Here is a 288,358-nt window from a genome sequence, read left to right as displayed (position 1 = left end):
GGGCCGACTGGTTAGGCTAGTTCCGCCCTATCTCTCTCTACAATGTGATTTGTAAGATCATCTCTAAACTGATAGCAGATATATTGAAGAAGTGCCTGGGGAATGTTATTTCAGAGGAGCAGAGTGGGTTTGTGGAAGGCTGCCAAATTATAGATGGGGTGGTCATTGCTACAGAGACCATTCACTCTATGGCAACCTCCAAGCAAAAGGCTATGTTTATTAAGTGGCTAAGGCATACGATAGAGTTCAGTGGTCCTTCCTTCAGAAGATCCTCAGGGCTTTTGGTTTTGCTGACGAGTGGATCCAGTGGGTTATGAGTTGTGTTACGTCCACCTCTTTCTTAATGCTTATCAATGGGGACCATACTGAGCTATTTTGTGCTTCTAGGGGTCTCTGCCAGGGGGATCCCCTCTCCCCTTATTTATTCAATCTTCTTGCTGAGGGTTTGGGGAGGCTGATCAAGCATAATGTGGGTCTGGGTAATATTCAAGGTTAGAGTTGGGGTAATGACTTGCAGCCACAGTCTCACTTGCAGTTTGTGGATGATACAGCCCTTATGGGGCTAGCTCGGATCAATGAAGCTTCTAATATGCATAAGGTCCTAGATGTTTATCTTGCGACATCTGGCCAGTTGATTAATGAGGATAAGTCTTCTATCCTCTTTTTCAACACTCTTGAAGCTATTCAAAGGAGGACTGCTTTTATACTAAGATTCCAAACTGGCTCCCTGCCCTTGACCTATTTAGGAATTCCTATCTCTCTTGGCAACCCTCCTAGGGAGTCATGGTAGGGAATCTTGGATAAATTCCGATCAAAGGTTGATCACTGGACTCATAGATGGTTATCCTTTGTGGGGAGGGTTCAACTAATCCAGTCGGTGGTTCAGGCTCTGCTGACCTATCGATGTATGCTTCAGGTGGCTCCTAAGTGGTTCTTGAACAGTTTGGACTCTCTGGCTAGGAAATTCTTATGGGCAGGAAATCTCTCCTCTTCCAAGTGGAGTCTGGTCAATTGGGACCTGGTGTGTATCCCAAAGAAGTCGGGGGGGCTTGGGTTAAGGCAGTCTATTCTTTTTGGGGAGGCACTTGTAGCTAAATTGTACTCGAGGTGGTGTGTTGAGCAAGATCGACGTTGGGCCAGGATTCTGGCCAACAAATATATGCAGAGGATTTTGTTAGAGGAAATCCCTAGATATCTGCTTGAAGGAAAGAGCTCTTCGATCTGGTACACGCTCAAGAGGGGGGCTTCTCTCATTAAGGCAGGGCTTTTTTGGATTTGCAGAAGGGGGGAAGAGGTCCTTTTCTGGAATGACTCTTAGGATGGATACCCTCTCATCCTTGATCAGTTTCCTAACCTTGGAAACCTAGGCCAAAGGTTTTTAGATGTGGGATGGTCAAGGGTGAGTGATTTTAAGGTTGTCTATAGGTGCAGTCAGCTGGATTTGGAGTGGTGGAAGAATCCTAATGAGTGGTTGGTGGTTGGGATGGAGGAAGAATGTGCTGAGTTGCAGGGCATTTTGGCGAATAGACATTGTAGCTCTCTTAAGGGTAGGGATGGGCTTGCTTGGTCTCCAAATCCTAAGAGCATCTTTTCTGTGGCTAGTGGTTACTAGGAATTGATGAGCCGAAGGCTTGAGGGAAGAGAAGTGAACTGGTGGAAATAGGTGTGGAATAATGCTTCTTGGCTGAAGTGTAACTGCTTTTCTTGGACTTTAGCTTGGAATAAGTGTCTTACTTGGGACAATATCCACAAGCAGGGATTCTTGGGGCCTTCTATCTGTGTTTTGTGTGGTAATGAGAGGAATATTCCTCTCATGTGTTCTTCAGATACCCCTTCTCTATGCTTATCTGGCACTATTGGTGGGGGGTGTGGAAGCATCCTTGTGTCCATGCAGATTCTCTGGTGGAATTTTGGAGCAGTTTGGGCAGACCTCCTATTTTGTCCTCCTTCCTCCAAACTGTCTAGTATATTGGGCCCATCTTCATTATGTGGCAGATCTGGCTTGAAAGGAACAGGAGGATTTTTTCGTGAGGCCAAATTGTTTGTTCAACAAGTTTGGAATAGGATCACTGTTATGATTCAGGAGACAGTGGAAGCTAAGTGTGAGGTGAATTTCCTGCTAGGTAGAGATGAGGCACATATTGTGAGTAGGCTTGGATTGCAGGAGTTATCTCCGACCTCTGCTTGTGTCAGGAGAGGTAGACGGGCTATTAAGAAGGTGCAAAGGGTGGGAAGGTGGATACCCCCTCAAGATGAGTTTATCAAGATTAACACTGATGGCTCATCTAGCGGTAACCCAGGCCCTGCTGGCGTAGGGGGTGTTGGTAGGAATAGCAGGGGGGAGGTTGTTTTCTTCTTTTCGGTGCATAAAGGATGGCAGTCTAATAATTTTATGGAGGGTTTTGTGATTCTTTATGCACTGGAGCGGGCTTTGGCGTTGGGTTGTAGGAAGGTGATTTGTGAATCGGATTCACAAATTGTTGTTAACTTGTTGTCTGAGCAGAAGGTGAGTGGGATTCAGTGGCAGTTGGTAGGGATTGCTCAACAAATTCTCCAAATTAGCTCTTTAATGGAGCAGGTGTCCTTCATCCATATTCCTCAAGAATGGAATGGAGTGGCGGACTGCTTGGCCAAGTGGGCCTCGGATCATGATAGTGATTGGAAACTGGAAGGTTGGGAGCATCTCTCTAGGGACCACTGTCAGGAATTGCAGAAGATTTTCACTGAGGATGTGGATGGTTTTGAAGCTGGTTGATTGTGGTTGGGTTGGTTGTTTTCTCTAGGACCTCGGGGCTCTGGTTCTCTATGTAATGCTTTTTTTTTATTTTCAATAAAGTTTTTACCCTTTTTATTCAAAAAACAAAATTTGTGTATTATTAAATTATTATTAGTATATATTTTATTAATAGAGATTAATATATATATTAATTAATATTTGATATTGAAATTGTGTATTATTAAATTATTAATTGTTTATATTTTATTGTCCAGGGATTAATAAATATATAACAATTAATATTTAATTTGGGTATCTGTCTTAATGAGGAAGTATGCTTTGGAAATAGATAGAACATTATTTTAATTGAAGATTTTGAAATAAAATATATTTATTTATTGGTGATTTTTAAATAATATATTATTCAGGAATATATTATTTTTCGATTTGAATGATATAGGTCATCTGGGAATTTTAGAAATGGAATACTAAAGTATATGAGTAATTGAAAAATGAAATATTTATCATTGGATATTTTGAAAATTTAAATGATATGCTATTAGAATTATTGGAAATTTAATAATTTATCGATTGGAAAATTGGTAAGTTAATGATATCTTCATTTAGTAAAATAAATGGTTTAGTTATATTCTTCCTCTGTATCGTGAAATAGACAAATGGCATTATTGCAAATTTGGTATTGTATTCACCTTGTAATGGTGATTTTTCTGTTAATGTATTTTTGGAAAACTTAGATCATTTAGGAAACTTGATCGACTTTTATTGTTTAAACCAATAGGAAAGAATATTTTCCTTTCCTGGTTATTGCCTGTGCAAGTTTAATTTATGTATTCGCTTTTGTTTAAAGTAATGGCAAGGCCTTGATATATTTGTTTGGACCCTATCGTTTGGTTGATTTGGGGTACCTGTTTATGTCTTCGGTCTCTAGTTTGGTTGTTACCTTGTGACGGTGTTATATCCGGTCTTGTCCTTTATGCGGGTGTCAATTGTTGATTTGTGGATGACCATAGCTGGTCAGGTCTCTAGTTAGAGTACCGTCAGGCAATGGACCTTTGTATTTGCTTTTATTAAGTTCAGTGGATCCTTTCCTATTCAAGGATCTTTTATGTATTTATTGACCGATGTGGTCGGTTGTTTATTGGTTATGTTCGCCTTGATGGCAAGATTGTAAATGATGTGAAACTTATGTATTCTTCACTTATTTAAATGATCAGAGGGGTCTTGCAGTTGAGCAGACCCGAAGATGTAGCCCTTTAGGTGTGAACTCCAATATCAATTCGATGTTATGTGATGCTTTTGTTCTTATGTTTCATGTTTAGTGTTAGCATGTATGGATGGCATTTTGATAGGATGTATAAGTGGATTGGATGAGATTTATCGTAAATGCATGTATGTATTCGTCTCTTAGATGCAGTATATTGGATCATGAAAGAATGTATTCTATTATGGTTAATGAAAATAAGTATGCATGAAAAGATCTCATTAGTTATGATGAAATTATAGTGCGTTTTGGAACAAGATGCATGGCATGTGTTTAATGTAAAATTGAACGTAATGAATGGTTAAAAATTATTGGATGAACTCGTCATGTTACCTAAATTGTAATTCTAATGGATGAACTTCATTTTGTTATCTACATTGTAACCTTAATAAATGAACTTCATCATATTAGCTATGTTTTAACTATAATGGATGAACTCATTTGGTTATCTACATTTTAACCTTAATAAATGAACTTCATCATATTTAACTAAAATGGATGAACTCGTCAAGTTAACTATATTTTAACCTTAATGGGTGAATTCATATGTTATCTATGTCTTAACTTTAATGGGTAAATTTCCTCATGTTAGACTCATCTTCAACCATAATGGATGAACACGTCCTATTATTTATAATGTTAATTTACTAAACAAATTACATCCTTGTTTAAAGTAATAACATGAAATTAAGCTAACCTGATTTACTGGGTCAGATGTCGTGAGTTGAGTTAGATGTTAAGTTGCGTAATCATGTTGGGAAACTCCTTAGGTATTGTTTAGTCTTCCGCTGTGTTATCTGAACCTTTGATAACTCATTGTATCTTAATGTTGTGTTTAACTTAAAGAAAAAAATATTTGCACTCCATTTGTGTGTTTTAGCTTTATCCCTTTGGGGTTTCCTGGCGGGGCATTACAACAATGACATTCCCACTCCTCCTTACATGAGATATACAGAAATATTGAAAGGTATTTAATTTTGAGAAGATTAAGGTGATATACTTATTTAATCTCTAATTCGGAGTTACCCCTTTCATGATTGCGTTAACCACAACTTGAGAATCTCCTTCCAAATGGACTTTTGAAACCTTCATATTAACTGCCAATTTGGTTGCTAATAGAGCATCATGCACCTTTTGCGTCATTATTAGTTCCATCTTGTAGCCTCTTTGCACCTTTATAAATAACCTTCCCTCCTTCACCGTGAGCCACACAGCCCGCCCCAGAAATACCCAGGGCCCCGTCAAAGTTAATCTTAACCCATCCCTGCTCTGACTTTGACCAAATTTCCTCCTTTTGTCCATGATCCTTACAAAAAAGGATTAACGCTTGGAAACCCATGAATTGGTCACAAAATAGTATTACTAAATAATAACCCTCAATAATTAGATACACAATTATATTAAATATCAAGGCCATCAATTAATTTAATTTATATTAATAAACTATGTAAATTGATTAATTAATAATTTAATTGATAACCACAACTCCTCAAGGCAACCTAACATAGGGTAACATAAAATACCACATGACACTAAACATTGCAACTCTAACCAAGACACAAAAACTGATAGGATGCTAGCTAAACCTAGAGTGTAAAATAAGATCTCTTGTCACCTCCAATCAAGTTGCCATTGGGATAAAGACACACTCAGACCTATGGAACCAAGTAGAGTCGATCTATACTACCTACAATCTTGCAAACACCAATATCCACAGAACAACATATACAATTACATATATTACAAAATAATAAGACAAGTGTAAGAGAATCATGACATCATATCATGCTCGTGACGAGTGGTATGGCATCGTCCCTTCCACAAATATAGTAATAAAACAATCACATAAATCACATCATCATCTCATCCTGTATAACCATGAGATGGGGTTAGCACTAGAAAAATGTCATCATAAGCAAATATAAACCTCGCATATATAATAAGTACATATCAATCATCGATCATAGATCATAATAGTCTTGAATCTATCATCATCCATATGAAATGTATAGCATCAAATGTAAGCATCCAAATCATAAATAGACCCATAAAAATCTATCAAAAGCATCATAAAGGAGTCTAAGAAAGATGAATCAAGGAGGGGCACTACAAATTACTTGTTCTAAAAAGCACTAATGAGAAAAACAATAAAGGATTTAATGATAAAATCACAATATTCTCATCAAAATAATTCATGTAACAATGTTGAAACAAGATTTCTATGAAAAGAATCTGTTGTTCTTTATTCATAAACTGATAAAAAATCTATTACAATCCATGAATGCTTGAAAATAAATGAGCTACAAAGATTTCTAACTTGCTGAAGATGCAAGAAGAAAGAAAGAACTAATTAAGAAAAAGAGAGAAGAATGAGACTTATAGAAAAAGTCTTGAAAGGACTAAAGATGAGCCATTAGTGCCTCCTTGAACTGAATACTTTCTTCTTGTTTTTATCTTCAAGTTTGCATGATATTTTGCTTGGGTTGAATTTGACGAGAAATCATGCAAAGAAGAGCCTATAATTGTTGAAATTTGGTTTTTAAGTGTTCCAAAAGTGGTCTTAAGTGATGTGTGAACCATTAAGACACCTCAACTGATGTGAAACTATTGTAGGAGTCTCAAAACTCCATATTTCTAGCTTTAGTTGTTGATTGCATTGAAACTCCATTTTGGACTAATAATGAATTATTTATGTATGGTTGCAATTGATTGTTTGTCTCCCTAAAATGATTGCATGATATGAGGACTAAACATCTACTGAAGTTACTGAAGTTTTTCTTCTTTATGCCTATACTGCCTCATATCTTAATTTTATAGTCCATTATTACAACATTAACTTTTGTTTTGATAATTATCTCTATCAAACTCTTGCTTGATGCTAATGGAAACCTAGGATCTTTTCTTCATGCACGAATGAACGACTAAAATACTCCTAGAAGACCCCCAAAAAGCACTCAAAAGGAGATTAGAACATAGTCATCGATATCGCCCTTTAGTGAAATTAGACGGCATCATTGCATGTATAAATCCACTGGCCCCACCACCCAGGCTGAAAACATTGCACACAAACTAGACTAGACACGTGTCAGGATCTCGTAGGATTGCAGGCAAGCCAAAAATGGTTACAAGGAAGTCATGAAGATGCAACTTGGCATTCTAGTAACCTTCAACATTCCATCGCAGTATCACAGGGGAAACTCGTAGTTTACCTTAATCATCACGAACTTGCAGTGACATTGACATCTAACGGTAGCCACAAACCCATTGCAACATCACAAGATGAAATAGCACAGTTCCCTGACTATTGTGATGATGCAAATTACAACCAATGATAACCATAACAGGTCCATCGCAACATCGCAAGGCCAAGGGGAAGTGACCGCCAAGAGCTGCGAACTGGCGATCAAGTGGTCATGGTAACAATTAACTTCCCACTCACCAGTAGCGGGTAAAACAAGGTCGATTCCAAGACACACAAGGAACACTCCATCTGGTTGATTTAAGTGAAATGACTACCTATACCAGTCAATGGAGGAAAAGAACAATGCCAAAAAAAAGACTAAGAAGCCTTAAGGGTTTAGGGTTTAGGGCTTAGGGAAATGTGCAGGGTTAGCGATTGATGATTTCTTTGATCAGTTATCTGTGTGGCTCGGGTTGACATAAAAAATATCAACAAAACATTAGGATAGGGGGAAAAATAATTAAATAATTATTTGTTGTAGGACAAATTAATACCAAGAGGACAAAATGATTAAATAATTGACAAATTTAATATAATTGGATAGATGAAAAGAGTGATTGAGGACAACTTGATAGAAAATGATCAAATTGGAAAACATAATTAATAATTAATTAAATAATCAACATTATTTAATTAAAGAGAGAAAGACACAATGTCGATGAATGATAAAGGCCAAACGATCGACAAGAAGACATGCTAATAAAAAGCATATCCATAGGCGACAACCAATTTTTAGTGTCTACATCTTTCCCCTCTTTGAGACAATGCGATTCAAAGTGTTGTTTCAAAGAAAATTAAAGAAAAAACACATTAGAAGTTGCTCCAGCCATAATGGGTTACAAGGGTGCTCCCTCAAAAAATTGGACAAAAAATTGGAACAAGAGGCCAATTTGTCAAAAATAACACCAAGATTCCAAAAACGAATCGAAGGTCAAAAAAGCAAGATACGAGTCCCAGATTTACAGTTTGTGTACAAGAGCACAAGACCAAGAGAACCATAAGGATTTCCTGAAGAAGTGTTAGTAAGAGGTAGAAATTATATGGATAATAATTAATAATGATGAAACCTTGTTTGCACTTTATCTTTAGAGATCTTTATTTAATATAGCAAATGAATATGTCGCACCATGACATATAAAGCCAGAGTGATAATGCAATCCCTTTATAGAAAATAAACACATTGCAAACAAGGAATGCTTCAATCCATCCTAAAATAGTTGTATGTTAAAGGTTGAGGTATGTGCAACAGTCACAAAGTGAATGTGCCAACACAAACACCCAAACATTTGTGCCCTATAATGTCATGAAAACATCCCACAAGCAAAAAAAAGAAAAAAGGATCATGAACCATCCTGGCTTCTCTCAGCACTTGTGGATATCCTTGAGTAGCATAGGAACATGATCAAAGATAAATCAATGAAAGATAAGACTCACTAGACCAAGTGAGTCAACAACCATTTTGATCTTGTTGTCAAAGTTGATAGGCTGTGTTGGATAGGATGTTGGATAGGACTATCATGATGTCTAGTTTCAGGAATGAAGTACTTTGTTTAAGATGGACACAATCTTATTTTTAGTATACTTCACCCTATATAAGATAGATGATAGCTGATAGAGGACTGATAAGATTGATTGACATGACAAGTTTGATCTGTTTGATTTCTGGCATGATTGGATAGTGTGTGTTGATGTGTGATTTGTTAAGTGTTGTATTTTACGTTTTTTCTATTTATGTCTACTCTAATATTTGTCTTTGCAAGAGACAATTTATTGATGAAATGATGACTGATTGTCTTTGGATTTTGCTAGCGTGATTGGATAGTGTGTGTTGATGTGTGATTTGTTAAGTGTAGTATTTTACATGTTTTCCATTTATGTCTACTCTAATATTTGTCTTTGCAAGAGACAATTTATTGATGAAATGATGACATTGTTTTTGGATTTTGAATGTTTTCTAATTTTAGGGTTTTTTGGCATTAGTTGATTTTTTTGTGATTTCTTCAAGACCTTTTATGGATGTTTTTGGATTTTTTCAAGATATTATGCGAATGTGTTTGGTCTTTTTTAAGAACATTTTTTTTATTTTTAAGATTTTTTTAGGACTATTTGATTTTTAGAGATTTTTTGGATTACAAGACAGATTTATTTTCTTGCCCTTAGTGTCTAGCAAGGCAAGGAATATTAATGAATGGATGAATGAACTGTTGAGATGGAGATGGATTGGAGAAAGATGGAGGTAGCTTATTATGCAATCAGAGATGAGTTGGTTTCCAATGACTATCTTGCAATGGGATAACATGTTTATCCAAGCTAAGGGATTTGACAATGTAAGGAAATGGCATGGTGCATTGAATGGCATGTGGTCCACAAGAAGGGACATGTCAAGAGGTTTTGGAAACCATGTTTTTGCATTTTTGTTTTTTCCTTAGTTTTGATCAAATCAAGGATGGAAAAGGGATTATGGATGGATATAAGATACAGACAAGATATAGATAAGATGCAGATAAGATAAGCAAGACCAAAGGTGATAATGGATGGTGGGAGCAAGAAATGGACAAGATAAGAGAGATGGATTAAAATGTGTGGATAAGTTAAAGCTGATAGGATGCATGCTTCTTATGAAGATCCTTACCCTTGTCAAGATCAAATATGGAAAAAGGGAAGATGAATGATGATAGGATGGTGGATAGTGGAGGATGAAATAGGTGGGATAGCATGGATAAAGCTCGCCCCCAAGTGTAGAGTTGAAGAGGATGATAGAGTACACATGATGTCTGTTTGCCAAGTTTTCATCATGGTACTTTCCCAAGGCACCTATTTTCTAGGTTTTCACCAGTGGACAAATTATTTCTCTTCTTTTTTTGGTCATGCAAGATGCCTATTTGCCAGAATTTTATCAAGATGACATATTTTTTTGTTTTTCTGTATTTTTGACCTTTTTGGAAGACAATGGATGCATGATAGGAGATGGAGGAAGGACTCAAGCATCTTGTTGTTTTGACAATGCAATAATGGATGATGACTATGAAGGTATGCTCAAAGATGTTGATAGGATAATGAAATGGATGATTGCATGAAATCGGGTAAGGATTTATGCAAAGTATTGGATAAGAAGGATGAAAGGGTGGAAAATAGTTGTTGGATAATAGAGGGAGTGTAGGAAGACTTGTTTCTAAGTGGATGGGAATGTGGGTAAGAGAAACATTGGCATACACCTTGAGGGGTGGTGGACTAATGGAGGTGAAGCAAATTTTGGATTTTGGAATTGAAATGGAGAAGCGAATGTGGATTTTGGGACAGAAGGACCCAAAATGGATTTTAAAGGCAGAAGCTATGGAAGCATAGCAAATTTTTATGCCAAATTTGGTTTTTCTTTAGTATGTTGTACTTTGAGGAGCTGCTTAGGAATCCACATGATTTTTTAATTTTACTTTTGTTGTAGTTCCTTGGAATGCATTACTTTACAAGTGACTTAGAAACCCATATGGATTTTGACATTTTTTCTTTTACTCGATGGGCTTTTGTGGCCTTTTGGATTTTTCTTTTTCTTTTTGGACTACACGTTGTTTAGATGGGACATGTTGATCTTAAATATATGTGGATTTTTGGACTTGTGGATTTTTTTCTTGGCATCCAAATTTCTTGGAAGAGGAATGTGAATCATAGGTGGATAGGAATGATATGGAGGTATTTTGGATACATAGAAGATTCTTAAAGATGTGTGCCTTTTCTAATCCTGATTTATGAAAGTATGTGGATTGCGAGCTAGTTGATGGAGGGATATACAAATCTAAGATAGATGGAAGGGATGAAGAAGAAGGCATTTATTTGGGTTTAGATTTTGTAGGGATACCAACATCTTGAGAGTGAGGTATGTAATAAAAGCCATGGCAATCATGATTTGCTTTCATATGGAGGGATTCTAATGTACCTTGTTCATGGAGTCCCAACCATTTATTTTGATAAATATTTTGACTAATGGGATACGCGTTGCTTTGGGAAGAAGACACAAGTCCATTTTTAGGTGGACATGGTATGGAAACAACGATAGGATCACGAAGTGGATCGGACTTGATGGAAGTGGAGGAACTCATTTGACATGTAAGAGGTTCATGAACAACTTGGGCAAAGATGTTGGGATCATGAGGGGGACTAGGAGGATTTATGGGATCTTTAGGTAGAATAGGAGGAATGATAGGTTCATCTAGGGAGATGGAATCTTGTGGGGGACATGGAGGATTAAGTCATGGAGATGAAGGGATGGAGGTATCTTGATGGGGATCTAGAGGAATGTTTGGATATTGTGATAGATATGAAGGTGAAGGGATTCTTTGATATTGACTTGGAAGAGGATCACTAGACTCCATTTTAAGGGTTTTTTTATCTTGATTTTGGATGGAATCATTAGGAAGGATGGAAGGGATGCCATGATCTTTCTTAGGAAGGAGAGTGTCAACATGACTTGGAAGGACACTTTGTTCTTGAGATAGAAAGGGATCACCTTGGATACAATGGATAGGGACAGTGTAATCATCATGAAATTTTGGGAAGATGGAATCTTGGTCAACAATTAGAGGGAATGATAAAGTTTTGGGATCTTGATATTGTTTTTTTTAGGACTCTTTTCTTCATTCTCTAGATCATCCTCTTGACATGAGGTATGATTTTGTATATGTATGGAAACTTCTAAAAATGATTCAATGTTTTGACTTGAGGGGGATGGAATTTACATGAGACTCTTAGGAATGGGAGAATATGGTGGCATTGGGTCTTTCATTGTTGAATCATGGAAGGGACTTGGATCATGAATTGGATTATCTTGGAAACCTACCGTGGATATCCCTTGGGAGGTTTCATCATTTAATGTATCATTTGATGGAGATGATGTGGATTTCTCTTGTGAAACTTTAGAGGGTGAGGAAATGGTAGGAGATAATAGAGAATATTTGAGGAGCAATTTCTTGATTGAAGGTGGGTGTGTCATTGGTGTGATTACTTTGAAATAAGCTATTGCTATACATGGGTAAATGATCATTTATGGAAATAGTCTCCTATGTATGACCTACTTTTTGAAGCAATTTTTTGAGAAAAAAATCGTTGTTTGGGCAATCTTGTTTGTGATATCACTTCAATGTTTGCATGTTGCAAGGTATTTGTTGATTGATCTCATTGCATTATGGGTGACACGTTGACTATGTTTAGTTGATGTCCAAAGGGTGGTGTGTTTGTAACTACACTTGCATTTGTTTGGAACACCCTTGATGATGGATTTGAGGACATAAGAGGATGTTCACTAACATGTGATGCAACTGGAGGCAAAGTCAGCTATGTAATTATATGTGACCTTGGTAGGGGTTGACTTGTTTGCACAATTTATTGTAGTAGTGGGGGTTGTGTGGTTTCTTGAGGAACACTTGGTTGCATTGGAAGAAAAATTGGTTTCATAATTTGGTGGTGGCCCTAGTTGAATTATACCAAACTCTAGTTGCATGATATTACCCTCTGGTTGTGTCAAGTTGAACTTTAGTTGTGTTGGGTTAAATAAGTTTTGATTTGGGACTTGGTTGAATGAGGTTTGATTTGAGCCTTGATCGAATGAGGTTTAATTTGAGATTTGGTCGAATGAGGTTTGACTTGAGACTTAGCTGAAGTTTGTGGTCGTTCTTTGAAATTGGTTTTTCACATCTATTTGTGAGATGAGAGCTGAGAATTTTGATTGTGAGATGAGAGATTGTATGTCAACTTTATTGAAGTTTTGATTTGGACCTTTAAATTTGTGTAGTTTGGACATCCGTGATCTACTATTTTCACCATTTTTCACTTTTTGTTCTAAGATCTCTATTTGTCGAGCTAGTTTTTTCTTTATTGATGAAGAAATAGGGATGACATTTTTTTGGACATGATAAGTTTTTATCCAAATTTTGGGACATGCATAAGCTGGATTGACATGATTGATTGTTTGATTGTGATGACATAGTCCCATGAGAGTTGGAAGGTTGATATGGCGATGATGCTCTTTCAATTTGAGGGTCACCTTCTCTATGATACTAGTAATGCCAAGTCATCATGTTTGTTTTAGACTAAGATCAAGGATGCTTGGTGATGAGATTGGCCCAATGTTTTTATTTCTATACATACATACATACATATACATAGGCACACACACACACACATATGTATACATATACATACATACATATGTATGTATGTATATACATATATGTATGTATATATATGTATATATGTGTGTATATATGTGTATATATGTATGTATATATATGTGTGTGTATGTATATATATATATATATGTATATGTATGTATATATATATATATATGTATGTATATGTATATGTATATATGTATATGTATATGTATATGTATATGTATATATATATATATATATATATATATATATATATATATATATATATATATATATATATATATATATATATATATATATATATATATATATATATATATATATATATATATGTTGGCATATGTGCAGAGATTGATGACATGATGGGATTGTATGTTGTCATTGATGTCAATATGCTGAAGTATGAACCGGTATATTGAAGTAAGCAAACTGGCAAGTGAACCGGTATGATGGTATGAACCAGTATATGCAAAAAGTGAACCGGTATATGCAAAGTTTGTATCGGGGTTTCATTTGATATGACTACCAGTGGTAGTCTCAGCTTCAGGGTTTCTGGTTGATGCATTCCAAGTCTGTGTGATTTGACTGACGACATTTTGTGATAACTTAGCATTGAAATGAAGTTTAGATCATGTTGCCACGTCACCCTTGTGTGCGTGAAGGATCTCCTTGAGGATCTTGCATGAAGAAGATTGATTCTATCTACCTCAGAAATGTGCAAAATCTTAGTACATGGTGGAGAGTGCATTATGGGTTATCAGCTTCCAAAAGCGGTGAAGAACGGACGATGGAGAAGGTCTTGATATTTGTTCAAGATTGTTTTACCCTATGTAATGTGTTTAAATGGACAGGATTGGACCGACTGTATTGTTAGCCTAGATGCTTAGGGTTGGTTTTGGCCACCGACCTAATTGTTGTCTATAAGGTCGATGATGATTTTCATTTGAAGTTGTTGGCAAATGGATGTATGTGAGGTGATTCTTGCTAGACCTAAGGAGTAAGCAGAGATCTGCAGAGTGTGATTGCAGATGTAAAGAAACCGAAGCAGATCTGCCTTGGCATTAAGTGTTGTTATCAAATTAGTGTATTACTTGTTGACTTCTAACCATTTCAGTAGATGGAAAATCCCTTTATCGGGTAGCTTTAATAGGATTTTTGTAAATCCTTTAATAGGGTGACTCAAAATCATTGAGTTCTTCAAATCCTCTTACAAGGTAACCTTTAATAGGGTTTTAACCTCTAACTGGGTATTTAGCCATCCCTTAACCGAGTGATCCCTAGCAAGATCGGTTCCTAGTAGAACCAGTTGTAAAGTCTGTAACCAGACTAGGCTCCTAACAGAGCGAACTTAAGAAGAGTTCAAGAACAACTTGTGGGTACTAATCCCCACCGTGGTTTTTCCCAGTTGGGTTTCCACGTAAAAATTAGTGTGTTATGTGTGATGCTTTTTCATGTGATGTTTTAGTGTTTTTTGTTAAGCGGTAATGCAAGCTGATCCAATGGCCATTGTATTTATGATGTATTACTTGCTTAAGCATATGGATGAAGTTGAGATGAGATATTAGGTTTTGAGAAGATCTAGATGTTACCGGTTTATGTCTTTTACAGTCATACTATGTTTTACCGGTAGTGCCTTGATTTAGATTGGTGATATTGTTTACCAGTTAGGGCAGTCTTTGCAGTTTAAGTTATTGAAGAAGTTTTTGTCCATACTGATTCACCCCCCCCCCCTCTCAATATATGTTGCGTATTTACTGTTCATCATTATTCATCAATTGGTATCAGAGCATCCTCCAGGTCCTCTGTGTTATTAGCTTAACCGCTTGAGGAAAAGATCCTATTCTAATGATGAAGAGGGAAGGTCCTAAGTTCAACGGAGATAACTTTAAGATATGGAAGGACAAAATGAAGATCTCCATTAAAAGCATGGGTTCTCAACATTGGAACTATGTTGAGAATACTTATGTTGTCCCTATTGGTACTCTCACCGATGATCAAAGAAGAGAAATTCAGGAGAATGGGCAAGTCATGGAAGCTCTTATCAGCAGTCTATCTGATATTGAGTTTATAGATGTTCAAGACAAAGACAATCCCAAAGATGCATGGGATCCCCTAGAAACTATCTATGGTGGTGATGAGCATGTGAAGCAAGCTAAGGAAGAGAACCTTAGGGGAAAATTTGAAGACATGCGGATGGTTGAAGGAGAGACCATTCAACAATATGGGATAAGAATTAAAATTGTTGTAGGAGACATCAAGAGTGCAGGAGGCAAAATAGAGGATCCCACCGTTGTTAGCAAAGTTTCGAGATCCTTATTACCGATCTATGCAATAAGGGTTTCCACTATTCAGGAGTTGAGATCTATTGATAAGACAAAGGTATCCCTTGACTCCATCATTGCTAAGTTGATCGTATATGAGCTAAACAGTTATGATAGTAATGTTCAGAAGACTAAATGAACCTTTAGAGAATCTGTTGCACTATCTAGAAAGGGAAAAGAGGTTGGTACCAGTTGTGAATCTAGACAAAGCAAGGATATGGATGATGAGGAGATCTTGATGGAGTTTGAAGCTCTTCTTACCAAGAGACTTCCTAAGGGAACTGGAAAATATAGAGGCAAGCTCCCTTTGAAATGTTTTTATTGCAATAGGATAGGACACATTGTTGTCAACTATCCCAACAGTGATAATAAGGACAAACCGGAGAAGTTTAAAAAGTTCATAGGAGGAAATAAGAGAAATTGTCTTGTTGCAGTCGATGAAGGTGTCATTGATGATGAATCGAAAGATGAAGAAAGTGAAGACATAGTGTTTGTAGCCGTTAAGGAAGATGTGTCAGACAAGAAGGCTCTTGTCTCCTGCTTTGATAGTTCTAATGAGTGGATTATTGATAGTGGATGTTCTCACCACATGACTAGTGACCAGAGGAAGTTTCCATCTCTAGAAGAGTATGATGGAGGTGTAGTCCAATTTGGTAATGATGGACCATGTATGGTAAAAGGCAAAGGGTCCATCTCTCTAAATGGAAAAAGCAGTGCTGATAATGTGTATTGGGTAGAAGGTCTCAAGCATAACCTTTTGAGTGTTACCCAACTGAATGATAAAGGACTCACCCTGGAATTCAAAGATGGAGTGTGCAAAATAAAAGGAAAGAGTGGTGAACTAATGACCACTGGTATGCAGACCAAAGGTAACTTATTTCAGTTAAACAAATATCAGTTAATGTCTAATGGCTAAGTTTGATGATAGTTGGATATGGCATAGGAGACTCTGCCATGTAAATTTTGATAATATTGTGAAGGCCGGTAAGATCAAGGCAGTTAGAGGATTGCCTGTGCTGAACAAACCAGAAAATCCTTTGTGCAAAGAATGTCAACTGGGGAAAATGTCTTCCTAAACCTTCAAAGGTAAATCTTTCACAACAGATAATTTACTTGATCTTGTGCACACTGATTGGTGTGGTCCTATGCAAACTAGGAGTATTTAGGGAGATAGGTACTTTATGATTCTTACTGATGATTGCTCAAGAATGATGTGGGTCACATTCTTGAAAGACAAGTCTGAAGCTTTTGGAAATTTTAAAGCCTTCGGAGAACTAATTAAAAAGGAAAGCGGTAAGAGGATTAAATGCCTTAGAACCGACCAAGGAAGTGAGTTCACTTCTGGTGAATTCAATAAGTACTGTAAAGAGAATTACATCAAGAGGCAAATGTCTGCCCCCCAGACTCCACAGTAGAATGGCCTAGCAGAAAGGAACAAATGGACTATAGTTGAAGCTTCGAGAACAATGCTAATTCAAGGTAAGATTGCTCACACTTTTTGGAGAGAAGTGGTGACACTGTAGTCTACACTATGAACCAAGTACTCATCAAGAAAGGTAAGGATAAAACTCCTTATGAGTATTGGACTGGTAAGACTCCAGTAGTAAGCTACTTTAGAGTGTTTGGTAGCAAGTGTTATATCAAGAGAAGTGAATACTAGAGCAAGTTTGATGCAAAATGTGATGAGGGAATATTCCTAGGGTATTCCACCAAGAGCAAAGCTCTCAAGTGTTTTAACAATAGGACTCAGAGAATTGTTGAAAGTATCAATGTTAGAGTTGTTGAAACCTCTGAGAAACCTAAGGAAACCAACAGTGAGTGAGCAGTAGATGAACTGGATCTAACCTTTTGGGAACCGGTTGCAAAACAACCAAGTACAAGTAATAGTGCTCCTACACTAGTAGATGTTGATGAAGATGAGGATGAAGAGGAAAAGCAAGAGGAATAAGTTAAGATCATTCCTAGGTAAGTAAAGTTGCATCATGATCCAAAGCAGATCATAGGGGATAAGGATGCAAGAATACTTACAATAAGAAAAGTTAGAGAGAATTCTTGCATGATTTTTGAATTTGAGCCCAAAACATTTAAAGAGGCACACAAAGATGAAGACTGGATTAAGGCTATGGAAGAGGAACTTGACCAGATAGAAAACAATGGTACATGGTCTTTGGTACCTAGACCTGAGCACAAAAATGTTATTGGCACCAAATGGGTTTTTAGAAACAAGCTAAATGAAGATGGCACAGTAGTAAGAAACAAAGCAAGATTGATATGTAAGGGATATGCTCAAGAAGAAGGAGAATACTATGGAGAAACCTTTGCTCCAGTAGCTAGATTGGAAGGAGTTCGAATGCTACTTGCATATGCAACCTTCAAGGGATTCAAAGTGTATCAGATGGATGTGAAATCTGCATTCCTGAATGGAATACTTGAAGAGGAAGTGTATATAGAGTAACCAGATGGGTTTGCCCTATCAGAAGATAGTGATATGGTGTGTAGGCTACATAAAGCCTTGTATGGATTGAAGCAAGCACCTAGAGGATGGTATGAATGTTTACACTCCCATCTTGTGAAGATTGGATTTGAAAGAACAAGTGAAGATAGCAATATCTATCTAAAGACAGAAGGAGATCAGATTCTAATCTGTGAAGTGTTTGTTGATGACATAATTTTTGGTGGAGATAACAAGATGAGCCATGCATTTGCAGATGAAATGAAGAAGGAATTTGAGATGTCATTTATCGAAGATATTAAGTTCTTCATTGGACTACAGATTCAACAAATGAAAGATGGTATCTTTATCACTCAGTCCAAGTATGTCAAAGAGGTGTTGAAGACCTTTGGCATGGAAGACAGCAAACCAGTTGGTACACCGATGATGACCGGTTGTAAATTGTCAAAAGAAGATGACTCGGCGTTGGTGAATGAGAAGGAATACTGATCAATGATTGGTAATTTGTACTATGTTGTACAAAATAGACCAGACATTGCACATGCAATGGGCATTGTTGCACGTTTCCAAAAAAGTCCAAGAGAATCCCACTTGGTAGCAGTTAAGTGAATTCTTAGATATCTGAAGGGAACTATAGATTATGGATTGTGGTATCCACACAATAATAATTTCAATATCAAAGTGTTTACTGATGCCGATTGGGCTGGTAATGTGGATGACCGGGAGAGCACAACCGGTGGTGCATTCTTTCTTGGTGGTAGACTAGTCTCATGGATGAGAAAGAAGCAGAGTTGTATCTCTCAATCCACAGCAGAAGCAGAATATGTAGCAGCATTTATGAACTGCACTCAGACAATTTGGATGAAGCATGTATTAAGTGGTTTCAAAGTCCCTGTATCTGAACCGGTGAGTATATTTTGTGATAACATAAGTGCAATTAATATTTCCAAGAATTTGGTATTGCATGCTAGAACCGAGCACTTCGAGCTCAAGTATCATTTCTTGAGGGAGAAAGTTTAGAACAAAGAGGTTGTATTGGAATATGTTTCCAGTAAAAAGCAGTTAGCAGATATATTCACCAAGCCTCTATCAAAGGCTACATTTACCTATTTAAGACGTGAATTAGGCGTGCTGCCCCTTAAAGAGGTGAACTAAAGGTATGTGCTCCACATCAGTCAGGTATTGCATTGTGAAATCTTTTCAGGATTGATGTGTTGAAGGATGCTACTCCTCAAGGGGAGCAACATAGTAGATCATGGATGTTTGTGCCTCCACTTTGGCATTGTTGTCAAAGGGGGAGAAGATGTGAAGCAGAGAAGATATCTATAGTATTGAAGACATATTATATGGAAGAATATGTAGAGATATCTTTGTGTATTGCCATCAATACCAAAGGGGGAGATTGTTGGCATATGTGCAGAGTTTGATGACATGATGGGATTGTATGTTGTCATTGATGTCAATATGCTAAAGTATGAACTGGTATATTGAAGTAAGCAAATTGGCAAGTGAACTGGTATGATGGTATGGATTGATATATGCAAAAAGTGAACTGGTATGTTGGAGTGTGAACCGGTATATGAAAAGTTTTAATCGAGGTTTCATTTGATATGACTACCGGTTGGTAGTCTCAACTTCAGGGTTTCCGGTTGATGCATTCCAAGTCTGTGTGATTTGACTGACGATACCCTGTGATGACTTAGCATTGAAATGAAGTTTAGATTGTGTTGCCACATCACCCTTGTGTGCGTGAAGGATCTCCTTGAGGATCTTGCTTGAAGAAGATTGATTCTATCTACCTCAGGAATGTGCAAAATCTCAGTAAATGGTGGAGAGCGTGTGATGGGTTATCAGCTTCCAGAAGCAGTGAAGAATGGATGATGGAGAACATCTTGAGATTTGTTCAAGATTGTTTTACCCTATGTAATGTGTTTAAATGGCCAGGATTGGACCGACTCTATTGTTAGCCTAGATGCTTAGGGTTTTAGGTTTTGGCCACCAACCTAATTGTTGTCTATAAGGTCGATGACGATTTTCATTTGAAGTTGTTGGCAAATGAATGTATGTGAGGTGATTATTGCTAGACCTAAGGAGTAAGCAGAGATCTGTAGAGTGTGATTACAGATGTAAAGAAACTACAACGGATCTGCCTTGGCATTAAGTGTTGTTATCAGATCAGTGTATTACCTATTGACTTCTAACCATTTCAGCAGATACTAGGTAGCTTTAACAGGCTTTTTGTAAATCCTTTAACAGGGTGACTCAAAATCATTGAGTTCTTCAAATCCTCTTACAAGGTAACCTTTAACATGGTTTTAACCTCTAACCGAGTATTTAGCCATCCCTTAACCGAGTGATCCCTAGCAGGATTGGTTCCTAGCAGAACCAGTTGTAAAGTCTTTAACCGGACTAGGCTCCTAACAGAGCGAACTTCAGAAGAGTTCAAGAACAACTTGTGGGTATTCATCCCCGCCGTGGTTTTTCCCAGTTGGGTTTCCACGTGAAAAATCAGTGTGTTATGTGTGATGCTTTTTCATGTGATGTTTTAGTGTTTTCTATTAAGCGATAATGCAAGCTGATCCAATGGCCATTGTATTTCTGATGCATTACTTGCTTAAGCATATGGATGAAGTTGAGATGAGATATTAGGTTTTGAGAAGATCTAGATGATAGCGGTTTGTGTCTTTTACAGTCATATTGTGTTTTATCGGTAGTGCCTTGATTTAGATTGGTGATATTGTTTACCAGTTAGGGCAGTCTTTGCAGTTTAAGTTATTGAAGAATTTTTTGTCCATACTAATTCACCCCCCCCCCTCTCAGTATCTGTTGGGTATTTACTATTCATCATTATTCATCAGTATATATATGTATATATATACATATATGTACATATGTATATATATGTACATATGTACATATGTACATATGTACATATATACATATATATATGTACATATATACATATGTACATATATATGTATATATATATATATGTACATATGTACATATATATATATATGTGTATATACATATGTACATATATATATACATATATATATATATACATATATATATATATGTACATATGTACATATGTATATATACATATGCATATGTACATATGTACATATATATATATAAATGTATATATACATATACATATACATATACACATATATATACATATACATATACACATATATATACATATATATACATATATATGTGTATGTATATATATATGTATATATGTATACATACATACATACATACATATATATATATATATATGTATATGTATACATATATATACATACATATAGATACATGCATTTATATATACATATATATATATATATATATGTATGTATATATTTATGTATATATGTATGTATATATATGTATATATACATATATATGTACATATAGGTATATATGTGTATGTATATATATATATATATATATATATGTATATGTATATATGTATATGTATATGTATGTGTATGTATGTATGTATGTGTGTATGTATGTTTATGTGTATATATATAGATACATGTATACATACATATGCATATATGTGTGTGTATATATGTATGTATGTATGTATTTTTTAAAATATAATAATAATTAAATTTAAAAAATTATTGAAACAAAAGAAAAAAAATTTAAAAATCCTAAAGGGTCTGTGACCCCATTTGGGCCACAACACCCTCTTTGGGGGTTGTGACCCCATTGAGATTGTAGCACCCATGGGTGTTGTGACCCATGGGGGCACCGCCACTTCTAGCAACTATAGGGGTTTTCCCCTCCCCCAAAAACATGAGAAAAAATTTAATAAACAAAACAAACAAATAAATTTATATATATCACATCTTCAACAAGGATTAAATACCTTGCAAACCCTCTTTGAGTGCTTTCTCTCATCCCAAATAAGCCTGCAACCAACATAAGAAAATCCTTCTCTCCATAAGAAAAAAGAAAAAAAAAAAAAGATGAAATAAATTCAAATAGGGAATAAGGAAAACAAAAAAAGAAAATATGGATATGAATCTTCAAGAGCATTTGAAATAGAAAAAAAAAAAAAAAACTACTTCCAACCATTAACAATCTACTTGACCTGCAGCAATGACTCTCTAAAATTAGGATAATAACAATGCAAAATGGAAAATAGGGTTAGAATGTTTCTCCTTATCCATCTTGAATGACTTTAGGATTTCTTGGTATCCCTAAGATGCAAGGGCTATGCTTTATTTTATCCACTGGATGAGATTGGTTGCACATTCACTTAGACTTGGACTTAAAAAACTTAAGATGGTTTAGCCTAATAAAATAAATTAGCCCATGGTGGGGAACTATGGGGAACTATGTTACTAGGTACCCTTTACTTGGTGTTTACAAAACAACTTAAAGGAGGGAATTTAATAATAATTTTAAGAGGATATGATTTAAGTGACATTATTTTCTTTTAAAAAAAAATAGAAGAAAAGGGGAAAGGGTAAATGAATGAATAAAAGTGGGATAGTGAGTTGGAGGACTATTGAGTAAAAATTTAAAACAAAATAATTGTAGAGGGGTCTTAAATTAAATTTTAATGAAGGGTTCAATTGAGTTAAGTTGGATTTTAATAAATAGTAATTACTTGGTTCGATGGATTCTAGAAATAATTTTAATAACTGAATGTATAGAATAAATAAATGTGAAAGATAAATATCACCTCATCATGTTGGACACACAAATAATTAATCTATGGGTGAAATTTTTTTTGGAGTGTTTCATTATGTATTTTTTTTTCAAGAATTTTTTTTGGGTGATTTCATGTTGTGTCATGTTTTCACCTCATTAAAGGAGGGGCATGAACATTAGTCTATTCAGGATTTGAAGGATATCAAGAAGATTGCTCAAGATGTCTCCCAACTTGAGGTTAAGGCAGTTGAGGCTCTAAAGAATCTTAAGTATCTCTATGTTTTGGTGTCTTGTTCTGGTCTATTCTTGTTGTCGGTTTACAGATGGTTTATTGATGGTAACATTTTGTAAATAGGGTTTTTCCCTTCAAAACCTGTTAGACTCTTTAATAAAAGAAATCAAATATTATATAATTTTTTAGATTATGTAGTTTGGTTTTTTATAGGGGACTCTACCCTAAAAATTTAAAAAGTTGAAAGATATAGCTAGGAAGCCTAAACTTTAAAGGAAATAAAATAAAATGGAGAAAAAATAGGCAAATACTTCCACTACCTTGAAAAACACATCACCACCCTTAGAGATAAAACCAAGAACTAATGACCTTGTTACCACAATGAAATTGATAGTGACGTAATAAAAAAAATAGTGAACACATATAATCAATGCACCCCCTACTAGTTGACCCTAAAAGCCTTTGCTTCTTCACACTATCATTTCCTCTATCACATCATCTCTAGGCTTGGGAATAAGATCTTATGCTTTGAGGTAGACCCCATGCAAGATTTTTTATGTGTTCTTAGTCCTATGAACATCTTTGCCATTGTAACAAAATAGTTGGATGATATGATCATTATTAACTAACAAGCTACCATTATCATGTTGGATATTAGAGTTGTTGGAATATGTTGTTGTCGTTGATGTCATCATATTCATGTGTTCTTGTGCTTTGGTGCTACAGAGAGTTGGTTTGGTTGGTATATTGTAGATATGGTGATGCAGATTTAAGGATTCGGAAATTAGTATCTTTATTTGATTCAACATGAGTTTCAGTGTTTTGGAAGGTGATTTGATCAAGTTATGAGGTCCGGTGTGATGATTGGTTTTTTTGTTGGTTTTGTATTGCAGAGTTGTGATTTTTGGTTTGTATTGCTCTAGAATTGATTCATTATGTTGAGAGGATTTTGGAGAGTGTTTGGGACGTTCATGTGTGTCCTCAGATCGAGTGGTTCATGATTTGAAACTTCACAAGCGTGTCTTTCAGATTGTCAGTAAGTTATGTTGGTGTTCTTGAGCTCTGGAAGAGAGATGATGATGATTCTTGTAATCCAAGTCGTTGTGGTTGCTGCAGTGGAATTCATGTTTCTTGTTGGTATTTCTAGATCGTGTGTTATGCATGTTGTTGGTCTGTATTGATCCTTGTGTGTGTTATTGAAGATTTTATTGGTCTGGTGGTATTCTTCATGTTATACGACCTTTTGACCGACCCGGTGGTTCTTGTGTGTTGTGGATGATCTTGGCGAGATATTCGATGGTGTTGCATGTTCGAGGTTTTGATCTAGGTCCATGCTATGTCCTTGTCGACATTTTATTGGTTCGCATATTGATTTATGTATCATGTGATGTAATTTTGTAATTAGGTCTTATGAGTTGAGCCAACCTTAAAATTAAGCTTGATGATCTATATAAATAAGAGTGATAATCATGTAAGATGTGTGTTTGCATTATGTATGTGTTGTGTCTGTATTCTTTGATCTAGTGTTGTATGTGAGAACAAGTGAATTGATCTTTTAGAAGAGTGTTGAAGATCGAAAGAGTGTTGCAAAGAAGACAATTTGCTTAATCATAAATGTGATCAAGCATTTGGAGATGTTATTCTTTCAGTTCATGTAATCGGATTGGTGTTCAATCTTTGTAAGGCAGTGAACCTTCCCAACGTTGTATCCCTTTATTGTTTTTGAGAAATGAGCTCTAGGCAATGTGCCTAAATGCATGCACATTCCCCATTGTAATATTTACACAAATGATTGCAGAGTATTATCATATTGTGGGTAGGTTCCCACTGTGGTTTTTCCCTTAACCAGGTTTTCCACATCATAAATTTGTGTTATGTGTGTTGTTGATGTGGTGTTTATCTTTGTTATTGTTGTTTTTTATCAGATCTTAAGTTGAGGTTAATTTGTTTAAGTTTGGTGAAAACTAATTCACCCCCCCCACCCCCCCTCTCAGTTTTCATGCATTTTTGTTGCTAACATATCATGTGTCACCATTAACCCCAAAATGACACTATTCATATCAAGCACTATGCCTAAAGAATATATACCTCATTATAACAAATGCATTCTCTATGAATTTGTTGTTGACTCTTGTTTTCCTTAATCAACCTTCACCTCCTCATGCTTAACACAAATTCTAACAAGAGCTGACACAAAGGAGCACAAATAAAACATCATAGTGATAATGAAAGTACCAAATAATATATCCAAACCATAAAGGATGCAACAAGAATAAATTTCTCTAGTGTAGAAATAAATTCCCACCTCACCATAGCTTTAGACCTAGGAGGTCCCTGCACTCCCAAACATGACTCTCAATATTGCCTTAAAAAATCGTAGCATTATTACTAACTAGAAACAAAAGATTGATGTTAGATGACTATCTAAGGAAACACCTTTACGATAAGGGTCCTTGTCGATTTTTACATTACAAAATGCCTAAAAATGGATGCTCTACTATTGCCAATCAACTAGCCTGTTAAAGACCACCACATCAATTTCCTCTCACACCACTTTAAATAAACAACACCAAACATGTGAAATTACTATCATTTTTCCTTGACACACTAAATGTTTTGTTAATACTTAAGAATGTTAATAGAGAAAAATTTTAGAAAAATAGAAAAAAATATTGAGAAGTTCAAAGAGAGGATTGAAGGAGATAGACCAAAGTTTAATTGAGAGAGATTTCTCCCCACATCCATAACTTGAAGTCAAACACCAAATCCCTTTCCTTAAAAGAGGCAAAATTTGCTATGAAGTCATCATTGGAAAAAGGAAAAAAACTTGAGCTTACCATCGATGACAAGCTTCCAAGAAATCAAAACCAATTGTGCAAATCTAAAAAAGAATGTCACACATTCTTGAATCTACAGACCAAACCCCATCAAAGGATAAAATTACTTGTTTACAATCAATCACTTCCTATCCACAAACCACTACAGAGGAAGATTGTGTACAGGGAAGCAATTGTGTTTTCTTATGAACCCAAAGCATAGGACTACTAGTGAATCAAACCCAAAGCATTAATTATCCTTCACACAACTAGTAACACGATGAAAAAAAGAGACCCCAATCACCGAATACTCTGAAACCCTCCCTGGATATCGAATCACCCCTATCAGGAGCATGGAGGCCAAACGATCGGTGACATCACAGTTGGGGTCCAACGGAAAAACAATTTCAGGAGGCAACGATGTGAGAACCAAGACCAAGGCAGACAGATCCCAAACCCACACTAACAAGGGGCATCTAAAGATGAAAGGAGTGACGAGAAGAAATTTTTTTAACTAGGCGTAAGGGTATCAAAATTGCTCCTATATGTTGATGATCTTATCTTAATGGCAAAATCAGCACTAGATTTGGAGAAACACTTGAAGGGCTTAGAACTTTTTTTCCATGAGGCAAGGATGAAGTAAACACTAGAAAAAATAAGATTATGATCTTTACCTTGAAGAGAAAGAAGGTTCATAGGGAATTTGTTTTTGAGGGAAGCCCATTACAAATGGTCAATGAATTTAAATACCTTGGCCTTGATTTCCACAATAAACTTAGTCGGGAAACATGCAAAGCAAAAAGAATCCAAGGAGGATGGAAAGCCTTATACTCATTGCAAAATATATGTAGAAGAGTTGAGCTATGGGATTGGAAAACTAAAAAGACTCTCTTTGGCCTTCTTGTGGTTCCAATGGCCTTATATGGTTGTGAGGTATGGGGCATCAACACTTCAGAAAGTAAATGGAGGCAGATAGAGAGATTACAAAAACACTTAATCACAAATAGCCTCAAGATTAAATCATTTGTTCCATAAGAGATTGTTCTAGAAGAAGCAGGGGCTTTCCCTATTGAGACAGTAGCTATGGCTTGGTTACTAAGTTATTTAAAAAGAGTAAAAAACATGGAGACACATCGTTGGCCAACAATAGTAGCGGAAGAGAATCTAAAAAGAAGAAAGAAAACATGGATGAAACAAAACATTAAGTGGTTGAATAAATGGAGTATTAGCATAAGTGATTGCCCAAATAACAAAAAGGAAATAAAAAAGTATGTGCAAGGAAAGTTTAGAGAAAACATGTGGACAGGACAACTTGGGAGAAAAAAGGAATATTATATCAGACATTTCAATCCTACACGTGACCATACACAAAAGAATTGCATTGGAATGGATATAAAATGGAAAGTAAAAATGTTAATTTCTCAAATCAGAACTAGTTCACATCAACTTAGGTGTGAAACCAGGAGATGGATGATACCTAAAGAGGAGTGGGCAAATAGAAAATTTAGATATTGCACCCAAGGGGTTGTGGAGATAGAATGGCACTATATCATGGAATGTCCAACTTACAATGGTATCCAGATTCACTACATTGACATGCTAAATGTGAACACCTTGAGTAGTTTATTTGAAGAAGATAAGATAACAAGAGTCGTAGATTTATTGATCAAGTTACATAGTTTAAGATCCAAGATGCAGAAGGAAATGGAAAATGAGGTTTAGCAGATTGTTCTTTGGTCTTTGCATACTCTTCTTTTGCTAGCTACCCTTGGGTCCCATAGATTGTTTGGCATCATGGATGTTATCAAAAGAATTCATTCATTCATTCAAAAGGATCACAAGTGCAATTCTTGTTTGGGGCTAATGTAACCATTAGTTTTGTTATGAGAAGGCATTTAATTCTTTTAAGAAAAATTATGCTGAAAAAATAATGTAAACACTAAAGACTTATATCAAAAAAAAAATCATACCTAATGGTTGAAGAAATTCTATTGATCTTGGTTAGGATACTAAATTAGGGTGTCATCTTTCTAAATAGTCAATAATTCCTAATTTTATGGTTAAGTTGTTTGAAAGAAATAATAGACTGTGGTAGTTGTAGTAACATTTATTCATGCTTATCTAAGAATCTATAGATCTTATCTTAGTCTACCCATTACTATTAATCAACAAGCTATAAGGACTTTATAGCCTAAATATTATCATAGCGTATCCATGAAGAAACCTAGATCTAAATTCTAAATGTTACTTCATATCTTTCCATTCAAATCTACAAGTTGATCAACGCCCCACTTATCATTAGCTCAAACAAATCAATATTTACAAATCAAGTTCTAATAGTTTTCTATAGAGAAAATATTTGTGAGGTTACCATATCAAAATAATACAAATAATTACAAGGAGATTACAATTGATTAGTAAAGAGATAAACCCAAATGCTATAATCAATAACAATCCCATGGTCACACATATGTATGTCACAAAACTATCTATTTTTGCATTACAAATTTGACATTTATGGGTCTAATGCTCACTAATTGTGGATATTTCTAAACATTGATTGAAAATCTTCTTAGCTTCTATCACGACCTGTTTTTTGACAAATAAATTTTAGACTAAGTTGTTGATGCTTGATGATATTAGTTATATTTGACATTTGATGTTTTGATGATTGTTGGCATTTTTGTGGCAAACCTTACAGGGATCAATTTCGAGAATTCGGTGTGACTAACATTTCATGTTAGTCAATACCGATAACACATCGTGTTATCGATCTCAGCAAAGTTAGCTGCTTCTTCATAGTTTTGAAAAGTCATATAACGTGAGAGTTATATGATGTGTCAATAATAGGTCATGTTATTGACCACCAGTTGGAGGGGCTCCCGTTCGTAAGCGAGCCCTAGTTATTTTTCGAGTTGACTGGATCAGTTGGCCAACTCACTTAGGTTCAACTGGCTAGAGGGGCTCCCAGTCATCAGCGGGCCGATTTCCCTTTTCCTCTTACCAATCACAGGATTTTCAAATGCAGCAAGCAGAGGCAATGGGATAAGAATTTTCAAAGGCAAGGAGTAGCTCCGCTCTTATCCCATGAAGTGGAACAAATGCATCAAAGAGGTCGTGGGATAAAAGAAGTCAAAGGCGAGTAGACTTTTGACTTATCCCGCAAGGTGAAACAAAGAGAAAACATTATCCTGTGGGATAAGGAAACAAAGAAGACAAAGTAAAGCAAAACATTTTCTCTTATCCCGCAGAGCAAAGATGGACACAAAGCGATGGCGCGGGGGAGCAAACAGAAACTACAAAGCATTTTGCTTATCCCACGGGCTAAATTTGAGGACACAAATGGCTCGTGAGATAAGAACAAAGAAAGAAAAGACCTTAAGGCTTATCCCACGAGGTTGAGAAAAGGCATCAAAGGTCCCACGGGATAAGGAAACAAGAGTAAATCAAGTAAACTCTCATCCCATAGGAGGAAACAAAGACACAATTGGTCCTGCAGGATTAATGAATACTAAGAGGGGGGGCGAATTAGTATGCCAAAAATCTTTGCACTAAAACACTTACACAGTCTAGAGGTAAACCGGTAAAGCAGTCTGACAATCAAACCGGTTATCACACATACAAGCCAAAATGCGAATAAACCATTCACCCACAAAAGCAATACAACCATAACACAAGATATTTGACGTGGAAACCCAACTAGGAAAACCCACGGTGAGATGGAACTCACAAGTCACTATCTGTAGAATAGAAACCAGACCGGTTAAGGTCTTACAATGTTCTTCACCAGAATAGATCCTGTTAAGAATCTCAATCTCTGTTAAGAGATAAGTTCGATTAAAGACTACCTTGTTAGAGGATTTTAGATTCACATGTGTGAAACACCTTATTAGAGGATTTTACAAAGGCTTTGAGGCCTACCCGATTAAGGGCTACAAACTTTTCAAAGATGTGAGTAATCAACAAGTGTTTGATCTATCTACTAGCACAAACTGCTTGGTTAGATCCAGTATGCTCACAGCTAATGCATTCCAGCATTGCTTCAGTCTTCTCTATCTCATTCTGAGTTACAACTCAATCTCCTCTCATAAGATCGCTCTACTCTTTCACCTTAAACCCTAGCTCAACATAAACCCTATTCGCAGCTCTTTCAACAACTTTTAAAACCCTAGACATGATGTCCTTTTAAAGGAATCTGATTTCATGTCAATCCAATAGGATTACATTACAATTTCCTAGGTTTAGTGAATGTAGACATACTCAGTAACACGACACAAGAATCACCATCAATGTGTCAACACCGTCAAACAATCGGTGGATTGGTAACTCATCACAAAATGCCGGTTGGTAACTCATCACAGAGTGTTACCAGTTCATACAAAATGCCGGTTGCCAGTTTGACAAAAATGTCGGTTGCCGGTTTGACAAAAATGAAGACTGGTAAGAATGTGTTGTGCTGCTTTGCTTCCTTGTACCGCTTGTGATCTACGAACCGCTTGGGGTCGACATGCCGCTTCAGACCGGGAAACCACATTCTGCAAAATCACTACTAGTCTAAAGACTAGAGTACAATATACCAGTTGGAACAAATACCGGTTGAGCATGAGCTCATACATATAAAGGGGATCTCAATACAAGTGTGTGTCCATCAATGACAATCACAACATAAACATCAAAAATGCCAATAGGGATAACAAAAGCAAAGCAGAATCAAAACAAAATTCTTATCCTGCAAAGTTAAAAGGGACTCGTAGAGATGTTATGGGGTAAGAATACAGTGCAGACAGCAGTCAACATAGCCAGGAGGCATGGACCCGAGGTGCCACGTCAGCCACCCATGGTTGTTGGATCTTCATAAAGCCTGATCCAATGACGATGTTTTAATCTTTGATTGGGCTTTTGAGCACACTTACATGGTGAGATCTTGTGCGTCCATCTACACGTGAGATCTCAGATCAACGACCAATTTTCAAACTTGCAACTGTAGTTGGAATTTAAACTCTTTTGTAGGCGATGATTGTTGATCCGATGGTTGAGGTCATTTTTTTTTCTCAGTCGATGCTCAATTTTGGACCTGATCTCACTGCAACCACCAGATTTTGATGCCATAACACTAGACATGATGCCTCTCGATGATTCTAAATGAAACACGTGCCTCTTCAACGCGGTTTGAAGACTTTTTTGTGCCTACAGATGCCATCTAGTACATAGAGACACATCCAGATGTAGGGTTTTCCTTGATTTGCAGAGATATTTTCTCTTCCAAAGCCAGAGGATGCTTCCAGAGCTAGCTGTAGCACGCCATCAGAACTCGGATCTGATCTTTCTGTCTTCTCTGATATTTTTGTAACCTAACCCAAGTGGGGTTAGGGTTTTCTCAATTGTAACCATCTCAGTTATGCCTGATCTATAAAGGAAATTTTATAACATTTGGTTAGGATCTTCTCCCTTCTTTTCTCATGCAGAATTCTTATGTCTCTCTGCATCGGTAAATTTGCCTTGCCCTTTCATCAATTTAATTATCTTTCTTCCCTCTATTCGATTCTTGCAATCTATGTAAGTGTTTACCTCTTTGTTTGAATACTTTCTCCTTTGGTTTTCTGTAGTGTAAGTGACCATGTTGATTCCCAGCCTTCACTCACACTTAGATGGCTAGGTAGAATAGAATTATGTGCATCCTTGGATGGTTTTCATTATTGTTTTGTGCAGCTATAGGAAGGGATGGATCATTATTTCAGTCTAGGTGCAAACCCATTTCCCTTCTTTCCTGCAACCCTTCTCTTTCTCCCTTTTCCCTATCAAACCATATATTAGTTTTATCAGTGTTGGGTTGGTCCAACACTCTGCATTCAAATGGAAGAAGAAGTCATCCTTCTCTAGAGATTCAACCTCACAACAGCGTAAGGTCCCACACTTGAGAGGTTGATTCAATGTTTCACGAGGTTGGTGGTCAAGCCTGATCACCAGGGGTGCAAACTTTTGTGTTAACAATTTTTGGCACACCCGGTGGGACAAATATTTTTAATCATTCTAGAAGAAATCTAGTTCCATTCCAAGCCACATACCATACCACATTTTTTGGCACCCCCGATGGGACTCCTTTTCAACATTTTGCTAAGATTTCAGTGCTTTCCTTAGCAATCCAGTCTTTAGAGGCAATCAATCAAAGAATTTGGCGACTCTACAAAGAAGATATCTATTGGTGAAGTAGTCCAACACCCAAAATAACTGAAGACTTGGTGTGCCCTTCAATTTCATGCCTTTGGAGGTAGTCATTATTCAATCACCTGACTTCAAAACCATTTTGGTGACCTTGGTATGTCACCCTTTCTCTCTGGTAAGGCAAATCTTTTGCCTTTTTAGCATTTTGTGTTAACAAAGGTTATATTTTTAAATAATTTTAGTATGAGCTCCTATCGTGGGTGCAATTTCTATGCACCCCCATTTTGTGAAAATACCAATCAGCCCTCCCCACCCTACCAATATGAACAAATTAGAATTGCTCCTAGTTTTAACCCAAATACTTTTGCTCCAGCAGCAGGTGGGTATTTTCCTAATGCTTACCACCCTCCTGTGTGTGTGAAAAAATGAACCTATAGCTGCAAGCACAACACTTCAATTAAGTCATTATATGCATGGTTAGTAATCAATAATCAATAAGAAATAAACCATAGCAAAACGACCCATTACCTTCTAAATGATGCGAGTATAAGATTGCTCTTAGTTTGTTATAAGCAATACCAGTGACTAGACTACACCAAGACGAAGGATTTAATCTATATGATATTAAACTATATGGATGCAAGAAATGGATGAATAATTCAAGCAATAATAACCAATTCAAGCAACAATGGATGCAAGCAATAATGAATGTAAAATGGATGCAAGTAATCTAAAAAAAAGCAATAATAATCAATCAATGACTTCAGAGCGAAATTAGCATGATAATAATCTCCAAGTGTGTTCTCAAAATCTCTTGGGTGAATTGGAATGAGAGCTAAAGACTGAATTTATAGAGAATTATAGAGAGATGATGAAAAAGCTCAATTTAGGATTAATTGAAAATAATTGAGAAATCAGGTTGAGTTAACCTTGAGATGAATTCCAATTATAGTTTAATTGAAATGCATTCAAATTAGAAGTCCAAGTTGCATTGGAAAATAATAATAAATTAATTCCATGCATATCTGATAAAAATAGATAATTCTTCAATTTAATCAAGAAAAGAGTCTTTTCAATGCAACTGAACTTCTTTTTCTGAAAAGCTTTGAGTTCCAATTTTAGAGAATAATTCCATAATTCAATTAAATTGCTTTTCTGATTTCAAGTTCTAAATTTAGAAAAAGAAATAATATCTCAAGTTTGATTTTTCTCTTAATTCAATTCTTTTTATTTAATTTTCAATTCAACTCTTTGTAATAACTTAATTCATCTTTTGTAATAAATTAATCCTTTCGCATGATTGAATGGCAAATTTATTAATTAATTAAATATGCAAAGATATTTAATAAACTAAAATAGGATAATTGATCAAAAAATGATATTCTTGGAATGATTCGATTAATTAAATAAATATTTAATTAATATTGGGTAATTGATTTTGCCATGTGATTTTTGATAATTAAAATAATTTGCTCAAGATTGATTTAATTGCCTTTTGGTTAGGACCTTGGTGATGTTGTCAAGATTAGGGGTCCATGGTTTAGATGACCATTTTTAGGGTATTACATTTGCCCCTCTTTGAATTAATGTGCGAGCAGTGCGTTGGTTCAAAGAATGTGTGGTGTCTAGGAGATGTCAGTTCTGAACTTGATTGATCACGAACTAGATAAAAAAGCAAAGTGTTTAGCTTGATTCAAAGCAACAAAGCTAAATGAGGTCTGATTAAAGTGATACCGATCCTGAACTTGATTGAACTAAGGAACGATAGAAAACAAAGATACCGAACTTGAACTTGATTGATCAAGAAGCGGATCTTACTGATCTAGAACTTGATTGATCTTAGATACAGTGAATGATGATAAAAAAAATCAATCTTGAACTTGATTGATCAGGACACGATGAGCGAAGAATAAACTGTTCAGCTTGATCAAGAAATGAATACTAAACACCTGCTTAGATTTAGAGTGATCAAAGAAACTCTTTAAGCTTTTTGACTGAGTTTAAACGAATAATCAGTTTGATTTGAAGCGATGAAACTGATTAATGTTAAGAGATTAATTCAGATGAAAGACAAATATCAGCTTGATTTGAAGCGATGAAACTGATATGCCCCTAGTGATTGATTCGATTCAGATGATCGAGAGATCTCAACTTGATGTGAAGCGATGAAGCTAAGATGCCTCTTAGCGATAAGGATTGATTTTCTTTAATTGAAAAGATTTTGCTTGACTTTTGATGAAGATTTGAAAAATTTCTCGACATTTTGAAGAATGTGAAGTCATAAGGTCACAAGTATGCCCCCTCAGGAGAGAAATCGAAAAATAGTGAGGGTAGTTGATTTTAGGCAATTGTGCGATGAATAGTCATTTGAGCGCAAATTGATTCTGAGGATTTTTCTAAAAATTTCGGCGTTGATTGATGAGAAATTGAGCATAGAGTTGATTGTAATGTTGAGCATGGAATGAAATTGAAGTAAGATTCAGTGTTTGAAATTGAGCGCAATTTGAAGAAAGGATGAGCATTTGATGAAAAGAGCACTAAGTTGTCAAAATTTTGAAATTGACTAGCAAGACGATCTCGAATTTTGATTTCGATCCTGAAAATGGAATCAGAGCAGGCACATTAGCCAAGGGTACAATTTTCGTGTCCATCGAAGCAAGTTGAAAAATTAGGTTTTAGGCTATATATAGGACGAAAGTGTCATTTTCAATTCATTTTAACCCTCCAAGTTTGAAAATTCAAAAAAAAAAGCCTTCTGTGAAGAAAAATGGTGGTCCCTACTCGTCAGCATCGATTTGAGCACTAGAGAAGACATAATCGACCCCGAAACTACGAGCCAGCAGTAAGTGATCGATCATTAGCCTCTTTATGTTTCCAATTTTGAATTTTTTTGTTGATTTTTCACGTTTTTGACAGGTTTTGGGTCGGGGTTCTCAGTTTACCGTGCGAGACAGGATCCTGTCTCATACGAGAAACTAGCAAATTTTTTTTATCGTTTAAACCCACTAGTTTTTTCGTACGAGAGTAACCCTTGTGTCGTACGACGGGTCAGTTAAAAGACCATTTTGTCGCGCGTTATATAAAACTTTGTCGTTTGAGGTTGTTTTCTCATACGAGAGCCATTCCTGACTCGTACGAAATGCTGTCTAACTGTGTTTTGTCGTTCGGAAAACAGTGACCATTTTTGAAAGTGTAAACATGAAATTTTGGTTTTGCATTTGACTTATTTGGATTTGCGTGATGTTTAACTTCTCTCGTAGGATTATTTGGAATATTTTCTGATGTTTCATTGTTGGATTGTTGCAGGTTTGCTTACCTCCTGTGCTCTTCAGATGTGTATATCCTCCCACTATGGCTTTAGTTCGAGATTTGTTTGAGGTTGAGCAGGCCCATATTGATATGTGTGGCTTTACTCACCTGATGCGGTTACCTAATATCCGTGTGAACCACGGGATTCTCACAGCGTTGGTAGAGCGATTTCATTCAGAGCATGACACCTTTCATTTGCCAGTTGGGGAGTTGACCATCACTCCCAAGGATGTGTATAGGATCCTTCGTATCCCTTTTACTGGGGATAAGGTGGACTATGATACCGCATTATTACCTGGACTGCAGGCACTGAGGAACATATTCAGGGATCCAGATATCTTGACTCGTTCTATGAGTTGGGATATATTGATGGGCAGGTACAGTGACGAGTATTCACTGGCATGTGTCCTAGCAGGTTTTATTGGGTGCTTTTTGATGCCAGACTGAGGGCAGTAGGGTTTTTAGAGTGGATGGGGCCGGATGCTCGAGCGATTGATAGAATCCCCTCAGAGACTTGGCTGGGGTTCTTGTTTACTTACCCACATGTATCGAGAGATGCATGAGATTGTTTACAGAGAGGGATGGAGCATGGCTGGTGGGGTATATATTTTGCAGGTGTGGGCTTGGGAGCACCTTCCCGTGTGTCGGCCGATAGTGACAGACAGCAGGGAGCCAGGACAGCCGATCATTTATAGATATGTTGGATATATCATGCAGCCCCATCTGGGCAAGACAGACTTCTAGAGATGGTAGCTCGATGACTTGATAGCTATCATATGGTGACCATATAGAGGGTTAGAGCCGTGGGATGACTGGCGGGCAATGCGGAGAGATCTGTTTGTCACACGCCCACTGATTGGGAGATCGCAGTCTGTTGTGGAGCGATTCGTCATTTCATGAGTGATGAGGCATTATGGCCGGCCTCAGGGGATCTCACAGGAGTTTACAGCATATGCTAGGTATGCTGATGAGGAGAGGTAGGGTTGGGCACCTAGGCTATCTTATGCCTTGGCTATGCAAGAGCTGACAGGTTTACACTGCCTGAGGTGGGATTACCTGGATGATATAGCAGATGAGGGGGTATTACCCCAGTACAAAGATTATTTTCAATAGCATCCATTCCCTCGGTTTACAGATCCTGGAGAGCATGCTCCTCATATTGAGGATGTGGAGGATGATGCCCCCGCACTGGCACAGGGACAGGCATAGAGACAAGGTCATAGGCAGGGACAGGGCCAAAGACCAGATGTTCCACGACAAACTGCTGGTGATCCTGGTGCCAGCAGTAGCAGAGTGCGAGCCGACATTGGACAACAGAGGGGTGAGGGTGGATCCCTTGGGAGAGTAGGCGTGAGAGTGGGTGGGGGAGAGGAGGAGCGAGCAGCTCTGAGGCAGGTCCGTCAGCGGCGAGAGGAGCAGGGTGGAGCCACAGGTGGAGATGGTGGTGGAGATGGTGGTGGAGATGGTGGCGGAGAGCCTGCGAGAGAGCAAGGGGCTGACACGGGTCGGTAGATGAGAGCATGCCTTGCAGAGCTGAAATCACAATTGATAGTGGCACAGACTCAGCTGGCAGAGCGAGACCGACAGCTGGCTGAGGTGAGGATTGAGCGTGATCGCCAGATTGCAGCTTTGAGAGCAGAGATAGAGTCTCTACGACAAGAGGTCCTTCTCCAGAGTAGTAGGGCATCTTATTACGTAGCAGCGTATAGTGTTGTAGTTCCTGTTGCACAGCAGGTGCAACCTTATTCGCAGTATATGGCCAGATCGGAGGGAGCACGAGCACCGCGCCAGGATCCCAGGCATCAGGCTCCTCCTCCTCCACCAAGCGATGAGGGAGAGGGTGCCAGCTAGATGATTCTTTTTGTAGCTAGAATATTTTTTGTAGACACACCGATATTTTTATAGCCTATACGATTCTTGCTCCGATGGGAGTTTGTACATGTCATTAGACATCATTTTGTACTATTAGACTTAAGATGATATATATATTCGAGATCCAATTTGACTTCATCGTACTTGTGTCAATTCAATTATGAGATGTTTCTATATGCTTTATTCTACATGTATGCATTTCTTTTAGCATGAATGTATGTATTGCAAATGATAATGAATGTCTATGTTTTTGTTTCTTTTCATATGCAAATAAATGAATGAAAATGAGCAGTGCAAATTTTTTTGTTTTCTATGCAATAAGATGAATGCAAATGATTAATAATAAAATGAATGAATCTATATGAAATGTTATATATGCAGCTAATCATCTCAAAACACAAGTACTCGATCGGAGAAATAATGATAAATAGACCACCTAGTGTAAGAAATAATGACGCTCTCAGTTCTCATTCTGAAGATAAAGAGATTATTATTATCACACCAAAATCACCCTAGATTCACTAAAATGCAAAATGATGTGCAAAATGCAACCTAAACCTAGTCACTGGATTTAAAATACTTGAGATTCATCACTGAGCATAACGAACACAACAGGCAGGTTAGAGTTCTTTTCTTTTTCAATGTGCAATATTAATTATCTTGTCCGCAATGACCCTTTTTTTGTTCATATCCTTGGACAAATTTTGTAGGGACCCAAATTGCATCATAAAGAAATTCCCTCAAAACAAACAAAGAAATGATATGGACCTCCCTATAGCATACAAATAAGCGGAGTCGAGGTATGTGAGGCGATTTCACCTTAATGGGAAGGCTCTTATCACAGACACCCAGCTAATTTATATGTTTCCAGATCATCGGGATCATTCCTACAAGCAGAAAACAAAGAAAATATTATGCCCCCAATCCTTGCTCCTCTTAGTCACAATAGACTTCCTTGAGTTACTCAGAGGGACAATAATCAAATATTAATATAAAAGACAGCATACAAAGAAAAATTTTCTTTCATAGCTCAAATTGTTTAGTAATTATTTTTCGTTATGTTGTTTTGAATGTGAACTCAGTGATAAAAACTCTGTAGTAGTCAGGAGACAGGTGATTGACTTGGAGTGGATGACCAGGTTTCACTAATGGAATAATGACTTGGTTGACATTGCTTAGGATATGTAATGTGCTCTGTCGAATAACCTAAGACTAGGACATTGATCTGTTTCAAGTCATGAGGGTTCCAACGAACTAGGGTGTCACGAAAGTGACTACAAAATATGTACAAGCGAAAGCAAAGATGCATGAAAGCGGGAAATGCCAACGTTGCGTTGATAGATGGAGTGCTTGAGTACAAGAGGTGTCTGTTTACCAAGTTTTCACCTGCTTGGCAGAGAATCAAAAATATTTTTTTTACCAAAGTGCCTGTTTACCAGGTTTTTACCAGGGCATTTTCTCTTTTACATTTTTTTATTTTTTTGTATTTTATGATTTTTCCATTTTTTTAATTTTTTTTCAAGACTTTTCCAATTTTTAGGATTTTTTCAGGACTTTTTCAGCTGTACAGTTTGTTGGAGCAGAGAATGCTAAGTAAAGAATCTTTTCAGGTGGATGGTGTTAATCGGTTCTCGAAGCTATTCTCCTTCCGATGTTGAGAGCTGATAGGCACCAGAGCCGAAGACTGCAGTAATGATATAGGGACCCAGCTAGTTGGGTTCAAACTTCCCTTTGTTGTCTCGAAACTGTTGATTTTTTGGATTTTCTCTTAGTACTAGGTCTCCAACCTGAAATTCTCTTTGTCTAACCTTCTTGTTATATCCTCTAGACATTCGTTTTTGGTACACTCTAAGATGATCAAATGCCACTTGCTGACGTTCATCCAACAATTTGATTTCTTGCAATCTAGATATTCTGTGATCTTCATCAGTAACAAGACCTTGCAACGAAACTCTTAGAGATGGTATTTCTACTTCAATAGGTAATACTGCTTCGGACCCATACACCAAAGAGAAAGGTGTAGCCCCAGTAGGTGTTCTAATACTTGTTCTGTAAGCCCATAGTGCAGGATTGAGCTGCAGATGCCAATTCTTCCCAGACTTGTTCATTGTTCTATGCAAGATAGTCAGTAGGTTTTTGTTAGATGCCTCAGCTTGTCCATTACCTTGAGGGTAATATACTGATGACCAGTGTTTCTTTATTTTGAATTTCTCACAAAGTTCATCCAGGTCTTTATTCTTGAACTGTCCTCCATTATCAGTCACAATAGACGAAGGTATCCCATACCTGCAAATTATATAGTTTAGGATGAATAAGGCGACTTGTTTACCAATTGCTTTGATGAGTGGAACTGCCTCTACCCACTTGGTCAAATACTCAGTGGCCATTATGATGAATTTATGTCTGTTGGATGATGCAGGATATATCTGACCAATGAGATCAAAGGCCCATTGCTGAAAAGGCCAGTGTGTAATGAATGGTATGAGATCCCTCACCGAGGCGTGTATGAGATTTCCATGAAGCTGACATTTCTCACAAGTCTTAGCAAATTTTATGGCATCTTTTTCCATATCTGGCCAGTAGTAGTCAGCCTGTAATAGTTTCCGAGCTAAAGTAAAACCATTCGAATGAGATCCACAAATACCTTCATGGACTTCCGATAATGCACGTTTAGACTCTTCAGTTTCTAGACATCTAAGCAATGTACCGTCCAAACCTCGTCTAAATAAATCGTTAGCTATGATAACATACCGCGAAGCATTTCAAGTTAGGTTTCTTTTCTCATTTTGGGTAAGATTTTCAGGAATAACTTGGTCACGTAGATAGGAGTAGATGTGGCTATATCTGGATGAGTCGTGTCCAATAATAGAATAGACTATTTGGGTCTCAGGAGAATCATAAGCAGGGTAATATAACACTTCCACCAGGAAATCAAAGCGAAAATTGGACTCCTGTAGCTTAGATATAGATGCCAAGGTAGCCATAGCATCTGCTGCTCTATTTGCTGATCTAGGAATTTGTTGGAATGATACAAAAGCAAAATACTTCTTGAAATCATCTACCATCCTCTTGTAAGGCATCAATTTCTCATCTCGAGTCTGATATGTATCGTTGATTTGATTGATGACCAACTGAGAATCTCCATAAATATGTAATTCAACAACCTTCCATTCAATGGCTAGTTTTATTCCATTCACCAAAGCTTCATATTCTGCGATATTGTTTGTGAAGGGGAATAGAATCTTATAAGACTTTGGAATTGAGTACTTCTGAGGAGTAATGAATAATATGCCAGCACCTGAACCATTTTCAGTAAAGGACCCATCAAAGAACATCTTCCAGGGTTGTTGAGTAAGATGCATTATTGATTCATCTGGGAACTCAATATGTAGTGGTTGAGTATCCTCAAGTGGAGCTTCAGCAAGTTGATCAGCAATTACCTGTCCTTTTATGGCTTTGTGTTCCACATATTCAATGTCAAACTCTGTAAGGATAATTACCCACTTTGCCAATCGTCTGGTGAGTTTTGCTTTATTAAGAAGATACTTGAGTGGATCAATTTTGGCCACCAACTTGACTGAACGTGCTAGCATATAGTGTCTCAGTTTCTGTGATGCAAAGACTAATGCCAAGCATGCTTTTTCTATTATACTGTAGCTCATTTCATAAGACACCAATGTCCTGCTGATGTAATAAATAGCTCTTTCCTTTTTGTTGTCATCCTGTTGTGCCAGAAGTGCCCCCAGTGATGAATCAGTTGCTAATATATATAAGATTAGTGGTTTACCCTGAATAGGTGGCATTAAGATCGGTGGATTTGATAGGTACTCTTTTATCTACTGAAGATGTTGTTCACATTGCTGATCCTAGTTGTATATTATTCCTTTTCTCAATACTTTTGTAAAAGGTTGAGCCTTGTCTGCCAGTTGAGAAATGAATCTTCTAATAGACTAGAGACGTCCTTGTAGACTTCTCATTTGACTGATATTCTTTGGAGGCAGCATTTCCATTATGGCTTGGACTTTCTCAGGATCAACTTCGATTCCTTTTTTTGAAATGATGTAGCCAAGTAGTTTACCAGATGTCACTCTGAATGCACACTTCTTTGGATTTAATCGGAGCTTAAACTTTTCCATTCTGTCAAGTAGAGGACCTAACTCTTGAATATGCGTTGATCTTTTCATAGTCTTCACTAAGGTATCATCAACATAATCTTCCATATTCTTATGCATCATGTCATGAAAGATAGTTGTAACTTCTCTTTGATAGGTCGCTCCTGCATTCTTTAACCCAAATGGCATAACATTCCAGCAAAAGGTTCCCCATGCACAGGTGAAAGTTGTCTTTTCTTGATCTCCAGGAGCGATTTTAATCTGATTGTAGCCGAAAAATTCATCCATTAGTGAGTACATCTCATACCCAATTGTCATGTCGACTATCATATCAATATTTTTCATTATTGAGATCTCTAAAATCTGTACAAACTCTGATAGATTTATCTGCCTTCGACATAGGTACTATGTTGGAAATCCATTCAGCATAATCTATTGCTCTGATAAATCCAGCTTTAAGTAGTTTCTCTAGTTCAACTTTGACCAATAGTGCGACATGTGGGTACATCTTATGGAGTTTTTGTTTAACTGGTTTTACTCCTGGTGTGATTGAGAGATGGTGCATAATGAGATCAGGATCCAAGCCTAGCATATCAGAGTATGTCCATGCAAAATTTATTTTCTTCTCTAAGAATAGCTGAGTGAAATCCTTCAATTCCTCTACTGATAGTGATTGAGCTACATGAATAATTTGTGGTGTCTCTTGATTCCCAATATTCACTGGCTGAGTTGGCTCGATCAATATGGAAGACCGCTCTTGAAAATGACTGAGCAGTATATCAAGTATCTCACCTTTAGGTGCCTCAGAGAGGTTTTCACCTTTAGGTACGTCCTTTATTTTCTCTTTTTTAGATTCTAAAACTGCCACTATATGGTTTTCGCCATCAGATCTTTTATTTTTATTTTTCTTTTTTTTGCGACTAAGATACTTGATATCCTCTTCAGTCATATTTTCACTCCATTCAGTGGTGGAAGAGTTAATAGGTTCGACTGCATTGAGATAATAGGATAATGTATAGTCATTGGCAAAAGTAGGTATATCCATGGGTTGATTCTGTAAAGTACAGTCAATCAATTCGAGATGTATTAAGGACAAATTTTGGATAGGTTCAAGAGCATCCACGGTATTGTTATCCCGACTGCGGATCGAAAAGTCGAGTTCTAGAATGATACCTTGCGTAAGTCTCTCGAGACCAGGAAGAGTCAGATCATGATTATTAAAGTTCACGTTAATATTTAATCGATCTAATCCAATAGACATACTTGTAACGTCGTTTACTATGCCGGACTGGACGTCATGTTGTGGTTTAACAGCAATAAGACTAGTAGACAACTTTTCATTGTTTGTATCAGATGATTCAGAATTTAAGGATGAGTGGGTATCATCATGAACAGGACTATTATCAGAGTCCTCAGAATCATCAGAGTTATCGGATGAAGTTTCCAAGTCTTTATCAGGTGATTTAGTAAGCATATGTATGGTATCAATACTAACATCTTTAATGCTACAAATTCCTTCATATTGTAGTTCATTTGTCATTTGTATCTGACACACCTGTTGACATGGTCTCATTGTTTCTGTGACTTTTTGTCGTCTACTCCATTCAGCTTCTTTTGGACTGATAACTGGTTCTTGTTCTGCAGCTTCTAACTTTTCTTGTGTAGTGCTATAACTAATTTGTTCTGTTTTAGGATAAAGATACATAGATGGGAAGCTTTCTGGTATTGTTCCTTCTTTCAATGCTTGTTCATAATTTGCTTGCCTCTTTTGTCTAATTTCTTGTATTTCCCTCTCTAGTTTTATGTGCATCAGCTCTTGAGTATCATCAATGACACCACTAGATTCTTCTAGAGTTTCTGTAGCGGATGTGTCTGAAAGATAGTCAGGACCCCATTCATACTCATTTGAATCAGTCTCTGAATCATCTACTTGTTGCCTGCCAGTATATGTGACTGGAACTTTTAATGGTGCAAACAATTCTCTGGTTCTCACAAATTCATCTCTCATATGCTCGGGAACCTCAACTTCTTGTATTATCATAGCCGATAGCGTCGAAGCTTGAGCACTGACTATTTCTTCTTTCTTGACTATTGATTCCTCTTTCTCTTTTCTACACTCTTCTTTTGTTTGTTTAGTGTTTGCTTCATGTAATGTTAAAGGCAATATCTTTTTCAAGCCTTTAGACTTAGAGACATGTTTTTGTTCTGATGTCTTTTTAGGATTGTATCCCAGTCCAGCCTTATCATGTGTGGATTTGGTTTGTAGTTGAATTGGTTCAGTAATACCTTCTTTTTGTTTGCCCAAAGGACCAGTACCTAAGTACCCCATGCACTGAATCATTTTGTAACCACGACCATATTGGTTTGAGGAAATCTCACAATGTCGTACCTCCTCATTTGGACTATCTTCCTTAAAAAGCCAGTTAAGCACAGCATCCTCTTCTATTTCATCTGCCAAGGAGGTAGAAGACTGTATGAAGAGACCATCATATATAGTATTCGGAGCTGAAGTTTGTGTTCTCATAGCCTCTGATGGCTTGCCCAACTATTTTGGCGATGGAGGGAGAGAAACTAATGATAGTATCGGTTCTATCTTGTAGCCATCCATGCCGGTATCTGTAATCTTCAATCTCTTTTCTAAGTCTTTCATCAATGTTTCTGGATCTTCATTTGGAGAGGCTGCCCTATTATGAGGCACAAAAGTATCTGCACCTTTTGTCAATGCATTACAGATGACATTTGTATCAGCAGGAATATTGACTTCAGCTCCATTATAAGGAAACTTTAAGCATTGGTGATATGTTGACGGTACTGCCTTCATTTCATGAATCCATGGCCTGCCCAGCAATATATTGTATGACAATGGAATATCGAGAACCTGGAAAAGGACATCTCTCTCTACCAGTCCCACTCTGATTGGTAACGATACCAAACCTTTGGAGGTCCTCTCTTCTTCATCATAGGCTTTAATTGTTATTTTCTTGCCTAGATCAATAACATTTTCAAAGAATCCTAGTTGTGTAAGCAGATGATAAGTACAGATATTCAACCCTGCGCCTCCATCTATCAAAACATGTTTAACTTTGTGTTTGTGGATCATGGCTTCAATATGCAATGGCTTGTTATCTGGATGATTTAATGAATTGTCATCTTCTTCAGAGAAGGTCAAATAGTGAGGTGAAGTTAGATGACCCACCATAGACTGAAACCGATCAATGTCTAAATCTTTTGGAACGTTAGTAGTGAGCGATGCTTTGTCTAGGATTTCCTTGTGAGCAGACGAGAGCTGTAGCAATTCAAAAATTGAAATTTGAGCATTTGTCCTTTTCAACTGTTCAACCACGCTGTATCTAGAAGATGATGATGAGGTTAATCTTTTAAATTTGTCCAAGGTTGATTCCTTTTGTTTATTTGGCACGGTTGTTGGATTTGATGTTTCCTGAGCCGGTTTGGAAGAACTAGCTCCTTGGAGGGTAACTTTCTTTTGAGATCTGGTCAGAGCTTTTGCATATCATGATTCATTTGGTTTATCTTGAACTATAATCACATTGCAATATTCTGAGTGTGAAGGTTCAATCATGTTAATAATGTTGTCCTGGCTGGCATAAGCATAATTTACCTTGGCACCTCCTTTGGTCTTTGAGGAATTACCTTGTTCATAAGCAGGCAAAGGGTCTTTAAATGCTTTATGATCAGCATTGGTTGGATGATTCCCAACAACAACTTTACCAGCATCTATGAGATCCTGAATCTCATGTTTTAGCTTCATGCAATTGTTTATGTTATGACCCTTATTCCGATGGAAGTCACAATATTCATTTTCTCTCCACTATCTTGGTTTGACATCTCGATCATATGGTCTGGAGTTATCTGGTAGTGTTATCAAGTTGTTTGCCAATAGAGTTTTGAAAGCTGACTCATATGATTCTTCAAGAGGAGTAAAATCACGCTTAGGTTTGGAAAGCCAAGGCTTTTCTTTGAACCATTCCTTTGTTTTCTTTGGCGGATTTTTTGCTGCAATCTCAGTGGCTTTAAGTTCTTGTGTACCACTAACCAGGTTGAATATTGTTGATTTTGAGTTGGTTTTGACAGTGTCTACTACTCCATCATTAAAAACATTCTTGTTGTTGTCTTTGGCAAATTTCCAATACTTGTTCTTCTCTTTAGAGCTAGATCTTGTTTGTGTTTCTTTCCAAGGTGTGATATCTCCCTTTTTTATGAGCACATCTTCCATTCGAATGGCATTATCTACCATTTTGTTAAATGATGGGTGTACTTGCATTTGTATGCTATATTTCAGTTTGGGGACCAAGTTATTGACAAATATATCCATTTTCTCAGAGTCTAGAATAGGTCATGGGTACCTAGAGAACATCCTTCTCCGGCGTTGGAGAAAAGTAAGAAGAGGTTCCCCTATTTTCTGTTGAGTATTACAAAGATCGATCATAGTCACAGGATGTCGAATGTTGTATGAGTATTGTTGTAAAAATAGTTGGATTAGTTCTTCAAATGTTTTTATTCCTTTGGGTAGACTTGAGAACCATTCCATTGCTTGACCCCCTAAACTCCTTGGGAAGAGATGCATGAGGTACGTTTGATCGTGTATGAATTTCATACAAGCAGCACTAAATTCCCTAACATGATCTTGAGGATCTGAGGTACCATCATATTTGTCAAATTTTGGGATTTCCACTCGTGAAGGTAATGGAGGCATGTGTATATTCTTGTCAAATGGGAAGGGACATATTGCTTCCAGAGAATATTGTTTCGGGGACTTGTCCTTATTTTTCAACTCTATTCGCAAAGCTAGTAACTATTTGTGTACCATGATTATAGGTGAGTCTTCCCTTTTAGTAACAAGTGTCTGAACATCATATCCAATAGGAAGTTTGGCACCTTGATTTGCTAGTTCTAAGAAATAGTCTTCCTTATCTCGGGTCATGATAGTTTTCATCATTTTTCTAAAGTCTTTGTCTTTCTGACAGTCAAGGATTGCTTTTTCTGGAGGTTCAGTAGCTTTGTCAATCTCACTTGATGATGATGAATCATTATGATTTTCAGGAATATTACGGTCATTTTTGTTTCCATCATTGTATTTTGTCTCATGTATAGTGGGAGATTTTGGTTCATCAAAAATTGGTCCGCCTGATGACGATGGCATGTCAGTGAGAGGATCCTTCACATAGAATGGATTATCTTGATAAGTGAAGGTTTGTCCTTTGCCTTTGGCTTGTTTCTTACGAGAACTCCTGGTTTGAATAGGCATTTTTATGGATTAGTGTGACCTAGATTTGTTTTTGATGCAGAGGTCAAGATCAATTTCAGTGCTAGTTTGTTCGGTTTAAATATTGTTTGAAGAAACAACTAAGATTTAGTCTGGTTTTAGGAAAGATCTATCCTGTATAAGACGTTTACCTGGGTTGATTCTAAAATAGTAACTAAGATTCAATCTAATTCAAGAACGATATATCCTATGTAAGACGTTATTTACGTGACTTGAGTTTGATAGGTAGTTTGATTGAACTAGCTGAAGGGTGATCGACCAAATCGTGCAACAAAAAAATGGCAGAGGTACACTATCTTGATCTGTTTTATGCTCAGAAAAATTTGATAACCAGTATTATGTTCGCGGTAGACTGTGTTTTTGGCGAGTTTGACTGTTCTGTCTGACAAAACCAAAGACTCGTAGGACTGGGTTTTCTGAACCAGATGACAATTTAGCAGTTACAGGATGACATAAGTTATGTTTCGTACGAGTTGTTGCCTTGTACCGTACGACTGATGGGCATGTGCAGGACGACAAAAGACTGAGGTCGATTCTGCCTCATACGAGACAGGATACAGTGTAGGATGATGAATGATTTAGACTCGTACGACACAGAATCCGCTATAGGACGACAATTGAGTAGATTCGTACGACACAGAACTGGTGCAGCACGATAATTTAGTAGACTCGTACAACTGTTTACAAGGCAGAGACTAAAATTCTGAGTTTTTTGACTGTTGAGTATGACAACTGAGTATGACAAATTCTGAGATGGACTGATTTTTGACCAGGATATACTAGTTTCTGACACGGACAGAGTTTCGACTTAAGATGGACTAGTTTCTGACACGGACAGGGTTTCGACTTAGGATGGACTAGTTTCTGACACGGACAGAGTTTTGACTTAAGATGGACTAGTTTTTGACATGGACAGAGTTTCGACTCACTGAGTTGTTTCTGGTCTTCATTGATTTTCGGTATTTCAGTTTTTTTTTGTTTCAGGGATGAAAAACATAGAAAACAAGTAGTATTTATAGTGACTCCAATCACAGCATGCAAACCCTAAGGAATTTGGTGAGGAAAGAAAACCTTTGCTTGTAGACTCAGGTACACACCCAATAGCTAATCAGAATACGGCCGCTGAGTCTCATGCAATGGATTCTCAACGCCGTATTATCCGACTCCAAACGCTAATGGGGGCACGAAATGACAAGTATCTTGGGAGAGTTACTATCTCTCTTGCACAAAGATTATCTCCCTTTCGGAGATGAACCGGGTAGCTTCTAATTTTAAATTGGATTTAGTCTTGAAAACCAAGGTTTAATATACCTGAAGGTACGGAGGAGAGCTATTCCCGAGCACTGTCATTGACTTGATTTTCATCAAATCCTGTTTATTTTATAGTGGGTTGGAGTACTTGGCATCTAGCCGTTCCCACTTAGGTCATTCCCCTCACACCGGCCGTAACGGCTTTAAGAGTTTTTCAACCCCTCAGGAGGGCAGGCCTGCTAAAGATGTACAAATCTCAAACAAAGAAAAAGCTTCAAGGGTCTGGATTTCTGATTGTCTAGAAAAGACAAGAGCATACTCTCCTACCTTTCAGAATCTTCTAAAAGCACAAAAGACAGATTTGTTCTTTAACTAGATAGCAAGTTAGGTTCCTAAAAATGAATTTAAAGAATACACGATGTTTAGTCGATTCTCCTTTAGGCAACTTGCAAAGACAACGAATCAGTAGTCATATTGTCTTTGTGCGACAAGCAATATTCTTCGACAAGCGTTCTACAAAAACTAGTTAGGCTGTGAAAAACTTTGAGACAGACAGATAAACAGTCAGGGTCAGTCATCAAAATAATCAATCAGAAATGAAAAATATGAAATTTGCCTCCTTTACTAGAAAATACATAATCATACGACAAATACTTGACTCGTACGAGACAGGATCCAGTATAGTACGAGACCAGATTGCTGATGATGTTGACTCGTACGACAGATGATTATTGATCGTACGACAAAGGATTTGCTCGTACGACAGAGGATCTGCTCGTACGACAGTGTGTTTGTAATTCGTGCAATTGAAAAACCTGAAAAATAACAAACAAACAAAAAAAATCAATCTTGGAGGCCGAAAAAGAAGTAGTCTTCGGCCCCACGGTGGGCACCAGAAATGTGTGTGTGAAAAAGTGAACCTGTAGCTGCAAGCACAACACTTCAATTAAGTCATTATATGCATGGTTAGTAATCAATAATCAATAAGAAATAAACCATAGCAAAGCGACCCATTGCCTTCTTAATGATGCGAGTATAAGATTGCTCTTAGTTTGTTATAAGCAATACCAGTGACTAGACTACACCAAGATGAAGGATTTAATCTATATGATATTAAACTATATGGATGCAAGAAATGGATAAATAATTCAAGCAATAATAACCAATTCAAGCAACAATGGATGCAAGTAATCTAAAAAAAAGCAAAATAATCAATCAATGACTCCAAAGCGAAATTAGCGTGATAATAATCTTCAAGTGTGTTCTCAAAATCTCTAGGGTGAATTGGAATGAGACCTGAAGACTGAATTTATAGAGAATTATAAAGAGATGATGAAAAAGCTCGATTTAGGATTAATTGAAAATAATTGAGAAATCAGGTTGAGTTAACCTTGAGATAGATTCCAATTATAGTTTAATTGAAATGCATTCAAATTAGAAGTCCAAGTTGCATTGGAAAATAATAATAAATTAATTCCATGCATATCTGATAAAAATAGATAATTCTTCAATTTAATCAAGAAAAGAGTCTTTTCAATGCAAATGAACTTCTTTTTCTAAAAAGCTTTGAGTTCCAATTTTAGAGAATAATTCCATAATTCTATTAAATTGCTTTTCTGATTTCAAGTTCTAAATTTAGAAAAAGAAATAATATCTCAAGTTTGATTTTTCTCTTAATTCAATTCTTTTTATTTAATTTTCAATTCAACTCTTTGTAATAACTTAATTCATCTTTTGTAATAAATTAATCCTTTCGCATGATTGAATGGCAAATTTATTAATTAATTAAATATGCAAAGATATTTAATAAATTAAAATAGGATAATTGATCAAAAAATGATATTCTTGGAATGATTCGATTAATTAAATAAATATTTAATTAATATTGGGTAATTGATTTTGCCATGTGATTTTTGATAATTAAAGAATTAATAATGTGCTCAAGATTGATTTAATTGCCTTTTGGTTAGGACCTTGGTGATGTTGTCAAGATTAGGGGCCCATGGTTTAGATGACCATTTTTAGGGTATTACACCTCCCACCCCTTCTCTACCTCCTGATCAATATAAATTGCGTGAGGTGACCCTTTTTGTAAAATCTACTATGGCCAAAATGGTAGATAGGATGCAGGACACCACGATGGATTACGGAAGATAGCTTGATGAGATCAAGCAATAGCTCTGGGAACAGCAGTAGGAGGAGGCCTTTTACCAACAACAACAACAAGAGGAGCTTGCTTATCAAGCTCAACTACAGCTTGCTTCTGCAAGAGAGGAAGAAATCAAGAAGTTGGCGGCCCTTGAGGTCAAAATCATATAGGCAAAGGTTTCTACTCCCCCCCTAAAAGAAGATTTCCAAGTTTCAAATAGGGGAGCCCTCCTAGATCTTTTGAGGATTTTTTCCTTGAGAAGATCCACTCTTACACTAAGCCTATCCAAGAGAGCTCTAACTTCAATGTCCCAAGTTTCTTTGGGATGCCAGCTTTGGATGTGGAGGAGCCTATCTTTCAATCCCCTCAGTACTCTGGTCCTATTGAGATCTGTATTTGCAAGGATGGGCCTGCTGTCTGGAGGGCAGATCGAACTCAACCTCCCCACATATTTGAGAAGTGGTCTATTTCTAATGAAGATGACATGGTCGAGCTTGAGGTGCTGGAGGAACAAAAAGAAGACAACTTGCAACAGTTGGGCACCAAGAAATAAGAATGCAACAAGGAGGAGGCTTTGATTAGTTTTGATCATCTTCCCTCCTTTATTGAAGATGAAGAAACTCTTCCTTTATCTGAGCCAGTGGTGTATTCTCTGCAGGAGGGGCCTACACTTGAAGAAGTTAGTCCTGATGACTATGGGGTATTGGGAGAAATCAGTTCTATTCCCACTCCCATTTTTTTGGTCCCTCAAGAGAGCTGCAACAACGCCCAAGTCAATCCCCTATGTTTTAAGAGCGAGGAGGAGTTGAACGAGGACTCCTTTTAGGACGACTTGGAAGGCTTTTGTTCAGATTTGGACACTTTGATACCTTGTCCTATGCAGGTCCAGGAAAAATTAAATGAGGACTTTCAGCTTTTGGAAAGTTAAGAGGATGACTTGCATGAGGTAGCTGTCCAAGGTGAACAAGAACAGAAATCGGAGTTGATTGAGAGAGAAAAATTTATTTTCTCTTATTTTGATGATGAGGTTGAGGTAGAACATGTGGCAGATGTCAAGGTTGATCTTGACCTTGGTCTCCACATGTTCTCAAATATAATTGACACTTCTTGCGCCAACCTCAATGAAGTGGAGACCATCCCCTTAGGAGGAGAGCAATCTAGTCAGCATGATCAGATTTTGATGGTGGAGGTGTTGAGCAAGAGCAGGCCAGCAGAGAGAGCTCAACATTTGGCATATCAAGGGGTTGCCCAATCCGATATCTCTCCATGATTGGGGCCAAGCAAGAAGTTGCAGAGCCACATACCCAAGTCACAAATGTATCTCAGGTCAGTAAGATGTGTGATCAACAAATTAGGGTATGTATTTTTATTTCTAAGTTGCGGAGTTTGTTGCAACTATTCATGGTTTTGCCTTCACTTTTCTAGCTCTGTATTTTGTTTCAAAGCCATGTAAATAACCCCTCCTTGTTTAGGGAGGGAAGCTACTTCAACCAATCTATGAATGGTTTTGTTTAGCAGCCTCAAGTTGATTGGCTAGGGTAGAGTAGTGTAGGATTTCTTTTCCTCCAAGTGCTTTGGCACATTGTATTTCATTTTTAGTTTTTTCTTCCAAGAAGTGCGTGTGCACACTCTGCTTTTTCAATATAGCAAAAAATTTATAATCCAAGTTGCAAGGGCGGAGATTATCTTTTTGCTTCAGGTTTTGACTCTACGCCCAATGGACATCTAAGGATGTTGATCAATGTGCCAAGCAGGTTTGTCACCCCCTCCGAGTCACCAGAAATGTTGGCATTTTTTGTGTCAAACCTTACAGGGATCAATTCCAGGAATTCAGTGTGACTAACATTCGTGTTAGTCAATACTGATAACACGTCGTGTTATCGGTCTCAGCAGAGTTAGCTGCTTCTTCATAGTTTTGTAAAGTCATATAACACGAGGGTTATATGATGTGTCAATAACAGGTTGTGTTATTGACTGGGTCATGTTATTGACCACTAAGACCGGGTCATGTTATTGACCACCGGCTGGAGGGGCTCCTAGTTGTAAGCGGGCCCCAATTCTTTTTCGAGTTGACTGGGTCAGTCGGCCAACTCACTTACGTTCAACTGGCTAGAAGAGCTCCTAGTCATCAATGGGACGATTTCCCCTTTCCTCTTATTGGTCGCAGGATTTTCGAATGCAACAAGCAGAGGCCGTGGGATAAGAATTTTCAAAGGCAAGGAATATCTCCTATCTTATCCCGCGAAGTGGAACAAATGCATCAAAGAGGTCGTGGGATAAGAGAAGTCAAAGGTGGGTAGATTTTTGGCTTATCCCACAAGGTGAAACAAAGAGAAAACCTTATACCACTGGATAAGGTCTCATGGGATAAGGAAACAAAGAAGACAAAGTAAAGCGAAAGTTTTTATTCTATCCCGTGGGGCAAAGATGGGCACAAAGCGATGGCGCGAGATAAGGAGCAAACATAAACTACAAAGCATTTGCTTATCCTGTGGGGTAAATTCGAGGACACAAATGGCCCGCAGGATAAGAACAAAGAAAGCAAAGACCTTAAGGCTTATCCCACGCAGTTGAGAAAAGGTTGTTGGCATTCTACACTCAATGAGAATGGTTGATGTTGTCATTAATGGCAACCAACTGGTAACAGGTTGAACAGGTTCACCGACAACATAGACATCATCTATCGGCACCGGCAAGCACAACAAAGGTCTTTCACCGGCATCCAGATTACACCGGCAATGAAGTATACCGACACTCAAGCCAACATGAGACAAAGTTTTGTTTATATGAATTATATTGTAAATGTAATTAATTTGTAAGCCAGCATGATGTATTGTAAAGACTCATATATGTATGAGACTTGATAGATCATTTTTGTATAAGGATAGGTGATTATTATTATTGGTATATGTAAGACAGCGAAAGGTTTTTGGTTAAGGTTTATGACAGAGCCTAAACCGGTACTAAATCAAGCATTGCAGATGCTATTTTGAGCAGTACATTGTATTGGATTTAATTATCCATTTTGTAGTCAATGAGACTCTTCTATTGAGCAGTGAGCTCTAGGTTGTTGGCCTTCCTGCATGTGCAGGCCCATGTTGTAAGTAATATTTATTCATATTGGCCAGTGAGTAAATATTGTGGGTCACAAATCCCACCGAGGTTTTTCCCACACCGGCTTTCCTCGCCAAAATATCTTGTGTTATGGTGTACACTTATGTTGTCTGTGTTATTTCTTTTTACTGCACTATTGCTTGTTTACCGCTACATTAATTTAAGTTGCAAAGTTATAAATAAGTTCAAATATTCCATTAACCGGTTAGACACTGATTCACCCCCCCCTCTCAGTGTCTTTGGGACTGTCATTGCATCTAACAATTGGTATTAGAATCTAGTCCTCTATTTGCAAAAGCCTAACAGCTTGAGGAAGATTATGAAACCGGTACCGATGGAGAGTTTGAGAAAACAGTTGGAAGGAGCTCTTGAAGATTTTGATGCAGAAAAATTGAAGAATATCAAACTTGAAGATGATTTGAGAACTGCTAAGGAATTCATTAAAGGACTTCAAGAGAACCTGGTTATAGCACAAAACAAGAGGAAGGAACTTCACGAGCAAATGCAGAAACATGATGATGAAAAGGAAACTCTTAGTGATATTGGAGATAAGTTGAGGCAAGAGAACACTAACATGAAGAATGAAATGCAAGATTTAACCATGAGGCTATGTAAGGATATTGAAGATAGAAAGAAGAATGAAGAAGACTTGACTAGGAGACTTAATGATGGAGCAAATGAAAATCTGAGACTTTGTCATGAGAATGATATGCTAAAGATAGATCTGATTCACATGCAACATGATAAAGAGGAGCTTAGGAGACAAATTGGCATTCTAGAAATGAGTTGATCACTGCAAATGAACACAAAGACAAATTCAATAAAAGTTTCAAAAGACTTGATGACATGCTGAAAAGACAAAAACCTGATGGAGATACAATTGGACTTGGATTTGAACATGGAGAAAGTTTTGGGACTGCAAATAATCAAGATCATAGCAAACCGGTAAGACAACCTAATGCTTATAAATTTAGTGGGAAATGTTTCAATTGCAACAAATTTGGTCATAGAGCAAATCAGTGCAGATTTAGAAATAATCAAAATACAAACTTACCCACCGGTCAATGTTCCAAATGCAATAAAGTTGGTCACAATTCAGAAAATTACAAAATGAATGTGAAATGCTATGTTTGTGGTAGGTTTGGACATTTATCTAATCAATGCAGAACACAAACCGGTCAAGGATATGGAAAAGCTATTCAGAGGAATAATGTAACTTGTTATGCATGTAACAAGATTGGGCATATTGCAAAATTTTGTAGAAGCAAGACTATACCAGCGAACAATAAAGGATCTAATGAGAAGGGAAAAGAAAAGATAAATGAATAAAGCAAGAATTTTCAAAACAATGGATTAAGAAGAGAGATAAGAGAGTTGATGAATCTGTCTCTACACCGGTTGAACAGAGTAACCCTCAACTGGTAGGAGATTCTTCATCTAACTAAGGACTAATCCTTAGGGGGTATGGCAGCAAGTTGAAAATCATGCATTCTATCCTCGATTGATGGTAAGAAGACACATTTCTTCTTTACCGGCAGATGTGTTAAGATTTCATTTAACCGGCAAGCATTTAATGCAATTTTTGAAGAACTTTTTGGTTATAAAGCATCGAAAAACCCTCATTTCAATCCACCAAGCATCCAAGCATTCAGAGAGCACGAAATTGAGCAAAGGCATCCTAAGGTGAACCAACAAAGTGTTTTTCAAGCATTCAAGATTCCAAGCAAGAGGTATTTATCTTTTGAAATGGCATCTTCATCTTCTGCACCTGAGTTTATTGCAAACCCTACTGTGGTAGAAAACATTAAGCGCCCTAGACCCATGTTTAAGATCATCCCTAAAATTGCCAAGCAAGATGATTCTATCGGAGCTTTTTTGAAAATTCCGAAGGGAGTCGCTTTTGCCAAAGACCCTAGAATCTACATTCACTACAACATAGAAAATTTAGGGACTGATGATTTAAAGAAAATGTACAATGATGTTATTACTGATGAACAAGGTTTGGTTAAACCGGAGCACAAGATTGTAGGAGACCTATGATTTGTTGAAATTCTGAACATACATGAATTTCCGAAGGAGGTAGTTCGTCTTGTACTCAGCAGAGTTCATGGAGAGTTTATGTGGCTAGACTCTATTTTTAAAATCTCAAAGGAAGCAGTCAAGGAAGTTACTTGTTTACCCTCAACCAGTAGTAGGCCCAACAAAACAAAGAAGATACCTAACAAGGGTGTTATGGACCTAACCGGAGCCACATCTGACAATATATCTCTTAGGGTTAATGACATTACTGATGCAAATGTGAGATATGTGAGCATGGTACTTGGCTATAGAGTAACTCATGCAAATAGATTAAATTCAGTTTTCAGCTTATGTATTCATAGTGCATATGAGATGGTTAAGAACAATGCTAGGATTGATATCTGTGAATGGCTTAAGGATGAACTGATTGATAACCTGAAAAAGATTAAGGGTGACAAGAAGGGGACATTCCATTTTGGCAACCTACTTGTGTGTTTGATGCTTTACTTCACCAAAGAGATACCCGACATTGGTCATAAGGACTTTGGATATGACATCCCGATAGGCAAACAAATCATGGAAGCTATCACCAGTATGGGCTCTAATAGTGATAACATTATAGAAAACTACTTCAAAAACTTCCCAACTAAGATGAAGGCTAGAGAAAGGATACCACAGAGCATTATAGACAAGTATGATAAGCAAATTTGTTTTGTAATCAAACGAGATGAAACATGGATGGAAGTTGTTACTCCTAGAACTATTTGGATAACAAAAATGGGTTATGAAGTTGACCTAAATATTCTTGAAGCATATGCTAAGACACTTCTTGATGCACCTAAGGAACCATCTGAAGAAATTTTTGGTAATGTTAAGACCATTGAGAGTGTTGTTTCGATGCAGAAGCAGAGAAAAAGAAGAGAGAAATTTATCAGAGATGCATCCAAGATGGCTAAAGAGGTTAAGGAAAATGTAATAAACTTGAGTGGTATATCTACTAGTGAACTGGAAGGATTAGAACCGGTAGCTCATGTTTCACCGGTTGCCACTTCTTCAGATACAGACAGTGGAAAAGCAACCGAGTTCAAGAGAGTTGAGAGGAAGAAGAGGAAACCCTCACCGGTACCTTCTCCTTCTCCTAAAAAGGCAAGGACTTTAAGGAAGAAGCAATATGCTGTAAGAGAGCCTAAGAAGAAACTAACCCCAAAGAAGAAACAACAAACTAAGACATTGGATATCCTTACACCGGAGGAACTGGTAAATGAGATAACTCAAGAAGGTAATCTCAATAATGTAAACAAATTGTATCATTCATTCAAAGATTCTGACAAGGACACAATAGAGGCTAGTATTATTTTGCATTTAGACAGCTATAAGAAGGTTTTGATTGAAGTTGTAAATGATCTGCCGAATGACCTGTATCTAAGATTAGAAGCTAAGAGAATGTCAGTAATGGAATTAGATAAAAAGTTAAAAGTTGAAGCATTATTGGCAGTGCACCCCGTAAATTCTAAAGAGGAAATTGATGAACTAATTTCTGAAGCAAACCGGTCAATTTTTGTGAGTGGACACCGGTAGGTTAGCCTAATGGCTGGGAGAGTAAAAGAGATTGCTGATGAAACTGCAGGCAAATGAGACATATTTTTTGTTGAAAAAGAAAAAAAAGAGAAAAGAGAGAGACAGAAAATGGATAAATCTTTTGCTAAGGTATACCAGAAGGACAAAGATAAAAGTAAAATTGATAGTATACCTGTCATAAATCTATTTGAGCTTTCTCCACTTCCACTTCCACTTCCACTTCCAATCAATTTTGAATTATCCAATCCAGATCCACAATATGTGGATCGATTCTCTCAGCAAAAAGGGTTTAAAGAACCAAAGAAATGGAATTGGGGGTCACTTCTCTCCCTACATCCTTATCGACTGAGTTGGTATCACCCTTCTTTCTATTTCATTCCTCTGTTATCTTGGGCTCTGCAGGCAAGTTCGGTTGGTCTAATGCGCTGAAGGAGGATCAACAGTCAGCAATATCACAACCCCACTCACCACGTTGTGCAGGTCGATTCACCCCCTTGTGGCTATAGATCGCTCTCCTCATCATCTCAATTGTCAGGCTGAGTCAAAAATCGATTCTAATTTGGTTTGGATGCCATATCGATACCCATCAAATAGTGTCGCCTCCCTTATTCATTGTCAAATCTGCAAGGTAATGTTCTTTAATCACCCCATTCATTCTTTTCTTTATGCAGAATTAAATAAAGGTTGTTTTGACAAAGTGTTTTTGGGCGACCCGTACATATAACCTTGGCATTTCTATGGTTGGGAGGTGCAGATTTCATTCCTTTATTCCAGCTTGACACGCCTCCTCCCTTCTCATTCTGCAGATTACCATGGATAGATTTATTTGTTTTTCTTTTTGTTTGATGGCTTATGTGTAGCTTGCAGAGAAGTCGATTTGACAGAGACAAATTCAATGCAGATAGAGGGGACTCTATTGCCCCTAATAAAATCTAACGCCCCCTCCCCTCACACTTTTTCTTTGGTATGTGTTTAAAGTTATGGATCGATCTGCTAAAAATGTGATTTCGTTACAATCGGATCGAGGTAAATTCTGCTATCAGACAATTCATCCACTCAAATATCGTAAAAATCAAATCATGGGAGTGCACAGTATTTTTATTTTTTTTATAGTCTATACTTTTCACAGCTGTTTTATGAATGATATCTATATGCCCACTGATTTATGTTTTGATTTAATCAACATTATATATATTTATACTTATTGTTTCTTTTTTAAAAAAATATTTATGTCCTGAAATTGGGTAATAATGGTTTATCTTGGGTTTAATTTTAGACAGGAATTTAAATGAGGGTGAATTTATAAAATTTGAGTTTGATTGAAATCAAAAGAAAAAGAATATAGAATCACATAAAATAATAATAATAATATTTATCTGGGAGGGATAATTTTATTGTCAATGAGGGATGTAAAGGAAAGGTGCTTGATTATGGGTTGAATCAGGGAACTTGGGTGTTTACACCTACCCCAATAGGGTTAATTGGCCAATAATTTAATTCTCTCTGAGTTCAACAGTTTGGTTGTTAGATACTACATGCATGCACAAGTTCCATTCCCGAAAGTTGATGCTGGTTTGCTAGGATATTCCATCGTGAGGGACGGGAGCTTATCAAGAGCACTGGGAAGCGTAGGCTTCAATTGGTTAGGCAAATAAAATGCTTGGGTCATATGTATGTCTTCTAGATTGCAGATGGAGGTGAGTCTGATGTTGAGGAAGACACTACATCCGGAGATAGAGAATCATGTATATCATTGTAAAATCTTATGTATTAAAAGTATGTCGTATTATCTAATCATTGTAATAAGACCAAATGTGGTCTCATGATTAAGCTATGTAAGTTATGTAAAGGACTAATGAAGTCTACTATCAAAAATGCGACAAGAAGTCGCCAAAAGAATGTAACTAACAGAAAGTAAGGAAAACTACTAACCTACTAATATGTGTCCTACTTATGCATGATGTGTGGAATGTGTGCTTTCATGCTTAATTTTCCTTCATTTCATGAATTTTTGGGTTAAGTTGATGCCACTTTAAGTTTTCTAAGTTTACTTTAATCATATGCATGAATCATTACGTATGCGTTCTCTTTTGATGACTTTTCTTGATTCCCTTTATGAACGTTCAACGCTTGGGTTGGATGTTTATTACTCTTAGTTTGTAAAAGTCTTGAAATTGACAAAGTATTTCATGATTTTCATGCGCATTAACTTATGGTTATATTTAATTATACTCATTGGTTAGAACATTTATCCATTTTGTCATTCTTTTTTCTTAACTTATGGATCTTACTTTATATTGAATGTAGTATTTTGTACTCATATCAATGGCGATTTGTTATTCATTTGTTTAAGTGCATAATAGTTAAGACTTGCATTTTTGTTGACATTAAAATCGAATTCATTATTAAATGTATGTTAGATTTAATTGGGAATCAATTATGTTAGTTTTCCTAAGGTTAGGACTAGCAGGTCCTTACAACTTCCCAAAAGGTTATAGAGCTCATTTCAAAAAAGACATTTTTGATATCATCACTTTATTTCATAGGGTGGTAGGAGATGAAGGCACAAGTACTTTTGAATATTGGATATGTCAATTTATCTTTACCATGGGATATGCTTCTCAATTTTTAGATTGGGTTCAAATGATAAATGATCATTTGCATGATCAATTGGTGAATTTTTAGAAGAATCAACTCTTTTATGTCTTCATGTTTGATTTATGTTATCACCAATATGAATGTGTGGTTGGGTTTACAAACTATGTGAGTATTTGATAGTTCTACACAAATATATGATTTCTAACCACAACTACAAAGGGAAGTGGGAATAGAGATTATAGAAGAGTAAATGATGCCTATTGCATGTTAAATGTAAGAATACTGGAAAGAGACCTCGAGTTAAGGATTTCCTTATAAGCGACCCAATTAATTATTATCCAATACAATAGTTTCACATATGTAAGATTGGGGGACTTTGAAGGTCATCCCTATAAGTTACCTCAAAGTGTTAGCAATTACTTCATACTTCTCAAAGTCTACAAATAGATGGGAGAAGTAAGAAAAGAGTGCAATGATAAAAAGAAAGTGTGATATCCTTTCCCTATGCATTTGACCTACTACATTGTGAATCTTCTACTAATGCTCAAAATGTGGATAGAATCCTATCTAATATTAATTTACATATCTCCACAGCAAGGTTGTCTTATGATAAAAAAAAATCATGTAGAAAACTATCTATATATTTGAGCACCTTATGATCATGATCCTAATCTAAAATATTATTGGGAAGATTATGCAAATGGATTTGAAGTCAAGAGAAGGAATGGATAAGATCAATAGTTGATCAAATGAGTACCTCCAAGTTTGGGTGGGATCTTCTTGACACGGTAGATAATAGTATAGAATTAGTTGATGAAGCCTATCTCTCCATTTAGTCATAGCCACTCCTTCAATTTAATTGCTCAAAGAAAGAAGTCACGAATATAATAGAAAGATCGATGTTCATGCTAAGGAAGAGAAAGTTGAATGCAAAAATTGCAGAATGTGCTAATTCTATACCTATGCCAAAAGATCAAGCATTGAAGAGACAAAAAAAAACTGTAATATGCCCCTCATTGTCACCTCCCATCATCACATATGCTACTAGATGTAGACCCACTCCTAAAAAACAATAATGATATAGATCCAAATAAAAGTGCAAAATTGAAAACCCAATGTTAAGTAAAAGATAGAGTTAAGGAAGAAATTGGATATAAGAAGAACCCCTCAAATAGAAGGAGGCAATGAAGATACTCAGGACTTTGTAAGGGAGCAAAAAAAGGTTAACCCAACTTCACCTCCTCTTCTTCCTCCACGTGCATCACCAAATATGTCTTCTCATCTTCTTTCTTCTTCTCCACAACAAGCAATTGAAAATCCTTTTATTGATTCCAATCCAAAAGCCACCCTTCCTCCTTTAGCACCCTGTGTTCAAATAGGATTATTTTATCTTCCATAGCTAAAAGAAACAATACAAAAGAAGAGAAAACATTCTCAATTGGTAGATCTTGATTTTGTTCTAGCAAAACTATTACAAGCTGCTCATCAATGAAATAAAATTCAAAAAAATGTTTAGAATGATTATGGATTCTTTCATAGGTCAACAATATATTGAATTTACGAAACCAAATGTAGAAAAGAATGAAGAGGGGACATCTAAGAAAAAAAAATAACATTAGTAGAGTACACCTTTTATCATCTACTTACAAAGGCGATATTTATAATGCTAAGATGTGTGTAGATATGTTGATTAAAAGAGTGGGGAAGAAGAGAGAAAAATGAGGGTATAGTTAGAAGAACAATTGAACACTCTAACAACATACATCAAATTCATTATTGATACTACTACTCAACCCCTTGATGTGTCAAACCCCCATCAAGACCTTTCCAGAAGAAATAAATTTAGAGGTTATAAACAAAATTGGCAAATATCAAGCCTATGGAAGAGCAATAGAAATGTGGGCAGAAAAGTTAGATTCGGGTGGGTTACTTTATATTGAGAAAACTATGAAACTGTATGAAAAAGTCATGATAAAGAAAAAGGAAGTCTTGATTTTAACATTTATGTTACCAAGAAGGAAGACGTATAAGAGACATATAAGAAATTACTAAAGTTGATGTGTGTATCATGATTGTTGAGAAAATTATCAACAAACCTAAGGAGAATGAAACAATCAAGTGATTGAAAGGAATTGAATGAAAAAATCAGGTAATCAAACAAGCATTAATTAAGCACTGAATACTAATTGAAACTTGTGATTCAATCTTGATGGATATCCAAGCGAATTTTCTTTTCATAGATACTAATAATCTGGATGAAAATGAAATTAGTTTAATTGGTGAAGAAAGGTTTCAAAAGAACTATTCAAGAAAGATATTATGGATGGAAATACAACCAAAAAAAGTTATACAATGTGTCCTCTTCTCTAACTTCCTCATGAAAAGAAACCCTTGATTTTCTCAAGAAAATAGAAGTTGGTGAAATATTACCTACTTGTAAGATACATCTTAAAACTATAATGATTCCAAATGGGAAAGTTATAGCACCAATGGTGATTAGATTCAAAAATTAGAAAGCTAAAATGGCTCCCTCTCAAATGAAATCTCCAACTCATCATATAGCCAATGAACAAGAAATTGTTTCATTTGTAATGCAACACAAGGTAGAAGGTAGTTCAAGTTCTATTGTTAGTTATATTCTTTTATCTTTTTACGAATGTGAAATATTGGCACATATATTTTGTAAAAAGAATCAAGAAGAGACTTTGTGCTCACAAGTTTTGAATGCCAAAATTTCCAAAAAACTTTGCATCATTCATTATGTGGTTGTAATTTTTTTTTATGTTAAGTTTGCAGCAATATTACAATGCATTCTTTTTATGAATAGTGTGTTGAATATGAATTGTCTTTGTATATCTTAAATTCAATTTTTCATGCAGACGTTTCTTATTTTGAAGTTTTCACAACATCTTATGAACATTTTTCAGATTTTCAGTTTCCTCTTCCTAAAATTGTATATATTGTGAAATTTTGTGCTAATACCATGTATTTTCTCCAAAAAGGATTTAGTTTCAGTATACCTTTTCTAAAAGACCTAAAAAATGTATCATGAGAGGAAATTGCCTCTCTCAATAACTAATCCAATTGTTGCTACATTTGTCATTGCCCTTTTGGCAAGTCAAGGTTAATTTTGAAGTCATTGGGGTGACAAATATGTATACCAACACCTATTCATTAGAAACTTATATATTACACAAATAAACTAAATGAACATTTTAGAATTTCATTAAATTGAACATTTTAGAATTTCATTAAATTGGAGGCATTAATACTGCACCGCCGAATCAGCTGATTGAATATTTAGACATTGATAATATGGAGCTTGACCTATAGCCAAAGGTTGGTCTGATATTACTAGGAAACGTTGCTTGAGCAAAATAGGTGGTTTTATTAATTCAAAGGATCTAGAAATTAGGTGTTATAAACTGTTGCATGGCCACCAACATTAGTATGCAAATATTATTTCATCTTTGTACTCCCGACATGTTTTGCATATAGACTTAAGTAAACCTTAAAGAGAGAAATGTCATGTCACTACAAGAAAAGGGCCAATATTGTCATTGATAAGTGGTCATGCAATAGTTCATAACTATAATCATAAAATTACACTTATGTCGCAATGGACCATTGATGCTAGTGGTGATGGTGCTTGCAGGGATGACACTTCATGCTTCTATTGGGAACGCTTATAGTCCATAGTTGTTGATGGTGCCATTTCTTGTAGAGGTGGAAGCAATGGTACATTGGTGGTAGTGCCTATATGGGTGGAGGCAATGATACATTGGTGGCAGTGATGATAAAAGTGTTGGCTCGTTGATGCTAGCAATGGTAGCAAAAGTGTTGATCTGTGATGTTGGTGATGGTAATTAAGGCACTGATCCCCGAGATGTTGGTGGTGATTAGGAGACGGGACAAACATGTAATAATTCTCCAAAAATATGTAATGTCCCCTATTTAATCATAATTTTATCTTCTTTCAATATGACAAATTAGTTAAAATAAGAAATTGGCTCAACAAAAATAATCGAATGTGTGTCATTCCATATTCCATTGATTTGATTATTTGATAAGTAAATTGTTCGTTAATTAATTTAAGATGATTAACTTCAACAATTATGACCTTTAACCCTTGCATTACTCCAGTCTAAAAAGAAGAGAATGACTGTTGCCAAGCGCTTTGATACCAATTTCAATAGACTTCCCTCAAAGTTTACAGATCCAAGCCCTTACCCCATTTTGAACCCTGTCAAGGTTCTCGGGTCGCTGATCCCCACCCTCTCTTGGGAAACAATCTATTGACTGGATTTAGACTGTCCCTCTTGGAAACAAGTTCATCACCTCTCCTTAATTACTAGTAGTAATGACAGGAATATTTTTAAGTAATTCCATTATTATACCGGTTTTACAATCTAATATTGTTGTTTGTCTGATCAAACATTATATATATATATATCAAATAATATTACCTATTATATAAATTATTAACACTATCATTGCCTAGACACTAATTATCAGTCTATCTAATGATTGTAAAGGCAGACAGATCTGGTCTGCCACTATATATAATATTAAATATGACTGTCATTCGTATTGCAGTCTATAAATATTACTATTAATATTTATATTAATATTAATATATTAGTATTACTATTAAATTCTGCCTAAAACATTATTAGGCTTCACATATTAAGCCTATATAATAAGCACATCCCCATGCATACCACCCAAACAAGAATGTTACTGTCTGTAACTTAATATCAGATCAAGAATGCTACTGTCTGTAACTTAATATCAGTTCTGATCTGATTTTATTGGTATTAATTGTATTATTATTACTGTGTTGACTTAATAGTATAACATCCTACGTATTCATTGACTGTCCCTATATTCATACCATGATGTTTTAATAGTCAATATGACTGCTGTGTTTGCCTGTTGTATTCTCTCTATTCCCTGTATGAGTGTGTTCTCCTATCTCATTCTCTATTCCCCTTCCTATTATCTTTCTTACTACTCCCATATCCTCTTTTCCTTACTTTCACTTTATTTCTTATTTCTTCTTATTCCCCACTCCATCCTTCTCTGTCGTATTCTGTTTTTTTATTAGTCTTCCTTCTGTGTGTGTCTTGCAAGGGAGGGTCCCATCCCTTTTAATCCCCACCAAGCAAGACGTTTCTTAATAAGAGACATATTCATCCTTTTCCAACGTGTCCCTTGACTCTTCAATGGTAGTAACAATTTGTTATGAATCGGGTTATTAAATCAATTTAGGAATTGGTGCAGTTCAGTCATACTTTATTATTCATTTTGTTAAGCACTTATATACAAATTATGTTTATAATATAATATTAATTTATTTTTATTTTAATATTTCAAGAATATCATTATTTTTATTTAAATAGATAATAATAAATAAATAAATTCTTAATAATTTTAATTAATCATTCATTGATAAATACATTAATTAATAATAATAATTGTTTCATTTAAGATATAAATAATGATCAAGGAGGACGAAATATGACAAAATATGTTAACAAGCACTTTAATTAAAAGTTAGATCTTGGTTGCAGGTGGTTGGCCGTGATGATATTGCATTTGATGCATTGGTCACCATGAGATTGTTGGTAAAGAAACTGCATCGGACTTGGATTTAAGATAGTTCGTGGATATTTGGTTGTGGTCACAACACAAAGAAATTGAATACAACAGCCATAATCCTGAGGTGCATAAATATAACATAGAGTAGATATTAATAAATTAATAACAGTCAATAGAAAACATTGTTGACCATGTAATGAACTAATTATAATATAAAATATTAACTGTATGCTCTGCTAGAAATTTAAATTTTAAGTAGAGTTTAAACAGCCAGTATACTTCAATTCACATACCAAAACGAGTCTTACAATATTTCCACAATTGATATGCTATTACAATTTGATTGACTACACAGCACTATTATATCAGGCTTTTTAAATATAGAAACAAATATCACTCAAGATATTGATTTTCTATACCCATAGAGAAAAGCAATATAGCATTAACCACAGAATTTTGCCCACAAAGCTTGCTATTCATTATAACAGTAAATAACTATTCTTCCATCAATGACGCCTATGAATAGAATATCAAAGTGAAACATGATATTTAGATTTACATCTCTTCATCAATAGATTTATTGCCTTGGTCATTTCAATGAATTTTGATTATTCCATGAAAATAGTTTCTCGAACATTACTTACCGTTTCAACCAAAGAAGCAATGGTCGCCAAAAAATCGCGTCTGATCGCAATTAATCGCGGATCGGCAGCTTAGGCGATTTTCTTCCCCAAAAAATCGCTAAAAATCGATCAACGACTTTTTGTGGGTTTTCAACAATTTTTAACGCGATTAATCGCGAAATAAATGCTCAGTGAGTCGAGAAAAAAATGACAAGAAGCCCTAAAATGTAGTGAAAACGCGCGAAATAAATATGCTCAGTGAATCAAGAAAAAAAGGACACCAAAAAAAATGACGGCAAGCCCTAAAATGTAGTGAAAACGCGACTATTGGACGGGTCTTCACAGCTTTAATCTTCACGGATTATCTATTGTTAACCGTAGATTGTTAGCCCTGCAGATTTCACGGCATGGACCTGAATTACCAAGTATTAGACTTAATAGCTTTTAGGTTTCTTTGGAGTTTGGACAATTATTGCACAACATTTACAAATTTGTGTGAAATTAGTATAACTTTTGCATTTCTTTATTGGATAGATTATAAATAATAATGTTTGTAAATTTATATAAAACTTTTGTATATATTTATGATTATTTTATATGTTCTAGAATAGATTATATTTATATTATAATAACTAATTATTGATATTATATTGTTAATTCAAATTAATATATATTAATAATATATAATATTTTAATTTATATTTATTATTTTTATTATATACATAATTTATTAAATTATATTATAATTACACTTTTTTAATTCTTGTTTTAGGTTGTAAAAAATGTATTTATTTATTATTTTTATATGTTTTTTTTAAATTTTTTTACATTTTTTGTAGATCAGATTTTTTCCCCATTTTTTGTCGATATTTTCCTACTTTTGATTTGCCCATTAATTTCCAAAACAATTAATGATTCCCTAGAACTTTCAACATATAACAGAGAAAACATAAAATGCATATGGATTTCATAAGTTAAGTTACAACACAGCGAAAAATTGTGCAGTATAAATGCAAGCATCAGATGCGTCCTTTGTATGCATTTTTCTTTCCAGAACAACAAAATACAAATAAAATGCAAAAACACTAATTAAGATTGCACATCCTTAACTATTTTTACATCCTTAACTATTTTTCCATCTGATACAATATTTTGTCAAAATAATCCACACGATGATAATTGCCTTCTTTATATTAAAAAAAATTGACATGAGTTTCAGTAAATCAATAGAACAGTTCTCTTCTTGTAGAAATAGAAAAACTTCCAGGGTTCACAACCTCCACCAAATAAGAAAATAATAAAAGGTTTAGCAAAAAGTCGATTTGGCAGCAAAAATGTTACCAGAGGCAAAAGTGAGATGAGAAAATTTAAAAGATTTCACTTTCAATGCTTTCCCAGTGATTCCATAAATGTTCTCTTTATGGGATTTTTACTACTCAGGTTGCAACTTGAGTAGTAAAAATGCAATGTGCATTTGAGCAGCTTTACAGTAAAGAGAGCAGGTATCATGTGACTATCTCTCAACAAGCTATCAAGATGGATGCACCGTATCTAGAGTGATCCAAACTCATTCTGTCCTGTTTGCAAAAGTCTGGCACAGGGATCTGAGCTGTGTATTCCATCTGTCTATTGCCACGTACTGCTTTAACCCCTTGGATCTGCTAAAATTAAAACAAAGAAAATAGAAATAATGAGATTCCACACATTTATTAGTTCTGTGATCATCGTCCCTCCAATCCCCAACTCCTGGCTCCCTGTCAATGCTGAAAGCTAATTTAGAAAGCTCAATAATGACTGCAGAACATTACCTATTACCAAGCTCCAAAAGTTGATTGACCTGATCAATGTGCCCATTAACTCGATTATCTAAAATTAAAGATACAAGAAGCTGCTCGACATCTTTCTCGGGAACATTTAGCTCCTGCTCAACATACGATTAACTGATATTATTAGTTATATGTGAGAAGGGAAACAATTAATCAATTCAACCCAAACGAATAATTGAAAACCCCTGTTTAAAGGTAATTGTCAGAATCCGACGTTTCTAAGTTCAGTTTTCCAGATTTTGATTTAATATTCTAATTCATTGCATAATCTTTCCAAAAGTTAAGGCCGCTATGCAAATACCTTAGATATAAAGGGTATCCGAATGCGTGTATAAGGTTTGATAAGTTTCAGCAGTACTTGTGTTCTAATGTTCTCCAGCAGATCTTCAATGCAATTGCGGATGAATGGATCATCCATGATCGTCTGCCTATTGCTCTGAGGGAAAAAAACGTGCCATTAATTTGAAAAAAGTATCATTTTGAACGGTTGCCAGAAATCTCATATTGTTTTTCACCGCAATAACAGAAATTTATAAACCTTAAGAATATTTTCGAACTGCAATATCTCATTCCGTTGATATGCTGCAACAAGATTGGTCATTGCTAGAATCTCTGGATCGCTTTTGTACCTGCATCACAACCAGGGATCTTCGGGATCCTTTAAGATGAACCCGGTAAATAAGGAAAGAGTCTTGTCATTAAGATACAATGTAGTTTTCTAAAACAACGCTTACGGCTTTGCCTCCTGACCATCAAAGGGATTCACCTCAGATTTCATCAGCATATTAGCCAGCACTAGATATCTATACAAGGAAACTACAAAATCAGCACATTGCTTGCAGTATAAAAGCAAAACGAACTGGTTCAACAGAAATTTAAATCGTAATGTGTTTCTTTGGCACGATACTTCAAACACTGAATGCGTCGATGATTCCCAGCTTCATCATAGTTTTTGAAGGCATCAAAGAAGTCTGTTACTGCCTCCGCCCATTGTCTTTCAGTCATGTGCATTTTCCCACCACACTCATGAATAATACCCATTATCCGCGGATGAGGTATTGCAGATTTAATAGAAAGCGCTTTTTGGTACAATTGCTGTAGCAAGGAACATATGTAATCAACTCAGAATACAGTGAGAATATGAATGAGATAAAAAACACTACAAACATTTGTCCAAACCTAAAGCAACAAAGCTAAGGGAAAAATGGATGACTTCCAGTGTAAAATTGAATAAACTAAAAGTATGCAATTGTCATTCTCAATGCGTGCATATTATTAATCATCTATTGTCAAGTGCATATTGACTACGCAAACACACTTCATGGATGAATTGATACCAGCAATGTTGCTTCAATTCCTTCACCATCAATGTGTGACACGAAAACCGATCACAAGGAGATTGCTCCTGATAGTTTGATGTAGTTTCTTAAGTTTTGCTATAGATGAATGTTGATTACGAGTTAAAGAATTGCACATGGATGGTAATTTGTTAAACTTTGGATACATTTTGCCTCCACAAACCTAGGTTATTTTTTTTATCTGTTTAATTATTTAGCCACAGTTTTGGGGGCATATGTTGAGATTAGTAAATTTTCTACCTTAATTAAAAAAAAATGAAGTACTAATGGCAGCAAGTTCAATACATATCATATTTAAAGCAGCAAAATGAATTAAGAGTTCTAAATTCTAATAGTTGATGGGGAAGCCACCCCTATGTATATAATATAATTATATAACCAATTCCTTCCCATGGTTGTAGTACTTAGTGCTTGATTGCCTGGCTTCTGTGATAAGCAAAGGCATTAAACAGCTGGAAATTAGTGTAAACTTAAAATGAATTACTATTAGAGTTGATAAACCTTAATGGGATGTCCCCAAACAAGACTCCGTCAAGTATTGTTGATATTGAGAAAGCTCTTTGTATTATCTTTAAAAACGATAATAGTATTCAAAGCCAATACAGCGATCCATGAGAAGAAGAAGAATGACATGATCGATCAGCAATTATAGATGAGCCTGATGATTTATGTATCTTAATTGCCAACAAAATAAGCATCAAAGGTCTCTTTATGCACAGAGTTTCACATGATACAGTGACTTCATTAGAAGTTTCACTAGATAAATTGGAGCAGTGATAAAACACAAATGACAGATTATGCACAGCGATTCACTATTGGAACAATAATGAAAATAATATGCTAGCCAACTATGTCAACTAAATAGAGGACAACGATTTGCAAGGTTTATGTTTGAAAAACCGATTTATAATTAAAGACTTCAATATTAATCAAGTCAGCGATTGGAGTTAGACTATTAGACAATGAATCGGTGTATTATTTAGAACAAATAGCAATCATAAACAAAACACTTGACAAGGGCAGCAAGTACGATGATCACGAAAACAACCGGTTAAACTATGAAGAAAGGCAGTGCTTTGATTAAAATAATGAGCAACAAAACTTGATTGATAAAAGTTGGAACAGCGATTATACTTATTTAGAGCAGCCCCATGCGAATATCAAAATAGTGAAAGAACAAGTCTTAATGTCCAGGAATGATTAGTTATTCATTAAGCAGCACCCGAACAAATCATTGAATGATTGACATGCAAGTAAGGAATGATAGTTCAATATAGTGATTCCTCTACAAGGCAAAGATTAATATATGTAGCGATAAATTAAGCCTAAAGAGCAGTGATTATATTGATAAAAGACTATTAAAAGACATTTGCAAAAGGAGACTATTGACGTGTCTAAAATCGCATTGCTACGACTCTATCTAACCAACGCAGAATAGAATTTACTCGCCGAGTATACTATCCTCTCTTGTATAAGGAAGCCCTAATGCTGTTTTTAATCGATCAAAGGGACCAACCTCAACGTTCCAAATGTCAGTTCTTGACTTTAGGATAACTCAACGGTTGATGTGTTTCACTAGGAGCACAAGGGGATTTACGTTTTGCAACAAGCTGATCTGCATCTGATTCTTGAACTAGGAAATAAAAGGGTTTAGGAGAACTAAAAAATTAATAAGACTGGTATGCTGGTAGACAGATTCCACATAACCAATCCTTGCTTGGCCAGAATGGCTCACAACCTCACAGGAACGGTGCAATCTTCAAGGGGACTTGGAAGATTTTCAGACTGCAAATTCATGGCTAAGCACCCAATTCTGGCGTAGCTCAAACAGACACCTACAATTGAACTAATCAGGCTAACCATAAACAAGGATACACAATCAGCATATCCTCAATGGTATGAGCCTGAATCCATCAGATACCTGCACACCAAGAAGATCTATCTAAACTGCTGAAGAAAACCATGCAAACAGAAGAAAACCAAGATAACAAACACGATTCTTCAATGTTTATATATTGATTTTGACTGCCCTTACAACAATTTTTTGCAGCATTTCTATACTACTCCTAAAATCTAACTTTCTACAAAACTCTAACCTATTCTAACTGTCTAAAAATCTAACAATAATCTAACCCTTTACAAAAGAAAGGCCTTTGCCTTTTATAGATTTTACAATTTGAACCGGTGGCTAGGATGGACTACATCCAGGGGCCCTAGTTTGCCTTCTAGAAACTAGCAGCTTTAACCCATGCCAACTCAATTCTCAGTTATCCACCCAACCATAATTCCAACTACCTACAACTGTTTAGCTTTAATTCGGTCAATTTGGCAGCTAGACATAACTGTCCACAACTGACCTGTGTTCCATTGTTTCAAAACATCTTGAATGGGACTGACCCACAGGCAGGTTTTTTACAATAAACAATTTCAGTTATTTAAACTAAATTTCTGGAATTAAATCCAGTTGTGCATTTCTAAGAATGCACGCACTTGTTGCATTCTAAATGCTCTTTGTCTTCAATCTCGTTTTTCGGTGGTCTGGTGATGGCATGCTTCCCCATGCTTTGTCTTGCGTTCTATGGTGCACTCTTCATTTGCAGTGCCTGAGATCGTCATTTTGATCTTGGGCTTTGCATTTTCGCTTCCCGGCGTGAATCATGATCATGTCTCCAATTTGCGTTTCAGGTTGTCGTGAATCTGCAAACAATCAATTTCATCCTAAGTTAATCACTTTGAAAAAATAAATAAATTTAAAAAAATATTAAATTTTCAAGGCGAGGTCGGGCTTTGATTTGTTCACTCTTTAAAACAATAAAAATCTTCTTTCGCAAAATTAAGGATTTAAGGTTAAAACGTGCGAGTTTACTAGTGTTGATTTGTGCGATTTTGTTTTGTTTTAAATGCTTCCTCTTTTGACATCAAACTCAGGACTCTGATACAAAATGAGCGAACTTTCTTTTTACAAAAATCGGCCACTTAACTTTAAAAAAAAGACATGACTTTGATTATAATCACCCCAAGCCCTATGAAATTCGACCATTTTCATTAAAATGTGTGATTTAGTTCTTTGGCTTTCTTTTAAATTTCCTCACGAAATGGGAGAAATTCGGCCATTTTAGCCGAAATGTGAGATTTTTGGTTTGTTTTATTTCCCTTGAAAACACCCGAACTTCACTGTTTTCGCCCCCCTAAGAAAATTCGAGCTTTTGAGGCGAAATGTGAGACTTTAAACAACTTGGCGATTTGAGGTGAAAGTGTCAAAAGACACTTAGAATTTTGGAAAGCCTCCATGCTTCTAACTTAATTCGGTCTCCCTTGGTTCATTTTGGAAAGACAACGATTTTAAGCATCCCTTTGTCAAACTTGCAAATCGGCTTAGAATGCCGAATTTTAGCTTGCTCGCCCCTTTAACTTGCTTTTGGGAAAACTTTGGCGTTTTAAACTAAAATGTGTGAACCCTCCATTTTCGCAAAATCACCATAACGACCGATCTTTGTTTGCTCTTTCTCTGCTAAGTGAATTCGACAGTTTGGGTTGAAATGTGCGATTCCTACCCCTTTACAAAGTTAAGAAAATGCCGAACTTTTGAACGCCTATCACTTAGTATAAACTCGAGATTTTTTATTAGAATGAGTGAACATTCCACTTATGAATTTCAAACTTTAAAATGCTCATGTAAGCCTAAGTTGAAATTTACACATCTTAGGGCAAATCGCGCGACTTTCATTTCTCTTATTCGCTCAACTTGACCTTTGCTTCACCCTCTTTCAAGTGACTTCGGGCCTGCAAATGAAAATGCGTGACTTAGGGTCTTCTAATGAACTCAGGCGATTTGGAGGAAATGCACGATTTTCTATTCGATTTTGGCCTTTAACAGTGCGAATTTCGCCCTAGACGGAATTCGCGATTTTCAGAAAAAAAATTGTGCGAACTTAGAGTTTTGTTGTTTGCAAACTCGGGGCTTTCTTACTGAATGGGCGATTTTAGGAGTCGGGGGGCAATTTGGGCAGGTTTGGAGACAGTAAAAAAAAACGAACTTCATTATGCAGACCTCTCTCTCTATCTTCACGAGAAAACATCAAACACGGGGGCCCCTTGCGAAGCAAGGGGTGTGTGTGCATTACGCACAACAAATGGTGACTTGGCTTGGAAATGTTCCTGAACATTTCAAGGATGACTATTCGGATCGAAACCCAAAATCTCTGGTTTATACCCCACAAAATAATCCAAATGACAAAGACAAATTCATGGCAAAAATGAGGTCGTAAACTGAGTTGAGTCACCAACCTTGAAAATCAAGTGTGTAGTGAAGTCCATTCCAGCTTAAAGAAAGTTGAGATATCATCATTCAATCAAGACAAGTTATGTGGGGCAAGTCTAACTTCAAAAGCAACCTGGATATTGCCTCGCTGCCATTGAGCATCTATAGCCCCGACGAGGTTATCGCCTGTAAGCTCACAGAGATTGCTTTGTTTCCGATAGATATATTTTTTTTTGTTTTCTGATACCGGCAGAGATGTTTGTATTCCCAATAGCTGGAAGCATTGGATATTTCTTTTCTTTTCAATTTCCTTTCTTTTGATTTTTCCTTATTTTCACTTTTTCACATTGTCTTGTAAGCAGTGAAGCCTACATGGGATTGAGCGTTACAGTGGTCGCTGAAGCAGAGCTTCAAATTTTTCACTTGCAATGATTTCCCTTTGATAAAACAACATACTTAAGCGACATTAAGCATTTAAAAGTGCAATGATCACAATGTTGACGACAAAACGTAGTAAGCGACTAAATTTTTAGGATGACTAAGTCTTAAACCAAATGGACTGACTACGGGGGCAACCGTCAATTAGGTGCTCTAACAAAGTCGACATCCAAGAAGTGAGCCGAAAAACATCCTGACTTCGTACACCGATGCTGGGAAAAGCAAACATACCCCTATATAAACGACAGGGAGACAACCCCTTCCGAAAGGACACCTACACTACAGCAAAGCAAACTAAACTAATACAGAAAACGAGGAAACTAAACTAAAATAGAAAACGAGGAAACTAAACTAAAAACAGAAAAGAAAACTACTCTAAAACAGGAAATAAAAGCCTAAACTAATTATATACAAGAAGAGACCGACTGTACAAAATGTGGACTATATGCATGCGTTCCCGACCCAGGGTGATTTCTTAGTATGTGCAACAGTAACAGGGCAGCGGGAACAGTTCTAAGTTTGGCTGACTTGTCCTTGTATTCTGAAAAGAAAATTTCCAATTGGCCACTCTCAGGTTTAATCGGGACGCCGGGTAGTATCACCAATTGGGGAAGTTCGTTAGGCCCGTGGTTAACCCATTTACAAGTTGTTTTCCCAAAATATTCAAAATCAAATTGAAAATTTTCAGAATTAACAGTAGGAGGGAAAGAAACAACCTGGCAAGTTTCTGAGTCGTGCTGGGGGTCAAGTGGGAGAAGATCTTCAGCAGCTGTATCAGGAGGTCGCCACTGGTGGTGTAGCATCTCGGTCGTGTCCGGCTTGTCCAAATCAACATCAAATTCTTCATCGGGTTGCACAGGCTAAAAATCGATCTCGAACTCGAACTCAGGAAAGAGGGGTGCATCATCTGTCGGTGCATCTTCAAATAGCAAGGACTCTTCGATTGATTGGTCTTTAAAAATGTCTTCAACTAGCTCTTGGACTGTATCCTCCATCGGTGGGGCTGCTGCAAATTGCTCTTTAGCGTTGGGCTTCTCTACGGAGCTCACTTGATCATCCTCAAAAACATCCTCTTCAACCCTGTCTTCATCAAGTGCAGGGACAACATAGTCATCTTCTGTCACATCTTCCTTTGGCACAAGGACAACAAAATCATTCGCTGCCATAGTCTAATTGACTGGTTCATTTTGGTCAGCACTTGGCAACTCCATCCTTTCATCATCGAGGATTGTGGTGTTGCGTTGATCTTGAGATCTTCTGTACTCGCCTGCAGCAAGGTAGGCACTCCACACTTTGCTGGTGATGGACTCCTCTGGTTCTTCCGGCAGTCCATATTGGGCTTTAACTTGACTAACTGCCTCCATGCATAGCGAGCAGGTGAATTATGAGTGTGGGATGCAATGAATTCTGCACCACCAAGGTGATAGCACTCTCCAAGCATAACTCCTCATCGAGACCAAACTGGCTCTCAATCTAGTCCTTAAATCATGTAAACTCATCAATGCTTGACAGAGGACTAGGGATACCCGGCTGCACTAGCTCATTTGACTTAAGGATATCCCTGAAAAATATTTGTCCCTGTAGTGCGAGCTCAACTCTTGACAGAAATGTCAAGCAACTCAACTCATCGTGCTCTGCTATGCCATAAATCCTGCAATGACCTGCAAATGCGAACTCGTTAACTGCCTTGAATATAGCTGCAAACTGATCCTTTGCTGGAATTGGGAAATGTCGGACTGCAGGCAATCTTCATGAAGCGGCTGACCATAAATATTGACACAGAAATTTTTGGTATTTTCAGATTTTATGATTTTTTTTTGGTTTTTCTAGTTTAATAGAGATCTAGCATATCCCAAATATGACATTTAAATGGCGTAATAGACCAACTTTATGCAAGGAACCTGATAGGGGGGCCCTCCTTCTAGCACCAATTTTGTTGAGCGCAGAGGAGGGTAAAAAGAAGGCTATAAGGTTACTCCTCGCAAATATAAACTGATATGATCTAGGTTTAGCTGTTTAGACGTTCATCATACCAACCCTCCTTGTAGCGCCAATTCTGTTGAGCGCGGAGGAGGGTAAAAAGAAGGCTATGAGGTAACTTGCAAATATAAATTGATATGATCTGGGTTTAGTTGTTTAGACATTCATCATACCAGCCCTCCTTCTAGCACCAATTATGTTGACGTGTCAAAAATCGCATTGCTCCGATTCTAGCCGGCCAACGCAAAATAGAATTTACTCGCCAAGTATCCTATCCTCTCTTGTATAAGGAAGCCCTAATGTTGTTTTTAATCGATCAAAGGAGACAACCTCAAGGTTCCAAATGTCAGTTCTTGATTGCAGGATAACTCAACGGTTGATGTGTTTTGTTGGGACCACAAGGGGACTTACGTTTTTGCAACAAGTTGGTCTGCATCTGATTCTCGAACTGGGAAATAAAAGCAAAGGAGAAGGGTTTAGGAGACCTAAAAAATTAATAAGGCTGGTATGTGGGTGGACAGATTCAGCATAACCAATCCTTGCTTGGCCAACATGGCTCACAACCTCGCAGGAACGGTGCAATCTTCAAGGGGACTTCGAAGATTTTCACACTGCAAATGCATGGTTAAGCACCCAATTCTGGCGTAGCTCAGACAGACACCTGCAATTGAACTAAAAACGATTTAAAGGCTCAGGCTAACCATAAACAAGGATACACAATCAGCATATCCTCAATGGTATGAGCCTGAATCCATCAGATACCTGCACACCAAGAAGATCTATCTAAACTGCTGAAGAAAACCATGCAAACAGAAGAAAACCAAGATAACAAACACGATTCTTCAATGTTTATATATTGATTTTGACTGCCCTTACAACAATTTTTTGCAGCATTTCTATACTACTCCTAAAATCTAACTTTCTACAAAACTCTAACCTATTCTAACTGTCTAAAAATCTAACAATAATCTAACCCTTTACAAAAGAAAGGCCTTTGCCTTTTATAGATTTTACAATTTGAACCGGTGGCTAGGATGGACTACATCCAGGGGCCCTAGTTTGCCTTCTAGAAACTAGCAGCTTTAACCCATGCCAACTCAATTCTCAGTTATCCACCCAACCATAATTCCAACTACCTACAACTGTTTAGCTTTAATTCGGTCAATTTGGCAGCTAGACATAATTGTCCACAACTGACCTGTGTTCCATTGTTTCAAAATATCTTGAACAAGACCCACAAGCAGTTTTTTTACAATAAACAATTTCAGTTCTTTAAACAAAAGTTTTGGAATTAAATCCAATTGTGCATTTCTGAGAATGCACGCACTCATTGCATTCTGAATGCTCTTTGTCTTCAATCTCGTTTTTCGGTGGTCTGGTGATGGCGTGCTTCCCCGTGCTCCGTCTTGCGTTCTATGGTGCGCTCTTCATTTGCAATGCTTGAGATCGTCGTTTTGATCTTGCGCTTTGCATTTTCGCTTCTCGGCGTGAATCGTGATCATGTCTCCAATTTGCGTTTCAAGTTGTCGTGAATCTGTAAACAATCAATTTCATCCTGAATTAATCACTTTGAAAAAATAAAGAAATTAAAAAAATATTAAATTTTCAAGGCGAGGTCTGGCTTTGGTTTGTTCACTCTTTAAAACAATAAAAATCTTTTTTCGCAAAATTAAGGATTTAAGGTTAAAACGAGCGAGTTTACTGGTGTTAATTTGTGCGATTTTGCTTTGTTTTAAATGCTTCCTCTTTTGACATCAAACTCAGGACTCTAATACAAAATGAGTGAACTTTCTTTTTACAAAAATTGGCCACTTAACTTTAAAAAAAGACATGACTTTGATTATAATTGCCTCAAGCCCTAACTTTAAAAAAAGACATGACTTTGATTATAATTGCCTCAAGCCCTATGAAATTCAGCCATTTTCATTAAAATGTGTGATTTAGTTCTTTCGCTTTCTTTTAAATTTCCTCACGAAATGGGATTAATTCGGCCATTTTAGCCGAAATGTACGATTTTTGGTTTGTTTTATTTCCCTTGAAAACACCCGAACTTCACTGTTTTTGCCCCCCTAAGAAAATTCGAGCTTTTGAGGCGAAATGTGAGACTTTAAACAACTCGGCGATTTGAGGTGAAAGTGTCAAAAGACACTTAAAATTTTGGAAAGCCTCCCCATGCTTCTAACTTAATTCGGTCTCCCTTGGTTCATTTTCGACCAATAAGGGGGAAATGTGAGAAACGATTTTAAGCATCCCCTTGTCAAACTTGCAAATCGGCTTAGAATGCCGAATTTTAGCTTGCTTGCCCCTTTAACTTGCTTTTGGGAAAACTTCAGCGTTTTAAACAAAAATGTGCGAACCCTCCATTTTCGCAAAATCACCATAAGGGCCAATCTTCATTTTCTCTTTCTCTGCTAAGTGAATTTGACAGTTTGGGTTGAAAAGTGCGATTCCTACCCCTTTACAAAGTTAAGAAAATGCCGAACTTTTGAACGCCTATCACTTAGTATAAACTCGGGATTTTCGATTAGAATGAGCGAACATTTCGCTTACGAATTTCAAACTTTAAAATGCTCATGTAAGCCTAAGTTGAAATTTACACATCTTAGGGCAAATCGTGCGACTTTCATTTCTCTTATTCGCCTGACTTGACCTTTGCTTCGCCCTCTTTCAAGTGACTTCGGGCCTGCAAATGAAAATGCATGACTTAGGGTCTTCGAATGAACTCAAGCGATTTGGAGAAAATACACGATTTTCTGTTCGATTTCGGCCTTTAACGGTGCGAATTTTGCCCTAGACAAAATTTGTGATTTTCAGAAAAAATTGTGTGAACTTAGAGTTTTGTTGTTTGCAAACTCGGGGCTTTCTTACTGAATGGGTGATTTTAGGAGTCGGGGGGCAATTTGGGCAGGTTTGGAGACAGCCAAAAAAAAGAACTTCATTATGCAGATGTCTCTCTCTATCTTCGCGAGAAAACATCAAACATGGGGGTCCCCTGCGAAGCATGGGGTGTGTGTGCATTATGCACAACAGAGACAACTCAGGAAAAAAATGAAAATCAGAAAAAGACAAAAAGAAGAGAAGGACAAAACAAGAAAAAGACAATAAGAAAAAGACGAAAAAGGTATAAGACAAACATTATAAAGCAACACAAGGACTGGGGTTTGTCTTGTCTTTTAATAATGGAAGCAGCGATTAGCATTTGCAAGGCATCGATTAAGAATATGAAGACAAAAGACAAATTCTGGCCAGTGATTAATATATTTGAAATGATTCATTATAGTGAAAGACATAATTAATAAAGAATGTGTGATTAAGAAATGTATTTTTTTTAAAGTAAAATTACTCCAAGAGTTGTGAATTAGTTTGTCTCAAAGAGGTATAAAAGACATGTCTCAATTAAGAGGTGTCTAATTTCATAAGGGGTATGTCCCTTCAAATAAACATGAATATATAAATGACAGTGGAGAATGAAGTGAGAGTGGGGCTATAGCAGATCTACACATTTAGATCTGTACATGAAAGTAATAGAAGATGATCGAAGCAGACATAAAGAGGAATTGAAGCAGATTTCTGAGTATGAGAATAGATTGAAGCAGATTTGTAAATAGGGTTCATGCAAGGCTAAAGAAGAATATACAAAGGCATGGTAAGAATATGAACATATAGATTTCAAAGAGCACATATAGATTTGAAGAAGAAAGGGATACGAAGGAAGATTGTGCATGAAGGGTGTTGTGTGAGGTGTGAATCAAAGAAGAACAAATAGATACATATACCAGTTTGAAGAAAGGAACTGTATGAAAATCATTTTCAGACTCGAGGAGAAGAAGATAAACGGTTGATTGCAGAAGTGATTAAATCTTATCGTGAAGGACTCATAATCAGATAATAATAAGTAGCAGATTTATAGTGTTGTAGTCTTGTGATCAGTACTAGAATTGATTCAAGGAGTTCATATAGAAGAGATTGTAATCTCTTTATAGCAGATTGGTGATCAGGCTTATAGCAGACTTGTGTGAGAATTATTTCAGATTTATCGAGAAGAATGTGAGAAGTTCATAGCCGATTTCGGAAGAAGAACTATGGCAGATTTATGATGAGAGTAACAGATTTAAGAAGAAAGTATTGGTGCAGACCTATACCAGATTTGTAGAGCAGCTCAAAGTGGAAAGTTGATAGCATTGAAGATAAGTCCTATCTTCCAAACTCGCCTTAGAATTTTAAGTTAAATATTGTAATAAAAGTATCTTAAGTTTTGATAAAATTATATTTATTAATAGATTACAATTTACAGTGAGAATTGGAATTATTGTCTCAGGACTGAAGTATGGTAAATCACAAATGGGGACATTACAGTGGTATCAGAGTCATGATCCTGCCATCCTGTAGGGTAAAGAGGAATCAATGAAACATTGCAATCCATAAGAAGGAATATAAAAATATGAGTACTTGAGTGTGTGCTTCATGTCTACGTAGATGCATATGTATACTTCATGTTTTCAAGTGTATGCTTTGTGTCTTCATGCATCCAAGTGTATACTTCGTGTATGATCCGTCTTTGATCTAGAGTATAAGAATAGAAAGAGATGTGAATTTTCCCCATCTTGTGGGAGAGGGTATGAGGTGTAATGGAGGAGGTGCCAAGGGGCCCATAAGAGGTCATAAGGACCCTGAGTCAAAACCTAGTTACATCCTCACAAGATGTTGTTTGTATGGGAAATAGACTTGAGGGGCCAGCAAGCATGAGCCGCCAAGTGGAGCAAGGGGGGTTAGAAGCAACCTATCTTGGGCTTGGTGTAGAATTGGCTCCGCGCAAACCCTTTATGTCTTTTCTCCAACTCCTATGTGTTGCAATGTTATAGTAGTAACTAACCCACCTTGTGTAGTGGGCTTGAGATGTAATGAAGATGTCGCGAGGGGCTCATAAATGTTCTAAAAGCGGGTCCTTACAATAGAGGAGTCAAGTCACCTTTATTAATTTGGGCACCTTTATTTAATAATTAAATTAATTAATTAAATAAGTCCTTATGAAATTATTTAAAATTTAGGACCACTTAATTAATTAACTTAATTAAGTCACTTTATTAAAATTGGGGACATTACACAAACTCTAGCATGCTTGTATTATTGAGTATGAAGTAATTCCTTAACCCTAACAATCGAACCCCATCATGAATAGAAGGGGGAGATGTAGGTAAGCGGGTTAAGGTCGCCCTCTAAGTAGGACACCTTGGGTGGATGCCAAAGTTCTTCCACCAAGGCCAAGAGGGTCGAAGTCCCGCACTTGGGCTTAGATTGGACAAACTGAGGACCCCACTATGATCTCCATGCCATTCCTACCATGATGAGCTACTAACTATAAGGGATGAGGCATGGATAGTGAAGCAAGACAAGTACACACTAAGTAGTATACCTTGGGTGGATGTCAAATTCCTACCACCAAGGCCAAGAGGGCCAAGGTTTTGCTCTTGGGCTTAAGTATGGGTTGGCTCGATCAAACCTATCCTGTCCCCATCTCTATGCTCAAAATATGTTTAATAGTAAAAGTAATATAAGAGATATATTATATACTTTAGCTAACTCTAGCAATGTCATTAGTATTACATGTATTAATTTGTGTTTTCTATGTGATGGTTGCAAGAATTAAGTTCAGGGGCATAATGAAGAAATAACTCCTTGATTTACATACAAAAGTTCATTTCGTTTAGCAAGTTGTGATTGGATCTTGACTCTTTGGTTGAACCAAACCTTATCCTTTATCAAGAGACATCCATTTCAGGTGGAAGGTAGACAATGAACACTCCCAGAAAGGTTCAAAGAGGCCACTCCAAGTCAAGCCATGAGATTCAGGTTACTAAAATCATAATAGCACAGCAGCAGCATGGTAATTTGTTCAAGATAGCCTATGAAAGAAGATTCTAACCTTGGAGACAAATCAACAAAACTGGTTATGCAAGAAGGGCACTACCAAATTTGGGATCCAGGAATCAGTCATTTTAAAGAATGCTTGAGGGCAAGCATTTCCAAGGAGGAGAGACTGTGATGTCCCCAAACAAGACTCCGTCAAGTATTGTTGATATTGAGAAAGTTCCTTGTATTATCTTTAAAAATGATAATAGTATTCAAATCCAATACAGCGATCCATGAGAAGAAGAATAATAACATGATTGATCAACAATTAAAGATGAGCTTGATGATTTATGTATCTTAATTGCAAACATAACAAGCATCAAAGTTTCTTTATGCACGGTGATTCACAAGATACAGTGACTTCATTAGAAGTTTCACTAGATACATTGGAGCAGTGATAAAACAAAAATGACAGATTCTGCACAGCGAATCACGGTGATTCACTATTGGAACAATGATGAAAATAATATGCTAGCCGACTATGTCAGCCTAATAGAGGACAACAATTTGCAAGGTTTATGTTTGAACTTTGAAGAACCGATTTATAATTAAAGACTTCAGTATTAATCAAGTCAGCAATTGGAGTTAGACTATTAGACAATGAATCGGTGTATTATTTAGAACAAATAGCAATCATAAACAAAACACTTAGCAAAGGCAGCAAGTACAATGATCACCAAAACAAGCAGTTAAACTATGAAGAAAGGCAGTGCTTTGATTAAAATAATTAACAGAAAAACTTGATTGATAAAAGTTAAAACAGCAATTATACTTATTTAGAGAAGCCCCATGCGTATATCAAAATAGTGAAAGAACAAGTCTTAATGTCCAGGAATGATTAGTGATTCATTAAGCAGCACCCGAACAAATCATTGAATGATTGAAATGCAAGTAAGGAGTGATAGTTTAATACAGTGATTCCTTTACAAGGCAAAGATTAATAAAGGTAGAGATAAATCAAACCTAAAGAGGAGTGATTATATTGATAAAAGACAATATTAAAAGACATTCGTAGAAGGAGATAACGCAGGAAAAAAACAAAAATCAGAAAGACAAAAAGAAGAAAGGACAAGACAAGAAAAAGACAAAAAGGTACAAGGCAAACATTATAAAGCAACACAAGGATTGGGATTTGTCTTGTCTTTTAATAATGGAAGCAGCGATTAGCATTTGCAAGGCATTGATTATGAATATGAAGACAAAAGACAAATGCTGGCCAGTGATTAATATATTTGAAAGGAGCGATTCATTATAGTGGAAGACATAATTAATAAAGGATGTGTGATTAAGAAATGTATTTTTGTTAAGTAAAATTACTCCAAGAGGTGCGATTTAGTTTGTCTCAAAGAGGTATAAAAGACATGTCTCAATTAAGAGGTGTCTAATTTCATAAGGGGTATGTCCCTTCAAATAAACATGAATATATAAATGAGAGTGGAGGAGAGAGTGGGGAAAAAATAAAATAAAATATATAGCAGATCTACACATTCAGGTCTGTACATGAAAGTAATAGAAGATGATCAAAGCAGATATAAAGAGGAACTGAAGGCAGATTTCTAAGTATGAGAGTAGATTGAAGCAGATTTGTGAATAGGGTTCATGCAAGGTTAAAGAAGAATATATGAAGACATGATAAGAATATGAACATAGAGATTTCAAATAGCGCATATAGATTTGAAGAAGAAAGGTGTATGAAGGAAGATTGTGCATGAAGGGTGCTGTGTGATGTGTGAATCAAAGAAGAACAAATAGATACATACACCAGTTTGGAGAAAGGAATTGTATGAAAATCATTTTCAGACTCGAGGAGAAGAAGATAAAGGATTGATTGCAGAAGTGATTAGATCTTATTGTGAAGGAGTCATAATCAGACAATAAGAAGTAGCAGATTTACAGTGTTGCAGACTTGTGATCAGTACTAGAATTGATTCAAGGAGTTCATATAGAAGAGATTGTAATCTTTTTATAGCTGATTGGTGATCAGGCTTAAAGCAGACTTGTGTGAGAATTATTTCAGATTTATCGAGAAGAATGTGAGAAGTTCATAGCAGATTTTGGAAGAAGAACTATGGCAGATTTATAACGAGAGTATAACAAATTCAAGAAGAAAGTATTGTTGCAGACCTATACCAGATTTGTATAGCAGCTCAAAGAGGAAAGTTGATAGCATTGAAGATAAGTCCTATCTTCCAAACTAGCCGTAGAATTTTAAGTTAAATATTGTAATAAAAGTATCTTCAGTTTTGATAAAATTATATTTATTAATAGATTACAATTCTCACTGTAAGTTGGAATTGTTGTCTCAGGACTAAAGTATGGTAAATCACAAACAGGGACATTACACTTAACCATGAACATAGACTTCATAAGAACAAAATTCACAGTTGAAAATTAAACGATTGTGTTGTTCACTGATTGCATGACTCATCAGATTACTCTTTATGTATTGGAACCACCACATATTGCATTTTCCGCACAAAAAGCTTACAAGTAATGCAATGATAGGAGTGGACTATACTTTTAATAATGCCCTTTGAATTTGAACAAAACTGCCACCTCATAATGCCTCTTATATCATCTTATTTCAATCATGATTGACAAACAAAGAAGATACAAGTAATTTTATGTGGTGGAGGTCTCAAATTTAGAATTTGGGGATTTGTTGGCAGGTGTCAATCCCAAACCAAGGGTCACACCAATGGACAACTGGCACTCAGAAAATCTGCACATATTAGAAGTATGTGCTAAAGAATATAATTGTGCCAACCAAAAAAATTGCACATAAAAGGAACCACAGTGAAATGTGCATCCAAGAACAGTAGGCTGCAGCAAGAACAGCAGGCTATAGCAAAACTGCTGCTACAGATTTGCACCTGAAACAATCAGATATCCATCAAGAGATCAAGAGAGATAGGCCAATTAATACAGCACCCCTCTTAACCAACCACACTTGTTCGACAACAAACACACAAATCATGTGCCAAGGATACCTCTGAATAAGTCTGAGACTGAAAATTCCAGTGCCAAAATTGATGTCAAATGACAGAACTAGCTGCACCCAAAACTCTTTATGATCAAACTCCCAACAGCTACATGGTCTATGAACTCATGATCATTGACATCCAACCAGTGCTAATTCTGTACAATGACACAATTTGTGCAAGCCCATGAAGACAACATTCAGGCAAGAGACTCACAGGAAAGATGGCAACACCAAACCCTCAGATGAATACACACAGGCCATGACCAACTTGGAAGAAACGAAGACACCAGCAATTCATGGAAATACATCTGTTTGTAAAGCAAGGAATTAAACTTTGCTTCCTTTCTTTTTGCAAGGAGATCAAATTACGGAAATATAAGCACTAAGGAAGGAGGTTAAAATTACCAATGTATTGAAAGGCTGGAACTCATTCCAAACTCACAGAGACCTGTCACTTTTGCCACAAAACCAACCATGAAGCCAATCAATTTCATTGTCTCAGAGCCCCACCCAGCTACATAATTGTGCCTATGGGTCTGATGAGTGCCAAATGAAAGAGTACTCTGTTGTACTAATCTGATTGTTACAATGTGGTAAGCTGAACTGCACTGCACACTAGCAGTTTTCCCAATGCCTGGTTACACTCTTACTGCTCAAAGGAGGCAAGGAAGAAAAGCGAACAAGTACACAAAGCAGTCAATGTAGCCCAAGAGAGGAAATGTATTAGTCCCCAACAAAACAAGGCTTTGTGCCAAAAGCATACACAACAAATGGATCCATTGTAAGGAGGAAAGAGAAAATATAACTGGCCATGGAGCTACACAACCTCATGCCTGCACTTTTTCTGGCAGAATGATCCAACCAAAGGAATTATGTTGACCTTAAATATAAAAGAAAAGTGCTAAGGATAAAATATAAGAGGATGAGGAATGACCACTTTACTTACCTTGATCCTGTGCAAAAGCATATGCAGACAGCAGATAAACCCTTTTACCTTGTCTGACCAGGGATTATCTAGTAGATGCAGAATCTGGTGTGTACATATAATCAGCACTTTATATTACGGTTTACCTGAACTAACTCTAGCTTATAATATTTCATAAATATTTCCTACCCTCATAAACACTCAAAAGTAAAACAGAGATAGTTTCACACAGCAGTAAGCTTAAAACCCCAAAAATAGAGGTGCAGTAGCATGTACTACGTCACTCCATACTTATTGAATCATCTTCTGATGCTACTGTTGTGGTACTTCACAATGTTATAATCATGTTGAAATTTAGAGATAGAGCCCATCCTACTCCACGTGTTGCATATATACCTATTAGTGCTCCTGCTGCAGGTCAAGCTCTTATTCCATTATAGGCCCACTAAAACCCTTCAAGATAAAGATTATGATGTTGATGTTGTAGGCTTGTAGCTGAACCAAGGAGAACTTAGGGACAGAAGTTTTCAGTTTTGCACTCATAGCACAAGAAAGGATGACTGTTATCCTCAAACCTATAAGGATGCTTGTGTTAAGCAAGAATTGGAGAATTGTATGCATGATGAATATAACTCCTTATGAAGAATGGTACTTAGGAATCGGCTGCTCTTCCTCCATGGAAGAATCTTGTGGATTGTAAATGGATCTAGAAGATAAGCACAAAGCTCATCTTATTTCTAAAGGCTTCTCTCAGCAGGAAGGTATTGATACAAATGGAACCTTTGAACCAGTTGCTAAAGTTGACAGTGTTGGGGTTGTAATTCCTGTTGCTGCTATATTTAGATGGTAATTGCATTAGAAATATGTTAGTAATGTTCCTCTTTAAGGTAATCTAAGTGAAGAAATATAAATGCAGCAACTTCTTCGTTTTTCCAAGCCTGGACAGGAGCATCTTGTCTATATATTGAGAAGTCACTATTCAAGCTCAAGCAACCTCCTAGAGCTTGATATGAGAAATCAACCATTTTTTCCAGAAGCAGGCTCCTGTTCATATCCAATCTTTGTATCCAACATACTGATGGTCAAGTCTTAATTGTGATATTTCATGTGGATGAATTGGCCACACTGGTTTGCTCACACTACCAAATGGAGCTTGAAGAGGCATTTTGACATAATAGACTGGGGTCTTGCGTTACTTTCTTGGAATGCAGGTATGGGACTCAGAATGATAGGATTTTCAAGTCTGTCTCCAACTAAGAAATCTTTTGACCTGTTAAACAGTTCCGTGTGGAAGACTGTGAGTCATATTCTACTCCTTGTACAACCTACACCTGTCATGACTAAAAATCAAGTTGATGCAACTTTGTATGCACAGTATACTGGAAGTCTACTCTACTTAACTCAAAGTCACCATGATATTGTGTAATGTCCCTCTCCAGGTCCATTCCAACATGTTTGGAAACTCCACACTTCTTGGAGAAACCCATCATCTTGGATGAGTGCCAAGTTTAAAATAATCAATTGTTATAGGAATTTTTGCCATTGGTGGTGAGGTCAAAAATTATAATCCTCATATTTTAATATTTTCCATAAATTGGTGGTTGTGAGGAAAATAATTAATTAGTAAATGGTTAATATTTAAGTTGTCCAAAAAGTGCAAAATTAAAATAAATTTTATATTTAATTATTAAAAAAAAAAAAAAATTATTAAGTTTGGAGGGAAAAGGTGAACTTTTAATTCTTTTAGAGTTGGATGGAAAAGAATAAAATTAAAAAGAAGAATTATTGGGAAAAGCCATTCATTCTATGATTGCAAATTTTAGAGAAACCCTTGTGGAGAACTTTGGTCCAGCATTCTTTCGGAAGGACGAAAACCCTTATGTTTAGAATCAAAGACAAAACCCTTATGTTTCTCATGGTCGACTTCACCCAGAAGTCAAATTTGTGCTTCAATGAAATCTATAGGTTTAGAAGTATTATTATTTTGTAAGTTGCTAGTATGGGTACACCAGCACAGCAATATTTTTTCTTGGGTACGGTGTGTGTGTGTATACATATCTATGTATACATACACACATATATATGTATATACAAAAAATAAAATAAAAATACAGAACTGTAAATCTAAATAAATTTGATAGTATGATACTTCATCATTGATCAATGCCAAATGCCAAAATGGTAGTCATAATGATAAATATTGAATGCCAATGATGCTTTTAGGTCATTTTGTTGTCGGGTAATTAAGCATTAAGGTAAATTGTGTTAGCGTCGGCAGTTAACCCATTGGTTGTCGGCAGTTGGCACCGGGTAACTGACCAGACTCCTTTATATTGTATCTATTTCCAGTCTTTGGAAATACTATTGTAGTCGAACATATTGCTATCATTGTACGTACTGGCTTATTATGAATCAATAGAACACTTGTGAGTTCCATATATTCTATGTACTTTTGTCATTTATGCAATGTCCTAACCTGACACCCCAGGGGGAAACACATTTTAGGGTTTTTGCATGCAAAAATGTTTTAAATTTTCACTTTTTGGCATTAAGCGTCTTTGGGTTCCTGTGTGTACACCTAGGATGCCTCCAAAACACCCTGAGTTCCTTGTTCCCTATGGGTATGCGTCCACGTACCCACAGGGAACCCGGGGTGTCCTGGGTGCACCCTAGGCATACCCGCAGGCAAATTTGCACAGGGTTGCACCTGATATGGGTACTGTAACTAAAAATGTAAAAGTTTGAAAAGAGGAGAATGTAGACTGTTACAAGTGTGATTGCCATTTGTTGCCGGGAATAATCATTATGTTATGTTGTCATATTATGTTTATGTTGTCGTCGGCAATAATGAGTTACGGCGGTCAGTTAGTTAGTCATCCCGAAGGGCACACCAAAGGTGGAACCACCCACAGAAGGTGGAGCCACCATAGGTGGACCACCGTAGGTGGACCCACCGAAGGTGGAGCCACCGAAGTTGGAACCACCGTGCGGTGGTCACACCGACGGTGGCGCCACCGGCGGTGGATGCCACCGTGCGGGGGTCACATCGACGGTGGGGCCACCGAAGGTGGAACCACCATGTGGTGGTCACACCGACGGGATAAGAACCGCCAAGGGCAAACAAAGAAACAAAAAGAAAGGAGCAGCCCGCACACGCCGCCAACACAGCGGGATTACCGTGCGGTGGCCTTATAACCACACAGTCAGCATAGTAAACCTGAAGGAGCACGGCGGCTACGGTTTAAACGAGGGGGAAAGAGAAAATACCACGGCACGACAGGGATGGCACGTAACAAATTAGACCCCGCGGGGGCGCTACCCCTCGACCCTGCTGGGGGCATTGCCCCCAGACCCCCAATTTATTTTTGAGCTACAGAATACCACAGGAAGTGTTGTGGTTGTCCGTACTGTGAGAAAGAAGCCTGCAGCTAAGCATTGGCGGGGAAGCCATAAGCCGTAGAGGGAGACGGATTTGGAGGTTGGGAACAAACAGAGTTTGAGGGAAGGCATTGCAGGTCCGCGCAGTTGTATGACACTAGGGAGTTATTCAGTTCAGTTTTTAGCATTTGGGGAGTGTGATGGAGGATTTGAGGTGTCTCCTAGCCTTTGTGCCAGTGGGTTGTGGCCACCTCCAGGCAGGAATGGTACGCTTTGAGGAACTTGGAGTAGGTCTCGGCTGGACGTGAGGTTGCCTTGGTGGATGCATAGAGGGCTCGGGAGGAGCTGACCACCAGGTTGGAGGCAGTACTAGTGTGAGACTTAGCTCAGCATACCCAGGAGTTGGATGCCGAGAGGGCAACGTCGGTGAGGACAAATTGGCTAGGGAGACAGTGTCATTTGAGTAGCAGTTGGTGGAGGCTGAGACTGAAAAGCGTGTTTTGCAGACAAGTTTGGGTTAGGCACAGGAGGACTTTGATGTCAAAAGAAGCAATAGTGGTGAAATCCGCACTTGAGCATTAGATGGTAGCAGAAAAGGGTTTTCAAGCGAGGACGCAACAAGTGTATAAGCTCTGGGCTCGACTGGCGTCAATAGTTCCTGCCATTCATCTCTATTTTGTATTAAGTCGTCCGGAGTCGACTTCTTTTCTTGGGGGGGATGATGTTGCCGGGAATAATCATTATGTTATGTTGTCATATTATGTTTATGTTGTCGTCGGCAATAATGAGTTACGGCCGTCAGTTAGTTAGTCGTCCCGAAGGGCAATTGGACGCGACGGTTGGTCGCACCCCTTCGGGTATTATATATTGCGTACCTTTCCTTCGAAGTGGATCATGATAGTCGTGTAAAATGTAATGTTATAAGCACTTGATGTACATGGACTGTTGAATTAATACAGAGACTGGTTATTTAATGTATTTCCATTATGTTCTGTGCATTTACTTTCTGCATTTAACCGTTTACCCGAGAAGGCAAACACCATTGCACCAAAAGATCGACTTGTTAATGCCCGATACAACCACTAGACTTATAGAATCCACAGGAGGCGGTTAAGCCATGTCACAAACCCGAGCGCTGCGCTGCACAACACAAGGAGACCAAGGGCGCACACCTTGCAACATAGACATCATCGATATTGTAAGTAGTTTTATAGGAGAGCAACTATCAACATAGATCCTCTGATTGTCAAACTTTTTGGAAGTGTGGCCAGTCAATGATGAGTTCACTAGAAGTGAAAGCAAGATAAGTTCTCATATGTAGGTGACTATGTGCAACAAGATCCAAATAGCATTATGCAGTCCTAAAAGTATGCATAGGCATACGATTCTGTTTTCATTTCATGTGATGTACTTTCTTCCCATGTTCACACTAAGGGAGGGTGTTCACATAGGTTAGAATAATAATTCTCGTTATGTTAAAATAGAAGTGAGCTGTACTAACAACTCACATAGCTATTCTAGGTGTGAGAAGAATTGGTTAAGATTTTATTTAGAATAAATTAATATTATATTATGGTGTGTGAGCATAAAAATCGAAGTGAGTTGTTGACACAACTCACATAGAGATTTAGGAGTTAAAATAGGAGAGAGAGAGAGAGAGAGAGAGAGAGAGAGAGAGAGAGAATAATGGTGTTTAAACAATCCACCTAGATTTAGTGTGAGAGTTTGGTGGAGTTGTTATAGGAGTTAGAATTTTGTAATATCCCTGCTGTTATTAACTAAGATATCCAAGGGATATTGTCAAACAATGTACTGATTACCTTGCTGTTCGAACTTCCTAACGTATAACCGTTATGCAGTTTTCTAGACCACTTATGTGTTATTCTGTTCTGATTGATGCAATACTTCAGATTAATTTTGACACTAAAAATTTTGGTTTTTTCAATATGGATGACTTGCAAACAAATAGGACAATAATCAAGGATGATAATGCAACTTGTCTTATTTTGTTTTGATATAATAGCATGAATAGATATGCAGAAACATGTAACTACAGCAGACTGTAATTTTGTCAAATAGTTGGCATGCAGCCCAAGGAATCATAACATATGAATCAATCTTATTTCTTCTCATTTGATAACCATGTGCTCATTACATAGGCCAACTTATATCAAATTCATGGACTAACAACAGTGACCACTTTCAGATTTTCTGAAAACAGATGACAGCTATGGACTCAACACACAGACTGAATTTACAATGGATTTTTCAATGTCAAATGCACCTGGAATATAGCACCTTGAAGAAGCAAGCAATATCTTTGTTCTTGAAGCCTCCAAAGACCAAAATCGACCCTCTTGCCAAATCGCCCCTGCTGCTGCTAAGGAGGTCTGAGAACAAATAAATTTGAAATGCTGAACCCCTCTCCACAATGCCAAAGGAATTGCTATTCCTTTCCAAGAAGATTGCCCAAGTCAAATATCCAAATCGATGCCACAATGGGAGCCAATGAACAAAGTTGTGAAATAGTTTCAGACTGGTACGATTTGTTCAGGAAATTAATGGACATCGAACTTCCCCTTTTACTCTTCTAAAATACATCAAAATGAATCGCCCTTCCTCTTAGATATCGCTGTCCTCAAAACCTTCAAATGATGCATCAACAATGGAATATGAGCAAATTGTGGTAGATAAGGGTCTGATGCAATTTTGTCTCAGATCTGATATATCACCTGCAATCACCACAAAAACTCCTCCAAATGCCTCTACCCAAATCGTCTCACTCCTCCTAGAATGCTGGTACAAAATATCATCATAATCCTATGAAACTGAAAGTGCCTTCAGATTATTCACCATAGATAGTGCTGTAACTCGATGAGCTCCAATGTGAAAGACTGAGATATCCTTCACTCTCAAGCAACCCTTCGGAGGATCTCTCACCCCCTCAGTTATGCAATCAAAGGAAGGTATTGTTCCCAATGATTAATAATCTGCAGAAACCCTAGGCTCCACAACCACAATGCAAGAGAAGATGTCAAATCACCAATGATGCACAATGAACCAGCCCCCTCTATTATCCTTATCTCTCCACATGATTGGTTCCTTCGAGAAGATTCTTCTCTAACTAACTCATGTTCTCTTTTTACACATTTAACTATTAATTTGCACTTTAATTATTAAATAAAAATAATATTATGTTATAAAGTGCAATTATAACATCATACGTGTAATCGCATCAAAACCATGTAGAAATAAAAATGTGAAGCCTCCATATTCTCCAAATCGACCCTCTAATCAACACCTTGGCCTACGAGGGTCAAATAATAGGCCAATCTCATGAATGTCCACGTGCTAAGGAGAAGGGGACATTACAAATTTCATATATATGTAATTTGTATCATTGACTAAATGGTATGGAATAGAAGCATAATATTATTCTGTGTAAAAAAAAATATTTAGCTTCAATAATTTCTACGCATTTTTCTTACATTTCTACACTGTCATCCTTGGCTTAACTATCAAAGCTAAAGCAATGAGCCAAGAATTTTTGTACAAGAATCCTATGCTCTTAGTTTTCAATAATAAGTTCACAGTGTTCAGCTTATCAGTTTACAATCACCTTTGTAGTATGGTGTTGTTTGTATTCCATATCCTAACCATATGGTAAATTCTAGAGGCACCAATGGAATGCGTTTTCATTCAGCTGACACCCATTTAAGTTTTCTAAGCACAAAACCAACTATCCAAAAAAATTCCCGAAGTTAGCAAAAATCATCTTGAAAGATTAAAAAGAAAGATTTTGAAACATTCCCACTGCAACAACTAATACTTCAAGAACATAATGCAATTAGGATAAATCTAATCTAAAAACAGCTTACTTGTATGCCTCTAATGCAATTACAATAAATATAATCCACAAACATCCGACTTGTATGCCCCCTTATCGCCAACCCAAATATAGGCCATCTATTGAACACACCCCAAAACTGAGAAGGGGGATAAATCAATCTTGGACAAATCTTAAAACTTTAAAGGACAAATCAATTGCAACTTAAAACCTTAAACCAATCAGCAGCAAAGAAACATAAAGTAATGAACACCCATGCACAAGAGAATAGCAAATTTACGTGGAAAACCCAAGAAGGGAAAAATCACGATGAGAGTCAACTCACACTATATGAACAAGTATTAAACTATTTGTTTTAGGGCTCGCCCAAGGAAGCTCACTAATCCCAGAAAGACTTGCAGGTTGAGGATCACTTCCTCAAGGCAAGATACATGAAATATTGAATTACTACACTTGAATGTAACTACACTTGACATACTGCCTCAAGCAACTATTAACAATTCTACTCCAATACTCCCACCACATACATCTATTACCTTAGATTCGCATCTTCCACCATCCACACTATCCACACTGATTTGATCTTCTATATACATCATCTAGGTCATTACAAAACATCAATTAGGTCAGCCAAAACAAGGACAAGGAGTGATCCCAACAAATCGGCCACCAAAACATAATTGTGGTGAAATCAATCCAATCCAAGAGATAGAGAGAACCTAAAACATAATAATACAATATCCAAAGTGGTCCCAAGCATCACACAAATTGGTGCACATCCTCCAAAGTCCGAAACAAGGTAGTGTGTAGATGAAATGTGTAGCACATAGCTAGTTGGCCCAAAAATGCACCTTCAACATGAAACTACTTAACGTGGATCCCCACAAGACCTAAATATAACTTAAACTCCAATGCGGGTGCAAAACATCGAGAACATGGTCCAAGCAAGAGAATAAACCCTATCAGCCAAATAACCACAAACAACCCTAAAAACCAACCCCAAACACAATGTGGCACCAAAGTAATTAAAATTGACATGTGGACCACATAGGGATGTTCCTTAAACATCCAACATCATTTCCGAAAACTTATTTTTTATTGTCAAGCCAAGACAAGTTGGCAAGACCAAACGGGTACATAGCACATCATAACTAGACGGTGAGGAAACACAGTCATGAAACAAAACGCCATCAACAAACACACTTTCAAAGCACATCATCACTTGAAATCTGAATTGAGACACTACACAAACATTATAATCCTATCCTCCAAGTCGCAGCAAAAGAAAACTTAATGCGGAGCAATCTTCGGACCAATCCTAATAGGCAACCAAACTACCAACGAACTGCAATTACCATAAGCATCATCTACAACACCAGGGACGTGAAAAGATGAGAGTGCAACGTCCACAAAGCATATACACTATACCCAAAACCACAAGAGCACATTTGCAAATGCGGAGGAATACATAGCATTCTTTTGACCTATCTTCATCATACTTTCTTGCATATTCAATTCCACCACTCTACAAACAACCAAATTATCTTTTTAGCAATATTTGCTCACTCAGGAGAAGCACATCTTCTAGCAAGTGCAAGGTCATCAGCACCATCAACAGCACATCCATTTTATCATCATGCTTCTAATCCTCATCTTAATATCATCATGATACCATCACTATTGTCAATCATTAGCATCAGCATCATCACTGATACGAGTATCAACATATAATAGCAATCTTTATTATAACATCATCATCTTCATTATTCATGGTAAGCCGAGTTACCGGGTTCTCCTCTGGACCCCCCTGGTTCGGGTTCGGGTTCGAACTGGTTCGTGGTTCTGGGCCTGGTTCGTGGTTCTGGGTTCAACCAGGGTTCTTAAAACCCAGAGGTGGTTCGTCCTGGGTCGAACCCGGGCGAACCCAGGTCGAACCAAAGAGAACCACAGAGAACCCAAAGCGAACCCGGGCGTCTAGGCGGCCCAAAAAGTGATTTCTTATGCCAATTTTTTTTTTTTTTTCAATTCCGCCTAGGTGGTTCGTCCTCTTTTTGCTGTTTGTACAAAAAATTTCATCAGTCATGTGTATCTACGCATGGCACACATGCGATAATTCCTCAACTTTCACCAATGGTAGCACCTATTCCACAAACTTAAACCTAGTTATGAACGATCTGTATCTTAATGCACCTAAAAATTCAGGGTTTAACACTTCTTCCCATGGCCAATCTCCCAGTAAGGTCTATGGTCTGCTCCAATGCACTAGAACTATATCAGCAGATAGATGCTCAAAATGTGCAGTGGAAGCAAATAAAACCCTTCACGACCTTTGCTCCAACGACATAGGTGGGAAAATATGGTTGGATGACTGTTTCATGCACTATCACAATTCTAATTTCATTTCAAGAGTAGATACTAAAAGAATTCTCTTGGTGAACACGATGGATATTACTAAAAGTAGAGATGCTTTCGAGAACACAACCAATGGCCTTTTGTCAAATCTGTCTGAGAAAGCTTACATCCCTGCAAATAAGCGTTTCGTTGCTGGAACAACCAAATATAATGCTAGTGGAACATTATATGGTTTAGTTCAGTGTTGAAGAGATATATCAGTACAAGATTGCAGAACATGTTTGGCTAGAGCAAGAGCAAATCTGAGCAATTGTTGCTCTACAAAACAAGGAGCCCAGTATCTGAGCGCGAGCTGCAGGGCAAGATATGAGATATACCCAATTGAAACCTACTATTGAGATAGGGATACTTGAATATTTTGTCACTTTGATATTAAACTTGATGTATATGATGCTATTATGGTATGATCATGATGCTATGATTACAAGTTTATGTTTGTTTTGTTGTTTATATGATGCTATGTGACATGCCAATCTTAATTCATGCTTATAGGCTGCACAAATATTAAAATATATGTATATATATATATATAAATTACATGTTCTTGTACTAACGAACCCAAACCCCTTTTCAAATTTTGCCATACCGACGTGTACCGGTTCTTCGAACCCGAACCAGTGCCCGAACCCGAACTGGCAAGCTAGATGGTAAGTTATCAACACCAAATTGAGGCGGACATCTAACCAAGAACAACATATCTAGTCAGTATTATCAGGTAATCCAACTAATGAATTCATCAACAACACCTCTATACAACTGCATCATAATGAGCTTCATCAACTATATCATTGTCATACATCTGATAGAACAATTATCATCATCATCATCATTAACCACCAGCAACAATTGACATGTTGAGTATAGACTTCAACACCACAGGAAGTGGGCATCCATGGTAGGAGAATCAAGCATCATCATAGTCATAGAATCATTGGCATTACAGCATATTGAGTGTAGATATCAACACCAAGATGGTGGATATCCACAACAAGAACATCTACTGAAGCACATCATTATTATATATGAGTCCTCTGCATTCTATCATATCTTCAACAAATCACCTCATTCATTACAACATACTGGGTATGGATTTCAACACCAAGAGTGGTAGACACCCAGCCAACAACCCTTAAGCACTTACCTGCACCACCTACAACATATACTTCCATAACTTCAAGGCATCAACACAACATAACATCAATGACAACACACAAACTAAGGGTTGACATCAATGACAACACCTAGACATCAATGACAACACCTAGACATCAATGACAACAAACTACCAACAATTTCCCCCTTTGTCAATGATGGCAACACTTATTGTCAATACAATCATCTACATCCATCTATACTTTTCTCTCCCCCTTTGACATCAAGGACAAAGGGCAAGGGTCATCACTTGATTGTGACTTTTTCTCATTAGCAAACTGTCAGTAACAATCAGCAACTGCCAGCTCCCCTTGAGAGTAGCAACCAATCACCCCCTAAGGAGTAGGCCACATCAATTCAGGAGACAAGATTTTCCTTGAATTTCTCTCCGTGGATAGGCACACATTCTAACATCTGCAACATTAATTCTTTCTTTCTGTTTCAATCAAGAACCCGTCTTAGTCAACTATACAGTCGCCTTTATCATTCTCTGCAGAAGGAGTCATCTGATGAAATCTTGAGTACAACACCTTCCAATCATCCCAAACTTAATTTTGAGCCGCAAGCATATATCTTGCAATGCTAAGGATCTTGGACCAAGACACTATGTCTCTGTCATAAAATTTACTTATTCCTTGAATAACTTTTTAGAACATACCACTGATTCTTGTCTTCATCATCATCTTAATACAGATCTGCATTTCTTACAATCTAAACTATTAACTTCCCAAGAAGAAGCCTCAAAACTTAAAGGGGTGAAATATATGCAATGAACAACTCTACCTCACTCTATGCTTTCTTCTTTTGTTTTCGAAAGACTCTTTTGCACTGGGAAGAAGCTCAAATCCTTTAACTACTTCATCTAACTTTTTCCACATATCCTGCATCTTCTTCCTCCCCTCATCCAGATCAATCTTCTTTTATGGAGCAGAAGAACTCACATTCTTCCCTCTGCAGAACATAGCAATGTGTCTTGGTTTATTGTAATTGTTACAAATAATATCACTTCTCCTTACATTAGACCTGCACTCAATAGCCCTATGACCAAACATGTTGCATGAGTAGCAGTACCCATTGAAGGAATAGCTCATAGCATTGTTATTACTCATGTAAATATTCCTCATCCTACTTTTGCAGTTATTAGCTTTGTGACCAAACTTATTTCAAGCACGAACAGCATTATTCCATAGAATAGATCCTAAAGGAATCTCATGAGATTCAAGTAATCCCTACAAAGAATCAATATGGTGGAGATACTTACTTTTCCAAATGGCATTCCAATCTCCTTTCGTATTGAAAATTCTCCAAAACTGTTTAGCTAGAAGAGCATTATTAAAATCTTGAAGATTCCTTAGACCAAGACCACCCCATTTTTTGTGTTTACAAACAGATTCTCAAGCTACAAGGGGCAATCTCTTTTTTTCTTCCACTCCAAACCAGAGAAACTTCTTCTGGATTCTTCCAATGACCTCAACAAATTTAGCCGAGATTTTGAACAACTTTAGAGCATGAACCAGAAGATTTTGGAGGGTAGATTTTAAAACTTGAATTTTGTCAGCCTGGCTCAAAAGAGCTCCCTTCCACCTAGCCATTTTTTAATGAAAATTATCAATCAAAGACATCCAAAAGGAATCAGGCACTTTGGAGCAAAGCGGTAACCCCAAGTAAACAACAGGTAAATTGTCAATGGTGCATCCCAATATATTAGAAATCTTATGTTGCCTTGCTTCAAGAGTATTAATAAAGTACAACGAACTTTTAGTATAATTAATACATTGGCCAGAAGCACTTACATAATCCACCAAAATCCATTTTAGAGATTAAGCTTCACCAACTGAAGAACCCCCCATCACAATAGTGTCGTCCACAAATTGTTGATGAGAACATATGAGCACATCAAAAGAAGGTCTTAGACCTTTCAACCCTCCAAGATTCACCATCTCGAGCATGTATCTCCAAACATATTCTGCCAGAAGGGTGAAGAGAATAGTAGATAGAGGATCTCTTGACGAAGGCCTCTAGAAACCTCAAAAAAATTTGACAGGGATCCATTAATAATCACAGCCGATCTAGAACTGGAGATAAGTTGCCAAACCAAGTCAAGAAATTTCATATTGAATTCAAAGGCAGCCAATACCCGAATTAGAAAGTTCCAATCCACCCAATCATAAGCTTTAGATAAATCAAGTTTAAACAAAAATCCTTGACGGTTAGAACTCTCAAGAGAATGAACATTCTCATGAACAGTTATGATGGAGTCCAGAATTTGATGGCCAGGAACAAAACCATTTTGTTGGGCATCAATGAATCGAGGAAGCACATTAAGCAGCCTAAAAGTTAGAACCTTTGAGAATATTTTGTAGATGGAATTGCACAAGCTTATAGGACAAAAGGCCTCAAAAAAATCCGCTACTGGGAATTTAGGAATAAGCACAATAAAGGTCGAATTCAGCTCCTTGAGAATCCTTCTAGAGCCAAAAAATTCTTTAACCGCATTAGCCACATCCTCTGCCACTCTCTCAAAATGTCTGAAAGAAAAACATCGGAAAACCATCAAGTCCCGGGGCTTTATTTCCTTCAAACGAAAACACAGCCTTCTTGATTTCTTGGAGGTTAGGGATAGCCACAAGAATTTTGTTGCATTCTTCATCCACCAATCTTGGGACAGCCTGAATAAATTTCTTCTGCTTGTCTTCATCTAGAGACCCTTCAGCTAATAAAAGATTAGAAAAAAACAGAACAGCTTCCTCCCGGATATTTTATTCCCTTTTTAAAAACGATCGCATTCCTTTGAATGTGTGACATGCAATTAGCAGCCCTGTGTTTGAGAGTGGACATGTGAAAAAACCGAGTGTTCCTATCTCCAAAGGCCAGCCATATAGACCTAGATCTCTCTTTCCATAAATCCTCTTCTTTGGATATAATGTCATGGTATTGAGTAAGAATCTCATTTTCCTTGGCAAAATAGTCCCCAACATATCCTTCCCTTTGAATTTTATCTTGGATGTCCTTCAACTCTAATTGAATTCTAGCCTTGGACAAAAAATTCTTACCAAAAATTTCTTTGTTCCATTTTCTAATATATGTTTTGACCATTCCAAGCTTTTTAGCCATATGGAACATAGCTGTGCCATCTACCTTGACATTCCACCGTTCCAAATTTTAACAAAAATCTATGGATACTGGGTTCTATGTTATTACCGATTATTTTTGCCCAATTTATCATCTTGACACCGGAAGTGACTTCATCGATGAAGTAGTACATCCAAAACTCGAATGGGGAGGCTTAAGGACTTCTTGTGTCTATATTTAGCAATAGGATGAGGTCTCCATACTCTTCTATGAAATCTATCTGGAAAATTTTCTTAGGCACTTTGGAATAATGAGGTCTTGGCTTTTGCAACGATTGCTTGTTAATTACTTCACTACATGATATAAGTTCTGCTTCAAAAATTCTTAAGGTTTCCTCTTTGATCTTGTATATGGTAGAATGATAATCTAGAATGCCGAATGCTTCCTTGATGGCCATTTCTCCAAGGTAGGTCAGCACTCTGCCATCAAGTGCCACAATTTGTCTCTCTTGGATGTTGTAATGTCTGGCACATTTTACTATTAGTTTGTTGCATTGTATAGTTGGAGGAAATCCAACTACTTGGACAATTCCATTTCTTATCATTCTGTGTGCTAATGGTGAAGGAAAGCAATCAGTGAGTCCATACATTCTTTTCTTGAAGTCATTGAGGTCCACATGGCCAAGGTCGGTATCTCCAACCTTCTTCCATATTGTCACGATCTTGAACTCTAGTTGTGGTCCCTTGTTATTGAACTTCATTTGCACCTTTCTTGAAATCTCTCCTTGAGATGACATCTCCAACTTGAAAAACATGGAAAATTTCTAAGTTAGAAAAATAAGGGGGTTTGATGCAGAGAAACGAGAATTGCTCGGACCCGCCCAAACTCGACGAGTCCGGGTCAGAGTCATGCCTCCCGAGTCTGTAGAGCTCGGACTCAGACTCGGCCAAATCCAGGAGGCAAAATCGCCAGACTCGCCGAGTTGGCGAGTTTGGCCTAAAATCGCCAAACTCGGAGAGTCCAGTGCTTGAAACTCGACTACCGGCTGGGTTAAATAAAATGACGAAAAAAAAACATTTTAAAAAGTTTGTTTTAAATGAATGATCTCGTCTTTGTTCACTACAACCGCCGCCCGAGAATGAGAAAAATTAGGGTTACAGCATGTCAACCAATAGAAAAATAACACTATATCCACCTTGACCCTTGAGCCCACCTTGGGGGCGCTGCCCCCAAACCCCCATCAAAAAATATGGGGGGAAACTACGTCGATAGAAATAGGGAAAATTTAACCTCAGAGTCTGACACTAATTGGATCGACCAGGTAGATATAGAGGCTGAGACTGTAGCCATGGCAGAGGAGCAGCGGAGAGCACGAGCAGAGACAGGAGATTCTGAGGCAGATAGTGACACAGATGTTCCTGATGTTGGTGAGCATGGCATGGTGTCATGGGGAGCCGCTATGGTTGTCGAATAATCCAGGACCTACCTTAGACGCCTTCGCAGGGGGCCGAGGCCGGGGCCAGAGGATGCAAGCTCCTCTGAGCCATAGGCTTGTAGTTGTGTTTACCTTTGGTATTTGTATGGAACATTTGATAATGATCATATGATGACATGGATTTTTTGTTCCATGAGTTTTGTAATATCGTATACATTTGACAATATTTATATATCTATGTTTGTTATTTCCTTCAGCTACAATTTACGTTTATGCTTATGTGATTGATGCATACTTGTGTATGTAATCAAATGAGCCAAGGTTGATGATGTTATTGTGTCTTTAAGGTGTATTCAATAAAGGGTGCATGAAACAAGTTTTAAATCTTTAAAAATCTCTAAATTTCTTGAGTTTTTCAATTTTCCCGAGTCCAGCCGAGTTTGACTCCGAGTCCAGGTCGGCCTTGCTGAGTCTGAGTCCCGTTTCTATGGTTTGATGCTTATTTTCAGCTTGGAGTGCGAAGTTTGACGGAATTTCGAAAGATAATTCTGATTTATCTTATGAAATTCTGGAAATTTAAGAAAAAAAATCAGACTTCGAGAATTTTTGGAAATTGTGAAATCAAGTTTGATTATGAAATTGTAACTAAAAATCAGACTTAGTGAAATTCTGGAAATTAAAATTAAGTCTGATTATGAAATTTCTTGCTTCAAAACCAGCATAAAGCGTAAAAAGCAACATGATCCTAGATAAAATTTGAAGAATCTGAAATAAAAGTCCTACAATGTCATAAGCCCACGTTTTTAAGTGCACGCCGAAAGGGCAAGGAAGGAGGTACGGAGGACATAGCGACAGGTTGGAAGGGTAGCAAGGGATGCAGGTAAGAACCTATGCCCACCCATGTTTACTTTGCAGTAGGAAGTACATAGATCACGGGAATTCATACGTAAAGATATGTGTATAGATAGCTATTCATTCAATGCATGGGTATACGGATACGTGTAGATATTAATTCAATGCATTTATATATATATAGATTTTACTACAGTGCATTTGTATATGAATAAAGATTAATACAATAGATAGTAATATGATACATTGATATATATATATATATATGAGTATACGCAGAGGTATAAATGAACCCCCATATGTTCAATTAACTAATGAAAGAATTACAATTATAAGAGATTAAAAATGAATGGCATTGTCAATTATAAGAATAGTAGGAATAGGTTAAGACATTAACACAATGATAAATGAGACAATTGCATATCCAAACCCAGTGAGACCTATGATGAATAGAGCAGCAAGGATAGCACGAACTAGGCCTCTGTCAGGTAGGCCACCCACTGCGGATGACTTAAGGTCTGCCGCAAGTTGGGCCAAGGGGGAGTGTACCGCCCTTGGGCTTGATAAGCGCTACAGGCATCCTACTGCATCTAGCCCTCCTGGTCTCATTAGGAATTAAATATGATATTGACTTATTGATAACACAATAACCTTAAAGAATTGGTTAAACTATACTCTAGATCAAACATTCATATCACAAACAAATGTTAAATCGCAAATTTTTTTATGTTTTATAGATTGCGGATTTTTGGGACATTACAATTGGTATCAGAGCCTGATTCTGCCATCCTGTTAAGGGTTGTTAATGCAAACTTATCAAAGGAGAACCAGGGGAAATAGTAACCACATGGGTGAACCATTGAAAAATGAACTTAGAACATTTATGGAAAACAATGATAGAAAAACTCAAGCTTTGATAGAGCAAAATGAAAAAACAAGCCAGGCTTTGCTTCAAGCCTATCAAGATATGAATACCACCATGAATAATCTTAGGAATCATTCCAATGGCAGAGAAGAAAACTCTAATCATTCTGAAAACACTCATAATACATCTTCTAGCTCAAGGATCCAAAAACCCAATTTCCTACCTAGAGAGGGAAACAATAGGGAAGAAACAAACACTAACTCCTCCATGAGTAACACAGAAGAAATGGTCGTGGCCTACGCTAGTTTAGAGCCAGAAGTAAGAGAGGTTGTATCTTTTAGGGAATTCTGTGAAGCAAAGAAAAATGAGACCCCTACGAGGAAACCAATCAGCAGGGATCTAAAACATAAAGTTAATAAACTATCACTACCTAACTTTGATGGCTCAGGGAAAATATCAGCTCAAGCATGGATCCAAAAACCTAATACATATTTAAATCTCAGCCCCATGACAGAAGATGATGCAGTCCAATTTGCCATTTTACACCTAGAAGGTTTAGCCCATGAATGGTGGTATCATGGCACCCTCACACAAGGTCATGATGGTATAACAACATATGATGAATTCACTCAGAAGCTCATTAAGAGATTTGAGAGGAAACATCCACAGAAAGGTTTCAAAGAATTGACTCTTTTAAGACAAAAGGGAACAGTGGAAGAATACATTACTGAATTTCAAAAAATTTCCGTAAGGGTCTCAGGAGTGGATGAGGACAGGCTCACCTATCTTTTTGTGGAGGGACTCAAGGACTCCATTAAAGGATTGATGAGAGCATTGAAACCCCCTACCCTGGATGATGCCATGGATAAAGCTTTGGGCTTAGAAGACAGTTCAACTTGGGAGAAACCATCCAAAACATTCACTAAAAATACACATACAAAAGAATGGCCTAGAAAGGGAAACACCTCAAAAGAAAAAGAACTTAAGAGAAAGAACTTATGTTACCATTGTCATGAGAAGTGGGAACGTGACCACATCTGCAAAGAGGGTAATGAAAGAGATATGCTTAGGAAAAAAAATCTGTATTTTAAGTGCAAAGAAAAGTGGCAACCGGGTCACATATGTGGGAGGAAGAGCCAAGCACACCACTTGGAAGCCTTATCTAGCGATGAAGAAGAAGAACTCAATGAACCCCCAAGCAAAAAGAAAAAACTTACCGAAGACGTACAAGTATCATTAGCAGCAATTTCCGTAGCCTCAAAACACCATCCCTTTAGAATCAAAAGTGTGATCAAAGGGCAGAGAGTGATTGCACTACTAGATAGCGGGGCTACCCACAACTTTATTGATAAAAGTTTGGTTAAGAGATTGAAACTGGTAACACAAGAGTTTAAAGGGTTCCAAGTGGCCCTTGCCGATGGATTCACTTCCTCATGTAACAAAAAAATACTTCAATTAAACATAACATTAGGGAAACATCCCACCAAAGAAGATTTCTATGTGGTCGATTTAGGGGATTCAGATGTAATCCTAGGAATCCCTTGGATACATTCCTTGGGAAGATTCTACCTCGATCACCCCAAATTGGAATTATGTTTCACTCAAAATGGGCAGGAAATACTAATCAAAGGGTTGCATGATGGCACAACCAGAATGGTAACATCCAAAAGAATGGAAAGGATTTTCAGACGTAATCAAGGGGAGTGGGCTGCTCAATGTATGGTACTGGACAAGAATTCAACCCAAGGGGAAGCCATTCATATTGATATTAAGCCCATTATTAGAAAGCATAAAAAGGTGTTTGAAGACATTCCAAAGGGACTGCCACCCAAAAGAGGTTTTGAACACACTATTGAACTCGAAGAAGGTGCAAAACCAGTAATCTCCACCCCTTACCGCCATCCAAGGGGCTATAAGGAAGAAATTGAGAAAGCTATCAAAGAGCTTCTAGAAATGGGGCACATTCAACCTATCTCGAGCCCTTTCGCCTCCTCCGTTGTATTGGTAAAAAAGAAGGATGGAACCATGCGGATGTGCATTGATTATAGAGCACTCAATAAGAAGACTATAAAAAACCGATACCCCATCCCTAGGGTGGATGAACTTATAGATGAATTACATGGAGCAGTATGCTTCTCGAAAATAGATTTGAGGTCAGGGTACCATCAAATAAGATTGAGGAAGGAAGATGTTCCCAAAACAGCTTTCCGATGCCATTATGGCCACTTTGAGTTTTTGGTCCTTCCATTTGGCCTTACAAATGCCCCCGCCACTTTCCAGTCATGCATGAACCACATTTTCAGGGGACAGTTAAGGAAGTTCCTGTTAGTATTTTTTGATGATATATTGATTTACAGCAAGACTTGGGAAGCACACTTGAATCATATAGATGAAATATTGGGCCTACTTGAACAACACTCTTTTTGCCAAAATGTCAAAATGTGAATTTGGGATGGAGGAAATTTTGTACCTCGGTCATAAGATCAGTACCCATGGAGTTAAGGTAGATGAAAAGATTGAAGCCATCAAAAGCTGGCCAAAACCCTGAACCCTCACTCATCTTAGAGGTTTCCTGGGTCTATGCAGTTATTATAGAAGATTTGTTAAAGGATTTTCGAAGTTAACTTCTCCCTTAACCGATTTAACTAAGGAAGGAGCATTTTTATGATCAGATGAAGCCCAATCAACATTTGAAAAACTTAAAAGAGGTGATGAGTTCTTGCCCCGTCTTAGCAATACCAGACTTTTCAGCACCTTTTGAGCTTTATTGTGATGCCTCAGGAGAAGGCATCGGGGCTGTCTTAATGCAAAGGAAGCATCCCATAGCTTTTGAAAGCAGGAAACTTAGAGAAACAGAAAGGGCCTATTCAGTTTATGATAAAGAAATGCTAGCGATTATGCATGCATTAGAGAAATTCCGACAATACCTGATTTGTGGAAAGTTTATAGTTAAAACTGATCATAACAGCTTGAAGTTCTTTCTCAATCAAAAAGATTTGAATGATAGACAACAGAAATGGGTAAGTAAACTTTAGGCATACAACTTCGACATAGAATATATGAAAGGAAAGTATAATGTTGTAGCAGATGCCCTCTCAAAAAGGCCCTACTTGGGGTCTTTATCAGCCCTATCTACAGATTGGAAGGCAGCTCTAAGTACCGAATATGCCAAAGACAAATTCTCTAACGACATTCTAGATGGGAAAGAAACGGATGAAAATTACCGGGTAATTGATGACCTCATCCTCTACAAAAACAGAATCTATATTCCATCCAAATCAAATATGAAAGTAGACATTATGAAGACTTATCATGACCTTCATTTAGCAAGTCATCAAGGATATTATAAGACCTACAAACAGATCAGAGAAAGATTCTCATGGAAGGGGCTGAAGGAAGATGTACTGAGGCACACTCAAGAGTGCATGGTGTGTCAAAGAAATAAAGAAGAACACACTTTTCCTTCAGGATTACTCCAACCACTACCCATCCCAAATCAAAAATGGGAGAGTATATCCATGGACTTCATAATAGGACTTCCAAAGGTACAGAATAAGGACTGCATTTTTGTAGTAGTGGACAGGTTAATGAAATATGCGCATTTCATGGCCATTACTTCAAGTTTCGAAGACTCACAAGTGGCCGACGTCTTCTTTAAGGAAATCTTCAAGCTACATGGCTTACCCAAGAATATTGTGAGTGACAGAGATAGACGATTTCTTAGCATATTTTGGCAAGAACTATTCAAATTAGCAGGAACAAAGTTAACGCCAAGTACCAGTTATCATCCACAGACCGACGGGCAAACTGAAATGGTCAATAAATGGATAGAAGGTTATCTAAGAAATTATGTCTCAGGTCAGCAGAATGCTTGGGTAAAATGGCTTCATCTTGGAGAGTATTGTTACAACACAACCCATCATATGTCAATTAGGATGAGTCCCTTTAAAGCTCTCTACGGGTATGAAGCAACATCCTTTGGGGATCTCATCCGCTCAGAAAGTCATGTACCAGGTGCAAAAGATTTCCTCCAGCAAAACACGGATATCATGAATGCCCTTAAAGATAATCTTCACCAAGCACAAAATCAACAGAAATTGTATGCGAACAAAAAAAGAATTGAAAGATCTTTTGAAGTAGGAGACTTGGTATTTTTAAGACTTCAACCTTATAAGCAGTCATCCATTAAAATCAATGGAGCTGAGAAATTGAAACCGCAATTCTATGGTCCTTATAAAATTTTGAGAAGGATAGGTGAAGTGGCCTATGAATTGGATCTGCCCGATCACAGTAAAATACACAATGTATTTCATGTATCCCGGCTGAAAAAGGTTTTGGGCCTACACACTTCCCCTTGTACCGAGCTACCTCCAATTGATAATGAAGGGAAGTTGATTTTGGAACCTGGGCTCATCCTTGACAAGCAAGAAAGAGAATTAAGAAGGAGGACCATAACAGAGTACTTAGTCAAGTGGAAGAACCTTCCTAGGCAAGATGCCACATGGGAGGGAGATGAGACCATTAATCATCTTAATCCCAGATTGCTTGAGGACAAGCAATTTTGAGTGGGGAGGATTGTCATAACCCCACATTTTTGTAAAAAAACATTTCTACTTTCCATTATTATTGTTACCTAATCAGAGATGACTCCTTGTTTTATTTTAATATAATGATCATATTTTAATTATTAATATTAACTCTTAATTGAACTTTACCATAAAATGTTGTTAATTGAATAAACATAAAATAGATATATAATTATTGATACATAACATAATATTATATTTACCATATAATGTGTTACTAAATAAATATTAAATATAATATTAATATACAATATAAATTATCAAACTTAATACATCATAATTATTATTATGGAATAATATCATATTACCATACGATAATTAATAGAATCAATATTAAATGTAACATATACAATATAAATTACTTATAATATATTAATATATTAAAAAAAAACAATATATTATAATTAACGCATCCTAGTTATGAAAGACTTTAACTACATTAAGAAGTGCGTATTCCACCCAGCGATCACATTGTATGGGATGCGGTGCATGTTAGACTAAGGCACCGAAAGGTAATGAGGGTGGATCAGGGAGCAGTGACTCCAACAGTCACCACCGCTCACCTTCTCCCTCAGCAGCCACGTCCCCTGGATGGGTCCGCTCCAACACTCCCCCCCGCTGGTATTTAAGTGCACACTGAAAGGGGAAGGAAGGAGGTACGGAGGACATAGCGACAGGTTGGAAGGGTAGCAAGGGACACAGGTAAGAACCTATGCCCACCCATGTTTACTTTGCAGTAGGAAGTACATAGATCACAGGAATTCATACGTAAAGATATGTGTATAGATAGCTATTCATTCAATGCATGGGTACAAGGATACATGTAAATATTAATTCAATGCATTTATATATATATAGATTTTACTACAGTGCATTTGTATATGAATAAAGATTAATACAATAGATAGTAATATGATACATTGGTATATATATATATATATATATGTATGTATACGAGTATACACAGGTGTATAAATGAACCCCCATATGTTCAATTAACTAATGAAAGAATTACAATTATAAGAGATTAAAAATGAATGGCATTGTCAATTATAAGAATAGTAGGAATAGGTTAAGACGTTAACACAATGATAAATGAGACAATTGCATATCCAAACCCACTGAGACCTATGACGAATAGAGCAGCAAGGATACCAGGAACTAGGCCTCTGTCAGGTAGGCCACCCACTGTGGATGACTTAAGGTCTACCGCAAGTTGGGCCGAAGGGGAGTGTACCGCCCTTGGGCCTGATAAGCACTACGGGCATCCTACTGCATCTAGCCCTCTTGGTCTCATTAGGAATTAAATATGATATTGACTTATTGATAATACAATAACCTTAAAGAATTGGTTAAACTATACTCTAGATCAAACATTCATATCACAAACAAATGTTAAATCGCAATTTTTTTTATGTTTTATAGATTGCGGATTTTTGGGACATTACATACAAGTCCGCAAGATTAGAAATTCAAACTAAAAGAAATCTTGAAGTCTGAAAGAAATTGAAATTCTGAAAATCTGCCTTCAATCCTTTGTAAACCTGAAAGTTTTGATGAAAATTCCTTAAATTGCTTTGAGGAATTACTTTCAACTTCATCTCAAAATGTAGACATTAACCTGAATTCTCCTAAAAATTACCTTGCACCTGCAATTTACTTAGAAATTCGCCTTTAAGTTTGAAAGAAATTCTTTCCTAAGCTTTAACTTTCAACCTTGAGAACCAAATTGTGAGTGAATGAAGTGCCAATGCTCATGTTTATAGAGAGGTCGAACCTTTGCTTTGCTTTATTTTTTGTTTTTGGAAATGAATCTAGTCTTGTTTTGAACATCAATTTGAACCTTCCCCTTTCTTCCTTGCTTTCATGACCTTAATGACGATCTCATGGTGAACTTTATCTTGATTTGAATTTATTTTTTAACACTTAGCCAAAAATCTCCTTATGGCGAACTTTATCTTGACTCAACACTTAACCAAAAATCTCCTTATCCTCAGCTTGGGCGAACTTGCTTCTACTTTGAGGAATTTTCCATGTTGCTAAGGTGGATTTCATGCCTACTCAAGGATTTTCTTTCATGCTGGAGCAGACTTCATCTTAAAACAACAAATCTTTCCATGCCTTGAACGAACTTTGCAAGGGAACAAGAAATTTCTCCATGCCTTGGGCAGACTTCACTTCAACTTGTGGATTCTCCATGATGCTAGGGGTGGACTTGGTGTGCAAACAAGGAATTCATTACATGCTAGAGAAGACTTGGCAATTGGACAAAGAATTCTCTTATTCCTAGGGAAGACTTAGCATTCAATCAAGGAATTTCCTCATGCTTGTGGCGGACTTGATGCTAACTCAAAGATTTTCCACACCTAGGAAGGGCGGACTTGATGTGAGAACAAGGATTTTTCCACCATTCCTTGGCGGACTTTGCTTGGAATAGGGAATTTTGATCATGCCTAGGGCGGACTTTGTTGCCGGGAATAATCATTATGTTATGTTGTCATATTATGTTTTATGTTGTCGTCGGCAATAATGAGTTACAGCAGTCAGTTAGTTAGTCGTCCCGAAGGGCAGTTGGACATGACGGTTGGTCGCACCCCTTCGGGTATTATATAGTCCATACCTTTCCTTCGAAGTAGCATCATGATAGTCGTATCTGGGTTTAATGTTATAAGCACTTGATGTACATGGACTGTTGAATTAATACAGAGACTGGTTATTTGATATATTTCCATCATGTTCTATGCATTTACTTTCTGAATTTAATCATTTACTCGTATGTGGCAAACATTTGGCATCGTTGCCTAGACATACTCAGGAAAGGAAGGAGCGGATGGCGTATGGACATGATGGGCCTACCCGTCGGTGAGATTAACCCAGAGGCCGACAACGCGCAAACGGAATAATCGTCATGGGACGCAGAGCGTGATGGCAAGAGGCGAAGACGAAATTGAACCCTGTAATAATCTCGGCACAATGTTGAGATAAATTGTGGCCGAAAGGAAAAGTAATAAAAAGTTTTCTTTTTGTGTACATGGTGTGTGCTTGCTATGTATGGAAGTGATTTATGACAAATATACTAAATAAGGACAAAAATAAAAAGATACAAAGTGACGAATGGGAAGTAGCACAAAGAGCGTTGAATCTTAGACAGCAAATAGAACGAAGGCGTAGGCTAAGGCAGCTTGCCGAGGGACGACCGGCCGAGGGGTTGCTCAAAGGGAACCCAGGAGGTTTCACGGAGGTTGCGGGGGTAGAGATAGACGGAGAGAATTACACTCTCTACACTGTCGTAGGGTTGCCCGAAGGGAACCTAGGAGTCACGGAGGGTGCCGAAGGAGAACTCTACAGTTCGCCAAAATACCACCGTAGGGTAAGAAGTCGTGAAGAGTTGGTGGAACAAACAAGGCGAAGTCTAAACCTGATCGACACTACCAGAGACCTACTAAAGAACTTGTCCATTTCAGAGGACAACCGGAGGGAGACGACAGAAGGTGACAGTACGGCCGACGGTGCCGAGAGAGCACAAGGGTACTGTACGAGAGGCAATTTGTTCGGTTCGGGGTCAACAACCTTCTCCGGAGGACCCACAAGTGGAGGGTCAGGTGCCAGAGGCCGAGGCGGAGGATCACCATGTACAAGCACACAAGGCACCAGAGGAGCGAGACCCAACGGTGGGATGGCAAGTAAGTAGAAGCTGCCGAAGTTCAACGGCGACGGGAAGGAAGATCTCGTCCGCCATTGCTGCACTTGCGAAACCATATGGTCAGCGAACGGTGTTACCGACCTGGACGAATGGGTAACACAATTTCCAACAACCTTAAGGGGAGTGGCCATCGACTGGTACTCAGATATGGATAAGGCCAAAGTCGGCACATGGCCTGACCTAAAGGAGTTCAAGATAGAGTTCCGCCTCCTCAGAGATGACAATGAAATAGTAGCCGAAATCTATGGCACAAAGCAGAACAAGAACGAGACTGTCCGAGCCTATAGTCGGCGGCTCAAGGAACTGTTGGAGAAAATGGAGAGTCAACCAGCGGATGGGTTGAAAAAGAGATGGTTCGTGGAGGGACTGAAACACTCCATCCGGAAGAAGATGAAAATTGTTCCACCAACCTCGTACGAAGATGCATATAATAGAGCGATGGATCTCGAGAGCGAGACCAAGACATCCAAGAAGAAAAAGAAGAAGCATAGCTTGTCCGAGGATGATGACTCTTCCGAGGGAAGCAACAGCGATAGCGAGTCCGACAAAAAGGTGCAAGCCCTGCAGAAGGACATGTTGAGGATGATGAAAGAGCTGAAGGTTATGAAGGGAGGTCCGAGCAAGACCGACGAAGGGGAGCTTTGGTGCACGGAATGTAAGACGGACGACCACACAAAAGGCTCCTGCCAAAAGAAGGCCTATTGTGATATATGCCTGTTGATGGGGCATCCCACCAGGGAATGCCCCTACAACATGAAAACACGAAACCAACAAGTATTGCTTACGCAGGAACAACCAACTACATCGGGCGGTACCGGCAGCTCCCAGGCGAACAACAATGCAACATCGGGAGGCTACCGAGATAACCGGTGGGGAGGACGAAACAACAATAACAACACAAGGAGTCGGATCCAATATGACTCCAAAGGCCGACCGATGGTACAATGCATAGCGTGCAACCAGTGGGGGCACTTCACCCGAGACTGCCCGAAGGGAGAGGCCACACAATATTTGTGCAAATGGTGCGGACCGGGAGACCACGAAGACGCCACTTGCCCAAAGTCGGGCGTCAACTTGCTCAATATCGAGGAAACCAAAGAAGAGGAAGTGTTGGCCGTAACCCGCGCCCAAGCTAGACATGCAATGTGCCCAGACCCGGAGACGGAGAAGCGAAGGGTACGGGAAGCACGGGAAGAAATTGAGAAAGAGATACGAGAAAGGGAAGGCGAAGGGTACGATGGGTACTTCCAGCCGACCGGAGGCGGAGGAGGCTATACTAAATCAAATTTTAAAACTGGAGGTGCCTGTGAAGGTACACAACCTCCTCTAGACGATGCCTCAATTTCGAACGGCGTTGCTGAATAATCTCTCCCAACCATGCACCAATACCAACCACCGCACAGATGTTCCTGGGGGGTCTGCAATAGACCCCATGCTGCTGGCAGTTAACACTGGAAGGAACTCGGCCATTGTGGAGATGGGTATCCTTGGCACCATTCTAACCGATACCATCGTCAATGGTGGATCAGGAATGAATGTTCTTCCAGAAGAAACCTAGCGGAAGCTGGGGAAGCCGACACTGTGGCTATCTACATTCAATTTGTTGGGAGCAGATCAACATGGAATCAAACCCATCGGGACACTGATGGGCCAGCAAGTTACCATCGGGACGCAACCCTTCATACTGGACTTTGTGGTAATCCCACTAAAGAAAAAAGGGTATGATGCGATCTTAGGGAGAGAGTGGTTGGTGGCAGCCAAGGCCACCCACAACTGGAAGGACACTCCGTCTATGGAGAATGGAGGAAGGAAGTTTATCATAGACCTTGGGACGCAGTTGGTTAGTGAGGAACTGGCATCATCTTCGGAATCGGGGGGTGAAGGAGAAGGCGACCTGAGGGACGAAGGATGGGGCTGCAGGGAGCCCAACAACGAAGGGATTCTCAAACTAGGAGAGTGCTCCGAGGATGAGACGGGGTCATTGAACGGGCTCTTCCACTGGCACATGGAGGATTACGAAATGTTCCAGAGCTACAGGCTCGAAGTAGAGGAACCAGAGCAAGCAACAGAGGAGGTGTACCTGCCAGAATATAGAGAATATTGGAAGGGAGACGCCCCAAACCTTGGTGACGTAGATAATCCCAAGATCATTCGTGTTGGCAACGATTGGAACCCTGTGTGGAAGGTTGTAGCCTTCAAAATCTTTATTATTCTTCTTCTTCTTATGTACGGGAAGGAGACCGTGGTTCCTGTAGAATTTATGGTTCCAGGTCTTCGGATGGCCATTGAAAATAGACTTGCCATCAACTGGTCCAAATTGAAACCCTACCACGAGAAGCCTGCAGGGGACCCGAGAGGCCGGAAGGACACCCGAGAGGATGGAAGGGGACCTGAGAGGCCGAGCAGGTGACTCAACCGGCACGGGACCAAAGCGGGAGACTCTCGGGCGACGCAAACCAAGAAAGGGCAATCCCAGAGGCACGGGACCCAAGCCGAAGACTAGATTAGGGATTTAAGAAAAGAAAAAATTGAAAAAAAAAATTTGAAAACAAAAAAAAAAAAATTATTTGAAAGTGGCGGTGGGACCACCGTACAGTGGAACCACCGCGGTGAGACCACCGTGCGGTGGAACCACCATACGGTGAGACTACCGTGCAGTGAGACCACCGTGCAGTGGAACCACGTGCGATGGAACCACCGTACGGTGGACCACTGACGACGGAGGACACCTGAAGTGGAATACCACCGTACGGTGGACCCCGTACGATTGAACTGCGTTGGGCATGCGGAAGGAGGACCGTACGGTGTGGACGGTTGGTCATGTTGTCCATACGGTGTGATCTGTACGATGGAGGGGTGACCATACGGTAAGGAGGGTGTTGACCGCATGGGAAGGTGGTCGTACGATTGGAGGTGTCAGTGCTGTTGTTGATCGTACGGGGAGGTTGTATGGTCGGGGTGCCATCGAGGACATTACAGTGGAAAAAAAAAAACGATGACCAGATTGAAAAAACATTCGATTCGATGACGTCTGGAGCCAGGACGCTGAAAATATTAGAGTGGAGAAGAAGGGTTTTGGCATCTTAAAATATCACAGAAATGATGTGCACCATGGACTTCCGTGCGGTTCTGAAAGTTGTAAATTGGTGTTGGCCATGGACCCCGCGACCCCTCGATCCCGCTGGGGCGCTGCCCCAGACCCTATTGGGGGCACTACCCCCAGACCCCGAGTTTATTTTTGAACTACAATACACTTTTTGAGTTGGGCAAAGGGCATCAGAGAAGGCAAGGTAAGTGTTGGGTTGTCCCATACTGTGAGAAAGAAGCCTGAAGCTAAGCAGTGGCAGGGAAGCCATAAGCTGTAGAGGGAGACGGATTTGGAGGTTGCGAACAAACAGAGTCTGAGGGAAGGCATTGTAGGAACGCGAAGTCATACGGCACCAGGGAGTTATTCAGTTCAGTTATCGACCTTTGGGGAGTGTGATGGAGGATTTGAGGCGTCTCCTAGCCTTTGTGCCAGAGGGTTGTGGCCCCTTCCCGGCATGAATGGTACGCTTTGAGGAACTCGGAGTATGTCTCGGCTGGACGAGAGGTTGCCTTGGTGGATGCACAAAGGGGCTCGGGAGGAGTTAACCACCAGGTTGGAGGCAGGAGTAGCGTGAGACTTAGCTCAACGTATTTAGGAGTTGGATGCCAAGAGGGCAGCACAGGTGGCTATCGAGGACAAATTGGCTAGGGAGACAGTATCATTTGAGTAGCAGTTGGTGGAGGCTGAGACTGAAAAGTGTGTTTTGCAGACAAGTTTGGTTTAGGCACAGGAGGACTGTGATGTCAAAGGAAGCACTAATGGTGAAATCTGCACTTGAGCATTGGATGGTAGCAGAAAAGGGTTTTCAGGCGAGGACGCAGCAGGTGTATGAGTTCCACGCTCAACTAGCGTTCGCAATTCCTGCAGCTCTCTACCTTGGTTTTGTTTAATGTCATCTCTATTTTGTATTAAGTCGTTCGAAGACGACTTCTTTTCTTGGGGGGAATGATGTTGCGGGAATAATCATTATGTTATGTTGTCATATTATGTTTATGTTGTCGTCAGTAATAATGAGTTATGACAGTCAGTTAGTTAGTCGTCCCGAAGGGCAGTTGGACGCGACGGTTGGTCACACCCCTTCGGGTATTATATAGTGCATACCTTTCCTTCGAAGTAGCATCATGATAGTCGTATCTGGGTTTAATGTTATAAGCACTTGATGTACATGGACTGTTGAATTAATACAGAGACTGGTTATTTAATATATTTCCATTATGTTCTGTGCATTTACTTTCTGCATTTAATCGTTTACTCGTATGTGGCAAACAGACTTGGCTTGGAATTATGGAATTTTTCCATGGTTGGAGCAGATTTCAAAAAGTGGTTCCATACTTGGCCATTTCCTTATGATCTTCCATTAACATTCCTGACAATGAACTAGCCTGACATTTCTTCTGACTCAGAAACTACCTACAGTCTTGGAAAAGCAAAAAGGCAACTTTCTAATTTTAGAAAAAGCAAAATGAAAAAGAAGGCTCCCGGATTGGCCCCAAAATGCCAAAAATGAAAAAGCAAAAAGCAAAAAAGCAACTTTCCTACAAAATAGGAAGTTGTCATATTTGGTCTTGGATATTGCATTCACTCCTTTGACCCATCTGAGCACATTGGTAGCATCAGACGTTCTTTTGATCATTCTTTCTCCTTATTGATTTGATGACTCCTCCAAATTTTTGAAAAACTTGACTCATTTGCGAAGGCGAGAGACTAGAGACAAAACCCTAAGATGCCAAAACACTACCCTAAGAAGCGAAAACAAGGGGGTCCCCATTTGCAATGGGGCAATGTGTGATTATGTCAACAAGCAAACAAACAAGCAAAAAAGCAAGTACTCAATGCGGATACATGACATGGGGGGACCTAAATACAACTTAACCTCCAATGTGGGCGCAAACGATTAAGAACATGGTGCAAGAAAGAGAACAAACCCTATCAGCCAAATAACCACAAACAACCTTGAAAACCAACCTATTGATGTGCATTTTGTGACCACACCAACACAGAATAAAGTTTCCCAACGGCTACCTTATCCTCTCTTGATCAAAATCAGATGTATGCTAAGATTGTAGGAAGATCATACATTGACTCGAAGGTTCCAACTGCATACTAACGACTTTATGTGGATATAGGCTCAGGTGGTTGATGTTGCTAGTAATCCAAGGGGACTTACGTTTGGATCAATCTTTCACTTCTTTGTTGTGGCTGGAACTTCATCATCGGATATAGCAATTTTGCGATACTAAATACTTCTACTTCGAATGAACTGAACTAGGATGGACTAAAATTAAACGGGAAAGGGTTAGAAGGATCTAAATCTACTCCCAAGGGTAGTGATATCAATAGATAATGCTCTAATGGATGAATTCCAAATAAACCAAGTTCTGCTTCGCTAAGATTAACTACAGCTCCACAAGAACTAGTGCAATCTTCCAAGGATGTTGAAGGATTTTCACATCGAGAAAGTGCATTTGAATACCCAAAACGACACAATCCAAACGACTATCCACAACCGAACTTGGGACAAATTTAGTGGCTTAGGCTAACTTTACACTGCAACTTATAATCAACAAGATGCAAAATGTATAAACCATGGAAATTCATCAAACACCATTACATTCTCCATTGAAATCAAAGCACTACTCTACTTCTACTCTAAGTGAGGAAGGTGAAACCATGCAAGTTTTGAAAAAATAACTAAAGTGAACACCATCAGAGAACAATGCATCATTGTTATTATCTAAAAAACTTATCACAACAATTTCATACAAATCTCTCTTTCTTTACAAATGAAGGGGTCACCCCCTTATATAGGCCTCCAGCCTTGATTACATGCAAACCCTAATTAGGGTTTGACCCAACAGATTCCACACACATGATGCAACAAGGTGGAAATTAACATTAATTACCCATCATGTCCATTATCAATTAATTACATTCCTGCCAAAAATGGTGTCCATTGTGCATTAAATGCACTTCTTTCAAATTCGGCCAACGTGTAATAAATGCTCCATCATGCAATAAATCGCCCACAATGCTCTGAATGCTCCATCTCCAAAATCGGCTATGTGCCGTAAATGCTGCATTATCTCATCATGCATTGACTCAGCTACCACTTGGTCAAATATTCCACCAATGATTGCACCACCATGTTGCCATGCGTTCAATTGATTCTCACCATGCAAGTGGACCCCACCGCCATGGGAAATTCTATAATTTTTCGGGTTGTGCTTCATTAATACGGAATATTCTCTTTGCATTTCACCAACCCATCCTTGACAAGAATCTTTCCATTTCGGGCTCACAGAAGACGTTTTGGAAGATTTTCCTGCCTCGGAAGAATTTTAACAATCTTTTCCACTTTTGAAGGATTCCTGTACGCCTGGATTTTGGAGAGAGAAAATCCTTGGAGAGAATTTTATCTTGAAAGAATTTTTTCGTGTTTTTGTGTTCATCTTCTCCTGAAGGAGGTTTTTGATCAATTTCACTTTTCTTATTTTTTAAGAATTTTTTCATTTCTGAGCTCCGAAATCCAGGAGAGAAAAATCTCTCTTTGATCAATTTTTTTTGTGCCTTGAAATTTCTTCATCTTAGGCAAAATTTTCTTCTCTGAGAAAGAATTTTGAAATTTCTTCCTTGACTGGGATTTCCACACTTCTCTTCCAATGTCAATTTCATGTTGTGGAGGAATTGTTCATTCAGAAAGAAATTTCTTCCTTACCCCTGTCCAGCACTTCAACTCCAACTTGGGCACTAATTTCATGTGGAGGAATTTCTTCTTGGAAGGAAAATTCCTTCCTTACCTTCATTTGGCACCCCATTCTCTGACTGGGCGCTAATTCAGTGTCATGGAGGAATTCGACCTCTGTTGACTTTTCTTTCCTGACCTCCATTTGGCGTCCCTCTCCTAGATTGGGCAAAATTTTGACCTTGGGAGACATTTTATTGCCTTTGGAAGGAAATTCCTTCCTACACCATTTTGGTGACCTGATGCATGACTTGGGCGAAGTTTCAATGTTGTGGAGGAAGGTTGGCTTTGGAATGAATTCCTTCAGAACCCCAATTTGGCGCCCTAATACCTGACCTAGGCGTTGATTGCAAGGCATGGAGGAATTTTACCTTGGAAGGAAAAATCCTTCCTTACCTAGCTTTGGCACTCTCCACCTTGACATGGGCATTGAATCCACCCTCTACAAGAATTTGTTGTTGGAAGGAAGAATCCTTCATCACCCCTTTCTAGCGCTCCACCTCCTGACTAAACGATGTTTCCATGTCCTTCAAGAATTTTGGTCATGGAGGAAAACCTCAATCTAGCGCTCCCATACTATGCTTCGGCATGAAAAAGACATGGTGAAGGAATTTTGGTCATGGAGGAGAATTCCTCCATGAGCCCAGTCTAGCGCCCAACCACTTTTGATATGCATTTTTCGATGCAAGGATTCCTGCTTGACCTTTTCTCCAAACTTAGCCATTTCTTTGCACTTTCCAGATTGGGATGCCATTTTGAATTGAAGTGGATTTTCATGCCTTGGGGGATTTTTCGATGCCTTTCCACTTCTGAAATGAATTCTACACTTAGCCATTTCTTAATCAACTGTCTGCCTTTTCAAACTTTTCGGATTTAGAAAAATGTTTAGGAATACTTAGTCTTCAATGTCGGAACCCCTGCCTGTGAAGAACCTACCAAGAATAGGCTTACCAAAAATGGTAAGTAGATCAAAACATCAAAATTAGGGCAAACCGGGGCAAGATGACACTTACTAAAAATAGAAACTGCTAAAAATAGTAAGATTGATTTTTGGCAAAATAAAGAAAATCCGAGAGGAAATGAAATCCTTAAAAAATAGGAACTTTCTAAAAATAGAAAGTTACTCAGAATATGCTCAAATTTCATTGGTAGCTTCCTTGAAGGATCCTGATTCCAACGCAATGCTCTCTTTTTTTCAAAACCCTAAGGAAAAGGCCTCAAATCTAAGTCTGAGGGCGAAACCCTAAAATGGACCAAACGAGTTCCAAACTTAGCCAAATTTGTTCAAACAACTTGCAAACCAAGGAGACCGAAGAGACTATTGCGAAAAGACCCAAAGAACCAAAACCAAAGGACCAAGAGGACCTAAAAAGTAGGGGTCCCCATTTGGAGTGGGGTGATTTGTGATTAGATCACAACATAACCCCAAACACAATGCGGCACCAAAGCAATTGATCATTGAAATGTGAACCACATAAGGATGTTCCTTGAACATCCAACATCATTTTCAAACACTTCTTTTTCTTTGTCAAGCCAAGACAAGTTGGCAAGACCAAACTAATACATAGCACTTCATAACCAAACTGCCAAAAAACAAAACACCATCAACAAACACAACTTTAGAGCACATCATCTCTTGAATTCTGAATTGAGACACTACACAAACATTATAAGCTTGTCCTCCAAATGTTGTCACAAAAGTTTGCACCCTTGTTGAGCTATCAACTCAGCAACCTTGTGAAACATGGAAACAACCCCAAAGAGTGGGACCTTGCGCAAGGGGGTTGAATCTTTGGAGAAGGTCGGCTTCCTTCTCAATCCAAGTGCAAGTGTTGAACCAACTCAACACTCTAAATTCTACTTCTTAACCTATCCTAAAACCTTGCAGAGGAAAAGAAGAGGAAGTGCTAAAATGCTAAAATGAAATGAGGTGATGCACCAAGATAAGAGATGTTTCTCTCCTTGCCCAGAAATGACACAAAGAATCAATTGAAATACCCAGGAGATGCAAAAACTTAAGTTGCATGAATGACCCCAAACACATGTATAGAGGTTAGAATTTGTTGAATGTCAAAAGGGGAGAAGGTTTCCCACAAGTCACACCGAGAAACAAGTTAACATAGCATATACGTGAGAGAAAGCCACAAAACATACACTTACAAAGAAGGTAAGAAAACATATGCAATATTCATAAGTTGAGGGGAGGCAAGAATGATAATTCAATTCATTCTCAGGCCAATGGCCAAACTTACAGTTGCAGAAATGCAAGAAAATATACAAGTCTTCAAAAGAAGTGAAAGAACACAGAGTAGCTCAAGCCAGTGAGGAGAGAACCCTTTACAATGAAGCTTAACAACCTATATATAGCAAACTGGTTGCAGAGAAGAGACCAATGGTCAAGGAAAAGAAGCCTTAACCCTTGTGTGTATAGAGGAATGTCAGTCAGGGAAGGCAGGGAAGTGGACAGACCTGACATGGTGTAAATGAAAGCAACCTAGACATACCTTGACAAGGTAATCCCAAGAAGAAAAGTACTTCTAGAAGGTGGATTGCCTAACATTCCAAAGTCAGAGCATGCAGTCCTGACATGAAGGCCATCAAGTAACCATAAATAAGCATGGCCTTGGACTCCACTTGATGGCAATCCTGCAAAAAACATTAAATGCACCCTTGTAGCTCCATGAATGAACGTAGACAAGTCACAGGGGTTGGAGAAGCATTAAGAGCCTTGAGTGTTGATCACATCATCTGGAACTGTTGCAAGTCGTCGGAAATCAGACGTCGGGTCCTGCCTCAAGGTGAGAGGAGTCTTCGAACCTGGGGGTTCCGGGACTCCAGGGTCATGAAGGGAAAGAATTGGGAAACCTGGGATTCCGAGATTCCAGAGTCATGAAGGGGAAGAATTGGGAAACCTAGGATTTTGGGATTTCAGGGTCATGAAGGATAAGAATTGGGAAACCTGGGATTCCGAGATTCTGAGGTAATAAAGGGGAAGAATTGGGAAACTTGGGATTTCGGGATTCCAGGGTCATGAAGGCGAAAGAATTGAGAAACTTGGGATTCCAAGATTTCAGGTTCATGAAGGGGAAGAATTAGGAAACCTGGGATTCCGGGATTCCAGGGTCATGAAGGGGAAGAATTGGGAAGCTTGGGATTCCAAGATTTTGGGGTCATGAAGGGGAAAGAATTGCGAAACCTGGGATTCTGGGGTCATAAGGGGAAAGAATTGGGAAACCTGGGATTGCGGGATTCCAGGGTCATGAAGGGGAACAATTGGGAAACCTAGGATTCTGGGATTCTGAGGTCATGAAGGGGGCAAATTGGGAAACCTGGGATTCTGGGATTCTGAGGTCATGAAGGGGAAAAATTGGGAAATCTATGATTCCGGGATTCCGAGGTCATGAAGGGGAAGAATTGGGAAACCTGGGATTCAGGGGTCATGAGGAAAAGGCTTGGAACTTGGGGGTCCCCGACAGACAACGCCTAACACTTCATGCTTCCATTGGCTTTGTCCTTGATCAATTGGGGTAGCGCTGATCCATGGAACATATCTCTGATCGGTTCTTACTGATGGACCAAGGATGTCATAAAAATGACAACATAAACCTTAATGCAAAGCATTCTCTAGACCAAGTCCTGACAGGCAACCAAATTACCAACAAACTGCAATTACAGAAGCATCATCTGCAACACCTGGGATGTGAAAAGATGGAAGTGCAAAGTCCACAAAGCATAAAGACTTCCCAAAACCACAAGAGCATATCTACAAATACAGAGGAATGCGGGACATTCTTCTGACCTAAATTCATCATACTTTCCTACATCTTCAAGTCCATCACTCTGTAAACAACAAGATTATCTTTGTAGCAATATTTGCTCACTCAGGAGCAACATAACATCTTGTAGCAAGTACAAGGTCATTAGCACCATTAGCAACACATCCATTTTATCGTCATGCTTCTAATCCTCATCTTTATATCATCATGATACCATCATCATCTTCATTACTCATGGTAAGATATCATCACCAAGTTGAGGTGGACATCTGACCAAGAACAACATATTTGATCAATATTATCAAGTAATCCAACTAATGACTTCATCAGCTACACCTCTATACAACTGCATCATAATGAACTTCATCAACTGTATCACTATCATGCATTTGATAGATCAATTATCATCATCATCAAGATTAATCACCAGCAACAATTCGCATATTGAGTATAGACATCAACACCACAGGAAGTGGTCATCCATAGCAGGAGAATTAAGCACCATCATAGTCATAAACATCATTGACATTATAGCATACTGAGTGTAGATATCAACACCAGGAAGGTGGATATCCACAACAAGAACATCTACTGAAGCGCATCATTATTATATATGAGTCGTCTCCATTCTATCATAACTTCAACATATGACCTCTTTCGCTACAACATACTGGGTATGGATATCAACACCAAGAGTGGTAGACATCGAGCCAACAATCCTTTAGCACTTATCTGCACCACCTGCAGCATATACTTCCATAATTTCAAGGCATCAACACAACATAACATCAATGACAACACACAAACTGAGGGTTGACATCAATGACAAGTGACAGCAAACTGCCAACACCATCCAACTTTGGATCTAACTATTTTTTAACCTTAGTGTGTCCCACAGTCCACTATGCCATTTATTTAACTTATTCATTAACCAGGGGCCATAAAAACATCGACACAGTGTAGTTGCTAGTATTGGCAAGGATGCAGCTCTTAATGATCTGGAATCTAACATAAATTTTAATATAATGAAACACCATCACAACTTAAGAAACTGGAATTATGGACACCCCAGCAGCAACTATCTACCTAGCATTAATCTGCTTTCAACATCAGACATCTAACCATTTAAATTTTACAGTTTGTTTGCAAAAGCTAAAGCACACATAGTTCACTAGTCTAAAGAACAAACAACACTTGTTTAGCTACACAATTACCTTCAACTTCTTGTTGTTTTTTGTTTCAGTGTACATTTGAATCTCAATGGCATAGACCTCCAAAAGCTGAGTGCCTTTCTTATGGTCATCTGAACCATCTTGTCTACAACAGGATTTATGAAGCTCCTTGAGTATCTGGAACAGGAAAAGTCTATGAAAACCAGATATTCAACTTAATTGAAGCAAACTGAAAAATTGAATTAATCAAGAATCAAGCAAGTGATAAGGAACAGTTACCTTGTTCATGCGGCCATACTCCCCCATATCAAAGCAGATCTTACAAAGCTTGAGATTAGTCTTGAACCAAAGCCTCTGCAGAATTATATTTTAGTCCATATAAGTCATATGATTAAAAGAAATTTATCCAACATGGAACTAACAAAAATCCACCTCATTTTTGGCGTCTTCAAGGGCTATGAGTGTAGTCTGATAGAACTGCTGCAGGAGTTCAAAATTTTGAGTTGTTGACCCCGAAACAAAATCCATAGTGTTATTTATACACTTTTCACTGTAGTTCCGTGTCACTGCCGATTTAATGTATGTCAGCATTTCCCGATAAGCATCTATCATCTCTTTATATTTTCCTAAGCGGTGGTACAACTTCACAGTTTGTTTCAGAGCCTTAAAACCCCTGGTTTGCAAAAAGAAAATCACTAACCTTTCAGAAATAATGACAAAAACTTGAACCCAAGTACTGCTAATATCACATCCTACAAGTGAATAAATATTTAAATGCATTCTGTTCTATTAAAATCCAAAATCAAACAATTATCAACCAGGCAGATCCGTTGTAAGTAATCTACCTCACAGAAGATATAAAGATGCCCACAGTTCTCTTCTGACCACAAAAAATAATTCCTCCATAAAAAGAGAGAGATAGCATACCATTCAGCTTTATTGGATTCCATTCTCACAACTTCAGCAAAACCAGCAAGAGCTTCTTGGGGATCAGACTCCACCAAACCTGCATATGAAAAATATGCTTGGTAAATGTTTAATCAAACATACGTAAAATCATGCAAAGAAATCCCCATGTGCAATATTTTCCTTGTAACTTCCAAACCTATGTAAAAACCAGCAGAATGGAAAATGTTTGTCCCTCTATTAAAAAGCTTGGATGACTGCCTTGTATAACGGGAACTTGATCAGCATCCATGACCGAAATTGAGGCAAGCATTATATATCCTCATCAATCCTTCAGTCAATTGGCTTTTAGCAAATTCTTTGGTCTGCTATCGTAGTGTTTTCATTAATTCTTGTTATTTCAGTATCATAGAAGAAGGGTCCTCCTCCCTGAATTCCCTTTCAAAAGAATATAATACACTTGACCCTCCTTTTGCCCAATTCAATGATGAAAACACACAAATGGAAGAAAGGGAAGCAAAATCTGAAGAAAATCACAATTATAGGCATGACATGTAATGATGCAATGGAGTGAATCAAAGATGCAGAGATGCATCATGCTATCTTATGGTTGACTCTCTAGTGAGAGGTGTGGAGAGGTTAATTGAGGATTTGTGAAGTCACTACTAAGGGCAACTGTAGGAAGTGACAAGCACCATCAATGCAGCTACAAGCACAGTCAATGGTAACAGTGCTGAGCATACGGTCAACCTCATCAAACATTATGCCCCATTTGCTACCAGATTAAGGATGATCTTGTATCAACTAAACACAAACTAAACAATGCTAGGGATGTAATGTCCCCAACTATATTTGTTTTATTTTTGACAATTACACAAAGATTATGCATGAAATCTTAACATCTTTTGATCATTGAGATGCCAGAATCAGTAGAGTGAGAACATATAGTGAAAGGAAGTGAATAATATTAAAAATTTAAATTATTATGCTTTTTGGCAGAAAACCACACAACTCAATATTGCAATTACAAAATCTGAAAATGATTGAAACCGGTTCTGGCAGCAAGCTTTCACTAATCACCAAAGCAAAGATTAATAATGTTTGAAATGTGCATTATACTAAAATTAAATCTCATACAATTTACCCAGTAGCAACAATGATCAAAATGACCTCAATATCAGCAAAGGAAGAACTCTAAAAGTCGGATTAACTACCAATAATATTGTTGCAGTTGGTAAGGTAGCTGCTAATGATAACCCAATCTTGAGTTTGGTTGTACAGTCAGTCAAGACAAATAGTAAATCATCAATATATTGTGGTCCAAATATAGTGTCATTCTCCTTTCCAATAGTCATCAAATGGCAATGATTAACATTGCCGCCCAGCAGCAAACACAACTTAGTCTATAAATAATATCAACAATGTATCCTTCACCCTAAAAATTTGGAACCTGTCTACAAAACTTCAACACAACTGGAAAATATCTTCAAACCTAATTGAAACTAGAAACAATCTTCAAACCTTCAGCACAACTGTAACCTGTGAATGGAATCACCACAAAGAATAAAAGGATTTCCATCCTCAAATCCAAATATCTAGAGGGTTTTTGTCCTCAAATAAAAGATGACAAAGTTTGATCTCAATAAAAGGGGTTTTTGTTTTCACAAAGAAAATTCCAATTTCCTACATTGTGGCGAAGGCAAAAAGGAATTCTTCTCCAAATTCAAGGCACTTGAAAGAATTTCAAGGCATCAAGGAAGGAAAGTAGTCAGACTTAATGAAAATATAGAAAAAAATTTGGGCTTCTTGGGGGATTTTCATCTACAATCCCAGACCTATTGAAGCAATCAAGGCAACTTCTTGTAGGATTTCATCTCCTAAAGAATTGAAGACAAGCTCTCAATCAAAATCAGATAGTGACAAGAAGAGTACTCCAAACAAATTTCCATACCTAGACAATTTCTTGACACAAATTGGAGAATTCAGAGGAATAACGTCAATCCAGCTCAAGCAGGAGGAATTTCAAAGCAATCAGGAAGGAAAATTTTAACTTCAAGTATAGACATTTGCTCCGAGGGGAGACTTCCAGACCTCAAAGATTCAAATGCAAATGAGAGGAAGAGATGAAAATCTCGAAAGGAATCTGAGATCAAAGCTAGGAAGAAGCAAGCGCAAAGGAAAGAGTCGTAACTCGTAAGCAAGGAAAGATATTCTAAGGCAAGTATATGGAAAAAGAACAGAGTGACCAAGGAGGACATCCAACATGTTGAGGTGGTGCCTCGTCATCTTCCAACCAATCAGATTGTTCCAAGTCAACATGTCCAGGTTCAATGAACCTGACTTATCCACAAAAGCTTCTAGAAGGCACGCTCCACAATGCAACAACTTTCTATTTTATTATTGGTTTATATTTAGCAAGAAGGACAAGTGTCCCCAAATATAATTTTCTCATTGGTCGAGAAGTAGTTAGTTGTAACAAACCCTAATTAGGGTTTCATTTTGTAATCTCGATCGTTGATTCGAAATCAATCCTGGCCATTGAATTGTAATTGAGGAGCCTATTACTAAGCTCGCCCCTCATTTGTAAAACATGGGAGCATGTTGCAAAACATGTTGAGATAGGCAAATTGTTGTTTATGACTGCCAAAGTAATAAGTAATGCATTGTTCAAATTGATGGTGATTACTTCTCTTATCTTGGAGTTGGGATGGTTCTTATCCCTCATCATAGTTTGGATTTTATTTCATGTATGTTAGACGAATGCAAGATCTGATAAGTATTGATTTATGGTGAATTTTTTGCTCATACTTTTGATGAACAATGATTTTTGTTCATTGTGTTAGTTTGAGCTTACTTTGTGGATGCTTAACTTTTGTCTAGATAAATATTGTTCGATTTGATGATAGTTATTCATGACATGAAAATCATAAGCGCATCCCTTGAAGATTGCACCCACTTTGTGTAGTTGTCCTACTATGGCGAAGCAAAGCATGGTTATTGGTTTCACCTAGTCAACACCGTCTCTTGAATTCTTAGGGATAGATTAGAACTTCTAAACCCTTATCTCCTTTTCGGTTTTCTTGAAGTCCATGATCCAAGACCCAAATGATAGAGCTTCATTCTCTAGACCGTTGTGAATTGAATGAGCCAAGCGTAAGTCCCTTTGTGTACTACCAGCATATCACAACGCCTTTTGTGTACTACCAGCCAAAGATGAAAACTCTTACTCGGCAATAAATCTTTTGGCCCAAAATTTTAAAAAAATCAAGACTCCGCAAAAAATGGGGAAAATATCAACAATAAATCGACAAATTTATCAAACATTTGAAAATATATAATTTATTAAAATATTCTTAAAAAACACACATACACTAAATTTATAGAATATAATAGCATATTACTGGTTTCCATCATATATAACACTAAAGATACTTGCGAGTTCTTTCAAAACATGTTATATATCGCTAACTCACAAGGTTCGCATTCGAGTTCGAGTTTGGCAACAATAAAATTCATATGAAGTTCAACAAGGATATAAAATTTGATAAAAGATTCAACATTAAATTTGTTTTATATAAATTTAATTTTTTTAAATATAGATAAAATATTCACAAAATTATCAAAATAATTTAACATTGATAAATAGATTTAGATTTGTTCATAAAAACATTTAAAATTAGTATAAATCAAAAATTAATTTAATATCACATACATAACATATATTATAAATTTATTAAACAAAATCACCTTAAATAATATCATATTTATTAATTAATAATCATAAACTTTACATATAATAATTTGAAAACATATTAAATATTATATCAATAAATAAGAAATATTAAACTTATAATATAATTATATTAAATATTAAAGTTTAACTATAATAAATTCCCAAATTAATAATAATAAAAAAAATTCTGCTTCACATATGGGTTTATGCTACGAGAGAAATTTCCAATCTATAGCTCAACCCAAAAGGTTGCAAAATCGATCATTCAATGCGAAAAGCCTACTGCCCTATTTCGACGCGATGATGAAGACGCAGTTCCGAGAAAGACTAATGAAAACCCAGATAAAGGTGGAACCTTGGAAGGCAGAAAAAATCCTCACTAACCCTTATGAATCAGGAAAAATCGACTATAGAAAACATTTTTTGAATACGTTTTTTTAATTGCGATTTTTTACGTTGTAAATCGCGATTTTGCCCGATTTATTTCAAAATAACTCTACCCGATTTTTTAAAAAAATCTACAGCAATTTTTTCACCGATTTAATCGACGTTGGTTTTGACTCTCGAGAAATTGCAATTCACATGATTTTTTGACAATTTTTTCATCTATGCTACCAACATATCACAACGCCCATTGAGCTTATCCAAACATCAAGACCTGACAAAAGAAACCTTGGAATTGCCATATGATCTTCTCGCAATCTTAGCATATGCGGTGATTTTGTTCAAGAGAGGATAGAGTGTCTTTGGACATTTTATTCTGTGTTTGGTGGGTAACAAAATGCACACCAACAGATATGTATGTGGATATTATATTATTATATAATCTCTTATATATAAAACTTAGACAATAATGTGGATTCCTCATATATTTGTTTAAATGTTGCAAACAACCATTATAGGGATAGTGAGGTAATACAAGGAGGTGGGACTATAGTCCCATGAGGCCAAGGGGGTGCAAGGTGTGCCCCGCCCTTGGGCTTAGAAGGAAGGATACTCTAGGCACCCTATCATAGTTTCTCCTCAAATCTCTACCATGGTTGACTATTGGGTTAAGGAGTCCCAATCATAGGGAGGAGAATAAGGAAGGCAAAAAGTGGGAGAGCTACTATAGGATTCCTCACTAGGCACACCCCCTCCATATGGATGGCAAAGAGCCACATGAGACCAAATGGGATGGTATACTTGCTCTTGTGCCTAGGGTAGAGGTTCAACTCGGGCACACTATCATGCCTCCTTATCCTAACCCTTTATGGTTGAACTCCATTAATGAATTAGATATATAATATGATTAAGACAATGTTCCTAACCCTAGAAGGAAAGATCTAGTTTATGGATTATGCTTTCAATGATTATCTAACATGATTGCAGGGTCCCAACCAGGAACTTTCTTGCTCAACAATTTAATTGGTAAATGATATCTCTAACTCTATTTCATTTCTTGATTTACTTGGAATTGTGATTTTAGGGCAAAAACTAGGGCATTTATAAAAGGGGACATTACAAAGTAACTTTTTGTTAGTACCATGCTGTCTGAAAGTAGTAGGTTAGTAAAAGATAGCGAGTGCATCGTAATAATAGAGAGCTATAAGGTGTCATCCCAATGGACGTGTGATGTGAGGTATTGTAACAATATTCACCCAAGCGCAACCATTTGATCCATGCGGTCTACTAATCTAGAACATAATTACTCATGTACCCTTCGATCCACTTTTTCACTATCTTTGTTTGTCCATTATATTGGGAAAGGTAGCTAATACTAGGTGTGATTTCTGTACCTAATAAGCGAAATACTTCTTGTTAAAAAGATCTGAGAAATATTCTATCTCTATCAATAACAATGTTCTTGGACAAGCCATGTCTATATATCTCCTTGAAGAATATATCTACAACTTGAGCTACCTTGAAATCTGAAGCAATAGCAATAAAATGTGCATACTTCGTCAATCTATCAACCACAACATAAATATAGTCCCATCCTCAACCGCCAACAACTCTCTGGCATCAATCAAGAGGAAGCCCCAACTCCCAATCTCCAGAAAGGGACATGATGCAAAGCATCCTTCTGAGCATACTGCCTCACATGCTGCTTTGAGTGATACTTTGCTTCTATCGAGGAAAGACCTACTGCCTATTTCTTTTTGCTGGTTCATATGATTGCACCCTTGCTAAGACTGAAAACATATCTAGAAGTGGATTTTCTATCATCAACAAAACCTGCTCAATCTTAATTTGTGAGCCCAACCAACTTAGATTTGTGTTTTTGTTATACAAAATGCCAAAGTCAAGTGTCCCTTTCACATATCTCAACACACGCTTTGTTGTAACCGAATGTTCTACCTTTAGTGCTATCATGAATCTAGAAATGAAATTCATAGCATAGCTCAAATCAGGTCTAGTGGCTGTAAGATATAAAGGTTTCCCACTAGTTGCCTGAATATTGTAAGATGCTACCCAATTTGAAAAAAAAAAATTTAAACCTTTTCCCACTGATATTCTTTGCAACTTTCTTTTTGTCAAACAGTTTGCATATGACTGAGAGTGTGATGTTTTCTTGCAATTTGTATGTGTTTGGTTTTCATATAATTTTCACATATACATATGCATTCATAAACCAAAGTAAATGAATAACAATTAGCTTAATTGAACTGGAATTAATAGTCTACAACTGAAATAAAATTCTGACTTTTTTTATCTCAATTAAACATACATAAAGCCAAGAGTTCACTGAGAAATAAACAGCAGGCAATTGCAGACTTGAGCATCAATATTGCAGCATTGCATGAGTAGACTTGATCTTTGCAGCAGAAGTAAGGGCTTCCTAGGTCAGAGATATCTTCCTTTTAACAATACTAAATTTGAGCAGTGTATGCAAATACAAATAGCAGAAAATGTAGCAAAGAGCTTAAGTTGTCATTACACAGATTTCTACTCATTCAACTCCAGCACCAAGAATGTGATCATTCGAATCTTTCAATGACTAATTTTGTTACTTGTAAGGTCCCCTACAATCTCCAAAATGTTCCACACCCCTTCACAGAAGCAAATCGCTCCTTAGTGTATTCACACTGTACAGAGGTAAGTATTCTATTCTTATCGCCCACGTCCAGTCAGCCCTTTGCTTGCAAGCGAAAAACCACAGAGAAGAGGTTTTTCACCAATCTCAACTACCATTCCTATCATGCCATTTTCCCCAGCTATCCTCTCACACTTCAATGCTTAGCTAAAATGGAAGCCCTTGTCAAATCGTTCAAGGCAATACTGTTGTGCACCCAATGATCTAAGCTTCACGTCTAGGTAAAATGAAAGCTACAAACCATACAAAAACTCATGCCCAGCAATAATTAAAAGCTCACAATAGGGTGGGAAGAAAATATTTAACCAACAATAGGATAATATGAAACATTCAAGTAAAATCCAAACGGCCTCTACAACATTGATCTCTGAAATTTGTCTTATAAATTGAGTCACCAAGAAATAATTAAATATCTAACAGGCATTCAGACTTAAGCTTTCCTAGCACTCTTCAAAATCAATAAACCCTGAAAATTGTTTAATATAAATCTTCACAAATTTCCAAATACCTCCAGCATTCATATGCAACTACAAAACCTGGATGATTCTGCCAAATATTAGCCAAGGTAGATCTTTCAACACTAAAGTTGTAATGTCCCCTTCTCGATGATGTGCTTTCAGTGGTCCATTGGCCTATTCCTGAGACCCGTAGGCTATGTGGAATGAAGAATTAGGGTTTCAAATGTTGGTGAGGCGAAAACTTACTATTTTTAGTAAATTAGGGGTTCGCTGTTTGGATGATGCGGTCCTACTGAGCTTTCCATGCTCTGTCACTAGGTGCGAAGATCATGCTTTTCGGAGCAGTAATTCATGACTTACTATTTTTAGTAAGTGGCAGTATGGAGTATTTCTATTTTTGGAAGTGGACAGGGTCCTGGTCCTACAGCAGTTCTATGGTCTTCTTTACTCCGCTTCATCCTGGTTTCTGTTAATGATCAGTATGGGAGTCGTAAGTAATTTAATTAAATATTATTTCCTTGTCAAAGGTTTAATATTTAAATATTTGCAGTTACTGATTAAATGTTGAGGATGACTTAGGGAAAAATAATTAATTAATATTCATGTGTTATTTCCTAAGTCAAAAAGGCGAATTTGTTGGTGGCAATTTAGGAGGATTAAACATCTCTTGTTTAATGTTTTAATATTGAAAAAAGACACCACCATAAGGCAAAGTTCGAACTTGCCTAGGAAAAGGTAAGGGGGCGCCATTTGCATTTGCATTTGGGGAGGCATGAAGTTATAAATATGAGCCTTGAGCTCTCATTTTGGCATCTTGAAAATTTGCATCGTTATGTTGCCGAATTGGCGTATGAACTTTGAAGCTTCAGAGTGCGGCTCGCTAGTGTTTCCAATTTCGTACTTGAGATATAGTACCTAACTGTGTGCTGTAATCTATGATATTTTCATTGCATATTTAAGTGTTTTTGGAGTTTGGAGTGATTTTTGGAGTTGTTGGTTTCCCTATGGCTGAAGCAAGTTTTTGATCATACCTCTCTGCCTGAGCGACTAATCATTTTGGGTACTGGTTCAATCTTCCTTCTTGCTGTTGGCAATACATCTTGTAAGTTTGTGGCACTTTTCTCGGAGTAATGCAAATCGAAATATCTAGCTAGGCATGGGTTTTAGAGGGTGCATTGGGATGCGTGCAAAGTATTTTGAGGTGTTTATGTAGCTTCCTTTGGGTTTGTCTTCGTTGTTGCTTGTCTAGTGTTGGTTTGGGAGTGATTTGGGATGAATTGAGTGACATATGAGTAATTTAGTGAGTTTATGGGTTGTTGGTTATGCATTTCTAGCCTGCTGTTTTTGATGTTGAATGAGTTTCATGATCATTATCAGTTACATTCAACAATTTTCTTCTACTCTCACTTTCCTCTTTATTGTAAGGTTAAGGAGTAGTACTACTAACCCATTCTGGATTGTAATCTCATATCCCGCTGAAAAGTGGAAGAGGCTGGCTTGCTGCCTACATCTGATAATTTGTAATGCAATCCTCCCACTGCATAAGCGGTCGAGTGATGTTGGTTGTAATGGTCCTCCCCCTGCATAAGCGGTTGAGTTGAGTAATTTGTAATTCAATCCTCCCGCTGAAATATTGCAATAGAGTGATTTGTGTCTGCAGTATTGTTCTCTTGGCTGGTTCACCGCCAAGTTCCTTGCTTTCCCACTGGATAAGCGGAAGGGGTTGGCTTGTCGCCCAGTATTGTATTTGCTTTATCATCTCTGGCAAATTAGTGAGCTAACGAACCCCTTATCACCGTATGCTCTCACCTTCCTGCATTGGGCACTTGGTGATCAGAAAGTGGAAGGGTTGCAATTTCAACAAGCTTTAAGATTAAATTTTCTAACCTTAACGAGTTATGTGTTTGTTGGTAATTATTATTGCACTTAAAAACAAAAAAAAATATCCAGGATATTACGGTGATATCAGAGCTGATGGGGAAATTTGGATTCCAAACTTTCCAATGAATATCTCTTTTAATTCATCCCATGAGGTGATGGATCCTATAGGTAAATGGATGAACCAATGATACGCTTCCTCTCCTAAGGAATAGGAAAAGAGTCTGCAAGCAACATCTTCATACTCAATTGGTCTATTTCTTAAATGGTCTTCAAACATCTTAATGTGATCTTCCGCCGTCCGGCTTGAGTCACTAGCATTGTACTTTGAACAGAAATTCTCCAGATTCTTCGGCATCTCATGAATGTCATTGAAACCGAGCGGTGACGGGTTGGTAACCAACCAGGTAGCACCGTTTGGAGGTGGTCCTTGATTCTCAGCCATCTCTTGGTCTTCTTGTTGAAATTGTTGAACTTCCTCGTGATTTGGATCTGGAAGATCTGGAAAAGTATTGTCTTCTCTCAGCACGTCTCTTGGATTGAATAATCTATCTCTATCTGCTATATCTGAACTCAGTGAAGCCTCCCGCCTTCCAAGTCTAGATCTGCGAGGAGTCCTCAACTCGCAATGTCTTCGATCTCCAGGAGTTGATCTTAAAATTCTCTGAAGTCTCTCGGGTGAAAAGGAATTGATGCGATCCAGCGTGATCTAGCTAGGATCAATCCGGACTTGTTGTAATCTTTGAGCAAGTAAATCTCTCTCAATTTGCTCCTCAATTTGTTCGTCAATTCGTTCAGCTATCTCTTCTTCTTCTTCCAAGATAAGAGAAACTCTGATGTATTGTGGTGCACTTGTTTTCACTTCCCAGGCAAAGTTGTTCAAACTGGATATAATCTTTCTTTCGTCTCCCAGGTTCAGTTGCTTGAACTCAAGTTCGTCCAATTCAAGCTCGTTCGTTCTATTAGGATCGGGTAGCACCATGGTATTTCATACTAACTTGAAATCTTCAACAGGTTCAATTTCTCCCAGACTGATTGGTAGACTGGTTCTCATGATCAATTGCTCCAGGAACAATGATAATCGGAGGCAAGCTTCCCAACTGCTCTTCTTTGTCTATCACTTTTCTCACTTGTCTGAATTCAGCATGACTACTTTGATTTCTCCAAGCAAGAGTGTTGAATTGTAAAATGATATCTCTTTGTTCAACTTGGATAAGTTCTTCCTCAGGCAACACCATTCCGGAACATAATCTTTGAATGATTGCAAAGAATGTTGAGCGCGAAAACTCCTTGCAAATATGAATTTGATAGAATCTGCAGTCTAATTGCTCACAGCATGATAATGCTCAGCCCTCCTTCTAGGGCCAAAAGAATGTTGATGTGTTTTTTATGCACAAAACATTTCAGAATAAAGTACCAAGCTAATTTACCCTCTCTTGAACAAAATCACCTCAGATGTTAAGAATGAGATCAACTAAAATGATTCCAAGGTTTCTACATGTCAGGTCTTGATGAGTGGGTAACTCAATGGTTGATGTGAATTGCTGTGTTCACTTGGGGGCTTACGCAAATGTTTGGATTATCATGAATGATGCGGAATAGGTGTGCTAACAACTTAAGATTTATCAATGTGGCTCTGGATTTACTTCTTACTAAAAAATGGGCAAAAGGAATAGGGTTTAGGAAGTCTATTCTAAGCCTAGGAATGTAGGAAATGATGAATGGATAAAGTGGAATCAAACCAGGCAAGGTCTCACAATCAGGTATTGACACAAGCTTAGTGCAATCGTCTAAGGTATACTTAAGGATTTTCAGGCTATCACCATCAAACGTTGACACCATCCAAGTTGATGCTTGTCAAGCGACGAGTAATAGTTGAAGTTAAGTTTATTTAAATTCCAATTGAACACACAAGGCGCACTTACCAGCGACAAGAGGCTAGTGGTATGGATTAAGGATTCCACACAAATGAATTCAACAAATCTTCCACTCAATCTAACATACATGAAAATAAATTATAATCTAAATTCTATTCTAACTTGGAGGAATTGAGAACCATGAATGCAAATACAACACTTGAAGAGCAAAATCACCAACAATTGAACAATGATTAGGATTCAAATAGCTGCAGCATATACCAACAATTCTACAAAAACTCTCTCTTACAAATGAGAGACAAGGAGGCATATATAGAGTCTCTTACAAAATGGATGGCCAAGATTGATCTAAGATCAACGGCCGAGATCATGCCAACAAAACCCTAGAATTGCCCTAATTAGGGTTACATAAAAAATGGTGTCACCAACATATGGCCCAATGAAAAGATACCTAGTCATCAAATAGGGCATCTTTTAGAAGATTCCTCCCTGCATCTCTCTCTCCTAGCATACTCCAAGAATCTAGCCAATATTGAATCCAACTCCTCCATGGAAATGCTAGGCAAGGTATCCTGTTGTAAATCAATCACGTCCAGCGAGTCCGAGCATGCGTTCAAAGTGTTGTCCCATTCTGGCATGAGCTTCTGCGAACTATTAACATGAATCAACAAAGAGACCAAGTCATCTATCTGACTCTTCTTTAAAGAGTCCAACTAGCAAAAATACATAAATTTCATCTTGTCTCTTAATTCGGCTAAGTGTAAACCACTAGCATCACTAACATCAACACCTAATAATTCCTCAATCGAGGCAAGGATCTTTATCTGAATGTCCTGAATTAATCCTTCCATCACCATACAACTCGACTGGGCGTTCTCATTAGTTGATTTCTTCACGGCTAGTGAGCAATACCAGCCATGGAAATCGTATCTGTCTCCACTGTGCACAATGTTCTCGCTGACCAAGGTGGAATCAGGAATCTTCTTCAAAGCCTGGAGGCGTGGGATAGTCATCTCTTGGATAGGCCGAAATTCTTCCCAAACTCCCTCCAAATACTGGATTGTGAATACAAGCCCTGTTGTCCTATCATATGCATGGACAAACTAAGTAAGGAAATCATTTGCCTGCTTTCTTGTGCTATCAATCCACTTCTCCACCTCCAAGTGTGTACCTCTCGCTACCTCACAGTGTGAATGTATTCCATGGTCAACTGCAATAGGGGAAATAAGGGTGGGATTTTCACGCCTTGTCCCTGCAATATACTCTCTAAGTCTGATATTCTCTTCTCTATACCTTTCTTTCTCCGCAACCTCTCTGCCTAACCTCGCATCTATTGCCTGGAGGTTTTCACCAATCTCCTGGAATTCCTGTTTTCTGGATGTACAACCAAGGGCGACTGAAGTGATCTGGAAATCCATAGGAGTAGCAATGTCCGTTGTCACACCTGCAATAGGAACAGCAATCTGCGCAATCCGCATTCCTATCTCATCTCTAACTATGTGCGACAAAATCTCCGCTCTCTTGGGCTCCTTCCCCTTAGCACTCCTAGCTAGGTAGTCATCAATATCATCAATAGGCTGTACCTCTATTATTTGTTTACTTTTCTCCATACTTCTCATCAACCATTCAAGAATAGCGGCCATCTCCATACCATCATCGAGACATACTTCTCGATCAAGCTCTTTCAATGCCAAGATAACATCATCATCATCATCAGTATTATTCTTGGTCCAATCATATACCTCATTTCCCAAGCTAACTTCAAAAAGGACAGTAGGAGATTCTGGCTTATCATTATTCTCATCAGGAGGTGCAGATGTCGCTGTGGCATGGAACTCCTGAATATTCTCTGGTAGTATCACTGTGTTGGAACACTGCTGAGTCTCCTTATTTTGTTCTGTTACTTCAATCACTTCAATTGATGAGACACTGGGAGGGGGTGAAGGAATGATAAGCGGAGGAATGATAGTCTTTTGTTTCTTCTTCACCTCCTCAATCTTCTTCCCTCTGGCCTTGACTTCTCCTAACGTGTTCTTCCTTCTCTTGGGAGCTTGACTCTCTTCGTCTGCATGAATCCTGACATCACTGACAGTCCTCTGATCATCCTCGGAAGTAGACTCTTCCGGCTTCATCCTTTCATAAGTGAAGGGAACACCCATGTCAACTAACTTATTCATCTGTATGTCTACCCATATGCGGGAGAAATTCAAGACCTCTCTCATCAATATATTCAAGTCAATTTCTTCTAACTCTGACCAATTAGGCAATAGGATTGCCTTCTTCATTTCACTCTCATACTGTGGATGTGTATGATCTCTATCATCTAATACCTGATTGGGAATGAGGAAAAGTCCACACTTCCTCATGAAATCCACTGACATTCTGGACCACATTCTTCTCTTCACTGTTTGCTCGTCCATCAGGTTAGCCCAATAATCTTCTATGTCAACCTTGTGAGTGAACTTCTCTCCTCTGATCCTTCCGACCTTCTTGTCTGGACCAAATCTTTCTCTTTTCTTATATGTAGCAAATCGATAGAATGCAAGCTTCTCACTCGCAGTGCTGGCGGCTATGGCGGACTGGCAAACCTCTAACGTCTTCCCAACTGAAATAGGGAATGTCATTCTTGTTCTATGCTTCTCTCTCTGGATAACATCGAACTCTAGAAGCTGTCTCACCACTTCCAACAATATCATTCTGTTGGTAGGTTACCTGGGAAGTCTGTAGGGTTCAAATTGAAACCCATGAATCTTGAGGTATGTGAAAGTGGGAAACTGTATGTACCACGATCCATATTTTTTTATTAGCTCTGTTGCCTCCTTGGACAATCTTCTGTGGATTCTGCCTTGCAGCATCTGTGTGGTGTACATAGTGAATGTATCATTCACTCTCTTATAGTCTTCAATTATATGCATGCTCAGCTGGGGGTAGCATTCATGACTCTTGAATTGTCCTTGCCCATTCCCGACTTCACCTTTGCATATTAATCCTCTGTATGAAACAAACCGTGCAAGCAGGTACACCAGGTAAGAAGTCATGGCAAATGACTTGGACCGCTCTATATTCCTCAGCTGAAAAATCCAGGTTGTCACTTATAATCTTTGACCAATTTATTAGTGTTCGTCTAAGACAATCTTGGATGAAGTAGAACATCCATCCATCTAATATTGCTCCCTGCAACATCCCCATCACTCTGTTGAGTAGGAATATCAAATCACTATACTCCTCCTTGAAATCTATGCACATGAGTGTCTTGGGAGCCTTGGAATGATGAGACCTGGGCTCAATCATCCACTCTTTGTTAACTAAATTCTTGCATACACCCATCTTCTTCGTGTATCTTTCTGCATAGTCCTCCTTGGTCACATCCTTCATGTCCATTCCGCGTGGAGTTCCAAACACCTCCACGATAGCATCCTCAGCAAGGTAGGTGATGACAACGCCCTTAGGACTCTTAATCATTCTTGTGAGCGGATCGTAACATTGTGCACATTCCAGGATAAGCTCACTGCATTGTATGGACTGTGGAAATCTAGCGGCATGGAAAATGCCACTCTTCATAATATTCGCATATGCTAGGGAAAAAACTTGATCTCTGACTCCGAACATCCGATGCTGCATCTGGTCGAAGTCTAGGAAATGCATGTTTGTATCAGTGATCTCCTTCCATCTAGATGAAATCTTAAGCTCTGGATAAAATCCTGTCTTCGGTATCTTCAATAGTTCTTTCCTTTCCTTATATCCCGACTTTGACATCGCACCTGTACGAAGCTCGAAGTTAGAATTAGGAAAATAAATAATGTTCTTTTAATAAAATTCCTGACTTTCTAAATATTTAGCTAATTTAGAGCATGGAGTCAGGAAAATAATCCATACACTTAGTAAATTTTAGCAATTAAATTCAAAGTGTGACAACACTAAGGCATGGAAACCTTCCATAAAATTCATTAATACCTCCTTATGCTTAGAAAATATGCAAGCTAAAATGCAAAGGAGTATACCGAATAAAAGATGACTAAGGAAAGGTGTCAAAAGTTGTGTTTTCACACAATGAATATCTGAAGACACCTTCCGCAGTCAACAATGGAGGTCAACAATTCTGAAGACAACCTGAAAATCAGACTTTTAAAACATGTTGTAATCTTCAAAAATGTGCATAAACTTGATAAAAATCAGTTTAAATGATGAAAATAATCATATTTAGGAATGTAAGTATGGCTGGTAAAAAATTAATTTCTAAGGACAAGTATGAAAAATTGGATACTTCAGACTTACCAGCATCTTGAAAAGTGGTTAAAAATCCCTGAAAATGATGAAAAATGACTAAGGAAACAGCCCCAAGCAAAATCGCCAAAATAGTTAGGTGGCTGGAAATGAAAATTTCTAAAGACAACTGCCTAACAATGGAGTTTTCAGACCTGCAATAGCAATAAGATGGTCTAAAAAAATGCACAGAAAACTCCATAAAACACCTCCAAATGCAAAATGCCTAAGTTGGAATTGGCTGGGCAATAAAAACTTAAGTCTGAAAATTAATGGCAACCATTAATGGAGGTCAAAATCTGAAGCAAACCTCAGATCTGAAGCGAATCAGCGGGCTGGAAATGATGGCAGCCACCAAGCATGCATGGAAATCACCAAAATGTGACATAAAATCACTCCCAAACTAAAATCGAAATTTTCCCAACTATGGCACCAAAATGGAATTCTGAAAATATTGTCAATGGCAGCTTAGATCTGCAATGGCAAGGATGGCAGCAATCTGGAAAATCGCCCAAGTTGGGATTGGATACCCCAAACACAAAAAATTGCCTTCCTTAGCAAAAATTGAATTTTTCCAGCTATGGCGCCAATGTCAAATTCTGAAAAATGTTATTAATGGCAGCCTTGATCTACAACAATAAAGGTCTGAACAGTAAGCAAATGATGGAGGAAAAAATCACCTAAGCCTACAAACCTAAAATCGCCAACTTTCACCAAAAATGCCAAATTTGAAAAAATCGTCAAACTTAGCAAAATCGAAAATCTGAAACTGGTCTTTAATGGTAGCCAAGAGGAATAGATCAGCAAGCTAGAAAAAATGGAAGAAAATAAATCCTCAATCCCACACTTCATCAAAAAGCCTTGCTAAAATTCACCCAACTTGGAGAAAAAAATCGCTTTCATGGAGACACCTAGCAAAAATAATAATAAAATAATGCTAAGGCTCCTCTCTTATACTTGCTTTCACCTCTCACTTTCACCACACAAGCAATGTGGGATAAAACACTTGCTTGAATACTTGCTTGGTGAAAACCTAACTTGCTTCTAGAAGGTTCAAATATTAAATGATTATTGCAAGTTATTAAATTTTGCTTTTAAATTTTAAATAGTCATTAATAATTATTTAAAAGCAATTAAAAATGGGGCTCATTTATTAAAATATTGCAAATTAAATCCAAAATAAGCCTCCAGGGGAAAATCGACTTGGGTTGGGATTGAAAAATCCCTTCAAAAATCATTTAAGTATCAAAATTTGCCCCATAAGGGAAATTCGACCCTAGCTTGGACAAAAATCCATGCATAAATTCATCAAAATTGCACACAAAAACCTCCTAGGTGAAAATCGATATGAGCTTGGACAAAAATCCAGACAAAAATACGCTCTACTTGCAAAAAATCACCCCCAGGGGAAATTCGATGACAGTCTGGATTAAAAAATCCATACTCCAAACTCACTTAACTTGGAAAAATCCTCGCTGGTGGAATTTCAACCTCAGTCTGGATAAAAACCCGGACTCAAAACTCTTCAAAATATTCCCAGTGGAAAATCGATCTCTGTCTGGATGAAAATCCGGACAAAAATCCTTACAAATGCTCTCGGGGGAAAATCGACCTCTGTCTGGATGAAAATCCGGACAAAAATCCGCACTTAGTTGTCACAAAAATCTTGGTGGAAAATCGACCCAGGCATGGAATCATCCTCAACGTTATCCGCACTTCAGTCCGCACTCCAGTCTGCACTCTTGGTGGAAAATCGATGGCAGTCTGGATAAATCCTGACACTTAGCCAAATTTTAGCACTTCCAGGGGAAATTCGACTTGGGTATAGATAAACAGTGGGGGAAAATAGTAGCCAGTATGGATTTCAGGGGAAACCCATGTGTAGTATGGATTTTGAGTGGGGGAATGGGTTGGGTAGTCTAGAATGTGAGGGGAAAAGCACCTCTAGCATGGAATTTGACCCTTTAACCCTTTGAATAAGGATTTCTCTTAGGATTTTATCATTTTAACCACTCAAAATCACTTAAAAACTTTAAATTAAACCGGACTTAGGCTAATTTTCCAAAAATATGAGCGAAACGCTAGGAAAATATTAAAATATTGGAATAAAGTGTGAAATAAATTTAAATAATACCTTACGAGCGAGAAAACAACTCCAAAAGGTCTGTGAATACCTTGGCACTTTAAAATCACTGATGCTCGTGTTTAAAAACACGTTAACGTTCAATAGGTCTACACTTAGACAAAAACTTAGGATCATTAAAATATCAACATTTGCAACTTGATCCTATAACTTCAAAAACCCTAGACGACACTAAGCATGATCAAAACACCGAGACTTGGGCACGGGAAACGCAAAATTGCCCACTAAGCAACCAAAACCCTAACCTAACAACACGGAAAGCTGGCAAAGAGGGGGTCCCCGTTAGCAATGGGGCGATGTGTGAAAAGATCACAACAGTACCTTGTGGGGAGTAAGTTCATTGTTAAGAGTGATCATAATAGTCTTAAACACTTCATGCATCAGAAAGATTTGAATGAAAGGCAGCAGAAGTGGGTGAGTAAGCTACAGGCTTACGACTTCGATATTGAGTATGTCAAGGGAAAGAACAATATTATGGCTGATGCCTTGTCTAGAAGGCCCCATTTGAGCTCATTGTGCGAGCTTACTGCTGATTGGAGGGAGTTGTTGCTTGCTGATTATGCCAAAAATCAGTTTGCAACCAGCATTATAGAAGGTACTTTTCATGATGAAAGGTACAAATTGGTTGAGGGGTTGATTCTATACAAAGGGAGGATCTTCATTGTGGCTGAATCTAAGCTGAAGGAGAAGATTTTGAAGACTTTCCATGATATTCCCCTTGCTGGTCACCAAAGTTACTTCAAAACATACAGGCAGATCCGAGAGAGATTTTCTTGGAAGGGACTTAAAAATGATGTCCTGAAGTACATCAAGGAGTGTCACACATGCCAAAGAAACAAAGATGAGCACACTTTGTCAGTTGGTTTGTTACAACCCTTGCCCATTCCCGATCAAAAATGGGAAAGTATATCCATGGACTTCATCGTTGGGTTGCCACGGGCTCAAGCGAAGGATAGTATTTATGTGGTGGTGGACAGACTAACTAAGTTTGCTCACTTTTTTGCCATCACCGGCTCTTTTACAGTAGCTCAAGTTGCTGAAATGTTCTTTCGGGAGGTGTTCAGGTTACATGGGTTACCGAAGACCATTGTCAGTGATAGGGACAGCAAGTTCCTAAGTGCTTTTTGGCAGGAGATTTTCAGATTATGTGGTACTGTGCTCACTCCAAGCACAAGTTATCAACCACAAACTGATGGGCAGACCGAGATAGTGAATAAGTGGTTGGAAGGATATCTTAGAAACTATGTCTCGAAGCAGCAGAATACATGGGTGAGATGGCTTCACCTAGGAGAGTATTGCTACAATTCCTCTTATCACATGTCCATCCGGATGTCACCATTCATGGAACTATATGGTTATGAAGCTCCTAGCTTCGCTGACTTACTATTTGGTGATAGAAGAACCCCTCAGGTGAAGGATATGATGCAATAGAGTCAAGATATTCTGAGGATTCTGAGGGACAATCTCCAACATGCACAGAATGAGCAGAAGTTGTATGCTGATCAGGAACGAATTGAGCGCACCTTTGAGGTGGGCGACATGGTTTATTTGAGGCTCCAACCCTACAAACAGTCTACTCTCAAGAAGAGTGGAGTTGAGAAATTGAAGCCACGATTCTATGGGCCTTTCAGAGTCAACGGGAGGATTGGAGAAGTGGCGTATGAGTTGGAATTACCGGCAAGCAGCAGGATTCATAATGTATTTCATGTGTCTCGCCTTAAGAAGGCTCTGAGACACAATGTTGTTGCTTCAGCTCAATTACCCCCACTTGATGAGGAGGGAGAGCTAGTTTTGGTTCCTGAAGCTATCCATGATTTCAGGGAACGATCTTTGAGGAGAAGGGTGATCAAGGAATACTTGATCAAATGGAAAAAATTGCCAGCAGAGGATGCTACATGGGAAAATGAGGAGAGTTTATTGCATCCAGCCTTACAGTTGCTTGAGGACAAGCAATTTTGGGGAGGGCGGACTATAATGTCCCCTTCTCGATGATGTGCTTTCAGTGGTCCATTGGCCTATTCCTGAGACCCATAGGCTATGTGGAATGAAGAATTAGGGTTTCAAATGTTGGTGAGGCGAGAACTTACTATTTTTAGTTAGGGGTTGGTTGTTTGGATGATGCTATCCTACTGAGCTTTCCATACTCTATCACTGGGTGCGAAGATCATGCTTTTCGGAGCAGTAATTCATGATTTCCTATTTTTAGTAAGTGGCAGTATGGAGTATTTATATTTTTGGCAGTGGACAGGGACCTGGTCTTGCAGCAGTTCTATGGTCTTCTTTACTCCACTTCATCTTGGTTTCTGTTAATGATCAATATGGGAGTCATAAGTAATTTAATTAAATATTATTTCCTTGTCAAAGGTTTAATATTTAAATATTTGCAGTTACTGATTAAATGTTGGGGATGACTTAGAGAAAAATAATTAATTGATATTCATGTGTTATTTCCTAAGTCAAAAAGGCGAATTTGCTGGTGGCAATTTAGGAGGATTAAACATCTCTTGTTTAATGTTGTAATATTGCAAAAAGATGCCACCATAAGGCAAAGTTTGAACTTGCCTAGGAAAAGGTAAGGGGGTGCCATTTGCATTTGCATTTGGGGAGACGTGAAGTTATAAATATGAGCCTTGGGCTCTCATTTTGGCATCTTGAAAATTTGCATCATTATGTTGCCGGATTGGCGTATGAACTTTGAAGCTTCGGAGTGCGGCTCCCTAGTGTTTCCAATTTCGTACTTGAGATATAGTACCTAACTGTGTGCTGTAATCTATGATATTTTCATTGCATATTTAAGTGTTTTTGGAGTTTGGAGTGATTTTTGGAGTTGTTGGTTTCCCTATGGCTGAAGCAAGTTTTTGATCATACCTCTCTGCCTGAGCGACTGATCATTTTGGGTACTGGTTCAATCTTCCTTCTTGTTGTTGGCAATACATCCTGTAAGTTTGTGGCACTTTTCTCGGAGTCTTGAATTTATTAATGCAAATCGAAATATCTAGCTAGGCGTGGGTTTTAGAGGGTGCAATGGGATGCATGCAAAGTATTTTGAGGTGTTTATGTAGCTTCCTTTGGGTTTGTCTTCGTTACTGCTTGTCTAGTGTTTGTTTGGGAGTGATTTGGGGTGAATTGAGTAAGATTTGAGTGAGATATGAGTAATTTAGTGAGTTTATGGGTTGCTGGTTATGCATTTCCAGCCTGCTGTTTTTGATGTTGAATGAGTTTCATGATCATTATCTCTTAAGTTCAACAATATTCTTCTACTCTCACTTTCCTCTTTATTGTAAGGTTAAGTAGTAGTACTACTAACCCATTCTGGATTGTAATCTCATATCCCGCTGAAAAGTGGAAGAGGCTGGCTTGCCGCCTACATCTGGTAATTGGTAATTCAGTCCTCCCGCTGCATAGCGGTCGAGTGATGTTGGTTGTAATGGTCCTCCCGCTGCATAAGCGGTTGAGTTGAGTAATTTATAATTCAGTCATCCCGCTGAAATATTGCAGTAGAGTGATTTGTGTCTGCAGTATTGTTCTCTTGGCTGGTTCACCGCCAAGTTCCTTGCTTTCCTGCTGGATAAGCGGAAAGGGCTGGCTTGCCGCCCAGTATTGTATTTGCTTTATCATTTCCAGCAGATTAGTGAGCTAATGAACCCCTTATCACCGTATGCTCTCACCTTTCCACATTGGGCACTTGGTGATCAAAAAGTGGAAGGGTTGCAATTTCAGCAAGCTTTGAGATTATATTTTCTAACCTTAATGGGTTATGTGTTTGTTGGTAATTCTTATTGCACTTAAAAACAAAAAAAATTATCCGAGATATTACAAAAGGTAATCTTCTCCAAGAGGGTTTTCCATCCTCAAAAAGGCTGATATGAACCAAGTCCAATCTCCAGAACCACAAAGGTTTTCAGACAAAGAAATAATAATTTTCAACATACCAAATTAACTCTCAAAACTCTTATTTATAGGCTTTTTTGGAAACTTTCTAGAAACTTTTTTAAAAAAGTCACTGTATTAAATTAATAAACCTTATAACTCCAAAAAATGATTTCTTTTACTTATAAAACATTTTGGGCACTTAAAGTCACTGTGAAACACTTAGGTGAAAATATTAAAATATTTTCTATCACCTTACGGAAACACGCCAAATGGACAAACAAAGATAGTGTATATGTGGATCTAGTTTCCATAAGATGATAGAAAAAAATTTCATATTTTCAGTTGAAGTCTTTGTTGCATTCCAAGATTATTTCTTTGCAAAGTTGCCATCAATGACAACAGGAGTCAAAGGTTAAATGGCTTCATTAAGATCATTGAGGAAGGAGTTTTATGATGTTGGTTTGCATCCTTGCATGAAAGAAAATAAATTAAATAATTAAATAATATTTTGGGCCAACAGTTTTTGGTGCCTTGTCTTGAAATTATTTCTTGCTTTGGGCTGACCCCCCTTCATCATGGTGCCCATATTCATAAGTATAAAATAAATAAAATAATTTTATACTATGGGCTGACTTCCCCCAAATGTGGCACCCATTTTTGTAGCATTTAATATAAAAATAAATTAATATTTTGCTAGGGCCGACCTCGCTAATGGAGCACCCAAGTTTTATATGAAAAGGTACATATAAATAGAAAGTTGCCACCCCCAGCAAAAGATATGTCCTTTCAATCAGGTCTGCCGCCTTTTGAGAATAAATAAGAGGAGTTTGCGAAGAGTTTTGAAAGCAAGAAATTAACAAATACCATTCCTGATTTTAGAGCAGATCTAAAGGAGTAAAAATCAGATTTTTGCAGCATATCTAAATCAAGTTTGTAGCAGATCTGAAGGCAAGATCATGGCAATTATATGAGCAGAAATACGGAAGATTATATTGCAGATTTATGAGCAAAAATATTGCAAATTTTTGAGCAGTTATTAAGGCAGATTTTTAATGAAGTCATGAGCAGATTTGTAAAGGAAATTTAGTGCTAATCCAAGGAGTTTCAAATAATCAACTTTGTACTCATTTGGAGATTGGTTTTAGAATAATATTCTTCATTATTGTTTAATGGTCAAATATGTAAAATAATGTAAATATTGTCTTTTTAGATTATTTCTAATATCGAGTGTTTCTTATTTAGAAACATCAATCTTTTGTACATTATTTAATGATCAGTTGATCATTTGCAAATATCAATCAATTTTTTTACCAATTACTTGCGTAATATGGTATCAGAGCTTATGCATTAAAAGTTTTTCGAAAGGATTTTTTCAAAAAAAAATTTAATCAATTTTCAGTTTTCTAAAAACCCGCCTAGGGTTTTTCGTTAATTTTTATGTGCCTGTGTGTGTTGTCATGGCTCAAGGGTCTGTTCGTGACACCATCCCTTCCCACGCGACATTCGTGCCTCTTTTGGCTTGTGGTCTATAAAAATCGTGACTACCTCTGTGCAAAATCGCGATTTTCTGCGACTTTCGGCTCTGTGGCGTGATTTCGTCTGTATCCGTGTGACTTTTTGCGGGTTTCGTCTTTGTTTTCGGCTTGTGGATTCCGTTTTTCGGCGGCGAGTTCGTGGAAATCCGCGCATTTTTATTTTTTGCCTCGCGATTTTCATTTCACTATTTTTCACGTCTAAAATCGTGCGCGATCTATGGCAGATTATTTCCTACGCTACGCTTTTTTTTTTCTGTTTTTCTTCCGCCCTCTGTGGTCACGATTCTCTGCAACTTGGGTGGCTTCTTCTGCAAAGAATTTCGAGATTTCTTCTGCGGTGTAATGTCCCTACTAGTTAGAGATCACTGTCTTGCAAAACAGACTGCTAGAATGCAACAAATATATATATATAACTAATCTAATTTGCAATTAAACTTCAATTACTTAATTAAAACTAATCTCAATTCTTATTTAAGAAAAAGGATACGAATGCAATATTGGAACATGTCCTTAGGCGGTTGTAATGCCCGCCTTCTTGGAACCCATCGTGGTTCCAAGCCTTACCAGGAAATCGATGGATAATTCGATTCCTGTCTTGGATGTAACATCTTACATCCAAGCCTACCAAGGAAGATCGTCATATATGATCAATTTCTTGCCTTGGATGATACATCTTATCATCCAAGTCTACCAGAGAGGACCGGCCAGATCCATCTCTTCTTGGGTGAGCTTTTGACACCCAAGCCTTTAACATATATGCATATGAATACTTAGTATATACTGCCTACCGGGGATTATCATAATCCCTGAATTAGGCTAGGGGAATTTCCTCCCAATAGCCTCCATCACGTAACCAAATTATTGTTATTCATATAGCATTTTAGTAACTCATTTCTTCATCATTTAATATATTAAATATGTATTAACATTATTTAATCATTTAATTCTTATATTAACCTTATTTAATATATTAACATTATTTAATCATTTATTTCCTCTTTTAATATATTAACATTATTTAACATTATTTTAATAATTGATCTCTTCATTCTATATATTTCTACTGGACCCAGTAATATATGCTATTATCATTATTGGAGTATTTTATAAGATTTACATCAAGTGATACAGTAGAGGGTTATCACATTTAACCACAATTAATCTATTTCAAAGTACTCATGACTTAAAATAGCTTGATTAAGAGTCAACTCTATCTTAACATGAAACAAATCTGTGATATTCTATCTGTCTTTAGTCTATCAAGTACTTGCTAATTTACCGTACTAGATATTTAGTCTTATTCTAATTCATTTATAAATTATTTACTTATTAATTAATTGCTAGTTATATGAATTATTATGTATTACTATAGAACAGTTTCTAAAATATATTATATTAATTATAATTATTATATTAATATCTATTATTATATCAATATCCATATTTATAAACCTTTTATTATTCCTTATTCTGATTTGAGTATATATACATATATACATAAATAACTAAATGAATTCAATAATGTTACCTCTAATTTATATATTTACTAATTACCAATTCTATAAACTATTAGTACTCCCCCTGCTTGAAAATAATAGTTATTAATATATTTAGTGGTTAGTAATGGCAGACAGATCTGACACATGTCATATCTGGTCTGCCACTATTATGAATATTGCGGTTTATGTTAGTATTTAAATTCTGCATAAAACATTATCGGGTCTCAAATTTTGAGCATTCATATTGAACACATTCTCATGCATACCACCCAGATCAAGGATGTTTACTGCCTGTCTGTGAATATGGATTTGTCCATCATAATAATCTCCTCCCCTTTCAAGAGACTTACGATCCTCTATTAATATCTCTTTAAGAGGCCATGATTAAGGAGTTGTATTCCAAAGGACGCGTCTATTTATCATTGCCTCCGCACCATATTATGACAAATATTATTATCAGTTTAGACTTCCCTAATCTCTATCCTTATAGTCGATATCTGATCCTTAGCCTTTAATCGATTAGTGGTAACTTTCACGTAATCACCGATCAAGTCCATATTAGAATCATTGTATAGAATCGATTAGTCTTTTATACTTGACGACACTGGTTAAGGAATGTTGATCACTACTTGACATCATATTAGTCGACATGCACCCTTGCCTTAGCCGATATCATTATAAACTACGACATTGGTGACCATCGTTGGGCATACAGTTCCCATGTTATGATCGGTCTTCTCAATTATTAATTTCCCATCGCTGGGCTACCGATTTTTCATATGGACTGTCGTTGTTGTTAATATAAAGTATACCATAATTATTATTCTTCGCTAATCCCTCAATATCGTTCCATATCGACCTTGTCTTCCTGCTATGTCATTTTTCTTCATTGTGACAAGTGTATGATTTCATTTTTCCAATGGTATGAATTTCCTTGGCAATTTATATTATTCTTGGGAAGCATCAATAATAATTGGTGGATAAGTAGGATGATTGTTTGGTCACATTACTTATATTTTTTATTTATTATTTCTCCTTCTTAATGAATATGGTATTTCATTATTATTTATTTATTAATTATATTATATAATATATATATATATATATAAATTTTATCATTATTATTTGTTATTAAATCGTATTTCAAAGTGGGGACATTACAAAGGTTTTTCAAAAATCTTTTTCGGACCCTGTTTTGTAGGTTCAGTCTGCCGCCTAGGGTTTCTCAGACTTCGGTCAAGTATTTGCATAGGCATCCTCAGTCAAAAAAATACTAATTGCAGATTCGTTTTGGGTTTTTCGTAAGATTTTTTGGGTACCTGTCAGTTTTTCTGGGTCAGCCGAATTTTTCTCGAAATTTGTGCCAATCGTACTTCATCTTTTTCAAAGTCTATACCTGATTCTGCCTCTGTTTCAGATTCACGTCTTTTCAAATTTTCTCATTTCTCATGCATTGGGAAACGTGCAAGATGGCGTTGTTGACCAACTTAATGTTAAAAGGCAGTCAGCAATTCAAAAGCAAAAATTATAACACCTGGAAGCAGCGCATGCTAACTATTTTCGAATATCGTCGCCTAGATGATTTGGTTTTGGGAAAAGAATCTCGTCCTTCCGCAGCAGGAGCAGATCAGGACAAATTTGATGACCACAATAGGGAAGTTGTTATGCTTCTCAAGCTCTCTGTCACAAATGACCAGTTACCTCAGATTCCTTCTGGCAAGTCAGCCTCAAAAATTTGAAAGCATCTGACGGAGTTGCATGAGACATCCAACAAAAGTTGAGCGTTCTTTCTAAAGAACCAGTTGTTCTCCATCATGATGGATCAACACATGTCCTTACAAGAGCATCTCACGAAGATTAAGGACATTCGAGATCAGCTCGAAGCCATTGGTCGGAAAATGGAGGAAGAGGATATGGTAGTCATAACCTTGAAGAGTCTACCAAAATCCTATAAGCACTTTATCGAGACTCTCAACATTACATCTACGAATGTTGATTTGAAATTTCCAAAGTTGTGCACCAAACTTCTACAGCAGGATCATTGGAAACAACAGTTTGGTAGCGGTGCCACTTCATCCTCCTCAGAGCAAGCCTCTACAGCCAAATCCTTTCATAAGGATAAAGGCAAAGCTCAGTCATCGCAGTCATCTCAACAAAAGGGCTCTAGTCAGTCACAGGAAGGTTCGAAGAAGAAGAAGGTTCAATGCAATTATTGTCACAAATATGGCCATCTGATTAAGGATTGTCGCCATCGCATAGCTTCCGAACAACGGAAGCAAGGAGGGTCTCAACCTAAAGCCAATGTCATTGAGCACACAGAGCAGAAAGAGTCTGCCTTTTACGCCTTCATGGCTAAAAGACTTGCAAACCACGTGAAATCTTTAGCTTGGTATATTGATTCTGGAACTTCTTGGCATTTCACTCACAGGCGTGATTGGTTTACAGAATTCACTCCCTACACTGATTCAGTTATTTTTGGAGGTGAGGAGTATACAATTGTCGGCAAGGGCAACGTTCAGATACAATCTGGTGGGAGGAATCTCATATTCCTCAATGTATACTATGTTCTTGGCATGGAACTGAACCTTCTCTCTGTGAGTCAAATTATGCGGCATTCTCCTCAACTTGATGTCATCTTCAGTGCACATAAGTGTTCCATTGTTGATCGTGCGACACGCACTACTATTGTTGTTGGTATTGAGGATCATGGTCTTTATAGACTTGTGGATACAGGTGATTCTCTTGAGCATGCCTTCGCAGCAAAATCCTCCTCTATCACCCGTCTATGGCATCAGCGATATGGTCACCTAAATATTCATTATCTTTCTTAGCTTGTTCGGAAAGATTTAGCACATGGCCTACCCAAAATTCAAACTAAGAATCAGCGAGTTTGTGAAGCTTGTCAGGCTAGGAAGCAGCACAGGACACCGTTCAAGGATGGTGACTCATGGTGAGCATCTAAGGTACTACAGTTGGTCCACGTTGATGTATGTGGTCCAATGAATACTCCTTCTGTTACTGGGTGCAGGTATTTCTTACTTTTTGTTGATGATTACAGTCATAAGATGTGGGTATACTTTCTTAGACAGAAATCAGATGTGTTTCTTGTACTTCAAAAATTTAAGGCCTTGGTAGAAAAAGAGTCTGGTTGTTCTATTATTACTCTTAGGTCTGATAATGGGGGAGAGTTTTGTTCTACTGCTTTCTCCACTTTATGTGATACACATGGCATAAAACGTCAGTTAACCACACCCTACACTCCTCAACAAAACGACATGGTAGAACGTCGCAACCGCACTATTACAGAAATGGCTAGGTCTATGTTGGAACACAGAAATGTTCCTAAGAAGTATTGGGCAGAAGCAGTGCTTACTGTAGTCTATCTCCTTAATAGGTCTCCCACTCATGTTGTTAAGGGGAAGACTCCTAAGGAAGCCTGGATTGGTCGCAAACCCAGAATCAGTCATTTGAAAGTTTTTGGCTCTCTTGCATATGTTTGGATTCCAAATGCCAAGCGCTCTAAGTTGGATTCCAAGAGTCGGAAGGTTATGTTTACAGGATATAGTGACAACCATAAGGCCTACCAGCTGATTGATGTAGACATTGATCGTCTCATCTTCAGTCGGATGTTGTCTTTGATGAAGATCGAGGACCATTTCAGCTTTCCTCGTCTGAGCAAAATTCTGAGGATCAGCCTTTGAAGGCTTCTGATTTAGGTGTCCGTCTTCCATTCGGTTCACCTAATGAGACGGATGATGCAGATTCTATATTTGATGATGCACTACCTGAATTTCCTCCGGATGATGCTAATCTTCCACCTGTTCCAGATCCTCTTCCACCTCCAGTTCCAGTTATTCCTCCTCCATTTGATGTTGGCACATCTACTCTCCGGCCTAAGTGGTGGGCTAAGACAATCAATGATCTTCGTCCTGATGAGCTCATTGAGGGTAGATCTTCCAGAAATAAGGGCAAGCGGCACAATACAGTTAACTTTGCTCTCATGGCCAACATTCATAGTATTTATGAGCCTCAGACATTTGCAGAGGCAAAAGGGATTCCAGAGTGGGAACAGGCAATGGACGCAGAATACCAGAGCCTTCTGAAGAATAACACCCGGGTTCTCTCTGATCTTCCTCCAGGGAAGAAACCCATTAGCTGCAAATGGGTCTATAAGGTCAAGTATCATGCAAATGGTACTTTGGATAAATATAAGGCCAAATTAGTTGCTCGAGGATTCACACAACGAGAGGGCATTGACTATGAGGAGATCTTTGCTCCTACTGCCAAGATGAGTGCAATTCGTCTTCTTCTCGCTATTGCAGCTCAGTTTGGATGGAAAGTTCATCAGATGGATATTAAGAGTGCCTTCCTCAATGGGGAATAGCAGGAAGAAGTCTACATGACGCAACCTCCTGGTTTCAAGGTTCTCGGCAAAGAACAAAAAGTATGTAGACTCCAGAAAGCACTCTATGGACTCAAACAGGCTCCTCGAGCATGGTACATTAAGATTAATCAGTACTTGGTTGCTCATGGTTTTCTGCGTTCTCCTTCTGACAGTAATCTGTATATCAAACACTCTGGTGATGATATTCTCTTTCTTGTTGTCTATGTGGATGACTTGATCATTACTGGCAGTATGCCCGAAACTTGCTTGACAGGTTTCAAATGCAGGATTGTAAACCTACTTCCACACCTATGGAGACAGGACTGAAGTTGTCAACCAAGTCTGATTCACCTTCTGTAGATGAAACACAATTCAGGCAACTAGTGGACAGTCTCATCTATCTTACTGCTACTAGACTTGGTCTCAGTTTTGCAGTGAGCTACATTTCACACTTCATGACAGCCCCCAAGGCTGATCATTGGGTAGCAGCGAAGCGTGTGCTGCGTTATGTGAAGGGCACCTCTGATTATGGACTTCTTTACACCAGGAGTCATGATCCTAGACTCAATGGTTACACAGATTCAGATTGGGCAGGTTCGATTGATGACAAGAAGTCAACCTCTTGATATATGTTCAGTTTGGGATCCGGTACAATCACATGGACTAGTAAAAAGCAGTAGGCAGTGGTTCTCTCCTCGACAAAAGCAGAGTATCGAGGAGCAGTTAAGGCAGCATGTGAGGTAGTTTGGCTTCACCGGATGCTTGCGGATATGTAGAAATCTCAAGCAGGTCTGACTCCCTTAATCTGTGATAATCAGGGAGTGCTCAAACTTGCCAAGAATCTCGTCTTCCATGAAAGAACCAAGCACATGGAAACTCACTGTCATTTCATCAGAAAGCTTGTTGAAGACAGTTCAATTCAATTGTTGTATGTTCCAACAGCGGAGCAGCCAACAGATATTCTCACCAAGTCGCTTGGTCCAAATAAGTTTGCTAAATTCAAGGGGCAGCTTGGTGTTGTTGACAAATTGACCATTAAGGGAGGGTATTAGAATAATATTCTTCATTATTGTTTAATGGTCAAATATGTAAAATAATCTAAATATTGTCTTTTTAGATTCTTTCTAATATCGAGTGTTTCTTATTTAGAAACATCGATCTTTTGTACATTTTTTAATGATCAATTGATCATTTATAAATATCAATCAATTTTTTTACCAATTACTTGCGTAATAGTTGGTGCCTCTCATTAAACGAGATTGGTGTCTCTTGCTGGGTTGGTGCTCAATGGTGGGGATTGGTGTCCCCGTGGGTTATGCCTACGAATCATCAAAAGGGAATTGTTGTGTGACTACAAAATTTGTAAGAAGGTTTTATACAAACAATATTTTGCCGTGGTTTTCTCCCATAAGGGTTCCACGTAAAATCTATGTCTCTTATGTCTGGATTTTTGTACTTCATTGTGGTTATTAAACTGTAATTAGTTAAAGATAGACTTATACTAATTCATCCCCCCTCTCAGTATAAGCATGCATGTTTCTTCAATAGGAGAAACTCGTGCATGCCAAGTTTTTTCCAAGTCAAAAAAATTTGGCCTATTGATTCCAAGTGAGTTCAAGAATGCAAACCATGTTAAACAATTTGCTTATTTTGCCACTCAAGGATCGATGACATTATGGGTGTTGCCAAAGTCAATGAGAATTGTAAAGATATGTCCTTTGAAATAAGCCAATACCCTCATAGTTTGAGGTGAGGAGGTACCTACTAATGCAAACATAGATATTTCAAACAGCAAATCATCACCCAAACTAGTCTCAATAGGTTGTTCCTTGACTATATTGTCATCACATGTAATGTCCCCTTTTTCGCTCTAGTTTGTTTTGGGGACAGTTGGCCAATTCGGAGACACGTTCGTCAATCAAACATAGAATTAGGGTTTCCTATTTTCTAGGAAGATGTTCTAGCAATTTTGGTGGCTTGCATGTTGAAGTTTTACAGTTTTGATTTTGGATTCCTTATGGGTTTTCAGAAAGCTTCGCAATGATGGTATATGCGTAACAATCAATGGAGTTCGATATACTTACTATTTTTAGTAAGTAGGGCGAGGACAACTCATTTTTCTGGGTTTTTCTTGGTTTTCAGAGAGCTTCGCAATGCTATGACATGCAACTGGATCCAAAGACTTTTCCGGACTTACTATTTTTAGTAACTTGCGGCGGTTGCTCAAAATGTGCTTAAAATGCATTTGGACACACTTACTATTTTTAGCAATATGCTATTTTTAGTAAGTGTTATTTTTGGCAGTGCTACTTTTGGCAGGTTTCAATGGTCTAGTTCAGAGGCTATTTCTAGTAGTGCAGTTTTCAGTACTTTTGGCCTTCGGTTCACTACGACAATTGTTCAGCGTATGGAAAAAGTATTTTTAATATATTTTAATGTCCTTGGCCTAGGCATATGACTTATGTATTTCTGGCTATGACTTAAGGGGATGACTTGAGGTAATAAAGTATTATTTTATGTCATAAGGTTTGGGCAATCTATTGTTGAGGAAAAATATTTTATAAAGTGAAATATTATAAAGGCAAGATGGACGCCTTATGGAGAAATAAGTTAATTTTATAATATATTTCACTTATCTACCTTGGACGCCACATTATGATTTTATTGTCATTTTTATTAAATATATTTGCTTCTACGTGAAGGTCGACTTGGAAAAGGAGGGGAAATGAAATGCAAAATTCAAATTAAGGTGAAATTAGTTTGCATTTGGGTTTGGCGTCCATTTGGAGGGAATGTGAATTTGAATTTCGAGACACCAAGGTTATAAATAAGTGTGTTGGGCTCTTGTTTTGGTATCCATGAATATTTTGTAACAAAGTGCTGCCGAATTTGTGCCAGACTTGTGCTTTGAAGTTGAGAGCTTCCTAACTTGTGCCAGTTTCATGCTTGAAAGATAGCACATAGCTGATCAAAGAGCCTATTTCTCATTCACAGTAATAGATTGAGCTACATTTAGATGGATTTTGTTATCACATTTTCAGTTTTCTAAGTGTTGGTTTGTTTTTGTATGTTGTTGGATTGTTCTTGGCTGAAGCAGTTTTTCACTCATATCTCCCTGCCTTATTGTCTGTTCGTTCTAGGTATTGGCTCGTTGGATTCTTCTTTGCTAGGCATTCCTTCTTGTTAAGTTTCATGAATTAAAGTGAAGAGCTGGATTTTTAAAGGCAGATCACCCCTCTCCAGGCAAGTCGTACCATGCCAAAGTAACATTGGGATGCATGCATTAAATTTTTAAGGTGGTTTGGCTTAGTTTGCTGGTTGGAACTTGGATTTCCCCTTACTAGCTCTCATTTGCCACTAATTTGGAGCGATTCGAAGGTGTTATGACGGAGTTATGGACTTCACAGTGCTGCTGGTCTGATTTTGGTGATGCTAGTGAGTTATTTCAGATTTAGTAAAGTGTTCATTTTTTGCTTCTATTTTCCAATTTTCTTGTTTGTAGCTTCTTGGAGTACCCTCTTATATCTATTAGAGATTGGGCTTTAATGTACTGACAGTATCTTGTAGAGTTGCTCATTGTAAGGCTATATTCAGTAGTACTGAAACAGTCCATTTCATAATGCATTATACTTTTTTGTATGGCCCACTGCATAAGTGGAAGAAGCTGGCTTCGTCATCTATCTCTATTTCATATTGTAGTCTTGTCCTCCCGTTGAATAAGTGGTTGAGTGATAGTTTTGTTATTTCTAGTCCTCCCGCTAAAAAGTGGTTGAGTGATTGTCATTTGCTTAATTTAGTCCTCCCGCTAAACAAGTGGTTGAGTGATTGCTTTATTTTCAGAATTTCCTTTCAATGCAAGTTTTTTGATTATCGTAACCTTAACGAGTGAACTTTGTTGTGTCAAAAATCTGAAAAAAAATTAAGGTGGACATTTTAGTGGTATCAGAGCTGGTTTTCCTGCCAACCTGTGAATTCCATTGGTAAATTTCTTCATAAGAGATAGAGAAATCAGATATTCTTGATCCTGTGCATTCAGCAGAAATTCAGAATTTAATAATGGTTCCATATGAGCAGAAAATTAGAGAAGAAATTCTTGGTATGTTTGAGGAATATGATACACTTCCTCAAGTTATTAAGGAAGAATTACCTTTCAATAGTTTCATGAACCACCATCCGAAATTATGCTACAAGACTAAGTTTGCAAAGAAAAAATACCATATGATAGCTCTTACTCTATTTGCTCAAGAAGAGGAAAGAAGAACTTCAAGTGATGAGCTTGAAAATGTTGATGATGATTCCCATGTCATGCATGCACCTACCATTGATGAGGTTGCCATTGAAGAAGAAGAAAAATCAATAGTTGAGGTTGTGCATGATGAGTTCCTTAATGTTTCTTATGGAGCTAGTGACGGTGTTGAATGCACTCATGTGCTTGCAGAGGAAGAGAAGATGAAGATTAAAGAAGGTACCATCATTGAGATTATAGAACCAGCTATGATAGATCAGCCACAAGGAGGTATGAATTCTTTTGGTTCCCCTCTAATTGAGTCTGGCATTGCTTCATCACCTTCACCTCATCTTGGTAAGGAGTCAAAAAACAACTTGGGATTTGTTGAATATGATGATGTTCACCAATTAGCTAAATATGATGATGAGACAAGCTTTGAAGAGGAGGTACATGAGACTTGGGGCAGCCATGGAATCACTGCTGGAAGGTATGACAAAGATTCTGATTTTGGTATTCATCATAGCAGTGCTTGGAGCTATGGTGAGCACTTTTTAACTGAACAAAGTAATCAGCCTTTTAGCATTTGGGATCCAGGTGTGAAGGCAACTAAGGACAACGAGGAAACCATGTGGGATGAATTTCCCTTCGATCATGATGAGGCTCAACAAACAGATCGTGTTGTAAGCTATGAAGAGGCCATTAGAGGAGAAAGTGTCTTTGGAAAAAGAGTTTACTTGGCAAAAGTCCATAATGACCCCTTTGAGATGGTTGCAACCACTAAAGAAGAATATGTTTCTACAGAAACTTTCAGAACAGCGATCAACAATGACTCATTGATCAAGTTGGGGGCTACCACATCCTTTGATCGAGAGGACATTGAGGAGGATGTAGAGCTAGAGGACCATATATTTCTTGATGATGGAAAGTTTAAAGAGGTCCTAAAATACAAATCTGATTTACCTATTCATGAAGTTGGTGGTAAGCAAAAGCTTGAAGATTTAGTAGAATCTGATCCTCTTTATCATATTGAACAATTGCAGCTAGTGGGTGGTGAAGAAAAGGAGTCTTGGAGCAACTTTGAGGGCAACGAAGACAAGAAACAAAGTTCTGATTTTTAGTTACAGCCAATCAATAGTACACCACCTTTGCATGTTCACGAGTGGAAGGATAAATTCATGAGGTCCTTTGAGAATGAGGTACGAGTTCTATCTGAATTTGACCATACACATAGTTTGATAGAATAACTCTATTGGAAGGCTCAAATTGAAGAGAGACGGAAAGGAGTTAAGGATGAGGTTGCTCTCCCTAATCTGCAACTAATCAAAGACTCTTTAGAGACATTGAAATCAAAGTGCATACAACTGATTATGAATCGATATTATGCCATTGAATCTACAAAGAAGATCCTTAGTGCTTTCCAAGGAAAAGAGAGGAAAGTTGAAGAGCTTACTCTTGAGCTTGAGTCAACAAAGAGCATGTTAGAATATAATCAATTGGCTCTAATGGAGGTAGAAGATCAATTTGTTGATTTCAAACTTTTGAGGGAGTAAGAGAAAGCACAAAGGGCTGAAGAAATCGAGCAAGTAATTGGTGAGCTTGATAATCTTTGAGAAGAGTTTGATCTTGAGAACTTCACAAGAAAAACAAAAGTTGCATGTGCAGATTGGGATCAGCAAGATGGAAGTGAGCAAGAGGAAAGGGATGGCTTCCAAAGTCTTGATAACCCTCTCTTTGAATTGGGTATTGAGGAAAGTTATGAAAACCCTCTCTTCGTGATGGATGATAAGACGGGGTGAAGTGACCGAACATGAGACTGAGTATGGTTTCCAGTGTATTGATGATGTGATGTCAAACCATGAGGATGTGCCACGTTTTGTGAATAGCAATCTTCCGAGGCTGCTTGATACTGAATGCATAAGTGGGCTTTAGGATGAAGACTCCACTTGGGAAGTGTTGAATCGGGCTGATTTCAACATCTTTAGCATCAAGGTGTTGTCTAAACACAGTTTAGTAGCCGTCCAAGGTTTCATTGCAGCAGCAAGGAGTGAAAATTTCAGACTTGTTAATCATGAAGTAGGGGAGAAAGAAGGACCAGAATGTGATGATTGCATGCTTGATAACCGGTTCCTTGGGTTGAATAATAATAAGGCTCATGCTAGTCCATTTTGGGAGTTGGATTTGAGGACAACATTTGTTCCATACTCCAATGTGGTTGAAGCTTTCATGGTTACGCTTCAAGGGTTCACTAGAGGAGACATCAATTTCGTAAGTATGCACTTGATCCTTGCTAGCACTTGGGGATGTGTTGAGTTTTCTTTTCAGTGTGATGAAAATCACTTTCAGTTGGGTATCCACGCTCGAGATCGTCAACATGGTCTGATGGAGCTTATTACATGTGGAAAGAAGGATCTTTGGAGGGATAAGGAACAAATTTTCAGTCTTGATGATGATGTTCCCTTCTTTACCAGCCATTTGATGATTCTTTTTGCTCATCAACTAGTGGATTGGGAAGATATTCTAAGCAAAGGATGGTTCTATGTGGAGTTGGAGTCACTAGAGAGGATATTTCTAGCCTTGGACGTAAGCAGATGTGTTGTTTTGGATGACGATTTCCTGTGTTGCAGCAGCTGTTCATCTTCTTGGACGTTGATTTTCCTAAGATCGGATCTCAAGTCAATCATTTCAGACTTGGTGGGTTGCTGGTGTACTTTTTTTCAGACTTCACAGTCTCCTGGCAAGACGGGTTTATGGTCTCAGATGAGAGGTATGGCAAGATGGGGCAATCAGTATCCGTGCATGGGAACTGTTCAAGCTCTAACTAGTAGTTATCCTTGTGCCCTCTCTTCTACTTATGATTGGGACAGGGAACCTTCGTTTTCTATGGTTCATCATTCTGAGGTGCTTGGAGTGGAAACTATGAGAGTTTTCAGAAGTCTCCATGGTTGTATCAGAATAATTCAATTGAGGCCTAGTAGATTCATGTGGAGTTATGGGGATGAGTTTATTGAGCTCTTGCAAAGGATTGTTTTCCTCTTTGCAAGGAGATTTGGAGAAGTCACATTTACAGTCATGGCTCTGCTTGACACCTTGGGGAGATATGTTGTGGAGTTTGATTGTGAGTTGAGTAGACTTTATTTCCTATTGCCCAGGCTTGTGATAGACAGTGGCATTGTTGATATTGATTACTCAGAGCTTTATGGGCATAAGATGCTGCATGATATTGATTTCAGTACTTTAGGATTTTTCAGTTTGAGTATCATGGATGGTAACATTTTGGAGTTACAAGGGAGGTTAGTGCAGTTTTGGCGTGATGTTTTCATTGATGTGATCAGAGTGGCGCAGCATCAGCATGGTGGGTTCTTCCTAAGATGGACATGGGACCCTGGGATCATACTTGCTTTGGTGTGGATCAATTTAAAATTTTCTGGAGTTGTGGTGGCATTGTTTGAGGACAAGCAATTTTGGGAAGGGCGAACTGTAATGTCCCATTTTCAGCTCTAGTTTGTTTTGGGGACTGTTGGCCAATCACGAGACCCATTGGTCAATCAAAACAGAATTAAGGTTTCCTATTTTCTAGGGGGATGTTTTGGCAATTTTGGTGTCTTGCATGTTGGAGTTTTACAGTTTTGATTGTGGATTCCTTCTGGATTTGTTGTCCTCATTTTTGTTTTCAAAAATGATGGACCATTACATAAAAATTTTGTCAGAAAATGAAAATTTTACTCTATGGCATGCTTCTCGAGGCAGAATTTTGCCTTACCCTTTGACTGGACTAATCCTCAATCCATCCGCAAACAACGTTTCAAATTTCATCGCATTCTAGGTCCGTTTGCTATGTTTTTCCTTCAATTTCGGGTTTTTTCTCCCTGAATGCGGGTGGGAAATTTTCCTAAGTTGCAAGTTTTATGTTTTCCTTTGTTTTAGTCTTTGTAGGGAAATTTTTAGTTAACTACAAGTGCACTTTATGAAATTAGAACTTGTAACTTACTTTTGATTTCCCCCTTGATGCTTGTTGGCTTTTTAAATCATAACAGGAACTTTTTGGATAAGTTACTGTAATTGCAGATTAAACTTATCTCAGATTTTCTTATGCTTCTATCATGATTTTACTTTCAGAATATAAGTGAAATAATCTAATAATGTTTTGTGCAATTGCAGATTTTCGAACAAGGTTGAGTATTAATTGATTCTGATACTTCTTGATGCCTTATCGAATTGCAATATGTATCTTGTCTAACAGTCATGTCTTGAGTGAACATGACTCCACAAAGTGGAGGCATGTCTACTAAAGACGTGACCTTTCATTGACGGCACAGTCTTAGTATAATAACGCCGATTCTCAAAGGTTGTTAACTATTAGTTAAGTGCTTAACAAATACATTGTCGAAAGTAAGATATCGAATGCACACTTGATCGATAGTGATTGGGAATCAATGAGGTTCTAATACGATCATGTAGATCAATAATACTCTTATTCTTATTTGATAAAGTTGATTGATAATGCAATTTGCTTAATACAGAAAAATGATAAGCAATGAGATTAAATCTATATGAATATATATATATATTTCTCATGATTCATCCTTTATCTGAACGAAGCTATTTAGTTTCAACACTCCCTCTTAGCTAGGGAAGATAAAGAGTATAAACAAGAACACATCACAATAAGCTTTGTGAGTATAGATATCACCTAACCCGTTATAAAAGTTATCACATAACTCGTGATAAGATATATCACCTAACTTGTGATACTAAAGGTTATAATATGCTCAAGAACATAACATTCTTCTCATATATCCAAGTTATGGTATGTGCACTGACATTAAGTCTCATAATGTCTACCATAACAAATCATGGCAAATGCATGAATGATATCAAGTCTCGTGATATGAACCAAATGATCTACTAAACATCATAAAGTCGTCACCTTACAATATTAAATACAAGTGTTCATTATCTGAAAGATCGTCACCTTTCAGTAATGTACACAGGGGGCCCATTAAGTCATAGTGTCACACATATGACAATAGAAGTTTACACATCAAACATCTTTAATACATTAGTACAAATTAAAATTGAAAATTTACATTTCAATCATACCAAGATTCTTCCTGAAATGTTCAACTTTCACTCTGGAGAGAGGTTTGGTAAGTATGTTTGTTGTTTGATCACCTGTACTAATATACTCCAACCGGATCACATTCCTTTTTACCATGTCTCTTACATAGTGATAAGGAATCTCGATATGTTTTGATCTATCATGGAATACTGGATTCACAGAAAGCTTAATACAACTCTAATTGTCACAGTGGATAATAGTAGGTTTCAAGGGCTCACCAAATAACCCCACAAGCAGTTTTCTGAGCCATACTGCTTCTCTTGCTGCCATGGAAGCTGCAATGTATTCGGGTTCGGTTGAGCTTTGTGCCACTGAAGACTGTTTCTTGCTTATCCATGATATCATAGCCAATCCTAAACTGAAGCAACATCCTGATGTGCTTCTCCGATCGGTCACACTTCCAGCCCAGTCTGAATCAGAGTATCCATGAAGGTTTAAGTCAACATTTCCATATTTGAGGCCATAACCAAGAGTACCTTGAAGGTACCTCATTATATGCTTTACAGCAACAAGATGTGTCTCCTTTGGTTCACACATAAACTGGCTTAAAGCATTTACTGCATAACAAATATTCGGTCTAGTGTTGACCAAGTACATCAAAGATCCAATCATTTGTCTGTATAGGGTAGGATTTGCAAATTTAGAATCTGTTGCCACTTCCTTCAATATGTGTAAATTGGTTTCCATAGGTGAGGACATAGGTCTACAATTCATCATTCCAAATCTCTTCAGGATGTCAATAGTATACTTTCCTTGGTTCAAAACAATACCATCTGATTTCTGCCAGACTTCTAATCCAAGGAAGTAGTGCAATAGTCCTAAGTCCTTCATATCAAACTCTGAGGCTAGGTCCTTCTTACACTGATCAATAAGGTGATCTTCTCCTGTAATTAACAGATCATCAACATATAAGATCAATATCAGCATATCACCTTTAATTATCTTAAAATAGAGATTTGGATCTGCATCATTTTTTTGAGAAGCCTAATCCCACAAGATAACTATGAATTCTTTCATACCAGGGTCTGGGAGCCTATTTAAGTCCATACAATGCTTTCTTCAATTTACACACACGTGATTCTGCATTGTGAATCTCAAAGCCTTCAGGTTGCTCTAAGTAGACTTCCTCTTCAATAGTCCCATTCAAGAATGCAGTTTTTGCATCCATTTGATGGATCTTCCAACCTTTGGCTGCTGCTATGGCTAGGACTACTTTGACTGAGGTATACCGAGCAACAAGTGCAAAAGTCTCTTCATAATCAATGCCTTCCTTTTGTGAAAACCCCCTGGCAACAAACCTTGCTTTGTGTTTTTCTATACTGCCATCTGCAACATGCTTTATTTTGAAAAGCCATTTGAAGGAAACAACAGATTTCTCTTTCGATCTAGGTACTATCTCCCACACATCATTTTTCAAGATGGATTGATACTCTTCTGTCATGGCATCTTTCCATACCCGGTGCTTGAGAGCTTCTGTAACACTAGAAGGTTCTGATTTGATGATTTCATTCATCAAGGCAACATAACTTGAGAATCTGTTAGGTCTTTTACTTTCTCTAAAAGTCCCTTTAGGTGCTGCATAAATCTTTGCTTCCTCCATTGTTTTTGTAGCCCAGAGTGGTCTCTTTCTACGATTTTCTGCTGAGATGGTTTGATTTTCATTTACATTTTCTTCAGGATACTCCCTCTGAATCTCAGGAGTAGGATCCTCTTCCAAGTTTTTGGGTGAATCTTGTACTTCAATCTCAATAGAACTTCTTGCCCTTTTGAAGGCTATATCTTCCTCAAAAATGACATCTCTGCTTAGTTCTATCTGTCTCTGACCGGGTATATATATTCTGTAGGCTTTTGAGGTTTCACTATAGCCTACAAGAATCCCTTTCTTCCTAGTAGGTTCTAATTTAGTCCTCTTTTCTTTGGGCACATGAATGTAGACAGGACAACCAAATATCCTCAAGTGGCTTATGTCAGGTTTTACACCAATAAATGCTTCTTCAAGGGTTTTGTCATCAATATGAGAATGAGGACATCTATATTGAACGTAGACAGCTGTACTAGAGGCTTCTGCCCAAAGTGAAGTTTCTATGTTTTGGTCAAACAGCATAGCTCTAGCAACTTCTACAATGGTTCTATTTTTCCTCTCAGCAACCCCATTTTGTTGTAGGTTGTAAGGTATAGTGAACTCCCTCTTAATCTCAGCATTTATACAAAATTCTTTAAAGAGGTCTGATGTGAATTTCTTCCCATTGTCTATTCTTAAAATTTTGATTTTTCTCCTAGAATAGTTTTCTATAAGGGATTTAAATTCCTTAAATCTTTTAAGGATCTCCTCAGATTCTTTACATTTAAGAAAGTAGATCCAAGTCTTTCTGGACAAGTCATCTACAAAAATTACATAATATAAGAAACCTCCTATGGAGGGTACAGACATGGGTCCACACAAGTCAGAGTGGACTAGTTCTAATACATTATTGGTTATACTTGAACTATTTTGAACACACCCCTTGCATGCCCCTGAATGATTTTGATTTAGTTTGGGTAGACCTATAACTAGGTTTTCCATAAAAGATAGGGCACGGAAATGAAGGTGTCCTAATCTTTGATGCCACATCTCATTAGAGTCTGAAGTTTCATGAATGGGCTTGATCTGATTCAGTACATAGTTTATGTTAATTCTGGTAACATCGATCGTACAATTTCATAGTTTCGATGCTTACATGTTAACATATTAGTTTATACGATAAACAATAAATGTTATCTTATGCCACCGGTTACACCCCTTCATGTTAACGGGCTGGGGTTAAACAATTTATAGTAAATCGCGATCAGTCAAGCAAATTGTTTGTTCACGAGTGGTGATATTAGGAGTGGTACATAGGGAAGAGATGTGTCTTCCCATGTGGGAAGACATATCTCTTCTCTACGAACCCTCTCATTCACATATATAACATGCCTACAATGGGAGGAGGACAATACTGAAATTGATAAGTGTTGTCCTTCCGTTCCCATTCACACTACTGTAGTCGAAGTAAATTCCAGACTATATCTTCATCTATTCTAGCCTCTTGATCATAGAATTTAGATAAACTTAACATGGTATCAGAGCTAAGTTAAGGAAGATCAAATTAAATTCTGTAACGATCATATAGACCTTCACCCAGCTCTTAGTAGATCACATTCCTATAATCCTAATGGCAACCGGAGTTAGGTTTGAAGATCGACTGGATGGAGCATCAAATTTTGTATCTTGGAAATTCAGGATCATGCTTATTTTGAAAGAAAATAAAATTGACTCCCATGTCAAAAGTGAAATTCCTGAACCCTTTGATGATATGGAGAAAATTCAATGGAGCAAGGACAGTGAGAAAGCTCTTAAGGTAATTGTGGATTCAGTGAGAGACCACATTGTGTCAGTTATTTATAAATATGAGACGGCTTTTCAGATGTTCAAAGCCCTAGCTGACATTTATGAAATCAGCAACACTAGCAAGGCTCTCACCTTGAAAAATCAACTACACCATATAAAGATGAATAAAGGAGAGACAGCTACATCCTATTTCTTGAGGATCACTGAGCTTAGGGATCAACTATCCACTATTGGACATCTAGTAGACAACAAAGAACTTGCTATGATGGCCCTAAATGGACTTCCTACCTCGTGGGAATCGTTCATTCAAGGAATCAGTGCTCGTTCTAAATTTCCTAAGTTTGATAGATTGAAAACCGATTGCATTCAAGAGGAATCTCGGCTTGTCACAACAGGAATAAAACAAAACAATGGTAATGAGGACATTCAAGTTCTAAACTCTAATTCCCACAAGAAAGGAAAGAAGAACTTTAAGAGAAAGAGGGACAACGGCTCAAATGGAAAGGGGTTTTCAAAGAAAAAGAGAGACATTTCTGAAGTACAATGTTTCAGATGTGACCAATATGGGCACTATGCAATGACGTGTCCAGACAGGATCAAGCAACAGGCTTAAATGGTAGAAGTTAAGAAAGGGAGTGATTCCGAGAGACTTGTCTTCTTCTCAGCCCTCTCTAGTCAAGTCACCTCCAGTTCCAACACATGGGTGATTGACAACGGAGCATCTCGACACATCACTGGATTTCGTGAGCACCTAGATACACTTGTAGAAAATTCAAATGAAGAAGTGACAATTGGTGATGACTCAAATTATCCAGTTATGGGAATAGGAACCTGCAATATCAACCTAAAGTCAGGCATATCCCTACAGCTGACTGGAGTTCTATTTGTACCTAGTGTAAAGAGAAACCTTGTCTCAGTTTCTGCACTTGAAGATAAGGGTTACAAATTAACCTTTATGAAAGGAAAGGTACTTGCTTGGCCAAAGAACTCCACCATCAAGAAAGCCCACACCATTGGAGTAAGACAACGGAGCCTCTATAGACTTTGCACCACTCCACCTCAAGCCTTGATTCATGAAACTCCAGATACGAATGAACTTTGGCACAGAAGATTAGGGCACCTTCATTTCCATGCCCTACCTAAGATAGAGAAAATGGTGATTGGCTTACCCAAGCTAAGTCACAGTTCTGAAGGAGCATGCAAGGGGTGTGCCTTGGGAAAGAATACTAAAGGGTCTTTCAATTCTAGCAACAGTAAATCCAAAAATGTATTAGAATTAGTTCATTCTAATTTATGTGGACCCATGTTTGTGCCCTCCTTAGGAGGATTTTTATATTATGTAATATTTGTAGATGATTATTCTATGAAGACTTGGATATATTTTCTAAGGTACAAAGAGTTTGAAGAAATCCTTTCTAAATTTAAGGAATTCAAAGCTCTTGCAGAAAACATGACAGGTAAGAAAATCATAACCTTGAGAACAGACAATAGGGGGGAATACACTTCTGATATGTTTAAAGATTATTGTATAAATGTTGGGATTAAGAGGGAGTTAATTGTACCTTATAACCCACAACAAAATGGGGTAGCTGAAAGACAGAATAGGACTATAGTAGAAGCTGCTAGGGCTATGTTGTTTGACCAAAATATAGAAACCCCATTTTGGGCTAAAGCATCTAGGATAGCTGTGTACATTCAAAATAGATGTCCTCATTCTCTTCTTGATAATAAAACCCCTGAAGAAGCCTTTACTGGTAACAAACCCGACATAAGTCATCTCTGGATCTTTGGGTGTCTAGTCTATATTCATTTTCCCAAAGAAAAGAGATCAAAATTAGAACCTTCTGGAAAGAAAGGGGTATTTGTTGGGTATAGTGAAACCTCTAAGGCTTACAGAGTATACATACCTGGACAAAGGCAAATTGAACTAAGCAGAGATGTTATCTTTGAAGAAGACATAGCATTCAGGAGGTCCAAAAGCTCTAATGAATTAGAACACCAAGATCTTCCTACAAGCATGGATGAGGATCCCACCCCCGAGATTCAGAGGGAGACCCCTGAAAACGCTGAGCATGAAGTTCAAGACTTACCTTTAGAAGAACATTTTCCCGAAACTAGGAAGAGACCACTTTGGGCTAAAAAGATGTTTCAAGAAGCGGAAAATTATGCTGCTCCAAAGGGGACCTTCAGAGAAAGTAAGAGACCTAACCTATTTTCCAATTATGTTGCCTTGATGAGTGAGACCATTGATGCAGAACCTTCCTCTGTTGGAGATGCTCTCAAACATCAAGTTTGGAAAGATGCTATGTCAGAAGAGTATCAGTCAATTCTGAAAAATGATGTCTGGGATATTGTGCCTAGGCCTAAAGGCAAATCTGTGGTATCTTCAAAATGGCTCTTCAAAATCAAACATGCAGCAGATGGCAGCATTGAGAAGCACAAAGCAAGGTTTGTTGCCAGAGGTTTCTCACAGAAAGAAGGTATTGACTATGAAGAGACATTTGCTCCTATTGCCAGATACACTTCTGTCTAAGCCGTTTTGTCTATTGCAGCATCTAAAGGATGGAAAGTCCATCAAATGGATGTTAAGACTGCTTTTCTGAATGGTAAGATTGAAGAAGAAGTTTATTTGGAGCAACCTAAAGGTTTTGTGATTCATAAGGCTGAATCACATGTCTGCAGATTAAAGAAAGCCCTATATGGACTTAAACAGACCCCCAGAGCATGGTATGAAAGAATTGATCACTATCTCTTGGAATTAGGGTTTTCCAAGAATGAAGCAGATCCAAATCTCTACTACAAAGTAATCAATGGTTAATTATTAATTCTTATTCTTTATGTTGATGATCTACTAATTACAGGAGAGGATAATCGTATTTCTCGGTATAAGAAAGAATTAGCCTCTAAGTTTGATATGAAGGATTTAGAAATTCTTCACTACTTCCTTGGATTGGAAGTTTGGCAGCAGGCAGATGATATAATCCTTAATCAAGGAAATTACACCATTGGTATACTCAAGAGATTTGGAATGATGGATTGTAGATCCATGACCACACCTATGGAGACAAATCTACACAAGCTAAAGGAAGCAGCTGCAAAATCAGAGTTTGCAGATCCTACCCTCTACAGACAGATTATTGGATCTCTAATGGATTTGGTAAACACAAGACCTAATATATGTTATGTTGTTAATACACTAAGTCAGTTCATGTGTGAACCTAGGGAAATACATCTTGTTGCTACAAAGCATATTCTAAGATATCTTCGAGGAACTATTGGTTTTGGTCTGAAATATAAACATGTAGACCTTGACTTACATGGATTCACTGATTCTGATTGGGCAGGAAGCGTAGTTGACAGGAAAAGCACATCAAGATGTTGCTTCAGTTTAGGATCAGGAATGATCTCATGGATATGTAGAAAACAGTCTTCAGTTGCTCAAAGTTCTACAGAAGTTGAATACATTGCAGCCTCCATAGGAGCAAGAGAAATAGTATGGCTCCGGAAATTGCTTGTAGGACTGTTTGGTCAGCCCTTAAATCCTACTGTCATCTATTGTGACAATCAGAATTGCATCAAGCTTTCAATGAATCCAGTATTTCATGACAAGTCTAAACACATTGAGATTCCTTATCACTATGTTCGAGATATGGTGGAAAGGAATGTGATCCGACTGAATTATATTAGTACAGGTGATCAGATTGCAGACATTCTTACCAAGCCTCACTCCGGGATCAAGATTGAACACTTTAGAGATAAACTTGGTATGGTTGAAAATGTTATTTAATTTTGAGATAGAGTCTCATTTATTTTGATATACTAATATATTTAAGATGTTTAATGTGTAAACTCTTTCATTTGTCATGTGTGTGACTCCATGACTTCATGGGCCCCCTGTGAACATTATTGAAGGGTGACGACTTTTCAATAATGAACACTTGTTTCAAATTGATATTGTAAGGTGACGATTTTACAATTATCAATTTATCTATCTTGATGGATATCATGTGACTTGATATCTGTGGACATGTCATGATAGTATATATCTCTGAGACATTATGGTAGATATTAGTTGGTTGGTATCATTAAATAAACCATAATTATGATAGAGATCTTCATGGTGAATATTATGGACATAATATTCGTGGACATGCCATGAATCATTATCAGTATGGTAGGCATCATGTGACTTGATGCCAGTGCACATACCTTACTTGATAACTGTGAGTTATGGTGAGTATCATGAGACTTGATATTCATTGTTGAACCATATCTCTGAATATCACTATGGTGTGATATCTCTTCTCTTCACAATCAATGGGTGAATTGTGATGCTTTCTCTAACATGAAATATGTCCTCCCTAGCTAAGAGGGAGTGTTAATTCTGGTAACGTCGGTCATACAATTTCATAGTTCTGATGCTTACATGTTAACATATTAGTTTATACGATAAACAATAAATGTTATCTTATGACACCGGTTACACCACTTCATGTTAACGGGCTGGGGTTAAACAATTTATAATAAATCGCGATCAGTCAAGCAAATTGTTTGTTAACGAGCGGTGATATTAGGAGTGGTATGCAGGGAAGAGATGTGTCTTCCCACATTCATGTTAACGGGCTTGGGTTAAACGATTTATAATAAATCGCGATCAATCAAGCAAATTGTTTGTTAACAAGCGATTATATTAGGAGTGGTACGTAGGGAAGAGATGTGTCTTCCCACATGGGAAGACATATCTCTTCTCTACTAACCCTCTCATTCACATATATAACATGCATACAATGGGAGGACAATACCGAAATTGATAAGTGTTGTCCTTCTGTTCCATTCACACTACTGCAGTTCGAAGCAAATTCCAAACTATATCTTCATCTATTCTAGCCTCTTGATCACAGAATTTAGATAAACTTAACAGTTTATATAGATACCCTTGTCTAGTCCCTATGGTTTGAGCCTTCTTTATGGTAGAGTTCTTTGGCCATGCAAATACTTTTCCATCCATGAAGGTGACTCTGTTTCCATTGTCTTCAAGAGCAGATATGGAAACCAGGTTCCTCTTGATACCTGGTACAAACAATACTCCGGTAAGTTGGATAGAGATGCCAGACTTCAATCTGATAGTGCATGTTCCAACACCTTTGACTGGATGTGCAAAGTCGTCTCCAATTGTTACTTCATCAGTTTCTTCTATCATGGAGTCTAAATGTTCCATGAACCCAGTGATGTGTCTTGATGAGCCACTGTCTATCACCCATGTGTTGAATTTGTTTGATATTTGATTTGATAGTGCAGAGTAGAAGACAAATTTCTCAGAGTCATGATCTATCTTTGTCTTCCCTCTTTGGCAAATGTTGCTTGTTGTTTTGTTCTATCAGGACATTTGACTGCATAGTGTCCATACTGATCACATCTGAAGCATTGTATTTGAGAAACATCTTTCTTCTAAATGGATGAACCCTTTCCATGGTAATTTTTCCTCTTCTTAAAATTTTTCTTCTTACCTTTCTTGTGAGAGTTTGTGTTCAAGACATGGAGATCTTCATCTATGTTTTTCTGGTTGAATCCTTTCTTCATCTATCTTGATTCCTCTTGTAGACAATCTGATCTCAGCCAATCAAATTTTGGGAATTTTGATCTTGCACTTATGCCTCGAACAAATGTCTCCCATGAATTTGGTAGACCATCTAAGGCAATAAGTGTTAATTCTTTGCTTTCGATTTGCTATCCAAGTGATGATAGTTGGTCCCTTAGTGCAGAAATTCTCATAAAGTATGCATTGATGGATTCTCCCTTATTCATGTTTATATGATTGATTTGTCTTTTTAGAGACAAGCATCTGCTGGAGTTGTTTATCTCATAAGTACTTTCAAGAGATTTGAAAATGCAATATGCAGTCTCATATTTTGATAAAATCGGTACAATGTGATCTCTGACCGCATCCACTATAATCTTCATGGCCTTTTCATTACTTTCAATCCACGCAGTCTTTTCTGGATCATGCTCAGGTTCAGCTCTGTTTTCTTTCACGAATGAGTCCAATTTATTTTCCTTTAATATCATCATAATTCTGAATTTCCATGATGAGTAGTTGTTTGCTCCCTCAAGCCTATCTTCAAATCTTATTGCACTCGCCATTTGTAGAAAGGAATGTATTACAATTCGATTTGGAAAATCTGAATGTCTCAAGTCTAATCAGATCCTTCTTAACCTGGCTCTGATACCATGTAATTGCAGATTAAACTTATCTCAGATTTTCCTATGCTTCTATCATGATTTTACTTTCAGAATATAAGTGAAATAATCTATTAATGTTTTGTGTAATTGCAGGTTTTCGAACAAGGCTGAGTATTAATTGATTCCGATACTTCTTGATGCCTTATCGAATTGCAATATGTATCTTGTCTAACAGTCATGTCTTGAGTGAACATGACTCCACAAAGTGGAGGCATGTCTACTCAAGACATGACCTTTCATTGACGACACAGTCTTAGTATAATAACGTTGATTCTCAAAGGCTGTTAACTATTAGTTAAGTGCTTAACAAATGCATTGCCGAAAGTAAGATATCGAATGCACACTTGATCGATCATGACTTGATCGATAGTGATTGGGAATCAATGAGGTTTTAATACGATCATGTAGATCAATAATACTCTTATTCTTATTCGATCAAGTTGATCGATAATGCAACTTGCTTAATACAGAAAAATGATAAGCAATGAGATTAAATCTATATGAATATATATATTTCTCATGATTCGTCCTTTATCTGAACGAAGCTATTTAGTTTCAACAGTTACAAGTTAATTTTAAATTATAAATTTAAAGTCACTTGTAATTCTTTTATAAAGTTCCTATTTAAGTGCTTTTACTTGTAATGGGGATTTTATTTCCCTATTACATGTTTTATTTTCTAAGTCACTTGTAAAGGAAATTTTAAATCCCCACTACAAGTTCTTTTTTAAAGTTAAGTTATTAAAACTTGTTGAGGGGATTTTATTTTCCTCTTACAAGTTATTATAACTTGTATTTCTCTCTCAAAAACCCAATTTTGCCTTGTGCAATGAAAAGTAACATTTTAAACTTATGAGTTTTCAAAACCCGATTTGCTCTAGAATGGAGATAAAGTGACATTTTAAACTTGTAATATGAAAAAAAAACCCCGATTTTCACTATTACATGTAAAATGAAACTTGTTGCATCTCTCCAAGAACCCGACCAGCCAAGGAAGGCGAATTTGTTGAGAGTTTCACCTATTTTTGTGGAGAAATTTTAGGAAGAAGAAGGCGTTTTGAATTTTTATGCTATTTTCATGCATATTGAAACTCTTTCCATGACATTTGGTGGATTCATTTGCTGGTTTGAAGGCATGTTAACAGCAACACCTGTTTGCCAAAACACCAAGATTTTGTCCTCCAAAATGCCACGAATCTCTTCTCTCCCATATTGTTTTGCCTTCTCAACCCTAGGCGTGGAGATTTAGGGGAGAGTTGACCAATTCTTGTGCCATTTTGCAAGGCATTTTTGCTGCTAAAGACGTTTTTCAAAAACGTGGCTAGGGTTTTCAAGTTCGATTTGTTGCTTATTTAAAGGTTTTAAGTCTTCATCACAAGGATTATTGCATTTCCTTGGAAGAGCATTTGGATTGAAGCAAGGTATGTTTTCTTTTCTTTTTGTTTTTCTTTCTTATCTTCTTGTTTTATCTTTCTAGTTGTAAATTTGTGTATATGTTGGTTTTGCCCTAAAATCAGTTTTGTGAGAGAGATTTTCCCCCTTGGCAAAGCAATTTTTACATTGCATTGATCTTCCCCATTTTCCCTCTTTACTTGTATTCGGGATTTTAAATCCCGATTACAAGTAGGATGAAAATAATTGATCTTCCCATGTGATTAGAATATTTTAATCATCTTTTGGTGAAATTCCAATTCTCTAAGAGAAAAAATACCCATTCTTTCAAAATCGGGTTTTTAGAATCGGATTACATGTTGAAAGTTCTTCCCATTTCCTTGAAGATGACATTCTCAAAATCCTTCCATTTTCATCCATATTCATTGTCATTATCCGTACATTCCATTCACGCTATTTCCCACATGTCAAAATCTCATTTTTCACTCATTTCTCCATTTTCTGTTTTACAAGTATACTTGCATTCGAGTTTCAAAAATCCGATTGCATGTTTGTTCTTCCCCACTTGTATACTTGAAAAACATTCCCCAAGATCCGAAATTGGTCAAAGTCAAGTTTCCAGCATTCCCATTTATTTCCCATCTTTCTCTCACAAAGTTGCGAAGTGCAAGGGCTGGAGTTCTTCCCATTTGAAGAAGGAAAAATGTTAGTTGCAATTGATTATGATGTTGCTTTAACACTTTTAAGTCTTCATCGCAGCATACCAGGTTGTTCTTCAATGTCATATTTACCATCATCTCCCATTCCAAAGAAGATGAAGTATAAATATGACAAGTACCAGAATGAAGTTTCCCCTTCACAAGTTTCCTCTCCTTTGGATCATATCAAGGATACGGAGACAGGGTATGTTGACATGTCAGAATTCATTAAAAGGGTGGAGGATCCGCAGGATAGTAACATGCAGCGGTTGTTGGACAGCCACATTCATCATGCATCTTCTTTTCCAGTGGCTGCCCTACAACCTAAATTTGTTCTCGCTTGTGCTCACCACTTCAACAAGGAGACGAGAACCATTAGAAATGATGATGGTGAGGCAATAATCCGCCTTGATGCGGATACTATTGAGAAAGTCTTCAGATTACCATCAACACCTGTGTATATGGAGATTTCAAAGGATAGTGCAGCTGAGTACTATGTCAAGAGGGAAAAGGATTGCAAACGCCACATTAACAAGTGGATTCATGAACCACGAGCCTCTTTCACAAGGTGGGCTAAGTTGTACCGTTGTGACTTCAAGTGGGAAATTGGAGATTCATTACTCTCCTCAGCAAGATGATGGGTCTTGAACACTCTAATGTTTTTGAGCCCTGGATGTATCAATTTACCATGTTCATAAAGCAGTCTCATCATATATCATGGGGAGAGATTATTAGTGACGCTTTGTGTGAACAACTTGCAGCAATCCCTACTACCATGACATTCTACATGAATTCATACTTAGTGTATTTGGCAACATCAGTTAGACATTTCCTTGGTCTTTCTACCAAGGGTGATCGCTCGCTTATACTTGTGTGGGAATACTATGATCAACTACCCTTAAGACCCAGCAGATTACATTGCAGATTACATTTCAGGAGGGTTCAAGATGCATTCTTTGGTTACTTCATGTGCCAGTTTGACAAGACTCTAAAGAACAAAAGGGTGTCAGATGAAGCATGGGAAAGAGTGAATGAGTATGGTTGCTTGTCCCTTCAATTCTCGACTTTCACTTATATAAGAGTCGACTGCTATAATGGGCAGTCACACATGCTTCCTAGATACTCAACTAATAAGATTATTCTTATGGAGTTGGGAAGACAGATCATGGTTGTACATGCACATCAATCTGTCAAACATAAGGTTGGGATGGGGATTTCTACAACCAACCCATTAAAGATTGGCCGGTACTCCCTTATCACATCCACCAAAGCTAAAGCTATGGAGACCGAGATGCAGGAGATTAAACTCAAAAGGTTTAAGTCAAGGGCAGATTTTGACTACCGAGGTATGAAGGAAAAGATCAAAAAGTCCTTCATACATGTGCATCGCATTGAGGATATCCGGGTGGATCTCCGTACAGAAATGGAGGTTCTCAAGATAGACTACTGCAGGCTCACCCTTGAGCATGTTATTGATTTGAACCTGGTGGACATTTTGCAAGGGATGATTGATGATGGGAATGTGCTTGATCCAGAGTATGTCTCACGAAGGGTTGATGAAGCCCCACTTCCTTTAATCCAATGGTCACATAAAGAATGCACTTCTATTCTTGAAAGATTTCAGCCTATCCTAGCTAACACCAACACTTGGCTCAAAGGTAATGGTGTTAGACTCATCAAGATTAAGGTTGGAAAAGAAGATGACTCTACGGGGCCTCTTGGACGTAAGTCTGAGATTCAAATTGACAACAAGGAAGGTGCATCATCTTCAGGGCACTAGGATCAAATTGCGGGTTAGTCGGGCAATGGTACTTCCTCCTGAGGAGGCAACAATTCGTGGAAAAGAAAAGTCCCAGATTCACATTCATGTGATTGATCCTGATAATCCGGAGGAAGGACAACAATCCGATGATGCTCCTAAGTCACTGGCTTCGGAGTCACCTCATGAGATTCCCTCAGTTTCCATGGAGCTGCCTATATCTCCTCCTAACACAATAGAGGAGTCTCCTTAGAATGTCGTTCCTATTTCAGCAGTTGAGCCACCTCTTGATCATCAACAAGAGAGTTTGCTGGAAATCTTCGAGGATACTCCTGCATGTATTCATTTGTCAGAGATTGATACCTCTACTTCCGGCTTTGAAGAGTTTATGAGACAATCTTCATGCCCTTTGGTTATCGAGTAAACCATGGTTGCCATCCAAACAGATACTTCTCCCAGGGTGACCACGGTTGTTCAAACAAAAACTGCTTCTCCTTTGTCTTCGGTAGCTACTAGAGGAGAACTAGTCGTTTTACCTCCATGGCTTAGTTCTTTCACCCCCAAGAGGAAGAAGGAGGAAATCTCTCCTGATGTCTTTGATTATCAGCAACTCAAGCAATCTAGGCCCAAGGTTGCTAAAAAAGCCAAGACAATCTCAAGGGTAACTGTTGATAGCAACAAGATGAAAGTGGCAGAAATTGTTGAGCCTCTTGCAAATAAGCCACGTGAGGAAATGCAAGCTGCTAATTACAGGGTTACAAGGATAGAATTGGGTAAACAAACGCATAAAGTGGTCAAACATGATGCCCAACAAACCATAGCTTCACTAGTACAGCGGTATGATGAACTTCTATTGAAGAAAGACAAGCTAGAAGAGGAGAATAGGCAACTTGTTGCAGCTGTTCATAAAATCACAAAAATTGTTGGTGAAGGGAGTAATCCTACAAGTTCTTCTGGTTCACAAGAATCAATTCGGGGAGTTGAAAGAGCTGCCCAGAAGGTACAAACATTGTACTCTTGGGTGGATCAACTTCATGATCTGTGTGGGCATGTGCTAAAAGACATATTCCAAATGATGGTTAAGTTGGAGACCATTGAAGAAAAATTGAATCATACCTCCGAGACATTCAAATAGAATTTGCAAAGGGTTGAAGATAGCTTGGCGCAAGATGCCTCGACAACACTTGAGTGTTCTTCAGGAGCATGTCATTATTCCTTCCAGGGTCATGTATCTGGAATTTGAAGAATTTCTAGAGAACAAAGCCCTTGTTCTCAAATCCCTCATTCAAGAGATTGATGACGCAATGAGATTGCGAGTTGAATTATTCCAAGGTGTTGTTTCACACTGTGAGAAGGCCTCTTGCAATATCGTGGGTCACAATGGGGAGTTGATACCAGAAGAAGAAGTGCTCGCGGATCTACAGATGAAGATGAAGATTCATAATGAGTGGAGGAGCGAACAATTTTGTCATGTCCCCTTTCAAGAGTGGACATCAGAGACGGAGGAGTTGGCCTATCATTGGAGTCTCATAGGCTAGCAGAGGTTGATTGGGACTCATTCAGTGCATATAGTGACTGGATTTTGGCTTTCCAGGCAGTTTGGAGCCAATTTGGAGCAGTTCCAAGATTTGAGGGGATATCCCTAAATTTTAGGAGGTCGTGACAGTTGCCAGTCGTGAGGTTATTCATGACCTTTCAGATGGTTTCAGTTTCAGGAGATTTGGGTGTGTTTCCTAGTTTCTAGGAGCATCCCTAGATTTTAGGGATGAGACTGCCAATTGATCCATGATTTCCGACATCAGTCACAGACAGGTGACAGGTTCAGTTTCAGGCTTTTGGTGTGTTTCGAGCTTTTTGTAGCTATTTGGGTTATATTTTTAATATATTTAAATATTTCCTAAGTTAGCGTTTTAATATTTTAAATAAGGCTATGTCTATAGCCATTTCGGAGTAATAAGGGGTTTTTGGCTTCATCTGGATTCGTATGCCCATGTGTTATAGTTCGTTGGAAAGGTCTTGAACTTTTCTAAATGATTTTCACTTGCCAGGGTCCTTTTGGCGCTTGGAGTTATTTTATATTGAAAAAAGTGGTGTTTTCTCTATACTTGGGCAGCCCAATATTGGGAAATATGACTTTATATTAAAGCGCACTTTTCATGTATCTTTAGGGTTCGATTTGGAAGGAAAGAAATATAAGGAGAAGGAAACCTAATTTCTCATTATCTTTTACATATTGAAAACTTGTTTGGTGCGATATTGCTCTGGTAGAGCAATTCTTCACTCTAGGATGCAAACCCCATGATTGGTACTGGCTAGGACGTAGCCCTCAGCTATTGATTGGCAGTGGATTCTTTTGGCAGTGGCATTATCGGTCAGAGTGTATGTGCTATTCCTTGTGGAGATTCAGATTGCTTGGTGAGGGTTTCAGCAGGGTGGTTGAATTTCCCAGCTGGGGCGTGATTGTTTCAGCTTGATGCCACCATTACAGCAGGTACACTTTACGCTGGAAGTGGTGAAGACTTTCATTCAGCCATAGCTGGTGTTCTTGGTTTGTGTTCATCATCTACCCTTCAGTTGGCGCCATTATTGGATGTAAGCACATCCCCAGTGCGTATTGATATTATAAATCAGATTTTTGCCTGGTACGATTTGTATCAATTCTGATTTAATTGAATGTTCTTACTTGTTTCAGCTTCCTTCCTTATTTGTTGTTCTTTTTTCATTACTTGCTAATATATTCAAAAAAATACAAAAAGAAACCAAACATTCTACAACTTCTCTCTATTCTGTAAGACCATCAGCAAAATCACAGGAAAAATATAGTTTATTATTTTAAAAATTACAGCGGATCAGCAAGGGGATCCATCAGGGATCTTTCAGTGGTATCAGAGCCTACATCCTGCCAGCCTGTAGGGTTTATGAGAAATTGTCAAATCTGGGTACTGGATAAAAAGTTTTGATAATTCATTTCAGCATCTGGGTTCTGGATAAAAGGTTTTGATAATTCATTTCGGCATCTAGGTAGTTGATAAAAAGTTTTGATAATTCATTCCAACATCTGGGTATTTGATAAAAGGTTTTGATAATTCATATCAGCAACTGGGTAGTTGTCAGCCTACACATTTATGCTTACAGTTGACAGCTGGTAAGACAATACGTTGGCCAAAGTCCCAAAATTGAACAAACTTTATTTTGACCTCTGGGATCTGTTGGAATATCAGTTTAGTTACATGTAGATACCATGACTAGAACTAAAATTGGGCACTCACAAGTTTCATTTTCTCCAACACGTAAAAGTAGGATGCCTCCTACCAAGATATTTAATGATACAGTTATGAGCAGCTATCATCAGTATTGTTCTCTTCCTAAGATGATACGTAAGCTCCTCTCCTTCACACAATTTATGGGTGTACTTGGAGCAGACGAAGATAACTTGGTAGCTACAAGTTCAAATCAGTGGCAAAGAAGGAAAGAAGAATCAAGGGTGCAGGAATCAGGAATGGACAGAGAACTTTCATTTAGGGGTACTATATCTCTACATAAGAATTTTTGGTGCCCTCAATTTCCGATGAGTGGGACAAGAATTTATGTGATGGTTTTGTTAGACATGTGGATTCAACTCAAGGAGACATTAGGACAGCTTTGGATAATGAATTGTCCTCACCTTCCGTGCAGGGGATTTCCCAAGTGGCAACTGATTTAGAGGTTAGCAATTCTGATTTTCATGACAGCAGTGAGGTACCTTTGCATCAGCTTGAGGTATCAATGTCTACACTTGTACAAGATGGTGCCAATGGGCTGTCACATGAAGGTATTCAAAATTCGGGTACCAATGATGCTTTGAATGTTGAGAACTCATATCATGATGATTCTGATTTTATAGATCAGACCTTAGAATCCAGCCCAGTATGTTCTCTTAGTAGCACTGGACCCCAGGATCATGAGCCAGTGGGTTGTGCGGACACATGGGATGCAGAAGAGAGTGATGACAGTGCATTTTCAGCAGTATCATCATTGACGGATGTGGTGTTCTCAGAGGCGCAGAGCAGCAGTACTTTGGATGAGGTTGTATCCATGGCCGAGTGCATACACGATGTTGACTACAGAGAGGTACAGGATACAGATACAACTTCTTTCCACAATGTAGATTTTGAGTTTGTACAGTTACAGGAGAGCCAACATTCTCGGACTCCTCAGCACCTGATTGGACAACTCAAGGTTGATGACAGGAGTATAGACACAGTTATTGAGCATTTCGATGTCGCTCGCCAATTGTTGGCTACACATAGTTGGAGCACCCTCATGATTGATGAGCAGGGCAGCAGTGATTTTTCCTTACCAGAGTTTCATGCTCTTTATGGAGCCATTGGGATACCGAAGCATGAGTATTTACAGTTAGTGGCTGACCGAGATTATATCCTTCAGAGGGATTTTATTAGTTATGGTGCTTTGTTGAGGGAAGAGGAGGAAGTTGATATCCTCTCTTAGGAGCTTGGGGCGACTGTTGTTGCATGGGAGGATACCCAGTTGTCCCTTCAGGAAGCGAACTCCAGATTGGAGGAGCTTTCTGATAGATTGAGAGTGGCACAGACATCATCAGCAACAGATACAGTATAGTGTTCTACTGTGACACTGCGAGATTCACCAAAGAGTTGTGATTTGACTCACGATATTACTCCATCATTGTTTTCACAGGTGACTAGCAATTTGTCCGCTGGTTGGGAGTATGATACTCATGTTGACTTGTTTCCTTCTCTGGAAAGCAAATCTTCCTTTACACCTCTTACAGCTGACGAGGGAAACCAGTATGTTTCACCGCAGAGCCACAGTGCTCAGTTGAGGTGTATTTTGGATTTTGGATCTCAGACATATGAGTTGTCTTCGGATTCACGGTTTGAGAGCAGTGGGAGTGATGATGAGTTTGATGGACAAGATTATGACATAGAGCCATTGAGTGAGCCTACGAGAGTCCATTTAGATTACCTCGCGAGGAGTGCACTTCATTTCTCTTTTAGTCTGATTGTAGATGATTGGATGGCTCGCAGATGTGAGTTGGTTCGGGACTTATACTATCCGTGTTGCGATAGTGCTCTCCCATCTTCAGAGGATAGAGTTATTGATTGCAGGCACCTAATCCAACAGTTTGGGATGGATTGTTTGCGGGATCAGCAAACAATCAACCGTTACAATGAGCAACAATCGTCAGAGTTTTTCATCTCCTTGACACAGAGACTTCATCCAAGATCATGGGGGAAGGATGATGCATGGATTAGCAAGTGTGTTGTTGTGGATGGTTATCACAGGTGTGAGAGTTTCACAGTGGCTGTAGAGAGACACGGTATCGAGGATGCCTCTTACTATCATTGTCTCTTCATGACAGATGGATGTGGATTTAGTTTTATTTGGGATCCAAGTGTTGATTCATTTGATACAGCATCTTATAGGGATTATAGTATGTTGCTCCAGATATTAAGATTATATGGCACTTATATTAGAGGAGAGTAGTAGGAGCAGTTTATGTCCTACAAGTGGTTTGTGTGGGATCATGGTATAGACATGTGTAGTACCTTTCTTTCGTGGATCCTACATGGGTTGCTTCACTTCAAATGTATAGATGTAGTCGTGGGTGTACAGTGGTTGTTGACACTTGGACGGTATGTTCGGAATTTCACGAGGATGGAGCTAGAGTTTACCCACTATCCATCTCAGTTTATCGAGCAGAGTGGGACGACAGTTGATCCACAAGTTGATTGTCATCAGATAGCTGACGTGGATGAGTTATGTGATGTTACTCCTAGTGAGTACTTTGAGCCAGTTGATGTGGCAGTTTCACCTGATTCTCTAGACAGGGTGATTGTTTCATTGCTGGTTGGTATTACATATTTTTAGATGCCAGCCTGGATAGTGATGATTTTAGTCAGTATTATATATTGTCTAGTGAGTTGGCATTAGATCTTCCGGCACATCAGCAGCAGTGTGTGGCAGTTGTGTGTCACTTGTGTCAGATGGGGTCAGATCACAGAGGGTCTTCAATGGATTGGCATTCATTGGATATTATGACGGATGTTATGCATGTTGGTGATCACAGACACACTAGTGATCTTGGCATTTATGGATATTTGATCTATGGAGATGATATAGTTTTTCATTGCTCACTTGAGGTATTCAGCGGGAGCTATGCTTCGCTCTGGGACCCAGGCAGTGTTGATTTGACAGCACAGGTGCTTCAGCGTTTTGAGGAGCCATTCCAGACCGGGGTATTGCATGTTGTTTATATCAAAGATGAGCAGCAATTACATGCAATGATTTGTTTACGTCTTATTTGGGATGGTGGAGGATTGGTGTTTCAGTTGTTTGTGGGCAAGCAACTCCGAGAGGGGAGGATTGTCATGTCCCCTTTCTAGAGTAGACATCAGAGACGGAGGAGTTGGCCTATCATTGGAGTCTCATAGGCTAGCAGAGGTTGATTGAGACTCATTCAGTGCATATAGTGACTGGATTTTGGCTTTACAGGCAGTTTGGAGCCAGTTTGGAGCAATTCCTAAATTTTAGGGGATATCCCTAAATTTTAGGAGGTCGTGACAGTTGCCAGTCGTGAGGTTATTCATGACCTTTCAGATGGTTTCAGTTTTAGGAGATTTGGGTGTGTTTCCTAGTTTCTAGGAGCATCCCTAGATTTTAGGGATGAGACTGCCAGTTGATCCATGATTTTCGACATCAGTCACAAACAAGTGACAGGTTCAGTTTCAGGCTTTTGGTGTGTATCGAGCTTTCTGTAGCTATTTGGGTTATATTTTTAATATATTTAAATATTTCCTAAGTTAGTGTTTTAATATTTTAAATAAGGCTATGTCTATAGCCATTTCGGAGTAATAAGGGGTTTTTGGCTTCATCTGGATTCGTATGCCCATGTGTTATAGCTCGTTGGAAAGGTCTTGAACTTTTCTAAATGATTTTCACTTGCCAGGGTCCTTTTGGCTCTTGGAGTTATTTTATATTGAAAAAAGTGGTGTTTTCTCTATACTTGGGCGCCCAATATTGGGAAATATGACTTTATATTAAAGCGCACTTTTCATATATCTTTAGGGTTCGATTTGGAAGGAAAGAGATATAAGGAGAAGGAAACCTAATTTCTCATTATCTTTTACATATTGAAAACTCATTTGGTGCAATATTGCTCCGGTAGAGCAATTCTTCACTCTGGGACGCAAACCCCATGATTGGTACTGGCTAGGACGTAGCCCTCAAGTATTGATTGGCAGTGGCATTATCGGTCAGAGTGTATGCGCTATTCCTTGTGGAGATTCAGATTGCTTGGTGAGGGTTTCAGTAGGGTGGTTGAATTTCCCAGCTGGGGCGTAATTGTTTCAGCTTGATGCCACCATTACAGCAGGTACACTTTACGCTGGAAGTGGTGAAGACTTTCATTCAGCCATAGCTAGTGTTCTTGGTTTGTGTTCATCATCTACCCTTCAGTTGGCGCCATTATTGGATGTAAGCACATCCCCAGTGCGTATTGGATATTATAAATCAGATTTCTGCCTAGTACGATTTGTATCAATTCTGATTTAATTGAATGTTCTTACTTGTTTCAGCTTCCTTCCTTATTTGTTGTTCTTTATTCATTACTTGCTAATATATTCAAAAAAATACAAAAAGAAACCAAACATTCTGCAACTTCTCTCTATTCTGTAAGACCATCAGCAAAATCACAGGAAAAATATAGTTTATTATTTTAAAAATTACAGCAGATCAGCAAGGGGATCCATCAGGGATCTTTCAAATTTTCAGCTGCCTCAATTCAGGTTTTGATGAAACATCAAATCTTCTTGCACGAAATCCAATCCACTTTGGAGAAGAACAACTCTATGCTTCTTCAATGCCATGATACCATTGTAAAGACCATGATTGTTGCCAAGAACACCCACGAGCCGAATCCTGCTGAGCTATGAACGATCATCCAAAAGTTCGAAGGATTCATGTCTTCACATGTTGCAACTTAAGTGTTTTCCAACACTTAGTTGCATTTTTCAAAATTGCAATCTCTTAGTTGTAGTTTTTCTTTTGACATATTTACTTATAAAAACATTTTGTAAATTGCAAGTCAAGTCATTACTTGCACTTTTGTAATTACAAGTAGATGAGTAACAAGTCAATTTAAGATAGGACTTGTAACTTTGAATAAATCATAGTTAGTTATTGAATAAGTCTTGGTGGTTGAGAGAATTTCTCAAATTAGTTAGGATCCTCCCACCTTTTTCTCATGACTCCTCTCCTATAAATACTTGAGAGGGTCTATTGTAATCTTTACCTTTTGGAAAACAAGCAAAAACTCTGCCAAATTTGCAACAAAGAAGTCTTTGAGCTTTTATGTGTAAATTGAAAAATTGAAAGGAATAGAAGAAAATTACTCAAGTGTTGAGACTTTGTGATATATTCTTGAGTTTATATTCAATATTAGCTTTCCTGCAAGTATTTCTTAAAGGGCTTAATCAAATTTGATTTGCAGACTTTGTGGTGCAATTATTGGAGATTAATTTAGTTAAAGTAGAAGTTCTATTGAGAAAAGTTGTAAGACTTTGTGCTTACACTCGTTCTTAAGAGAGATTAGAAGTAAATTTTATAATAAGAAATAGTTGTGAAACTTTGAGCTCACACTAGTTCTTGTTGTCTTGTGTAGAAAGAAATAAGTTATTTCAGACTTTGTGTTGTTATAATTTGTTCTTAATATAATTAGAATAGAAAAGGGTAGATAGGACTTCACATAGTCAAGACTTTGATCTTGATATTGCTGTCTCGTCTCGAAAGAAGTGACGGAAGTCTTTAAACTTTCAGGAAACTTCATTTCCTTTCTCTCATTTAATTTCAAAAAGTTGTTACTATTGTTTTATGTTAAATTGTTATCACTTTTTTGTGAAGAGAAAAGGATATTGGCTTTCTTGAAAAAAGAAGAAAGACTGTTGTTCCATCCTATTTTAGTTTAAGTATTAGATAAATAGGAGGAGCCTTCCCTTAATTAGGAGAGTTTTACTCACACACTGTGGTTGAAGACACAATTTTGTATATTTCCCCAAGTGTACAAAATTTTCAACCAACAGGATTTTCAGAAAGCTTCGCAATGATGGTATATGCCAAAGTTGAACAACTCGCCAAGGCCTGAAAAAAAAATTCAAGAAAAACTCGAACAGTACTCAACAACTTAAAAAATTGCTTAAATTTAATTAGAAATGCATTTTTTTTGCAAAATTCAATGAGAAGATGCATCCAATGAGTCATTAAATGAGAACACAAAAGAAACAAGATGAGTCTAGATATATTTAAATGCAAAGTGGGTACAAAATCGCATCCTCGTGAGAAAAGCTAATGGCTAGAAGCAAAATAGTAAATAGATTTTGTAAAACTAAAAGTAAATACATCATTACAATTACATCTCTTCCCATGTCTAGTAAAAACTAGGGGAGAGGTATAACTAGAGGGTCTAGTCCTAGAAGTCTGTTGTGGGCGTGACTGTGCCTCCTCGCTCGGTATGTCTGGCTCAGGCTATGACTCATCCTCCATCCTGGATGAAGCTATGTCTCTACCTGCTCCTAGCACTAGCAATTACTCCTCATCCTCCTCAATGTCATCCAGTGTGAAACAAAATCCACCCCCCTCCTCCATAGCTTGTCTCTCCAAATCAGTGATGTCATCCTCTGTAAACAATGGAGGCTGCTACTGTGATGTCCAATCACTATAAGGATCTATATCATCCAAGTCAATTGGACCAGCTGGTGCTTCCTCTACCTTCCTTATGTGGAACCGAAGACTATATTGCACAAAGACAAGGTCATTGAGGCATTTTTGCGCTAACTTGCTCCTTTTCTCCGTGTGGATGGCTTCAAACAAGCTCCAATTGCGCTCACAACTGGATGAACTACAAGGCTGACATAAGATTCTGAGGGCAATTTTTTTGAGATTTAGGATATTTCCACCCCAACTTTGCCACCAAGCATCTGCAAAATAAAAAATATTAAAAAGCTAGAAAGCAAAGAGAAAAGCAAAAACATCATTTATCAATTTATCAGTCATTTTAGACCCCAAAATCCAAATGGCAATTGTTATACATGGGGATTGAGTGGTCCTTCCTCTCCTGGCCACCTCTGAAGAGAATAGCTTACCCCTTGCTTCCTCATAATTTTGGAGTTCGGCCACAACGAGGTCGGTCACCTCAACCTCGAGTATCATCCTCTAAATGCATGTAGTGAGGCCCTCCATGAACTCTGCATTAGGATCTGAGTAAGAACCCCCGAACTTAAAACGAGGGTTGAGGAAGTACCCTATTGCATGAATTGGTTGGTGGAGCTGATTATTCCACCTCTTATCAATAATTTCCCAAATGGGATCAAATTTGAGTCTATCTCCCTTGTAGTAATTTTTGATAAACTCCTTGGCCCTCTCCATGGCGTCATAAATATACCCCATTAGGGTTTTATCCCCATCTACCAAGCGGAGAACTCTAACCAAGGGCTTTGACACCTACAATTGAAAAATACAAATTACAAAAAGATTAATTAATGAAGGTACAAATTAATAATGAGAGACTTGAATCAAGAATAATTAAAAATTCAAGTTTTGAAGTTACCTTCACAATCTTTGCAACCTTTTGTGCAAAATGGTTGTCGAAGACTATGCATGTGACACCCTCTCCTTCAGCCTTATTTGAATAAGGTGAGTCTAGCCATGCTTGACTCACAAACATTTGTTTCAAAGAAGTCAATGCACCAAGAATGATTTGCAACGTCAAGAAAATCGTTGCAAACCTTGTGACACCGGCTCTCACCAAATCTCTCATTTGGGTGTGCTCTCTCATCAAATGTAGAACCCAAGGGTGATTGTAAATATATTCCATGATCCTCCTTGCATCTTCCACAACTAGAGTCACCCAATCAAGTTTTCCTATGTCCTCCAAAAGAAGGTCAAGGACATGTGCTGCACAAGGTGTCCAAAAAATAGTGGGGCGCCTATCTTGGAGGATTCTACCTGCTACCACATATGTTGTTGCATTATCTGTGATTATTTGCATCACATTCTCTACTCCCACCTCCATGACAATGTGGTCCAACATTCCAGCCAATGTTTCTGCATTTTTCACCTTATTGGACGCATCAACCGATTTCAAGAACACCACATTGTCCTTGCAAGCAACAAAAAAATTAATAATGGTTCGGTTTTTGCCATTTGTCCACCCATCGGAAAGAATGTTGCAGCCATATTTTCTCCATTCATTTCTTTTGTCCTCCACCACTTCTTTTGCCCTATCAACTGCATTTGTGAGCAACCTACAAGATCAAAGTGAAATTAGGTCTTAGTACACAATTTTGATTTAATAAACAAGAAAAACAATTAAAAATGAAATCAAGTGGACTATTTACTAACCTCCCACCCAAATCCTTGCGAGATGGGGCCTTGTACCCTTTTCCTAAAACTATCATTGCAGTCACCAAATTTAGCCAATAAGGATTGTCTGCCACATTGAATGGGATGTTGTTGAAGTACCAAAAATTAGCACATGCAATGTCTGTTTTCTCATGTGCCTCCCTATTCCATCCAGTGGCCTCTAATGATGGTTGTGCTCCAAGTGTGTTCCTGGGCACAAAATAACTACCTATAGACTGTGTCCCTAATGGTGATGCAATAGTACTTGTTGTGACCTTTTTCACATATCGCCCCATTGCAAATGGGGACCCTCTCTTTTCCTGCTTTCTAGGGTTTTTGTTAGTGTCCTATGACCTTTTGCTGCAGTTTCACCAAGCCTTGTCCAATTCAGAGCATTTCAGGCCTGACGATTGAAAGTTAGTTTTTGCAAGTTATGTGATTCCGAAATGCGAACACCACTAGAGTGCTTAGAGAGGCCAAAGGACGAAGATCGCAATTGATTTGGACAAATTTGGACAACTTTCTATTTTTAGAAAGTTTGCTTTTTTGCTTTTTCCTATTTTTTAGGAAGTTTCGTTTTTGGCCTTTTTAGCCCAATCCCCGGTATGGCTATTTTTAGAAAGTTTTCCCTATTTTTTAGGGATGTCTTCTTTTTGCTTTTTCGGAAAGGGAACCTAGGGTTTACACTTGCACCACTGACCTGCTTCGACCAGAACTCGAAAATTCCAAGTTTTGACCTAAAAAGCTAAATCCCTAGATTTTAGGCTTTTTGCTTTTTCGGGATGCAAACCTAGGGTTTACACTTGCACCACTGACCTGCTTCGACCGGAACTCGAAAATTCCAAGTTTTGATCTAAAAAAGCTAAATCCCTAGATTTTAGGCTTTTTTGCTTTTTCGGGATGCAAACCGAGGGTTTACACTTGCACCACTGACCAGCTTCGACCGGAACTCAAAAATTCCAAGTTTTGACCTAAAAAAGCTAAATCCCTAGATTTTAGGCTTTTTGCTTTTTCGGGATGCAAACCTAGGGTTTACACTTGTACCACTGACCTGCTTCGACCGCGATCCAAAATTTTCAAGTTTTGACCCAAAAAGCTAAGTTCCTATATTTTAGGGGGTAATGGCACCTTCAAAGGATAATCAGCTCGAAAAATCATCCTGATCCTCAAATGTCCTAAAATTTGGCTAAGTCTAGAATGTCATCCTGATCCTGAAATTTGACTAAGTCTGGAAAATTGGAGAATCCTCCAAAAACTAGATTTTGCATTATTAGTTCTAGAGGCCCGAAACCACTCTCAAACATCCTGACAATATATATGAAATATAACTTAAAGTATAAGTGTTCTCTTTCTTATACTTAAATGTTATATTTCATATATAGTCCGCCCTCTTGAGAGCCTCCAAAAGTCCGCCTTGAAGAGCAAAGGTCTAGAACTCCGCCCATGTTGGAGATGTCTAAAAGTCCGCCATGTTGGGAGGTAGACCAAAGCTCCGCCAAGATGGGAAAGATTCTTGAAGTCTGCCCAAGAGGAGGGATGCCTAAAGTCCGCCCTAGGAGGTGCCATCAAAGTCCGCCCAAGGTGGAGAGCGCCTCAAAGTCCGCCCAAGCATGTGGGAGCACTCTTCAAAGTCCGCCCAAGCATGTGTAGAGCACCTCAAAGTCCGCCCAAGGTGGGAGCACTCTTTAAAGTCCGCCCAAGCATGCCAAGTGATGGAGAAGCTTTGTCCAAAGTCCGCCCAAGAAGAGAGGTCATATGGGAGCTAACTTCAAAGTCCGCCCCATGCCTTAGTCAAATCTACACCATGATGGAGGCCATGAAGGAGCAATGTCTAAAGTCCGCCCCATGCCTTAGCCAAAATTTCGCCTTGATGGAGCCAAGTCTAAAGTCCGCCAAAGGTTAGAGAGCCATGTAGGAGGTGCCACCAAAGTCCGCCATGCCTAAGGGGACTCACCAAAACTCCACCCATGGTGCTGGTCATCCAAAACTCCACCCAAGGTGCTGCTGAGTGAATGGCCTTGAAACTCCGCCCTATCCTTCCATGTTGGTGGCCAACCCTTCAAAGTCCGCCATGTTTTGGAAGAGGCCATGATGGCCAACACTCTAAAGTCCGCCATGTGTGTGGGGTGCCCAAGGGGTGAAGTCCAAAGTCCGCCCTATGTTGGAGACCCATCAAAACTCTGCCCTACCCTAGCAAAATGATGCAAAGCTCTAGAAGTCCGCCCATGTTGGAGATGTCTTAGAAGTCCGCCTAGGGGGTGTGTTCCAAAGTCCACCCTATGCCTTAGCTAAAAATTCACCTTGATTGAGCTTTGCTCAAAGTCCGCCCTCCATGTTGAAGGGACCCTTTAAAACTCCGCCCAAGGAAGTAGATGCTAAGTATGATGTTGAAGAGCCTTCTCAAACCCCGCCATGCCTTGGAGAGGTAAGGAAAGTCCACCCAAGTTTGAGGAAGATGAAGGTAAGCCTCCAAAAGTTCGCCTACACATAAAAGTCAAACAAAATCAACGAAAATGCAAAGTGATGTCATGAAAATCCTTCAAGATTTCGAACTTAAATCCAAAATAGAAAGTTTTCAAAAGGAGAATATTGGAAGATTGATAAGGATTTCGAACTTAAATCCAAAATGAAAAGTTTTTTTTAAAGAGAATATTAGAAGATTAATAAATATTTCGAACTTATAGCCAAATTGGAAACTTTTGGAAGATATTTTTTTTTCGAATTTGGAAACATGACAACACTTTCCAAAAGAATGAAGTTAAAATTGGAAACATGATTTGGAAGATTTTAAGGGTTTCTGATTGAGGATTTAACTTTATTTACAAATACTTCGTTGTAAACTTCATTTCTACACCGAGAAGTTCGAAAATATTGAGAGCATAGTAAAATACTTTCAGTTTGGAGTTCATCTGGAGAAAGTTTTGGATATTGCTGGAAGTTGGATAAACTTTTTTGACAAAAGTTTCACAGATTTTTGGAGAAAGACAACCAGTATAAGGACGAATTATTGAATCTCTCCTGAATTTTTGAGGGTGAAATTAAATTCATGATGTAGATTTATGTATTTTTTGAGTTTTTCCAGAGTTTGAGAAATGATTTTTTTAGTGAATTTGTTCGAATTTCTAAGGGAGGAAAAAAAAAAATTTGGCTAAGTATAAGAAATTTTTGGAGTTATAACACTTGGTGTTGGATTGCGATCACAGTTATCTTGAAGGTTGGAGAATTTACATGTGAAAATCCCATTCTCATGGCTAAGTATGAAAATGAAGTGAAATTTTCCAAACACTTAGACATTCGCAGCCTCGATTTTCTTTAATCCAAGATAGATTTCTAACTTACTTTCCTTTGGTTTTACAGGTCGCAGGAGGAAATAGAAGCGAGATCATCATAGAGATCGCAGTTGGAGTTTCAAGCCAAACGAAAGATTGAGGACAAGTTCACAGGCAAGGTTCATCCGGGCATGAAGATAGCCAAAATTTGGCTAAGTATGGGAAGTGTTGAAGGCATGTCAGGGTATCGAGAAGGAGGACATGATCACAGCGAATGCCTGAACAACTTGATCCCATCATTTCATATTTGCAAGGGGTTACCCAGATCTTTTTAACCCTCCTCCCATGCAACATAAATTGGCAACTGAAGGCAGGATCATCACAAAAAACACAAATGGAGTTTCGAGCCAATTTCAGAATTGAAAATGGGACCACGAGCAAGGTTCGTCTGAGCATAGAGAGGAACAAAATTTGGCTAAGTATGAGAAATACTTCGCGAAGAGATTTCTTCTCCAAATTCGAGGCACTTGAAAGAATCTCAAGGCATCAAGAAAGAAAATTTCTCAGACTTGGTGAAAATATGGGAAAGTTAAATAAGCTTCCAACTTCTTGAAGGATTTCATCTTCGGAAGGAATTGAAAAAATACAAGCTCCCAAGCAGAATCAAATGGTGACAAGAAGGAATCAAATTTCCATACTTAGACAATTTCTTGACACAAATTGGAAAATTCAAGGAAGACATTCAACACGTTGAGGTGGTGCCTCGTCATCTTCCAACCAATCAGATCGCTCCAAGTCAACATGTCCAGATTCGATGAACCTGACTTATCCAGAAGCTTCTAGAAGGGCACACTTCACAATGCAACAACCTTCTATTTTCATTGATGGTTCATATTTAGCAAGAAGGACAAGTGTCCCAAATGTAATTGGTCGAGGGTAGTTAGTTTTGGAAAACCCTAATTAGGGTTTATAGCTTTCAATCAGGGCCCTTGATCACTGTTTGATCTCGGCCGTTCATTTATTCTTGAAAACTATATAAGGCTACCTCCTCTCATTTGGAGAGTGTGAGGTTTTTGATGTATTGTTGCTTAAGGTCATTTCCAGATAATATATTGCATGTGCGCTACTTTGTAATCTCTATTATTTGAATGATTTGCATGGTTTCAATTGCCTCAACACTTAGTTAAAATTAATCTAGATTTGCTTTCATTGTTGTTAATTTGAATGAAGGATTTGATAAGTATCAATTGATGGTGTATTTCCACTCATACTTTTGGTAAATGGATGATTTCCATTCTACCGTGCAAAGTTAGTCTGAGCCCATCCCCTGTGCATCCCAACATCTCGATCATAAGCACAACCCATTGAAGATTGCACCGGCCTTGTGTAGTTGTCCCTAGTGTGGCGAAGCAAGGTTTGGTTTCTCGAAAGCATCCAGTTGTTACCGTCTCCAGAATTCGTAGGATTAGATTAGCCTTCCTAAACCCTATCTCTTTTTCCCTTTCTTTTGAAAGTCTAAATCCCAAAATATCCCCCAAAAAAAAAAAAAAAGAAGAGCCTAAATTGCTAAATCCATCTAAGTCCAGCAGTTCAAGATACTTGTCAAACGTAAGTCCCCCTTGAAAATTTCAGCATACACTACCCAAGAAGCTATTCCACTAAAGTCGCTTGTTCGCACATATAGACCTTGGAATCAGTAGTGATTTTTCAGGAGAGGATAGAATACCTTTGGGCATCCTATCCTAATGTTTGGTAGATGATAAAACAGACACCAACAGTACTCTACTAGAGGAAGCAGAAGTGGTGGTCGAAGTGGTGTTGGGTTTGCGGATACGTGGGCCACGACGAGAGCCCACTATGCCCTGAAGTGCTTCTTCTTCTTCTTCAATGTCAATTGAAGCACCTTGAGATTCAGCTATGGCTGCTCTCATGGCTAGTTTTGCCCTCTCCCTTTGCAATTTCTTCTCTTCCCTAGCTGAAAGTAAGGCATTAATGTCTCTTTTTATTTCTTCGGTGGCCCCAAGACACACTCTAGCATCATGCTTCTTGATGCCTACAAGGTGGTTTTTGAGGCAGTTTATGCCTCCGTGAATTACTTTTTCACATTTAATGCAAATCACCAATCCAGGGTCCGGTCCTTCATAGGCATACCTCCAAGCCCTATCTCTAGCACCTTTAGGACAGGTGTTTATATATCCAGATGGGCATGGTTCTAGTGGCCAATTATACCTTGAATTTGCTATACTGAATTAATGGTTAATTGTTAACCTGGACATACAAAGTGAAAAGACAGTTAATATTTTAGTTTAACAATTTAGCAAACTATTTAAATTAGTTTAAATAATTTTAGACATCATTCAAAGTTAATAAAATAAAATAAACTATTAGGGTTTGATTTTTATTGAAAAACTAGAAATTGTTCAAAAAAATAGTGAAAAATTCAACAAAACTTGTCAATAATAGTGTTAAATCTTGTTCCAATGACTCAAAAACATTTTTGACTACTTAGGAACGATTTTCTATTCATCTAAAATCTGATTTTTCTTCAAAAACCACCTCAAATCCGCTTGAAATCCGCTTGGAATTGGCAAGAATCGGTGGAAATCAGTTGGCAAGTGTGTTGGATTGTGTTTTCCCCCTTATCAGCAAAACACCAAACATAAAATGATGAAATAAAACAACTTTTGGCCGTTTTCTACTTTTTTACATAGGCGGCTAAGTTTTTTTGACGGTCAAGTTTTTAACAAAAACTCGGCGAGTTTTGCCTGGTGAGTAAAAGTCGTATTTACTTGCTAGGCAAAACTACTCGCGAGTTTTTAACTAATCGCCGAGTACTCAACGAGTAGTCCATCTATGGTACATGCATAGCAATCAGCGGAGTTCAGTATACTTACTATTTTTTGTAAGTAGGGTGAGGACAGCTCATTTTGTTGGGTTTTTCTGGGTTTTCAAAGAGCTTTGCGATGGTGTGACATGCAACTGGATCCAAAGACTTTTCCAGACTTACTATTTTTAGTAAGTTGCAAGGATTGCTTAGAATGTGGTTAAAAGGCATTTGGACACACCTACTATTTTTAGCAGTGTGCTATTTTTAGTAAGTGCTATTTTTGGCAGTGCAATTTTTGGCTGGTTTTAGTGGTTCAATTCAGAGGCTATTTCAGGCAGTGCAATTTTCAGTACTTTTGGCCTTCAGTTCACTACGGCAATTGTTCAGCACATGGAAAAAGTATTTTTAATATATTTTAATGTCCTTGGCCTAGGCGTATGACTTATGTATTTCTCACTATGACTTGAGGGGACGACTTGAGCTAATAAAGTATTATTTTATGTCATAAGGTTTGGGCGATCTATTGTTGAGGAAAAATATTTTATAAAGTGAAATATTATTAAAGCAAGATGGACGCCTTATGGAGAAATAAGTTAATTTTATAATATATTTCACTTATCTACCTTGGACGCCACATTATGATTTTATTGTCATTTTTATAAAATATATTTGCTTCTATGTGAAGGTCGACTTGGAAAAGGAGGGGAAATGAAATGCTAAATTCAAATTAAGGTGAAATTAGTTTGCATTTGGGTTTGGCGTAAATTTGGAGGGAATGTGAATTTGAATTTGGAGACACCGAGGTTATAGATAAGTGTGTTGGGCTCTTGTTTTGGTATCCATGAATATTTTGTAACGAAGTGCTGCCGAATTTGTGTCAGACTTGTGCTTCGAAGTTGAGAGCTTCCTAGCTTGTGCCAGCTTCGTGCTTGAAAATAGCACCTAGCTGATCGGAGAGCTTATTTCTCATTCACAGGAATAGATTGAGCTACATTGAGATGGATTTTGTTATCGCATTTTCAGTTTTCTGAGTGATATGGATTTTGTTATCGCATTTTCAGTTTTCTGAGTGATGGTGTGTTTTTTGCATGTTGTTGGATTGTTCTTCGCTGAAGCAGTTTTTCGCTCATATCTCCCTGCCTTATTGTCTGTTCGTTTTGGGTATTGACTTGTTGAATTTTTCTCTACTACGCGTTCCTTCTTGTTAAGTTTCATGAATTAAAGTGAAGAGCTGGATTTTTTAAGGCAGGTCGCCCTCTCCAGGCAAGCCGTACCATGCTAGAGTAACATTGGGATGCGTGCATTAAATTTTTAAGGCTGTTTGGCTTAGTTTGCTGGTTGGAACTTGGGTATCCCCTTCCTAGCTCTCATTCGCCACTAATTTGGAGCCATTCGGAGGTGTTATGACGGAGTTATGGACTTCACAATGCTGCTGGTCTGATTTTGGTGATGCTGGTGTGTTATTTCAGATTTGGTAAAGTGTTCATTTTTTGCTTCTATTTTCTAGTTTTCTTGTTTGTAGCTTCTTGGAGTACCCTCTTATATCTATTAGAGATTGGGCTTTAATGTACTAACAGTATCTTGTAGAGTTGTTCATTGAAGGCTGTATTCAGTAGTACCGAAACAGTCCATTTCATACTGCATTATACTTTCTTGTATTGCCCACTGCATAAGTGGAAGAGGTTGGCTTCACCATCTATCTCTATTTCAGATTGTACTCCTATCCTCCCGCTGAATAGGTGGTTGAGTGATAGTTTTGTTATTTCTAGTCCTCCTACTAAAAAGTGGTTGAGTGATTGTCATTTGCTTATTCCGTCCTCCCGCTAAACAAGTGGTTGAGTGATTGCTTTATTTTCAGTATTTCCTTCCAACGAAAGTTTTTTGATTATCCCAACCTTAACGAATGAACTTTGTTTTGTTAAAAATATGAAAAAAATTAAGGGGGACATTTCATCACAAGCTCCCAACATGTTTGATGTAGAATGCGCCTCCACATCGAATAGCTATAGTTTATATTCTATGCATTTATGATTTGGGGCATATTTCTCATCATAATAGTAACATGATCATTTTGCTTGGCAAGTAACCCTCTCATCTTGAGTTAGGTATTTGGCCAAGTGGTGGTTGGGTGTCTTGATTTGAGGTTGGTCGAAATGGATCTACAGTTTCAATATGTTGTGCTTCATAGAGACAAATATGGGATGCAAATTTATGTTAGTTAATTTGTGCAACCCAACAACTTCCATCAAAGTGATGGGTTGAAACATTTTGACTTCTACAAAAAAAAATTCCTTTAGGCCATTGATAAAGCAACTTTTGAAAAAATTATCATCTATCCTGGTTGTCTAATTTGTCAAATTTGCAAACTATATCTGATAGCCACAACACAATGAATTTGCCTTAATTTATTTAAAGCCCCTATGAAATCCTTGTACTCAATTGTACCAAATAGGGTGAAAAATACTCACAAATTGGTTCCATGTGAGGAAATCATATGCTTTATCCAACCATTGATCCCATTAGATAGCTTGATGTTCCATCAAAGTGATGGGTTGAAACATTTTGACTTCTACAAAAAAAAATTCCTTTAGGCCATTGATAAAGCAACTTTTGAAAAAATTATCATCAATCCTGGTTGTCTAATTTGTCAAATTTGCAAACTGTATCTGATAGCCACAACACAATGAATTTGCCTTAATTTATTTAAAGCCCCTATGAAATCCTTGTACTCAATTGTACCAAATAGGGTGAAAAATACTCACAAATTGGTTCCATGTGAGGAAATCATATGCTTTATCCAACCATTGATCCCATTAGATAGCTTGATGTTCCAAATTATATGAAGCTATAGCAATTTTTTGCATTGTGGGAGTTTGATTGACTGCAAAAGATCGTTCTTTTCTATACAACCAATTTGCAGAATTGTCACCATCAAAATTAGGGAAATCCAATGTAGGTGCAAATGTAGTCCAGCCAATATTGTTCTGGTTATTTTGCCCAAATTTAGAAATTTGTACCAAAAAGGATTTGTCCATATGTTGAATTCAATGGCTCATGAAGCCATATTTGGCCTTAAGGCCAATTGACCTACTGTACAAATCATCAATTCTATCAAATTTGTCCAACTTGGATAACTATTTGACATAATAATTTGAGTGTATGGATTTGATTTCCTCATACAATTGATCAAAGAAAAGTCCTACAAGTCCTTCAACTTGCAGCAACCAACCATATTGAGGAACCAAGTCTTTTGAAGTCATTACCGAAGAATTATGGCAAAATAATCAGCACAAAGGGAGGATCAATTTTGGGAATTTGTTTAATGATAAGACACTATGGGTAGATGTTTTAGACTAAGCTGTCAAATTCCCTCATTTTGTGAGAAATCCAAAAGTGTCAAACAAGTGAATTGTCTAGTAGTTGAACAAGTTCAAAGCTCAACTTGCACAATATCTCTATTATGAATGTTGCAGCTCATTGTCACACCATATCACTATACAAATATCTACCAATCTGTTCAAGACTACTCTAATATGTGTGAATCTAGCCATAGCTATGTGAATCTAACCTAAAATGTGTGAAGCTACTCAAATCTACTAATCTCTAATCAAATATGCCCAAATTTAGTCACGGCTAGGTTTTAGGTGGGGACTTCCTAGGCATAAGGTATGTCTAGCATGTGGGCTCTCTGATATACTTTTCTCAATTGTAAATAATAAAGTAACACATTATTCCAGAGCTCTAACTATAAAAAATTCCACAATCCCACAGCAGCACTATCTTATCTTTGAGGTACGAAGAGAGTAACTTCTAGTTGAACTAATAACTAGTGCACTACAAATTTCAACTAGATGATGGCTTCCTATGGCAAAGTTTCTCCTAGCCCTAAAAAGTGTTTTGATATACCTGAAAATATGTGGAAAATCATAACTATATACACATGATGTATGAGGATTGGGTATTGGTGAGTCGACTCCCACCTCACTTCACACACTAATTCAAAATGCTTAGCCCAAAACAACAACTATTAGAGGATATTTTAAAATCTTCATCTTATGGTTTCTATCTAGACCAATAGTGTAGGACAAGAAGCGGGGGCTAAATGGTTAGGACCACACTAATTTCACCACTTTTTGACCACCAAGATTCCATCAAGGCAAGGTAAGAGCATACAATGGGTGGTTGTGGTTGGCCACTAATTGTCGTTGCTACTACAAAACACAACCTTAGAAAGAGCTCTGATACAACTTGTTAGGATTTTAGTTATAAATATTATAAGATAGAAGCAATAACATGAAAAAAACACAATGCTTGGAAAATAGTTACAAATATACTTATAGCCTCATTGCCTCAAAACTGGAACAAGTATCATAGCCTCTTTAGGAGGGCAACCTCATAAGAGAAAAGCTTTATTACAAATATGATTCCAAACCAAAATAAAAATTATAAAGACGTACAACAAGTGATTTGCAAGGTACAACCTGTGCAGGATAAATCCACACACTTAATATGCACTCATTACATTATTAATACTTTATGTGATACTTGTGGGATAAATCCAATGCAATGTATTATTAACTAACTAACTATAATTATTACAATTATCGTAATACTAGAAGAGGAAATAAGTTTGTTAATTATTACAATTATCGTAATACTAGAAGAGGAAATAAGTGTCCCAACAAACTACAAATGTGCATGGAAAAGCATTGACTCCACAACACTCAAACCTTTGAGATTAAGCAAGGAGCCCCTACTAGCTGACTACTAACACTAGTGTTTCCTTTGAAAGTCAAACCAAATAAAAATTATTCAACAATTGACCTCCTTCCCCTTAAAGTTTTCATCTCATTCATTGCTTTTAGCATGCATATGTATGATCCAAACATGGTAATGACCAACATTAATCAAAGTGTGACCCAAGTTCGAATCTCAACACGACTATCCATATCTCGAGTGGAGATGTTAGAATATAAATTATTAAGGGTCATACCTTATAACATTTATATATATTCTAAATATAAGATTATAAAACCGTATGATTATTATATACTTTAGAAAGCATATACCATTTAATAATTAATAATCTATTAGTAATTAAATTATTGATTATTTATAAATGGTAATTTTGAATAGGTGTGATTAGTATTTCAAATATTTGCACCCCTTCTCCTATATTTAAGGAACTTCTATCTCATTGAGAGATAAGGGAATTTGGAGATTTGTAGTGAATTATATCACTAAATACAAGATGTATTATTGACTATGTGGAAGTGAGGAGAAGTGATATCTCCAAATACTATCTAGAATTTTATAGGCAATTCTATAAGTGTTTTATAATAGAATGATGCTTTATAGGATTTTTACCCAAAAGGATTTCTCATTATATATAGTGTACTGTTTTGAATTTGGACATCTTGTGATCCTCATTTCATTTATCTTATATATCTTATAGTTTATTTGTAATGATTAGTAACTTAATATCCTAATTTCTAACAAGAGGTTGTCCTTTATAGGTACATAACAATACAATCCAAGCAAGGTTGCCCATCATCTCCTACGCTATTTGCGTTGTACATTGACAAATTAGAGGAGTGGATATACAATTTTGGTGTTGGTGGTGGGGGTGTTCACTTGACCAGCTATGTAATAAAGTTGCTTCTATATGAAGATCTTATTCTAATGGCAAAAACACCGCATGACTTGAGGGAACTCTTGAAAGCTCTCGAATTATTTTGCCAAGAGGTAGGGGTGCAGGTGAACACTAGCAAAACTAAGGTTATAATCTTTACCTTGAAGAGAAAGAAGGCTCGCATGGAATTTGTATTTAAAAGAAGCCCCTTACAAGTGGTTAAATAAATAGAAATATATTGCCCTTGACTTCCACAATAAGCTCACCTAGGAAACATGTAGAGCAAAAAGGATAAAAGGAGGATGGAAAGCCATATACTCATTACAAATCAAATGCAAAAGGGCTAAACTATGGGACTAGAAAGCTAAGAAAACTCTTTTTGGGCTGGTATCAGTGGTGCTATACAAGTGTTAAGTCTAGGGCAGCAATAAATCATCATCGAAGTGGGAAGAGATGGAAAGATTACAAAAACATTTAGTCACAAGTAGCCTCAAAATAAAATCGTCTATTCCAAATGAGATTGCCTTGGCTGAAGCTAGTGCCTTTCCTGTGGAGGCGTCGGCTATGATCCAGCTGCTAAGTTATCATCTAAAGAGGCTAGAGAACATAGAGCTGCCGTGTTTGTCCAAAATGGCGGCAGAAGAGAAATTAGATAGAAGGAAGAACGCGTGGATGAAACAAAATGACAAGTAAATGAATAAGTGGGGTATTAGCATAAATGAGTGTCTAAATAACAAAGGGGCAATCAAGATTAGGTGCAAGAAAAAGTCAAGGAAAGCATGGAGGCAAAGCAATTTGGGAGGAAAAGAGAATGCTATATCAAGCATTTCAATCATACATATGACCATGCACAAAAGAACTAGGAAAAGAGAATACTATATCAAGCATTTCAATCATACATATGATCATGTACAAAAGAACTATATGAGAGCGGAAAGACAATGGAAAGAAAAAATGTTAGTAGCTCAGATAGAACTAGTTCACACCGGCTTAGATGTGAAACCGGAAGGTGGTGATACCTAAAGAAGAGTGTGCGGATAAAAGATGATGTTATTATACTATGAAAATGGTGGAAATAGAATGACATTACATCATGGAGTGTTCAGCTTACAAGGCTATTCGGATCAATTACACAAAAACTCTAAATGTAGACTCCTTGAGTAACCTGTTTGAAGAAGAAAAAATAACAAAAATTGCAGATTACTTGATCAAAATTCACAACAGAAAATTCAAGACACAAAAAAGGGGATCGAGTAGGGTCGGTGTTGGCTGCTTGTTTGTTTTGGGCTACCGTGCTTATCCGTTCTACTGTCTATCCTTGGATCCAATAGGCTGTTTGGCCTCAAGAATGTTATTAAAAGCATACATTCATTCAAGCATACCTACCTGTGGAATTAAAGGCTGCTTGTAAACCTTTGAGAAGAAATTATCGGTAGGTGCCCCGACAGGTGTGATCTAGTGGCAAGTATCTGGCTACAAACTCGTCTTAGCATTTAAACCCAGATTTTAAATCTCCGACTCGGGCAAAATTAAATTCGATGGTATATATATTCCCCGCAGCTAAGCCCAAGGAAAGCTCTACCCAGCATTTCCAAAGAGGAAGAAATTTATAACGAACAATAAGGAGGAATAAATCTTCAGGCGTTTGAAGTGAGTTGCCTTAAAAAAATAGAGGAGTGATACCTTTGGAGTTGTAATATTGATTTTCAATGTCGACATCCTGCTCCTCGGTCTCCTCCTCCGAGTATTCAAATCCATAATCCTCCATATCTGCATCTGCAAATCCAATTTATCTTCTTAGAATTCCCGATCATTGTTTGAAGGCGAGATTAAGCTAAGAAGGAAAGTACCTGAAGACATGGGTGATAGGAGCAGTTATGCTTGTACGTCGTTATTCAACTGGATACGCCGAAACACCTAATTGTTCATTCACTAAAAGCATTCATTTATTCAATTATTAAGCGTCTCAAAGTTTACTAAATTCCCCGAAGCCAATGAAATTCGGCAAGCCCTCCCTATATACTGCTTGTTAGTCCCTGTATCGGCAGCGATACTAAAGTCCTTGCCTTTATTAGTTTTTAATTTTTTTATTTTATTAACTTTCCTACAAAACAAAATTAGGACAAAAGTTTATTGAATTTTCAAAAATATAATTTATTTTAGTTACATTTATATATTTTTATGAATATATTATTTGTCTAGTTTAAACAATAAATAATTTTTTTTTCTTGAAAGTTTTTATGAGGTGGATTTATATTTACTCCCTATGTATTCTAATCATTGTTACAAGACTCGTCGAGTATGCCCAAGTTGAGAGGTGAGGCACCTCTGCAAAGTCTTTGGGACTCTAGACTCAAACTCATCGAGTCTGATCGACACTAACAAAGTCTTCGCAATCTCGTTGAAACCTGAGGCCCCACTTATTAAAAAAAAAAGTAACTAAAACACAATAAAAAAAAAAGGTCTTAGTCAAAAGTTAAGATTTTGTATTTGTTATGTCTACCTCCAAACTCATTCTTATTGTTTTCAAGCACAAGGAGAAGAGAAAAACAACCCTTTGAGCAAAAATGGTATGCCATTGAAGAAAACAACAGAAGATGATTAAAGACAAAATATTGATTAAAGATAATTGAGCAAAATTGAAGAGGTATTTAATATTTTTCATTGTTTTTTTTTGTTTTTTTGTTTTTTCATCATCATCAAACTTTCATTTTTTGGTACATTTTTTTTATTTTATTTAAAGTAAATGGGGGAACCTAGCTATCAAATAATCAAACCCTAGTTGTTTTTATTTTTCTCCTTGATTCTTTAGCTACAAACCCTAATTGTTCTTAGTGTTTTTTCTTCTTTTTAAGTTGAATTCAATTAGAAAGTGTAAATGCTATTTTTTATCATTTATAATTTATAATTTATTGCAACTTACCATTCATTTATAAATTGATCCAAAATTTGAAGTACAATGTCTACCCCAGTTCGAAAGGATCCTGCTTGGAAATATGGCATCCCTAGGACCAAAAATAGGTGAAATAGCATGTTTTCATTTCAATACAAAATACAATGGGGGAGGTATTAATTGGTTGAAGTATCACCTTGCACAAATATCAATGATGATGTTAGACCATGCACAAAAGCACCCATTAATGTTTTTTATTAAGGCAAAAACGGGTTTTGAAGGGACCCAAAACCCTTTACAAGAAGATTACATATAATGTATCATTAAGCCAAAAAAAACAAAAAAGACCAAAAAGACAACAAGACTAACAAAAAACAAGACACATAGAGAGAACCCCAGCCCAACACCAGCAAAAAGCCAACAAAAGAACACAACAGCACTAGCAAAAGAAATAGCACTGACCTAGGTTCTTTAAAGTTTCTGCAGCTTCAGCTTCAAGTTGATTCATCTTCTAGGTCGCTTCCTTCAACTCCAAGATGTCCTGAGGCAAATTAGTAGTCTTCTTCTTCGTACTTGCCCTCGTTCTCTTGCTCAGACCTGAAGTATCCTCAGTACCCCAATCTTTTTCCTGGTCCAGGTCAACAAAAACCATGTCCTAGTGAAGTTTGTCTAGCTTAGCCACCAAAGTATTCATGTTATCAGCCGAGGATTTAACAATTTTGTGGCTAGGCTCCATAATTTTGTGCAGGGTGGTCTCACATTTATTGATCCTTTGTTCTGCTTCCCCAAACTTATTATCATACCTATCCTTCATCTTTTCAATTGCTTCCACATTCTTGGTTAAGCAATTTGCCATCATTTTTTTCTCATCTTCAGTCCAAAGGGCACAAATAGAGGTCCCTTGAGGCTTCTCCTTCACACCACCAGAAGGCAAGGGCTCAATAGTAACCTGCAATTTCTCCCCCGTATCCTCATTAGCATGTAAATCTTCAATCTTAGAAGAAAGGGCTCTTTGTTTGAGGTTGAGGCTTTTAATCTCATGAAAAGCCCATCTAAAGAGTCTAAAGAAATGCACAGAGCTATTTTTTGCGGTCTCCAAAAACCCAAAAGCAATCTCCTGCTTGGGCTGAAAATCCATAAAGCTCAACTCCACAAACACCTGAGGGTTTCCCTCCTTGTCATGAGGAGAAAGAGAGTCCTCAAAGTTGGGAGGGGAAATAGGAACATCATGCTCCTAGGAACTATCAAAGATCATAAAGGCAGAACCTTTCCCTTTCCCCTTGACTTTCTTCACAAACTTAGCTCCCCCCACTGAAGGAGAACCCTTGCCCTTGTTGGTCCCTACAGACAAATTCTTTTACACCCTTTTAGGTTTCTTGGGAGGGGGGGAAGGCCTCTTCCTCCTCATCCTCAATGTCCCAACCCTCACCCTCAGAGTTGTTGGCATATGATGAACCGGCTTGTTGATATGATGATAATGTATGTTGGCATTGATGTCAATAAGTGTAAGTAAACCGATATGTAGATTGAAAGAAGTTGGTGAACCGGTATGAAGAGGTATGAAGAGATGTAGTGAACCGGTGTCGGGGTTTCACTGAGTGTAACTACCGGTTGGTAGTCTCAGCTCTAGGGTTTCCAGTTTGGCACTCTCACTTGTGCGATGCAACCGATGATACTCTATGATGAGTTAGCTAAGAGATATGAATGAGATCGAGGTGCCACGTCAGCTTTGTGCGCGTGAAGGATTTCCTTGAGGATCTTGCATGAGAAGATCGACTATGTTTGAAGTCTACCTCAGGAATGAACATTCTTTTTGGCAGTATGAGAAGAAAGCGTGATGAGTTACTGATTTCTATGTGCGGTGAAGAATGGACGATGTAGATTGTCTTGTGATCTGTTTGAAATTGTATTGCTCTATGCAAAGTGTTTGGACGGTCAAGATTGGACCGCTTGTATTGTAAACCTGAGATGCTTAGGGTTTAGGGTTTATGCTACTGACCTAACTGATGTCTATAAGGTCGATGATGTTTGTTATTGTAAAGTTGTTGGCAAATGTTGTGTGTGTATCCGAGTGATGAGATACTTGCCAGACCAGTAAGAGGAAAACTGCAAAGTGTGATTGCAGAGTAGAGGAAATGAAAAGGATCCGCCTTGGCCTGTAGTGTTGTTATCAGATCATAAGTTTTACCTGTTGTCTTCTAATCATTTCAACAGTTGGAAAATCCCTTTACCGGGTAGCTTTAACAGGCTTATTGTAAAACCTTTAACAAGGTGACTCAAGATCATTGAGTTCTTCAAATCCTCTAGCAAGGTAACCTTTAATAGGGTATATAGCCATCCCTTAACCAGGTGATCTCTAACAGGATCAGTTCCTAACAGAACCTTATTGTATAGTCTTTGACCGGACTAGGCTCTTAACAAGGCGAACTTCAAAAGAGTTCAAAAAAAAGCATGTGGGTATTCATCCCCACTGTGATTTTTCCCATTTGGGTTTCCACGTGAAAAAGTTGTGTAATGTGTTATGCATTTTTCATGTGATGATTATGTATTATTTGGTTGAATAATTATACATGCAGAATTAATAGGTTATAGTATTACTGGTATACCACATGTATATGTTTATGGGTGAAGTTGATATCAAGTATTGATCGTATTTGAAGTGTTCAGACTTATCAGTTTATGGTGTCCGATGTCTTACTGTGTTTAACCGGTATTGTTGTGGTTAAGTTCAGTGATGGTGACAACCAGTTGGTATTGCTTTAACCAGATAAGTTGTTGAGAAATTTTTTGCCTGTAGTGATTCACCCCCCCCCCCTCTCAGTACCGGTTGGGGTATCTGTTGTTCATCATTATTCATCAGGAGCTACCACTTTCTTCCCCATTATCATCGAAGACTGAGAGAGCCCAATTAGGGTTCTCAAAGCCTTGAAATGATCATAGATGAGCAAGATTAACCCTTGATGTAGAATAGGGTTATTGTGGGGATTCTCTCTATATTCCATAATACTGGCATTCAAAGAAGAGACCAAGTAAAAAGGAAAGGATATCTTCACCTTATGTTTGAAATGGTTGAGCAAAACAAAGTGGTACCCATAAATCTTCATAAACCTCTCGTCCATAGTGAAGAATTCCATAATAGCTTTAAGGAGTTCCCTCCAAATGGGCTTTATCTGCTTTGGCTCGAAGTTAGGCTTATTAACCTTCACCAAATTCACCTTCTCCTTAGCCATCTTGGGGAACTTCTTAACGGCCCCCTCCGAGAGCTTTTTATCCCTGTAAAACTTAATGCCCTCCGTGGAGAGGCCAATAACCTCTGTAATGAGGCTCTCATCCACCACAACCGCCTTACCAAATAAGTTGAGCTTCCCATTTTTCCACTCCTTCACAAAGATCTTAGTTTTTATTTGATCATTACCATGAAGCCTTTCCAACTAAGGCATCACCCCTTCTTGCTATAGCTGATACCAGATGGTCACATTATTTCTCCAGCTCTCACAGTTCGTAGGTTCCACCCTACGTCTATTCCCACCCATCTTGCCAGACAGAGGAGATTGTGCCCAAAAAAGGTAGAAAACTAGACAACACTCTAAAGAGCCAGCAAGCCCAATAAATCCAGGAACAACCCAAAAAGCGTGCGGAGTGTAAATGATATCAATGATATCACAATTTCCATTCTCAACAATGATCACATAATCAATTGATGGCATCATCAAAATTGGTGGGCAAATTGCCAATTTTACCATGTGTTCGATCATATGATAGAAGGGATTTAACATCTTCTGCCAAGGTGTCTTCCCCGTACTAGGTTCTTTTAGATTTGGACTTCACACCCAAATTAGCAGAAAAATCAACAACAATATTTACTTCCTAATAGGCATGAGAAATGAAGCATCTTTCAAAGGTTTGAATTATCTTAATTGAGGACTTAATAAGATTTTCAATAGTCCATGAAGCTCTATTCTCCCCTTTTAGACATTTAATAATATTGTTAGAATCACCTTCAATCCAAACCATTATGCAATTAAGACACCTAGAAGTGTCCAGCATTTGATAGGCTCCCATGGCTTCCACACGGTGGTTGGTCTGGCTATCCAAGCGGAGTGCCACCACTGCAAGACATCTGCCATTCTCATCTCTAATCACTCCCCCACACCTAGATGGCCCTGGGTTTCCATTATTCGCCCCATCAAAATTAATCTTCACCCATCCACTAGGAGGGTAATGCCACACCAAACCATTTCTTGACTTCATAATCTGACCCATAGATTTAGATCTATTAGTTTTTAGTTGCCACTCCTTGGACACTCTAAGATCATAATCCTTACAAGGGACACTAGATTTTTTGCTAAGATCGCCACCCAAAATATTAATGTTCTCCCCCACGACTCTGCAAATTTTCTCTAAAACCACCTCAAGTGGAAGGGAAGTATCCCTAAAGACTCTATTGTTTCTCTCCTTCTAGACCCCCCATATGAGATGAGGAAATATAAAAGACTAGAGGATCTTGATAACATGATTGGAAGAAGGACTATTCCATTGAAAGAAGAGGTCTTGGACCATCTCAGGGAACACCCAACAAAGGTTCCATTTCTGCAAGATTCTGCTCCAGATTTCACAAGTAAAGGAACAATGGAGAGAAATATGTGAGACAGATTCCTCACCCAACATACAAGGATAGAACCCATTGGGGATCATGAATCCTCTACAGCAAAGATTATCTATTGTAAGAACCTTGTTCTGAAGAAGGAGCCAAAAAAAATATTGACTTTAGGAATAAGATCTTTCACCCAAGCTCTCGTCCAAAAAGGAGGGGGTGAAGAGGAAGAAGTCAGCAAAGAGACAGTTGAAGCCATCGAAAAAAACCAGAGGAAGTACCATGCCAAATCAAAAGGTCCTCAAAATCAGGATTGAGCATCCGAGAGTTGAGAGAAAGTTGAATAGGAGGAAGAGCTTCACTCACCATAGTTAAGTTGACCCAATGATGATCTAGCCAATAATCTACAACAAATAATCCAAAAATGGCTTTCTATTCCTCCATGAAAGGGGAGAAGGAAGAAACATTACATAATGGTTCATTAAAGAGCCAAATATCTTCTTAAAACTAGATTTTCGTTCCATCCGTAACTTTCTAGCCCACTCCTAAAGCAGCCAAATGTCTAGCCTTTAGCACATTATTCCAGAGCCATAAACCAGAAGGAATAGCATAGGAATTTATGAATTCATCCAACAAAGAGACATTTCACAAATACTTTCTTTTCCAGATAGAGTTCCACTCCCTTTTCTCTTCATAGATTCTCCACATCTACTTGGCCAGAAGGGCCTTGTTAAAGATCCTGATACTTCTGATGCCAAGTCCCCCCAATTTTTTGGGCTTGCAAACATTCTCCCAAGCAAGCAACAACATGTGCTTCCTCTCCTCAACTCTCGACCAAAGAAAACATTTATGAAGTCTCTCAATGTTATTCGCAAATTTTGAAGAAATCTTGAACAAACTTAAAGCATAGATTGGCAAATTTTGAAGAGAAGACTTCAAAAGTTAAATCTTACTTGCCTGACTAAGCATAGAACCTTTCCATCCAGCAAGTTTCTTGTTAAACCTATCATTCAGAGAGTTCCAAAAGGAGTCTAATAGTTTCGAGCATAGGGGAAGACCAAGATAAGTGGAGGGAAGGGAGCCAATCTCACAATGATGTTAGCGATCCTTCTTTGTCTCTCCTCAAGAGTATTAATGAAGAAAAGATAACTCTTTCTCCAATTGATTAGCTGACCCAAATCTTGACCATAAAGATTCGGAGTGTTCTTCAGCATTATAGTTTCCTTGATAGAAGAATTTCCCATCAGAATAGTATCATCAACAAACTATTGATGAGAGCACACCAAAGTTGAGGATGAAGGATTAAAACCTTGGAGAATCCCTTCAGAAACTAGCTTCTGCATGTATCTCCCCAAAATTTCACCCATGATGGTAAAGAGAATAGGATAGATGGGATCACCCTGTTTGAGGCCTCTGGACGACTTAAAAAAGTGAGATGGGGATTTGTTAACTATAACAAAAAGAGAAGTAGTAGATATTAGCTGCCAAATAAGTTGTAGAACTCTATTTCCAAATCCAAAAGCCCTTAGTATTTTGAATAAAAAATACTAGTCCACCTGATCATAGGATTTGGATAAATCCAATTCCATTAGGAATCCCTGCTTATTAGAGACCTTCAATGAATGGATATTGTCATGCACTATGATAATAGAATCATGGATCTGTTTTCCTAGGACAAAGCCATTTTGTTGAGGGGATATAGCTGAAGGAAAAAGGACCAATATTCTCAAGGTTAAAACTTTTGAGATAATCTTATAAAACAAATTGTAAAGGTTGATAGGGTGAAAGCAATCCATTGGAGTAGCTCCATAAGATTTAGGAACCAAAACTATAAAAGTAGAATTTAGCTCTTTCAATAAATTCCTAGCTCCAAAGAATTCTTTGATTTCATTAACAACATCTCGTTTCATAATATGCTAAAAATTCTAAAAAAAGAACATTGGGAAACCATTAGGGGCCGGAGCTTTGTTACCTTCAAAAGAAAACATGAATTTTTTAATCTCCTCCTTAGAGGGGATGGCGATCAGGAATCTCTTTTGTTCTTCTCCCAAAATAGTAGGGATAGCCTCTAACAAATTATCTTGAGCTTCAACATTCAAGTTAGGATCAACAGAAAGAAGGGAGGAGAAGAAATGGACAACTTCCCCTCGAATGTCTTCTTCCTTATCCAGAACCACACCATCGATAGAAATGTGGGAAATCCTATTAACAACTTTATGATTTAGAGTCATCATGAGAAAAAAACCTGGTATTTTTGTCACCTGCAAATAGCCAAAGTGATCTCGATCTTTGCTTCCAAAGTTCTTCCTCCTTAGCAATAATATCATGATATTTGACTAAAATCTCATTTTCCATGGCCAGAGAAATAGAGTTATACCCCTCCATTTGAATCTTATCTTGGATCTCTTTGAGCTCGAGTTGGATAGTAGTCTTTGAAGAAAAAATATCTCCAAACACCTCTTTATTCCAACGCTTAAAAGTGTCTTCAATAAATCTTAATTTTTTAGCGACCTTGAACATCGTAGATCTATCCATAGACATATTCCACTAGTTCTTAATGCAGTCCTCAAGCTTAGGGTGAGATAGCCACATTTTTTCAAACCTAAATGGGAAATTTCACTTACCCGTAACTGCATCAACAACAAAATTAATGGGAAAATGATTTGACCCAATCCTGGGGAGAGCCGTCAGGGAATAAAAAACTTAACCATCCAATCATTTGAAATGAGATCCCTATCTAGGAAAACTTGTATTAGCTCATTTCTAACCCTCCTATTAGTCCAAGTATAGCTCGCACCCTAAAGATCAACATCATTTAGCGCTTGGTTGTTGATGAATTCCATAAGATCTTGTCTACTCTCCATCTGCACTTGAGATCCTCCAATTTTTTTTGTTTCTTGAAGAGGCGTGTTAAAATCTCCCATAATAATCTAGCTATCATCCAAAAATTTCAAACGGCAAGAATCCAGCCTTTTCTAAAATTTACTTCTAGCAACTTTCACGTTTGGAGCATACATATTAGTGTGAGATTTTGCCAAGATCAAGGGCACAATGAAAAGCACAAAAGAGAGACAATAGAATGACAAGAACAAAACTATATTCTCATCAATATGCAAATGATCAACTGGATTAACCAATACAATGAATATGGGCCTGCTTATATAGGCAAGGCCATATGGATATGTGAGCACACAATCATGACATGTGGCTCAATGAGAAACAAGGGTAGGTAAGAAAACGTAGGGGCAGATAGGAGAAATTATATAATATTTCACAAGAGGTGGATGCCCCACCAAATGTGGAATGTAACAGAAAGATAAGACCACAAAAGGTGGAATTTCTCCTACAAGATATATCCCTATTTGCACACTTCCCTAAGTGTCTCATATCTAAACTATGATGAGATGCATTATCCTAAGTTAACTTAAGTAAAGTGTAATAATATCCATGATGAATAATTATTTACACCAACACCCCCCCTTAAGTGCAACTTAGGGGAATGAAGACTCAAGTCAACAATGCAAGATGGGTCTCGGCTACTAGGCCATGATAGGTACCCATGTACAGTATGCAAATGCAAGGAAACCTATGCAATGCAATCTCTCATAAATGGAGAAAGAGAGGAAACCCAGTGGGAAAAAAACTTCCCACAAAAGAGAGATGAATGTACAAAAGACTCTCAAAGAAGAAGGACAAAACCTCAAAGAGGAAAATTACCCCCCATATGAGAGGAAGGAGAAGTCAACTGACCCCCCTAATGAGACATCCCGCACCCCCAAGAGAGATTGCAATTGTTGGAACTTACTCTTGGTGAAAGGTTTGGTGAATATGTCTGCAACCTGCTCCACTGTAGGACAATACTGCAAATCAATGACCTGCTCCTGAATCGGCTCTCAGATGTAGTGCATATGGATCTCGATGTGTTTGGTCCACTAATGCTGGACCGGGTTCTTTGAGATTGCAATAACACTTTGATTGTCAAAATTTAAAGTATCGATCGTGGAGTGGTGAATCCAAAGTCTGTGAGAATCTGTAAGCAAACTGGTCTCAGTCGCTGCGTTAACAACTCCTCGATACTTAGCCTCAGTCAAAGAGAGAGCAATAGCATGATGCTTCTTGCTCTACCAACAAATGGGGCTCAAACCAAGGTGGAAGTTGTAACCTGAAGTAGACTTACAATCATCAAGATCGCCAACCTAATCGAAGTTTGTGTAACCAACAAAGCGAAGTCTTGTGCCTGTTGCATAGTGAATCCCATAATGATGTGTACTCTGGAGTGAAGGATGCATTTGGCGGGTTTCCAATGAAGCTCATGTGGTTCCTGCATGAAGCAGGAAACCATGCCAACTGCAAATGAAATATCAGGTGTGTGTGAGTCAAGTAGATGAGACTACCCACAAGCTGACGATACAATGTGGCATCAACTGGTGGAGAAGAGAACTAAGCCTCAAGCTTGACTCCTGAAAGAAAGGGACTCAGTGCAGGCTTACAATCAGCCATATGAAAGTGTGCAAGTAGATCAAGAGCATACTTGGGCTACGATAGGGTAATCCCGAAAGGTGACTGTGAAATCTCTATCCCGAGAAAGTAGTGCAAAAGACCCAAGTCAGTCATAGAAAATCTGTCATGCAAAGTAGATTTGACACTGCTAATGATGGATGCGATGCTCCCTATAATGATCAAATCATCAACATAGAGCACAAGTATCAAGTGGAAGACATCCTGTCGCAAAATGTAGACATTCGGATCAAAATGACACCTGGTGAACCCTGCTAAGAGAAGAAAGGAATCCATCTTGGCGTACCAAGCCCCGGGGTCCTACTTAAGCCGATAGAGAGATTTTCGTAGTCTTCAAACCAAGGAAGAATCCTGGATAAAACCTTGTGGCTGCTCCACATAAATCTCCTCATTAAGATCCTCATGAAGAAAAGCAATCTTCACATCCATCTGATGTACAACCCAATCATGAGCTACGACAATAGCAAGTGTCAAGCAAATGGAGTTCATCTTGGCTACAGGCACAAAGGTCTCAGTATAGTCAACACCTGGAACCTGAGAGAAACCTTTCCCAGCAAGTCGAGCCTTATACTTATCCACACTACCATCCGCTGCAAACTTGGTTCGATAGATCCACTTACATCGAACCATCTTTCTCCCCTTAGGGAGAGGGACTAACTCCCATGTGTTGTTCCTCATCAAGGAAGTATACTCTTCCTCCATAGCTTGGTCCCACTCGGGAACCCCTAGTGCTTCCCGAAATGTCTATGGATTGGAAGTAGTAGCAATGTATGCATGTGGAAGGTCCTGACGTTGTGATCGAGTCCTCCATGTATCTAAAGGATCCCCAACAAGAGAACCCGCTGACTCAAGTGTCCGACGAGCCCAACGAGGTCTAAGTGGAGGTGGATAACGAGGCTCGTCAACTGCAAGTGGACCCTGCGGAGGTGTAACCTTGCGAGTCAGAGTTGAAGGAGTCTCATCATCTGAAGCACTGACATCACTATCCACAAAGGAGGAAGGTGGAGGAGGTAGAGAGGCTAAGCTAGGAGAGCTTTCCTCAAAATGAATACTCCTCTCAATGAACACCTCATGTCTCTTAGGATCCATCAATCGATATGCCTTAACACCCATAGGATATCCAACAAAAAGGCAAGGCCTACTCTGAGGTTCCAATGCCTTGCATTTCTGCGGAGGAATGCAAGCCCATGTTGGACACCCAAAGACTATTAAATGTCTCACAATTGGTTTCCTACCAGCCCAAGCCTCAAAAGGAGTAATACTTGTCAAAGCTTTGTGACGAACCCAATTTTGGATGTGTGTGGCACAACAGATAGCCTCTGCCCAAAAGACGGGATCAAGAGAACGTGCATGTATCATATAGCTAGCCATTTCTTTGAGAGTTCTATTCTTGCGCTTTGCAACTCCGTTCTGCTGTGGAGTGTAAGCAACATAATGTTGAAGATCAATCCCTTCAAATGTACAAAAATCCTCAAATCTTTTGTTCACATATTCCCTTCCATTATATGTGCGAAGAATCTTGACCACTTTCCCTGATTGCTTCTCCACATGAGCCTTGAAGTCTAGAAATCTATCAAACACTTCACTCTTATGAATAAGAAAGTAGACCCAAGTGAAGCGGGAGTAGTCATCAATGAAGGTGAGGACATAGTGGGCCTTACTAAATGAAGGTGATGGAAATGGACCTGCTACATCATTGTGAACAAGTTGAAGAACTTCCAAAGCTCTCCAAGCTTTCCCCTTATCAAACTTCTCCTCGGGATGCTTGCCCATCGAACATCCTGAACATACACCCTCTGAAAAACTGATTCGAGGTAGACCTGTGACCATGTCTTTAGTGTTGAGCTACTGAAGATAGTGGTAGTTGAGGTCACCAAACCGCTCATGTCATAGCTTACTTTTTGAATTTGAATGAGTAAGCAAATCCCTAGAAGGAGAACTTGGCACAAAGTGGGAGAATGAATAAAGCATTGAGTTGTCATTGACTTGTCCCACTGCTACCAAGGCATCATTATCAAGCTCCTTTACCACAACTAAATTAGGTGTAAACTCAACCTTTTTCCCATTCCCATAGTGAGTGATTTGGTAGATAGAGAGAAGATTGGTAGACAAGTTAGGAACATAGAGAACATTCTCAAATGTTTGATCATCCATGTCAACCAAACCTTTCCCTTCAACCTCAACTTGTGTATCATCACGTATGTAAATGTGAGGTACCTTTGATGGCTCCAATGAAGAAAGCTGCTCCTTTGTAGAACCCATGTGATAAGAGGCACCCAAGTCAAGTATCGACTGCTCTGAAGAACCTGTTATAGCCACAAATGCTTTCCCTTTTCCCTTAGGCTATGAGGAAGAGGAAGGAGATGAATCCTTCTTGTTTTAGGCAGATGGCAAGTTGTTGTTATTTTTCTTAAGAAGATTTGTCAACTCATCAACTTGCTTGGTGTGGCATCGATGCTCATCATGACCATACTTCTTGCAATAAGCACAAGTTGGTTTATCCTTCTTAGGTGGAGTCCCCTTCTTAGAAGAGGATGAAAAATCGCCTTGTGATGGAGAGGATGATTGTCCTTTTTCCTGTTGTGGCTTTGACTTAGATTGCTTCTTCTTCTTGTTTGAATATTTGCCTTGACTCCCTTGACTTCCTTGATTAGCCACCGAAGCCTTGGACTTTGAAGACTTGAGAAGCCCCATGTTCAACAACTTAGATTGTTCCAATATCAACATTTATGTGAAAGCATCAAATGAAGGCATAGTGTAGGAACTCCCCACTATCAAACGATGAGTTTGGAAGTTAGAAACAAATGTTGCATATTCAGGTGCAAGCTTGTTCAACAAGTTGAATATCAACTAAGCATCCTTTTTGTCAATTCCACAATCCGTAAGCTTAGCTCTTAGCTCATTTAATTTGGTGACATAATCTTGGATTGTATCAAAAACATTGGGATCCAAGTTGGTGAGCTCACTATTAATCTTGTAACCTCTAATTTCATCAACTTGACCATACAATTTCTGAAACATTTCTCAAGCCTCTTTGATTGTAGAACACTTCTCAATGTGAAAAATGAGGTCATCTGATACATACTTACGCAAAGTTCCAAGAGCCATGCAATTATTAGTGAGACATTCTAATTGAGCATTAGGATCGGCCTTAGGATCAGGTGGTGTTGCTATTGTTCCATCTATGTAATGTGTGAGTCCTTTTTCCATTAATTTGCTTCATGTTTTAATTTTCCAAGATGCATAATTATGTGGAGTTAAAGGTGGAAATTTATGAGGACTCATGGCAACAAAAATGAAAGAGCACAAGGAAAGAGAGGCACAATCAAACAAGAGACACCCCCAAATTCACTTAATCAAAGACCCCCCCCCCCAAAAAAAAATGATGATTTGGCACTTTATACTTAGTGTGTGTACAATGGGCCACTTGTAAAAAATGGTAAAGTGGACTTTTAATTTCAACTTTACAACTACCTCAATGAGGCCAAAGGAGACTCAAACTGATAATGCAAGAGATCCAAACTAAGATCCAAGAAAATTACAAGTACCAAGTAGGCCAAAGAAGACCAATATTTGAAAGTAAAATATCCACTCAAAATCTCTGAAACTTGACCATAGATTATGAAAGTAGATAGAAAAATATACACTTAAAAAAAAAATGGCACCTGAAAAGGAGGTCGTATGAGCTCAATGAAGCCTTTGAAGTTGCAAAATCGAGCATTGGACAGGTACAGCTGAGAGAATCCAAAATTCTAAAAACTTTGTGCACCAAAATCAGAAAATAACCACACCACTACGGAGAGCACGAAAAATTATCCCAAATAAAAACAAAATGCACCCAAAAAGGAGCAAAATTGAGCAAGTTATGAGCCTCCAAAGTTGACCCAAAAAACCAAACTGCTCAATGGAGAGGGGTCTAAAATTTTCAAAAAAATGTTGACGCAAGCTGAAGTCAGCAAAGCACTGTGTTAAATTTGACGGTCGTCTGATCGTCAAAATGGTTGTCACACCCCCTGGCTGACTGTATGAACAAGGCTGACTGGGCGCTAACTAGGCGCTGATGTGGCGGCTAACTAGGCACTGACATGTCAGAGGGTTTCCACGGGCCAGTGGCCTCCTGCCACGTAGCGAGCGTGGATTCACTGGTTTTATGTTGACTGGGCCCGGTGGTTGGGCGGTAGCCTGTGGGGTTCCCGGAGCTGGTGGCGGTGGGCCCGGTTGTCGGCAGGAGGTGGCGACTACCACTGTCGGGGCTGTCAGAGCGGGGTGAGCGAGGCTGTCGGTGGCCGGATCTGCGGGGCCGCTAGTGGATGGGGTTGGGGAACCAGAGCGGCTGCTGCCGGTAGGTACGGTGCTTGTAGACAACAGTCTGCATAGTACGACAAGGTTCAGGGGTGGGGTTAAATGAACCCCCTGAAACTCAAACAACTTCTTTCTTTTTTTCCTTTTTTTAAAATAAAAATCTGAAAAAATCCATACCATACCACCCGAATTGGGCAAAAATTTTCTCCACACCCAAAATCCGACTTTTGCCAAAATAGGTCGAGTTTATACTCGATTTTTATGGAAACGGCCTCCCGGATGCAATGGTGAGGTCTAAAACTCTCTAGGTAGGATGCCTCCAAAACGCGCAGTACCTTAGATCTGAAAATTGAAGCCTTCTAAGATGTCTCCCAAAACCGATCAATGAAGCCCCAATAGCTCTGATACCATGTGAGATTTTGCCAAGATCAAGGGCACAATGAAAAGCACAAAAGAGAGACAATAGAATGACAAGCACAAAATTGTATTCTCATCAATATGCAAATGATCAACTGAATTTACCAATACAATGAATATGGGCTTGCTTATATAGGCGAGGTCATATGGATATGTGAGCACACAATCATGACATGTGACTCAATGAGAAACAAGGGTAGGTAAGAAAAAGTAGGGGTAGGTAGGAGAAATAATATAATATTCCACAAGAGGTGGATGCCCCACCGAATGTGGAGTGTAACAACAAGATAAGACCACAAAAGGTGGAATTTCTCCTACAAGCTATATCCCTATGTGCACACTTCCCTAAGTGTCTCATATCCAAACTACGATGAGATGCATTATCCTAAGTTAACTTAAGTAAAGTGCAATAATATCCATGATGAATAATTATTTACACCAACAATTAGATAAGGCCCAAGGGAAGTAATCCCTAATATGATGAAACCTTACAAAGACAACATTTGCCTCTGCATCAAGAGGCACACCCTTAAAGTGGTTAGGATTCCAAAAAATTGCAATCCCACCTAAAGCCCCCTCAGAGCTACTACCTATAACCTCACATTTTTGAACACCTTAAACTTTTCCACCTTTTCCTTAGTCATTTTTGTCTCCTGAATCAAAACAATATCCGGTTTATGATCTCTTACAAGATTCAAAAGAATATCTTGCTTATGGGAGCCATTAAGCCCCCTTATATTCCAGGAGATAATTTTCATTTCTTACTTGGGGAACAAATATCCGAGATGGTTTTTTGCCTACCATCTGCTATATTCTGATGGCGCTCCTACTCTCTATACCATTGAGAATATCTTCTACCTATTGGGGATTTTGGAGTACCAACATATACCTTTAGCCTTTTCCTTGTAGAAATGCCAGCCCGAGGAGCACCTTTTCTTACTTTCTTTTTTTCAAATAGCATGAAGGAGTCCTCTCCCTCCATTACATTCTCTTCATACTTTTGGTTCGCCTTTCCATCCTTAAGAGAGAAATCTTTCCCCTCCTCCTTAGACCATTTTGTATTCGGCGTGGCCGAAGAAAGAGGAGAAGGATCACCAACTAGGAAAGTGGATTTAACAAAATCCAAAGACCTCTGAGTTCCATATAGCATAGTTGAACCCTTAGCCAAACCATTACCCGGCTGGGCATCATCCTCCCCCAACAAATCCCTTTCCTTATTATTTATCTTGGTCGGGGAAATAGAATCACCATCCCCACTACCATTCTTGCCCTCTGATATTTCTCCTTCCTGCAAATGTTGATCTGGGTTCAACTTCGAGAAGGGCTTTTCAAGCTCCTTTTGTTCTTCTACATTTTGGGTTTTCTCCTAATCTAGATTAGACACCTTACCAAGGGTGCAAACTTGATTCTCTTCCTCAACCATCCCTTCTCTTATCGGATTTAACTTTGGGTGGGGGACCCATTTGTTGAGCATTTGGGATCTCCTCATGACAAAGGTTTTTCTCAAAACTATGATCACGCTCTTTTCCTTCTTTCTGATTCATGTTCACTTTCTTCTCTCTCCAGACCTTCTTCTTAGTTGCATTTTTTTGGACATTCTCCTTATTTGTCTGCAAGGGACACTTTTTCGCCCAATGCTTAGATTTATTACAAAGAAAATAGACAAAGGGCATAGTTTCAAATTCCACCGTCTGAACCCATTTCCCCAACTTAGGCACAATCTCCACAGAGGAAGGAAGATCTATGTCATGGCTAACACTAACACATAACCTAACAAAAACCATTCTCTTTTTGGTCGATGTCATAGGATCTATTGACAGAATCTCCCTAAAAGAGCTAGCTAATCCCCTAAAAACATCTTCGTATCAGTATTCCAGCAGAAAACCCAGTAGCCTCAACCAAACAGGAGAAAAAACAAAGATAGCACCATTCAGATCTAGATTAGGGGCCCACCTCTTCAAGGACAAAGATGACGTTGCAAAAAGTGCAATTAGAGATTTTTGGTTCTATTGTACCATTCCATTTCATGCAATCAAGTAATCATTATTATTTTTGTTTCAAAATACATAATTTGATTTTTATGTCTACTGATTTTTTTGTCTTTAAGATTTAAGAGTATGCGGCATTGAAGATTTTAATTTTTTAATTAATACTTTTTTTGTTAAATATATAATTTTTTTTAGGTCCTCTTGTTGGCAAAATATGATAGATGCCATTATTGTTTGTAGTGTGGGGTTCAAAGCCCCTAATAATCAGGAGATAAAAGGTGTTATTTTATCTCAAAAGGTGGTTGATGTCAAAGCCACAATTGATGAGCAACGTGAGATATGGTAAAGTAATGCTTTCACCGTCATGACTGATGGTTGGACCAACAAAAGAAGTAGAAAGATACTGAAATTTCTTATTTCCTCCTCAGGTAATTGTGGTTTGTAAAGTCCATTGATTTAGTGTTCAATATTTTTAATTGTTGTTTTACCAAAATGATGATTTTTTCTTTCTCAAGTGGCACAATGTTCATGAAGTCAATTGGTTCTTCAAGAAACACAAAATTTTTTGAGTTTCTTTGTGGGGCCTTGGAGGAAGTGTTGATGGAGGTGGGTGAGGAGAATGTAGTACAGATAGTCACAAATAATGCAACAATTATGTTGTTGCAAGTAGACTTCTTATGGAGAGGCATCCCACCTTGTTTTGAACCCCTTGTGCTACTCAACGCCTTGACCTCATATTGGAGGATCTTGGCAAAAATTTGTGGATCAAAACATGTACATAGCACACTAGAAATATTTGTAAATTATACATATATAATCATACACGTGTCTTCAACCTTATGAAGAATTTCACACAAAAGAAAGAGTTGGCTCATTTAGGAATTACCTGCTTTGCAACTAATAAAGTTTTTAACTTGATGTTTCATAATGATTGTAGTTCACAAAGCCTCTAGTTGTCCTCCTATGAGTTGTTGATAGAGAGAAGCCCACAATGGGCTACATATATGAGGGCATGGACAGGGTGAAGGAGATCACTAGCTCTAATTATTCAAGGGATGAGGCTAAGTATGGTCCCATGTGGAACATCATTGATCGACAATGGAACCATCAATTTTATAAGCCTTTACATGAAGTTGCTTACTACCTTAATCTAACATTCTAATTTTATTGATATTTTAAGGTTGATGAGGATGTGTTGAGTGTGTTTGACGCAGTTGCAGAGCAAATGTCACTTGATTCATTAGTTGGAGCACACATAGTCCATGAGATAGATATGTTCAAGAATGAACAAGGAGACTTGTCTACCCCAACTATAATGATAATAATAATACCTCTAATTGAAATCTCAATCCGAAGTTTGGACATTCATATGGGAGAGTTTACTATTTTCATGGCTGGTGTTCATTTAGTTATCAATCCAGGAACGTAAAACTTGAAATGGGTCTGCAATATATATGCACTAAGCTCCTTAAATGATTATTCTGCATTACTGCAGTAACTAACATTATGCAGAAAGGAAAGGCAGGAATGGAAATCATAAAAGGCTACATGAAAGCTTCACAAAACACTGCTAAAATGATCTAATGAAAATAACAGAAATCACACCGTTCTGTCTTGGCTACAGGAACAGTCAGCGGATCTATTTCCAATGGCTGCAAGAACAATCCAGTCATGAACTTCTACTACAACTAAGTAAAAACTAACTTCAATGATCATAAACACAGGATCACTCACCAAGTGGGCCCCCTTGGATGAGTGATATAAAACTTCCGACAAAGTACTATTAACAGATCAGAACAACATATTCTTTATTCATTTCTTCCTGAAAATGATTACATATTCTAAAAGAGAAAATTCAGAATGCTTGTAAAAACTCTGCTCAATTCCTTTCCATCTTGTCTAACTTAAAGAAAGAAGAGCTTATAATAAAGAAAAGATCAACTATAATGGACAACTCAAGTTACACCCAGAAGAAGAGGCGGATAATTGTCAGATGAAGGAGATAACTAAGGGCTTGGCTGCAGGAACCGTGGATCTTGAAACCAAACCACAATCTTTGCACGCCAAAGCGATATTTTGCGAATTCAATATGCACCAGAGTTAAACTCCCATGGTGAAGTATAACTGCTCTAATTATACCATACATTGCGTTTGCTTGAATCCCCTTCAGTTTGACCTCCAGTTATCTAAACGTGGTTCTCCAGTCCTTAGGCGTGAAAGAAAATCATCCACTGTAGCATAAATTATTATCTGCACTAAAACAAAAACAACATACAAGGACATGCATATGTATCTTACTCAATTAATACATTCATTAACTCACATATGACATTATCCTAAATAATCCGCATATCATAGGGACAAATCATTTGGCTATAGGAATTAACCGACAAAGTTCAAACATGATTTCACATGTTCAGTTTTAAAACATGGATTACATATAGTCAATTCACTATACTTTACTATCACAATGCAACCCAAAAATTCTAAAAACCCTAAGAGTCATGATAAAAAACATGTCAAAGCATCGACTTATCATGCCCCCCAACTTTAAGGGTTTGCTGCTCCTACAGCAAAAGGAAAATTTATGATTTTTGCTGAAACTCTGAAATCACCAACAATGTCCTGTCTAGTTCCTTTGGAAGGCAAATTCCAATAAAATCCTTTCATTTTCTCCAACCTGGACCATCTAGTTGTTTCTTCTACAACTGCATCATAATTCTATTTTGTTGGTTGGCATGCCAAAAGTGGCCACATAAGGATCAGAGGCTGAAAGGTTGCCTTTCTCCCTGCCTAGATGTATGTATCTGGAGGCTCTTTGTATGGCTGCATGAAAATTTTGTAATGAGTAAGGTTCTCCCAGTTTTAAATGATCTGGTAGATTATTCCAGCGTTGAGTTAACCCTTCTAGTGCGGTTGTCCTGTGGGTCTGAACCAAATGCTCATACGCTTGATAGACTTCCTCTCTCATTGGAAGTACTATCTTACTAACATCATCTCTTATTAGAAACTTTTGCCAATCATAATACAAAACCTTGGGTGCTTTTGATTCCCTTCTCAATGGTAATGGACAGTCAAGCTCTAATTTTTCAAACTCCCTGACTTGTGGTCCTATGATCATCTCATTTTGGATCCATGACATTAAAGCTCTGAGATGGATATCTCCAATATACAATAAAGGATTCCATTCTCTGTCTTGGGGTACAACATAGTTATGTAAATATAATTCACATAACAAATTCCTTACAACATGTGGAGAGGTTTGATAAGCATGATATAATTCCTTAGGTGTTTCCAAGGATGGATTAAGGTCCCTAACAATGCGGTTTAGTCTGAAATTCAGATACCGCTCTTTCAAATGTACTGCATAAATTCTTGGGGGTGCCCTACACTGCATCATCTCAGGAGCCATACCATAAATCTCTTCTACCTTAGCTTCTAATTCCTTAATTCTATTATCTTTCTTTTCAATCTCTTTTTGCTGCTTATTAATTATCCCCTGCAACCTATCCTTCTCTATTTCCCATTGCCTAAAAAATGTTAAAGCAATTGATAAACTACTTAGGGATGAAGGAGGTCTAATAGGTCCTACCTTAGACCATGGAATTTCTTCAATAAACTCCTCATTCTGAGTTGACATATCTCCCACATTTTCTTCAGGTTGCTGTAGAACATCTTCAACAATCTCTTCACATTGCAATGCCATAGAAGCAAGATTTGCTAGCTTATCCATTACAACTTCTTCCTGAATTTCTTCTTGGATTTCTTCTTCTGTAGGGTTTTCTTGAATTTCCTCTTCTACAGGGTTTTCTTGCATTTCTTTCTCTGCAACATCTTCTTCTTTCAAAGTTTCTACTGCAATAACCTCTACTGGATTACTCATAGATTGAGTCTTCCATGTCCTTCTTCTTATTCTTCTTACATACACTTTCGAAATGGTTGCAAGAGTTTTTGTTTTTGTTCGACGCCTCTTGGCTGCAGGAGGAATCTGCATTTCCTAGGGCCGAATAACAAATTCTTCATTTGATTCATCCTTTTCCAATTCTTTTCCTTCCCTTTGCAAAACAGGTGAATCTCTTTGAAGAGAAGTAGAGGGTTGTTCTTCGATTGACTTTGCTTCAATATTTTCTTCCATAATAATTATGGCTCCTTCAGCAACCAGCAAACCTTCATCTTCACCAGAAAGATCTTCTGCAACAATCTCTTCTTGAGCCAACAGATTATTCGCAATAGGGGCTTCATCAACCCTAAATTGCAGAATATCCTCAAACACACCCCATTCCATTTGTGAAACATCTCTTAGGGACCATTGTACGAGCAACTTAACCAGTCCATGATGGCTAATAGAGCGATTTCCATATTTTCGAGTCTCCTTAGCAGTTATAGAAATGAGATGGTACAAGAAATTTGGGACATTAACTTGCCGACCATGACACAGATGACTAAGTAACTTAAAATGAGGTGAATGCAGATTTGAATACCGCCCTTCACATGTAATATATTTCATAACATACAAAGCTACTTGAGGCCAATGTGCTGGTAAAGAAACCCTTCTAGTCCCTTGTCTATCCACCATTAAGGGTCTGTCAGTGGAAATTGTGAACGCTGCCCTGGCACTCCTTGCGTCTTTTGATTCTGGAAAGAGTTCTCCTTCCTGCAGCAACCCTATGACCTTTGCAATTCGTTGCTCTGTAGCAATTACCCTCAACCCTTTAACTGTATCTTCTCCTTCATCAAAGGAATGCATAAATTCCACAGCTATTTCGTCGTTGTAATCCCTGATTTTCAAGAAATAATCCAACCAGCCGTGGTTTCAGAAATAATGCTCACAGACAACATCCTGCAGCAACCCTTCATGGACCATTGGCTCATGGCGAATTAGATCACCACCCATCTTTTACTCTGATACTTCCACAACTTCACCAAAATGTTTGACAGTTTCACAAAAAAACTAAAATCTACATATCTTAATTTTGGTGGTAGACCTTATTATTCACTTGCATGAAATACTAATCATCATAAGTAATGTCAGTTAGGAAATCAATTTGGGATATCAAAAAAACTGATAATAAATTTTATTGGAAAAAGGACCATAAAGTACCCCCCCAACTTAACCTAGCATGTGTCCACACAGGCTAACGAGATTTTGGGTTTGGAGCGGATTTAAACAGGATAAAAATCATAATGAACTAATAAATGCACAATTAAAATAAAGTACAATATACATGTACCTGCAATTGGGCAAAAATGATGGCGAAATGAAATGAAGTGATAGGTAAGATAGTGGAATGGAATGTAGTGGATGGAACTTTATGTACGGAGAACAATATTCCCATGGAAATATTTTATTATGATACAGTGAATAAGTTCACTGTAGAGGCTGCAGAAAGATCACCTTTATCAATATGCTCAAGTGCAACGGGAAGCTCATGAATTGATACTGAATCATTGGCAGTTGCTGTAGGAACCTTGCCATTTGCTGCAGGAACTTTTATTTCACTTTGGGGAGCAAACTACTGTAGGAACTCTTGTCTAGTAGCTGGCTTATGATAAAGTCATAGTTTTTGTCCATTCACTAAGAGTTTAAATCGAACAGGATCTATTGTGGACAAACAGACTGCTCCATTATGAAAAACTTCTTCTACCTCATAAGGACCTAACCACCTTGTTTGGAGTTTTCCCATAGCATCCTTATATCTGGAATCATACAGGAGTGCCCAGTCACCAACTTTGAATTTCTTTTCTTTGATATATTTATCATGCCATCTTGCTCTTTGGTTTTGAATCAATTCTGTCTGTTGAACAACTATCTTCCTCCATTCATCAAGAGCATTTAACTGCTGAATGCATTCCTTCTATGCTTCAGAAAATGTCATATTCAGCTGTAGAGTTGTTCTCAAGGTTTTATGCTCAAATTCAATAGGCATCATTGTTGTTTTGCCATAAACCATCTCAAAAGGTGTGAATCCAATTGGTGTTTTCCATGTTGTTCTATATGCCCAAATTGCCTCTGAAAGTCGATGAGACCAATATTTCTCGTGGATAGACACTGTTTTTGTAAGAATAGCCTCAAGCTCTCTATTGGTAACTTCTACTTGTCCATTAGACCAAGGATGATATAGAGTAGATTTCCTGAGTCTTATATTGTATTCATTGACCAAAGCTTTTATCAATATTGATGTAAATTGAGGTCCCTGATCTGAGACAATTTCCCTTGGTACTCCATACCTTGTAAATATTTCTTCATAGAGAAACTCAGCCACTTTATTATCTCTTGCATGTTGCATAGCTCTAGCTTCTACCCATTTTGTTACATAGTCTATACATACCAAGATATAGGATTTGCCATTAGAAGGTGGATCAATGGGACCAACAAAATCTAATCCCCACTTGTCAAATGGTGTAATAGATATTTGAGGATATAGTGGCATCTCATCAAATTTTGTAGGTTTGCCCATTCATTGACATCTGTCACATTTCCTTGTGTACTAAGCTGCATCCTTCTATAATGTAGGCCAATAGTATCCGGTATTGAGTATTTTCAGTGTTGTCCTTTTGGCAGCAAAATGTCCTCCACATGGCTCATCATGACATGCATGCAAGATATCATATGTTTCATCTTCTCTGACACATCTTCGCATGACTTGGTCAGGTCTAGTATAAAATAGACAATCAACAATCCATGAAAAGTTAAAACTTTTTTCGACTAGCAACCTTCTTTCCTTAGGAGAAAAAGAAATTGGCATCTTAGCTGTAGCTAAATAGTTGGCAATATCAGCATACCATGGAGTATGAGCTTGTATGAGAAACAAATGCTCATCTCGAAAAGTGTCATCTATCATTGTAGAATCTTCGTGCAATTGAAGATGTGAAAGATAATCTGCAACAACATTAGACTTCCCTGGCTTATCAACAACTGTGATATCAAATTCCTGCATCAACAATAACCAGCGAGCCAGTCTACCGGTGATTGATCGCTTATTCATGAGATATCTAATTGTAGTATGATCCGTATGCACAAATATGGGATACTTTGTAATATAGTGCCTAAACTTGTTAAGGGCATATATGATAGCTAGCATTTCCTTTTCAGTAACTGTATAATTCAATTCAGGTCCTTGCAAATTCTTGCTGATATAATATATTGCATTTTCCAACTTGTCAACTTTTTGTCCCAGCACTGCTCCTACGACATAATTAGATGCATTAGTATGGATTTGGAATGGTAGAGACCAATTTGGTCCTTTGAGAACTGGTGCTTGAGTCAAAGCATGCTTAAGCTTTAGAAAAGATTCATTGCATGCTGAGGTCCATTTAAATTCTGCATCTTTAGTAAGCAGTGAATATAAGGGACTTGCAATTTTGCTAAAATCTTTGATAAACCTTCTGTAGTATCCAGCATGGCCAAGAAAACTTCTGACATCTTTCTACTTCACAGGGTCATTAATATGCTAAATAACCTGAATCTTTGCTAGATCCACTTGTATGCCTTGTATAGATATATGATGACCAAGGACTATTCCTTCTTCCATCATAATGAAACACTTCTCACTGTTTAGAGACAAGTTGTAGTCTTCACACCACTGCAAAAATTTCTTCAAATTACCTAATGCTTGATCAAATTCAGAGCCATAAGTTGTAAAGTCATCCATGTAAATTTCCATAATATCTTGAGAAATATCAGAAAAAATACTGATCACTGCTCTTTGAAAAGTGGTTGGAGCATTACACAACCCAAAAGGAAGAACAAAATATGCATACGTGCCCCATGGGCAAGTAAATGTTGTTTTCTCTTAATCCTCGGGAGCTATTTGTATTTGATTATAGCCACTAAATCCATCCAGGAATGAAAAATATCTCTTACTAGCAAGAGAATCCAATACCTGCCACAAATGGCAATGGAAAATGATCCTTCATTGTGGCTAAGTTCAAGGCTCTATAATCAACACATACTCTCCATTTGCCTCCCTTTTTAGGAACTATCACCAAAGGTGATACCCATTGACTATCAGAGATAGGATAGATAAACTCAGCTTTCAACAATTTCTGCAATTCTTCTTTAACTATCTCCTTCAAGGCAGGGTTGACTCTTCTTTGAGGTTGTCTGAGGGGGCAACACTCATCCTTTATGTAAATACGATGAGTACAAACTACTAGATAAATTCCATTCATATCCTTGTAATCCCATGCAAAAGCATTTCTATGGAGTTTCAGCAAGTCCATTAGGCTATCCTTTTGAGTATCTACTATATTCTTATTGATGTTCAAATATTTATTCAATTCCACCTCTATCTCGATAGTAAGATCAATCTGATTTATATTAGAAAAATGAGAATAAGACAATTCCTGTGGCAACAAGGTATGCAAGATATCAGTGGTTGTAGGAAAGTCCAAACTTGCAATATTTGGAACCAATTCCTGCAATTTTTGGTCTTCTATTAATTCATTTATCAGGACCTTATAAAGAATTGATTCTTCATCATATAACTGCATGAGTGGCACTTGATTAATCATCATAAGGTGATTAATAGAATCAATTTCTTTAGATTCCTCTCCCAAAATAGGCCAAACAGCCTGCTGCTGCTCAAGCTGAGGTTGTGCTAGGGAATACAAGGCTAATGTTTTTGTGGAACTGCCATCTTAAATAGTCATGTCTCCTGATCTACACCCAATATATGCATCAGCTGTGGCAAGCCATGGTCTTCCCAAAATGACTGGATATCCCCCCAATGTTGCTTTTGGAGATAAAATCCTAAAGTCTGCAGGATATTCCCAGGAATCTAGAATAACTACTATATCTTCTATGATACCATTAGGTCTTACTACAGAGCCATCAACAAGTTGGAGAACTGTGGGTGTAGCCCTTAAACTATCTATCTCTAGATGTTTCATTACTTCCCTTGTCATTACATTAATGGCTGCCCCTAGATCAACTAAAACATTTTTTATTTGACTACCATTAATGACTATACTCACAACAGGACTACCTAGAAGAGAATACTTTGGAATAGAAAATTTTCCTAACATAATATTAGCCAATTGACCCATAACATGAACTGTTTGTGGATCTTTTTTCTTTCTGTCAGGTTTCTTTAGGCATGCTTCTCTCAATGCCTTACCATATATAGGAACATCCTTTATTGCTTGCAACAATGGAATTTTAACACAAATGTGCTTCAGTTGATCAAGAATATCAAAGCTTTGCTGTTGTTCAGTGGAAACTTCTTTGTCTTTCAATCTATGGGGAAATGGTTGTAATATTTGATTTCGAGGTATTATATCTTTAGGATTAGAGATTGGTTGCTCTTCTTGTACCTCAGTAATAACCAGATGAGAGGGATTAGGTAGAGTTGTCCCAGATCAGAGGTGAATATCATCTAGTGATAAAGAATAGGCTGGGTATTGATTAACATCAACTGAATAAGCTTGTTGTTGTTGCTGAGATTTGATATTTGGATTAGGCAACGATTGAGTAGGCAACTGTGTTGGCTTAGGAGGTGCAGCTGTAGCTGCAGGAGGAGGCATTAAAGTAGGAGGTTGTGGCTGCTGAGCAGGGGGCTGATATCCAGAAAATTGGGATGGCCATGATGGGTTTTCTCTCCATTGAGAGGTAGGTTGCCAATTCCCTTGAAACTAGTTCCCTGGACCCTAAGGTGGATACCAGTTTCCTTGTGGCTGCTGCCACTGGGGGATTTGATTAGCAAATTGTTGTCCTTGGCCTTGTGATCCATACCAATGTGGATAGTTACCAAAATTTTGAGAATACTGTGGTTGCCATTGGTTATTTGGTGCATAAGAATTACCACTATAACTAGAAAAGGAAAGTGGATCAGGTGGCATACCTTGTCTTTGAAAATTTGGTATTCTTTGAGCAACATAGAAGACTTGCTCATCCTCACCTTGAATTGGTTTGAAATCAGGTATTTCAACATTTGCAACCATCTTACATCTGCAATCTTTCTTTCGCTGCTTACAATGAGGACAAAATTCTACAAGAAATGCATCAGCTTCCACATGCTTCTTCTTAGCTGCCAATGTATCCAACTGAGTAGCCATATTGTTTATAATGTCCTCCTTGAAATATTTTAATAGATGGCTAAGTTCCAATCTAGAAAATCCAGTTCCAGATGCTGATGATGGTGCCCCTGGCTTAAATCTCCTATTCTTCTTAGAAGTAGATCTGGAATACTTCTTGCAAATTTGTCCTATTTCAGCCCAAGTAGATTGTGTAATGTCACCTCCTCCCATAAGATCTATGGAATCGGTGCATTCATCACTGATACCCCTCAAGAATATCAATTTAAGGGAATATTCATTCAGAGTTCTATGCTTGGACTTCTCGACACTAAACAAAACCTTTCCAGATAATCCTCAAGGCTCTCATCTTCAGTTTGTGTCATTCTAAAGATATCATCCCCATGACGATCAGTGCCTCTACAATAATCTTTGTATTTTGCAAGAAACAACCGTTTCATCTCATCCCATGTGTTGATTGTGCTACTACCCAAGCTCATAAACCATCTCAAGGATGACTCCTTCAAAGTGGCTGGAATTTTTTTGAGAATATGGGCATCTGTAGTATAGTCAAAACTCCTACAGAGAACATCAAACTCAAACAGAAATGTATCCGGATCCTCTGTCACCAACCCATAGAATTTAGGAAGTGAAGATGCTGGAATGTTCTTGAGGTTAGCATTATCATGCTGGTCAGAGATGGGAAACTCAAATGTTGGACCAGGTGGTGGTGGTGGATTATTCCCAACAGGAGGTGGGTTCCCTTGCATTGGACTTGTGGGGGTTGTTACTATAGGAAATTCTTCTTCTTGTGGACCAAAAAGGAACTAAAGACTACCTTCTGGAAATTCAGACTCAGGGTGATTCAAATTTTGTGGGACTTGATACAGTTCAGCAAAAGGGTTTATATCTGGAAAATTATCTTCTGCATGAGTAGTATGAGCGAGCAGAAATCTACCTCTGGCATCTCTTCTTCTATTATGCATGCAGATTCATGAAATTTCAAACAATTAACTAGAAACTATAATAATCATAAAAGGTTCTTAGCTTGACACCATCCCCGACAACGACGCCAAAAATGTCTATCCCAACTATAATGATAATAATACCACCTCTAATTGAAATCTCAATCTGAAATTTGGATATTCATATGGGAGAGTTTACTATTTTCATGGCTGGTGTTCATTTAGTTATCAATCCAGGAACGTAAAACTTGAAATGGGTCTGCAATATATATGCACTAAGCTCCTTAAATGATTATTCTGCATTACTGCAGTAACTAACATTATGCAAAAAGGAAAGGCAGGAATGGAAATCATAAAAGGCTACATGAAAGCTTCACAAAACACTATTGAAATGATCTAATGAAAATAACATAAATCACACTGTTCTGTCTTGGCTGCAGGAACAGTCAACGGATCTATTTCCAGTGGCTACAAGAACAATCCAGTCATGAACTTCTACTACAACTAAGTAAAAACTAACTTCAATAATCATAAACACAGGATCACTCACCAAGTGGCCCCCCTTGGATAAGTGATATCAAACTTCCGGCAAAGTATTATTAACAGATCAGAACAACATATTCTTTATTCATTTCTTCTTGAAAATGATTACATATTCTAAAAGAGAAAATTCAGAATGCTTGTAAAAACTCTGCTCAATTCCTTTCCATCTTGTCTAACTCAAAGAAAGAAGGAAGAGCTTATAATAAAGAAAAGATCAACTACAATGGACAACTCAAGTTATGCCCAGAAGAAGAGCCGGATAATTGTTAGATGAAGGAGATAACTAAGGGCTTGGCTGCAGGAACCGTGGATCTTGAAACGGAACCACAGCCTTTGCACGCCAAAGCGATATTTTGCGAATTCAATATGCACCAGAGTTAAACTCCCATGGTGAAGTATAACTGCTCCGATTATGCCATACATTGCACTTGCTCGAATCCCCTTCAGTTTGACCTCTAGTTATCTGAACGTGGTTCTCCAGTCCTTAGGCGTGAAAGAAAATCATTCATCGCAGCATCAATTATTATCTGCACTAAAACAAAAACAACATACAAGGACATGCATATGTATCTTACTCAATTAATACAATCATTAACTCACATATGACATTATCCTAAATAATCTGCATATCACAGGGACAAATCATTTGGCTGCAGGAATAAATTGGCATAGCTGCAGGAATTAACCGACAAAGTTCAAACATGATTTCATAAGTTCAGTTTTAAAACATGGATTACATATAGTCAATTCATAATACTTTACTATCACAATGCAACCCAAAATATACCAAAAAACCTAAGAGTCATGATAAAAAACATGTCAAAGCATCGACTTATCAAGACCTCTATGCACAAGACATATGCAAGCAAAATTGGATGCTAATGTAGCCAAGTTAATCAACTTTTCTATCTTTTACCTTTACGTTAATAAAATCAAAATTATAGAATAGAATTGATTTTTTATTTTTTTTTCATTTCAAACGAATGGTGGGAGATGTCTAGTTCTACACCAAGACATCTCAGATTTGTATAAGCAATACCAATGACTAGACTACACCAAGGCGAAAGATTTAATCTATATGAGCATGATATTAAGCTAAATGGATGAAAGATTATGCTAGATGGATGAATAGTAAGCTATATGAGTTCAAGCATTCATAATTGAACTAAATATGCAAAAAAAGCTAAACTAGGATGCAATAATCTCAAAAAGCAAGCACAATATCCTCAATGACTCCAGAGCAAAAACTGCATAATAACAATAAATCTCTAGGGTGTTTTGAATGAGAGATGAAGGCTGAATTTATAGAGAATCACAAGAGAGACCAAGAAAAAGCACAATTTAGGATAATTGAAATAATTGAGAGATCAAATTCAATTAACCTTGAGATAGATTCCAATTATAGTTGAATTGAAATGCATTCAGATTATAAGTTCAAGTTTGCATTAGAGATATCTCAATTAATTCCATGCACTTGAGATGAAAATAGGTAATTCTATGCAATTATTTGATTTATTCAAGAAAAGAGTCTTTTCAATGCAACTGAACTTCTTTTCTCAAAAGCTTTAAGTTCCAATCTTAGAGAATGATTAAATTCATTTAATGGCTTTTTTGATTTCAAGTTCTCAATTTAGAAGAAGAAATAATATTTCAAGTTTGATTTCTCTTTCAATTCAATTCTTTTATTTTATTTTCAATTTAACTCTTGCTTTGCATATTGATTCTTCTTTTGTAATAAATTAATTTCTTTTTTTACGATTAATGGCAAATTTATTAATTAATTAAATATGCTAAGATATTTAATAAATTAAATAGGATAATTGATCAAAATGAATTTCTTGGAATGAATGAATGAATTAAATAAATATTTAATTAATATAAAATAATTCACTTGCCATGTGACATTTAATGATTGAAGAATTGATTAATTGTGTGCTCAAAGTTGATTTAATTGCCTTTAGTTAGGACCTTGGTGATGTTGTCGAGATTAGGGGCCCATGGTTTAGGTGACCAATTCTAGGGTATTACAAGAGATGTCTAGTTCTAAGGTTCCAAATCTATAGAGGATTGCAGTTCTTATCTTGAGCCACCTAAATAGTGCTTCAGGATGTGAGTGCAATTGGAGTGTGTTTGACCACAAACACTCCAAAAAATGCAACAGGTTATCAATGCAAAGGTTGAATGATCTTGTGTATGTTCATTACAACCTTCACCTTCATCATAAATAAATCTTGGGCACTAAAAAATGTACTATCACTTTAGAGGTGTTTGATCCATAGTCAGAGTGGATCACTAAGAATGATGATCCTATCCTCAATGATGATGACTTGGAATGAGTTGATTAAGTGGATCGAGAGGAAGAGGCAATAGCCATTGTAAAGGAGGTTAGAGCACGAGAAGACCCATTATAGGAGGATGATCATGTGGATGTCACTAAGCCTAAGATTGTGATTAAGACACTGGTAGATATCATGGTTGCAACGTCATCCAAGACCTATCTTAGGTGTACACATAGGAGGTCTTGTCACGAAAAGGGATAAGAATATATGGATTATAGACAATGATTATCAAGAAGAGGTATGGTTTATTATGGAAGTAGTAATATAAATAAAGTCAACGATTCATAAAGAGCGAACCGATTAGTAACATTGAGCACTATCAAAAGGTGCAATTAAGACATACATGAAAAGATATGATGAAACAAGTGTTGAGTTATCATCAAAGGTAGGGATGACGTGATTATTGACGATGATAGAATTTTCGAAGAAGTGTGATTACCTTGCATGGAAGGACACCATTAATTGGTAGTGTATGTTTAATGAAACAAACAAACATTATTTTATTCTATATGATAGTGATTAGAAAAAAAGGAAAAGACATATCTCTTTTCAAAGATATCTATTTTAAAAGACATGTCTCCCTTAGGATTGAAAATGCATATATAGTCTAAAGATTAGAAAGAAGCTTGAGGAAAGGTGGGAGGTATCAAGTTCTGGATCAAGGAGATGGATAACACACCAGATTTGAAGAGAGTCTTGCATAAGAGAATTATTTACAGGCTTAAGGAGAGGATTGTGAATAATTTATAATAGATTTGTGAGAAGTTTGTAATCTAATTTGTCGTAGTTTTAAAAGTGAAATAAAGAGCTCCATTATAGAAAATTTAAGAAGGAATTATTGTTGCACATACCTATACTAGATTTTTAGAGAAACTTGAAGAGGAAAATTGATAGCATTAGTTGTGAAGATAAGTTTCTTAGAACTTTAACTTAAATATTGTAATGAAATGTCTTTAGATTCGATAAAATTACATTTGTAATTCTCACTTTAAGTTGAAAATGTTGTCTTAGGACTAAATTAAAGTAAATATCAAAAGGGGATATTACATCCTTAGATGATGAAGATGTCACAAATCAATCAGGTGCACACCCTATAACAATATAAGGTGACAAGAAAGGAATTAATAGAAATTGATTTTGAACAAGCTCCAAAGACAAATATGAAGTGACAACACTAGTGCCACAACTATCATCAAATAGGAGATAAAGCCCTCAAATGCATCTCCCAAATCTAAAAGGTGACACTCCAGATAAAATGAACTAATATATGGAAAACAAGAATCCCAGTCAAGAAGAAAAATAGATACTTTTTGCAATGAATCACTAATAGCATTCAATGAATAATGAACAAAAGATGAATGTGTGATATCAACTACATAAGTGAGAGTTGTAAGAGGTGTATCTGGATCATCATCTGTCAAGTGTTGCTTCATATTCAAACTCATCTATAATACCATCATCAAAGGGAATATTGCCAACATCAACTAAATAAGTGAGAGTTGTAAGAGGTGTATCTGGATCATCATCTATCAAGTGTTGCTTCATATTCAAACTCATCTATAATACCATCATCAAAGGGAATATTACCAGCATCATCAAATGGAAGAAGGAAATTTGAAGAAGGATCATCTACGAAAGGAGGAACATTAGGATCTCCAAAAATCTTCCAAATAATGGTCCAAATAGTGTGTGGGCATTAAATACCTCTTAGCTTGGGGTAGATATCATGAAGTAAATTTTTACTGATGCTACAACCAATCAACCCTATGATATTATTATTTCTATTACCCCAAACTAATTGCTTCCATTTGGTCTTTGGCTAAGGAATGATTCAATAAAGATGAGTCAAGAGAATAAGCCATATATAACTTGTGATGATTCCTTTTGCCCATGACTCATAATTATCCTTCGTAGAAGTGATAACATAAGTATGTGTTGTATATCCCATGATTACATCAATGATACACTTATCAAGTCACAAATAGAGATCAATGACATGAATTATAGCTAAAATGAAGTAACTAGATCAAAGAAGAACCTTCTCAACCATCAAAACATTCAAGTAATACACTAGTATGCAAAAAATGAAATATTGAATCATATGTTTTCTTGAGATGGACTCTAGAAAAAGCACATGGATGGAATTGTAGATCTCCTCAATACCTTTCCAACACCACAAGAATTGTGAAAATTGAAGATCATGGCACAAAGTTATGAGCTCGGGAGCCAAAAATGAATATCTAACTTCAAGTAGCAAAAAAACCACTCAAACAATAAAACATTGAGAAATTATTTGCATCACAAGAAAGTTGGTAGATTCAACTTTGCATCGATATATCGTTTGCAAAACTTTGCCTCTGTTTGCAAAAGCTACATTAGTTTGAAAAAATTGCCTATACTAGGCACTTTGGAGCAAATTAGGGAAAGCCTCACAAGGGCTAGTAGTTGTTTGTTCACATGATCACAAGTCAATGCAATAAAAAATAATAAAAGTGCCTAGGTGAAAAATAATCATATGGTGGGAACTTACATCATAAGCCTTGATGGGTGAAAAATATGTCTGTTTCCTATGATCTTTTTGTTTCATTTTATAACCCTTTTTCCTAGGTCTTCTTGCCATTAATTATTATGACAATGGAGAAATATTTAGTATGTTTTAAAGAATAGGAGAATGTTTTCAAGTGCTAAATTTGTTGAAATATTAATATAATTTGAATGGTTTGTGATAGGACCATACCACGTTAAAAGCAATCCATGAAGCTTGCGGGTGTATGGACGAGTTGGATGTGTTTTACAACTATTTATTTCCTATTTTCTACATTATGTTTTAAAAAAAATATTGGTACTGCTAAGATGTTTTGAGCTTGTGGCGTGCGGCTAAACTAGGACTATTAATAGTCGGTTTATTGACTATAAGACATAACAAACCGAGAACCTTTTATAGCCATACAATTATGTATATATACATATGCTATGAATTAGCAGCAGGAGGAGGTTAATATAGTATCTTTTTCTGAATTGGAATGAATAGAAAATGTTGTTCATAATATTGAATTAGCACGATCAATCTTTGTTCACTCACCTCATGAACTAGAGGAAGGGCCCACTCTTGAAACACTTGGTGAGACTGTTGTGTGTTTGAATTTCCTTTTAATTATGAAATCTTTGATATGCAGTTGATATAATTATTTTGTTAATGTGAATGCAATCATTATATGAAGCCTAGAAGACCAAAATATCTCTACAGTTTATTTATTAATTTGTTCATGCACTGTGAACTTCCTGTCATGCAATGAACTTCCTATTGCCAAAAGAATATTGACATATATAATTGTAATTTCAAAAGCTATTTGAGATTAAAAGTATTTAATCTATATTGTGTGTTTAATTCAAAAGTGATAAATTAAAGAGCATTTAATCTGTATCATGGGTTTAATTTAAGTATGATAAATTTCATAATTAAGTTATTCGTCTTGAAGGTGTTTTTAAGAGATTTCAACTAAATTATGATTTGTTTTAAGAATGTAGTTTGGGATTGTTTCTTCTAGGTTGAAAATTAGGTGTTTGTTTCCATAAGATACATTTCATCCCTTCTTAACTCGCCATCTTCATCCCTTTGGCAAATAGCCACAACACATTTCAGAAGTCTACGATCTCCAGATTGCACTTAGGTACAACTTGAGGAAACCAATACAAGCTTATCAAAGGTGAATCTAAGTCAATAACAAGATCAATTCTATCCCCAATTCTAATCAATAGTTTTGTCTAGACATTTTAGTGTCATTACCTTGGAGAGGTGTTACCAGTGTGCCTTGGTGAAAGTTTTTATAATTGTTGACCTTGCTTGGGTAATTAAACTTGGTTTGTGTTGTTGTAGATCATTTAAGTGCATGAATCAAAATAGAGACAATAAAGAAAGGTTTGTTAAGAAGATATAGAAAGTAGTTCCAGACAATAAAAGTCAAAGTCACAAAAAAGGCCATTAGTAAAAAAAGTGATAGGAGCCTGATCTAGAAAAGTGTGTTGTAGAACCTTCCATTATTTCTCCACCTAGCATATCACATGTAATTCCTGAGTTCCCTCAATAGTTGCTAATTAATCTAGAGTGTGTTAGACAATTTTCTAATTCCTTTGAATTACATAGTGGGAAGCATGTTGAAAAACCATTTTTCAGTCATTTACACTCTGTGGATATTTGAAGTAATTCAAGAAACTATGGGTGATAACAACAACAACAAAAATGATGATGATTATGAAAATATTAATAGGTTAATTTCCCATAATAATCTTATTACCTTTGAGTTTCTTATTGTTCATCCTACTGAACATGCCCCTATGAAGAATATCCCTCACTCCACCTTGCTGGTATTTAGGGGATTTTCTATAGAAGATCCTGACGTATTTCTCTTTGAATTTAATGTTTTATTTTGAATCTATGATTACAATAATGATGCATAAAAACTTAAATTGTTTCCAGCTACTTTGAAAGATGCAGTATTATGTTGGTTCATGGGATTACAACGACAATCTATCCACACATGGGATAAAATGAAAGAGAAATTCTTGGAGAAATGTCAAGACAACTCCAAGGCAAAGGAATTTAAAGATGAAATGTTTTGCATGATGAAACGCGAGGAGAAATCTATGGAGGACTACCTTGATAAATTTGTATTCGGTCTTCAAAGAACCAAGCAAAATGGTTTGATTAATGATACCATTAAAATGTTATTTCTTAGGGGAATTCAAGATGATTACATTGAAATATTAGATCTTATGGGTTGGGGTGACATTTATAAAGTATATTTTGAAGACATTTGTGAAGTATGCAGGAACTATTCATGATTATCCCAGACAATATGAGGATATGTGGGAAGGAGGAACTTGACAAGAGGAGGTACATCATGTATCACTAAAAGAGAACTAGATACCTTACTTGAAGCCCTTAAAATGGATATATTAAGTTATATGGGTAAACAAATCAACACATTATATACTCGTAAAAAATAGGAGGTTGAAAAAGCCCTAGCAATATTTTGTCCAAATTGCCGGAAAAGGCATGATAGTGAAGAATGTCCTTATAATAGAACCAAGATTTCATCTTTAGAGGATGCTAGTAGGAACACCACCTTGAGATCTCTTCTTGTAGATATGGCTGATATACAGTATACCAAGGAACCCATTTTATTCATGGCTTAATGAAAGTCTTGACCACCATGAGCAATACATCCAGGTATGATAAATGATTATCTTGCACCTAGACCTAGTCAGCCTAATTCATTTTCGAACCAATTTGGTTTGTATGGGGGATGACAACAACCTCCACCCTATTACCAACAACGGCCAAACCAGTATGCTTCAGAATCATGGCAACAAGCATGGAGGCCACAACAACCACAATACCCACAACAATCACAATACCCACAACAGTCACAATATCCACAACAATATTCATCTTATCCACCTCTGCCAATAATTAATCCATATCAACTACTGCAACAGTTACTTCCCCCTATACCACAACCATCAAATAATCAATTGCCAAAGACATCATAGCCACTAAAGGAAACTCTTATGCCTGCACAACCATCACAAAATCCAAATAATAAGGTGGCACAAACAATATGTAATAATGAGGTAGCTGGATACCCCACTTATCCTATTAATACATTCTAAATAGACAAAGTTCAAATACGATCAGGAGAAGCTCTTCAAGGACCAACTATTACTGAAATTAATGATTCACTTGATGAAAATGGAGAGACCCAAGTCAAAATGCCCGTGTTCCCCGATTGATTCCATTTTGAGCCAACTCCAAAAGATTTATCCATTTATTTTTTACTTTGTCAATGAATTGAGGAATGTTAACATTAAAATTCCTCTTTTGCAAGATATAAAGGAAATTCATATCTACACAAAAATAGTTTGAGAACTATTTACGTGAAAGTAAAAGAAGAAACAAGATCCTAAAATTATCCAAGTTATTGGTTAACTTGTTGATCTCATGTTGAGGAAGATATTAATTCCAAAGTACTCAGACCCAGGAAGCTCAATGATCAAGGTACACATTGGTAATGTTGTGATTCCTAATACACTTGTTGATCTAGGAGTTGTTATAAATGTAATGACAAATGAAACTAAGGAAAAAATATCTCTCCAAGGACATAAGCCTACACTAATAATCCTTTAGATGGCAGATCGTTCTTTGGTAAAACTCGAAGGTATGATTGAGGATATCATTATTATTCTTATAATTAGGAGTATCCTATTGATTTCATGATCTTGTAGCCCAAAATTAAGCTGGGGGGATACCCCTTAATTTTGGGATGACCATGGTTGGCTGGAGATGATGCCTTTATTAATTGCAAGTCTAGGAACATGGTCATCTCCAATGGTGAACAAACAAAGTAGTTAACATTTTATCCACTTCCATAATCCTTGTTGGAGATAGATAATCCTCATAGGATAGCGATTTAGAAGTCTCACTTCCAATATTGATAATCAACCAAAGTCGGGATATAGCTGAGCCATTAGAGGATAATGTGCTCATAAAATTCTTGAAGAATCATTATTTACTTAATGATGTTTTAGAAAATTTGGTTTCTTATTTAAATAATAATCACCCCTTTGGGAATTTTCCTTCTATTAATAATAGATGTTCCCTTCAACATTTTATTACATTACATTAGTTATTGCCTCATAATTGCTTGTACAGTCAATTTTTAATTTTTGAGGAAATTAGACCCTTGTTGGCCACTTCCCAAATGTTTGCCATATATTCACTTGTTCAGTTACAAGCAATGAAAATAATACTTGGAAAGACCCTCAACATAAATCCTAATTTGAGTGATTCCCAAACCAAGGATTTAATTGATATGCTTTGTTCTTATAAAGAAGCTTTTGTGCATAGGAGTACTAGGATATGCAAGGCATTCATCTTGCAACTTGTACACATCACATATATATAGAGAAAGGAAGTATACCTATGAGATATCCACAAAGAAGATTGAATCCTATCCTATGAGAAATTGTTAATGATGAGCTCCAAAAGTTACTCAATGTAGGATGTATCTACCCAATCTCTGATAGCCAATGGGTATCCCCTCTTGTGGTTATTCCTAAAAAGAATGGGAAGTTGCCTATATGTGTCGATTATAAAGCCCTCAATAAGGCCACTAAAAAGGACCATTTTCCATTACCCTTTATTGATAAGGTCTTAGAAACCCTATCTAGAAATAAAATTTTCTCCTTCCTCAATGGATTTAGCGGTTACAACCAAATCTGTATAGCCCCCAAGGACCCAGATAAGACTACCTTTACCTGCCCTTGGGGTACATCCGCTTATAATTTTTTACCTTTCAGATTATGTAATGCTCTCGCTACTTTTAAAAGAGCAGTTTTAGGTATTTTTGTTGATCTAATTCATGACTATGTAGAGGTATATATGGGTGATTTCACTATCTACGGGGATACATATGAGGAAGCTAAAACAAATTTGGAGCATGTACTTAAGAGATGTATTGAAACTAATCTGTCTTTGAGCCATGCAAAGTGCCATATCTTGATGACTGAAGGTATTGTATCTTGTCATTACATCTCGTCTAAAGGAATAGAAGTAGACCCTAAGAAGGTAACAATAATTTATGATTTGCCTATACCTACTTCTCAAAAAGATGTGCATAGCTTTCTAGGTCATGCTGGATAATATAGAAGATTTATTCAAAACTTCAATAAGATCATCTCACCTCTTTTTGTTTTTTTAGGAAAGGATGTTGTCTTTTCATGGAAAGATGAATGCCAATAGGCTTTTGAAGAGATCAAAGAGAAGCTAATCACAACATCGGTGTTATGAGGACCCAACTGGGAGTTGCCTTTCAATATCCATATAGATGTATTAGATAATTCCATGAGGGAAGTATTGTGGCAAAAAGATGGTTCTCTCTTTTACTCTATGTATTACATTAGTAAGAATTTTACTAGTGCCGAGGTAAATTATACGATGACTGAAAAATAATTTTTGGTTGTTTTTCTATGCAATGAATAAGTTTTGACATTATATAACTAGGTATAAAGTTTTTGTCCATATTGATCTTTCTGGTATCAAATTTTTAATGAATAAACCATTAGTCACGAAAAGAGTAATTAAGTGGTTAATTTTATTGCAAGAATTCGACATAAGTATTCTTGACAAACCTAGACGTGAAAATGTGGTTGCAAAATTTCTTTCTCACATGCAATGTGACGATGAACCTACACTAGTAGATCATTCTTTCCCTGAAGAGCATCATTTTTCTATTTAGGTAAAAATTCCATGGTTTGCAGATATTGCAAACTATCTTGTTACATATAGATTTCCACCTCATTTCTCTCCCCATGAATGTCAAAAACTTATGGGAACCAGTGGGCAATATAGTTGGATTGATGGTTTACTCTTTCATACTAGAATTGATAATATCATGTGTAGGTGTGTAGAAAAAGAGGACGTGCTTGACATAATCCGGGCATGTCATTTTGAACCTTGTGGAGGACACTTTGCAACATAAAGAATTTATAACACAATTTTGACTATAGGGTATTATTGGACAACAATTCACAAGGATTGTAAGAAGTATGTTTAGCATTGTGATAAATGTTAATGTATGGGTCATATAACACACTTTGATGAGATGCCTTTGCATCCACAATTGTCAATTGAACCCTTTGAAAAGGGGTTTGGATTTTTTAGGACCCAGTAATCCTCCCTCTAGGAATATAGAGTATATCTTGGTTTGTATTGATTATATTACAAAATGGGTAGAAGTAGTAGATTTGAAAAATGCCAGAGACACTAAAGATGGTAAATTGTTGTATTCTAAGATCTTTACCAGGTGTGGTGTACCACAAGAAATTGTTATAGATCAAAGGCCCCAATTTACATCAACGCTTATTTTTGCTTTTGTGCGTGAATATAAAACTAAGCATCAAAAATCTTCTCCATATCACCTACAAACCAATGGGCAAGTGGAGGTGACTAATAGAGAGTTGGAAACTATTCTCATAAAGACTATAACACTCCACAAGAGGGATTGGGAAAATAAACTATCTGAGGCAGTTTGGGCTTATACAATACCTAGGAAACAACCATTGGCTTGACACCCTATGAACTTTTTTATGAAAAAAAGGTTGTCTTGCCCATAAAATTTGAAGTGAAGATTCTCCACACCGCTCTCTAACTTGGGATGAGTCTAACTGATGCTCAAAAGGATAGAATAGTTGAACTTCATTCCTTGGACAAGATGTGTTAGCAAGCCCTCTTTCATGCAAAAGAGATACAACAACAATGAGCCTAGTGGTATGATCGCTTTATTTGACAATGATCATTTCAACAAGGTGATTGGGCATTGCTATATGACTCCAAGTTCTAGGATTTCAAAGGGAAATTCCACACTTGATGGCTAGTTCCATATGAAATAAAGTGTTTATGATAATGGTATTGTTCAATTATGCACCATGGACTCTTAACATATGACTCTCCTTGTTAATAGGCACCTCCTGAAGCTATATAAGAAGCCACTCTCCAAAGAGACTTTTGATTGTAATTTGGTGAAGGAGCTCCATATCGTTCCCATCGCCTCTTTAGGCACCCATTAGGTACTTCATTCGTTAAAAAAAAATACAATAAAAGATCCAACAATGAAAACCCTTGGGCGTTGTTGGCCACTTAGTACTTGAAAACCGGATTTGGCAGGTATTAACTACACAATATAATTTAGAGGTGAAAACTGGTTTTTTGACATCTCTAAGTGATAGCAAGGTGAAAAATGGGATAGCAACGGTCTGTTATCGTGATATCTAAATAAAAAAAATAAAAATAAAGAAAAAAAAATTAAAAGAAACAAAGTATATATTTTATGTCACTACCTATTCTCTGGCAAGATAGGATCCTTCATCCCCTACCTTTGAAGTTCTTGTCACTGAGTGCATTTTCTCCTAGTTCAGCTTCACATGCATTTTGTGCACATTTGGATTTTTACATGTGGAATCTTTGGATGACTTTAGTCATGGAAGAGATTTTCTTAGCAAAATCTAGCACACTTTTACCTTTTTCTGCCGCAATCCCGTTCTTAGTGTCATCAACTAGGTTCTTGTTGCTTGTCTAGTTTTCTGCCTGTGGTGTCTATGCTCGCTCCTTATGGGACCGACATTTTCTATTTCAAACATCATCTCACCATTCATTTCGGTATTTTACTTCATTATTATCCACTTGAATGATTTGTTTTCTCCCATGCACGTATTTATTGTCACCCATGTCAATTTTTCCACATCATACTTTGTTCTCCAAATTCACCAATTATGCTTTCTCCATGTCAACCCCCATACAAAGCTTTTGTCATTGTGTCCATTGCTATCTTTGATCATTATCAAAACTTATGTTTCTTGAATAATATTGAGAGGGCGGGTTTAGGATTTACCATCGGTTGGCATCGAAGATACAGGTTGCCAATCTTTTCCGAAGCAGTTTCCGAGGTTGGGGTTTAGGTCGTCTGCGGGATTTATTCAAATAACAGTGCCAGGGTTTTTATATTTTTTTTAAAGCAAAGACAGTGGCATGTGTGGTGTTCGAGGTCAGGCAGTGGGCTCAAGTAGGCTCAAGTGGGCTCTAGACATTGCTACAGATAGATAACAATATTATTTTAGTTAGATAGGTTTACTTCTTTGTTATTGCAGTGGGATTTAATGTTGCTTTGCAGAAAATTATTAATTTTTGGTTGTCTCCAAAAGAGAAAAAGGTATTTTGCCTTGGTATTTATCTTGTTTCTTTTAATTTTTTCTCATGGTTGTTGGGACTTCAAAAAATTTGTCTAATTTTGAAGATCCGGGCTCAAAATTTTGAGGATTGCATTCAGAATTGCCTTTCAAAGCAGGCCTTTGTAGCTCATTTGGTGAGCTCATATTTTGTGCATCGGAGAATCGCCAAGAGAAATCCCTTTGAGGGATGGCAATACACCTTGTAGACATGCCATGTGCTCTTCAAGGACCAACTATTATTGAAATTAATGATTCACTTGATGAATATGGAGAGACCCAATTCAAAATGCCTCTATTCCCCGATTGATTCCATTTTGAGCCAACTCCAAAAGAAATTTATCCACTTATTTTTTACTTTGTCAATGAATTGAGGAATGTTAACATTAAAATTCCTCTTTTGCAGGATATAAAGGAAATTCATATCTACACAATAATAGTCTGAGAACTATGTACGTGAAAGTAAAAGAACAAACAAGATCCTAAAATTGTCCAAGTTATTGTGTAACTTGTTGATCTCATGTTGAGGAAGATAATAATTCCAAAGTATTCAGACCTGGGAAGCTCAATGATCGAGGTACACATTGGTAATATTGTGATTCCTAATACACTTGTTGATCTAGGAGTTGTTATAAATGTAATGACAAATGAAACTAAGGAAAAATTATCTCTCCAAGGACATAAGCCAACACTAATAATCCTTTAGATGGCAGACCGTTCTCTGGTAAAACTCAAAGGTATGATTGAGAATATCATTATTATTTTTATAATTAGAAGTATCCTATTGATTTTATGATCTTCCAGCCCAAAATTAAGCTGGTGGGATACCCCTTAATTTTGGGATGACCATGGTTGGCCGCAGATAATGCCTTTATTAATTGCAAGTTTAAGAACATGGTCATCTCCAATGGTGAACAAATAAAGTAGTTAACATTGTATCCACTTGCACAACCCCTTTTGGAGATAGATAATCCTCTAAGGATAGCGATTTAGAAGTCTCACTTCCAATATTGACAATCAACCAAATCCAGGATATAGCTAAGCCATTAGAGGACAATGTGCTCATAAATTTCTTGGAGAATCATTATTTACTTAATGATGTTTTAGAAAATTTGGTTTCTTATTTAAATAATGACCATCCCTTTGTGAATTTATTAGAGAAGATTTATTCAAAATTTCAATAAGATTGTCTCACCTCTTTTTGTTTTTTTAGGAAAGGATGTTTTCTTTTCATGGAAAGATGAATGCCAATAGGCTTTTGGAGAGATCAAAGAGAAGTTAATCTCAACATCGGTGTTATGAGGACCCAAATGGGAGTTGCCTTTCCATATCCATATAGATGCATTAGATAATTCCATGAAAAAAGTACTGGGGAAAAAAGATGGTTCTCTCTTTTACTCTATGTATTACATTAGTAAGAATTTTACTAGTACCGAGGTAAATTATACGATGACTGAAAAAGAATTTATGGTTGTTATCTATGCGATAAATAAGTTTTGACATTATATAGCTAGGTATAAATTTTTTGTCCATATTGATCATAAATTATACGATGACTGAAAAAGAATTTATGGTTGTTATCTATGAGATAAATAAGTTTTAACATTATATAAATAGGTATAAATTTTTTGTCCATACTGATCATTCTGGTATCAAATTTCTAATGAATAAACCATTAGTCATGGAAAGAGTAATTAGGTGGTTACTTTTATTGCAAGAATTGGGCATAACTATTCTTGACAATCCTAGACGTGAAAATATGGTTGCAAAATTTCTCTCTCACATGCAATGTGACAATGAACCTACACTAGTAGATCATTCTCTCCCTGAAGAGCATCATTTTTCTATTTAGGTAAAAATTCCATGGTTTGCAAATATTGCAAACTATCTTGTTACATATAGATTTCCACCTCATTTCTCTCCCCGTGAATGTCGAAAACTTGTGGGAACCAATGGGCAATATAGTTGGATTGATGGTTTACTCTTTCATACTAGAATTGATAATAACATGTGTAGGTGTGTAGATAAAGAGGATGTGCTTGACATAATCTGGGCATGTCATTCTGAACCTTGTGGAGGACACTTTGCAACAAAGAATTTATAACACAATTTGGACTGTAGGGTATTATTGGACAACAATTCACAAGGATTGTAAGAAGTATGTTCATCATTGTGATAAATGTTAATGTATGGATCATCTAACACACTTTGATGAGATGCCTTTTCATCCACAATTGTCAATTGAACCCTTTGAAAAGTGGGGTTTGGATTTTTTAGGACCCAGTAATCCTCCCTCTAGGAATACATAGTATATCTTGGTTTGTATTTATTATATTACAAAATGGGTAGAAGTAGTAGATTTGAAAAATGCTAGAGACACTAAAGATGATAAATTGTTGTATTCTAAGATCTTTACCAGGTGTGGTGTACCACAAGAAATTGTTATAGATCAAAGGCCCCAATTTACATCAACGCTTCTTTTTGCTTTTGTGCATGAATATAAAACTAAGCATAAAAAATATTCTCCATATCACCTACAAACCAATGGGCAAGTGGAGGTGACTAATAGAGAGTTGGAAAATATTCTCATAAAGACTATAACACTCCACAAGAGGGATTGGGCAAATACACTATCTGAGGCAGTTTAGGCTTATAGAATATGTAGAAAACAACCATTGGCATGACACCCTATGAACGTTTTTATGAAAAAAAGGTTGTCTTGCCCATAAAATTTGAAGTGAAGACTCTTCGCACTGCTCTCCAACTTGGGATGAGTCTAACTGATGCTCAAAAGGATAGAATAGTTGAACTTCATTCCTTGGACAAGATGTGTTAGCAAGCCCTCTTTCATGCAAAAGAGATACAACAACAATGAGCCTAGTGGCATGATCGCTTTATTTGACAATGATCATTTCAACAAGGTGATTGGGCATTGCTATATGACTCTAGGTTCCAGGATTTCAAAGGGAAATTCCACACTCGATGGCTAGTTCCATATGAAATAAAGTGTTTACAATAATGGTGTTGTTCAATTACGCACCATGGACTCTTAACATATGACTCTCCTTGTTAATAGGCACCATCTGAAGCTATATAAGAAGCCACTCTCCAAAGAGACTTTTGATTGTAATTTGGTGAAGAAGCTCCATATCATTCCTATCGCCTCTTTAGGTACCCATTAGGTACTTCATTCATTTAAAAAAAATACAATAAAAGATCCAACAATGAAAACCCTTGGGTGTTGTTGGCCACTTAGTACTTAAAAATCGGATTTGGCAGGTATTAACTGCATAATATAATTTAGAGGTGAAAACGAGTTTTTTGACATCTCTAAGTGATAGCAAAGTGAAAACTGGGATAGCAACAGTCTGTTATCATGATATCTAAACAAAAAGAAAGAAAGAAAATAATTTTTTTTTTAAGAAACAAAGTATATATGTCCCGTCACTACCTATTCTTTGGCACGATAAGAACCTTCATCCCCTACCTTTGAAGATCTTGTCACTGAGTGCATTTTCTCTCAGTTGCTTCACATGCATTTTGTGAACATTTGGATATTTACATGTGGACTCTTTGGATGACTTTAGTCGCGGAAGATATTTTCTTAGCAAAATCTAGCACACTTTTACCTTTTTCTGCTACAATCCCGTTCTTAGTGTCGTCAACTATGTTCTTGTTGCTTATCTAGTTTTTTGCCTGTGGTGTGAGCGACCCACTTTTTCTACGTCAAACATCATTTCACCATTCATTTTGGTATTTTACTTCATTCTTATCCACTTGAATGATTTGTTTTCTCCCATGCACGTATTTATTGTCACACATGTCAATTTTTCCACGTCATACTTTCTTCTCCAAATTCACCAATTATGCTATCTCCATGTCAGCCCCCATACAAAGTTTTTTTCTTTGTGTTCGTTGCTATCTTTGAGCATCAACAAAACTTATGTTTCTCGAATAATATTGGGAGGGCAGGTTTAGGGTTTACCATCAGTTGGCATCGAAGATACAGGTCGCCAATATTTTTCGAAGTAGTTTTTGAGGTTGGGGTTTAGGTCGTCTGTGGGATTTATTCAGATAACAGTGCCAGGGTTTTTATAAATATTTTTTAAAGCAAAGACAGTGGCAGGGGTGGTGTTCGAGGTTAGGCAGTGGGCTCCAGTAAGCTCAAGTGGGCTCCAGGCATTGCTAAAAATAGATAACAATATTATTTTAGTTAGGTAGGTTTACTTCTTTGTTATTGCAGTGGGATTTAATGTTGCTTTGTAGAAAATTATTATTTTTGGCTGTCTCCAAAAGACAAAAAGGTATTTTGCCTTGGTATTTATCTTGTTTCTTTAATTTTTCCTCATGGCTGTTGGGACTTAAAAAAAATTGTCTAATTTTGAAGACCCAGGCTCAAAATTTTGAGGATTGCATTCAGAATCGCCTTTCAGAGCATGCCTTTTTAGCTCATTTGGTGAGCTCATATTTTTGCACTGGAGAATTGCCAAGAGAAATCCCTTTGAGTGATGGTTATACACCTTGTAGACATGCCATGTTCCCATTTTAAGCTTCCTCATATCAATTTTGATGCGTTTGTGAAGTCTCCTTCGGAGGTCTTGAAGTTAGGGTTGATGATTTGCAGTTATTCCACTTTTCTAAGTAGCCATGTTTAAGGCATTATAACTTTGCACTAGTTGATTGTCAAGCCAAATAGAGAGTTGTATATGATTCTCTGCTATTTTTTGAAGCTCCATGCCAAGTGGAATAGCCCCATGAATCTATTTGACAAGTTTTCAAAGCCAACTCCATTTGTAAAAAGTTCAGTTCTGCAACTAAACATTGTCAAATAACAGTTTGAAGAACACTTTGAAAATTTGTATTTCATGCCCAGTTGACCTGCACTTTAAATCAGTGGTACCCCATGATTCTCTATAAAATCCATATTCCCAGATTGCAGCCCCCCAGCTCATCATTTGATTAGTTTTTGAAGCCCATTCATATGTACTTTTTCAGGGTTCAGCATCTGCATGTTCAGATTTATCAGAGCAACCAACTTTGAGGGTGAATAATTTGCACATGTGACCTAATCAAGTCAAACCCTCTTGAACACTCATTCAGGGTATATTCATCTACCAGTGTGCCAAGTGGCAGCTCATGAAGTGATGATTTGATATTTTTTCAAATCAGGGTTAAAGGTTACTCAGGTGTTTTTTTAACAGGTTCATATTTACAAAAGCCTGAGTAGGCAACTTTGACAATTAATAAATTTTACCTTGGATTTCATTTTGACGATCTGTTGGATGCTCTGGATTCTATGTGTTACAATCTATCAGCGTGCCAACTTGCAAGTGCTAGTTAGGTGATTTGGCCAGTTTTTAAGGCCTGTTCTAGGAGCTCCTCAGGTGTTTTGAGCAAAAATCAAAGTTGCAATAAACGTCAAATTTGGTGATCCCGAATTCAATTTCCTGCTCCTCGGGCACATTCAATCAGTGAATCAAACCATGTTGAGCAGATCAGTGGTTCATAAATAAAATTTGTTTTAGCCAGGCCCACTTTGGGGCCCGACTGAGGCTGATGCACAATGTGACTATTGGGGCCTAAAGGATTAAATAGATATTATTTTTAATCATGTTGATTAAAATAATAATTTATTTAAATTTAAAAGGGGGTTGAATGATTTCATGTAAATCATTTTTGGTTTAAATATAAGGCCCAAGAAAATCAAAATATTTATTAAATCATTATTTTAATGATTAAATGATAAAGGGGATTTAAAATGTGATTTGAAAGTTAAATTTCAAATTACCAAAAAATTATTATGCTCTCATCCTAAGTAAATCCTTGGCGGGCCAATGCAAAGAGGGAGTAGAAAGGTAAATTTCATTTGTTTCAAAACCTCGGCAATGGAAATGTGAAATGAATTGATTTCAAATCATTTCTTAAATGATTTAAATCTTTGGCGTTGCCCATCAATAAACTTTAGTGGGCCCTCTATGAAGAAATATTTTTTGTTTGAAGAGCATAGTCCTTTATCCTGCACCACGCAATGTTGAGCTCATAACACAATGCGGGATAGTTGCTTGGCATATGGGGGAAAAACCCCCTCTTATCCCGCACATTAAGATGGAGTGCATAAATCACCCGCAAGATAAGATCCAACAAGGGAAGGCAACAATTCTTTTTATCCCGCACATGAAGAGAAGGGTCTCGTATGACCCACGAGATAAGCCTTTCATGCATAATGCAAGGAAATTATTTTATCCCGCGAGTTGAGCAATAGCTCCACACCAAGCTGCAGGATAAGGCATGAACATTCCAATGATGGCTAACATGATGGTTATCCCGTGCTGCACGATAGGGTATTATGTTGATATGCGGGATAAAAAATTTTGAAGCAAAAAAGAAAACAAAAGGATGCCCACATGAAAAGATGAATTAGGGCAAACAAAAGGAAATATCATGTGAGAAAAGAAAGAAATTAGGGCACACGAGCTATGCCTCTACGAAATGAACCTCGTGGATTGTCATGATCGCAAGGTCTGCGCAATGAAGGAGTTGCTTCAGATTTATCCACAATGGTATGCCAAACCAGAAGGCACGAGGGGGGTGTTTTTTGTCTACATGACCGACAAGGAGTGGCAATTTGGGAGTGAGTGTTAAGGAACACCTAGTGTGGAGTGTTTTCAGTAAGCAAATGCCTTCTAAACCGAGTCTCTTTGCCGAGCGATGATGACTATAATGAAGCACAAATGAGTAAGGCGTTCAAAACTCAATGCAGTTTAGGGATTGATAAAATCAAAATATAGAAGTGTTGACAGGTTGCTCATGATTTTTGGTGTTGCAGATAGTGATTGTGTGCCCATTTGCCCATGATGTTGACTTCACCACTTTTCTCCAATTGAGGCAATGTGGCGTTGTGTCTAAGAAGTATGAAAATATGAAACAATAGTGTTGAAAGGATCATAGAAGTTTTCGATAAATGCAAATGACATGTACATGCCAAGAGGCATTCATCGAATTCTCACCCTAGTTTGCAATTTGTATTTGATGGGTATGCGTTGATCGGTCACAAGCGATCTGGATACTAGCCGATAATCTCACCTCTGGGTACTTGCAAAAGGGGATGGCTTTACCTAGCAATGGGACTCCCATGATATATTATTTGTTTCATCTAGGTTTAATGGGGTAAGTTAGTGCTAAATAAGTATACAATTAATACCGATTGCTCCTTGTAAAGGGCATATCCACTATAGGGGTCCTTGTTTTAAAATATAAATGCAAATTCATAAGGAGTATTGAGGAGATATGGTCTCATATGGGTGAAATGAGTTTACCAGAAAATGCCTTCTTCACAGGGATTAATCACATATTGCAATCTGAGGCAGAGAGGGATTATGTTCTTCCCGAGGATAAAATATTTTTACTCAGGGGTAAATTATTATTGCCAACATGTAGAGTATTTGCTCTTAAATAAGAGTGAATTATAAGGTGAATTTCTTCACCATGAAGTAAGGGAATATTACAAAAGGCTTATCAAATAGAAGGTGGAAATTGTAAAAAGGGCGTATTTCACTCAGCAAGTGATTTTTGTGGGGAAAAACCATTGTGCAGGTGCCAAGTAACGGATTTTCATGAGAAAGATTAGTTTGCCACTAAAGTGCATTAGGGAATTATATTTCTGAAGGGAAGGGTGAAATTTTCTGAGTAAATGTCAAATGAAGTGTTTCATCAAGTGGAAAGTGTACATAAAGATGACATGTCAAAGCAGCCAGGGGGGTAAATTTATTTTACCCGATCAGAGCATAAAGAAGTAAAAGTGCAGAAAAATGTAAGTGACGTATCACTTCCAAGAAAAGGGGAATATTTGCTATTTGTGAACAATGAGAGAACCCAAGGGAAAAGTCATTTCTCGACTTTCACCAAAAGGGGAATTTTCAGTTTTCCAAATAGAGAGAAAGGGTGAAGGTGTTCATTTTTGGCAAATTTTAGAGGAAGAAGATCAGATTTTAAAGTTGCAAATCTCAAGAGGAAGACATGTCAATTCTCAAGATGCCTTTAGGGTTTCTTTTAGGTCTTCCTCTCTTTGATGTATATTCTTCTCTTCTTCTCATTTAAAAAAAATAAATTCCGAGTGCAACATCTTTTGTAAGTGCTGGAAGTAAGACTTCCATGCACAGTTCTAAGTTAGTGTAGTTATGAGTTTTTCTTTTCAGCTTGTAATATTTTTCTTTGAGATAGTTATAGCCAGCATATTGGCAAGTTTTATGAGTTTTCTTAAAACTGTCTCTTACTTGTATTGATACCATTTTATAAAATATATGATCAAGGATCATTTTATTTTGTCCCAACAAGCTTGATGTTGTTTTATCTTTCAGATTCTCTTCAAGGAAGAGATTAAAGTGCTTAAGGTAGCATAAGAGATGGTATTATGTATGTGCAGGATCTTTCAAGTATGGTTGCAGGTAAGCTTCAATAGAGAGTGTTGATGTCATGCATTAGTGCTCAAAATTAGCTGAATATGTTTATCCTATTTGGATTCATTTGTTTCTTGTTGTAGGTTGACTTTGTTGCCCTGATGAGGCACTGTTCATGGGGCTTGCACCTAGTTTTCAGAATCCTTTCCATAATCAAAATCTCTTTATTTTTTGAAATTTTTTTCTACATTAGGAGTAGTAGTAGTGTAGAAAACTCCTCAATGAGTGCTTAGATGCTTACAAACTAAGGTTAAAGCCATAACCAGGAGTTTATCCATCTTCCTTAGTATCTTTTATTGAGATGATTTGCTATAATAGGTAATGTCAAGAGTGTTTTGAAGCTGAAAGTTATAGGACATTGCATAGGTTCACCCGTATTGGTCTCGCAAAGCCAAAAGTGCAGGAGATCTCAGTCTTGTGATTGAATCGTTTGCTGGCCAAATCCTTCCCCAAGTTTGTTGATGAGTTAGTGGCAATTCCTCTAGGACTCGGGGACTGTTGGTTTGGGAACCAACAATAGAAATGGAAACACTTTCACCTTCACACATGATAAACAAACAAAATCTCTCTAGTTGCATTGAAACAAACCTCTTAGATCAAGTGAAAATTACTTCTGCGATCAAGGCAGGGAAATGGTTTTGGGTCAATTCTAAATAGTTTCAAGTTATTTTAAGGTATAGACACGTCCGTCTAAAATGGGAACAATCAAAGAAAAGACAAAAAATTTGGGCCCTTCGTACTAAGCAATCTTTTGTCCATTCTCTTGTATGAAGGGACCATATCAACAGATCCAAAGGCAACAAGGACATTGACGATTATGCCTTTTACAACCCCTCTTCCACACCTCTCACTTGGTCATTTGATCTATATGTGCAAGAATTATTAAGGGCCAAGAGGAGGTTGGAGGTTTTGGAATGCAAAGGGCAGGAAAGGGATCTCAAAATCAATACTTTAATAGTTGCAAACCAAACATTGGCAGAAAGTAATAAGTTTTTAAAAGAGCAATTAGCACTTTTTTAAAAGAACAATTAATATTGTTGCAAGAGGCTCTTTTGGTTGGTAAGAGTGAATGGCAAGACATGAAGGCTTCTTGGAAATCGATGAAAGAATATGTATTAAAAAGTAAAGATGTGTTGAATTGTGAATCACCTCAGGATGTAGGAAAATCAGTTGACCAAACTAACACCCATGAAGTGGAAGAAAGTGCAGGTAAGGTAGAAAAAGGAGGTAAGGAAGGAGATACTATGAATAAAAATACCAAATCTTGGCGACAAGTTATTAGCAATTACGATAATAAAGTAGTAGAGGCAAACACTTGGGTTGACAATATGCAAGACAAAGAAACCAAAGAAAGACAAGTTAGAGAAACAAACTTAATCATTAAAGGGGTGAAGGATTATTGGAGAAATGAACGTATTCTTGAGTTGGTTAGCGATTTCTTAAAAGACAAGTTGAGTTGGCAAGGGTGAATATGCCAAGCATGGAGGGTGGGTAAGCTTAGTGATGAAAGAGCAAGACCCATTAGAATCATCTTGTCAAACCTACGGGACAAGCAAGTCCTTCTAAATAAGAAACAACTTCTAAGGGGCTCTCACTTTTCTTTAGATGAAGATTTAACTATCAGGCAACTAGAAGAGAGGAGGGTGGAAATTTCAATAGTTAGAGCAGGTAGAGATGAGTGTAAAAGGGCATGGCTATACAAAGACAAAGCAATTATTGCCTCTCTTGGGCCTCATTTCAATGTAGAATAAGTTTGTGGTAAAGAAGGGGAAGCAAATTATTTAGTAGAAAGCATACCAACAAATTCATTATGGGCTAATGAGGATCTAGACTCAACTTTGAGCCTTACATGTCAACACAAATAGCAATCAAGACCTACTCGGGTTTCCCTAAGTTTAGTTTGTTGGAATTGTAGAGGTTACCTGTGGAGATGTGGACCTGGGTTAGGGCCTATTGTAGAAGATAGAGACATTATTTTTCTCATTGAAACTCATGAGCATGAAGGGTGCAAGACACCTATGTTTGAAGTGTATCTGAAGATGTCAGTGTAGAACAAGGTAGCAGGGAATGGAAAAGGTCATGGGGGTATCATGATTTTAGTAAAGGAAAAATAAGGTTGTTTGATTCAACTAGAAAGAGAAGAGTCAAATAAATAATTCATTTGGTTCAAAATCCTATAACTTACAAGAATAGTGGCCAATTCATTTGAAACTTATAAATGAATTGATACAATGAAACTTACAAGAATAGTGGCCTTGACCACAAATATCCTTTTGCATATTTAAAAAGGGATATAGCAGAATATTCTCAACTTGGTGAAGTCCTTTAGGTTGGGTATTTTAATGCCAAGACAACTAGTGAACAAGCCAACATTCCCTGTTATGAAGAATATTGTAATCCGATGTGACTTACATAAAAAAGTATTCATCAGTGGACAAGGGTCTCAAAAGACAGTAAAGGTTGGAATGTTTTGGGGGAGAAGCTACTTACTTTATGTGGGTCATTCAATTTAGTTATTTGCAATGGTTTGGTTAGATGGGTGAGGTCTGGAAATTTTACTTCTAATACTTATAACGGTGCAAGTGTAGTGGATTATGACATTTTCTCACATGGATTGTGTGACAAAATTGAAGAAGTTTTGATTGGTGAAAAACTTTGGGATTTAAGTTTTTATCATAAACTGATTTATTTAAGCTTCTCTTGGACTGAAAATGTGCAGCTTGGGAGGAATTTCACGTGTATTCCACAATCTCCTATGAAGGGCAAAATTTTGTTAACTCAAAAAAATTGTAACACCTTCCAAATAGCGCTTGAAAGGCTTTTCAAGAAGGAGAAAATTCTTATTCATGGGCTTAGTAGTACTAAGCTTATAAATATAATTCATGGAGCACTTGCAGAATGTAAAAGAGTTAATAATAGAAAAGCGCAAATTAATTGCTTTCCGACCAATGCTTGGTTTGATGAAGAATGCAAAAAGGCAAGGAGAACTTTGAAGGAGACAAATAATAATGTATTAATCTCAAAGTTTATAAGCAGATTCTAAAAAAGAAAAAAGACGATTTCATGGTCATAAGGAGAGAAGAGTTAATCTTCCTTGGAAAAAGTAACTCGAAGCTTTTTTGGAAGGAACTGTAGTAGAGGAAGAGGCAAACTGAAAACACTATTAATTCATCTCAATGGCTGGATTATGCAAATTATCTTTATTAGGAGGATTCACAGGTTGCCTCCCCCCTTTGGTCAACACCACCATTAAGCTTTTCACTATTCAAGAGATCAAGACATGCATCAAGAAGTTGGGTGCTGGTAAAGAAAAAGACTTATTTGAACTTCAAGAGGAGTATCTAAAGTGGGGTGCGAATATTCTTGCACCTCACATCATAAGAATTTTCAATAGCATCATTCAACAAGGGTTCCCTTCTGATTGGACAACTATCTTAGAAATACCTCTTTTCAAGAGTGGTGATGTCAATAATCCCTCTAATTATAGAGCCATTATGATAAATCCTTTGTTTGTGAGGTTATTTGACAGTGTGATAGAGAACAAAATCAACAAGTGGGCGGAAAAAAGTGATAAACGGGCTAAAGGGCAAGCAAGTTTCAAACCTAAGCATTCCACGATCAATCATGGTATTACTTTAAGGCACATCTTTGAAAAAGTTTGGGAGCAAAAAGAGGAAGTTTTTTGTTTCTTTGTGGATTTAAAAAAAGCTTTTGACATGGTCCCTAGAGATAAGCTTTGACAAAGAATGGAGGAAATATGGGTTCATATACATCTTAGGGAAGCTGTTCATAGGTTGTATGAGGAGGTTAAAGTCAAAATCTGAACTTCAGTGGGCATATACGAAAGTTTTAGGAGTGATATAGGGGTCAAGATAGGGTGCCCTCTGTCCCCTACACTCTTTGGTTTATATGTTGACAATTTTGAAGAATAGTTAAACCTTCAAGATGGGGATGGTGTTCAGTTGGGTGAGTTTGTGATAAGGCTCCTTTTGTATGCAAATGACATTGTTTTGATTGCTAGGCCTGCTCTTGGTTTACAAGAGCACTTACACTCTCTTGAGTAGCTTTGTAGAACAATTGGTATGTAGGTCAACATTAGAAAGATGAAAGTGGTGGTTTTCTCCAACAAAAGAAAGTATAACCAACATAGTTCTTCTTTGAAGGCAGTGTTCTTGAAGAAGTGGTAGACTACAAGTACCTCGGAATTGACTTCAATAAAAAATTAAGTTGGGAAGGTTGTAGAAAGAAGAGAATGATGGGAGGTTGGAAAGCATTATATGCTTTTGAAAATAGGTGCAGAGAGGCAGAGTTATGGGATTGGAAGACTATCCAGACTCTCTTTGGGCTTTTAGAGATTTTGGTTGTACTTTATGGTTGTGAAGTGTGGGCCAACAACACCTTTGATTTATAGTGGAAATAAATTGAGCAAATCCAAAAGCAGTTGATTACAAGCAAGTTCAAACTTAAAAGCTTAGTCCCATATGATATCAGGTTGAGTGAGGTGGGGGCTGCACCTATGGAGGCAATTGCTTTGGTAGGACTCATTTGTTATTTGAAAATAATTGAGCAATTGGATGAAGGTTGATGGCCTAAGGTCATCTTCAATGACACATTATGCAAAAGAAAGAAGAGCTAGATGCAACAAAATAGCAAATGGTTTAGAAAATGGGATATATACTTGAACATGTGCCCCATGAATAGTAAGGAGATAAAGGCATATGTTATAGATAAGTTTCACAAGCGCACTTGGAGTAAGGAGCTAGGGAGAAGAAAAAAATATTATATTGAAGAGTTTAACCCCTCTTGTAATCATCAACAAAAAGTGTACATAGGGGCCAATTTATTGTGGAAAGCCAAAATCCTCATTGCTCAATTAAGAAATAACTCCCATCAGAACACATCATTCTAGAATGTGATGCTTTCAAGGACAGTAGGGACAATTTTGAAACCACTCTTGTGGACAGCTCTTGGGATAATTTATTCAATGAAGGGTTTGTGGAGAGGCTAGGGGCTCTCATCATCATGTTGCAGAAGTAAAGAGTTGTAAGGAAGAAGTTGATTTCTGAAGGGGTTTGTCCCATAGGCTATATTTAGCCTCATGGACGTTAAAATAATTTCTTCTTCTTCTTCTTCTTCTTCTTCTTCTTCTTGTTTGGTGTTCTGATTGATTTTACTATGCCATCCTTACAAATCCATTGGTGATCTTCTCATCCTTATCGACTATCACCATGATGACATCTCCCATGATCGTGAACTACCGTTTGCACTTCTTCGGGGCTCATGGGTCATATTAGTGCCACATGTTTCATGGTAACTGCTACCAGGGAGTATTCCTTTCTTCTTTTTAACTTATTAGATATTATCTATTCTCATCAATGATGACTTGACATGACTAGGAAAATTAATTTTTAAGTTGGGGGGAAATGAGAATTAATCTTGTGATTTTACCTTGTCATTATTACCCTTCGTGGGCCTACTCATATGGTTACGTTACCGACTATCTCCTGTAAACCCTGGTTTTATTCACAATTCTCTTCCCACATATTATTTGTTTATTAACTAGTTTGGTGTGCTCATAACCTTCATTGAGTTGTTTTCCAGTCTTTCTTTGCCACTATAGATACTATGTAAACCAATCAGGAAGTTCCTGCTACTAATAGAATCATGGGGGGAGATCATACAATGTGGGAACCTATGTCCATGGAGGATATTGAAGCCTATGAGGAAGCCTACAAAATTTTCAGTCAAGCTTCTAAACAAAATATTTCTAAAAATTATGTGGTTTTGATGATGCAATTGCTCGTGAGTTTGCCATGGGGTTTCAAAATCACAAGGTCACATTGAGGGGATGGTGATTTATGGTAACAATGCAGAACATTACTATGGTCACCGGGTTTCCTCAAACTAGTGACTTGTTATTTCCTATTAATTCCACTCGAGTCACAAACCTTAAGTTTCAATGTAAATAGTTCTTACAAAAGGGAGAGTTTGCAGAAATGGTGCAAGGCCAAGGAACCAAATGGGAATCTCTTCCTCCACCATGGGATAAAGTTGCCAAATTCTTGATTTAATATATCACATGCGAGGGATGGTACGAGCATATTTTTTCCCATAATTTTTGGCTCATGTTGCATTTGCGTAATGGTGTTCTAGTTAATATTCCCTACTATCTGCATCGTTCTTTGCAATGGGAATATAATCAATTTCATTATGGACATGAAAATTCTCTTGCTCACCATGGACTGATCAAGCTAATTATAATGCATGGGCTATAATTAGAAACTCCTCCTATAGAATGGGATGTTTTTATTAAAAAGAGAAATTTGGGTAGAAAAACTATAGGACACCACAAAAAGAGGATAATAGAGGAAAGCCTTACCGATGAATCCTCTAAAAAGAAAAAAATTAAAATAATAACTAGTGGTACAATCGTGCAAAAGAATGATGAGAAAACCCCAATGAAACAAAACAAAAGAAAAACCACCACTAAAACTAGGTTGCATAAGTTAGCATAGGCAACTTGTTCCATAGCTGATGTACAAGTTAAAACTACAAAGTTTGGTAAAGGAAACACCAAGATGAGAAGAGAACTTCATCATCAAGAATACAATAGAAAGAAACAAATAGGACAACTTACCCAAGACACTTTGGAACAAGAAAATATGTTTGAAAAGGAAACCCAAGGCCAGGAGAGGTATGAAATAGAGGAAGAGATTAAAGAGGGAAATGATAATTCTCCTAGACACAACAATGTATATGATAATGAAACCCTAGGTTATGAAGAATATAAACAGAGGAAGGAAATGAAGAGGGAAAATGAAGCTTCCCTAGACACAAAAATGTGTTTGATGATGAAACACTAGGCTATGAGGAACATAAAACATGGGAGGATTATGAAGAAGGGGGTAAAACCCTCATATGAACAAGGATTTTTTTTTTAAGATACGTGCATTGAAGAGGGTAAGTTTGCACAACAATCCACAAAGGGGATTATTGGTTTTGAAGAAGCCTCAAATGCCATTGTTGTTGTTAATATTGATGATTTAGAATAAGTAAATGAAGAGAAAACTATCCCATTTAAACATTTGTGTCTAATAATTAAGTAGCTTCAGGATGTAAATCAATAGTTGAAGGAAGAGTTACACGAGCTTTCCACAAAGAATACCCAACAGAGGGAAGAGATGGACAGATTGAAAATGAAATTGGGTCAAGTAGAAAAATCACACATTTCCCCTTTCAGATTTTGAACAAAAGGTGGATGAAATAAGGCTAGAATGGTACACAGAAATCACTAGCACAACATTACAACTCTCTACAAGCAAAAAAAATAGTTTGTACTAATTGCTAGCATGAGGACATGAAAACTCCTTAAGTTGGGGGGAAATGATGGGTGAAAAATATGTCAATTTCCTATGATCTTTTTGTTTCATTTTATTACCCTTTCCCAGGTCTTCTTGCCTTTAATTATTATGAGAATGGATAAATATTTAATATGTTTTAAAGAATGGGAGAATGCTTTCAAGTGCTAAATCTATTAAGATATTGATATAATTTGAATGGTTTGCAACAGGACCGGACCACGTCAAAGGCAATCCTTGGAGCTCACGGATGTATGGACGAGTTTGATGTGTTTTGCAACTGTTTATTTCCTATTTTCTATATTATGTTTTGAAATGGTTATTGGTGTTGTTAAGATGTTTTGAGCTTGTGGCTTGCGACCAAGCTAGGACAATTAATAGTCAGTTTGTTTTCTATAAGCTATAACAGACCGAGAACCTTTTATAACCATACTATTATGTATATATACATATGCTATGTGTTAGCAAGAGGAGGTTAATATAGTATCTTTTTCTGAATTGGAATGAATAGAAATTGTTGTTCGTAATATTGAATTAGCATGTTCAATCTCTTTTCACTCACCTTGTGAACTAGAGGAAGGACCCACTCTCACAACACTTGGTGATATTGTTGTGTGTTTGAATTGGATTGAAATTTATGTGTTGTGAGAACCAACAAATTAGTGTGTTCGATTTATGGTTTAATTTCCTTTTAATTTTGAAAGCTTTGATATGCGGTTGATACAATTATTCTGTAAATGTGAATGCAATCATTGTATGATGTTTAGAAGATTGAAATATCTCTATAGTGTATTTATTGTTTAGTTCATACACTGTGAACTTATTGTCACACAGTGAACTTCCTATTGCTAGAAGAGTATTAACATGTATCGTTGTAATTTCAAAAGCTCTTCAGGATTAAAAGTACTTAATTTGTATTGTGTGTTTAATTCAAATGTGATAAATTAAGAGCATTTAATCTGTATCATGTGTTTAATTCAAGTGTGATAAATCATAATTAAGTTATTTAGCTTGAAGGTGTTTTTAAGAGATTTCCAAGTTATGATTTGTTTTAAAAATGTAGTTTGGGATTGTTTCTTCTAGTGTTTGAGATTGTTTCTTCATTCCTTCAAAAAATAGCCACAACACCTTTCACAAATCTACGAACAAATGCCCTACAAATATAACTTTAGGCACAACACATCAACCTCAAGAATCAAATTCCTAGTTAAGGAGTCTCAATAACCACCAAATCATAAACTTTTTTTAAAACATGAGCCCTTTACATATGTAAGTCCGATAAAAATAAGCACAAACAGATTTGAATAACACACCACTCAATTTATAAAGAGTTGAAAACATAGTGACCGTTTGAATGTGGGATGAATCGGTTAAGAATGCATGGAGTGATAAGTTAAAGTGGGTCGTAAAAATACAAATAAAATATGTCGGCCATCAAATGTGGGCTACTAAAGCAAGTAAAGTAGTATGGAGTATGGATAGAACAAGTGACCAGCAATAGAAGTGCAAACAAGAAACAATAGGTCTATACACTATGTTGATCTATCGCAAGATTGATGATAGTGAAAGAACTCGCTTACAAAGTGCAGAAACAATAAATGTGAACCACTAAATCACAAATTCATCGTACAATGGGGGAAGGAGCAAGACAATGGCAATCAATATGAAAGAAATGTGTTAAGCCTGCAACTAACACACGGACTGGACTAGGTAGGGATCAAAATGCGAGCTAACCATACAACAATACACGTGGGCTTACTTGGATTAGACAAAACCAACCTAGAAGTGAATTTCGTAATAGCATCTTACAAATATTATCATTATCATTATCATTATAGCATACCTAATAACATCATAATTTATTATCAGCACCTTAATATTTTAAGGATACGATAGAAGTCATATTTAGTAGTAATTCATCTTGTAAGGTGAGGTATGAAATGCTATGAAGGGGTGATGAGGAGCTCGTAAGTAGGACATTTTAGAATGATCAAAGTGAAATCTAGAATCTTGAGGGTCCTTACACGGAGAAGTCAAGGAACTCGGTTACATTCTCTATCCAATCCCATAAAACATGGTTATTTTGGGAGAAATAGATTCTGAGGGGTAAGCAAGTAAGAACTGAAATAGATTTTGAGGGGTAAGCAAGTAAGAACTGCTAAGTGAAGCAAAAAGGTTGTAGAAGACAAATTCTCTTGGGCTTGGTGTAGAAATGGTTCCAAGCAAACCCTTCCCATCTCTTCCCCCACTCTTATGTGTTGTAATGTTAGAACTTAGTTAATAATGAAAGTTTTATTTAATTGTAACAATAAGTTGGGAAATACAAAGGAAATTCTTGTGGATTAGTTTCTCCAAGAGATGGATCAAAACTTGGATGGATGCAACTACCTCTTGTGGCCCAAGTGAACTATGTCTGCTTTGTGTATGCTCTTTGTGTTCATGCATTCAAGTGTATAATTCATGTATGCTATGTGTTTGTTCTAGAATATGAGAACAATAAGAGCTAGACAAAACTATGGTTAAGTTAATGTTCCTAACTGTAAGTATAAAATTTATGCTTAATTATTTTGATGTACTTAGAAGAGATTATATTTGTCATAATACAATAATTCATGATTAATTTATCCAAGTTATGCAACATTTATTATAACAAGAAATATGTTTCTCTAGCTAATGCTTATGTATGTCTGCATCATAAGTGCACCCTTATGGAGGCAGGATATGGATGCAATGAAGGGGTAACGAGGGGCTTGTAAGTATGCCATCCTTGGATGACCAAAGTGGCATCAAAGCTTGGATGGCCCTTACATGGAGGAGTCAAGGAACTTGGGTTGCATTCCCTACCAATTCCCCACAAGACATGATAAATTAGAGAAGTAGATAAGAGTATATATGATTGCCATCTAAGTAGGATACCTTGGGTGGATGTCAAATATCATGCCTCGTCCTTGATCATCATATTTTTTTCCTAATCAATAAATATAACCTAAATGTAGCAATTAAATGATATTAATTAATGGATGTTTATTTATTAATTTAATATTTAATTTGAATATGAAATAAATGTAACAATAATTATTAATTAATTAATATTTGATATTATTATTGATTGATTAATATTTATTAATGGATGATATTCATTAAATGTTTAATGAAATAAATTAATATCAATATCAAATAGTAGTCGCCCTCATCCATGAAATGTTTAATGAAATAAATTAATATCAATATCAAATAGTAGTCGCCCTCGACCCTCTAAGGTTCCCATGTAAGGCAACAACTCCTTGGAAAAGGGTCACCTCCCTTTGAATGGCGGCGACTCTTCCTTGAATCGCCACTCCCCCCTCACTCTTATAAAGCATCGCGAGGGAGGCAAGGAAAAGGGGCGGAAAAAAAGTGAAGGGAATCAATCATTTAAGAGTTAAAAAAATAGTCTAAAAAATATCAGAGTCTCAGCCAATGCAAATAAATGCATTGAAGGAAGATATCCCATCATAGGAGGAAAAATAGACAAGGGTCTGATCCGAGTAAAACATGATTCAGACCATACAACCATTATATAGATTAGTTCATACAATCCTTAAAGAAGGAATCAAATTTGATATTGATAATAAATTGAGGCATACAACAATTTGACCATAAACTGTAATTTTGGTATGAGTTTCTTGTGATATACATAAAACAAAAAATCTGGTTTGTGACTGTACAAATATATTTATTGTTCTTCTTTATACTTTCTTATGGATGATATAAGATAGGAACGACAGTGCAATAATGCCCTTCTATCACTAAGTGTTCATATGACGATTAAGTAAATTAAATAATGGTGTCTATAATATATTTCAATCTCACCATCCAATTATGGAGGGAGAATACAATGAAGCAAGAGTACTAGGCTACAACAGGTACGCCAACCTTGAGTGTGGGCCAAGAAGCCAAGTTAATGAGGTCCTTGGTGCTCTTGGGCTTGTTGGAGAGGGATAGACTCGAGGCACCTTGTGTGATTCTCCTTGAGCTCCATAATGGGAACAGGTGTAGGGAGAGAAAGGGTTGTTGAATCCTTCATATAAATTGGGCAATATATAAAGAATGTTGAATATATGATTTATCATAGCATAATGAAAATGTTGACTAACTTCTTGTGTAGGTTCTAGACCAAGCTTTAGTTGACAATAGTGTCCCTCTATTGTATTTAGTATGCACTAAAATTGTGATTCTAGATCAGGAAATAAGAGGGTCTCATTAGGGGACATTACATAAAAGTCATGCCACGGAGGCCAAGAGGGTCAAAGTCATACTCTTGGGCTTAGATTGGACAATTTGAGAACTCCACTACGATCTCCATACCATTCCCCCATAAGACATGATAAATAATAGAGGTAGATAAGAGGGTATAAGATTGCCATCTAAGTAGGATACCTTGGGTGGATGTCAAAGTCCTGCCACCAAGGCCAAGAGGGTCAAAGTCAAGCTCTTGGGCTTAGATTGGAAAATCCGAGAACCCCACTATGATCTCCATACCATTCCCACCATGAGAGCTATTCACTATAAGAGACGAGGCATGGTTAGAGAAGAAAGACAAGCACCTTACTAAGTAGGATATCTCAGGAAGATGTCTAAGTCTTCCCACCAGACCAAGTGTTGGATATTGTTGCTGCTAAGATATGTTGTTGTCATTGATGTCAACATGTTCCTTTATTTTGGTGTTGTAGAGAGTTGTATTGGTGATCTCGTGTTTGCAGTGAGTTGATCTGGTTGGTTTATCTATTTGGGATGTTGAATCAACTAGAGATACTTCATTCTTTATTAGTTTCATGATGTTGTGTGGTGACCTGATCGAGTTTTGGATTCCAGTATGGAGATTGGTTTTCAGTGTTCAATGTTGCAATATTCTGATGATTGATCCGTTGTGCTCTGGTATGATCATATCTTTGGTTGTGGATTTGGGAGATTATTTTGGATGTTCATGTGTATCTTCAATTCAGATGGTTCCTGATTTGGTGCTCTGCATGTTATCTTTCTTGTCTGAGTTGTTGCTGCTGAGTGTTCTTGAGTGTTAGCGTGTTGATCGATAAAGATTTGAATAAGTGGTGTTGGTGTAGCTCTCGTGGATGGTTCTAACATGCTTGTTGGTGTGTTCTTGATCATCTGTTTTAGTGGTTTGCATTGATCATTGTGCACGTTCTTGAAGATCTTATGGGTCTAGAGATATTCTTCGTGTTATGCGGTATTTTTGGTGGTGTAGTGTGTTGCAGTTGATCCTAGCAAGATTCTTGATGGTGTTGCATGTTCGAGGATTTGTTTTGGGTCCATGCTATGTCATCTATGGAATTGTATTGGTCAGGTGGTTGATTATGTATTGTGTGATGCAATTTTATAATTAAGGGTTGAGGGTTTGGCCGACCTTGTAGTCTAGGTTGATGATTTGTATAAATAGGTGTTATATTCATGTAATTTGGGTATGGGTGTTGTGTTTGCATTATTAGAGAGTGGTGTATGTGTGAATAAACAAATTCATCTTTTGGTGTGATGTATTGAGTAGATATTGTTGTTGAGCAGACAAATGAGCTTAACCAAAACTGTCACCAAGCATTAGTAGATGTTATTCTTTTAGTTCATCTTAACCGGATTGTAGTCTGAACTTTATTGTAAGGTAGTGAACCTTCCCTGAGGGTTGGATCCTTTCAGGTTATCATATTTTGAGCTGTGAGCTCTAGGTAGTGAGTCTGAATGCATGTGCATTCCCCATTGTAATATTTACATATACTACTGCAGAGTATCATCTTATTGTGGGTAGGTTCCCACAATGGTTTTTTCCTTAACTAGGTTTTCCACGTCAAAATATTGGTGTTATGTGTGTTAATGTTATTTTGTTCATCTTTATTATTGTTGTTGTTGATTAGATCTGAGATTGTGCTTAAATTATTAATCCGGTGAAAACTAATTCACCCCCTTTTCTCAATTTTCCTTCATTGTTGTTGCCAACAATTGGTATCAAGGAAATTCGGGATGGCAACTTATGTGTTCAAGAAGGAGAGTTCGAGATTTGATGGAAATAACTATACTGAATGGAAGCACCAGATGGAAGTTCATTAGAAATGCCTTGGAGAAGAATATTGGAAGATTACAAAGAATGTCTATAATGTTCCTTAGAATGGACTGGTTACTGTTGATGAGATCAAGGATGTTGAACATAAAATAAGAGATAAGGAAGCATTGTTGAGTGTTGTGACCGAATCACAGATGACTAATGTGATGGGTTTGCAGACTGCACATGAGATCTGGAAAAAAGTTAGAGACCTTGTATGAAGGAGATGCCCAAGTTAAAGTTGCTAAGCTGCATAGTTTGAAAGGAAAGTATAAGACATTGAAGATGGGAGAAGATGAGAACATAAAATCCTTTATGGATAAGGTGAATGCACTTGTTATGAGCATCAGATGTGCTGGTGGAACCCTTGAAGAAGATGTAATTGTTGCCAAGGTGCTGAGATTATTGTCTCCTATTTACAAGCCAAAAGTAGTTGCTATTGATGAGATCCGAAGTGTAACTTGTGACTAGAGACATGTTGGTTGGAAAGATTGATACATTTGAGTTGAGTGAATTTGGAGAATCACATGGTAAAACTGAAACTACATTTAAAGCCTCTGTATTTTGGAAGCAGAAGTATGATCCGGGAGAGAGTTCATGTAGGGTTTCAAGATATGAGAGAGAGATGAGAGAGATGGAAGAACAAGAAATGGAGTTGGATGAGCTTGAAGCAGTTATTGCTCAAAGATTACCTAAGGGAGCCGGTAAGTATTATGGAAAGTTACCTTTGAAATGTTTCTCTTGTAGTAAGATAGGACATTTTACTTCTAGGTGTCCTGAAAGAATGTCTAGATATGATAAGTATGATAAATTTGAAAGGCATGATAGATCTGATAAGAATGATAGATATGATAAGTATGATAAAAGTGATAAGCCCTATAAGCCTAACCAGAAGTATAGATATCATAAGAGATGTTATTATGTTGCTGATGAAGGTGTGATAGATGAAGAATCAGAGAATGGGAATTCAAAAGATGAATTTGTATTTATTGCTATCAAGGAAGATGATCCGGTACTAGTGAATTCTACAAGATGCATTGTTGAGGAGAAAGCTTTGGCTACTAAGATTGAAGAGAAATATGAATGGGTAATTAACAAAAATTATTCACATCATATGACAGGTCATAAAAGAAAATTTATGAATATGGAGAGGTATGATGGCAGTATAGTGAGATTTGGAGATGATAAAGCTTGTGTGATTCGTGGTAGAGACTCTATTTCTTTCAATGGTAAGCATAATACTGATGATGTCTTATATGTTTAAGGTTTGAAGCATAATCTTTTAAGTGTTGGACAGATGGTTGATAAGGGATATGATTTGCAATTCAAAAATGGTTAATGCAAGATTCTAAATGCCTCTAGTATAGAGATTGCATCAGGGACTAAGACTAAAGGTAATATCTTTCACTTGAATGCTGGTGATAAAAGTTGTTTGATTGCTCAGATTGATGAAAGTTGGTTATGTCATTGAAGGATGTGTAATGTTAATTTTGACTGCATGATAAAGATAAGTTCTACTCAAGCTGTTAGAGATTTGCCTAAGATTGTAAAGCCTTCTAATCTAGTGTGTAAAGAATGTCAATTGGGAAATCAAACAAGAACTTCATTCGAAAGTAAGTTGTATACATTCTTGTGCATACTGACTTGTGTGGTTCTACAAGAGTGAGAAGCATGCAAGGTGACATATATTACATGTTGCTAATTGATGATTACTCTAGAATGATGTGGGTTACCTTTCTAATGGAGAAATCAAAAGCGTTGGAGAAATTCAAGATATTCAAAGCTAGGGTGGAGACTGAGACAGGGTTGAAGCTGAAGTGTCTAAGATATGACAGAGGAGGATAATTGCAATTAGAATACAGTTATCTGCTCCTAAAACCCCTCAACAAAATGGAGTTGTAGAAAGGAAGAACATAACTATTTTGGATACTGCTAGGACTATGTTAATTTAAGGAAATGTTGCACAAACCTTTTGGAGAGAAGATGTTAGCATTGTTGTTTACACATTCAACCGGGTGCATATAAAAGGTGATTCTGGTAAGACTCCTTATGAGCTATGGTTTGGTCATGTTCCTACAGTTATATATTTCAGTGTTTTTGGAAGCAAATGTTATATCAAAAGAGATGAGGATATAGGAAAGTTTGATGCAAGATGTGATGAAGGAATTGTGTTGGGTTATTCTACTAAGAGCAAGGCCCACCGGTGTTACAATAAGAGATTGAAGAAGATAGTGGAAAGTGCAATTATGAAGGTTGATGAATGTCATGGTAACCAAATCAGAGCATGTGGATATGAGTTTGATGATGAAGATGCTATTTCAAAGCCTGTGCAGAATGAAATCTTAAAGCAGAATGATCCGATGGAGACTATTAATCTGGTTATTGCTTCTTTTGGTGAAGAAGTTTAAGAACCTAAGAATCAAAACAATCAGAAGACTCCAAGGTATGTAAGATTGAATCATTCAAAAAATCAGATTATTGGTGATAAGAATAAGGGTGTGATGACTCAAAGAAGGATTGCTACTGAAGAGATATGTTTGATTTCAAAGATTGAACCTAAAGATGTTGTTGAAGCATGTAAAGATGAGAATTGAATAAAAGAAATGGAAGAAGAGCCGAATCAAATTGATAAAAATAATACATGGGAACTTGTTTCAAGACCTAAAGACAAGAATGTGATTGGCACTAAATGGGTGTTCCAAAATAAACTGAATGAAGCCAGTGAAGTGGTTAGAAACAAAGCAAGATTGGTGTGTAAGGAATGTTCATAGATGGAAGGTATTTATTATGAGGATACTTTTTTCTCTGGTAGCTAGAATTGAAGCTATTAGACTGTTGCTTGCATATGGCGCTTACATGAATTTCAAGGTTTATCATATGGATGTTAAGTCTGGCTTTTTGAATGGTGATTTGGAAGATTAAGTTTACATTGAGAAACCAGATGGATTTTCATTATCTGATGAAGGAGATATGGTATGTAAATTGAAGAAAGCATTGTATGGACTGAAGCAAGCCCCTAGAGCCTGGTATGATAGATTAGACAAGTACTTGATGAAGTTGGGATTTTGTAAAGGTACTGCTGATCTATACTTTAAGGTTGATAATGATAACATTTTGATTGTTGAAGTCTTTGTTAATGACATTAGTTTTGGAGGAGATGATGACTTGAGTATGAAGTTTGTTAATGGTATGCAAAAGGAATTTGAGATGTCTATGATAGGTGAGATGAAATTCTTCTTAGGATTGTAGATCACACAAGCTAACAAAGGCATTTTCATTTCTTAATCTAAGAATGTGAAGGAATTGTTGAAAAAGTTTGGGTTAGCTGATTCTAAACCTGTTTGAACTCCTATGGTGACTGGATGCAAGCTGTTTAAGAATGATGAATCTCAGAAAGTTAATTAGACTTTTTATAGATCTATGGTTGGTGGATTACTGTACTTAACTTAGACTAGGCTAGATATTATGAATGTTGTTTGTCTTTGTGCTAGGTTTTAGGCTGATCCTAAAGAGACTCATGTTACTGCTGTGAAGAGGATTTTTAGATACTTGAAGGGGACAAATGACTATGGGCTATGGTATCCAAAGAATGATGATTTCATGTTATGTGCTTATACTGATGTTGATTGGGTAGGTGTTGTTGATGGCCGAAAAAGAACTTCCGGTGGAGCTTTATTTTTGGGAAAGAAGTTGGTTTCATGGTCGAGTAAAAAACAAGATGTCGTATCTTTATCTACTACTGAAGCTTAATACATTACTGCTGCTAGCAACTGTACTCAGGTAGTTTGGATGAATTAAATGCTGAAGGATATTAGAGTTATTTATGATTAGCCTATTGTTATATATTATGATAATTCAAGTGCTATTAATATTTCAAAGAATCTGGTACTACATTCTAAAATAAAGCATGTATCAATAAAGTACCATTTCTTGAGGGAGAAAGTCAGTGATGAAGAAGTCAAGTTTGAATATGTATCTACAAAGGATCAGATTGCAGATATTTTCACTAAGCCTTTTCCTACAGATACATTTGTCTATTTGAGAGACAAGCTAGGGGTCTCTGCCCCTCCTAATGAGAACTAGATGTATTGAGATGCATCAATCCGGTGGACTTCAGAGCCTTATCTTGTTATCCAGATTGATGAGTTGGTGCTGCTACTCAACCAGAATAGTCATTATGTGGTTCAAATATGAATTTATCCTATAAGGGAGAGATTATCTTGTGAAGGGTAGAGAAGCATGATTTGCATTTTTCCCTTGGCATTGCTATTAAAGGGGGAGAGAAGCATGTGAAAAAATGCTTTATCTTTTGGAGCTTTGTGTGCATGATTTCAGGGGGAGTTTGTTGCAGATTGCTAGTGTTGATTTATTCCTTTGCATTGATTGTTTTTCACATTCATATGTTGCCATCAATGCGAAAGGGGGATATTGTTGGATATTGCTGCTGCTAGGATACGTTGTTGTCATTTATATCAACACATTCATGTATTTTGGTGTTCCAGAGAGTTGTTTTGGTGAACCTGTGTTTGCAGTGAGTTGACCTGGTTGGTTTATCTAATTAGGATGCTGAATCAACTAGAGATACTTCATTATTCATTGATTTTATGATGTTGTGTGGTGACCTGATCAAGTTTTGGATTCTAGTATGGAGATTGGTTTTTAGTGTTTAGTGTTGCAGTATTCTGATGGTTGATCCATTATGCTCTGATATGATGATATCTTTGGTTGTGGATTTGGGATAGTGTTTTGGATGTTCGTGTGTATCTTCAATTCAGATGGTTGTTGATTTGGTACTCTGCAAGTTATCTTTCTTGTTTGAGTTGCTATTGTTGAGTGTTCTTGAGTGTTAGTGTGTCGATTGATGAAGATTTGAATAAGTGGTGTTGGTGTAGCTATTATAGATGGTTTTAACTTTCTTGTTGGTGTTTCATGATTGTGTCCTATTTGTTTTAGTGGTCCGCATTGATCGTGTTAGGATTTCCAAAGATACTGAGAGGGGGGGGGGGTGAATTAGTATCTAACTGGTTGATGGATTTTCTAAACTTATTAAATGAATTGCATGCCAAAACAATGTACCAATAAACCAGAAATAATGCAGTAAATAAGATCAGTAAACACAACATAGAAAGCACACCATAGCACAACATTTTTAACGAGGAAACCCGGTGTGGGAATAACCTTTGTGGGATTTGTGACCCACAATATTCGCTCACTAGCCAATAAGTGAATATTATTGATACAATAGGGGCCTACACATGCAAGAAGGCCAACTGCCTAAAGCTCACTGCTCAAATACAAAAAGGGAAGTCTCAATGACTTACAAAAGTGGATTATGTAAATCCAATGACATGTACTGCTTTAGTTCAGCATCTGCTATGCTAGGTTCAGTACCGGTTTAAGCTCAAACAACTTCCAAAACCCTATTCCAAAATCTGCCTTAATATTCGCATCTGCCTATTACATTCCTTCCATGCATTTCACTTCTTCCAAATGATTTATAGGATCTCATACTTATATGAGTTCTAATACAATTCGCCTTGTCGGCTTACAAAAATATTTAACAATTAAATATAATATGCAATAAACAAAATCCTGTCGGGTGGGGTGTCGGTAATCATCTTTGCCGGTGCCGGTGTGTGTGCCTGTGCCAGTGTCTGTTGGTGCCATAGGATTGTAAGGTTGCCATCAATGACAATACCTTCAATCACCTACAATTTCTCATTGGAGTGTGCATTTTCCAACAATTTCCCCCTTTGGCATTGATGGCAACACTCATGAGAAAAAGCCAAAATTGTATCCAAAAATCTTACCAAAACTGTGTGCTCCAAAACTATGTGCTCCCCCTGAGCAGATGAACTCTTCTGTCAATCATTTTTCTCATCCTCTACTACTCCCCCTTTGGCATCAATGACAAAGGCTATCATTCAATGTCAATTGAGTGTAGTTCTTGTCTTGATCCCTGTAACCAGTTGGTTACAATCTGATATAACTTCACTAATGCAAAATTTAGGCTGTTATAGAATCTCTCACTGTCCTTTAGTGTTGCTTCTGTCCTTTGGATGGTACCGATGAGTATGTGCATTTTATCTTTCGGTGTCTTAAGTCCTGGAACAAGTGCCTCTGAAATCTCTTTTCTCAAAGAGATGATGATATCTAGCTTAGGACCTAGTCTACATTTCAGTTCCTTTGCCTTAAACTTTAATCTCTCTTTATCTTTTTTGAAGTTTTTCAATTTTCTCTTCAAAGTCGGTAATTTCCTGTTCTACTACCGATATGGAGTCTGATGAACCTATTAAATTATCAGCAATGTCATTGATTTCCTTTTGAGCTCTACTGATCTCTTTATCTATATCCTCTATCAAAATGTTTGTCTTACATGTGTCTCTGTACAATTTCTTGAAGTCAAAAATTGTCTTTCCTAGTGCCGGTAATAACGTGTCTATATGTTCCTTACTCTTCTTTGCTGTTTCCTCAAAGAATTTTTCATTCTCTTTATTTATTTTCTCTCTGAAAGTCTCCTCATTGATTTGATCAATTGTTAGAAGATTGCCGGTTATGTATTTAGACAATGTGTCTAATTTGCCTAAAGAATATTTATTCTCTATGTTACACTTGGGTGCAATCATCTTCAAAATTGGTATGGTGTCATCAATTACCTTATATGCAAGTGCATTGCAATGAGTTATTTTCTTAATTGAATCAAGCAATACCTTAATTACATTGGTTGGTCGGAATTCTGTCAGTGAAGAATTAGATGATTGACCAACTATCTTAACAATCTGTAATCCGCCGGTGTGAGGAACCTCTTTGCTTATGGTGACCTCTGGTAGATCAGTTTGAGTCTGCATTTCTACAAGCAAGGGTTTAGGTTTCTCAGCTGATGTTGGTGGCATAGTCTCTGCATTAACCTTTACCTCATCCTTCTTCTCATCTGATTTCTCAGTGTGTATCTCAGTCTGTTTCACAGAACTTTCCACTGCCAGTTTCTCTGATTGTGACTCTGTGTTTTCTACCGGTTTCTCTCTGTTTACTTCTAAAATGTCTACAACCGGTATTTCAATAGATTTTTTATTGCTATCAGTTGTTAGTTGCTTAGTAGATACATCAATATGTATACTAGTGGTATCTGCCTTTCTTGTATCCAGGGAATTAGTTGCCTGTTCAGTTTGTTGTTCAGTCCCAATTTCAATGTTTCCAACTATATCCTCAGTATTTGTCTCAACTATAGTATCTTCTACTGGTGGCTCAGTTGCCACATCTCTCTTCTCTCTTGTTTCCTTATCCACCACAATGTTAACTTCTTGTGTGTCAATATTCATTGTAAACAACACCTCAGAATCAGGATTTGTGTCCTCATGTGTTGTCTCCATACTCTCTGTTGCCGGTGGTGTATCAAAAGTTTGTGCTGGTGGAGTATCAAAAGGAGGTGGGGGTAAGTCATCTATTATCTTTATGCTCGGAGGTCCACCTACCTTACCTTTACCTTTATCCTTTTTATTTTGATAGACTTTAAAAGTCTTTGGTCTCTTAAGCTCTTCTTGTTTCTCTTTCTCAACAAAAAATACATCCCACTTGTCTATAGTTTCTTCAAATATCTCATTAACTTTACCAGCCATTAGTGATACATGCCGGTGACTAGTTGAAAATACTATCCAATTAGCCTCACTTATTAGTTCATCAATTTCTTCTGTTGAATTTACTGGGTGAACTGCAAGTAGTTTCTCTATCTTCATCTTTTTATCCAATTCAACAATTGCTGCTCTCCTTGCTTCTAGCCTTCTATACAAATCATTGGGTAAATCATCTATAACCTCAATAAAAAATTTCTTGTAGATATCCAAGTGTAGGATAACAATGTTTTCTATGCTTTCCTTTTCATCACTGTTAAAAGTATCATACAACTTGTTGATGTTTGATAAGTTACCATTTTCAGTTATCTCATTCAGAAGGTTGTCAAGTGGAGAAACAACTTGTTTTTCTTTTCTTTTCTTTGGTGTTAACTTCTTTGCTGGAGGCCTAACTGCCTATTGTTTCTGTCTTGTTCCCTTAGGTGTAGGAGTGGGTATCAGTGAAGGTTTCCTTTTACTTACTACCCTTTTAAATTGTCGGTATTTCACTGTCAGAGGAGGTACCAACCGGTGAAAGATGTGTTTCCGGTTGTAATCCTTCCAAGTCACTCTCCTTAATACCAATTTTATTCAATATGTCTTCCTTGATTGCTTTAGCTTGCCTTGTTCCTTTTCTAACTATTTGTTCAGTTTTCTTTATTCTTTTTTGTGACTGAATTTTGCTTTCAATTGTTTCCACACTACCAAATATTTCTTCTGTTGGTTCTTTAGGGGCTTCTAGAAGTGCTTTTGCATAAGTTTCTATTATGTTCTCATCAGCCTCATATCCCATCTCTGTAACCCAAATAGTCCTCGGAACTATTGCCTCCATCTAGATTTCATCTTTCTTTATCACAAAGCATATCTCCTTCTGATATTTATATACTATAGATTGAGATAGCCTTATCCTAGTTTTCATTCTAGCCTTCAGTGTTTGAAAATGTTCATTTATGTTCTTTTGCCTATCATCTGCCATGTTGTTTAGCATGTCCAGAAGTTGTTTTCCTACCAGTATGTCAAAACCAAAATCCTTTCTACCAATACTGGGAACTTCCTTGGTAATATATAACATCAAACATACAAGTAGGTTGCCAAATCTGAATGTACCTTTCTTATCACCTTTGATCTTCCTTAGATTGTCTATCATTTCATCCTTCAACCATTCGCATATGTCAATCTTTGTATTGTTGTTTACCATGTCATAGGCACTCTTGATACATAAGCTAGAAACAGAGTTTATTTTGTTGGTATGTGTAACTTTGTATCCAAGAATCATGCTGATGAACCTTACATTGATATCATTTACATAGTTTACTCTCAAGGATCTCTTATCAAAGGTTGCGCCGGTTAGGGTCATTACAGTGTCATTTGGAACATTTTTAGTTTTGTCAAGCTTGCTACCAGTGGAAGGTAAGCCTATCAGTGCCCTAACTACTTCTTTTGTTATCTTGTGAATGGAATCCAACCAAAATAACTCCCCATGTACTTTGCTTAACACAATCCTTATAACATCCTTTGGAAAATCAGGGATACTAAAAATCTCCACAAAGCCTAGGGTTTCAACTATCTTATGTTCCAATTTCACATTTCCATTAACATCACAAATTACTGTTCTATACATGTTCATTATCTCTTCAGCTCCTAGTTATTCAATATGACAATGCATGTAAATTCTAGGATCCTCAGCATAAGCAACTCCTTTGGGTATTTTTGAAAATGCTCCTAGGGTATCATCTTTCTTTGCAATTTTGGGAATAATTTTAAATATGGGCCTAGGGTGCTTAATCACTTCAATTAGAGTAGGGTTTGCAATGAATTCAGGTGCAGAGGAGGAAGCCATTGATATAAATACCTTAATATGCCTTTAGGTTTAAGTGCTTGAATTATTTGCTTTACTTCTTGCTGTGGATGCCTTCGCTCGGGATTTTCGCGCTCTTAGGAAATTTGAATGTTCAGTGAATGAAAAAGATCCAAAACATTTGCTTTATAATGTCATTTCCTTCAACTACCACATTAAATGCTTGCCGGTTAAGTGAAACTTAACACATCTGCTGGTAAAGAAGTATTTCAACTTCTCACCATCAACCAAGGGTAAATTAGCATGTTTTTCAATTCATTGCCATACCCCCAAAAAGGTTTATTTTCAGTTAGATGAAGAATCTCCTACCGGTGGAGTGATACTCTATTCTACCGGTGAAGGAATAGCTTCATTAACATTCATATCTAACTTTCTGATCCATTGTTTTGAAAATTCTTGCTTTACTTCTTCAACCTTCTCTTTACCTTTCAAACTGGGTCCTTTGTTATTTGCCAGTGATGCCTTACTTCTACAAAATTTTGCAATATGTCCAATCTTGTTACAAGCATAACAAGTCACATTGTTTTTCTGAATAGCTTTTCCATATCCTATGCCACTATGTGCTCTGCATTGATTAGGTAAGTGTCCAAATCTTCCACGAACATAACATCTTACATTCATTATGCAGTTTTCTGAATTATGTCCAACTTTGTTACATTTAAAACATTGACCGGTGGGTGCATTGGTGTTCTGATAATTTCTAGATCTACACTGATTTGCTCTATGACCATACTTGTTACAGTTAAAGCATTTTCCATTGAATTTGTAGGCATTAGGTTGTCTTATCGGTTTACTGTGATCATGATTGTTTGCAGTACCGAAGCTTTCACCAACTTCAAAGCCAAGACCATTAGTATCTCCATTAGGTTTCTGATTTTTTAACATGTCATCAAGTTCCTCTGAACTTTTCTTGAATTTATCATTTTGTTTATTTGCAGTAGCCAACTCATTTTCTAAGCAATCTTTTTGTCTCATGAGTTCAATTTTATCATGCTCCAAGTGAATTATATCTATCTTCAACATATCATTTTCATGACTGAATCTTAGATTTTCATTTCCAGCATCATTGATTCTCCTAGCCAAGTCATCTTCATTCTTCTTTCGGTCTTCAATGTCTTTACAAAACCTCATAGTCATATCTCGCATCTCATTCCTCAAGGCTATGTTATCCTGCTTCATCTTGCTTACAAGATCATTAAGAGTTTCTTTTTCATCATCATCACTCTACAACTTCTCATGAAGTTCTCTTCTTTTGTTCCTAGCAATAGTGAGATTTGCTTGAAGTCCTTGAATGATTTCCTGTCCAGCCTTAAGATCATCTTCAAGTTTCATATTCTTCAACTTTTTTGCATCATAATCTGCAAGAGCTGTTTCCAATTGCTTTCTTAAGTTTTCCATCTGTACCGGTGTCAGAATCTTCCTCAAGCTGTTAGGCTTTTGAAAATAGAGGACCAGGCTCTGATACCAATTGTTAGGATTCCCAAAGATACTGAGAGGTTGGGGGGGGGGTGTGAATCAGTATCTAACCGGTTGATGGATTTTTTAAACTTATTAAATGAATTGCATGCCAAAATAGTGTATCGATAAACCATAAATAACACAGTAAATAAGATCAGTAAACACAACATAGAAAGCACACCATAACACAATATTTTTAATGAGGAAACTTGGTGTGGGAAAAACCTTAGTGGGATTTGTGACCCACAATATTCGCTCACTGGCCAATAAGTGAATATTACTGATACAATAGGGGCCTGCACATGCAGGAAGGCCAATTGCCTAAAGCTCACTGCTCAAATACAAAAAGGGAAGTCTCACTGACTTACAAAAGTGGATTATGTAATTCCAATGACATGTACTGCTTCAGTTCAACATCTGCTATGCCAGGTTCAGTACCGGTTTAAGCTCATACAACTTCCAAAACCCTATTCCAAAATTTGCCTTAATATTCACATCTGCCTATTACATTCCTTCCATGCATTTTGCTTCTTACAAATTATTTACAAGATCTCATACTTATATGAGTCCTAATACAATTCAGCTTGTCGGCTTACAAAAAGATTTTACAATTAAATATAATATGCAATAAACAAAATCCTGTCGGCTGGGGTGTCGGTAATCATCTTTCCCAGTGCCGGTGCCGGTGTTTGTGCCTGTGCCAGTGTCTGTCGGTGCCATATGATTGTAAGGTTGCCATCAATGACAATACCTTCAATCACCTACAATTTATCATTGGAGTGTGCATTTTCCAATAGATCGTTGTGTGCGTTCTTGAAGATTCTATGGGTCCGGAGATATTCTTCGTGTTATGCAGTATTTTTGGTTGTTGTAGTTGATCTTGGCAAGATTCCTGATGATGTTGCATGTTCGAGGATTTGTTTCGGGTCCATGCTATGTCATCTATGGCATTGTATTGGTTTGGTGGTTGATTTATGTATTGTGTGATGTAATTTTATGATTAAGGGTTGAGGGTTTGGCCGACCTTGTAGTCAAGGTTGATGATTTGTATAAATAGGTGTTATATTCATGTAATTTTGGCATGGGTATTGTGTCTGCATTATCAGATAGTGGTGTATGTGTGAATTAAATAATCTTTTGGTGTGATGTATTGAGTAGAGATTATTGCTGAGCAGAAAAATGAGCTTAACTGAAACTGTCATGAGGCATTAGTAGATGTTATTTTTTCAGTTCATCTTAACCGAATTGTAGTCCGAAATTTATTGTAAGTTAGTGAACCTTCCCTGAGGGTTGGAGCCTTTCGAGTAGTCATATTTTGAGCAGTGAGCTCTAGAAAGTGAGCTTGAATGCATGTGCATTCTCATTATAATATTTACACATACTACTGTAGAGTATCATCTTATTGTGGGTAGGTTCCCACCGTGGTTTTTCCCTTAACCAAATTTTCCACATCAAAATCTTGGTGTTATATGTGTTGTTGTTATTGTGTTCATCTTTATTATTGCTACTGTTTATCGGATCTAAGATTGTGCTTAAATTATTTAATCTGGTTAAAACTGATTCACCCCCACCCCCCCCTCTCAGTTTTCCTTCATAGTTGTTGCCAACACCAAGAGGGTCAAAGTTTTTCTCTTGGGCTTAGCATGGGTTGGCTTGGTCAAACCTATCCTGTCCCTATCTCAATTATCAAAATTTATTTGATAATAATTGTAATATAGGAGATATATTTATATAATTTAGCTAACTCTAACCATATCATTAGTTTTATATGTATATATGTACACACTTGTGTTTTCTATGTAATGTTTGCAGGATTTATATTTAGGAGCATAATGAAGAAATAACTACTTGTACATCTTTTCCCTAACCCTAAGTTTGGGGTCTAGGAATCAATGATTTTTAAGAATGCTTGTGGGCAATCATTTCCAAGAAGGGGAGACTGTGATTTCCCCAAACAAGACTCCATCAAGTATTGTTAATATTGAGAAACCTCCTTGTTTATCTTTACACATGAGGATGAATATATTGGTTAAACTAAAACGGCAATAATTAATAAAGAAATAGTTATGTTAGATAAGATATGTATTAAGAGTTACGTACAAAATGATTCCAATAAATGGAAGAGAGAAAAAGTTAATATAATTGAGATCACCTCATATTATAAACACCACGACATCTTGTATCAGAGATTATAATGTTTGATATGTATAAAGCCGTCCTGACACATATGGATTAAGCACCAATCAACGATAAAGAAAATAATGAGTTTGGAACTACATATGCATGGCTTAATAAGGCAAATCCTCTTCATTCATATTACACAGTGGTTCCATACAATATTGTTGGGTGATTCATCACACAATAATTATTACATAAAAATTGTGGTTGCTCATATGTGTGATTATGATATTAATATACAATGGTCAAAGGATCTGATTACAAATTTACTAATCAATAAGATTAGTAGAAGGTATGATTGTTAATAAAAGGCATTACAAAGGTATATATAGGTGCAACGATTCATTAGAGACCTTGCAAAGAATGTGATTAGTTTTCAAGAAGAAACCTTTGTTTATGTTGACCGATTCATAAATAAATAACCATCAACAAGGACACTTTGTTTTTAATAATAATTATTATGCCAAAGGGTGCAATTTGCTAGGAACAATAATCTAGATACAACTCTTCATATCTATATCTCCTCATTGCATATTAAAAAGAATCAAATATCACTTCAAAGGACAAAGGATAAGCATTCGTGAATATGGATCATAATATATGGATAACAAACATCAATTACCAAAAAGAGGTACAATTTATTATGGAAGTACTAATATAAACAAAGTCAGTGATTCATAAAGAGTGAATCGATTAGTAAAAGAACAATCATTGAGAACTATCAAAAGGTGTGATTAAGACATACATGAAAAGAGTGAAATAAGTGTTGTGCTATCATCAAAGGAAAGGACAATGTGATTGTTGATGATGATACAATTTTCCATGAAGTACGATTACCTTAAATGGAAGGACACCATTAATTGGTAGTGTATGATTAATAAAACAAATAATCATTATATTATTCTCCATTATAGTAGATTTAAGAAGGATGTATTGTTGCAGACCTATACCAGATTTATAGAGGAACTTGAAGAGGAAAATTGATAGCATTAATTGTGAAGATAAGTTCTATCTTCCAAAACTATTCTTAGAATTTTATGTTAAATATTATAATGAATTTTCTTCAAATTTGATAAAATTACATTTATAAATGTATTACAATTCTCACTTTAAGTAAAAAATGTTGTCTCAGGACTAAATTAAGGTAAATCACAAAAGGAGATATTACATCCTTGGATGATGAAGATGCCAAAAACCAATCAGGTGCACACCCAATTATAATATAAGGTGACAAGCAAGAAACCAATAGAAATCAATTTTGAACAAGCTCCTAAGACAAATATGAAGTGACAAAACTAGTGTTATCATCGAATAAGAGAGATAAAGCCTCAAATGTATCTCCCAAATCTAAAATGTGAGAATCCACAAACAATGAACCAATATTTGAAAAACAGAAATCCCAATCAAGAAGAAAAATAGATACTTTGTGCAATGAATCACTACTAGCATTCAATAAATCATGAACAAAATATGAATGTGTGATCTCAACTAAGGAAGCAAGAGTTGTAGGAGGAGTCTCTAGATCATTGATTATAACTCTTAAGTGTTGCTTCATATTTAAACTCCTCTAAGGTACCATCATCAAAGGGAATATTGCCAACATCATCAAGTAAGAAGGAAATTTGAATAAGGTTCATCTAGGAAAGGATAAACATTAGGATCTCTAAAAATCTCCCAAATAAAGGTCCAAATAGTGCGTGGGCATTAAATACCTCTGAACTTGGAGTAGATATCATGAAAGAAGTTTTTACTGATGATACGAGCAATTAACCATATGATATTATTATTTTTATTACCCCAAATTGATTGCTTCCATTTGGTCTTCAGCTTAGGAACGAGTCAATAAAGATGAGGCAAGAGATTAAGCCATATATAATTTGTGATGATTCCTTTTGCCAATGACTCATAATTGTCCTTAGTCAAAGTGATAACAGAAGGATGTGTTGTATAACCCATGATTTCATCAATGATATACTTCTCAAGTCACAAATAGAGATTAATGACATGAATTATAGCTGAAATAAAGTGAATAGACCAAAGAAGTGTTGGCAACAAGGCAACAAACTGAGAGCTGGGGGGGGGAGGTGAATCAGTTTGCTCACAAACTCTACACAACTCAAAATTTAAATTTAGATATGATAATTAGCAATGAAAGCACAAATCAACACCACATCAATAACACACATAACACCAATATTTTTGATATGGAAAACCTAGTTAAGGGAAAAATGATCGTGGGAACCTACCCACAATGAGATAATACCCTGTTAGGAGTAAATGAAATATTACAATGGGTAATGCACATGCATTCAGGAACACTGGCTAGAGCTCACTGCTCAAATCACAAAAACAAGAAGGGCTACAACCACGAGGAAGACTCACTATCTTACAAAAACATTTAGATTACATTTGAAGGATCAAGAACCGATCAGATAACATCTCCTCATGCTTGGTTACAGTTCGGGTAAAGAAAAAAACACACAATCTGCTCTTTCACACTTCTTCACACCACCTCGTTGCTTCTAAAAAATCAAAGAATTATTCACACAGATAGATATATCTCTCACATGATTATTACATATATTTATACAAATCATCAACCTATATTTCAAGTTCGGCTCAACCCTCAACACAAAATACAAAGCATATAACCTCACATGCTACAACAACACATGCAGACAAAAACAATGTTAGCTAAGATATAGTCTGGACCTAAACCATCACCGCACACAAGAAACACCAACAAGAATTACTCCTCGAACATCTGCAACATTCTACTATCATCATGGATGTCGCATAACACGAAGAACACCACTAGATCAAGAAAATGATCAATAACGTGCACAACGATCAATGCAAACCATCAACATGGATAAAACACAATCTAGAAACATCCATAAGCATCGTGAATTACCACAAACACAACCACAACATCACAACTTATAATAATCTTCATCATCATTATACCAAACCTCAATAAAACACACTGAGTTGATTGCCAAACTGAAAGATTCACTTGCAAACCTCCAAATCATGAACCATCTAAATTGAGGATACATATGAACATCCCAAACACTCTGCCAAATCTGTAAACTAAGATATTGCAATTTTAGAGCAATGCAGAGCAGAAACCAAAACACTGAGCACCACAAACATAGAAAACCAACCTCACTACCAAACCTCATAACTCGATCAAATCATCATGCGAAACTCTGAAATATTAGCTAAATAAACTAGAGATACTTATCTTAAAACCCATTAAACAACAACAACTCATCTGTAACACACTGGCCAAATCAACTCATTTAATCTGATTGCAACACTGAAATACATAGAAGAATATGTTGACATCAATGACAACTCATCATTCTAGCAAACTTCTCAACAATATCCAACAATATCCCCTTTTGGCATTGATGACAACATATGAATGTGAAAAACAATAAATACAAATAAAGAAATTCAACAACCAACAATCTCCCCCAAGATCATGCACACAACTCAACATAGAACTCTCTCCCATAGGATTTTTCACATGACTTTCTCCCCCTTTGACATCAATGCAAAAGGCACATACTGCAAAACAAGATTCTTTCCCCCTTAAAACAAACTCTCTTTCCCAAAACTAAATAAATCTAAACATCTAAACGACAACACTGACTACTCCCACTAAGTAGCAGCCACACTCATCAATTAGGATCACAAGATATCCCTGTGAAGTCCACTGAACTAATGAAAATCCATGTATCTTAGATCTCATCAAGAGGGAAAATCACCCCTAGCTTCTCTTTGAGATACTCAAATGTATCTTTAGGCAAAGGCTTCATGAAGATATTTGCAATCTGTTCCTTTGTAGATACATAATCCAATTTGACTTCCTTCTTATTCACCTTTTCTCTCAAGAAATGAAACTTGATTGATATATTCTTTGTCTTAGAATGCAACAATAGATTCTTATAAATGTTAATAGCACTTGAATTATCACAATATATAGCAGTAAGCTCATCAAAAATAACTTTCATATCCTTCAGCATCTGCTTCATCCACATCACCTGAGTACAATTTCTTGTAGCAACAATGTATTTAGCTTTTGTAGTAGACAAAGAGACAACATTCTACTTTTTACTCGTCCATGAAACCAACTTCTTACCCAAGAAAAATGCACCACCACTAGTACTTTTTCTGTCATCAACATCACCTGTCCAATCAACATCAGTAAAAACACTCAAAGTAAAGTCATCATCTCTAGGATACCACAAACCAAAATCAACTGTCCCTTTCAAATATATGAAAATTCTTTTCACAACAACAACATGAGATTCCTTAGGATCAGATTGAAATCTAGCAACAAAACACACAAAATTCAAAATATTCGGTTTAGTTTGAGTTAAATAGAACAATCCACCAATAGTAGACCTATATCTAGTCTGATTTTCTTTCATAGAATCATCATCCTTTGTCAACTTAAATCCGGTCACCATAGGTGTACCAACTGGCTTTGAATCATCTAAACCAAACTTCTTCAACAATTCCTTCACATACTTAGATTGAGAGATAAAAACACCTTTATCCAATTGACTAATTTGCAATCCCAAAAAGAATTTCATCTTACCAATCATAGACATTTCAAAATCATTCTGCATATCATCAACAAACTTCTTGCAAAAACCATCATTTCCACCAAAAATTATGTCATCAACAAAAACTTCAACAATTAAGATGTTATCTTTATCAATCTTGAAGTATAGATTACTATCAGCAGTACCTTTATTGAATTCAAGCTTCATCAAATACTTATCCAATCTGGCATACCAATCTCTTGGGGCTTGCTTCAATCCATACAATGCTTTCTTCAATTTGCAAACCATATCTTTTTGATCTGTCAACTGAAAACCATCTGGTTGCTTAATATAAACTTCTTCCAACTCACCATTAAGAAAGGCTGACTTGACATCCATATGATAAACTTTGAAATCTTTGTAAGCAACACAAGCAAGAAATAATCTAACAACTTCAATTCTAGCTACCGGAGAAAAAGTCTCCTCAAAATCAATTCCTTTCATCCGAGAATAACCCTTACAAACAAGTCTTTCTTTATTCCTAACAACTTCAACTTTTTCATCCAACTTATTCCTGAACACCCATTTAGTTCCAATTATATTTTTATCCTTAGGTATGGGAACAAGAATCCATGTATTATTCTTTTCAATCCAATTCAATTCTTCTTCTATTTCTTTAACCCAATTTTCATCTTTTCAAGCTTCACTAACATCCTTAGGTTCAATCTTAGAAATCAAGTAATACTCTTCAACAATTATTCTCCTAGTCATCACACCTCGATTATTATCTCCTATTATTTGATTCTTTGAATGATTTAACCTTCATACCTGGGATTCTTAGGATTTTCATAATTAATCAAACTCTTGAACTCTTTCTTCTTCTCTAGCACTTGCACCTTCTCCTTCATTCTCAGGCTTTTTCAGAGCAATGTAAACTTGATTTTGGGTCTACACTTGCTTTCCTTTATCTGAATTGACATCCTAATCATCTGAACCATATCCAGAGCATCTGGGCTAATACTCATTTCCTTCATCAACTTCCACATCAGCACCCTCAACTATCTTTCTCAATCTCTTATTATAGCACGGATAGGCCTTACTCTTAGTAGAATAACCAAGAAAGATTCCTTCATCACATCTAGCATCAAACTTCCCCCTAAATCTTCATCTCTTCTAATATAGCATTTATTTCCAAAACTTCTGAAATATCTAACTGTAGGAACATGACTAAACCATAACTCATAAGGAGTCTTACTATTATCACCTTTGATATGCACCCGGTTGAAAGCGTATACAATAGTACTCACAACTTCTCTCCAATAAACATGCAGTACATTTCCTTCAACCATCATCATCCTAGTAGCTTCTTGAATTGTCATGTTCTTCCTCTCCACAACACCATTCTGCTGAGGGGTCCACGGAGCAGATAACTATCTCTTCACCCCATGCTCTTCACAAAAAGAATTGAACTCACTAGTAGTAAATTTACCACCTCTATCAGATCTCAAACACTTCAACTTTTGTCTAGTATCTGTCTCAACCATAGCTTTGAAAACCTTGAACTTCTCCATTAATTAAGTAACCCACATCATCCTTGAATAGTCATCAATCAACAACATGAAGTACATGTCACCCTGCAAGCTTCTCACTCTAGAAAGACCACATAAATCAGTATGCATAAGATCCAATATTCCATTATAAGTATACCATTTTCTTTTAAAATAAACTCTTGTCTAATTCCCTAATTGATATTCTTTACATACCAGATTAGAAGGCTTTACCAACTTAGATCTCTTACTTCTTGAGTAGAACTTATCTTAACCATGCAGTCAAAATTTACATGACACATCCTTCTATTCCATAACCAACTTTCATCAATCTGAGCAATCAAGCAACTTTTACCACCAACATTCAAGTGAAAGATATTACCTTTAGTCTTTGTACTTGATGCAATCTCAATACCGAAGCTACTCAAGATCTTACACTTCCCATTCTTGAATTGCAAATCATATCCCTTATCAACTATCTGTCCAACACTCAAAATATTATGCTTTAGACCTTCAACATACAATACATCATTAGTGTTATGCTTACCATCAAGAGAAATAGAACCTCTACCATAGATTATACCAGCCTTGTCATCTCCAAATCTTACTACACCACCATCATACTCTTCGAAACTCACAAACTTACTCTTATCACTTGTCATATGATGAGAGAAACCACTGTCAATAACCCATTCATCTTTCTCTTGAACTTTAGCAGCCAAGGCTTTCTCCTCAATAATGCAACTAGTAGAATCAGTAGTCACAATATCATCTTCCTTGATAGCAATAAACACCCATTCATCTCCTGAATTTCCCTTATCAGACTTATCATCTATCACACCTTCATCAGTAGCAAAATAACACTTCTTCTAATATTTAGGCTTATATGTCTTTAATCGCTTCTTAGAAACTCTTTCCGGACACCTTGAAGCAAAATCTCCTATCTTATTGCATGAAAAACATTTAAGAGGCAACTTTCCTTCATACTTACCGTCTCCTTTCGACAATCTTCTTGCAATCAGAGCTTCAAGCTCTTCAAGCTCTCTTTCTTCTTCTTCAAGCTCTCTCATTTTCCTTCTCATATCTGGATACCCTTGTAGAACTTTCTGCCAGATCATATTTTTGCCTGTCAGAAATAGTAGCTTTGAATGTAGATTCTGACTTAGGAAGAGTTTCACCAAATTCGCTCAACTCAAAGGCATCAAGCTTTCCAATCAACATCTCTCTAGTCACATTTTTTACCATTCAGATCTCCTCAATAGCAGTAGCCTTGTGCTTGTAAGAAGGAGGCAAGGATCTCAACACTTTAGCTGCATTCTCAGATTCTTCTAACACTCCACCAACATATTTTATATTCAACACAAGCTCATTCACTTTCTATGTAAAGGAGTTAATGTTCTCATCTTTTCCCATCTTCAACATCTCATACTTTCCCTTCAAGCTCCGCAACTTAGCAATATTCACATGACTGTCACCTTCATACAAAGTCTCTAGCTTCTTCCAGATCTCATGAGCAGTCTGTAGATCCATCACATTAGTCATCTGAGAATTAGACAAGGTACTCAATCGAACCTCATAGAGGTACATAGACTAATACATATGAATCAAGGTAATAAAACCATGATCTAGAGAATTGTGGGCCAAGCAAATAGAAATCACGGGGCCAAATAAATAAACTTGGTTGTACAGGATGACCATGGAAGTTAATGTATAGTCTCTATAAAAAATGGTCCTACCACAAAAATGACACAATAGGAAATGGTTATAGATTTGAAATGATAAAAAACTGCCAATGCATAACACCTTCAACAAATTAGTGATAACAACACCCAATAGAAAGTACACAAGCCAGTGATATACATAGAGATATACAAGGTCACAAGAAAAGTGAAATCACCTTAATAAACTCTCAGCTAGAAAACACAAAGACTAGGCCGAATAAATGGAAATTGATTTTATGCCAAAGGTGATGGCGACCAAGCTTACTATCACAATTTGAAAGAACTTTCCTGACCAGGTAAACAACCTTGAAGGATTATGGTCTCCCAGGAAAATATAATGGGCCAACCAATTGGACTCTCAAATCACAACCTACAAACAAATAATATAAAGTCAATCTCAAAACAATCAAGAATGTTGTTGTCAACAAACCCTGGTCGAAAGCACACTGACCATATAATGACTAATTAGGCTAAAAAACTAAGGTCAACAAAAATGATGCATAATCCTAACATGTAATGAGCACCAAATGAAAAATGAGATTAGACCACCAAGAATCATTCAAGGTGGCCTACAAAATATTAATGAGTTGAGCTAAACAATATAAGCTAATCAAACTAATAGATCCACCCTGCATAACATTAAACACACACTAGCTAAATAAAAGACATCCATGGAGCAATGAAATATGGGCTTATTGGTGCAGGAGAACCTTGCAGGATTTGAAGATCACTTGAGCAATGAAGGCTCTTAGAAGTTTTTATAGGTTCTTTGAATGTTTTTGAGTTGTAATAAGGTCTTTCAAGACCATTTGAGTTGTTTTGATGTAAGGCTTTGATGCCATTTTTGTAGTGTGAACCTCCTAGGACCTATTTGGTCAACCATGGTCAAATGACATCCAACATGCCTAAATGAGGAAAGAAATGTATTTTGGATTCTATGTGGCCTATTTTTTAGGTTTATTATGTTTCCTAATAGGTTACATAGGCAAAAGTCATAGATTGTGAAGTTTGTGCAAAGTTTTCAAGTTTGATGACAACTTTTATTGTCAATTTGTTGTTGTTGTGCTCTGTGAAGTGTACCTATGCCTGAAAACACAATGCACTTAATAAATCATTACAAGCATGGTTAGAAGATTTAAATCAAAGAAAGACAAAACCATAGCTAATCGACTTATTGCCTCCTAGTAAATGCGAGTATGAAAAATGCTCTCAGATCTTATTATGCATATTCCAGTGACTTGACTACACTTAGATGGAGGATTTGAATGATGAAAATGCATGATCTAGCGAGAATAGCATGATTAAGCTATATGAGTGATTGATCTAGCATGATTAAGCTAAGATTTAAGCTAAAATTGAGCATGATAACATTGCTAAAACTGATAAAATATAAGCTAGATGCCTATAATAACAATGCTTGAGCTAAGTATGAGATGGATCAAATGATATGCAAGATTGATATGATATTGGGACATGAAAATGAATTGGGACCCTTTGAGCTCCAAAATGAGGTTTATTTATAGGATTTTCCAAGGCTAGGGGTGATGTGGCAAGAATCAACGGTCAAGATTGATTTGAAGATATCAATGGTTAAATTGGAGGAGGATGGCAAAGGAGGCTGGATTAAAGGGAACATCTGTCATCTCTATGGTGACAAGTGTCAAGAGGATTCTAGAAGAGGTTAGATGAAAGGGAACACTTAGTGACAAGTTGCACAAGGTTCTAGAAGATATTGGATGAAAGGGGACATGGTGGTGGGTAGAATGGGTTAGGTTTAGGAGTGGTAGAAGTTAGGATAATTTGAATTTAGAAATTCAAATAATATGAAAATGGCTAATTAATCTCAACAACTCATGAATTGATTTGTTTTAATTAATTAGGGGATTTAGAAGAAATGAATTTGGATGGAAGGAATTAATTAATTAAAGGGGTGAAATGAACCTATTTAATAAATCCTTAGATTTATTAATAAGTAGATGAAAGGGGAAATTTAATCAAATTGCTTAGTGAATTCAATTAAATTGGGAAGGGAGATTAATTAAATAATTGCTTATTTAATTAATTATCTTTAGACCATTTTTAGGTGTATACAATTGTCACTTTGTAACTAATCTCCATCCAACGGCTACCTAATTCATATTTAAGTTAGATTCGGTTGAGGAGGTTGGAGAAACCTTTCTTAAATCCTTGGAGGTCGAGAAGAATGATGATGATGAATTTTGGATGTAAGACAATGGTCAGATTTCAATACACTCAAAAATTTCCATAAAATTATTGTTAGAGTGTCTTGTATGGTTATTGTACGGACTCCATGTGTAGTATAAATAATTAATTTGGATAGGCATATGAGTTTATGTTCTTTTGGTTTTTATTTGGTTGAAGAAGACTAAATAACGAGCAAGATATATGCATTTTGGTGACAGGCGGTCTGAAAACCCTCCAAAACCAGGGTTTCTAAGGAAATGTCTTCTTAACCCCACATTCCTCTGGCCAAATTGGCTCAAATTCTGAGGGATGGTAGGGGAGAAAATTTAATTTCATATTATTGAGGTTTTTGAGTGGGCCGTTGTACTGGTCTAGTTTGGGATCAAGCCCTAGGCTAGGCATCCTCATGTGACTAGCCTGTTTGACTGCTAAAAAATGTGCAGGAGTAAAAATAAGTGTGATGGAGCCTATATGAATGTGTATTTGGTGTTTTGGGATGTTTTTAGACCTTTTTTATCCATTTTTGTCTTTAGATCAGACCTTTGGAGTGTGGTTGCTTTGTAAAAGTGGCCTAAAAGCCCTTTTAGCCATCCTATAGCAGCAACATTTGACCCAGTTAATGCAAGAGTTGGGTTCTAAGTTTTGGAAGAGTTTTGTATCATCAATGGAGGCATAAAATTTTTTAAAGAGCCTATGGTATCATTAGGAGGATTTCTGGGTTTTGCCTTAAAAATTCAAAACAAGGCTACTAGGAGTAGGCGTCTTATAGAGGGCAGTTACCTTGATTGCATCTGTACAAACAAAAGGGGATTGTTTTGGTTGTAGTCAATATTTATAGGGTTAGAAAAAAGGTTCTATAGGGTCCATACCTGTTCTGTAATGTTGGTTGTGTTGTAATCCAAGTTAGCCATAGGTGGCTACAAAAGAGTTGGTGTCAATAATAGACTTGATGTGCGAAGTTGTATCTCAATGAGTTGTTCATGGGTATAGTGGGGTCCCATTGATAAAAGGGGAGTGTAGAGGAGTCCTTTCATGTTGCTATCAGGATTTTCCAAGAATCCATGTGAATGTTGAGACCTTAGTTGAGGGTCTAGTGGATTGAGTTTGTGTTGGGAGCCTTTGTTCCCTGGGGCTCTGCATCATATTATTATTAGAGTAAGTATGATAATTGGGAGGAAAAATTTTGGTGTATGTCAGCAGAAGAGAGTCAAGAAGAGGCTATCATAATCCCTCAAAAGGGGATGTCCACAAAGGTAGCTAAGAAATTCTAAGACATGGAAGAGATGATCAAGACCGAGGTCAAGGAGGCACTCAAGGCTGAACTAAAGACAATGAAGAAAGGAAAAGGGCCAAGTGAGGATACTGATGAAGAAGGGGAACAAGAGGATGAAAAAGAATAATCCCAAAGGAAAGAGCTAGAGATACCTACTGGTGAGATACCATTCCTTGAAGCCCTCAAAACAATAGGTAAAGACTCTTCTGAAGCCACAATAGAGATTCCTACCTATAGTGGGAAGATCAATGCTGAAGAACTTGTAGATTGGATAGATGCACTGAATAATTATTTTGGATACAATGAGGAGAAGAAAGTGAATTTTGCAAAGACTAAACTAAAGGGTACTGCCTTAACTTGGTGGAACTATACTCAAGGTGAAAGGATGAAGATGGGCAAGAGTATGATTCATTCTTGGGATAGGATGGTGTCCAAAATCAAGGCCCAATACATGCCTGCTGATTATGAAGAGTAGTTGTATAGGAGAATGCAAAATCTGAAGAAAAAGGACTTAAATGAGGCTTCCTACACAAAGAAATTTCACAAATTGAGTTTGAGATCAGGGCACTGTGAAGATGAAAAAGAGAAGGTTGCTAGGTACTTGAATGAGCTCAAGTTAAACATTCAAGATGAGATGAGTCTGATGACTCCTAAAATAGTAGATGAATTCTTTCAAATGACTCTAAGGGTAGAGGATAAGTTGAGAAGAAAAAGTGAACAACACAGTAGGGGAAGAGGAGGCAAGAACTTTAGAGGAAAAGGAAATTTTGGGGGAAGAGGACAA

The 288,358-nt window shown here is 37.3% G+C and overlaps 1 protein-coding gene across 2 annotated transcripts; it reads right to left on the bottom strand.

The window, feature by feature from the left end:
• Positions 1–66,729: 66,729 nt before the first annotated feature.
• LOC131067772 (COP9 signalosome complex subunit 2) lies at positions 66,730–199,926 on the bottom strand. 2 transcript variants are annotated; one of them, XM_058002924.2, is made up of 12 exons: positions 199,762–199,926; positions 199,595–199,687; positions 123,268–123,346; positions 122,773–123,013; positions 122,620–122,694; positions 122,383–122,517; positions 68,313–68,500; positions 68,140–68,208; positions 67,944–68,034; positions 67,707–67,841; positions 67,388–67,500; positions 66,730–67,240 (listed from the first exon to the last, which is right to left on the bottom strand). In XM_058002924.2, exons 1-12 carry the CDS (start codon positions 199,769–199,771, stop codon positions 67,147–67,149), a joined length of 1,323 nt encoding a protein of 440 aa, XP_057858907.1. In that variant the 5' UTR covers positions 199,772–199,926; the 3' UTR covers positions 66,730–67,146. The 2 variants fall into 2 exon arrangements, with proteins under 2 accessions (XP_057858907.1, XP_057858908.1); XM_058002925.2 differs by having other exon boundaries at positions 66,730–67,237; positions 199,762–199,924.
• Positions 199,927–288,358: the final 88,432 nt, after the last annotated feature.

Source organism: Cryptomeria japonica, chromosome 5, assembly GCF_030272615.1.
Source record: "Cryptomeria japonica chromosome 5, Sugi_1.0, whole genome shotgun sequence".
Lineage (NCBI taxonomy): Eukaryota > Viridiplantae > Streptophyta > Pinopsida > Cupressales > Cupressaceae > Cryptomeria > Cryptomeria japonica.
Note: the sequence above shows the minus strand (reverse complement) of the source record. Positions and strands in the feature narration are given on the sequence as shown.

Excerpts from the sequence above, each read along its gene's own strand:
- LOC131067772 (XM_058002924.2), bottom strand. Across the intron at positions 68,209-68,312 it reads CGACGCATTCAGTGTTTGAA|ATATCTAGTGCTGGCTAATA; the intron begins GTATCGTGCCAA and ends TTCCTTGTATAG. Across the intron at positions 67,842-67,943 it reads AGTTCGAAAATATTCTTAAG|AGCAATAGGCAGACGATCAT; the intron begins GTTTATAAATTT and ends TTTTTCCCTCAG.